Source organism: Xenopus laevis, chromosome 6L (genome assembly GCF_017654675.1).
Source record: "Xenopus laevis strain J_2021 chromosome 6L, Xenopus_laevis_v10.1, whole genome shotgun sequence".
Lineage (NCBI taxonomy): Eukaryota > Metazoa > Chordata > Amphibia > Anura > Pipidae > Xenopus > Xenopus laevis.
In genome coordinates, this window is record NC_054381.1 from 68985448 (window position 1) to 69232977 (window position 247530).

Here is a 247530-nt window from a genome sequence, read left to right on the forward strand (position 1 = left end):
CCGTACCGCATCTAAGTAAGGTCCAGCGCTAGAAGGGGGCCCTGTGGAAAGTGTAGCCTAGGATCCTCACATGTCCTTAATCCACCACTGGGTTTGCTCCACAGGAGAGCACATGATAATGTCTAAAGCCTCCAAAGGGGGACACTGGGCTCTTAGGTGCAATTGCAGGTAGAAATGTCATATCTGGTTGGGGATTCAAAATTCTGAGTAATCAGAGACAGAGAATACATTATTCTATGGAAAGTAATCGATACAAATCAACTGAATTGTAGCCAGGTGCAGTTTGTATTGGCAATATTGACTGTAACATTTCAAAACAAATTATCCCATCAAAAAGAATAAGAGCAGGAGGGACCATTAAATATTGAAGCATCTTCAATGTTCTTTTATTGCAAAGTTACATTTAACCATAAATTTGACAGCTATATTAATTTGGTTTCAATTCATAAAAGTACACATAAACAATATTTCATAAGGCACTAAGTTTAAATTTATATGGAAATAAATGAAGATTTAAAAAAAAAAAAATACTTTATAGAGCATGGGTGTCCAGAAGGCAGCTCAGATCTACCAGTACAATGTAAACTGGTGACCAATAGATCATAGCAGCCTATTATTCTCCACAAACATAACGAACAGATCGCCATTCTAGGTAGTTCCTTTAATTCAGACTTATAGTAAAATGGGTTGGAAAGGTATGTTACTTGTTTAACATTGTGTTTTTATTCAGTGTGATTCAAAAGTGTTACTTTTTTCAAGGCAATGTAACACTTAGGCACTTTTTTCAAGGCAACGTGTATGCCTTGATAAGATAACTTCACAAAAAATATACCTTGTATCAAAAAAGTCTGGGCACCTATGTGATATATAATATTATAATCTCCTCTCTATAATAGAATACTATTTTAATTATACATATATTTCACATGATAACATTTAATTTCAGCTTGTTGATCTTGTTTAATGGAAAGAAATACAGTGTTTACTCAGTATAAACTGGTAAAAAAACAATTGTGCTGTGATATAAAAAGGGTTCATAAGTCAATTATTTCAAATAGTTACGTTATGGTACAGGGCTGAACAAAAGTTTCCCTCTTTGGCTCCTAAAATAATTGGTTAGCTCTTATGACCATTTGGCTGTAAATATAAACTATTTACAATTTTAACATTCAGCTATAATAATTATAAACAAATACAAGCCTTTGACGATTTACCTAGATAATTTATTTCAGACTGAATGGTGCATTCTGGTAGAAATTAAAAGACGAAGAGTCACTGTTTCTGAAGATTGTCGTCAATGTGATTTTAGGACTTTGTGGTAGTTTATTTAACCTACAATTTAACAGAAAAGGAAGAATATGTATAGTGAAAGATAAAGATGAAAGAATGAAAATATTAATAAAATCAACCAGAATGCAAAAAAATGTATCTAAATCTTTACTAAGCAAAGGGAAATCTAGACCAATTGCTTTTAGATGATGCACAAACAGTAGAATGGTATCATCCAAATCCAGACACAACACTCTAGTTATAGTTTGCCTTTGCATGCAGCCTCTCTTACTTATTATCATATAGCAACCTACCTTATGAAATGCCAGTCTTCCTTGAAATATTCCCCATAACGGCAAGTAGCTAATAAGAACTGTTACTGAAGAAGTATCTGTGAATACTTAATTACCTGTTATTTTTATCTGTGGGAGGCATCTGATCTGTATTCTCTTTTCTCTCTGAAGCTGAATGCCTGCGTTGCCCACAGACCAGCCTGGTCTCCCGATTACCTGTTGTTGGCCTTAAAGTTATACTGGCACCAAAAACCTTTCATCAAAATACTGTATGAATCTACATCCAAACCTACCTTTAACTCATGGTGACAGTTTTTCCTGAAACTTCTGTTTCTCTATATAAATCCTATCATGAATCCTGAACCCAACTGTCTGGCAACCCTACTGCAGTTTCTCAAGCTGTCTGTTGAAAGTGGAGAGCATCACAAGCTGGGAGGTTCCTACCTTCAGCTTTCCATTTCATTCAAGGGGATCTCCCTCCCCCTCCCTGTACAGAGAATTAGGTAGCAAGCACGCTAGTGTTTTCCATTGTATGTCTGCCTGCCTGCTTCTACAGGTTCTCCCCCTCCTCACACAGAGAACTAGGTAGCCGGCAGGCTTGAGCTTTCCAGTGCATGCCAGCTTGCCTGCTTCTATGAGCTCTCCCCCATCCTCGCACAGAGGAGCAGGTACCTGCCTGCTTATATGGGCTCTACCCCCTCCACATACAGAGGAGTATGTGCCTGCCTGCTTTCAAGGTCTCTCTCTCCACTTTAGGGTAGTGGCAGACTAGGCTACTAGGGGAGATTAGTCGCCCAGCGACAAATCACCTCTTCTTCGGGTGACAAAACGCCTCTTCTTCGGGTGACTAATCTCCCCTAAATGCCTTCCCGCAGGCTAGAATGTAAATGCCTCTTGTGAGGCAACTTCGGGCGACTTCAGAATGCCGAATCCATCCGAGTGCTATCCCGCCATCGATTCACAGTCTAGTCGGCGGCAAGGCATTTAGGGAAGATTAGTCACCCGAAGAAGAGGCGTTTTGTCGCTGGGCGACTAATCTCCCCCAGTAGCCTTGTCTGCCATCACCTGTACACACGACAATCGAGTTAAAGGGCACCTGTTGGCCAAAAATATGATTCTCAACCAAATGTGTGGGCAAATAGAGCCTGCACTCCAGTTGGTGTTAATAGTAGCTTTTTTTTTTAAATAAATTTCCCCCACCAGCACTAGGACACTCTCACTGGCAGGGAGCTCCCAGTGCTAGCGGCCATGTTGGGGCACACAAATGCGCATTATGAGAGAATGCTGCAACTTGTTCATTATGCACATGTCGTGCGTCAGAAACCAGTTTTGCTCATGCGTTCTGACCGACATGCCAGCCTGCACTCGGATGTCCTTTACTGTGTCCTAGCGCTGGTGGGGGTAATTTTTAGATAAAAAAAAAAAGGCTACTGTTAACACAAACTCTATTAGCCAGCACCTTTGGTTGCTCTTTAAGCAAAAAGAATATAAACATCACATGCGGTTAAAGGCAGAAAGAGTATTGCAAGTTCAGAATCATGGGGCACTGTGATCGGACAGATTTATAAATCTATTTTTAAGGGAGACATTTAATTCAAGTCAGGAAGAGAAGTGGTCTGTAGTTGATGCTATTATAATAGTAAATCAAATATACTTTGCAGATTTCTTTTATAAGGAATTTAAAGCTGATACCAATTAAAACATAATGGCAGGTATAAAAAATTTGTATTGGCTGTCAGTATTGCTTTAAAACATCCACCTAATTATTGGTTAAGTCCATAGATCTCTAATAATCTTATGCACTCAATGTTCTGGAAACTACTAGAAAGATTAGAAAGTGTGGTAAATGAATGTGTTTTCTATATTTGAGATTTTCAAATTCTATCAGAACTAATGCAATATGCCCAAATGATGGCTGTGTCGTTCTAAGTAGGTTCTATATGGGTCATTTGCATCCCTAATGATACGTGCAAAAAAAAAAAAAAAATCCCCAAGGAATGAAAATAAGTGGGTAAATCTAATCTCACAGTTTGATAAATCTGCCTCAAACAAAGCAAAACCAGATGATCCAAAACCCCTAACCTGAACTTTATCTAACTGACCTGCTCACCATTAGTTTGCCATTTCCACAAAAACCTGCCATTTCCAAATTTCTTCCCTAACCTGACTAACTTTATACTGTCATTCACAAACAAAAGCTCTTATTTTCAAGCAAGCTTTAAAAAAAGAGACAAATTACTACCATTCATCACTGTATCTACGAACAAGTTGCCACCAGCATCATTACTATGGCAACTGCTGGTAATATCTCCATATTGCATTCAATACTATTGTCCACGCTAGACATGGTGAAAATTTCTAAATGCAGCATGACATTAGCCGCAAGGGGACATAAAGCTTCTATCCTTATCCAATCAAACACTAAGTAATAAGCGCTTGTCAAGCTGCCTGCGCCTGCTGCTGGGATGTTTTCCCATACTTACTTGGTTGCTGGGACGATTCAGTCTTAATATCAGTTCTTGAGGAAAAAAGCATTAAAAACAGTTTAAGTCCCATTTTTCTGTACTCATGGTAAAGTCCTATTAGATTTTTCCTCAGAGCAGTTCTTGGCGTAAATAAGAAACTGCGATTTTTAAAGGGAATTAGCAAACTAAATAATATGAGAACAACAGTGATTGTGCAGCTAGTCTATTGCTCAGAACAGTGACTTGACATGGTGGCTTTCAGTAGATGCAGAAATGTACATTTTGGTGGTTAAGCAAAAGTGGGTGCACAGGCACAGGGAGAGCTGAAAAGTGGCCAGCTCCCATGTGCCTTCCCTGCAATCTCTCCCAAAAGTATTTATTCTGGAGAATGGTTGAAATTGGAGACGTCAATCAGTCTCAGCTTTCCCTTTGGTAAGTGTAACTGTTAACTGAACCGTACTGTGCAGCTCTACAGTGCCACCATCTGCTCCGACTCGCTCCATCGTTTAGGTTGTATAAACCCAGAATTAATCCCCTAAATGAGTGGGAATAGTTCAGGCTCCAGAATATAACATATAATAAAACAGCTAGCTTTGCCCTCAAGGTGAGCTATATGAATACAAAATATAAATACATTCATATATACAAAAGAGGTCTCTTGCAGAGAGCATGCAGTACTGGGGCTTTTTGGGCAGCCATCACACTCCTTTTATGTTGGAAACCCTGGTAGTGAGACATTCATGTACACAAACCAAAGCTAAAGCTTTTTTTGCTATTAAAAAGCTGTTTCACATTCAGTTCCAGAGGCCAACAAACCACACTTGTCAGGGGTTGTTAACCTTCCAAAACTTATATGCAGTTCAGTTGTTTTCAGATTGTTCACCAGAAATAAAAACGTTTTTTCAGTTGTTTTTCCAATGGATTTTGAAAGTTGAATGCCCCTGTCTTTGGCAGCTCAGTAGGGATTGAACTTTAGAGAGATTTGAACTTTGGTGAGATAGGACTTTGGTCTTTTTCAGACCAACATAACTATGTTGGTCTGATCAACGATTAAATCTTGTAAAGTCCTTCTAATAAGCAATAACTTACACATACAAGTAATAGGAACATTAAAGGAGAGCTAAACCCCCCACATGTAAACTGCATCAAATCTTCTGTCCCTTACGATCCTTTTCTGGCAGTTTGTGGACACAGAGTCTGCCAGACCATGTGCAGTTGAAGCTAATTTTAGGCTAGCTCCAACTGTGCATGCTCCAGCAGGTTCCGTGTTAGTAATGAGACACAAAGAGAATCATAAGAGACTGAAGATGGTGCCTGTAGACTAGGTAGGGGGGTTAGTTCTCCTTTAAATAGATATGGTGATTACAAAGACAAAGAATTGAACACTTTGTGTCCTCAACAGGCTAATATGACCTTTGTACCAAAGTCTTATTTGTAAATGAAATAAGTAAAGTCTAGTTTTGTAAGTATGTTGTCTGATTATACTGCTCTTTGTTTGCTAAAACCTGATTGTAAGAATATTTGCTGAGTAAACAAATCTGTACTTATTATGGAATCTTTGCCCAACAACATATGTATTTCAGGGATGTTGGACTCTTAAAGGAACAGTTTAGTGTGAAAAAAGAACAGGGTGAATAGATAGTCTGTGCAAAATAAAACGGGTTTCTAATATAGTTAGTTGCCCCTCCCTCAAGTCACTGATTGGTTACTTCCTGGTAACCAATCTGAGGAAACCAATAGAGCTACAAAGCAGGAAGTATAGTTCTGGCTATTGTGTTACACATCCAGTAACTCCAGCCTTTATACATTACATTTCTGACTAACTAATTATATTATACTGAAAAATTCCTTTAAGATGATTAAAGCAATCAGTGAAGTCTCTCAGTTAACTATATATGGCTCTCTTGATCTACAGAGATGAAGATAATCTATCAGGTAATGCATCAGGAGAGTAACCCAAAGCAACCAATCGCTAGTAGAACAATGAAAGCAAGATTTGATTGGTTGCTGTGGGTTACTTCTTAGGTGCAAATTTACCCAGGGTTTTCCCATTAAGTCTTTCGTGTTGCTTTAACACATTTCCCTGATTTCAAATTTTCCCAGGTTTTACATATTTTTCCCTGGTCCCCTGAAAAATGTGTATCGTAATATTCTATGAGTAGAAGAAAGACCCAAGGGCATTTATAAGCAAACTTGTTCTGGAACAAGAGCTCATATTTTACCCAGCACAGAGGAGGCAACATAGAAGAAGTTTACCTGTATTGAATTATTGTAGGGCATTGCCACCATGTTGGTTTATTATCCCCAGACACAAGACAATGCCAAAAGCAAGAGCAGGAGTAATGCACCATCATTATAGCAGTGTATTAACCCCTTCTTTAAAGCTTAAATTTGGAAAAATTCTGCACATGGCAGTCTAACCTTTGTCTATTCATTTAATAGTGAAATAAAATTAAATAGAGCCCTGGAAATGCACTCATATATTCGTCAGAATCTACCTCCATAGTACTAGTAACTGTGCTGTAAACATAACTCATAAAATTTGGTGGGATGTCGTTTACAAAATGTATATAGAAACATTGTAGATGATTATGAAAAATATGCATTATCAACTGCTAGTATATGAAGAGGGCATGCGGACCAGTCCATAAACCAATTTTGTAGTAAAAGTACATTTTAATAACTTTGTATTTTACCATTTTCTAAAAAGTAGGGATTCAGTCAAATCTTTCACCCAGACTTTGGGCAAATCCTGAACTGAATCAGATCCCTAATTGTTTACACAAATTAGCATTAGGATCAATTTAACAAAAAAAACGTGTTTCATTTAGGAAGGCAACATTTTTTGCAATTTTTTGGGGTTCAGTTTTGGTTTGGCTTTAGGTACTTGGATTTGGCTGAAAAAGGCTTGGATTTGTCCAAATTATGCCTCTACTAAAGGGCATTCAACCTTCTTTGGAAGTAATTGTACTTATCTACCAATAACAACAAACTTGGGGAATGCATTTCACAAATTTACAGCTCTCATTTTAAAAAACCATTTCTTGAGATCTTATGAGAGCTCTATTCTTCATATCTGAATGGATGCCACAAAGTCTGCTGGGAGTACTCTATGTACTGGTGACTAAAGCTTCAGATAGTTTATTGTATGGTCCCCTTGTATATGTATACATAGTTATCATATTTCCCCTTAAGCACCTCTTCTCCATTGTAAATAATCCCAATTTAGTCAAACTTTCTTTATAACCAAGAGCTTGTATACCATAACTTAGTTTCTGTTATTTACTTGTCTGCTCTCCTTCCCCTGTTTTAGTTTAGCTTTACACCAGTACGCGAAAGTCAGTCATACCTTATCTTGGCCTCTCGTTGGGCGTAGAATAACTTTTCATACCTTACAAACTCCTTTATATATGCTGTTCATGAATTCCACCATAGAGAATCTCCCTCATTTCTTTTAATATACAGTAAACGTAAAGACTACCTCTTGGAGAGGACACACGATATCAGACTCAGCACTGATAATCTTTAAACTGCTGTACTTAATATTCTCCTATTTGTGTCTGTAAGTTGCCCAACCTATTAGAGATTTAGCTCTATGGGTCAAGGACCTTATACTGCTTGTCTCTTTAACAGGTAACACTTATACTGGAATGTAACTATACTTTGTAATTATTATTTTATTGAGCCCTGTTTGGTCTATCAATGTGTCATTCTTCTGTACAGCACTACATACACAAATAGCACTATATGAATAAGATTCTATATACTTACAATGCCTTCCCCAAGTCATTAATTCATAAATTGAATAAAAGTTGATCCAATTTAGAATCCTGCAGAACCCCACTAAGAACCCTACACCACATAGAGAATATATCATTGACAACCACCCTCTGTACAGGAGCCAGTTTTCTATAAATGTACAAACAATATTAATATGACTAGAAGACTCAAAAACAAATGTAGCACAAAAATGTTGGCAAAATCCAAGTAGACCACATCTGCTGCAACCCCACTGTCCAAGTTTCTACTTTCATCATATCATCATATATATATTTCATCATAAAAAGCTATTAAATATGTTTGCCATGATCTGTCCTTCATAAAATTGCTGATTCATATTTAGAATGACAATCTTGAATGTGATCAATAAACTTAATAAGCTTTCAAATAACTTTCCCACTATAGATGTCAAACTTAGAGCCTATAATTGCCAGGTTAAGCGAGTAATGCAGTTTAAAATTGTGGGATCACACAATCTTTTCTCTATTCAGTTGTGAGAAATTCACAACAGTGTCTAAAACTAAGCTCTTCAACTACTCAATGTTTATTTAATCTAGCCCCAGCCCCTTGTTTACATTCATTTTGTTAAAAGTTTGTTTAAGTACCATATCCTGTTTCTTAATGGTAATTTCAAAATGATTTGCTTGCTATACCTGTCAGGGCCGGAATCAGAGGTAGGTAGAAGAGTCATGTGCCTAAGGTGCAATGGTGAGGGGCTATCCATGTACCTCTTCTGCCTGCCCTGGGTGACGGAAATGGCAGTACAAAGAGTCGTTGGCTGAGCGAATACTGGAATTTGGAAATGAGCTGTGGGGGTTGGGGGCTCGTCACTCGCCGTCCCTTGCTTTCCCACCTCTCACCTTGCATTTGGGGGGGGGGGGGTTGATGTGACTATCTCTATGACTTGCCTTGGGCGCATTAGGAACTTGTACCAGCACTGTTACCTATACTTCAATAGCAATACCACGTTGTGTTGCTGCTGTAGAAATTGGTCTCTAATGAGAGGGTAAATAAAAGACAAAGACTAAAATGAGTTATATACTTGTGGCTATACTTTGTTTCGGAGGGATAGAGGCAATAGAAAAGTAGGAGGGGTATGTCTGTATGTTAGGCAGGATTTAAAAACTCATATAAAGGAGGAGGTTATGTTAGAAAATGAGGGGGCAGAAGTCGTATGGGTGGAGTTCTTCACCAATTGTAAAGAATCCAGCAAATTAATTGTAGGAGTATGCTATAGACCCCCTAATGTAAGTGAGGAGGAAGAGACAAAGCTCCTAATTCAAATAGAAAAGGCTGCTAGTTTAGGTAAAGTAATGATAATGGGGGATTTTAATTACCCAGATATTGACTGGAGCAACGCTACTGCTAAATCAGTTAATGGGAACAAGTTTATAAACTTATTGCATGACAATTTTTTAGCACAGGTTGTTGAGGAGCCTACCAGAAAAAATGCTATTCTTGATTTAGTGATCTCAAATGACCCAGAGCTTATAGCAAATGTGCAAGTCATTGAACCCCTGGGTGATAGTGACCATAATGTTATATCATTTAATGTCTGGTGCAAAAAACAAATATATACTGGGGCAACAAAAACCATGAATTTTGGAAAAGCTAATTTTAGTGCCTTGAGGGCTGCCCTACAGAGCATTGATTGGGGCATTGGGTTTTCGGCTAAAAACACAGAACAGAAATGGTTGTCCTTTAAAATTATATTAAATCATTACTGTTCTCAATTTATTCCCTTAAGGACTAAACGTAGAAGCTCTAAGAATCATCCTGTGTGGCTTAATACAGAAGTAAAGAAGTTAATGGGAAAGAAGAGAAAGGCATTTAAAAACTACAAATCTGTAGGGACAAAAGCTGCATTTAATGAATATAAACACAGTAATAAATGTTGTAATTCAGCAATCCGGAAGGCTAAGCAAAGGAATGAAGAGTTAACTGCAGTGGAGGTGAAAACTAACCCTAAAAAGTTTTTTAAATATATTAATAGTAAAAAGATGCAGGTTGAGAGTGTTGCTCCATTAAATAATGGTACCAGTATGGTTGTAACAGATACAGAAAAGGCAAATGTGTTAAATAAATTCTTTTCTTCAGTGTATACAATAGAGGAGTCTGGGTTCACAGGCTCACTTTATAACTGAACGAATGGTTCAGCTCAATCTAGTCAGTGGCTGACTCAGGATATGATTCAAAAAGCTTTAATACAAATTAATGTAAACAAGGCTCCAGGGCCTGATGGCATACACCCCCGGGTTCTAAGAGAGCTTAGTTCAGTTTTAGACCAGCCCTTATTTCTGATTTTCTCAGATTCACTGTCATCTGGCATGGTGCCTATGGATTGGAGAAAAGCTGATGTTATTCCAATATTTAAAAAGGGATTACGATCTCAGCCTGGCAATTATAGGTCAGTAAGCTTGACATCTGTGGTGGGCAAATTATTTGAAGGCTTGTTAAGGGATCACATTCAAAATTTTGTCCTAATGAATGGCATAATGAGCAACAATCAGCATGGCTTTATGAAGGATAGGTCATGTCAGACGAATTTATTTGCATTTTATGATGTGGTAAGTAAGATGTGTCCACTTTTATTTAACTTGTTCATTAATGACTTAGGGGAGGGTGTTGTAAGTAATGTATCAGTGTTTGCAGATGACACAAAATTATCCAGCCCAATTAATTCCATCGAGGATGTGCCATCCTTGCAACATGATCTTGACAAACTGGCAATCTGGGTAGCTAAGTGGCAAATGAGATTCAATGTTGATAAATATAAGGTCATGCACCTGGGATGTAATAATATCCAAGCCACTTATACTCTTAATGGGACTGCACTAGGCAAATCCATTATGGAAAAGGACCTTGGAGTCCTTGTAGATAATAAACTTGGCTGTAGCAAGCAATGCCAGTCGGCAGTATCAAGGGCAAATAAGGTCTTTAGCTGTATTAAAAGGGGCATAGAGTCAAGGGAGGAGGGGGTCATTCTTCCACTGTATAGAGCACTTGTAAGGCCCCATCTAGAATATGCCGTACAGTTTTGGTCTCCATCACTCAAGCAGGACATTATTGTATTAGAGAGGGTACAGAGAAGGGCAACTAAGCTGGTAAAAGGTATTGAAAATCTTAGCTATGAGGAAAGACTAGCCAAATTGGAGATGTTCACGCTGGAGAAGAGGTGCTTAAGGGGTGATATGATGACTATGTATAAGTATATAAGGGGATCATATAATAATCTCTCTAATGCTTTATTTACCAGTAGGTCTTTCCAGCTGACACAAGGTCACCCATTCCGATTAGAAGAAAAGAGGTTCCGCCTAAATATTCGGAAGGGGTTTTTTACAGTGAGAGCCGTGAAGATGTGGAATTCTCTCCCTGAATCAGTTGTACAGGCTGATACATTAGATAGCTTTAAGAAGGGGTTGGATAGCTTTTTAGCAAGTAAGGGAATACAGGGTTATGGGTAATAGCTCATAGTCCAAGTTGATCCAGGGACTAGTCTGATTGCCATTTTGGAGTCAGGAAGGAATTTTTCCCCCTCTAAGGCAAATTGGAGAGGCCTCAGATGGGTTTTTTGCCTTCCTCTGGATCAACTGGCAGATAGGTAGTTAATATATATATAAAAAAAAAAAGGTTGAACTCGATGGACATGTGTCTTTTTTCAACCTTACTTACTATGTTACTATGTTACTATGTATGAGTTTAATTATTCCATTTTTACAATTTAGATTTCTTTGCCATACAGGTACAGGTACTACATTTTATAACATACAATAGTCCAAAAGACTGCGGCTGTATCGCTGTGGTGCTCTATCCAGAAACCTTGCTGCTCAACTGGGTTCCAATATCCATACGTTAGAAAAATAGGATGGCACTCACATTTGCAAACGTGCTTGAATAAAGTGCTTTTATTGTGATCTCAAAAAAACCCCACAATAAAAGCACTTTAATTGAAGCACGTTTGCAAATGTGAGTGCCATCCTATTTTTCTAACGTACTACATTTTATAACTGAGTAGTTTTGTTTGTTAATTGTGCCTTAATGGTTAATGGAGAAAATAGAATGTCATTTGTTTTTATTTTGAATTCTGATGGATGTCTATATTCATAGCAGTACAGTCCAGAAGGCCCATGGCTATTGTATATACTATGTTTTTGACCAGTTTAATATGGATGTTCACAGATAACAGAAAGTGGTAATTTTGTTTTATCACTTACTTTTTGGGTGTGGGTGTCTAATACATTTTATTCATTTGATCTTTGTGTGTAATATTTTAGGCACTGATGAACATGTAGGCCCTTGGAGAGAATGTGCCACTAAAATTTATGAGTCATCCATTTGTTCTTTGTCTGAATCTTGTCATGTGTTTGCATGTCAGGATTAATTTCTATCATCATTGCCCAAGGGGAACAAAGTCATATTTTGTTTACACTCAGAGCTCTGATTTAAAACAGATTATATTCCCCTTTCAAAACATTTAGCAAGTATATGGTTCTACAGCTTTAACCCTTCCATTAACATCTAAAATTTGTACTTAATTTCCATTACCGTATATACCCGTGTATAAGCCGAGTTTTTCAGCATCCAAAATGTGCTGAAAAAGTCTACCTCAGCTTATACTCGGGTCAGCGGCACCCGACCCGAGTTGCTGAGATTGCAGTCACTTTTAATCATTCCTATACCAACAGTACACTTGGGGAGAGACTGCAATATCCCACAATGCCCTCTGTTGGTTATATGAAAGAATAACAGTGCGCCCTCTGTTGGTTATATGAAAGAATAACAGTTACTACAATGTCACACAGCGCCATCTGTTGGTTATATGAAAGAATAACAGTCACTGCAATATCACACAGCGCCATCTGTTGGTTGTATGAAAGAATAACAGTGACTGCAATATCACACAGCGCCATCTGTTGGTTGTATGAAAGAATAACAGTGACTGCAATATCACAGCGCCCTCTGTTGGTTATATTAAAGAATAACAGTGACTGCAATATCACACAGCACCCTCTGTTGGTTATATGAAAGAATAACAGTGCCTGCAATATCACACAGCGCCATCTGTTGGTTATATGGAAGAATAACAGTGACTGCAATATCACACAGTGCCCTCTGTTGGTTATATGAAAGATTAACAGTGACTGCAATATCACACAGCGCCCTCTGTTGGTTATACGAAAGATTAACAGTGACTGCAATATCACACAGCACCCTCTGCACATGGTAGTGGGACAGTGGGGCAATGCACACAGTAATCCGTTTGGCAATTCTCTGTCACCATCAACTTTGCAAAGAAGTCCGGTTGATCACTGGGGGGGTCGCTTTGGCAGAATGTGCGCTGCTGGGAGACAGGGCTGTAGTTGTGTCTAGGCTTATACTAGAGTCAATAAGTTTTCCCAGTTTTCGTAGGTAAAATTAGGTACCTCGGCTTATACTCGGGTCGGCTTATACTCGAGTATATACGGTAAATGCCATTTTTTTAACATTTTTTGAACATTAACAGAGTAATACAATATTTTGGCCCACATCTAGTAATCCATAACAACTTATCAGATGTGTTTTCAAACAGCTGCCCATTAAGGGATACATTCTGATTGGTTGCTATGTTTTATGGCAGTGGAGTAACTAGATATTACTGAGCCCCTCAGCAAATTATTTTTCAGGTCCCCAATGTTTTACCAATATTTATTGAAACTGTATATGAATGAGGGCCTCATGGAGCCCGTATACTTCCTGGGTCCCCTGCAGACACACAGGGGTATATTTATCAAAAAGGGAAGTTAGAGTTTGCCACAGTCCTCTAGAGTGAAATTCCGCTGCTCTCCAATCATTTCTATGGGATTTTTAAAAGTATTTATCAATACATAAGTATAAAGAATGAACGGGGAGAGACTTAACTCTCCCAAACATGGGAGTGTGACAGCTCTTTTTTGATAAAGTTTTACTTCACGTGTTTTTCCCCATTAAAATCGTACCTGTTTTCCAATTGGTCAATATTTCAATCCATGTCTTTTGATTGGTCGATTCAAAAAAGGGGGCGTGCTTTTGTGAAAAGGCACGATAGCCAGCTATAAAAGGGCAAACATGGCGATTGGTCTTCATTCTTTACCAGCAATTGAAGGGAGAGGATCGTTCTGGATCGCCATCAGAGGAAGCTGCGTCACCTTCAGGAGCCGCTTCCGACGTCGCTATTCAGCGCACCCCAGCTACGCATGGACCAGGAAGGAGGAAGATTATCCCGACTAGGAGGGCCACCAAAGGAAAACAAGCGGCGAAGAAAAGAATACAGATGACATCAGCTGTCTCCGCCAAAAAGAGAATCGTCGCTGACCCACCTCAAGCAGGAGTTTGGCCATCGGCTTCCCCCCTTCATTGCGAGTGAGTCCCACCGCTTTTGCAAGTGGTGGGCCGCTCCAACAAAACAGCTGTGATGCTTCAGGGCCCTTTCCTTCCACAGGACAGGGCGGGGGGTCTGGCAACCTCCAGCTACTACGCCGGGCATCATGTTGGCGTCGGCCTTCACAGCCACCCAGAGCCGGGGCCCTCCAGCTGTAACACTACAGGGCACCCGGTTCTGCCACCTGGCGGCAGAGGACACCCCTTTTCAACATCTCCCATCCACAGCGCACCCCAGGCTGCGGGTCCTACGTTACCTACCCCTCAGGAGTTGGAGCCACAACCCATCCAAGTGATTGGTTACTATACTACCAATGATTTCCTAAAGTCTTTGTTAGCTTTGTTAACCCCCGGTACAGCGACAACACATATAAGCATGCAGGCTGCCTCTTCCCATGTAGCTGAAACTTCTTTTAGAGATTCAATCCTTTGTGATGCTACTCCTTTGGGTTTGCACTTGCCACAGTCCATAAAGGACAAAATCACAAAAGGAGAGTATGTGGACATGCGCTCACTTTTGCCTTCAACAAAAGTTTTTTTAAGCAAACAAATTAAACAGTCTGATCCTGAAATGGATAGGCGCCAGCCTGTGGCTAGGACATTCTCTAACTGGTTGCAAGCATTCTGCATCTATTCTAATGTGAGAAACACTCACAATTAGGTCCAGGTCTATTTAAGCATATAGACATTATTCTGGAAGCATTTAAAGCCTATGGGGGTATTTCCTGGTTTTTGTATGATGATAAATTTAGACAAAAGATGTCCATTCAGATGTCAATACCTTGGGGCTCCAAGGATATTGACCTTTGGATGGGAATGTTAATTCCCAAACAGCCATCGGTTCCAGTACATGGGAACAAAACCCCTGCTTAATACAATGCTTACTGTGGGTTCAATGAGTCAATATGCCGCTTCCAAGCGAACTGTAGATATAAACATGAATGTGCGCATTGCGCTGGCAATCATCCTGCCTTTCGTTGTATCAAACGATTTCACAAAACCCAGCGCTAGAGACCCCAGTAAGTCTGATAACCCCAGTGAAGCTACCAGAAATGCACCAGTACCTAGAGCTATACCCAAAAGCTCCAGATGGCATGCCTCTTAGAGAGGGGTTTGGAAGTTGGCTTTTGGATACCATACCCTGTAAACCTCATATCATTTCTAAAGAATTTAAAATCAATCAGTTTCCAGATGTGGGTTGGCCATTTTTTTTTCACAATGTGACAGATCTGACATGACAGGATTACTTGATCTCCTGAAATATTTTGGACTTGAATATCACTATGGCGAATAAGTTGCAATTTCTTAGCTGGAATGTGAGGGGATTGCGGGATAAAATCAAACGATCATTAGTGTTCAATTTTTTAAAGAAACACCTACATGATATCGTAATACTTCAGGAAACGCATATGACACATGACAAAATTCTGTCTCTCAGACGTTCCTGGCTCAGCAATACATATCATGCGTGTTACTCAAATTATGCAAGAGGGGTGTCTATAATGGTTAGAAGGGGGCTGGCATTCCAACCGGTTGAAGTCAAAACTGACCCTAAAGGTAGATTTGTTTATGTGCATGCCAAAATAGAGAATACTGAGTTGCTAATAGTAGGGATCTACCTGCCCCCTCCATTTATTCTGGAGTTACTGGCAGAATGTTTTGCCCCGCTATCTAAATTTCCTACTCTCCCGGTAATTTGTATGGGGGATTTTAACAGTGTTTTAGATGCTAACATGGATAAGCTTTCTGCCACTTCAATGACAGGTTCACGGTTCTCCCAGCGTTTTCAACAATTCTTAGCAGCACTTGGGCTGGTGGATGTCTGGAGGGCCAAACACCCGACCACGATAGAGTACACCTGTTACTCAGCTACACATAGTGCAATGTCCCGAATCGATCTGGCTCAACTCACACGACAAGTGCAAATCTTACCCCGTGGGATATCTGATCACTCCCCCCTCTCTCTGGCCGTATCTATGATTTCCCAGTCCAACAAACCATGGAGAATGCAGCCTTATTGGCTTAAGCTCCCAGATTGGCCACGGGACTACCCCAAGCGATAAAGGAATATTGGTCATATAACGAGCATACGGCTTCTCCCTCTAGTGAGTGGGATGCAATGAAAGCTTACTTTAGGGGTTTGGTTAAGTCCAGAGTGAGTACCTGGGAAAAGAAAAAGGTAGAAAAGATCTCTGCTCTAGAAACAAGTTTGGCCGCTGCTGAATCACTATATACTCAACACCCCACCAATGAGAATAGGGATATTTGGTTACTTAAAACTCGGGACTATCAGGAGTGTTTGAGGCAGCAAGCACATAGATGTATACTATACACTAAACATAAAGTTGATCAGTTTGGGGACAAAACTGGACACCTTTTGGCATTGCTGTGCAGAGAGATTTCACCGTCTACAGCAATTTTGAGTATTTGTAAACGGGATGGTGTCCAGGTGACGGATATTCAGGAAATTAACGACACATTCCAAACTTATTTCTCGGATGCCTACGCGTCCAAGGTAACATATTCGGAATCAGAACTCCACACTTATTTGGACGGGGTGTGCTTCCCCACTTTGTCGACTTCAGATAGAGACCTTCTGGACAGTGCAATAACTGAGCAGGAAATTGAAGATGCGATAGGTACATTCCCATCTGGCAAGGCACCGGGTACTGATGGGATCCCCATAGAGGTATATAAACAATATAAAGAAACTATGATTGTTAGACTGAAAGGTTGTTATGATCATGCTTTGTCTACCAACTCCTTACCACAATCCATGACGGAGGCCCTTATAGCACTAATACCTAAAAAAGGGAAGGACCCCACACAATGTGAATCTTATCGTTCGATATCTCTGTTAAACTGTGATATAAAAATATTGGCAAAAATTTTGGCCCTTAGACTTAATAAGATTATTCTTACATTAGTACATGGGGACCAGACAGGGTTCATGCCAGGTAGGGCAACCACTATAAATATCAGAAGACTTTACACAAATTTACAAATGCGTCACTTTAATGCTGGAAAAAGAGTTGTCCTGTCATTAGATGCTGCAAAGGCATTCGATTTAATTGAATGGAAATTTCTGTGGGAGACTCTTACTAGGTTTGGCTTTGGGAAGCAGTTTATATCCTGGGTGCAATTGCTCTATAACAGCCCAAAAGCTAGGGTATGCACGAATAACCGAGTTTCAGAACCCTTCCTGCTTGAAAGGGGCACGAGGCAGACTGTCCGATGTCCCCGGGTCTGTTTGCCCTAGCTACAGAGGTGTTGGCTATTATAATTAGGATGGATGCGAAAATTGTGGGCTGCAAGTATAATGGCATAGAAGAGAAAATTGCACTCTATGCTGATGATATGTTATTGTTTCTAGCCGACCCAGCAGATTCACTGGAGCAGTTGTTGCATGTCATCAACACCTATGGCACTTTTTCTGGTTTGTTGATTAATTGGGGTAAGTCCCACATATTTCCATTGGATGCCTCAGCCCCTCATCACCAAATGCCCAATCAACCCTTACAATGGGTAGACAGCTTTCAGTATTAAGGCATTCGTTTTGCGAAAAAACAAACCCACTACTTAAAAGATAACCTAGAACCGGTGCTCTCCAGAATTAGTAGTCAAATTAACTCATGGAGATCCCTTCCTCTGTCACCACCGGGCAGAATAGCTATTTGTAAAATGATTTTCCTTCCTCAACTTTTGTACATATTCACGAACTCCCCAATTTATATACCCAAAAAGATCTTTGCCCGCTTAGATTCTGAGACTAAAGCCTTTATTTGGGCAGGTAAGCGTAGTAGGCTGGCATACACTGTACTACAACTCCCCACTATGGAGGGAGGCCTAGCTCTACCTGAGTGGAGGTCCTACTATCTGGCCTCACAATTGCAACATTTTTTGCCATGGATTAGGGGGGATCTGACAGATACTTCCTATAAAATATTACGCACTTGCTGGGGTAACGAGGCAGTAGCTCTACTGATTTTTCTAGAAGCAGCAGAAAATTTTGGCCTCATACACTTATACAGTACCAGTGGATTTCACCCAATACCTCTCTGTGGGAAAATGAGCGGCTTCCACATCTGAACACTACCACATTACAGGAATACTGGCACCCGCAAGGTATCCAAATAATAGATGATCTGTTTATTGAGGGAGTATTCAAATCCTTTCCACAAATGCAGGCTGATTATGGGGTTACGTCTAAGGCAGGGGTCCCCAACCTTTTTTTACTCGTGAGCCACATTTGAATGTAAAAAAGAGTTGGAGAGCAACACAAGCATGAAAAATTCCATGGGGATGTCAATTAAGGGTTGTTGTTGCTTGTTTGGTAGTCCCTTCATGGACTGGTAGCCTACAGGAGGCTCTATTTGGCAGAACACCTGGTTTCTATGCAACCAAAACTTGCCTTGAAGCTGGGAATTCAAAAATAAGCACCTGCTTTGAGGCCACTGGGAGCAACATCCAAGGGGTCGGTGAGCAACATGTTGCTCGCGAGCTACTGGTTGGGGACCACTGGTCTAAGGCATGGTTGCAGTACTACCAGCTTAAACATGCGATCAGGGCGCAATGGCCAATTTCAACTGTTAAAATTGTTAAATCACCGGTTGAAAATATATTGGACTACCTGGTCACTATATGTAGAACTCATCCTTTGGCATGGTTTTATTCTGTTATACTTCAGAATAAGAAGCACACGCTCAGTAATGCTAGGACTAAATGGGAAAGTACTGTTCCTGATCTTTAAGATGAGGATTGGGAGGAGGCACTGGAAGCCCCTAGCTTAGTGTCGTTCAATGTCAGGAGTAGATTCTCACAAATACTTATCTTACATCAGGCATACATTACCCCTACTCGTCTGTATAAAGCAAAATTAAGACGATTGCTGTCCGAAATGTCAATTGCCTGGTGCAGATTTTTTTCATTTGATGTGGACTTGCCCTACTATAGCACTATTCTGGGTTCATGTTTGTGAAATTCTCACCAAAATCACTGCGCTGCAGGTTACTGCCACACCTCGACTATGCTTGCTGGAGATAGTATCACATCTTACTAAGTCACATTTTATGCTTATTTTGTTAAGGGAAACTCTGTTTCTTGCCCGAAAATGTGTTGCTCTAAAATGGCTTGCAGGGGAACCCCCTATTATAGTAATGTGGAAGAATTTGGTACAGGAACACCTCACATTGGCTCAACTAGTATAAATGCAGAGGGAAAACCCAGGCAAATTTGAACTTGTATGGCAACCATGGTTGGACTCTCCAATGTATAAGAATTGTAACCCCTAAACCGGCTAAAATGTAACTTGACCTTTGAAACCTTCTACTGCTTGAAATTGTAGTATTGTGATTTCTGTGCTTGTCAGACTGTTGGGAGGCATTCTAATGCTTATTGATATTACCCACGACTGCTTGATATGTATGTTTTTGTTTTTCTTTTTATTTCTGTATTTGACATGTTTGTTGAAAACAATAAAAATGATTTAAAAAAAAAAAATCAATCAGTTTAAACCCCAAAGTAGTTAAATAAAAAATTGGGAAGGAACTAGAATTGGGCAGAATAGATGGCCCTTTGAAAATCCTCCATTCGAGGATTTCAGGGTTTCACCGTTAGGGCTATTACCTAAGAAGGAGCCAGGAAGCTATCGCTTGATTCACCATTTATCTTATCCTTTGGGGGGCTTCTGGCAATGATGGAATTGGTCAGGAATTATATTTAGTTTCATATACAACCTTTCACTAAGCAATATCGTTAATTCAGGAATATGGTCAAGGTTCATTGTTGGCTAAAAGCGACATCCAATCTGCGTTCAGGCTACTGCCAATACACCCTGATTGTTATAAACTTTACAAGCTTTCACTACGAAGGTAGTTTCTAGTTTGACAGATACCTCCCGATGGGCTGTTCCCTTTCGTGCTTTTATTTTGAAGCCTTTGCTTCCTTTTTGCAATGGGTAGTTCAATGGGAAACAGGTTCTAAGGGTGTCATTCAATATTTAGATGATTTCCCATTTGTAGGTCCTGCAGGTTCCAGTTCATGAGGAATTTTGTTAAGTACTTTTACTTGGTTTGCAAAGAAATTTGGCATTCTGCTAGCTGCGATGGTTACTGTTCTGATTGATATCATAATTAATAAAGAACAGCTGCGGCCATTCTCCACTATGTACGTGTCTGTAATTTGGTTGTTAAGTCATAATTTTGTTGTAGGTAAGTAAGTAATGCTGGCTACAACTCCCATGAACGAGGAGAGACTAAACTTTGTCAGACATGAGAGTGTGACAGCTCTTTTTTGATAAAGTTTTACTTCACATCTTATCTCCCCATTAAAAGCTTACCTTTTTTCTTCTGATTGGTCGCTTCAAAAAAAGGGGGTGTGGCTTCGCAAAAGGCGCAAAAGCCAGCTATAAAAAGGCAAACATGCTGATCGGTCTTCATTCTTCACCGGCGGTCGAAGGGAGAGGATCGTTCTGGAACAATATGATAATTATTAAACAACAGCTGCGGCCATTGAACGTGTCTGTGTCTAAAATTTGGTTGTTAAGTCATAATTTTGTTGTAGGTAAGTAAGAAATGCTGGCTGCAACTCCCATGTGTTTAGACGCAGGTACTTTATTGAACAGAATACATAAGTCTCACATTTGTGTTAATTTTAGCTCAATCTGGAAAGTCTGATGTCTCCATAGCATTCTGATACAAAATATGTATAGTTTTATGTATACATCAATAACCCCCAGTAGTACAATTACCAATTGTGTACTTTTCAGTAACCCTGAATTTTCTAACTTGCTAAAACCCATCCAATCTTTTTTGAAGCTATCTAATGGCAGTGGTACAACTAGATATTACTGCGCCCCACAGCAAATTATTTTTCAGGCCCCCAAAATGTCTGGAGATTGACCTAGTTTGTCAATATTTATTGAAACTGAATAAGAATTAGGACCTCATGTGCCCCTATACCTCTTTGGCCCCCTGCAAGCCACAGGGTTTGCTTCCTCTGTAGTTAGGACCCTGCATAATTCATCTGCCAGTACAACAACTTCAGGGAGAATTTCATAACTTCACAGCTCTTACTGTAAAATCTTTTCAGATATTAAGATGGAAACTCTTTTTTTGAGTTCTGGAGTCAGTGACCTCCGTTTAAAAGCTGGAAATTGTCAGAGGAGGAAAGAAAATAATTCAAAACAACAAAACAAAGACCAATTTAAAAGTTTCTAAGTACAGTATTTGACATTCTTTATTTTGAGGAGGTGCATACAGTAAATAATTGTATTGATATTACAAAGATAGGTGTATTGAACATTATATAAGTATTAACAGGTTTGATACAAACAGACCAATGTGTTTCATACAGAAGCATATTTTACATACATCATTTCTTACTGTTCTAATTGACCAACAGTCACCTCTATCATCTTTTGGTGCTATTTACCCCCTGTCCATATTGGCATTGCTGAATATAATCAGCATGCAACTAAACTGTGTCCAACAGCAGCACTTAATCTAGCACACAAAAATAGATGAAAATTACATTTTATCTTCTTCCTAATGTAACTTCCTTCTTTCCTGTCCTATTTGTGACAAGATTCTTCTCACTTCCTTCTGAAACTCCCCTTGGTTGCCTAAAATCGTGACTGATGATCTTAACATATGACAGATGAGTGGGAGGCACTCTAAAAAATCCTTCCGCAACCAGACTTGTAAAAACAACAGGTATGGCCTTACACATTTTCTGTTGTAACTAGAATTGTATTCATAAGACAGGGTTCTAAAAAACAACATCAGTATTTAAAAAAATTGAACAATAGCAATAAAGTTTATATGGACCATTAACAGAACCAAATTGCCAAGCCAATAATGTATAGACTAACATAACCTATATGGATCTTTCACACAGATGCCCTAATAATATATTTCATTATATTTTTTTATATATTACGTGGGGGGGGGGAATTCTGACATAGCGTGGACAAATTTTTCATCACATATTCATCATTACATACATAACATCATTATCTAGATCACACTACTAGAATTACTGTTTATATATTGCTCTGAAGTAAATGATTTATTAGTAAATGAAGAGAAAAAACTATTGCCTATTTGAATAAAAGAGCAGCATTTGGGGCATGGCCTGTATGACGTTCAGGTAGGCAGCAAACTTTGAGAGCACCGTGTTGGGGCAAATAATCCTGTGGTGCCCTGATAAGTACTTACCCCAAAACTGCTGCCTGGAACTGTTGTGTATCCCAGGATACTGCTGCCGATAACTTATGGTGCAAAAAAGCTGACTCACTGTCCCTGCCGCACAAAAAAGCACAATTCGTAAGGCTTCCTCTACCCAAGCCTTCTCTTAAAGGAGAAACAAACCCTTAATAAAAAAACCCAACCCCCTCCCTCCTAGCCTAGCTGCTACCCCAGGCAAATGCCCCTAGCTCTTTACCTACCCCTCCATGCAGATTCTGTCCAACAGAGTTCACGGGCGCAATCTTCAGCCGCTTCAAGGCTGGGGGAGGAGGGGGAGGGTCTATGTAGGGTTTTTTTTATTAAGGGTTTGTTTCTCCTTTAAAGGTATACCTGTACTGCAGGACACAACACCACAGGCATTAGAAGAGGGAGATTGGCTTTACCCACCACCTCTGAAACCCCCACTGCTGAACCAACACTACTAGTTGAAGTTCTTCAGGCAGTTACTTCAAATCACACTGCATTAGTCAATGCAGTGTGAGATGAACTAAAGACTGACTTTGCTATACTAAAACATGATGTACGAAAAATCAGGGAATGAACAGGGGAGGTGGAAAGAAGGGTTAATGACCTCAAGGATTCCACTGTGCCACTCTCCCCCAGCATTAATATAGCTGAAAAACAAATAGTCCAATTGGAAATCCAAACCTTCGATCTTGAAAACCGCCTAAAGCGGGACAATATTCGCATCTTAGGCCTGCTGGAAAGAGCAGAAGGTACAAATACAGAAACATTTCTGGAACAATAGGTAATTAATACATTTGGCCAATCGGGCTTCTAAATGGCCTTCGCGGTTGAGAGGGTGCATGGGTTACAAGGCAAACCACCCCCTGGCGCACCCGCAAGACACCTTTTCAACTACCGGTATAGAGATTCTGCACATCTGAAGCAAGGAAGGCGGGCGAGTTTATACACCAAAACCAAAGAATATCTATATACCCTGACTTTTCCACCGAAATACGAAAACAAGGGGCCAAATTTACAGAAATAAAACACACTTCTTTTCTTCACCAGAGGATGCTACTTCCTGGCTGGAGGAAAGGCCACACAGACCACAGCAACAGGACTGAGCTAAAGTGACCTGAGTTGGGTTGCACCAGGACATCACTAGGTACACCTCTATATCTGCCTGTCTCAGATACTGTATACTGTAACTATACTGCCTCATTATGGAAAGGAAACTGAACTGATAGTGGTTACAATGTATATAATATAAATAACCTCGGGACAGGTAACAATACCATTACGTGATAATACAGTTGCCCCAGGGGCCATTATAACACATGACTCTCACGGAACAGCTTATCAACCCCTTGCAGTCACTAACCTCTGCATCAGTTTAAGCCAAATTATAGTTTTGGGTATAAAACTCATCCTACTGAAAGTATGGAATGGGTAGGGAGGGAGAGGGATGGGATTTGGGTTTTGATTCATTCTTGTTATGGTGTCTTTTTTTAACAATCTCTCTAACAGTATATAGGGCTACAACATGTTTTAGTTTAGGATACACTATTGCTTAAAAATTCTATCCCTTACCAACAGGGTCGGACTGGAGCATAGGAGGCCCACCGGGAATGCAAATGAAGGGCCCTCCTGGCAGTCCTGGGTGCCCCTACCCGACATCTCTACTCCTACTGCGCGCATGCACAGAAGACGCAGAGCCACGCATACGTGGAAGGCTGCCACGCCAGGGCTCACCAAATGATCGTCGGATAGTGGAAAACAGGACTGGGCCTGCTAACCAAACATGGGTAAGGTTACATTTCTATCATGGAATGTCCGGGGACTTGGAGATGCGATCAAGCGAACACTTGTCTTCGACTTTATTCACAGAACTAAACCCCAGTTCTTCTTGCAAGAGTCTCACCTGACTAGTAAAATACTAACTTTGAAGAATACCTGGATAGGTTCAATGTATCTTTCGATCTACTCTAGGGGGGGTAACTATTTTGGTATGCAAAACTTGCCCCTTTGTGTTTGAAAGGGTTATATCTGACAGATACGGTAAATATATGATCATTCATGGAACTCTATATGAGGTGATGTAAAAAAATACTTACCCTCCCCTACTCATCCTTGCTCTTAATGGGTGAGTTTGACGCGGTGGCAAACCCCAAACTAGATAAATTGCACCCTGGCCTTTACCAGGAGGATTTCACTGTTCAAATTGGTGGACCTATGGAGGGCTCGCAATCCTTATGCAAAACAATATACAGTACATGTCGCAATAACCTTTCTAGAATTGATCTAGCCCTAGGTTATGAGGAAGCAAATAAATGTGTACAGGGTGTAGAAATTCTCACCAGGGGAATTTCAGAATTTCAGACCACTCTCCTCTTCTCTCCTAGGCTGCAAATATCCTCTAAACCTATAGATCGGATCTGGAGGTTGAGCCCCAATTGGGTGAACCATGAGCTATTGGCTGAAACTATTCATAACCGGACAGGGTCATTCCTGATGAATGAGGAGGAGGTTCCCCTAGACATAACTTGAGATGCATTTAAGGCCTCTATAAGAGGTGAATATATTAGCAATAATAAAGCATTAACAATAAGCTTTGCAGTGGATATCTTGTCTAAGACCCAGAAAGCACTAGAAGCAGAGGCTGCATATGTACAGCAATAAACTGTGCAAAAGCTCAAAGAATGGCAAAACAGTCAAAGGTCCCCGTCAGTAGCCCAATTGAAAATCACCAAAAAGCATGCCCTCAACCAAAAAGTCAATGGGGCAGATTTAATAAAGGACGAAGTGGTCGTCGCTAGAGAAAATTCGCCAGAAATCCAATCTGCAGGGACATTGCCAATTCACTAACAGGTGCAGATGACAATTGCTAGTGAAAGAGACCGTCGCTAGCGTTTGTTTGCACTCTATCGCCAGGCTACATTTTTGCTCAGGCGAATGGCCGTTGCTCCGCAAATTAATTAAGGTACAGATTTTACTGAATGTTACCTCTCTCGCCAGAGTTGACTTCGCCGCCTCAAACCAGGCTAACTGCTAAAATTAAGCTAGATCCTCCTCAATCATACACTTACATCATATCATGTCTGCCGAAAATGCATTAAAGTTTTTGGGTTAGCATTTTTCCCCAGACATGAGGGGCATGGAAAATTCATTTTACAGTGGGCATTATATGATCTCTTTTGTCTTTATAAAGGTTTCTCGGACATTTGTAGTAAAAAGTGGCCACTTCAAGCATTTGCACCAACATCTCTATTCAAATTGACCTAAGCATAAGATCACTAGCGACTTTTCACTAGGCGAACGCTAGCGAATCTCCGCTATGAAATGCTCACACTGAAGTATCACTAGCGAAAAGTCGCCATCGTTCGGCACCCAGGACGCAACTTCGCATTTTAGTGAATTAACATAGTAACGAATTTGTGCCCAGCGCAGTGGTGCAAAGTGTGCGAAACGGTCGTTGGCGACAATTCGCCCTTTAGTAAATCTGCGCCAATGTCTTTGAACACGGCGATAAAAATGGGAAATGTTTAGCACTGCTGTCTAAAGATAATAACACCTCTATAGCCATTCCGGCAGTGAAATTAGCCAAGGGGGAATTTGTTTCTACAACAAAGGAAATAAATACCAGGTTTGCAAACTACTTTACAGAATTATACACCACTAAGTTAAACATCTCCCAAGCGGAGATCAGGATTATCTGAATAGCACTGACCTATCTAAACTAGACAGGCACATTTCTAACTCATTAGCAAAGGCAATAACCAAAGAGGTTAGAGAAGTTTGACAGTTTGTATATTCAGGAAAATAGTGGAATGAGCACACACTCCTTAGACACACCAAGTTGGATCTTGTTCTTTATTCCATAGGTTAAAAGCAACTGTACTAACGTGTTTTGTATCTAGAGATATGTAATCATAGGCAGTGTTGGGCTGGGACACCAGGGGCCCACCCAAAAACCTTACACCAGGGGCCCACCATAAAACCTTACACCAGGGATCCACTCTCAGTACTAATATTCATCTCCTCAATCAACCTGTATTCTCCTAGACTCTTTTCTTTATACTATAATCAATTGTTCCATCCATTTAGCCTTTGTTCTCATAGAAATAGGGAATGAACATGAAATAGGCCAAAAGATTAGTAGCATGAGGGCCCACTGACACCTGGGCCCACCGGGAGTTTTCCTGGTATCCCGGTAGGCCAGTCGGCACTGATCAAAGGCATAAATTCAAAACGAACTGTTACACATATTTAAACCTCAAAAGAGGATGTGACCTGAGGACAAACCTCACTAAAGATTTTAACCCTATGGGTACTGTTCAACACATAAAACATATGTCTCTATATCTCACTAACTTAACATTCAACCCATATAAATTGTGAATTGTAGACATGGCTACTTTTGGAACAAATTATATCCAGAAAGGGGAGATACATGTATAGCTACAATATATAATACAATATAGAAAAAATTACAGGGTATCAGAATTTAATTTTTATGAGGCAAATAAACTTCATTTTTAACAGTCAACTAAATAAGTTAAACATCAGACTCGAAATTTACATAATAGGTTAATCAAGTTCCAAAACGGTATAAAATTCATTTCACCTTTGAAAAGGAATCTCGACCATAGACTGTACTTAAATTAATCTAATTGTATTTTATTTAATTTATTATTAATTTAATTTATACTTAAATAATCGACAAGTTAAAGAGATCAAACTAGTTAATTAAACAAATAAATAAACAGATACACAGAGTACATCCGTATAATATGCTGCTGTTACTGAGTAAATATATCCGCATGAATTGCCAATGTCACCAAAACAGGAAAAGGAAATCCCACACGTCAACCCAGCAAGTAAGTAAATGAATAAATAAAGAAATGAACGAACAAGGCACGTCTGCACCTAAAACTTTCAGTAATAAACGCAGCACGTCTGTGTGAAAGTCACTGTTTCTATATAGAATTAGTGCGCATGGGAAGCGCTTAGTTAAATAGATAGAACCAACTAACCGATCCAAACATATTCCTATAACCATATATATATATATATATATAAATGTCCATATATAGTTAATAGCGCACACTGGAACGTTTAAAAGATTAATTTATTTAACAAAAGTTAAAAATAAGTGTATCGACGTTTCGGTCCGGATCTGGGACCGTTTTCAAGATACAGCACACAATAAAAACAGGGGTTATATACCCTTACCAATTACCAATTAACAAACAGGAAGTGAAATCACCAACAAGTATCACACATTAAAATAGGTGAAGGCTGTCCCAGTATTAGAATGTTATTCAGAAACAATTGGTTAAATAACAAAGTAATAGTAATGTGTCAAGTGTTCATAACTTATTAGAAACATAGTTTCACAATAGAGTCAATTCAAAACCATAGCATAGCTTATGTATTAAGGAACATCCCTTCATCTTGAGAACCAGAACAAAAATGTGGAAACTGACATGTTTAACAGAAGAAAAACAATCTCAACGTTGGTCAAGAAAACATGTTAGTGACAATTGTTCATTAAGACCATACGGTGCAATAGTGTTTAATTTTTTAATCCAAAAACATTCACGCTGAAGGAGTAATTTGGACCGGTCGCCTCCTCTCCGTGGAATAGGTATATGATCAATTCCTATATACTTAAAGGTTGGTAAATGGTGCCCCATCTCTAAGTAATGTTTGGCCACTGGTTTTGTTGTATGATTGTCTCTAAAAGCTGTACTGATGGCTGAGCGATGGGCATCCATCCGGAGCCGCAAAGTAAGATCTGTTTTGCCCACGTATGCAAGGCCACAAGGGCATGTAATCAGATAAACCACATGTGTGGTGGTGCAAGAAATATGTGATCTAATAGCGAATCGTTTCCCCGTATGTGGATGTGTAAAACTTTGCCCCGGGTTCATATATCGACAGGATGTGCAGGAGGGACATCTAAAACACCCCAGCTTGCGCGTTGCCAACCATCCCGTGGGGGCAGGCTGATAACACGAAATGGGATCGGATTTAACTAGAAGATTGTGTAGACTGACTCCTCTCTTATAGGCTATCATGGGAGGCCTGTCTAGTGCCCTTTTTAATCCAGTGTCAGCCTGTAAAATGTTCCAATTTTTATGCACAACTTTTTTGATTTGCCCAGCTACACCGGAGAATTGAGAAGAAAAAACTAACCTATTCATGGATGGTTCATTCTTTTTACTCCCCTGTACCTTATTTTTGGCCTTGTGGAGTGCTTGGTGTAGCAACCTTTGGGGATAACCCCTTGCTCGAAATCGGTCATTCATCTCTTTAAGCTGTCTATCTCTGTTGACCTCCGATGAATTATTCCGCAGAACCCTACAAAATTGAGAAATGGGGAGTGAAATTTTCATAGACTCCGGATGCTGACTATTGTATTGTAATAAAGTATTTCGGTCAGTTGTTTTTCTGTATAAAGAATAGTCAAATCGATCCCCTTGGCGGGCAATTTCCACATCCAAAAACTGTATTGTATTCATATTAGTGGTGGCTGTAAATTTGACAGGACCGCCCAGGTCATTCAACTGGGAAACCATAGATAAAAAAGAACTTTCATTGCCCCTCCACACAATAAGAATATCATCTATATAGCGTCTAAAGAATAATAGACTTTGGCCAAACTTAGGAAAAATGTTAGTCTGCTCAAATTGGTGCATAAAAAGATTGGCGTACGCTGGTGCCATGGCAGCACCCATCGCCGTGCCCGATACTTGTATATAATAATTACGTTCAAATCTAAAATAATTCATGGTCAGACACATGTGGAGCAGTTGTAAAACACATTCGACGTTGGGACCTGAATATAAACCATATTGTGCAATGGAGCGCCGTACTGATTCAACACCCAGATCATGGGGAATGCACGTATACAGATTCACCACGTCCATACTTGCCAAGATAATGGTCTCTCCAGTATTGATTCTAAAATTTTTTATCAAACTGAGCAAATGTGGGGTGTCTCTTAAATATGTGGGAGTGGCCTGTACAATGGGTTGAAGTACTGAATCAATAAACAAACCGATAGGATGGAAAAGACTATCCCTGCTAGAAACTATTGGGCGTCCTGGAGGCGCAATAGGATTTTTATGCACCTTGGGTAAAGCGTATAAAACCAGGCATTTGGGAAAATCCATGGTAAGGAACGATCTTAATTCCTCTGATATAAACTCATTATCAAACGACAATTTAATAAATGCATCAACCTGTTTCTTGAAATGATTCACCGGGTCATTCTTAAGCAATTTGTAAACTTGCGTATCGGAAAGCTGCCTTAAAATTTCATTCCGATAATCCACATAATTTAACAGGACAATGCCCCCGCCCTTATCCGCGGGGCGTATTACAATATTACTGTCGTGAGATAAAGAGTTTATAGCTGCAGTTTCAGCTTTAGATAAATTATTTCTGATTTTCTGTGATCCAATAATAGACACTACTTCATTGTCTACACTTTGTTTAAATAATTTAATAGCCGGATTGGTCACTGGGGGATTGTATAAGCTTTTGAGTTTCAAATTAGTAGTAGACAGAGGAGCAGGATTATCACGATAAATGTCCTTCAAACATAACAGTCTGCAGAATCGAAAAAAGTCAATGTCCCAATCGAATTGTTTCAAAGGTGAAGTAGGAACATATGTAAGTCCCTTTTTGAGAAGGCTGATCTCCCCTTCAGACAGCGAATGCTGGGACAGATTGAATATAGGAATCTCTAAATCCTGCGTCCCCTTCCTCTTTTGCCCTCGCCGCGTACGGCACTTCTTGTGTTGCCCCTTCCTATAGGAGGTCTCCCCGAATCTGGCAAAGTGTTCTCTAAAAAAGGGCGCTCGTCCTGGGCATCAGATATATCATCGGAGGTCAACAGAGATAGACAGCTTAAAGAGATGAATGACCGATTTCGAGCAAGGGGTTATCCCCAAAGGTTGCTACACCAAGCACTCCACAAGGCCAAAAATAAGGTACAGGGGAGTAAAAAGAATGAACCATCCATGAATAGGTTAGTTTTTTCTTCTCAATTCTCCGGTGTAGCTGGGCAAATCAAAAAAGTTGTGCATAAAAATTGGAACATTTTACAGGCTGACACTGGATTAAAAAGGGCACTAGACAGGCCTCCCATGATAGCCTATAAGAGAGAAGTCAGTCTACACAATCTTCTAGTTAAATCCGATCCCATTTCGTGTTATCAGCCTGCCCCCACGGGATGGTTGGCAACGCGCAAGCTGGGGTGTTTTAGATGTCCCTCCTGCACATCCTGTCGATATATGAACCCGGGGCAAAGTTTTACACATCCACATACGGGGAAACGATTCGCTATTAGATCACATATTTCTTGCACCACCACACATGTGGTTTATCTGATTACATGCCCTTGTGGCCTTGCATACGTGGGCAAAACAGATCTTACTTTGCGGCTCCGGATGGATGCCCATCGCTCAGCCATCAGTACAGCTTTTAGAGACAATCATACAACAAAACCAGTGGCCAAACATTACTTAGAGATGGGGCACCATTTACCAACCTTTAAGTATATAGGAATTGATCATATACCTATTCCACGGAGAGGAGGCGACCGGTCCAAATTACTCCTTCAGCGTGAATGTTTTTGGATTAAAAAATTAAACACTATTGCACCGTATGGTCTTAATGAACAATTGTCACTAACATGTTTTCTTGACCAACGTTGAGATTGTTTTTCTTCTGTTAAACATGTCAGTTTCCACATTTTTGTTCTGGTTCTCAAGATGAAGGGATGTTCCTTAATACATAAGCTATGCTATGGTTTTGAATTGACTCTATTGTGAAACTATGTTTCTAATAAGTTATGAACACTTGACACATTACTATTACTTTGTTATTTAACCAATTGTTTCTGAATAACATTCTAATACTGGGACAGCCTTCACCTATTTTAATGTGTGATACTTGTTGGTGATTTCACTTCCTGTTTGTTAATTGGTAATTGGTAAGGGTATATAACCCCTGTTTTTATTGTGTGCTGTATCTTGAAAACGGTCCCAGATCCGGACCGAAACGTCGATACACTTATTTTTAACCTTTGTTAAATAAATTAATCTTTTAAACGTTCCAGTGTGCGCTATTAACTATATATGGACATTTAAATAACTGACATGATAGCAGCACCTGGTCATTTGTTTCTTCCAAAGGTGTGCGACTGACCATGCTTGTACTGGTTTATATATATATATATATATATATATATAGATATATAGATATATATATATATATATATATATATATAGATACATATATATATATATATATATATATATATATAGATACATATATATATATATATATATATATATATATATATATATATATATACACACACATCACTTTACATGAGTTTTAAACTGAAAGTTAGATATTTAAACAAGTATACGTTACAGTAAATTTCGGTATAACCCAGTAAATACTTAACTGGATATATATTGAAATGGATTTTGATGTAACATGAAGGATAATGTTAAAAAGAATTTTAGATAAATAAATGAGCAAAGTATATTCACACAAATAATTTCTGATGATGGAATTAGTGCATGCACGTAAAGAAAGCCAATAACATAAAAATATTTTGTCTGTGTGAAAAATATTGAAATTAAAAGAATTATTCTAATGCATCGTAACCAAATCTTAATAATACATGGGTTTACTTAACATGAAATTTATTAAAATCATCAAATAATCAAATTTGATAATTAAATACGTATTGGTAAAGTGCTAAATCTAATGAATGAGATAAATAACTAATTCAATAATTAAATATAAACGCACTCATTGCGTCCATAAAAAAAACGCTAGTGCACAATGAAATATATCTACGTCAAGGTGCCGATAATGTGAATTGGGCATGAAAAAACCTTAAAAAATTAATTAGTGAATATTAAGAAAAAACTAATCTATATGCTGTGTTTCTAATACTCAACAGTGTGTATCTGTTTGGTGCTATTGGCAAATATATCTCAAAGAAGTGCTGTTGTTTGATGAATATATAATATACTTGTTCAATAAAACAACTAATTATTTTGAAGTAAATATTATAAGTGCGTTAATTGACATAATTTATACACAAGTTTAGTCAATTAATCTAAAACACATATCACACCACAATGTGTGTGAATTACTTAATATGTGGGTGAAATATAAAAGTTGATATTATATGTGAAAATTAAATGTGAAACAAGTAAAAATGTATGTGTACGTGAAAATATAAAGAAAAACAGTCTATGCTGACCGTACTTTGTTTATCCTGAAACTAATCCTGGTCAGACCATAATTCAGTAAGTTTGCCACAAGGATGGTTCCTAAACACAACAAGCAACATCAAACCTGTCGTGTGTCCAATGTGAAAATCCAAAAGGCTTCCCTATGTAACAATTTTGATGTTAAACCCCCTCCTCTTGAGGGGGAGAGTATTCTCTCAATCCCTTGGATTTTAAGATATGCACTTTGTCCACCACTGCAATCTAAAAAGTGCCTAGATACAACAGAACTCGAACAATTTGGTTACAATTTGGTTAATATGTTCATGCATACGATACTTTAACTTTCTAGTGGCGCAACCCACGTATTGGGTACTGCATTTTTTTGAAGGTAAGTAAATAAATTACAAATGTGGTGTTGCAATTTATGACGTTTTTTTTTTCATTAATTTTATTGAGTTTTCCATAAACACAATAGAATATATTACGCAGATTGAGTATGTCAAGATGACAAAAGAAAAGAATATACAATGCTGTATAACATACCAAAGATACAATCAAATATCTATAAATATATACTCAAAAGCACACATTCCAAAGGAAAATAATTAACATAGTAAATAAAATAATGAAGTAAAGAAACAATAATAAACCAAACTTCACTCAGAGGATTTACTTATTTATGTAAAAAGAATTATCAACAAAAATGGCAGTATCAAGTATCCAAAATATTCATGAACTGATAAAGCCACCTCACATTTCAATATATTTAGATTTGTAGTAGTTCTAAGACTTTAGTTTTTTGACCAGGATCAATTAGTTTGAAAAAAAGAGACCAGTCATCCATAAATTTGCGCTTAAGGATAAGGTCACACTGGGCATTTTGGGGAGATTTAGTTGCCTGGCAACTAATCGCATTGTCTTTGCGGCGACCAATCTCTCCAAACGCCTACCCTCACTCTGCGCTGGCTAAGATGAAAAATCACCAGTGCTAATCACACGCGGCAATTAGTTTTCTGAAGTCGCCCGTAGTTGCCCAGTGTGACCTTACCCTTATATGTGGTTCAGCTGTTTTTGCCCATATCGCTTCTTGCAAACACAATTGATTTATCTGTGATAAAATATCTTTCATGGAGGGGGGAGATTCTAAAAGCCAATATAAGAGTAACGTTTTTTTTTGTAGCAGCAACAAAACAAAGGATTAAGGTGGCTAACATTTTAACATTGAGATTGCATTGATTTATCTTAGAGAAAGAAGGTGAGACAATATTTAAGAGGACATAAGCTGGAGAGAAATTAAAGCATATTTTCAACTTTGAACTAGTCTTTTAGTTTTTGCTAAACCAACTTAATCCGGGGACAACTCCAAAAGTAATAGACCAGGTCTACATTCTCATGCTTACATTTTGGGCAAAATGAGACATGCCCCAATCCCTTACCTTTGCGAAAAAGCTTCCCGTATCCCAGATTGAAATGCTGGTAATTTCACAATGCAAATAATTTGTCCATTTTAAAGCTGCATCTTTAAGAGGGGGGCATTATTCTAAAAGGGGGACTCCAAAGTTTCCATGTTATATAATTTATATTTAAGATCCCCCAGTTATCTTCTACTTTAGCTAGCTCCTCAGCTAACCAATGTTTCTGAATAGCATAGAGGTTTTTGTTGGCAACTGAAAGAAAAGTGCTTTTTACAATAATATAGAGAAAGTGATCTACTATCTTCAAACCAAGTTGTCTTTTTAAAACTGCCCAAGAAAGAAGGTTCCCATTAGTAGGATCCACAAAGTCTCTAATCATAAGAGGATGGCGTTTTTTAGAGAGAGAAAGCAAGGAGTAGTATCAGGGTTGTGAGTTTTTACAAAGGAGATGAATTGGCATGAAAGGAGTCTGAAGATAAAGAAGCAGAGCTGACCGGCACTCAAACGGATCCACAAGACCAGATATATTCAGTTAAAAAATAAATTTATTGGTAGAAAAGTTAGAATTATAGCTCCATCTCCATCCACCCTACTCTCTTAGCCCATGACTAAGCACCCTGAGGGGTGTGAAACGCGTATGGTGGATGGAGATGGAGCTATAATTTTAACTTTTCTACCAATACATTTTTTTTAACTGAATATCTCTGGTCTTGTGGATCCGTTTGAGTGCCGGTCAGCTCTGCTTCTTTATCTTCTGCTCTACCGCTCCCTGAAGCTGGGGGTCTGGGGCACCTGGACACTGTTTGGTGAGTTACTTTATAACTTATTCTGGAGCACCCTGTCCTCCACTAACCATTTGAAATGAAAGGAGTCTGCATATGATTAAAACTGTGACTGGAGAATAGCAATTTCCATGTAAAAATTGAGTCCCTAAATAGAGGGTTTACTTTAAATTCAAAAGGAACATCCTTCCATTTCAAATGAAGGATATTTGAAATGTGGGAGGTGGATGTGGGAAAAAGTTCAAGAGCAGGATTTGGAAATTTGTCTCCTTTAAATGTCCACTCAATAAGGTATCTTGTAATTGCAGCTAAATTACAGATTCTGAAATTAGATAACTTTAGGCCACCTAAAGCATAAGGGCCTCGCAATTTGGATAGGGCAATTTTAGGTTTCTTACCACTCCATATAAAACTATTCAGTACTGAATCCAGTTTCTTAATGTCATTATGTTTAATTAAAATAGGCAAGTTTGTTAATGGATAGATTAATTTAGGAAAGTTCAAAATCTTGAATAAAGCAATCTTTCCTTTTAGATTAAGAGGGGTATTATTCCATCTATGGCAAAGAGAAATTTATGACATTTTTAATCTTAAATACCTTACCGGTGCTAGTGCTCACAAATTCAAGCCATATGTTTACACGTAATGCACCATGTTGCACCACAGCCAAAGGCCCTCATAAAACCCGCATTTAAAACCTGTAATGAATATCCACGAGCTAAAAAACATCTCTCAAGTTAATCAACTGAAGTATGTATTCAAGATCGGTACTAAAATTTAGCCTCAAACGTGGAAATTGACCTATGGGCACAGCTTTGAATACATGATTGGGATGGCAAGAATCTGCTCTTAATGAGGAATTACCAGCTGTTTTCTTTCTAAAAACAGTACTCTTTATTTGACACTAATCACCTGACACTTGTTTCTCAGGTTCAACAAGTGTCTTAAACTCAAAAATATGTAATGTTTTGAATCAAATGTGTTAGATTCCATTAACATGTGCGTAGAATTGTGTTAGCTGTACATTCTGTGTGTCAAAAGTAGCAGACCACACCAATTACAGTTCATCTGTGGCCATACTAATGTATATATACTGTATGATCTGAAAGGATTTTCAATCCCGAAAATAGTTGTCTTCTCCCACTAAGCCATGTAAAGATTTGCGAAAGCAGGTACAAACTTTAGCATCCATGGCTGTTCCAAATTGGAAAAAAACTGTGTCTGTATAAATCCTATAGCTGTTAAAATAAAAACATTATTTGGTTGTAGGGTTCAGCATGTTGTGTATGATGATCTTGGGACTCATTGCTACCAATGACAAAGTAAGGCGAAATTCTTAAAAGACGTTAAAAACTAGGTGAAAAGCTGAGAGCAAGGGTAATCATCGGATAGCTATTACTTGCTACGTTACTTCTTTGCCAGAAGTGGGCTACACCTTAATGATGATGGTGTAACTATTTTAGAAGAGGATGACTAGAAGGTTAGAGATTTGAAACAAGGCATGGGGAGAAGGGAACAGTGAATAATTACGTTATATTAAATAATTATATTAAGTTGTATTTTCCAACTGGTACCAGTATTAAAAGCATGCTAAAGAATGCAGGAGCCTGGTATATGGCCTTTATGGTATAGCCATACTTTGTTTCAGAAAGAAAGAAGATATAAAAAAGGATAAGGGGAATACATTATTGATCGTGCACCCCAAACAAAAACGAGGATAGAGTGCGGATGCTTAAGGACTGTGTGTGTGTATATATATATATATATATTTATTTAAAATAAATTATGGTGAGAAATTAGAGGGCTGAAGCAGGGTCAAGCTTTTTACAGATAATATAGGAATAGGTAAATTAATTTTAGGGCTATGCTATAGACCCCCCCTCAAGTTAGCGATGAGGAAGAGGCTTGGTTTCTGTAGGAAAAAGAAAAGGCCTTGGACTCTTGCACCCTTTGCTAAAATTGTATAAAGGGAGTGTTCTCTATTAATTGGTACTTTCTGGAAAAAAAAAAAGGCTGTCAGTTTAGGGCAGTCTTGATAATGGGGATTTTATTTACAGATATTGTCTGGGGCAACAGTAGACTGCCAGAGCAATTACTAAAAACAAGTTTATACTTGTTACTAGACAATTTTATGTCACAGATTGTTGAAGGCCAGTCAGGAATCATGCTGGATCTAGTGATTTTAAACAACTCAAACCATTGAAAATGTGCAAGTACTGGAACACCTGCGTAACAGTGACCATCATATTCTCATTGAATGTTTGATGCAAAAAAAACAAGGTAAACAGGTACTTGGACACTGTGGTAGCAGTAGATGTGATTTCCCTTTTGCCACAGGTTTTGATACTGTGGAGCATAAACCTCTGCATTCTAAACAAAGATATGTTAATAATGTTATCCAAGGTTCTACTTACTGCATCATAAAGATTAAATAATTTAAGTTTGACACGAACTGCCCTGCATAAAGTCATGATGATTACTACTTATAATGCCATTCTCCAGAACATAATCTTGAATATCACTTCAGATAAGTTGCGCTCCACAGATGTCAAACTTACAGGTCTATAATTAACCAGTTGAATTTGTAATCCATTAAAAAAAAAAAAAAAAAAAGGAGGCCTAGATAATGGAATTAAGCTATTCAAGTACTTGAAGGTGTATTCTACCAGGCCTTGGTGCATTGTTCACATTAAGCTTGATTTGATTAAAGTGTTCCCTGCCAAGGGGGTATTGAAATACTGACTCTTTTATTGCATATACAAAGAAAATAACAGATTAAACACATTTCCTGGCCTGGAGCCCAAGGTTATTATACTCAATGTGATGTGCCTAACCAGTGGCACCACCAGTAAATATTTTTCTTGTCATTTAGTGTAATCAAAAATGATTTAAAAAATGGCATATTACATGCTAAAAATGAAACAGCACAAACAGTTTAATCCTTGATTAGACTTTCAGTTGGCTTTAATGTGGTAAAAAATGTACTTGCGCAGTATTGAATTCATTGTGGAGTTCATAACTTTGTAAAAGAAATGTATATATTGTGCAGGCTTCTACTTAACAGCATTGACTAAATACAACACAAGCTGACAGTTTAGTTTATTGAACAAAATGGATGAACAAGAAAAGTCTTACAATCCGTTAAGAGATATGGCGTTAGAAAGAAAGTACACTTATTTTACTACTATAGAGCAAAATAATCCACTGTAAATATATTTGAACTGTTTTGGTTTTAAACTACATAATCTTGTGGTCTTCCCAGTTAAAGAAAGCAGCTTCTTGATAGAGCGACAGTGCCACTGCTGTGAAGGAGCTGCTGATTATAAATGAGCAGATGAGTTATATAGCACGCTTTTCTTTAGACTTTCTTTCCTTTCACACGATGTAGACTTTATGTTATGCAGTTTTTTTATATGTTTATTCTCTGAAAAATAATTCAGATAAAACATTTGGTCCAAATCCTGATGGTGGTATTCCAGAGCTGAGAGGATAGAATCTAAGATCGTGTATATTTGCCCCAAATATGCAGCATAAAGACAGATGCAATAAAAAGAAGACTCATCACTAGCACTGGAACGGGTCCGCTGAAAATACAAAAGGAAATATATTAAAACGTTTTCTGGGAAAGAATGTGGATAGAAAGAAGCATTTTTCATGAATAAACCACACTACTGCAAAACTCACTGGTGTGAAGCCAGATAACAGGTGGAACACACCCTGTTAAACATTCTCTTAAAGATCTTCTGTGTAGGAGATAACCAATAAATGACAACCTGTTGTAAGGTGTATAAATAGGGAAGAGGCTAGTCTAGTAGGACCAAGTTTTTGAACAAAAGAATACATCTACAAACCCATCATAAAGCAAGAAAATGTATCTGTTTGGGAGAAAAGAGGCATGTTACTTTGTGTAGTATGGAGCAACTATGCATTTTTGGCCCAAAATCCAACCTATGTGAGCACAAACAGGTGATGTCATCTAAATGTTGTTATAGGATGTGCAAATATTACAGAGCTGCACTATTCCTGTCATTGCTCACAGATTACCTGGCAGATTGGCATTTCTTCTTAAATGAGCAATGCCCCATATCTTACTAGAGAAATTGCCATGATTTTTCTTAAAGGGATTCTGTCATGATTTTTATGGTGTAATTTCTATTTCTAAATGACATTGTTTACACTGCAAATAATTGAATCATAAAATTTCATCCCTAAACAGCAAGTGTATTTTTTTTAAGTTGTTGTAATATTGGCGTGAAGGCAGCCATTTCAGGTCCTGGCCATTTGCTTTCAGAATTAGCCAGCACTAGGATGGAACAGCTTTCTGGCAGGCTGTTGTTTCTTCTACTCAATGTAACTGAATGTGTTGCAGTGGGACCTGGATTTTCCTATTGAGTGTTTTTCTTAGATCTACCAGGCAGCTGTTATCTTTCGTTAGGGAGCTGCTATCTGGTTACATTCCCATTGCTCTGTTATGCTGCTGGGGGGGAAAGGGAGGGGGGTGATATCACTCCAACTTGCAGTAAAGAGTGACTGAAGTTTATCAGAGCACAAGTCACATGACTGGGGGCAGCTGGGAAATGGCCAATATGCCTAGCCCCATGTCAGATTTCAAAATTAAGTATAAAATAATCTGTTTGCTCTTTTGAGAAATGGATTTCAGTGCAGAAGTCTGCTGGAGCACCTCTATTAACTGATGCGTTTTGAAAAAAACATGTTTTCCCAGGACTTTTAAGAAAATTATTTTACTAAGATTACCATGGGCTGTTTAAGTTATTTGACAGTATTCTCCATACATTGTGGAGGTTCAGCTGAAGATCAGTGAGCTAGAGTTGTGTTTCTAAATCTCGAACAACGTCCCTGTTGAACAGTCCCAAAATTATTTTGTTATGTGGCAGATGAGATTAATGTAAGGTTATTAATTTGGAGTTTTAAAATGCAAGCCACTTAATATGATTAATTATGTATATTAACAGTATTCATTTAGCTAGATTTATTTAGCTTCAGCCATCCGTGGTCATACAAGCAACTGATGAAAAAGCAAGTTCCTGATTGCACATGGTTTTTAAGCAATCCATTGTCCAGGCTTGCTGCAGAATGATATTTAAAAACAACAAGTTTTTCCCCCACAAGCAGCATTTTGCAGGAAAAACCTGGCAATCTTAATTTTCGTCAAAACCCCATTTTCGGAGATAAATAGGTTTAATAATTTTGTTCTGCACCAAGCCAGAGCAGTGAATAGCTAAAAAAAAAAAACGTGCAAGATCAGGAACAATTTTTCATCAACTGGTTCCCCGACCATGGGTGGTTGAAGATAAGGAAAGATGTTCTTTAGAGTGAGGAAGGAAGTTTAAGAAGTCTAATAAGTAGTAAAATGAAAAAAATACTAGTAAACTTTCATCACATTTGAATTACTCCACAATTCCACATTTGAGATTTTTTTTTAATAAATGCCTTGTTAATAACCACATTCAGAATGAGGAGATCTGGCAGGCCACTAAGATTTTATTTTATTGGTTTTATTAATTCCTAAGCATGTTAGAAATGTATGCTTCCAGACAAGACCTGTGCCCTATATGTGGTACATTGTTAGGGGTTGTCTACCAATAGGGGGGGCGGGGATTTGCTTGGTTGCAAATCTGTGAATTGTGATTTATGGATCAGACAAAAAAAAAAAAAAAATAGAACTGGTCTGCTTTACTGTTGCTTAGATCTATGCAACTATACAGTTCCATGAACCACTGAAAATGGGTTACATTATAGGAAAACTATTATCTAGAAATCTTTTATAACATGATTTATTTTTTTTATGTAACAATCTAACAGCATTTTGTTCTTGAGCTAGCATATATCTATATTTGCGGCATTGCTCTTTCTTATGGACTACTTCTACATTACTGCCCTACAGATATCCATCTATCCAGAGAAACAAAGCACACAGGGCATTTACACTTTCAAAATAAATTTGTAAATTTAAAATGCAAATATATATAAATCAATTTATTTTACAATTTAAAACTTACACTTTAAGACCAGGTGAATCCTCAGTGTAAAATCGCCACATGCCTCCTGTACCTGCTGATGTGGTACGTCCTGCACTCCTTGTGCTACTGCTTGCATTTTTTCTAAATTAAAATACAAAAAGTATTTATTAGGAGTAATACATTTTTTAATACATGATGAAATTACCGGCATTTTTGCCCTTGAGGCGTTAGCAGAGCAAAAGCCAGCACCAAAATGGCTAAAACAACCCCTATGAATTCAAATATTGATGTGGTTTGCTATGTTTCTAGCAGGCATAGCCTGAGAAAGAATAGGATTTGTCACCAGGCTGTTACATTATGAACAGTGTATGACTATTGCTAGTGTTCAGCATGTGGTGGAAAAGGTTAAGTACAAATTTATGGGAGCAAGTTTATGTCAATAAAAGGGTAATTTGTGCAAAAAAAAGATCTTTCCAAAAGAAGTAAACTTTCCAATACACTGTGACAGATTTGCGGTAAATGTATATCTTAATAAAGGCTCGACTGTTTTTACAATTTCAAATGATTTCCAAGCTACTGAATCAATCTATATGGTATCTCTTAATGTAGGTTTGATTTTTCAGCAGTGCGTCCCAGTCTAGAAACAACTGTATTTGTTGTGTACTTATACCAGGCTTCCAATTGGTGGAGGGGGGAAAAAAAAAACAGTCAGCCAAAAACAACTTCTCTTAAATAGAAAAGGTGTTTACAAGTTATCTTAAAAGGATTAAGAATAGGAGATGGGACATTTACCATTGTGAGGAATTTGGACTAACCACACATTTTAATGTTTTTGTAATCTTTTGATTATCTTTAGGGATTTTAGCTGATAAAATAGAATAGACCAAGCAAATGAATATTTTTACATAATAAACCTTTAGATTATAGAATACCTTTGTCTGACGGTAGAACCTGCAGTTCTGGGTGCGACAGCTTTACTTGGTGATCGTCCAGATGCAGCAACATTGGTAGCGCTAGCTGCTGGTCCAGGCTAAAGACAAACAATTTAATGATTAAGAACAAAATTACAATACAGAAACATTTTAAGATGACCAAATTAATTATTTTATCACATTAAATAAAAGTGGATTCTACAGCTGCCTTGCCAGAACATTTCAATCTCATCTAAATACTGTAACAGATTTCAAAGAGGCAGCTGGTTCAAGAGATATTACAAGTGAGAGGTGACACACGCAGTAACATTCTGAAAATGACCAGATTGTTCTACACTTATGACGTGGCACCATCACAGCCACAAGAAAACGGAAAAAGTGTAAACATTTACGTATTTGATTAAATTAGTAATTCCCCATCATAAATGTTTAAAAAAAATTAGCCTGACTCCTGAAAATGTTCAATTGACACATACGCCCCACAAATGCGTTTTGTAGTTCGGTTCTCAATAAAACGACCAGCCTCTTCCATAAAAACTCACATGAAAAGCATTTTAAAGAATATATGACAAGAGGAAACAATCGCACAAGTACCTTCCAGATTCGTTAGAAATCGTTTACTTACCATTGTTATCTATGTATGGGTTTACAGCAACTCCACTCAACAGCTCGACTCACTGAACGCCACGCTAAAAAACCTCAGCGTTTAGAAGCCAAGATCGACGTAGCATTAGTTGCTGGCCAATCATGTAGTACGTGTCATCATTTCCGCTTGAGAGCCTTTCCCCTCGGTAGTGTAGGACACGTCATCAAGGTGTCGCAAGAACTGCCTGTTTAAAAATTCTATAATTTTTTAAAAACGTTTTTTGTGTAACGTCTAAGCCAAAATCGAAACAGGACCCGATGAAAGGGATATCTAACATGCATCGGGACACAATACTTAGAAACGGGCAAGCGCTAAGAACAGCTTAAAATGGCTGCTTTGCAGACGTGTCCTGCGCTGACCGGTCAGGAAGTATATTTGCGCGTCAACGCAGTTGTTAATAAAAAAAAAAAAAAAAAAATACAGGTTGTTCATTTGCGTGACATATTTTATTTTATCTATTGGTTTGAGTTTCTACATATCGGAAGTTATGTCAATGCGCTCTCAAACTGTAAATTAAGTTTGGGGGAGATGACAAATTCGCTCTGTGTTTAGCAGTGGGAGTGTCTTTTATTAAACTTGGTGCAGAAGCAACTTGCAGGGTTGGTCATTGAGCTATCGCGCTCATCTTAAATCTATGAGGATCGGATTTTAAGAAGATATGAGACCTTCGGTTCTGTTTGTTCACCCAGACCTCGGCATTGGAGGCGCTGAGAGACTGGTGGTGGACGCTGCTTTAGCATTAAAGTCTCGAGGTTGCCATGTTCAGGTGTGGACGAGTCACTACGACCCTAATCACTGCTTTTCAGAGACTCGGAATTCCGGTATTCCTATACGATGTTGTGGAGACTGGCTTCCCCGGAGCTTGCTCGGTAGATGCCATGCACTCTGCGCCTACATACGCATGATTTTCCTGGCACTGTATATTGTATTTCTTAGTGGGGAACAATTCGATGTAGTTTTTTGTGATCAGGTGAGTACCTTGTGTAACCGGAAGTCCACAATCTGAAATCTATCTGAAGCAATCCAGTTTTTCCCTAGATTATACAGTTAAAACTTGCTATTAGCAGTCACTATCCTTAGGAACCTTCCATCAGAGTTTTCAGTTGCATGACAAAGCATTATTTATACTATATGAAGATGGAGAAGGTTAAAGGGACTTTAGTGGAAGTCTTTTTACACCATAGTTAAAGTTTCCCAAAAAAATTATTCAAAATCCTATTTTATCACATTAGTCTAGCAAAATGAACTATACACTATTTAAATTATTTGAATCTTGTTTCCTTCAGTTTGGGAATTCAAAATGATAGCAAGCAGGCAGCAGCCATTTTGTGGACACTTTTTTAAAGGACCAGTAACATCAAAAAATTTTTTTTAAAAAAAATCGTTAGTACACATCAAAAAAAAAAAAAAACCAACACAAATTATACTTTAAAATCACAAAGCCTTTATTAAGAAATAAGAAACTCCACTTCCTCCAGTGTCCAGGTGGGCACTTCTCATCTATAGTGCAGGAGGAGGAGGAGGGGGCCCGGGCAGTCACTGCATCGCATGCATGAGGCATCCATCTTGCTTCTTCACACACTGTCAGTAGAGTAGCCAGGGAGAAGAAATCGAGCCCAGCAGCATCGATGGTCGCCCTTTCACCTTTTCTGTACAGGGCAGGAAGTGCAGTTTCTGTAAGTTATTTCTTAATAAAGGCTTTGTGATTTTAAAGTATAATTTGTGTTGGTTTTTTTTTTGATGTGTACTAACGATTTTTTGATGTTACAGGTCCTTTAAGGAAAGAATCTTGTTTGTGCATCAGAATGGGGGACCAGATGTCCATCCCCATGCACTGGTTACACAATTAAATGGTAATGAGAACGGGGAATTGTGGGGAGAGCAGTGACATCTAGGAAGTGCTGAATGGAAAGTGAAAGTAAATTTTCTGCCCTGCCTCTATGCCCAGGGCATAGAGGAGGGGCAGAGAATATTTGATTGACAAATGAGATTTTTAAATGAATTTACAACAGCTATGAATGCTTTAATAAAAAAGGACTGTTATTATACAGCTTTTTGTGTCTGGGTGACCGGTCCATTTTAAGCAAAATCCTGTGCTGCATTTTTTATAGAGCAAGGATTAATTCATATTTAGTTCTAAAGTCCCCTCCGCCTTGGTCTGATAAAACTCCATTTCTCTGGTGTAATTCAACTTGTAACAGATAGAGTTGCCACCTTTTCTGGAATAAAGTACTGCCCTTCCTATATATTTATCTTTTTTCCCTATTAATAACATTGGGATCAACCATAATTTTTACAGGCCAGGCCTGTAAAATACCGGCCAGGTGGCAACCCTGAGCAGATATCGTGGTGAGCCTATCAAAAAAAACCAATGGACTGGTAACAAGGTAACTGCTCTCGCTGATTTTGCTCCCATGTTTCTAAGCTGCTACCATGGATCTGCTTCAAGCAAATAGCACATTTTGGCGAAGATATTTTCCTGTTTTAGGCAGAGTAGAAATTCAAACCTTACCATTTTGCCTTTCTTTCACAGAGCAGAACCTCCACCTGCAAATTATAAGAAGGCAGAGGAATGCAGATCCACTGTAAATCACTGCTTCCTGTGGTTCTTTTGACAGACCTGGCATAGGCCTGTGTGGGGGCTATAGCATGTGGATATTGTCGAGGAGATGAAAGTTTCACCTAGTGTAGCTCTATGCAGGCCAATGCTGGGCCTGTCAATGGAGCCACAGGAAGGAGCACATTACAGCGGATCTGCTTTCCTGCCTGCCTAGAAAATTCAGGTGCAATAGCCAGTGTGTGCCCTTGCCCCTAGGGTAATGACGGAAGCGGCACTTTGTTTCCCATGGGTTCTCCATTATGCACACAAACCTATGTTTTTAAAATAATAAGCAATAGGAAAATAAATATAACTGTACATAGAATTTTTTTTTATTTTTTAAAAAATGGTCATACCTTAGTGATACCTTTAATTTAGATTTAAAAAAGTACTCTAATTTTGATGTATCCAGATTTATGGATTCTAATTTAGTACAGTCACTGTCTTAAATGCACCTGTGTGTGACATATGATCTGGGGATGCACCAACTGATCTACATCATGTGTATAATGAGCAAGCTAGGGGATTTGATGATTATGCATTTGCATGTGCCCCGACATGGCTGCATGCGCTGGGAGCTTTTGATATTCTTTCCCCAAACTGGAATGTGGGCTCCGTTAGCCTGTACCTCAGCTGTATTTCAGCAGCACAAATTCAGCAGTAGAGAAGTTACTCTGACTTGGGGTGCTTGTGGCTGGTACGGATAGCACAAAGCATGCTTATTGCGATAAGCAATGTCAGTTAGAGCTATTTTCTTTCCATTAATCTACCAGATTGAAAGACTTTGAATTTAAAACTTGACAATATAATTGCACCTCATCAGGCTAAAAAGCAGCAACATCACTGCTAGAGTCCTCAAGTCCACTCCTGGTGAGATCCATTTACTTTTCCTGGGAGTAGGGCATGGAACTAGAGATAAATAGCAGATCTTTGCTTTTGGTTTTAGCTTGTAGGTGACTGTTTAAATGTAATTGCTGATTGGGCAACATCTCCAGAAATATTTAATTTCAGTGTTAGTAAACCTGCCCCATAGACACAGGCCTAGGGAAATTTTTGATTATTTGAACAGACTGGGATTCATGTTCTTACTCTTCATTGTCCTGTATTTTTGTAACCAGTCATCTCGTTTCATTAACGCATTATTGATGTCATAGTCATTTGTAAAGGAGAAGTAAAGGTTTAATCACTTGTGGAGGGGGCAAATGTTAGGAAGTGGTTATAATCAATTACTTCATACCCAGGGCTGGTGCTCCTGTTTGCTGAAAAATGCATTGGCTCAGAGTACTTCTGTAAGAGCACTACTCACAATCTTCTTCTGCTTCTTATGCACAGTAGAATGGAAAGCCAGAATGCTTCTGAATTCAGCTTTTCATGCTACTGCAATGGCAGTAATGCATGGCAGCTGTTTTTGGACTTGAAATAAAGTGAATGTACACTTTAAAAAGCACACATATATAAATAATGTTATGCAGCTGAAATGTTATTCAAAGTCTTTGTTTAATAAATGCTTAATGTTTTGTTTTTATCCTAGGTGTCAGCTTGCATTCCTTTTTTTAAACTGGCCAGAAATTCAAAGAAAGTACTTTTTTATTGCCATTTTCCAGATCAGCTTCTAACTCAGAGGCTGTCGTGGATTAAAAGGATGTACAGAGCCCCAATTGATTGGTTAGAAGAAAAAACTACTGGGATGGCTGACTGCATTCTCGTCAACAGCTATTTTACTGCTGCTGTTTTCAAAAAAACATTTACTTCATTAGCTTACATAGAGCCAACTGTTCTTTATCCATCTCTAAACGTGAGCAACTTTGTATCAACAGTGTTTGAAGATGTAAGTGACCTTTTTCCTGTTAAAAGACAACATATATTTCTTTCAATCAATCGATTTGAAAGAAAGAAAAATCTTAATCTTGCTCTGGAATCGATGTTTGAGCTTCGTAAGAGACTTAGCTTGTTGGAATGGGAACGTGTCCATCTTGTATTAGCTGGAGGCTATGACGAGAGAGTATTGGAAAATGTAGAACATTATCAAGAACTCAAAGACAATGCTGCCAAATACGACATTTGTAACCATGTTACATTTTTAAGATCCTTTTCTGATGAACAAAAACGTAATCTACTCCATAGAGCCATATGTGTTCTTTATACACCAAGCAATGAACATTTCGGAATAGTTCCTATAGAGGCTATGTACATGCACTGTCCAGTCGTAGCTGTTAATTCGGGTGGTCCCTTGGAATCTGTTGAAAATAATGTAACAGGATTTTTGTGCAGTCCAAACCCAAAGGAGTTTGCTGATGCAATGGAAAAGTTTGTGAAAAATCCTGATCTTAAAAACAGAATGGGGGAATCTGGACATTTACGAGTTAAGAACAAATTCTCCACTGAAGCATTTTCGGATGAGATATATGCCCATATTTGCAAATTAACCAATTAAAATGTTATACCTAGGCAAATTCTGCTAATGTCTGTCTAGTTTACTCCAGGGTGGCCATTCTGTTTGAATGATTAAATATTATGTTTAAATCCATGTACATATGTTAAATATTTGCACCTTTCTTTCTGTCTAACTTGCTTTGGAGAGTAATACTTGGGTCTGGTGAGTTGCGTGCTATACTGTGTCAAGCCTTTTTTCCTTATAATGTGTACTTTCTTACTCTTAAGTTATTAAAATGTTATATGGCAGAGAGCTAAATCACTTTAATGTTGCTGGTTAAGTGTCAAGAAAGGATTGCGATTTGTTGCTCTTTCATTTTCAGTTGTGACTTCTAAAAATGGGTCTTTTAATTAGGTGAATGCTGAGGGGTCCTGGTTCAAGTATTTTCAGTGAAAGTGCAAAACAGGTAATTTGGATTAGAGTAAATTCATCCCCCCCAGATTAAAGATTTCACCAATCAGTTGCCACTCCTCCCGACATTTCACAAATGCTAAGTTTGTATTGCCCTACAGATCTTACTTGGTTTAAAATGTAAAACTGAGGATGCTTCCTTTATCGCAGCCGGCATTTTTCCCCCCACACAGTGTGACAAAGATGGCCACCACATTTTTCCTTCTTGCTGCCTTGGCTAAGGCACCTAGAAGTTAGAGAAGAGGGCGCACACCCTTAAAAATATGTCAGGTGCTAATCAATAGGGAGGCTCATCATGTGGGTCTCCAAATCTAACATGTAACTAATCAAGAAAGGATTGCACACTCAATTTACAAAAATTATATAATATATTTATTACAAAGGGCAGGGGTGCCCAAACTTTTTTCAACGAGGGCCAGATTTGGTGAGAATGTGTAGGGGCTGACCATTCAGGAATTGCAGGAATCGAGTAATCGTAGCAGTAATATTTGGGCACATTAGTGAAATGATCTGCCACTTGGTCTATACTGCTGCCTGTGTGCGGAAGGTGTTGGCAATAGACACGTACTGGAACTTAGTGACACCATACTTCTTTAGTTTACTGTACTGGCATGTCAGTACCTTTAGCCCTAAAGAAGTATGCAAGAGTGGCACGTCACCACGTTCCAGTACGTCTCTATTGCGAACACCTTCAGCACACAGGCAGTAGTATAGACCAAGTAGCAGATCATTTCACTTATGTGCCCTAATATTACTGCTATGGGATTCCTGATCGCACTGTGCTGGGGGGCCTCATTATTATTAATTTCATGACGGAGGCTGAGGGCCGGTGTAAATTTGGAAACGGCTGCAATTGGTCCCCGGGCCGCACTTTGGACATGCCTGACATAGGGGAAAAAAAAGAAAAATTTACAAAAAAAATGTTATGTAATTTTTTCTTTTTTTCCTTTCTTTGGGTAAGGCACCGTCTGTACATTTGCAAAACTTGACTTGGATTTTTCTGTGCAGAATACCAGTCTTCGCCTTGTCCAGACTGCTGCATTAAGGGAAATTTACATTGCACAAGTAATGGAACAGCAGTGCTGCAGCCTTCAGTGCAAGTAGGCTAATACTTGGATGATTTATCTTTTTTGGGGTTGCATTGTCCTTTAAGCATAGGTGTACTAAAATACACATTATGATATGCATTATCATTTTCCTTAGCTTTAACATTTTTTGTTCAAATTTATCATATATAGATTCTTTATTCTATTTTTTATAATGACATTGGTAAAGAAAGAGTTTCTTTATATTAAGTTTTACTGCGTTATAGAAAATCCACCTGTTCTAATAAACTTTTCAATAGTTTTTTTGTATGGCTTTACATTCTTGTCATTCCAGCTTAGTCTATTTCCATCTGAAAATGTAATCTGTTTGTCAATAAGCCAGTTTTTTGGCCTACTGGTAGGGTTGCCACCTTCTGTCCCGTGGAACTCCAGGCAGGGGGGTGAAGCTGCGGCGTAATGGGGGCAGGCCATGACATCAGGGGCAGAGCTATGATGTGGCAATCAGCCAATCGCCACTTCAGTCATAGGAAATCCTAATCTGGAAAACTGCGCAGGCAAGTCTGCTTTTTCATTCTACTGTGCATGCGCCTGCCCGAGAAATTCGAAGAAAGAAGAAGCAGGAAGAGGAGCGCTTTGTGGTGCTCGCTGGAATAACCCTGGGCCGGTGCAGTTTTCTGCTGATAGGAGCACCGGCCCGGGGTTTCAGGTAAGTAAATACATTCACTTGGGGCTGACTAACATTTGGCACCCCCAAGTGCTAAACGACTGTCCTTCTCCTTTCATAAACCATGGTGTTTAAACGTTTATTTTTTTGAATACATATAATTAGAAGTATATTTTTTATTAGCAATGTTGAAGGTCTGCAGTTTCAGCTGTTTTAAAATGGCAGATTATAAAAATCAGTGTGGTAGGGTTTTTATTTGCAATAAACAAACTTTTGCATTTGCCAATATATTTCATAGGCTGATTTGCAGTCATAATAGGGACAATTTATGAATTCACTATGAATAATTCTGATGTATGTACAAAAAAAAAAATCACACTCTTGATATGACCGTAATATATATATATTTTTAATCTAGTGTGGTTTTATTCAATAAGCTAAACACTGACCAAAATGGTCAGCCAATTTGACCAAGTTATAAACAGACATTGTATACAAGCCTCATGAATTCAAAATATATGACCTATCTCTCAGAAGTCAATCCATAAGATCCCAGGGTGAATGGCACATTGTTACATAAAGATATTGGTAAAAAAAACTTTTTTTTTTTTTTTTTTTAAGAAACATCTTTTTCATGCAGAGAAATGTTAAACAAATCAAATCTGTCTCTATTTGCAACAAAAAATGACAGTCAAGTTAACTGTATGCTATAATTTTTACAAACAGTGATAATCCCAAAAACAATATTTAAATGCCTGCTCCCTGTGATCAATTTAGCTGCACTGATAAGACATGGTGCCAGTTTTATCAAGAGGTAGAGATAGTCACCGCTCTGTAAATTTTTACTGACACTTTAGTATGTAACAATTTCTATTCATTCCAGTGTGGAAAATAGTTTCCAAATCCTTACTCCAGCATATGAATATGTGTCAGGGTGCTACATATTGACAGGAGAAAGCACTCCGTGCTTTTGCTGAGCACTATTGCTCCACAGAACAATATGGTAGTGGAGGGCTCAAAGCAATTGAACACATTCTGACAAATTGGCACAGCTTTCAAGGTTGATAAATGTATCGGATTGTTAAAAAAAAAAAGTTAAGATATACAGGAGATAACAGATTTCTACAGTTCTAATATTTGATACATCAGCCCAATAATATAATAGCATGTCGAAGCAAAATAAATCCTGAAAGCTACTAGGTTAGCCAACGCTTTTACCTGTACTATTTCTTAATATAGAGCAAAATATTATACTGTAAATATCAAGTAAAACATAAAAACAAGCAAATACAAACAATAGAAGGGAGACAGCACATTTCCAGTGCCACCCGTTTGGGCTATCTTCCTGAAAAAAAAAATGCTATGCAGCTATCAGCATGATCTAATCTCAAAGTATTCAGCACATAGACTATTCAGTTTGTTAACTGACCGAAAAGAATAGTGTAGATGGAAGCACTCCCAGCAGTACTGGCACGGTTTTCATATTTGCTGCAAATTACTGCAAGCTAGCCACACCTACTTGTTGCATGTAAAAAAAAAAAAAAAGCACTCACAGTTGCTGCCATGATGTATGTTTTATATTTTGCCAGAAACCACAGTGAGCATGTTTCAGGGGTCAGTATAAATGAAAGGTCAAACTTCTCCCTTGATGTAGTGTAATAAAACCCATTTAATGTTTCCTGTTCTATGGAAAAATGCTTGCCAAATACATTAAGTTCAGGTTCAAATGATGCTATGTACACATATTTATTATTATTGTCTATTGGTTTTGAAGGGTAATTCCAGTCCGGGTCACAATAACATGGCTCCTGTAATTTATACTTGGAGCTTCCTCTCAGTACACAGTATTATGCAAGGTTCTGGTTCATACAACAAAGACTCTGTACTGTATGTGTCCTCACCCCACATAGAATGTGTTTATCTTTAAAGAAAGCCTTTACTCACCAAGACCTTTTCAAATTAAATGGGGGAAGATATTCAGCAATCTGCAAAATAATTTGTAAGAAATTTATGGACATATAGGAAATGGGAGGGATATGATCAGGCTCCCAATTACAGGTTGACTGCGATGCTGCTTGATTGATTCAGCATGTGTAGTGTAGTGTAGTGGTAAAAAGAAAAGCTTTTCCAAGATGGGCTTCAGAATCTCACCAGGTGGCCACTGAAGCATGGCCCACATGATTCTACCTTCACCAGTGGGAGTCTTCACGAAACTACACTTCAAGGGATACTGTCATGGGAAAAAAATTTTTTTTTTTTCAAAAGCTATTAATAGTGCTGCTCCAGCAGAATTCTGTACTGAAATAAATTTCTCAAAAAAGCAAACAGATTTTTTTTTATATTTAATTTTGAAATCTGAGATGGGGCTAGACATATTGTCAGTTTTCCAGCTGCCCCAGTCATGTGACTTGGGCTCTGATAAACTTCACACACTCTTTAGTGCAAGTTGGAGTGATATCACCCTCCCCCCCCAGCAGCCTAACAGCAGAACAATGGGAAGGTAACCAGATAACAGCTATTGTACAGACATGAAAGCGCCGGCACTCATCCGCTCCTGACCCGTGGGTCCAGCAAGCCCCGGTGCATCAACGTATATCACGTCCCCGACTCCAGACAGGCTTCATGCAATTGTACAACATTGGTACGGAGCACACAGTGGCCGGACTAATTAAAACTTGAAAGGTTTATTGAAAATCCATTCAAATCAAAACATGTGGTATGGGTATAGCATTACTCCCAAAGCTTGACGCGTTTCTTGGCAACTCGCCACTTCCTCAGAAGCATCTGAGGAAGTGGCGAGTTGCCACGAAACTCGCCATTAACGCATGTTAATGGATTTTCAATAAACCTTTCAAGTTTTAATTAGTCCGGCCACTGTGTGCTCCATACCAATGTTGTTCAACCAGATAACAGCTGCCTGGTAGATATAAGAACAGCACTGTAGATATAAGAACAGCCTGGCTGAAAGCAGTTCCATCCTAAAGTGCTGGCTCTTTCTGAAAGCACGTGACCAGGCAAAATGACCTGAGATGGCCGCCTACAAACTAATATTACAACTAAAAGAATACACTTGCTGATTCAGGAATAAAATGAATTATTTGCAGTTTAAACAGTGCAATTTAGAAATAAAAACAACATCACAAAAATCATGACAGATTCCCTTTAACCAACATTGGGACTGTTACTTAATTAGTCCATGGGACAAGTCCATTTTGTGCAAATCCTTTATATCATACCCCACTGTTTGTAAACCAAATCCAATAGAAGTATGCCATTTAAAACAAAAAAACTATACATTACCAGCTGGGTACAGTAAAGTTATCAATTACACTGCAAGAACTTGCACAAATGTTTTGTCACATAGAAACGCTGCCCACACATGTAAGATCTTCTTGCTTAGCAAAAGTCATCAAAGGAGCATCTCTTTACCTGATTTGGCGCCAACTAAATAAGGATGAACGGATTGACTGGCTCCCAGGACAAAGATCATAATGAGGACCTTCATAGAACAACAGGGAAAGGACCAAATTAATGTGTGATTAGGACCCCATACATGGATAAGCTGCCAACTCTGAAGGGGCCCAGTGGCCAGCTTCTATCTGCTGAGTATGGCCAGCTTAATCCAAATATTATCAAGGTGGCTGTTAATGGAAACTGTGTAAGAACTATTTTAAATGTGTAATTGATACAACCCCAAAGGTCTAGTTACATTTAAAAAGCTGTTTAAGAGGTAACACTATAATCTGACAAAGGGGGTCGCAGACCCCCAGAAACATTGTTCACCGTGTTTTCTAGCAAACCTACATTATTGCAGCAACTGTGAGTACTGAGGCTATTTTTTCTGCTTGCATAACTGGCAGTTTGCCCACATTTATTCATTTCCATGCCCTTCAAATCAATAACAATAATGCATTGCATGAATGTGGAATCTCAACTGTACATAAATATACTTGTAGTCTAAAAGTATACTATTAAAGCATATCACTTTGGCATTTCAACAGAAGACTGGATTCTGTTTTCAAGTTTTGGACATTTGTCTTATGTTATGACAGATTATGATTCTCCAAGTATTTTAAATGACAATTATGACAAAACAAATGTCCATCTAGAGGATAACATCGGTGGTCATCTTCATTGTTCAATTCCAAAGCGCAGCACTGTCAAAAGAAAAAAATATATATACTTACAGCTATATAATATGTATATTTGTCCCACAAACTACTCAATATAAAAGAAAACTCACAAATCGAATATTAGTATAAGAACTCAAATTAATAAAAGACAAAAGTAAAGAACAATATTGAGTCCAATGTATGCACCTTTGTAATTAAATTATTTACAACTGTGTTTCAAACTCTCCCTCACTTTTCTTAATACTTTTTTTTTTTTTTTTAATATGTATCACTGGTGACAGTTAAAGGGATCCTGTCATAGGAAAACATGTTTTTTGCAGAACGCATCAGTTAATAGTGCTACTCCAGCAGAATTCTGCACTGAAATCCATTTCTCAAAAGAGCAAACAGATTTTTTTATATTCAATTTTGAAATCTGACATGGGGCTAGACATTTTGTCAATTTCCCAGCTGCCCCTGGTCATGTGACTTGTGCCTGCACTTTAGGAGAGAAATGCTTTCTGGCAGGCTGCTGTTTTTCCTTCTCAATGTAACTGAATGTGTCTCAGTGAGAAATGGGTTTTTACTATTGAGTGTTGTTCTTAGATCTACCAGGCAGCTGTTTTCTTGTGTTAGGGAGCTGTTATCTGGTTACCTTCACATTGTTCTTTTGTTTGGCTGCTGGGGGGGAAAAGGAAGAGGGTGATATCAGCAGTACAGCAGTAAATAGTGATTGAAGTTTATCAGAGCACAAGTCACATGACTTAGGGCAGCTGGGAAATTGACAATATGTCTAGCTTCATGTCAGATTTCAAAATCGAATATAAAAAAATCTGTTTGCTCTTTTGAGAAATGGATTTCAGTGAAGAATTCTGCTGGAGCAGCACTATTAACGGAATAATTTTGAAAAATTTTTTTTTCCCATGAGAGTATCCCTTTAAGTAAGCATTTTCATTTGCTGGTTAAAGGCACTGGGCAATGATTTCCTGTCATTTGTTGAGTAATGGAGCAGTGGCATAACTTAACTTTCTTAATCCACCATGGATCATATGCTGTGAATGCAAGCAGGAAGGAGTGTGCAATTTCTTACCAGGCCGCCGTCTCCCCAAACCCCCTCCACCAATGCGGGTGCAAGTCTGTTTATACAAAGTTATATCACTGGTATGGTTCGTTAGAGATCTGATTATAAATATATGGCAACATCTGCTTAAGTGAATGATGGGAAATGGTCTGTAACTTACACGAATATATAAATACTTGAGATGATTAAAGGTATTCTACGAGCTTTTTTTACTCATCCTTTAGGGTCCTCATAAGTTACACAGATATAGTTAATTTGGATTGAAAATCCATCAAGTTCTTTACGTCTCATATTGGTTACTGGTTGTTTTTGTATGCTTTCTTTAGTAGATCTTTAGTAGAATCAACAAGAGAGGCTTGCCCATGACAGTGATTAAATAGGGTAAAAGTGTGTAAAAGCAGACTGTAAACAGCAATGGGCACCATAGATTGGTAAACTAACCAAATAAAACACTGTTAAAACTCCAACAGAAAAAAAACAGCTATCTATCTAATTCAAATGGCCCTTTATCATTTTTATGTTTTCTACAAGGTAGTAGTAACAGATTTCTATTTGTTCATTTATAATAAACATATGCCTTGCTGTTTAGGGTTGTTGAGAAGGTACCAGATATACCTGTTAATGGTAAAAAAAGTCTTTGGCAAAATGCTCCAAATGCATTTTATTGATCAAAATGCTCCCACACCTAGAAACATTATTTTCAAATAGCCTGTGTGCCAGAGGCAAGTCTATATATAGCCCCAAAATCTTCAGGTGTAATTGCACTTTTGCGCTGCCCCAGTGTGTGTGTGTGTTTGGTAGATGCATCTCTATGGGTAGGACTACACAGACGTTTTCGGCGCAATCCGACACGCTGCAACAAATCGCATGCGGCGGAAATAAGGTAAGAGATAGAAATGTCGGATGAAGTCGCAGCGTGCATCGTCTGCATCCGACAGTCGTGTCGCGTCGGATCAACAATGAGACTGCTCCATTGCTATTAAGAGAAATTCCAAGTTCCCTTTCATTTAGCGAAGGGATTCAAGACTTGTGTTTGGTAAGATATTAATGATGTATATCCTATAATACCAGTGGAGTTACACATAGATTCTGGAGAATAAATCCAGTTTTTTGAATAAGATGTGCAAGCAAAGAAATTATAAATGTTTTGGATGTTTATGTAATAAAAGACACAGTTTGCCAAGTGACGGGAACCCTATAGCAACCAAACAGCAGGTAGCATTTACTGGTCACCTACTAAATACTTAAAAGCAAACATCTTTTGGTTGCTATGGGCTACTGCTACTGGGCAAAATCAGTGCAGTGCAGTTTTATTACATTTGGGGGGTATAGGTTTTTTTTCTTTTTGCATGTGTGTTAAGAAATTGTAGCATATAGCAAGGCCATTGTTAATTTCAGTTTTAGGTAATTGTAAGTTTGCAAATGATTGTTAATTTGAAGAGAATTCAAATATTTGCATCTGCTATTCCTTTATATTAAATATATTAGATTTATATACAGAGTATGTACTTTAATAAAAAATGAAGTTTGGCAGGGGTAGTCATATCAGGGTTTATATTAAGGTTTCATGGTGGGTAGTTAATAATTTCAGAAATTTAAAAGCAAATATTATTAAATTTTGTTAATATCTCTGAATGGCTATATATTAGATTAAAAGGGCTAAAGCATTTGATCTAAAAAGAATATTCTCCTTCTATAGGATTAAAGTCTACAGGATTTAACATGTCATAATAAATTATGGGTGGCTAGCCATTATCATGTCATTCTCATTGCATACCTGAGGTTATCAGTTTGTATTCCTTAAAAACATATATTTAGAAATATGTAAAATGAATCTTGATAATTTTTGGAGATGTATAATACTACAGTGGTTTTTGGGCTTTGAGTTTTCAGTCTATGCACTAATAGGTGGATGCTTACTGGACAGGATAGAAGCAAATTAGAGTTTTTCTTCCAGTGTAGGAAATACATTATGTGACAAATTCTTTAATGCTGGAGCTCAGCAACAACACTTTCTCATGTGGGGCTTCAAAATTGCTTCCAACTTATCTTGCCCATATAAATAAATATACATATTTTTTATAGATTTAATGTATTGCTTTAGCGCAATTTATAATGATTAACATATTATATGTGTTAAAGTAATATTTATGTGAAATTCTGAATGAACCATAATATGTTGAATATCTTATATATTGACAATGTATAATACAGGAATTAATCATGATAAGTCTACCTACCTCACAACGGTAACAGTCTATATGGTAATCTTTATCCATGGACACTACACGGATGGTTTCATCTGTGCCCTTATGAATACAAATAGTAAAAACGTATTCATTAAATCAATAACACAATAACACAAAATCACTTAACAAAGAATCTCTAGAAAATAAGTATTAAGAAGTCCAATAGGAAAACTTGCAATAAGACAGCTATACAATGCTAAAATGTAATAAATATTAATAAGAGACTGGAAGATGAATAGCCGAGGTCCTCAACAGAAAGTTTAAAGTAACAATAAAATTGTTTCCTCAGAGCAACTGATCTTTGGTAGCTTCTTTAAAAGCGGCAGAAAGCGACATATAATTTAAAAAAACAATTAGAGATGCATTAATCCATAATACTGTATCATACACAGTACAACAATTTGGCCAGAACCTAAACCAAATTCAAACCATATTTTGCATATTTAAATTTAATAGTAAAACAAAAAACAAATTGCGAACAAGCAATGGTCACATTCAGTAGAGCAGGATTTTCAAATCAAATTAAGTTTTCTGCTGAACCAAACCCTAAGAATTCAGCATGTTTGTTGTATACATCCATCTGTTGTACAGCACTGTCCATTTAATAATTTAGATAAAGACCACTGATCATTCTTACGAATGTAGTTCCAGACTCATGTCAGAAAATAAAAAAAATATATTACCCAAAAACTGTATCTCGCCATATAAATTAATTAATCAATCACCACTAATATAATTAACATAGTTTTCAGGTGTATATAACTTTGAGAGCATATAGGAAAGCAGAGTTTCTTGCCTGCAGAAAATGCAGAAGTTATTACCTCAGATGGTAGAATTGGAAGACTGCATACGGCACATTTTGGAGCTAAAATCCTGTATAGATGCAGAAAACACAGTTCAAAATGTACTCCAAATCAGAGAAACCAATTAAATGACATGTTAATTTACAGAATGGATATTTTCCATGTATTATGAAGTCAAAGTCAGGGATATCATTTATTTGGAGGAAAAAAATAATCAAATGGATTTCTGCCAAAAAAAATGTCTTAAGACAAATCCTATCAGTAAGCACATATAAATGGAAGAATGCCGAATTGGTGACAACAATAAAGGAGAAAGAAAGAATGAATAATTAATAGGGCCCCTGCAGAGGTTCCAACTGATCAACCACACTACCCACCAACACAAACCTAGGCACACTACCCTGTACCTGATTATAAAAGCAAAGTAGTGCAGAATGGTTTGGGCCATTTCTTCTGTCCATGGCTCTCTTGAGCAATCACTGACCAGGAGCATGTGCAGTTGAAGCCAGGATTATATTGGCATCTACTGTGCATATTCATATTCGGTCAACAACACCAGGATGCCATGGTCAGGAAGAGAAAAAGGCAAATATGAAGACCACCAACCTTGCAGCGTGACTCTGATTTTATGATCAGGTGCCAACAAGTGGGGCTGTAGCTGAAGTGTGGGTGGTGCTCAAATCTCAAAGAGTAACAAAAGCTTAAAGGAGACATGAAGTGGTAGAAGAAATAAATAAGCGTTTAGAGGCATGGATGGTAAATAAGATGCACATAAGACATGTGCGCACATAAGACATTTTTTATGCACATAACTGAGAAGGAATTTGAGGGAACATTGCTTGGAAGGATTACTGATCTAAAGCCTACAGTTCTACAGCGTGTCTGCTGCCAGCGCCGGATTTCATTGACTGCCGCCCCTAGGCCGCGCGGTCCGACCAGGCGGCCGCAAGGTCCTAGTACCCACCTACACCTCCCCCTCCCAGCGCGCCGGCGAAAAAACTCTGGCGCAGCTGCTGTAATTGAATGGGGACGCACACATAATGCGGCTGGGCGGCATGCCGCCCCTATTTTTTTGCCGCCCTAGGCCCGGGCCTATTCGGCCTTGCCGCAAATCCGGGCCTGTCTGCTGCTTTATTTCATGTCATAGCGCTCAGGTAGAAAGGACTTGACACTTAACTTGAAATGCATTCGTCCCTGATAGTGCCACCTAATACCTTTGATTGCTTCATTATATTGGCTATCCCCTGATGTGATGGCAAATACAACACTCATACGTAGATTGAGATCTACAATGACCAACAGCACTCAAGGACTGCTAACACACCATCAACAGTGCAGATACAAGGGAAATATAAAGTTTACTTTTACATTTATCACTCTACATGGAGGTGAACAAGTGAATAATTTTTGTTTTAAGAAAGGCTTATAAAACACAAGAAAACAATAATTCTTACTTGTGGTAATCTTTCACACAGTAGATCTTGTTTTCCATGTCCACAGTGAAAGGCACGCCATCTAAACATTCATTACAAACCACACAGCGGAAACACCCAGGATGAAATGATTTACCTAGGGCTTGTAAGATCTGAAATGGAATTATACATCATAAACATACTTCCAATTACACTGATGCCAAAGGAATAGCATATTTTTCTTATAGCATCACATAAATAACACATACACAATAAATGATTGAAAAAACATGCACCTACAGTGCATATAATGTATTTAGATATATTTAGTCGTTATTGTACTCTACAAGGTAACTTCCTAATACCTGAGGTGCAGGAGGATTTGCTTTGGGTGTGGACAAAATAATTGTAGTGGTGCAGTAAATGTATGTCAAAACAAAATGGCAAGATTCCAGATAGGAGAAATTAAGTTGACATTGAATTAATATTCTTAAATTTATAATATAATGTAGTAAATGAATAGACTGTTTTGTGATTTGTGTCGAGGTCATGTAGAAGTCAATGGTAGAGGTCCCTTGAACCATTTGAAGATATTTGTATCCTTCATGATGTTCGGTTTTTTCGATGGTTTTTGCTTAAAAACTCTATAAATTTGATAACTTGATCAATTTGAGTATTCGAGTTTTCTCCCCGATTGTACTGATTCAGGTTTTTACATTCGCGTTTTTTAATAAATAAGCAAACATTCAAGTTGTGAGTTTATTCAAGGTATAAAAAACCTCAAAACTGGACCTCTGATAAATAACTCCCTAAATGTCTAGCGAATGTTGTTGAACAGCAGAACTGCTGATTACCTCCAGTGTGCATACCTGGGTGAAGCAGGACAGATTTTAAATTGTACAGAAAGCAAATGAGTTGTCAGCATTGATACAGGGGCTGCCTTTTGCCTATGGGAAGCAACAAACTAGCCAGGCTTAAACGGGTAAGTCACCTATACGTTAACTTCCTTTTTGAATTCATATACACTATTTTCATTTTGGGTTCTCTACACCATAACGTTTATCAAAGATTTTCATTTAGGAGCAGAAAGATCTATTTGTCAAAATGTAAACTTTTTTCTAAATATATAATTTTCTGCAGCCAATCTATGTTCTATTGTAAGTAGCTTATTGGCCTTGCAAGCTACTTGCAATCTCTGACTGGATTGCTTCTGGTGCAGTGCTGGGGGTGGGGTCTAAAATATCTATAAAGTCTAATTGTCTGGGAGACAATAAGCAGCATATCATTTTAATATCACTTCTTGTTACAGAATTAGAAATAGGCAAATATTCAGGCAGATTTATAATCTTAGATTATCCTGAAAAATGGAATATATACTTCCCCTATGTAAACAAAAAGTTCTCCAAATGAACAGCCTCTAAATTGAAAATATATAAAATCAGTTGCCATTTAACATAAATAGAATTGAAAGGGGTAAACAATACTGGGCTGATTAATTTGACAAAAATAAAGAGACAAAAATTCTTCGTACAGCACCAAAGGCCACATCGGCCTGAAACGTTGCTGACCAGGTTTGCCATGAAATTTTGAATAAAGGCATTTTTTTAAACGACAAGGTGCTGTACGAAGAATTTTTGTCTGGCTGTTCCTGGTGGATGATGGACCACTGATGGTACGTGCACCTGGCTATTGAGAATTCAGGGTTAACCTGAGCTGACTCTAATCAGTTTCTAAAAAATAAAGACATGTAGAAGTTCAATTGACCTTATAATAAATATTTAACTTTAAGGCCTACCATATCCATGATCCAGTGTCCACACACAAAGCACCTGTCTGCTGACTGATGGAATCCAGAATACTGAAACAAAAAGGCAATGGTTTATTAATAAGGTTAATGTGAAAACATTTTTTATTTATTACATTTATAACAACTAAAGGTCCCATTTCATAAATGTTGTTTGAAAACTTTAGTTTTATATGATGTACTGGGGTAAACTTTCAGGATCTGTTCTGATATATAAAAGCCTCAGCCAAAAAACTAAAAATGTATTGTCTTTAAAATGCTACTTAAATATACCTGCCATTATATTCCCCTTGTAAGAAGTAGAAAAGAAAAAAAAAATATTATGGCTTGATAGAAATGTTTACCTTGAAGTTGGTAAGAAAAAAACATGCATTTAAAGCAATGTTCCATCTCAGCTGTGCACTTTTGAGGCCAGAGTACACAATAAAATTGTACTTAATCTGACCTATGCACACAATGTATTAAAAGCAGCCACAAATATAGACAAGCCAAGAACAAATTAGAGGGACCATTGATTTAAAGCATTTGAATTAGCTGGGACAGCTGAAACTATTATTAGGTACAAAGAGGCATTCCCGGATTTGTGGAAAGGCCACCAAGGCCCGGGCCTAGGGTGGCAGGATTTAAGGGGCGGCAGGATTTAAGGGACGGCATGCTGCTCAACCACACCCACAATGGTTCAAACACACTGGGGATGCACAGGAGATACGATCACTTTTTCTAAATTTCCTGTGGCCCAATCCCCATTGCTCCAGTCCTTATGATGAAAATTTGCACGAATAAAGGTGAGGGGACAGGGACGAAGAACGGCAGTGGGCCTAGGGGCGCCCGCTATGTAAATCTGGCCCTGCAAAGAGTTCAATGAAGCATGGGAAAAACAAGCAGGCTAAAAATGGCATTAAAAAAGTGGTTTATCCATGAGTGGGTTTCTGATAAAAAATAAATGATTTTAGGTGGCGAGAACATTGTGGAAAATAAAACTTTTATTTAAAAAAAAAAAACCAGTAATTTGGCATCAAGCCAGAGCAATTAATTACTGGAAAACTTTGTGAGTTTCTGTATCAGAGTGAGGCAAATTGGAAGATTTTGAAACGTTATTTGTCATCTGTTTATACAACCGAGGATCCAGACTTCCGTTTAACGTAACCCAATTTAACAAGCTTACCACCTGAAACCTGCAAACTTTTTATATAAAAAAAAAAGAAGCGTGCAGTCAAAAAAATTCAGCATAAGGGAAAGAAGATCAATTGATGCAAGAACACACAAACAAGTAAAAGAACTTGCTCTTGTTTCTAACATGAGTTGATAATAAATCTGCCTGGATGAGTTGACAAATTCACTTAAGTTGTACTGTTAGCTATATAGCATTCTCTGTTAGCCAGCAAAATACAGAAGACACTTCCCAAAAAAGCCCTGAATTAATAATGTCCCCACAGACGCAAAGATTTTTCTTTGGTGAACAACCGATTTTAGTGCAATCCAACCAATCTATGAATCTGTTATTGTGAAGTTAATGCGAATTGAACGTTCGTGCATCTAACGATTTTTCGTCCGACATCTGTGAGAAAATTGATCGGCCACGTTAAAAGATTTTCATTGGTTACAGTGAAATCTATCTATGTTTGCATGGCCAAGCAGGAAGCTACCCTCAGTTTTCCTGGCTTCAACTAGACAACATCGCTTGAAATGGTCTTTTTGGTTGATGGACAAATCGTACATTGTTAACGAAAAGATCTTTACTTCTATGGCCAGCTGTGCACCTAAAACAGAGTGTACTCAATTCAGGGTTAATGTTTCAGGATGGAGAGGATAGTGAAACATTTAAAGCATCAATGTAAATTCCATGGAATTGGCAAAAATAGATACATTTTGTTGCTGCAAATGTATGTTCTCTGAATAATTCCAAAACTTACCAAAAAGTCTTCTTCACAATACACTTTACCATTGACAAAATAAAATGCTTTTCCTCTGAGTTTTCTACCTGTAAAATTTGAAAAGCAGACATAATAATAATGTTAGGTGTTTATACATCTACAGCTACAACATACATCTTTTCTTAGTGTAGCAATTTTACCTCTTCAGTGTTTAAAACCTCATATATAATAATTAATCCTTTAATAACAATAGTATTTATTAACAAAACCAAAATATATTTCATAATATGCACATGATTTTGAAGCAAGTAGTAAAAAAGAAACTTGTGCTACTAAAGGAGCAATATGTGCAGATGTCCAGATTATGGAGCTATATAAGGCTGGGGAAGACAACATCTGAGGTACACACTGGATCAGGGAAGAGGATTTAGGATTTTTTGAGAACTGGGCTGATTGGGCAGTCTTATTTTCTGGGAATTTTAATAGTACATTTTAAGTCTGCTGCATGACACATTGCGGAGTCCTCAACCAGAAATGATGTTATATAGGGAATACACATTTCTTACAGAACTCTTTGAATTACAAATTCATAAGTAACAAAACACCCCGCTAATTGGGAGCATGAAAATGTCATTAATATAGGCTACAAAACAAACACTCAATTTCAGGAGAACAAGTTTTGAATCGGTAAGAAGAACTACCGAATAAATAAAAATGTTGTATAAATGTTATTCTATGGAAATAATAAACATTCTAAATATAATCAATTCAAATTGAACTGTTTCTAAAATAATCAAGTTATGCTTCAGTATCATTCTCTCAACTAATCTGTCTCTCTTCATGCCGAGTAAGATTTTGATTGACAGCTAGCTGAAAAATCTGACTCAACGCCTGCATGACGAGAGAGAGACTGTCGAGACGGGGAAGTATTACAATAAGGAGTGAGTATATAATACTATCTAAAATAAATATAAATGTATTCTTTTCACACAAACATACAGTACCTGATTCCACAGACAATGTAAGCCATGATACTTGTACGAACCATTTTCAACCCTCTATTTGGTTCACAGTTACATGCAACCCCTCCCTCGCCTTGATCCACTGTGAATTAGTGGATTCTAGGAATTTAAGTTCCTCAACATTTCATAGAATCTTTTTTTCCACCCACTATCAAAAGCATAGGGACTTCAAGTCCCAGAATCCATCACTTCACAATGGAACAAGGTGAGGAAGGGTTGCATTACACTGAGTCTAAGAAGAAATTATTCCTGCAAGTATATCATTGTTTCCTTTCAATTTGTAAGTTCAGATAGTCTTTATGGACCATTTATTCATAAGCCCATCTGAATGAGCACATATCAAAAAATGGGTATATTTTTCCTTTACAAATTATTTTTAAAAGACACTAAATGGAGGCAGTGCTTAGTCAATAGGTTGAGAAATCAGATAAATGTATTATCAACTTGATTTTGGCTTAATATTACCACTTAAAAGCAAATCTGCCTAAATACCATCAAGGGTCTACTTTCAAAATTAGATTTGGTTTAATTATTCCCTCAACAAATATTAATCCATAGCATGAATGTTATTGTATACCACTGAACTAAATGCAATATGAAGAATTTAATTTATCAAGCATTTGTCCAAATAATAAAAGTTTTACTTACTACAGGCACTGCAGATAAAACAACCGTTGTGGTATAGGTTTCCCATTGCTTGGCAAGCTTGACTTGCCCCATAAACTCCTTTGCTGCATTTTACACACGTTCCTAAAAAAGGCAAATATTCAACATGTTCATATAGTCCATTTTGAACATTGTCAGTATCATACCAACTGCAGTAATACAAAGGCTGCACAGTAAATAGCAGCTTGATTCCCAAAAAAAGTTGGGACACTGTGTAAAATATAAATGAAAACAGAATGCAATAATTTGCAGATCATACAAACCATATGTTTAGTTATAGCTAGTATGAAAATAACATTCAAATGTTGAAAATTAGGAATTTTCTGAAAAGATATGCTCATTTTGAATTTGATTCCAGCAACATTTTCCAAACAAGTTGGGACGGGGCAACAAAAGCTGAACCCGCTGCAAATCTCTTCCGCGGGCGACTGATCACCTTCAAATGCTTACCCACCAGCAATAAAATGAATCACTGATGGTAAAACATTGCTTTTCTTTCTGAAGTCGTCTGAAGTTTCCTTGCAACAACTATGTTTTATCACTGGTGATTCGCTTTATCAACAGTGGGACAGCATTTGGAAGAGATTAGTAGAGATTAGTCGCATGTAGCAGAGGAGATATGTTGCAGGCCACTAATCTCCTTGTCTAGCTTTGCCCTAAAATGCAGAAATGCCGCATGCACCAGTGACTGACTAAGGGTAAGGCCACACGAGGAGATTCGGGGAGATTTTGTCACCTGGCGACTAATCGCCTCGTCTTTTGCGCAACTATCTCCCCGAACTGCCTCAGCGTTATACCCCATAGGCTAGAATGAAATGTCGCCTGCGCTAATGCACACGCTGCGATGCGTTTTCTATAGTCGCCTGAAGTTGCCTCACTGAGGCAACTTTGGGTGACTATTGAAAAATATAGATCAGGATTTGTTAGACTTTTTTTCCCATGTCTGTCTTTTTTTACATGCAATCACAAAATATTGTAATTCTGCCACCGAGTTAAAACAAAATAATTGCCAAGCTTATATTTGTCTAAAATCTACAAGTCAATGATCTTACTATGGAAGAAACTGTTTATTTTAACATGATGCATAATAACTATGACCATATCCTTATAAATGGTGCTCACTAATATATTCAGTTATAATTGGTTCTTATAATTGGTGTTGTGTCACATGACTCAGAGCCTTGTGTATGTAAAAACGTATCCCCTGTTATGGGGGCCGCATCGCTAGAGCAGTGAGTGAAATTGTGCTCTCTGCACTAGAAAACCTGAATTTTCCAGTCTTAAAGTTACCAGGAGCGGCTTTTTGCTCACCTTGCCTCATGGCAGAAACGCCCCAGACCTTTGCAGTTCTATGGCCTGTATAAAACACTAGGGGACAAATTCACTAAGCAACAAAAATACTCTAGTGGCGCCTTTGCCGCACTTTGCCAGGGTGCCTCTAATTCACTAAAATCCGAAGTTGCGCTCAGGGAGGCGAAAGGTAGCAAAGTTGCGCTAGCGTTAATTCGTCACGAAAAGCAAAGTTATGCTAGCGATGCCTAATTTGCATACAGCGCCAAGTTAAAGTACAATGGACATATATGTAGCAGCAAATACATTACACTACAAAAGCCTGGGAAATCTTTATAAAATAGAGTTGTTATTTTGCCCTATACATGTGCCCACTGTATAGTTTAGGTGCCATATGTTAGGAAATGTAGGGGGGAAGGAGGGTACCCCCATAAAATTTACGATCTTTTTCAGCCTATCACCATTAAAAAAGTAAAAGACACCAGCCTTTTTTTGAAGCAAGCCCTATCTACTCTATTGCACTTCGCCTGGTCTGAGGTGGAGAAGGCAAGTCTGGTGCAAGAGGTAACGTTCAGTAAAACCTGCAAGTTAGTGAATTAGCGTAGTTACGTCCCATCAATATAGAGCAACTTTGCCTGGCGTAAGGGTGCGAAGTAACGCTAGAGTAGGTCCACTTCTCTAGCGAATTTACACCAGCACCCGTTAGTAAATCGGCGAAGTAACGAATTGACGTCACGCTGGTGAATTTGTGGTAGCGTGAATTTGCCCCTAGACCCTCGGTATATTTCTACAATAGGAGGTATATTATTCCAAATATAATTTACATTATAGTTGTTTTACAATGGCTGTAACTACTGAAAATCATACCAATATAAACGGTTTGTCAGAATATGTGCAACATCCAGATGTAAAAATAATGTGTTAACATTAGTTTTTACAAAAATTCTTTTTTTTTTACAAATATATGACACTAAGGGGGTTATTTATTACAGTCCGAATTTATCTCAGTATTTTCTGCTACAAAGTTCAATCAAATCCGCTCTGGTTTTTTACACTTATTTATTATTACATTTTCCCGAAAAATTTGCTTTGCGGGAGAAAAAATAAGATTTTCGCAATTTTTTCATTCGATTTTCATGATTTTTTCAGGAAATTTTGACCCAAAAACTCAGAGAAGTTAGGGTCTTTCTACGAAAACCATCGCACCATCAAAAAAATCATTGTCACTTCTCCCATTGACTTATATGCAACATCGACAGGTCGGAGATGCTGGATTTTCAGATTCTGACTTTTCCATCCCCGGGTTTGATTTTTTTTTTAAAGTCCTATTTTATAAAAAATAAATTACAAATTTTTTGTGATTTTTGCATTCGTTGTTTAGTAAATAACTCCCTATGTAAAGCTATAAATCTATTTTGTTCCCAAAAAGGACAATTTAGAAATATTGCATCCAGTTAACTAAAGTGTGCATGCAAAATGTGCACCTGTGCAGAACAAATCGCATAAAGTCATAGCTACTCTTCCTCGACCAACTAATACAAAAGGGGAACAGATATCAGCTGTAAAAAAAAAAAACCCTTAGAGCACAATAAACATTCAGGAATTGTGGCAGACCACAATAGTGTATAAAACCTGGTCATGGGGAAAAATGGTTTTGTTCAATACTATAAACAGGTTTATTGTAACCAGTAGTGCTCCTCAAGCAGAATCTTGTACTAAAATCCAATTTTTAAATAGAGCAATAAATTAATAATACATTTTACATCTGATAAGTTGTGGCCTCGTTACTGAATGGAGTGATGTCATCAGCATGTTTAACAGCATCTAGAATTACACAAACCAGCACTTTGTACACAATGGCCCCTGCATTGTTCACCTTTAAATTAACTTTTAGTATGAGGTAGAGGGAGATATTCTGAGACAATCTGAAACAATTTGCAATTGGTTTTAATTTTTTAATATTTGCAGTTTTAAGCTTTTTAGCGTTTTATTCAGCAGCTCTCCAGTTTGCTAGGGTCCAAATTACCCTAGAAACCATGCTGATTTGACTTAGAGTCTGGAATACAATAGGAGAGGACCTGAATAGAAAGAGGAGAAATTAAAAAAAAGGTAGTAATAACAATACATTTGTAGCCTTACAGAGCATTTGTTTTTTAGATGGGGTCAGAGGACCCCTGCTGAAAGCAGGAGTCAGAAGAAAACGGCAAATAATTCAAAAACTATAAAAAATAATTAATGAACGTCAAGTAACAAGTTGCTTAATCTATAACATACTTAAAGGAACAGTAACAGCAAAAATTTTTAAAAAAGACAAAATGAAACTTTAAAAAAAAATTTTTTTTCTTTAAAATTGCAAAGTCTTTATTACGAAACAACTTACCGAAACTCTGCTTGCGCTCCTCTTCAGAAAGTGATTGGGTGATCTATCATGCAACGTTAGATTTCTCCTCCTTGCCTTCCTAATAGGAGTTAGCCAGGGAGGAGAAATTGAGCGCTGCACGATGGATCGTCGCCATGTTACCTTTTCTGAAGAGGAGTGGAGTTTTGGTAAGTTATCTCTTAATAAAGGCTTTGCGATTTTAAAGTTTAAATTTTTTTTTATGTTACTGGTCCTTTAAAGGTGACCCACCCCTATAAGACACAAACTCCCTAGCAATAAAGGACACAATGGCCTAAGCAATTTAGGACACACATAAAGGCCACAGTTTTACAATCACAGTACTACATAATACTAAGCACCTTTTACTAATGTCCCTTTCATGCATAGCCCCAGACCAACTGAACTAGGATTCCCAAGGGGTTTCTAGAATACATTGTTGCAGCAGTTGGAATGACACAACCCTGCACTATGTACGGAAGCAGAAGTTCAGTGCAGTAGGGTGTCAGCAGAACAGAGGAAGACAGGAAGAGTTATTTCTGGTAGCGGTGGATTAGAAAGGGAAGGCAAAATTAAGTGCCTGGTGTGACTAAATTCAGAATGGGGCAAATGTGCTCAGTGCTGGAATTAGAAGAAAGTAGGGTCTTGAGGATTAAAAGGAAATAAGTAGGATGGAAATTAGTATATTGTAATGAGGATCAGAAGAACGGGGAAACTGGCATTGGTCAGTGCTGCTGGGAACAGAAAAATTTGAGGAATGCAGCACTAGATGAGGCAGGGAGAAGCATTCAGTGCAGTTGGGAGCAGAGACACTAGGCAGGGAAAGGTTTTTTCTGTGAAGTGGAATCATAACAAGCAGGCAGGATAAGACAAGTAAAATCAGTGGCAATAATTAAATAGGTAGCTGCCCCAAATCCCCCCGCAAAAAAGTGCATACTCTCACACAGTTCCTCCTTAGACCAACATCCACTTAGCTGCTTATTTATGTTTAAGTTACATAAGGGGCTGGAGACTACATACAGCAGACCCCACGGTTTGAGCTTTCATGTCTATGTTCCTCTCCTGAAACAGGGTTATTAGGAAAGGGAACTAGTTGAAAGCCAGTGCTGTGTGAGCAGCACCAGAAAAATATAAAAAATAGAAAGCAACTGAAAAAAAAATCAATTTTGTTAATGAATTTAGTTTCATATAAACAAATCAATAATATCTAATACATTAACACACCCTTTAAATAAAAGAATATTATTTAATTTGTGGAATATAATGAATATATGCATAACATTTATAATTTGTATGCAGCTAATAATAGTCACCTCAGAGTTCCATGACCTACATAAAAGGTTAATTTAACTTCCTGTGACCAGGGGCAATCCTGGCCCCTTGCTGCCCCCCCTCCTCCGTAAATTCGCTCTTTAAGTACAAGGAGCAGCATTTTTGCTGCCCCTGGCACCTAGTGGGGCGCTGCTGCCTGAGGCGACAGCCTCAACTTGCCTCATTGGCGAAGCACCCCTGCCTGTGACTTCTAATATTTTCATAAATTACAGTTGGGAGTGCTATATACATGGTATAGCAACGTGCCACTAGACAAAAAAAAGTCAAAAAGGGGAAAAAAAGCTTACTTTGACTCCAGTTATAGCCCGCTCCTATAACCATAAAAACAGCCATACAGCCTTTACATTCTTAAGTCCACATCTTTCTCACTGCCCCTGCCCACTTGTAAAATATAAAAAGGCAATGTGAATGCCCAGAAGCACCTGTTGGGAAATGGATTTCACCTTCCAAAGACTTTAGAATCACGCACACTGTCTCAGAGCTGTAAAAACTGAGAGAGAAGATTTACATATCCCTAAGCTTGAAGAAAATATTTGTTAACTTCCATGGAGCTGATTGAAGGGTGGGGGAAGGCTGCAAACACAGGCATTAATCAAAGTTGATATGGGAGTTCTGTGACTTTCCTGCAGGAAGGCTTTTTCGAAAGATTTAGCACATACAAAGTTATCACTCAAGTTCAGGCTTGTAACATCAGTTACTTTATTGTAACACAGGCATCAGCTCAGTGATAGTGTTTCAATATAGTAATTAGTGGTGCTTGCGAAGCAAAGCATCACTACTGTTATCTTGCAAACTTATTTTTAGTGGTGCTTGCGAAGCAAAGCATCACTACTGTTATCTTGCAAACTTATTTTTATTCTTCTTCCGTATGAAAGTTTGGCGCGTAACTAGTCCCGCACCGTTTGTCCTAGACCCATGAATGAGGTGTCAAATCGTGCGGCTTAATCGGGAATGGGGTGGTATAACTTTTCTAAGGGGTGGGTGGTTAATTGCCCCTTGCGGGGGCAATTAACCACCCCGAAAAGTCCCATAGATTAACATTGAGGCCAACTTTTGACGGATTCTAGCGCAGAGAGGGAATCTTGTAGAAACGTTAAATTTACCACATTTGAAGAGGTTTGCGACCTGTGTCAGATGATACCCCACACGAGGGTATAAGTTTTACCCCCGGGGCAGGAGAGGTCCCCAAATTTGCCCCATTGACTTATAATGGGGAATTTATCGAATAATTAGTTTGTCGCAGACCCATGAATGAGGTGTCAAACCGTTCAGCTTATTCGGGAATGGGGTGTTGTGACTTTTCTGTCCTATTTTGGGGACCCAAAAAAGTGAGCGGAGCCGCAAACAACCAATCAGATTTTCCCTATTGACTTCAATGAGAAAATGTAAACAGCTGTAATTCTCACAGTAATAAAGCCAGAGCTCCCAAACTTGCCACCGTGGGTCACTGGGTGACTGCAGCCAAAATTTACAAAAAGTGGGCGGAGTCTACAACAGCCAATCAAATTTCAGCCATTCAATTAAATAGGAAAATTTTAAACTGCTGCCGCTCTTAGACGGTTAATGGCAGGGTCCTCAAACTTGGCACAGTTGGTCACTGGGGGACTGGGATTAAAATTAAGAAAAGTGGGTGGAGCCAAAACCAACCAATCAGATTTCTTTGATTGGTTTTAATGGGAAAAATTAAGAAGGCTGCCATTCTCTCAGTATTGATGTCAGGGACCTTGAATATCACAAATGTGGTCGCTGGGGGTTTCCACTTCAAGTTTAGAAAAAGTGGGCGGAGCCACCAACAACCAATCAAATTTCATTCATTGATTTTCAATAGAAAAAAATAGAAATGCTGCCATTTTTACACATTAAATGACAGCATTCCCAAACTTTGGTATGTTAGTCACTGAGTGACTGTGGTTCACAATTAGGAAAAAAAGGGGCGGGGCAACAACAGCCAATCAGATTTGGGCCTGAGTTTTGCCACGGCAAGCACCACTCACATTTTCTTCAGGAAATGTACCTCTCTAGTTTTTATTTTACAAGCCTGGACTGGAGTAATACTTTGGAGAGTGTGTGTGTGTGTGTGTGTGAATGCCAATTTTTTTTTCTATGGTTTGTCTCCCTATGCTGTAGACTTAGCACAAAGCACATGTGCCCACCATTATACTTATATGTTACCTTAAAATTACAGTTACTTCTAAATTACCTTTTTTTCTGGGGTAAACAGTTCAAAATTCTCCCTTGGGCAAATGTTATATGAAGACACTTATTATATATTACATTATAAGCAAACACTGTGCATAGGGTATACTCCCACTCAGAAGCAAAAAAATGGGGGTATACAGACCCGGATTTACGGCGAGGCCGCATAGACCCGGGCCTAAGGCGGCAAAAATTAAGGGGCGGAAAGTTGCCCAGCAGCAGGGTTAATCGCCTTCATCTCGGAGCACTAAGTGATAGGCGCTTAGCACTCCACTAATAAAATATGCGCATGCGTGCAATATTGCGGGAGGGAGGGGGTGCTGGAGGACGCTGGCCTACGGGCGCCCTCTGGGAAAATCCGCGCCTGGGAGTATACCTTTATGAGCCATGCCTGGGCTTCTCTGTAACGCTTACGTTTCTCCACACATTTCCCCAGAGAGAAAGACTTTTTTCCAGCTGCTTTCCATCTTTTACGGTTTTTATAAAGTTTCAATTTAAATGTTCCCCGTCTGGTGTTTCAGTCAGGCAGCTCAGGTGCAGAATCTAAACTGTTAAAATGTTGCACTATTTAGTTTAGATACCTCTCAGCAGCATCTCTGGAGTATTAGCAACTATTGTATCAATTATTGCAGCTTCCTTTAATGAAACTCAGGGATTCTGCTCAGTTGGGCTAAAGATAAGAAATGTATCAACTAAATGTATCAATTTAGAACAGTTACAGATTCAGCAACCCTCTCCCAGAGCTGATTTAAAAAGACAAAAAAGGTCAATATTGGAATAATGGTCACACACAGAAAATAGCAAGTAAATGGAAAAAGTCTCTAGTTTTTGTTAACTATCTAAAACCAACTAAACTGAAAAGTGTTGGAAGGTGAACAACCACTTTAATGTGGCCCTGTTGTCTGCATTTTTGGTAAGTTTGCTATATCTGCATTCACTTCCAACATCTCTGTTTACATGTTCTATACATTTGTAGTGTTAATTTTTCACATTCTAAACTAATCACATTATATTGATTATCAAAAAACTTATGTATGTCACTTTATCTCAATGTTCATCTTCACACTTGCTCTGCTCTTATCTCCTGTCACAGCTCGGTGATCAGTTTGCTGCTTGATCAATTAGAATCAGTTGTGATTGCCCAGACATGTGTGCAGCAGTACCCAGCTTTTCCTCTCCCTATTTATTAAGATATCTTTAGGGGAGAAAATTTCAAGGGTGATTTGTTCCATCGTGATTCGTTTACAAGTGATATTGACAAGTGATATTGACAAGTTAAACAAGGAGTTGTACAAGGAAAGCCATAAAGGTTGGGGCACACAGGCAGATTCGGGGAGATTAGTCGCCAGGTGAAAAATCTCCCCGACCTGCCTTCCCCTGCCTCACGAGGAAATTAGGGCGACCTCGGAAATCAAATCACTCCCAATGCCTGCCCCCAGGTGATTTTCATTTTAGCCGGTGGAAGGCAGGGGAAGGCAGATCGGGGAGATTAGTCGCCACGAAGAAGAGGAGATTTGTCGTCTGGCGACTAATCTCCCCGAATCTGACCATGTGCCCTGACCCTAAGGAGAGCCTTTGCAGGGGACCCTTAAATCTGTTTGTTATTGCAATAAATGGACTGCTTAAAATCTTAGAAGAGATTCTGATGCACTTCTGATGATCTTACTGTCAGGGAACTTTATATACCGGAAACCACTTGAGGTTAAAAAAGATAACGTTTATCTGACACAAGCTCCATGGATTCTGAACTCACAAAACATCAGAACCCTGAATAAAGAAATCACAGAGTTTTTATAAACATGGGAATGTATGCCTAACCATTATGAGAGCATAGAGATATCACTTCACAGCACAGAAAAACAAAGAACTGCTCAAATAACCAATGAGATAGTCTTCCTTATTGTCAAGGTAGTATTACCAAGGCTAGCTTGAGAACGGAGTCCATCCAAGTCAGGAGGGGGGCTCCTGAGGGCTTCTGCATACACAAAATTTTATTTTCTCTCAGTACCAACCTGCTGCAGACTCCTCTGAGCAGGGCCAGATTTACATAGCAGGTGCCCCTATGCCTGCTGTAGATCGTCACTCCAGTCCCCTCTCTTTTATTCGCTCAAATTTTCATCCTTCATCATCATTCATCATTTTCACCAGAGCAATGGGGATTGGTGCACAGGAAATTTAAAAAACTTGTGTATCTCATGTGCATCCCCAGTGTTTCTGAACCAATGTGGGTGTGGTTGGGCAGCATTGCGCCCCCTAAAATCCTGGACATAGGGCTAATTTACCTACTAGTAAAAAAGCAATGGCAAAAGTAATCACATGTGTGCTACTTGCAGGCACAGTGCTCCCTAAGGTAGTCACTTTCTTTAACCCTCCTATTTACATATCTTCCTCCCTACTTCAATCTACATACTCCAGCTATGAATTACAACTACTTGCAAGACCTTTGTCCTCTAGTTATTTCCAATTCACAAATGTGAATATTTTCCTACTTTTACTGTCTGCAGGAGATGTCTCTCTTCAAACCCCTGGGTCCTGCTCCATACCAATTTATATTCATTCTTGTTTTTCTGTCCCATTGCTCAAAGCATTTTCGTTACTCTACTGTTTCTAATCGTATTGATATTCCAACTCCAACTTCCTTCTTCCCACTTGCCATTTGTGACCTTCTCAACACCCATTGTTTAACTAACAAAGCCACATTAATACATGATCTGTTTTGCTCTGAATCATCTACTCTTCTCTTCTTTCATCTAAGGACAGCACATGAAAAGAAAAAGGGGGGCACATGAAATTGGGGGGCACAGAGAGTGGAAAAGTATTTGGAAAGAACATTACAGAGAAAGGAAACCAGAGCTGGTAGAAAACAATAAGGACAAAAATAGCAGAGAGTAGTAGGAAATAGAAGGAAAGAAATAAGCAAAAAATGTTAGGGGTGGATAGGTGAATAAAGGTGAGAAATATTGAGAGTTAAAAAAAACAAAACAACAAGAGACAGGATTAACTTTTCAATAACCGAAAAGAAGGAAGGCAGGCTACAAAGGAACGAGAACCACAAACTTAAATGCAGATGGGAGGGTTGGAGATAAAGGGAGGACAAAAACAGCAAAAGATGGCATTGAAGACTATGAGAAGAGAAGAAAAACGTGGAGCACAGAACAAAAGTTAAAAAAAGAAGAGAACAGATAAAGGGCAAAGCAAAATGTAAGAGGGCGGCAGAAAAGACCGGGGTACAAAAAAAGGAGAAGAGGAAAATGGTTATAAAATTATAAAGTAACAATTCATGTTACTACCCCATGCCTGCAAGCAACATATATATTTGTATTTAGTGCAAAGATAAAGATATATTATTAGTAAATTAGTAAATTCGTAAATAGTAAGTCATGCTGCTTATTAGAAAAAAGTAACTTAGAACATTCCAGTATAGTGCAATATATAATTTTCATGTCACACAATTCAGAGCTTTTCCCCGAAATCTAGCCAAATTAGTAAATTGTATGAATTGGTAGCTACAGAATGGGATACGGACGTATATACCCTCCAACTGTATATAATTTATCTGTAGCACAAAAAAAGAAAAACACGCAATGCCCAAAGATAACTAAACCCTAAAAGTGAATATGGCTAAAAATACCATATTTTATATAATAAAATTATTGCACCAACCTTCTCAATAGCAGCAATGATCCAGAACTTGTAAAAGGGTTCACCATCTTGGAAAGTGTCATCACATGCAGGGGCGATCCTGCCCAATTTGCTGCCCGAGGCGGCCTTAGTTTTTGCGCCCCCCCTCTCACCTTTAGCGCCAGACGGGTCCAGGTCGCTAGTGTAGAGAGCGCAATTGTGCTCTCTGCACTAGAAGAGCTGGAATTTCCGGGTTGAAATTCGGCTCTTAGTTACCAGAAGCAACCAGGGGGGCTGCCGCCTGAGGCGAGTGCCTCAGCATGTCTCATTGGGAGAGCGCCCCTGATCACATGCTTAGTAGGCTCTGAGCAGTTGTTGAAAAGCAAAGCTTAGGGGTTGTTGCAAACTATAAAGCAGAAAATGAGTTTTTTTTGTAATATTAGCTGATGCTATAAGACTGGTTATTAATTGTGATGCTAGTTGCACTGGTTTCTGTGCTGCCATGTATTCTAGTAATCATCTGTATTAATTACTAATTACATTTCAATGCATGTAAACTTTGTAATTGTATAAATCTAAGTAAATTGGTTTAAATGATTTGTATTATACTGTAGAACCCTTAGGTTACTCTAGGATGATGTTGCTATTTACAAGGTATGATAAAAGCATGCATTTACTAATCTCTAATGGCCCTAGTCTCACACAGATTCTGAGCTAGTCAGGAACCAAATTATAGAATTGTAACATTTCCACAAAATAAAAGCAGCCTTATAATATTAGAAAGTGCTCCATCGCATGCAGCCTTAATTTACCAAACTCATAACTCACCACATATAATCCAGAAGAACAACAGGAGCAGAAAAGTAAGTGACTTTAGAATCAGAGGTTGAGCTATAATGGGGCAGGCTAAGCTACAAGGATTTTAGTTTAAACAGTTTTACATTTAAACATTTTCCACACAGTTGCATATATATGGTTCTTGTTATATCTTTCACAAAACAGAACTTCTGAAGATAAAACTAAACAAACGTAACTTCATGACTTGTATGAGAACAATCAAAAACAAAGCAGCAGTCGGCTGTATAAAAAAGCTCCCTTCACTTATCTGCAGCCTGTGGGATACAGAGCATCTCAATACAGAGAGGCCGTCTAAAAAGTCTGCTGCTTTGTTTTGATTGTGCTTATGTGAGTCAGGTAGTACAATGTGACTGTCAATTTCAAATGTTGCCATGTTTAGTGAAAACCTTATTTCAAAACCACAAAACGGGCAAAAAGTTATTTTTTCCAGCAATAATTTTGCTTTGAGGAAAAACTTTCTTTTTAGCATTACAACTATTTTAGTAAAAGTTCAGAAATCACCAAAAAAATGACATTTTAACATGGAGGTACTTACCAAAATAATCAGCCTTGTTATGGGCATCCATTTCCTGCTCTACATGCCTTGTTATAGCTTCAAGTTTTTTTTCAGCTTTAGATGACCCTTGTTTTGAACTCTGAGAAAGAGTCTGACAGGGTAGTTTTATTTTCATCAGTGCAGAGCTATCTTGCAATATATCCGTATGGTCAGAATCTATGGTGGAGGCCGGCCCTTGTCCTGAGGAGTCTTTACAACAAAAAGGAATGGCCTGTGGCTGTTCGTCAACAGAGCTGTGTCCAGAATGAAATGTATAATGAGGTGATTGCTTCTGTTTTATCTCACCAGGGAAATTATCATTATATCCGACACAGTATGAAGCACTTATGACATCATTTGAGTTTCCAAAACCAAGAGAATTAGTACTACATAACCCTCTCTGCTCCCCATGAAACTCCTTTGCAGCATTTGTTTTAGACAGATATACATCATCAGAATTGTTCTGCGTATTAATAGAGCTTGGCGATGGCAAGTTAAACAACTTCTTCTGTGGAATGTTTGTATGAGTATCATCTCCAAAAATAACTGATGATGAAATTAAAGCTGAACATTGCTTAAAAGGTGTCTTGTTTTCAGTGAAATTCTCTGCCATGGTATCTTCAACCTCACCATGTCTTGAGTTTTGATGTGGCTTGCAGTTTTTCATTGATGAAGAATTTACATTAATCTGTAATTTTTCGAAGCCAGTAATATTGTTCTTTATTGTTCTTTCTCTTTCCAAGCTCTCAATACTTGGACTGATAGCTTTCTTAGAAGTAAACTGTTGAGTGGGAATAGTATTGCCAACTTTACCAAGTGGACTAGGTAACATGATTTCACTGTCATGTTTGAACACAGACTCTTCAGATCTATCAGCAGAATCAATATCAGGTTTACCTTTATAAGACTCTCTGTATGTTTTGTAATCAGATGGACCTACTGAAGAATTAGATAGACCATTATAGATGACTGGGCCTTCTTCTACGCTTTTAGGCAATGAATAATTGTACTGGTGAGTTAAACCATTACCTTCACTTATGCCAGTGTCTGGAATACTTTTCTGCTGATTCTGAAGATGAATTTTTGCCATCTTGGCAGCAAATATCCTTTTTGTCTCTTCAAATTCAGGGTTGTTACTTAGTCCCTTATCCACGCGAAAAAGTCCATCTTTAGACGCCTCATATAAAGTCAAATCTTGTATGAATTTGCTTGCTTCCAGGCTTAGTTCATCATATGTATCCATATTTAAGGAAAGTTGATAAAGATTTTTTGTAAAAAAAATGTTAAACTGTTTAACGGCAAAATAATTCTGTAGCTGGTATCCAAATGATAAACAGTTACTTTTTGTCAGGAAAGTTTGATAGTTCAAATATCATAGCTTTGAACATCTACTAGAATGAATCCGATTTCTTTATATGCATGTCAGCAAATCTTTCACTAACGTACAAGATTAGATTTCATTTATAGGATATTTTTACAGCACCTGTAAAACAAGAATTTAAAAACATGATATTGCAGGTGCAACTTTTTGAATAAATACATTGTCAAGAAATAACATAAACCATGTATTTTCTGTGATTAAAACAGTAGGTAAAAAGCAGGTTTGACACACGTTATTTTTTATTGAACTCATGTTTCACAAGGGGGTTTACTGCTGCTTTAAATGTGAATGTGCTCTGCGCCACTCAGTGTTATTACAGAAATGCATATTTTGAGCAAAAAGTGCTTGTGTGCTCTTCAGGCTGAAATCATAGGGGGTTATCTTTTAAAATCTGATGTTTTAAATAAAAAAAGTCCGACCAAACTGGGATCCATGATTTACCCTTATTTATCATTAAAAAACCACAGAAAAATCTGTTCAGGAAAAATCACAACTTTTGCACATTGGTGCATGAAAGCCACAACTTTTTTGTGAAAAGCCCAGTTTTTTGTGAAAAGCCCAAAATGTTCGGATTATTGTACGAAACCCAGCACAAACCATAATATCTTCAAACTGCAAATATGACCTCTGCCATAGACTTCTACAGGACCTCAACAGGTTGAAGATGGAGTATTTTCTGACTTTTTGCTCGGGGTATAATAAATCACGAAAAAAAAAATTTTATGGTAAAAAACTTTAGGCTACTGCTTAGAGCTGATTCTCAGTATGTATATAAACTACTATAAGCATAATTACTGTTTTCCACAACAAAATCTGATCTGTGTGTCCTGTCAGTGCTAACACAGGAGAAAGCAGAGGACAGTAAATCAGCTGAAACTTGGACTGCGTTTATACGTTTGCTGAGAATCAGCCCATTCTGGCAGTAGCTTTAAAGCTACACATTAGCATAGTAGAAGGCTAAGGAAACTTGGCAAAGATTAGTGCCACATGATCTGCTGGTCTCTACCATACTGGATTTTGGCATGAAAATGGCACTCACGTTTGTGTGACAAAATCTACTCTGTGTGTCTGCACCCAGGCCACCACAGTGCCTGTTGATGCAGACAGACGAAGCAGATTTTGTCACAGAGAATGCATTTTCATGCCAAAATCCACTCCATGTCTGCACCCAGGCTGCTGCTGTGCCTGCGAGTGCATATACTTTCAGCGGATCAGCTTGAAAAAAAATGCTTGAAATCACAGTTCAAGTCGTAAAGTTCTGGTTATTGCACACATCCAGTTTTTGCATTTGTTGGAACTGTAGGCAGTGGAACACGCCATCTTATGAAACAAAAAAATGAGTTGCTTTCTTTAGTGCACACCCCAGAACATAACATAACTTTAGCATACAGCTTTATACAGCACATTTTTGTATTACAGCTTAATATCACAAAACAAAAGTAATGAAAACTTTTAAGTATACTCACGTGTCTTAGGACGAACGTCAGAGCTCAGAGAGAGGCCGCATTACCTCGCCTACGAAGGAGGTGCCTTTTCTAGCTGCCAGTTTTAACAGCTAAGTAAACAGGAAGTAACAGCAGCTGATACACAAATCAGAAATATTTCACTGCAAACCAAGTGGAAACCACTGAGAGGGTGGATAAATGTTCTTTGTTGCTAGTAAAAGTATTCATTGTTGAAATGCAACACTGCCACCTTGTGCTAGTTTCAAATATACGAATGAAGAATTTTCATTTTACGTGTACGATTTACGTATTTATGTATGAGGCCTATTAATCATGCTGTGTAAAATTATTTATGCTGGAAAAACAGTGAAGCAAAACTGTTTAACAAACAGTGAATTTAACGTTATCTATTTTATGCTTCCTAATCATCATATTTTACTCCATTTATGAAGGGGCTGCAATTAAATCCCCACTGTAAAAAAAAAAAAAAAAAAAATTGGTGATATTTTTTTAATTAAGGATCACTGTTTTTTGCACAGTATTTTCACAAAACTGGCTTCAGGGCTTCATAAACTCAAAGAGAAGGCTTTTTATTCACTATTTTTTTAAACATAGGATGTTTTGTATTTGAAAGCCTTCTAAACAGATGGGGGAGGCAAAAGGTTTGAAGCTGAAACAGCATTTTTGCAGTTCTTAGGTCCCAGCTACAGCAATTATGCTGTTGTCAGGTGGCAGGAAACTGGAAATGCCATAATTTCCTGTGTAAGGGGCAGGTCGGTTGACAGTGTTACACTTAATTATTTAAAATTATAAAGCATGTAAAGAGCGAGGAACAGGAATAAGTGTATCATAGAATTTATGCAGCTATTTCTATGCTAGCAAGAAACAAAGGGTAATTTACAAAATACCCATTCGCAAGTGCTAGAGCACTACGAGGAGCAAATTTGCATCACTTAGTGCTCCTTAATCAATGAATTGTATCTAGTTCATTGCTGTGATCTAAACCTTGTGCCAGATTTTAAATGTGCAGAACACATTAAGTGCCCCCTGGTTCTCCCTAACTTGTGAGTCTGAAGTTGTAACCTGCCAGGGCAGTGTCCAAGTAAAAGGGAGTGTCCTCTGTTTCAAGAAAGGACAGAGTACAACACCACATTTACAGATAGTGTTATATTTGTGTGCACAATATGGGCCACTGAAAGGGTTAATTTTGTAAACTTTGGGCTATGGCTGTGGACATGATAGTAAAAAGGCAATGAAGGAAGGTTTTTATGGTTCTTGGCTCCCTATACCAGGAGAAAAATTGCGCAAGTGAGGTGGAATTGCCAGTCTCTGGGGCTCATTTATAATCACTGGGCAAATTTGCACCTGGGCAGTAACCTATACCAACCAATGAGTGATTTGCTTTTCTTAGCCAGCTGTAGGTTATAGAATGAAAACAAACATCCGGTTGCCATGGTTCCTGCCCAGGTGCAAAATTGTCCAGGGGTTATAAATGACCCCTGTGGTTATAAATGTCCCACTAACCAGGCTTCCTGCACAGACCAGCCCCCATATATCTTTAGCAGTGAGGCCACAGTGACCTGAAAGGTGGCAGCAATATCTAAGTATCTCTTCATTGAGCCTGTGATGGAAGGGGAAGGTGCCTACCATTTCCAAGTATCTGGGTTGACTCTAACTGAAAAGAGGTAACCCTTTAAGTAATGCTTCAGACTGGGAGGAGTATGAAAACAATCTATTTTATTTCCCAAAATTTCCATAAAATTGTTACCATTTTACCATAAGGGACTTATGGGAAACTCCATCTGTATCAACCCCTGGTTTGTGTTAACAGTAACATATTATACTTGTGTAGTCACAGGAGAGTCACCCTGAAGAGGTTATAATATGCATAGCTTCTGTTTTGGCCAGGGGCCCGGCCAGACACAACGCCTGGCTGATTCCCCTACTGCTAAGCTCCTCTCTGTTGCTGCTCTGCCCCCCCCCCCATATCATGCGCAGAGTTGAAGTTTCCATACTGAAGCTGGTTGGACTGTGTGCTATGTTTGTTGACAGTTATTTTAGTGCAGAGGGGTTAGGGAGGCACACATTTATTTATTTTTCTCCCCCACACAGACAATTATTTTCCTGCCAATATTCTTTATAGTTTAAAGGGATCCTGTCACCGGAAAACATGTTTTTTTCAAAACGCACCAGTTAATAGTGCTACTCCAGCAGACTTCTGCACTGAAACCCATTTCTCAAAAGAGCAAACAGATTTTTTTATTCAATTTTGAAATCTGACATGGGGCTAGACATTTTGTCAATTTCCCAGCTGCCCCAGTCATGTGACATGTGCCTGCACTTTAGGAGAGAAATGCTTTTCTGGCAGGCTGCTGTTTTTCCTTCTCAATGTAACTGAAGGAGTCTCAGTGGGACATGGATTTTTACTATTGAGTATTGTTCTTAGAACTGCCAGGCAGTTGTTATCTTGTAATAGGGAGCTGTTATCTGATTACACTTCTTTTTCAAGTGAAAGGACCTGCCTGTGTGGGCGCTCTCAGTAGGGTAGGGTGCAAATTACAAAAACATATAGCTAGTGCCTGTTTCTTTGCACTTTCTGTCCCCTTTTCTTAAATGACCATCCCCTCCCTCATGAATACAGAGTTGAAAACAGACAGCTCTGTATTCATCACAAAATCAGGTTTTTAAGATTTGGGTGCAAGGACCCCCATCTAAAGCAAACTGGAAAGGTTTCAGATGTTGTTTTTCACTTTTCTCTGGATAAACTAGCAGTTAGGTAGGTTTCATTTATATATGCATGTTGAACTTGATAGATGTATGTATTTTTAGTAGAAGCCCCCAAACCCCATTTTAATTTTTCAGGGACCCAAAAAAAAGATGGTGTTAAATCTTTGCTTATGTTAAATCAGGGAAATATATTATGCATACCTCCCAACTGTCCGGTTTTTCACAGGACAGTCCCAATTTTGACAGCTCAACCACCCAGTCCCAGTTTGTTACTGAAATGTCCTGACTTTGTCTTTGATCTCCTGCACTGAACAGCCAGAAAAAGATACACTGTTTCTAAAAATGTATTGGCTTTTGATAGCCCAGAATATGTGGCAGGTGCACTTCGATAGATTTGTTACAATTTAAGATAAGCAAAGAAACTGTAACAATTTAAGATAAGCAGGTTTCTTGGGGAAACTGTGACTTGTATCTTAAAGGGAAATTCGCCTTCATTAGCAAAACTATAATAACACATAAACGTTCATAATATGCTGGATTTTGTAAAATAAACATTATAATTAGGGGGTGTGGCCACATAAATGGGCGTGATCAAAAACATTTCGCTGAGCTCCGCGCAGCAAATCTTTATATCCCTCTTCTATTTCCAAAATGTCGGTAGGTATGAACGAGGGAAAATGTTGCAAGACAGAAAGCCAAAGAACAAGCTAATTAACATAAAAATAACACGCATGTGTTCTGCTGGAACGTCACAAAAAATGAAGCCAAACATTCAGTTCAGAGGTTTAAAAAGATCCTTTCCAATGTGTTGCTCTACTACAAGAAACCTAATTCTCAGTCAGACGGCGATCAAGAGGAAAAGAGAAACACTTTATCCCTGTCACTTCTAGGAGGGTGACAAACTATTCTGAACCACACAGGGGCCTAACTATGTCAGATGATAAAGTGACGATGTCAGGAATGAGTTCAAAATACAAAACGCATTAAAGTTTAAAAACCAGCCTCCTAGCATGCTTTATTTAAATGGAATGTTTCTAATTACCTGCTGTTAAAAAGTCTGTCGAGACTGGGAAAGCAAGTAAACGGAGCAATCAGTGGGAGGGACCTCCTCTTGTTCGATTTCCCTTGCCTGCAGCAGCGCCACCTAAGCTCTATCAGGCCGGAAGGAGAAGCGTTATCCGCTTGAGTGGATGATGCCTGGAAATCATTACGAGCAGGAGTGGCAGCTTAGTGATAAGTAACTAACTGTAAGCTGCTGTTCTTTACTGAAAGGCATTCTTAGTTCTAAAGCTAACAAAAGTATCTGGTTACTGTCGCCCCTCCCCCCCTGCATTTTTAAAATTGACCCTACATTCAGGCAGGGCATTTTACTCTTTCATTGGTGGGAAAGCACTGTTTTTAATTGTCAATGTATTTCAAAACGCATTATACAAAAACAACAACCAAATAAATGGGAGAAGTGAATTACTATTAAAATATGGCTTAACATCAAGGTTAAGGGCAGAGACGCTATTTCGGGAGATTAGTCGCCCTTGACAAATTGCTTCTTTGGACGACTAATCTACCCGAACTGCCTTATTGCCGGCTAGAACGTAAATCGCCAGCGGGGTGGCACTCAGAAACACTTCATTTTCTGAAGTTACCTCACGAGGCGATCCGAGTGCCATCCTGCCGATGATTTACATTCTAGCCGGCAGGAAGGCAGTTCTGGGCGATTAGTCGCCGAAGAAGAACCGATTTGTCGCTGGGCGACTAATCTCCCAAAATAGCAGCGTGTGTCTCTGCCCTAAGAATTTCTAGAGGAACTTCTATGAGAAAACTTTCATGCACATACTGAAGAGTAAGAGTAGGACTACATGGACGTTTTCGGTGCAATCCAACGTGCTGCGACAAAACGCCTGCGACAGAAATAGGTAAAAGATAGAGATGTCGGATGAAGTCGCATAGTTGATCCAAAGCAACACGTCGTAGGCTTTTTGTCGCAGTGCGTCGGATCGTGCCGAAACGTCCATGTAGTCCTACCCTTAAGCTGCACTATAACCTGAAAATGACTAGCTAAATCAATAGCTAAATCAAAGTGTACTGAGGGCATTACAAAAAATCCCTGAAAATATCTAAATCTATTGACCTATTATACAAAGCAATATGAAATTCTGTTTTTCAAAGGGACTTTCTGCTTGAGACTTATAGTTGAACGATAATAGTTTTGTCCAGTAAGAGAAGGGTACAGAAAGAAGGGGGGGGGGATACAGTCCATCATTACAACGAAAATATGTAGAAATTACAAACATAATATGTTCAGGATTAAACAACACTTTATTCAAGTTTTCTTGCATTCCACCAGAAATCCTTAATAACTTTAATGTTATGAAGTATTTGGGAATTTATTCTACTTTTCCTATTGATTCAGTGTTTTTGTGTTAGACAGAAACTTATGGTAAAATCAGTGATTTTCCAGTGAATTAAAAGAATGTTCTTTTAAGATGTTTTTTTTGCTGGTGTAAAAATGCTGGAGATATTGCCAATCTGTGGCCATCCACACTGCCTTCACACAGGTCTAATTTTGGCCCAAATCTGTGCAAATCGACATTCTTTGGCCCGGTGTGTGCACTGACAAGTGAAAGCTGTGCCGGTCAGTGCTACTGGAACAATTCTGGTGGAGATACACCAAGGGGCATATTTATTATACTGTGTAAAATTAGTTGAAAAAAATGTAAAAAGATGTGTAAAATAAATTACAAATTTATCAAGTTGTTTTTCTTATTTTATGCCATGTGAACGATAGAATTGTCACAGTTTTTACATTGCTTCTGACCATTGTAATTAAGTTCGGGTTGAAGTCACCCCACGTGCCGCAGACAACAATAGATACATGTAAACCATGTGTCTGCTGTTGTCTTCACACTCTGGATTTTAGCAAGTTAGCAGTCTTCTGCCCAATCCTGCATCCCTCCAGCCTCTTCTGCTGGATTTTGAACATGCATGTCCAATGTTAGTCACACATTTACAAATATGCACACTTGTTACATTAAGACACATTCACAGTTATCATTACACATCTGCAGATAATTTTTATGGATTTATGCATTTTATATTATTTTTTACTGTATAGCTTGTAGCTATAGCTACAAATATTTTATTGCCTGTATATTATTGCATTTTCAGTTCTGCGTAGCTGTTGATTGCTTGTTTTGTCCCTAAAACTGCATTTGATCAGCAAAACTGCAATTCCGGCTTCCAATCTCACTAGGTTTAGGGTGTTTTATTTTGGTACTTAATGACATGTGGAAGTAAAGATACTTTAAATTGAGAGTAGCAGAGCACAGATACAGAATAATGCCTACTTGGAGATGTGGTAAAAGAAAATACAATTATTTACTAACATATTGCTATAATTGTATTGGCATACCATACTGCAATTTCCTCTTTCACCACTTGAGATGTCAATTTTAATCTCCTGATTCAGTATATCACTAGCTTATAACATAGTCCGTTGTATAGTACTTTTTATTCTGGAGAGATGACTTTCCATATTTCTATATTTTTAATGTTCAAGAAGTAGTTAATCATTGCTGTCATGTTTTCGTTCATTACTTTTGACCTTTGCCTGTGTTATTTCAACTATGTCTTGGTCTTTCCCCTAATTACAATAAAACCTGAAAACAATTTAATTCAACCAAAATATACATGGAGGATGGAGTGCAAATGCCCAAGACCTTACAGCTCAGGGAGCGAATATGCCAAATTTCAGAAAAATAGACAGGCACAAATGCAGAAACTATTTAGAAATTACATCTCATGTGGAGTCCCAGAAGTGCTTTTGTGCATAGACACTTTAATCATAGGGCCCTCTATACTTTTTGTAACCTTTATTAGTTTTGTATGGAAATCTGTAGGTTCAATGTATACACCCATTTATTTACAGCACTGCGGAATATGTTTGCGTTATATAAATACTAAAAGCCTTTTTATCAAGCTGTTTAAAAAAACTGTGATCAAATACACCACGTCATCAGGCGTCACAGTGTAAAAAAGTAGCATAATTATAAAGCTGTTTATTGATTTTCGACTGTGGAAAAATCTGGTGTAAACAAAGCAGCCGTTTGAAAATGCTATGGGATATGGCGTTTATCAATTAAGTTTTTATTTATATTTTTTCCACCGGAATTTATTTGCTGCTTTAATTATTCCCAATAACTTGAATGGATTATGTGAGGTCTGAATGATGTAATATAATGGCATTCGGGCAGTGGGAAATAAAACACACACCTTGATAAATTCCCAAGTTATTTTACACAGCACAGCATTTCCTGGCTTTTACACTGTATGACAAATATGCCCTAAATGTTAATAATAATAATCACACTGAAGAAAAATTTCAGTTGTCTTCTAATTAATGTATAAATAACAATAAAATAAATAATAAAGGTGGGATAATGATGTGTGTGAATATCACACTGACTTTTCATAAAACATGTAATGTGAAGACTGGGTTGAAATGTGTTTCACTGAAAAAGTAAAGGTAAGCCCAAGGCAATAATCAGAACCCATTAAACCTCTTTAGGTTTTTTGTTTTTTTTAAATGTTTATTTTTCATTTTAAAAAACAAAACAAAAGAGAAGAACAAAAAGATAAGAACAAATAAAATTAGCACTTACATGCAGGGCAGCCATCAGGGGGGGACAGGGGGGAGAGTTGTAGGGGGCCCGAGGGTAAGGGGGGTCTGGCCACGCCACACTTACTTGATTAGCCGGGCCCCCCATCTTTGTGAGAGCTGCTGACTTTGGGAAGGCATGGATGTTTAAGGGGCCCTTTAATTTTCTTATAATATGTGTGTGGGGGGGCTGGCCACCAATTTTTTTTTCTCATGTGGGGTCCTAGCCACCAGTATTTTTTAATGGGGGGCCGTGGCCACAAATGTTTTTCTTATGGGGTCCCTGACCACCAATATCTTTTTATTCACATTCACCCTAGCCACCAATATTTTTTTTGTTTTTTTTTACTGTGTGGTGGGGGGCGGACCTGTGGGTTGGGGAGGGCAGACCTGTAGGTGGGGCTTGCGGTGTCGTATGGGGCCCTGTGATTTCTGATGGCGGTCCTGCTTACATGGAGACTGTGTACAGTTGTTTCATAGGAACAGTGACGATTCCAAGCACAGTGAGGCATTTAGCATAGTTATAGGTTATATACAGTATATAATACGTACAGGTCATTGATCTGGTAAGAATGCTTGGGGGTTAGCATCTAACTATGGTTTGTCAAATGTTCCACTAGCATTGTATATCAGTTTGATTAGAGGCAATGCACCATATATAAAATCAATCCATTGTTGAAGTGGAACATCCATTTTATTATTACTAACTTTTTTGCATAGAAGAAAATGGACCATAGTAGTGTTCATGTTTTTTGTAGGGGCACTGACTCATCTATAATACCTAATAAGCAGGTCTCAGGGAACCTGATTCCAGGGAAGTATTTCATTCATTACTGTAGTGGATGACGTCTGTCTAATACACTGCTACCATAGAGCAATCCCAAATCAAATGAAGGAACCCAGCTTCACCCATGCCACATCTCACTCATTGAGCTCCATCTAGTAGCGATGTGCTGGCCAGGCAGAAGCCCACGGGACAGGCTGGTTCGGGCCAACTTGCGCACTCTGTCTTTGGGCTCCAAGTTCAGGCTGAACTTCAGCCTACATACATCCTACCCGCAACCTTTTGCTGCTTCTGAGCATACTCTTTTATATGCTCACGCGGGCTGTGCCCCGCTCCCTTCTGTGATGTCACATTGGGCTGGCTAGGGTATATAAATGAAAGAGTGCACTGGTTTAGAGGCAGATGCCGCTGGGCCTTGTTAGGGTCGGGTGCATGTCCAGATTTAGGTGACCCCCACATCACTACCATCTAGTCTTCCCATAGCTTTAAGCCTCAGGGGCTTAATATAAATTTGATATCATATTAAATTGAACCATTCTGTCCCTGAGTGATATTATAGGTTATCTGTGGCTTCCTTCCATTGGTCTTCTTCTAGTGAAGGGATATGTGACAGCAATTTTTGTTTAGCTTTGTCGAATTGGAGTGTGTTGGGAGGATTAAATTATGTATACAACTGAGATAGTAGTTTGGCAGAGTCTAGCTTCCCATGCTGGCAGTATAAGTGTAAGTTGATAGTATCGGAATTGAGCATAACATTAAGCATGCCTCAGCTGAAAGCATCAAAATTGTTGTATATGAAACCTCTTTAGGTTTAGTTAAAATTAGTTGGAACCTTAGGGATTCCTAAGATTTGTATAAAAGTACAGCCAAATAAATATAGAAGATTTCAGTTAGCAAGCAGTTAGGCAGGTTTCAGTTGGACAGAAGGCTGAACCTGGACTTGTGCCTTCTTTATGAATATGTCAATATTATTGACAATTTCAGCTTCAAACATAGCCTCTATCTTGACCCTTGTTTATTTATGAGGTAAAGCATATTCCTAATTTTATACTCACTCTGTCAGTAAAGATTTTATTGGCTCTTCAGTACCTGCACATATTTCATAGTTTTCCAGTCCCTTCTGTGTGGCCTCCTGCAACCACTTCATGTACCTTGCCATGGACATTATTCTTGATCCATACCATCTATCTATCTATTTCTGTTCCCATAGTCTTATCCTTAGGATTGTCTGTATTTCTCAATTTGGTAGAGCACCTTTATAAATTATTTGCAAATAAACTCTGTTTTCTTCAGCCTCAAATCCTCTGACTATCTGATATTCTTCTTATGCAGGAGAAGCACAATTTATTTGTGTATAAAACAAATAAACTCTGTCTTTACCCCATTCTCCTTTCTGATGTTCCTGTTGTCAAATATAACCTAACTCATGTGACTGCTATCAGAAGGGATACTAAAAATACTTAGAAAAAGAATGGCACAAAAGAAATTTGCACACCCTCTTCACAATTCTCTGTTAGTGGCTGTTTACAAAGAACATTAAACTCAGGATCCCTTGTCCCTCGATCCCAAAACTTGGTCCCTCATTTATTGTTCTTTGAAATTATCAATCCCACTGCCATCAGACTTAAACATTTTCCCAAATATGTGCCTCACTAATGTGTTTTACATATCCCATGCATAACTTGTTTTACCTAATCCGTTTACGTTTGATATACAACCATCTGCGTCTGTCTTAGTGGATGGTCAACAGGATCTATACAATACCTCAAACCGGAAGAATTTTCCTGCATCAGACACTCTTATGTTCACATCCAACATTTAGTGTGAATTTCTACACAGTAGTGATGGTCCTGTGCCACCCAGAGTGGGGGTTCTGTAAGGTTGCGCCATGATCATTACAGCCTTATGACATCAGAGCACAAATGTCATCATGCTGTCATCGTACCAGATTCAAAATAGACATTCCAGAGCTGGGTTCAATGCCTAATTGTTGGTCTTTTATAGCAAAGTACTCAACCTAAACACATCATCTAATTGCTTTCATTATATTCTACTGGGCTGTACACATGAGTGTTCAGAGTTCAGTATTTTTTTGTGCTTGTTGTATGTTCAAAATAAAAGTTTGCACTTAAAACTTACAAAAACCCACTTAGTTATATAGTATTTAGTACATATAGGACATAATGTATATATGTGGTTTTTCAAGCTCAGCATGTTTTTTTTTACACACATAAAAAGCACCATTTCCCCCCCTCCAAAAGCTTCCCTAACACAGATACCAAACCAACAGGCCTATAGTTATCAGGTTCACATTGTCTTCCGAAACTTGAATGTGGCACAGGCAAAATTTACAAAGAAAATGGAGTTAAAAGTTGCAGTAGAAAGTTCCCAGGACCAGGGAAAGAATGGAGCATTAAGTAGCCCAGAGAAGTAAGGTGTTCTTGTCCTTTAACTGGCAGTTGGGACATCTGTAATCTTTTTTTTTCTTTTACTAAAATATATGTTTTATTTTACTAAGGAAAATAGGCTAATTCTAACTCAAAATATAATGCAAATTTCAAAAGGAAATGTAGTTGTATTCTGGCATGGAGTTTGTGAGTTACAATGGGAGAGCTAGAGTAAATTGCATGCTCTAAAAATTAGGATATAATTGGTATCACTGAGACCTGGTGGGCTGAAAGACGTGACTGGGCTGTGAATTGAAATGGATCTTGTAGTAATAATACTGAACTCATCTCTAGCATTTGGTGGGGGAGCATTTAGGCAATAGTGATCATAACATGGTCGTTGTTGAGGTGGGTAAGAAAATACATGTTTTTAATAAGGTACAGGGAGGCCAATAAATCATGCAAAAAAGCTATAAGACAAGCTAAAATCGATATGGAAAAAAGGTATTGCAGCAAGCAGTAAAAGAATACAAAATCATTTTTTAAATATGTATATAGTAAACAAATGAAGCAGGAAAGGGTGGGACCCTTAATATCAGGAAAAAAAGCAGAGATTCAGAACTGTTATTTTTCATCTGTCTACACAAATAAGGAACCAGTTAATGAGATTTCCTTCTTAATAGTACCAGTTCTAGTACAACTAATGATGCATGGTTCACACATGAGGAAATTTAAAAGAGACTAGTTAAGATAAACAAAGGTCTGGGAACCACATGGTATTCATTGCAGGGTACTTAGCAAGCTTAGTTCTGTGATTACCAAACCTCTTTACTTAATTTTTCAGGATTCATGGTCTGGCATCGTGCAGAGACTGGCGAATTCCTAATGTGGTGCTGCTTTTCAAAAAGGGATCCCGTTCTCAGCCTCAAAACTATAGGCCAGTTAGTCTGACGTCAGTGGTAGGAAAGCTTTTCAAAGGGTTAATAAAGGATAAGATACTGGACTTCATAGCAAATCATAATACTATGAGTTTGTGCCATCATGGTTTTATGCTTAATAGATCTTGCCAGACTAACTTAATTTATTTTTATGAGAAGGTGAGCAGGGCCTCATTTTGTGGGATGGCAGTGGATGCGGTCTACTTAGATGTTGCTAAAGCATTTGATACAGTGCCACACAGAAGGTTACTGGTTAAATAGAGGAATGTTCACCTGGAACATAGTTATTGTACCTGGATAGAGAACTGGCTAAAAGAGTGGTGTTGGTGGTAAATGGAATATTTTCTAATTGGACCAGTGTTGTTAGCGAAGTACCACAGGGCTCTGTACTTTTTGCTTTTCAACTGGTTTATTAATGACCTGGTGGAGGGCATTGAAAGTACTTGTAAGAAATTACCTGGCAGGCAGCGGGGACGCTTACTAGCTTGCCTGCGGGAACGCCCATTGCCTGCTTCGTCCTGTGCTCGTGCCAAATGACGATCATTCGATCGAATTTGATTCTAAGTTTTTCCCCAAAAACGTAGATTTTTCAAAGTCCACCAATTTAGGTGGTCCCCCATAGACTAAAACAGCAATTTGTCAGGTTTTAAATGGCGAATGGGCGAAGTCAAATTTTTAAAGAGACAGTGCATGATAAAGTTCGATATTTGAATTTTCAAATTTTTTTCAAATTCAAACCGAATTTGGACTATTCCCTAGTCGAAGTATACAAAATATAGCTTAAAATTCGAATTTTTTTCATTCGAAAATTCACCTCGACCTTTGCTAAATCTGCCCCCAAATATAAGGCCTCATCTGGAGTATACAGTGCAGTTTTGGGCTCCAGAGGGATGGAAGACTTAAATTATGATGGTTAACTGTCAAGGTTGGGGTTGTTTTCTCTGGATAAAAGGCACTTGAGAGGGTACATGATTACAAGTACATTAGAGAACATTATAGACAAATAGCAGGCGATCTTTTTAAAGATAAAGAGGTTCACCACACCAGAGGCCACCCCTTCAGACTAGAGGAAAAGAACTTTAATTTAAAGCAGCGTAGGTGGTTCTTCACAGGGAGGACAGTGAGGTTGTGGAATGCACTGCCGGTGATGTTGTTATGGCTGATTCTGTGATTCTGGCTGATGTTGTGATGGCTGATTTTAGAGTGGATTGGATGATTTTTTGGACAAGCATAATATCAAAGGCTATTGTTATACTAAATTCTATAGTTAGTATAGAAATGGGTATATATAATTTATGTGAGGAAATGGAGGGGCGTGTGTGTGGATGCTGGGTTTCATTTGGAGGTGTTGAACTTGATGGACTTTGTCTTTTTTTCAACCCGATTTAACTATGTAACTATGTGCTTAATAAAGGAAAATATACTTAAAAATCTATCCAACACTGAAAGTGTCCAACTCATGCTGTGAAAGGCCTAACATAAATATCTGTTATTACAGGTTGGTAGAATCTTAATTGGATACATACTGAATAGAAACCACAACAGTCTGCAGCATGCATATAAATTAATTGTTGAGTAGCAATGCAGCTGTGGCTTTTATGCTAGTCTAGTTTTAAGGGAATCCCAATTCTGGATACAGCCCATTTTCTAATGCAGTAGTTTTAGGGGAATCTTTTAAATGACTAATTATTAAACTGCAATTGGTGCAATAAACATATAGATAGTTTTCAGAGAACTATATGTGATGAAGTAAAATGTTTAAAGGTAATACAGCGCCTAACGTTTTCATAAAAACTTTATAGACATTACATATCTCACTTCTCAAAAAGGAGCAACACTTATACAGGAAATTACTAAAAGTATATCATTAACTATGATTAAAGTGTCAAAGATCTTCTTTTACAACCCACAGTTCTTTCCAATACATCAAATAAAGGTGAATGTGTGTAGTATAAAACTATTTCTAAATTCATGCATGTGACAAAGCTTTGTATTTGTCTATAATCTATTTACCAGCATTCTTTTGAGCGTGTTAATAAGATTAGCAATTAAAAAAAACAGAGATTATAAGTAGTGCACGCACCCTTTGATATGATGTTGAACTTTAGAATTTTTTTACTGGGACATTTAGTATAGAAAAGAAGGGGTGCTCTATGGAGAAAATGGAAAAACCTCGTCCAGTGTGGGATAATCCGTTGCAATTTGTGTTCGCTTGCATATCCTATGCTGTCGGTTTAGGAAATGTTTGGAGATTCCCTTATCTGTGTCAAATGTATGGAGGTGGTAAGTTAATGCTTTTTTTCACTAGGGTATGGTATTTATTTAAAGGTGTTAGAAAAATACATTTTATGAATCTTATATTACTCTATTTTACTACTCCCCCTTCTCCCTCTTTGTGGTTTTATTTGAAAAGCAGGCAGAAGTAGTCCCTCTAACTACAGCTTTGTCCATCAGAACCAAGTTAGGATCTTATTGGCACACGTTCAAAGCTGTTTGGAGGGTCTGACCTACTGATTTTGAAAACAATGTTGTAGAAAGACCCCCCATGATCCCCACGTGATGAGGCAATGATCAAATGATCCCACTTAGGTCCCATATGTGGATGGGCAAGTCAGCCAAAGATCCACTCTTACTGTGACTTTGGCAAATAAACAAATCTTTAAATGTAATGCCAGCTAAAGGGGGTGAGTATGGATTGGTGCAACTATTGTTGGTAGTAAAAGCAGAAAAAGAACAGGTTTTTCTTAGAATTAACTTATACAGTCAGCTAAATGTGGCCAGCTCCATTGCATTAATGAGTGCAGCTCATCATTAAAGCCCTCCCTGTACCTTACCTTTAAAGGAGAATAAAAGGAGCAAGTATTGGGGGAGAGGGTTTATAATATGAGACACCTCCCCAGTGAAAATAATTGCTTACATAAGACCCTGGGCAAGTGATCCTGTCTGCTGAAAACTGCACCAGCCTAGGGTACTACTGTAGGAGCACTATGTTGCTTTTACCTCTGTTCACAGTACTGCATATTCTGCTGGTCCGCCTGACTGGTTTTTCTTTCCATCTATTACTTTTCCTCAGGTCTGGAACAAGGGGTAGGCAGCAGAGGTGACAGTCGAGGGTGCAATGAGACAGGGTGTGAAAACTGGAGGAGGAGAATTAGCTAGTGACTGGTAGGGGGTTGTCAATGAGCAGTGGCAGCATGGGGGGTGTGCCTTGCGAGCAAATGGCAGTAAGATGTTTGGGTGCTGGGACTTGGGTGCCCACAGAAATTGGCCAGGCACTGATTTCCCTTCCTGCATGCTCTTGTTGTCTGGCCTGCAGTGGGCCATCCAGATGAGAGTAAGTGAAGCAATTCTAAAGGAACAGTAACGTCAAAAAATAAAAGTTTTTTTTGGTGTAACTGTTACTTTTAAACCTGCATGTGCCCTGTTTGTTTTATTTATCCTGTCTTCTTACTGGCCTTATGTTTTTACCTGTGCTGTAGCACAGCTTATTTCAGTTTGCAATCAGTTCTGCCTTAGTATCAGCTTTGCTTCCGCCTTGGTCCCAACTTCAAACACTATGACCAGCAGTGGCCCCTGGTAATAAGGTCTCTTACTCACGCGCGTTTTTACCTGCGCTCCCCTGCGTTCCGTTTTTCGGCGTTCAGCCGCAGGGGAGCGCAGGAAGGTGCCGAACGCAGGTTGAGACGCAACATGCTGCATTTTTCCTGCGTCTGGCGCCTACAGCCCCATTTGAAATAATGAAATGCGTCTATTCCTGCGCTCCCCTGCGGCTGAACGCTGAAAAACGGAACGCAGGGGAGCGCGGGTAAAAACGCGCGTGAGTAAGAGCCCTTAGACTTGAGTGCAAGTGGCTAGAGAAAAGAGTGGAAGAAATGTACAAATTTATACCTAATTAAAGTGGACCTGTCACCCAGACACAAAAATCTGTATAATAAAAGTCCTTTTCAAATTAAACATGAAATCCAATTTCTATTTTTTATTAAAGCATTCATAAATGTTGTAAGCTCATTTAAAAATCTCAGATGTCAATCAAATATTGTCTGCCCCTCCTCTATGCCCTGGGCATAGAGGCGGGGCACACAATTACTTTCACTTTCCATTCAGCACTTCCTAGATGTCACTGCTCTCCACACAATCCCCCGTTCTCTTTACCATTTAATTGTGTAGCCAGGGCATGGGAATGGACATCAGGTCCCCCATTCTGGTGCACAAACAAGAATCTGAGATGATGCAAGGCTTTCCTTAAAAACAGTGTCCACAAAATGGCTGCTGCCTGTTTGCTATCATTTTGAATTCCCAGACTGAAGGAAACAAGATTCAAATAATTTATACAGTGTAATTAAAGTTAATTTTGTTTGACTAAAGTGATAAAATAGGATTTTGAATATTTTTTTTGGGTAACGGGTCCCCTTTAAGCACACACAACTACAGTTTTGGATTCCTGTATCCAGAAACCTGTTATCTAGAATGTTCCAAATTATAGCAAGGCAACGTCCAATAGAGTAAAATTTTAAGAAAATAATTCGAATTTTTAAAAATGATTCACTTTATTTTTCTCTGTAATAATAAAACAGTACCTTGTACTTGATCCTAGCCAAGCTTACATATTTGTGGCAAAACAAGCTTGTTAGTTTTATTAAATGATTTTTAGCAGACATAGGTATGTTGTGATCCCTTACCTGGAAAACCCCAAGATCGAGGCATTCCAGTTAATAGACCCTACTGTACAAAAATTTAAAAAAGAAACCAAATAGTAGAATCGGTTATTTACAAAAAAAAAACCATACAAATCATAATTGTGGAAATGTGAGCTGGCATTGAGCAAGAAAGTGGTGTGGTGGATCTATCAGTTAAATTCATTGGCCACCAACAGGTTAAATAAGGATTAGGATTTGTAGTTTTTTTGTAGAGGTAGTGGGAGCAGAGGTGAAGGAACTAGATGATATCAAAGGGTTAACTAAATGTGCCAAGCAGTCGTGATAATTTCATATCCTATTAGTGATTTCCTGTTTTGCACTTTAAAAGGGCTTTGCACTTTAAAAGGGCTGTACAATTTTGTATCACCACTTAACATGTGCTTGAGAAAGGAGTCTGAAACATTCTGCTATCTGGGTCAGGAATCTGCTTTTAATACATTCCAGTTTTGCATCAATATAAAGTGAGTGCTGTGTACATGTTTTTGTTATTATATATATATATATATATATATATATATATATATATATATATATATATATATAAATATTCCAAATGGCCAAGCACTCCAATGCTATCTATTTGCCTTTGTTATATAAAAATTTGTATATATAACATAGTTGCACACTGGGACTTAAAGAACATTACTTTTATTATTATAAATTAAAAAACAGATAGTCTTGAAAGGTTCTTGAAGGGAACTGAAACGTCGATCTGTTTTTTAATTTATAATAATAAATTTATATATACACACAATACATAAGAGGGGATCAGCACTCACAGGACTTAAAAAATAATGAATTTATTATGAGAATATGGACTGACGTTTCGGCCCTCCCTAGGGCCTATATAGGTATATATATATATATATATATATATATATATATATATATATATATATATATATATAAATTAATTTTTGATATTTTGACACTGTATGAAGTCCTGTTTGGTGCGGTTTACAGTATATATGTGTGTGTGTACTGCACTCCTGGTATAGATAAAAACAGCCCAGGTACATCCAGGTGAAGTTTATATCCGAATAAAAATGAGCACTCACTTATGATTGATGTTTCAGCTCTGCCAAAAGGTCCTTTCTCAAGACATTCAAAACAAAATCAGAATCTTACAACCTAAAAAAGGCAATTTCTTGTGAAATACCAAAACACTTCGGGGCCCATTTACTTAGCTCGAGTGAAGGAATAGAAGAAAAAATACTTTGAATTTCGAATGGTCAAATATGGCTACTTGGACCATCGAATTGGCTACTTCGACCATCGACTACTGCTACGACTTTGAATCGAACGATTCAAACTAAAAATCATTCGACTATTCGACCATTCGATAGTCGAAGTACTGTCTCTTTAAAAAATTCTTCGACCCCCTAGTTCGCCACCTAAAACCTACCAAGACCAATGTTAGCCTATGAGGAAGGTCCCCATAGGCTTCCTAACAATTTTCTAATCGAAGGAATATCCTTCGATCGATGGATTAAAATCCTTCGAATCGTTTGATCAGAAGGATTTAATCGTTGAACGATTATTCCTTCGATCATTCGATCGTAGGAATAGCGCTAAATCCTTCTACTTCGATATTCGAAGTCAAAGGATTTCAATTCGGCAGTCGAATATCGAGGGTTAATTAACCCTCGATATTCGACCCTAGGTAAATCTGCCCCTTCATGTGATGTCACAAGTTTGCTATGCTAAAAGGTAAGATAAGGGAGGAATTGTTAGCTGCATAAACAAGATGAATATAAGTCATATATATATATATATATATATATATATATATATATATATATATATATATATATATATATATAGTGACAATATTGCCAAAAGGGTTTCTAGGTCATGAGTAGGAATATGCTAACACACCCAATAGACAGATTCATTTACAGCATTGGCAGCAGACTCATGCTGAAGACAAGTATATGTAGCTTTACCCCTTGCAGGCTTTACCCTAGCATTGGATTATATTGGTTTGTTGAACGTAGGTGGTACATACAGAGAAGTATTATTATGTCCTCTACCTGACACACTTTTTAAAATACTTGTTGCAAAATTGTGACTTTTTCAATGCATCTGGTAGGGCATATAGATTAGACCTTGTAAACTTGGTGTTCCTTATTGTCTTCTTCTCACTTGGGTGGGCTATGGTATCAGGTAATGAACCCAGGTCTAGAACAGCTATGTATATTGAGTTTGGTGGCATCACCACAGTAACATTTCACTAGTTTGCGATGATTATGCTACAATTATACACTGATATACACCGAATATTTGTTTACAAGTATGCAAAAGGGTGTTTTATTCTGCATGTTTGCAACTTCAAGATTAGGCAAGATATGACTGCATATCCTAATACTGATTTAACTGTATGCATTAGGATATTATTTACATTTTGTAAGTCTGTGTTGTGGTCAACGGTGAAGACAATTTTTGGAACAGAAAATCTGTGGAGCAAGGGTATTCAGGAACACGATCAACAATGCTACTGTACTGTATTATATAATGGGCTACGATTGCATTCCAGTGTTCCCCTTTGTTTAGAACATCTCAATTTGCCAGTTTGGGCAAATTAACAGAAATTGAGACATTGCCTAGATTTTTCAGCACGATTTCCTTATAAAAAGCATGAGCAATCTTAAATAGCCCCATGTGTGATTAAGAATGTTATTTTTTTAATTGTTTTTAACATTATTGTGTCTTAGTATTAACAATAAAAGCTACATTTTACATTACTACAAGGAGAGTCAATTATAGTATACTTTCTAATTTTAAGGGGCAGATTTATCAAGTGTCAAATTTCGAAGTGATAAATACTTCGAAATTCGACCATGGAATGGCTTTATTTCAACTTCGAATATTGAAGTTTTTTTCACCGAATTTGACCGTTTTGCGGTCGAAGTAAAATCATTCAATCGACTAATGAAATCCTTTGAATCAAACGATTCAAAGTATTTCATCCATCGATCAAACGATTTTTCTTCGATTTCAAAAACCTTAGAAAACTGCTCTAGAAGGTCCCCATAGGCTAACATAGCACTTCGGCAGGTTTAATTTGGCAAAGTATTGAAGTCAACGTTTTTTTTAAAGAGACAGTACTTTGATTATCGAATGGTCGAATATTCAAACGATTTTACTTTGAATCGAAGTCGTAGTATCCTATTCAATGGTCAAAGTATCCAAAAAATTACTTTGAATTTCTAATTTTTTTACTTCGAAATTCCCTCGAATTCACTTCGACCCTTGATAAATCTAAGTGTAAGTTTCACTGCCCTACAACAATAAGGGTTCAATTCACTATGATTCTGATTTATTTTTATAACAAATCGTATTTTTCTCAAAAAATGTATGCATTTTTTATTTCTCTAAAAATGTGAGATTTATTAAGGGGCAGATTTATCAAGGATCGAATTGAAAATTAACATTTTGAATTTCGAGTTTATTTTAGTGTTATTTGACTAGAGAATAGTCCAAATTTAATTTGAGTTTTAAAAAAAAAAGTTTATGGGAGTTTTTACAAACTCCCATAAAATCGAAATTCGACCCTTGATAAATCTGCCCCTTAGTGTAAAACCATGAACAACTCTAATACTAAACTGCAGTGATCCTATTGGAGGAGGAGGTAACGGTTGGTCAGGTTGCATTTGCAACTGCCCAGCTTGGCCCAGTGCTGCTTCTGCTTATTTCTCTGAATTTATAGTATTGCTATCTCCTGTTCTGCCATAGTGCCATTGTATATTTCCCTTCCTTGGATTATTTACAGACCCACCTGGGCTGCACCAAACACAGCTCCCTCTTTTTGCAAGAGCCATGCTTGTGACCCATATTCTCTTTGTGCAAGAGCTATGCTTGTAACATAGTAACATAATAAGTAAGGTTGAAAAAAAGACAAATGTCCATCAAGTTCAACCTTTTTTTTTTTAATCTGGCTAACTGCCATTTGATCCAGACAGAGGAAGGCAAAAAACCCATCTGAAGCCTCTCCAATTTGCCTGAGAGGGGGAAAAAATTCCTTCCTGACTCCAAAATGGCAACCGGACTAGTCCCTGGATCAACTTGTACTATGATCTATCTCCAATAACCCTGTATTCCCTCACTTGCTAAAAAGCCATCCAACCCCTTCTTAAAGCTATCTAATGTATCAGCCAGTACAACTGATTCAGGGAGAGAATTCCACATCTTCACAGCTATCACTGTAAAAAAACCCTTCTGAATATTTAGGCGGAACCTCTTTTCTTCTAATCGGAATGGGTGACCTCATGTCAACTTGAAAGACCTACTGGTAAATAAAGCATTAGATAGATTATTATACAATCCCCTTATATATTTATACAGAGTTATCATATCACCCCTTAAGCGCCTCTTCTCCAGCGTGAACATCCACAATTTGGCCAGTCTTTCCTCATAGCTAAGATTTTCCATACCTTTTACCAGCTTAGTTGCCCTTCTCTGTACCCTCTCTAATACAATAATGTCCTGTTTGAGTGATGGAGACCAAAAATGTACGGCATATTCTAAATGGGGCCTTACAAGTGCTCTGTTTATCATCTACAAGGACTCCAAGGTCCTTTTCCATAATGGATTTGCGTAGTGCAGTCCCATTAAGGGTATAAGTGGCTTGGATATTTTTACATCCCAGGTGCATGACTTTACATTTATCAACATTGAATCTCATTTGCCACTTAGCTGCCCAGATTGCCAGTTTGTCAAGATCGTGTTGCAAGGATGTGACCTGTGTCTGGCATTGATAAGGAGAGGCAGAAATCGTGAAACTCTCATTTCATACAATCTGATAGAATAGCTGCCAAACAGTCAATACTAAGACACTGTAAAAGCTTTACTATTAAAAGGATTGGTGAAGGAACCTCCTCCTGCCCCTCCTTCGCAGTCAGACACAGAAATATGGACAAACCTTGTAAAAAGAGAATCCAGATGACTCTGGAAGAAAGTCTGTGTGTTGTCCGTCATAGTGTGCTCGAGATAAACAGAACAAACCCAACATTTATTAAACCCAAAATTTGTGCTTATCTACAGCTCTTAATGTGTGAAAAGAAGCACTCACATAATTAATTTACCACAAGGTTGCTTATACAGTCACTCCGAGTCCGAAATAAAGCAGTTAAGCCAAAAACCTGATAACCAGTATATTAAACCTTTTTATATGCCATTCTAGAATCCAAAATGGCTGACTTTTTTAACTGTTCCAATCACATTATAGTTAGAAAGAGAGTTGCACAGCAATTTGTGACATGCTAAGTGCAGTCATTGTGATAAACATATATATGTACAGCAGGCATGTGCACTAACATCTCTCTCTCTTTCTCTCATTTTTCAGGTGGGTTTTTGATTCCGTACATGATTATGTTAATTTTAGAGGGAATGCCCTTGTTATATTTAGAATTAGCTGTTGGACAGCTTATACGGCAAGGAAGTATAGGGGCCTGGAAGACGATAAGTCCTTACCTAGGTGGAGTTGGTATGTTGCTATTTTAATTTTCAATCTTTGTTGTTGTTTCTATTGAAATAGAGAAATAAGAAAATGCTGATGTTATTTTTTTTCACTTTTGTCAATATTATACATACATTTTTTATAATTTTTTTAAAACGTTTTTGTTGTGTTTTGAGATCGTATGGCCCAATGCAACTACACTTCTTAGGGACTATTTTTTCATCCACAATAAGCTCAACAAGTACTTTTGGATAAAATATCATTTTGCCACTGGTTGCAATGGCCCTGCATATCGTGTAGCTTGCCTCATGTATTATTTCATGTTACCATAAATTATTGATTGGATACAGACTGGAACAAAATTTTTAGGAATTAACCTCTCATCTGGGAGAAGGTCAGCAACTTTTTGTATGCAAACCTTCAATTGCCCCTGTCTCCAAAAGCCCTCCATTTTATATGCCTATTTGCCTAACTAAAATGGAGGTAAGCATCTTGGTGCTTCTGTTCCAAGTATGCAAAGTATGCACTGAGTCAGACCTTCACTCTGGCTACCATTCATTAACCATTTACAGCGCAAAAAGCAGGAAAGGCAAATTAGAATCAGTAATAAAAAACCTTTAAGTTAACTCCTTATTTTAAACAACTACCATTTTTGAACTCTGGTTCTTTTTTTAACTTGGGTTACCGAGCGCCAATTTACAGAGCAGCTATACACAGGTGTCTGAGGGGTTCTATTTGTGCTGACTTTTCAAGTGCAACTACTCAAACCACTGACATCTCAAACTGAGGTAAATATACTGGATACATTTTGCAGCTTTTGGAAAATTTGCTGCTGTCCTTTAAGCCCAATCAAATGTCACTTTTGCATCTAGAAAGATAAATAGAAGACCTTTTCTTTTTCTTTATTCAAACACCAGACTGTCAGTAAGTCCGTACAGTACACAAAATTTTACCTTGTGGCTCTCTTTGATATACAATTTTACATTTTATTGTAGGCAACATTTTATTATTTCTTTTTGAATCTGCACCACCTTGGAATACACTGAAAAGTTTGTATACAGCATGGTGTATATGTTGTATATTGCATGTAAATAAAGTAACTAAACTTTCATCTCTTATACAGGAATTGCCAGTGTGGTTGTGTCTTTTTTTCTTTGTATTTATTACAATGTTATAAATGCTTGGGCCTTCTGGTACCTATTTCATTCATTTCAGGTATGTAAATATTATAAATGAGTCTTTACATTGTTTAATGACTGTTTACATAATTTTAGGAGGTTATTTGCTAAAATCCAAATTTATCTCATATTTTATTAATAAAAACCAAGACTCCAATGCCCGATTTTAGCTTATATGTTAATAAAAAAATTCAATTTAATTGCATAGCGGAAAAACTAGATAAAAACAAGCGAAAACCCGAATCAAATTTTTTAGTCCTTTTTCTGAATTGCTCTAATTTTTCGGGCTTTTTTCCTAAATAGCTCGAATGTTTTGAGTTTTTGCCCGAAAACCCTGAAAAAGTCAGATTTTCATGATAAACCCAATGCAGACCTCGAAAACTTCAAATTGAAATAGGTGCCTCTCCCATTGACTTATATCTGACCTGGACAGGTCTGAGATGGCAGATTTTTTTATTCTGGCTTTTTGCTGCATTGGGGTATAATAAATCTCGAAAAATTTGAGGGTTTTTTTCCCTCTAAAAATTTGAGTTTTCTAGTTATGACAAACAAAAAGAATGTCAATGTTTCAATCACAACATGTTGTCATCGAAACTTGGAAATCTTTCGCAGCAGAAAAATGTAATTGAAAGGCTCTATTTATTGGGCCTGTGAAGGGCATCTGTGTACTTTAAATGTCAGGGTCTGTGTTGGATCCCAGTCCAGGCCTGCACAGCAGGCTGTTGCCACTATACTCTATTTACTTTTCTAACAATATATTAGCTGTCAATTGACATTTATATTACCTTAATATCAGTCTTACATAATAAAGCATATCCTCATGTAAAATACATACATTACTTACAATACCCTCCCCTAAGTCATTAATGAACAAGTTAAATAAAAGTTGACCCAATACCGAGCCCTGAGGGACCCCATTAAAAACCTTACTCCAAGAAAAGAATGTACCATTAACAATCACCCTCTGTACCCGATCCTGTAGCCAGTTTCCTATCCATGTGCAAACGACTTCATTAAGCCCAACAGACCTTATTTAGAAAGCAGTAATTTACTGAGATCGTAATCCCTTTTTAAATACTTATAAAATACATAGGTAAACATGTGGCTGTGACATAATTTACAACATTCAGGCAGCACAGAATGATTTGCTCAGTGAAAGTATTTGCCCTGTGCATGGTTATATTTATAGCTAGATAAGAATGGTGTATTTCATGTGCAAACATAATTGCAAATTCTTTTTCACACTGTAAATGTCCAAAAGAGTTTTTCAAATATGGCAAAAATCGCAAATATTTATGAGCACACTCTGTTTGAATTGAGAATATTCCCAAAACAATTTTGTTTATTGCTAATTAAAGTTACTGTCAACATTATTTATGGACAATGCAGACTTGCATTCCTTTTGAATGTTACTTTATAATAGATATTATTCTTCTGCTCTTTTCTTCTCTTCTATTCAATATTTTTTCACCGGATTCAAATTTTTGTTTCAGTTTTCCTAAAATTCCAGTAATAAAATATTTTTTTTAATTCCCCCCACCACAATCATACACATTTGCCAGGTCATATGCTGTTGCTGCTGAGAACTGTGTTTCATAGCTTTGAATCATATTACAACCACATAATTAATACCCTGACCTGAACCAATACAACAGCAAAGTGTTCCCCACTCGTACTTGAACAAGGCTCTGCTAATATCACTTAGTCGAAAAGGGATGGCATGTTAAGGCCAGCATCAGCGGCATAAACTGAATTTTTGTTAATGCTAATAGCATACCTCCCAACTGTCCCGTTTTTAGAGGGACAGTCCCTCTTTTGACAGCTCAACACGCAGTCCCTCAGTTGTACTGGAAAGTCCCATTTTTCTGTGCACTGAACAGCCAGAAAAAGAAACACATTTTCTAACTTAATTGGCTTTTGGCAGAGAGCCCAGAACAGCCACAGCTGCAGATAAGATACTTTTGTAGCAATTTCTAGATAAGCAAATAAGTAATTGTAACAATATAAGATAACAAGTCCCTTGGGAAAATTTAGACTCACAGCTTAAAGGGCAATTCACCTTCATTAGCAAAACTGTAATAACTGAAAACAACCACAGAAATATGTTCAAACTTTCTTAACCTGCCAAATTTTGCTCCTCTTTTTATTTCTAAAATGTTGGGAGGTATGTAATAGTAGCCATGTAAAGAATTATTTGGCATTTTATGCTAATGTGACTTGCTAATGGTTCTTTTACTGTTGCAGTAATGCACAAAAACATATAGATTTTTAAGAATTATGAATAGCCATGGCCACCATCAGAAGTTACAGAAAACACATTGAGGTTCTCCTAGCCATTGATTGGATACCATGCTACATTGCAAAGTGCTGAGTACTAGGTCTCTGGAATAGCCTGAGAAAGCAGTGTAAATTGGCTGGTTTTAGCAAGCTTTTAGGGGAAATAGGGGGAAATAGCACAATAAACAACTTAATGGCAAAGTCTTCCCAGTTCTTCACACTATATGGCCCTTTAAAGTTACATAATGAAGCATCCAAAATAATTTAAAGGGAAACTGTCATGGGAAAACATGTTTTTTTCAAAACACATCAGTTAGTAGTGCTGCTCCAGCAGAATTCTGCACTGAATCCATTTTTCAAAAGAGGAAACAGATTTTATTTAATATATTTAATTTTTAAATCAGACATGGGGCTAGACATATTGTCAGTTTCCCAGCTGCCCCAGTCATGTGACTTGTGCTCTGATAAACTTCAGTCACTCGTTACTGCTGTACTGCAAATTGGAGTGATATCACCCCCTCCCCCAGCAGCCTAACAGCAGAACAATGGGAAGGTAACAAGATAGCAACTTCCTAACACAAGATAACAGCTGCCTGGTAGATCTAAGAACAACAATCAATAGTAAAAGCCAAGTCCCACCGAGACTTATTCAGTTACGTTAAGTAGGAGAAATAACAGCCTGCCAGAAAGTAGTTTCATCCTAAACTGCAGGCACAAGTCACACGACTGGTGCAGCTGGGAAACTGACAATGTCTAGCCCCATGTCAGATTTCAAAATTGAATATAAAAAAATCTGTTTGCACTTTTGAGAATTGGTTTCCAGTGCAGAAGTCTGCTGGAGTAGAGCTATTGACTGATGCATTTTGAAAAAAACAGGTTTTCCCATGACAGTATCCCTTTAATGCAACATTGCTGTAGTTTCACTCTTATATTGACTTTGTGCAACTTTTAGAATAGTTCAACACAGCTATTCTTATTACATTCTGTCCATAATTTTAAATACTATGGAAAAGCTGACCACCCCCCCCATTCTTTCCCACCCCCGCTGGAACACGCACCAAGCACATGGTTTAGCCTCCGGGCCACTGTGGTGACTCAACAGGCCCAAGTGAAGGGGGGTGGGCAGGTGCACTTGCACCCACTGCTCCTCTGGTAGTTACGCCAAAATCTGAGTGAAATCTGAGACAAATTCTGTATGAAAAAAATTTGTGTGACATCACAACATATTGATGATCACTTCACTGGTAGCAATTTGAGAATCTCCAACCCACACTCCTGAAACAGGCTCAGCACAGCTGAATGGGTCAGAGCATTTTTTAAAAACTGTCTTTCATTTCTGTCTGTAATCCCACTGTCTTTAAGTATAAAAAGCTTCATTGCCTATAGACCGTTAGAATGAGGTATTGATGTATGATATAAAGCTAGATGGAGATACAGCCTTTTAAAAGGGAGACTATAGGCTGCAAGAAGCTGATAATGTAAACATATAGATGAGATGCCACATAATGGATTTCTGAAACATCAGGGGGCTCGTATACTGATAAAAAATAAAAATACATATACCTCCTATGTAGCTATATAATAGTGGTGAGTTATGGTGGAGGTGTCCTAGGCCAGGAAATATATATAAAAGGGGTTAGTAAAGCGGGAGAGTATTTTTGTCAGTATCTTTGTAGCAGCAAAACTGTATATTATGTGTCATTTCCAAGGCCTGTTCCAATAAATGTCCTGTGAGTGAAGTCCATCAGCCATGGATTAACCTCCTTGTACTATAAAATATTTGTAGAAAGCAGTGATTATATCAATATATGCAGAAAAAGCTTTCGATGGATTGGCCTGGGATTTTATGGAAAAGGTACTGCATTCCATGGGATTTGGAGATAAATTACTAAGTAAAATAATGTCACTATATGTAAATCCGAATGCAAGGATAAAGATTAATGGCACTCTATCTGAAAGCATTAATATTACAAATGGTACTAGACAGGGATGCCTCTTATCCCCTATATTATTTGTTTTATGCATTGAAACTTTATCAGAGGAGAAGAAGACATAAAGGGAATTAAAATTAGGGGAAGTCATCATAAAATAGCAGCATTTGCTGATGATTTACTATTTTATGTATCACAACATATAACAACAATACCCAATATCATGAGGTTATTAGATAGATATAGATCATTTTAAAATTTTAAAATTAATTATAATAAATCGGAAATACTGAATTTAAATTTGAAAAAGGAAGAAGTAGAACAATTAAAAAATAAACGCTAAACGGTCTTATACTGAAATTAAATATTTAGGAATCCAAATTACAGCCCAGGTCAATCAGCTTTATACTAGGAATTATGTACCATTATTTAAAATAGTAGAATGCGAACTGAATAGATGTAAAAATATTAATATATCCTGGTTTGGGAGAATGAATATTATAAAAATGATGGTACTCCCACAGATACTATATATATTTCAGGCATTACCAATATATGTATCAAAAGGATCCTTTAAAAAGATGAAATGTATTATGACGAGATTTGTATGGAAAGATAAAATACCAAGGGTGTCATATGCTAATTTAATTGGGAAGAAGAAGGAAGGAGGAGTAGGCTTCCTATGTCTCCATACATTTTATGAAGCAGTTCATCTATCAAGGGTATTAAGATGGGCTATAGAAGAGAAACCATCGTCTTGGATTAATGCTGAGAGAGGAGATGAGGGACTACAATTAGGATCTATCCTCTGGTTAAATAAAATACAAGATTTAAAAACAGTTAGTTCTACTCTAAAAATAAGGGGAAGGAAAAATAGAAAATTAAATATTATTACGTATCCATCGGCTATGATGCCTATATGTGAAAATCCCATCTTTGTTCCAAGACAAGAAGATAGATTACTGAAAAATGGGAAGAAATGGAAGGTAAAACAATGAGATTAAAAGATTTCCTGGATAAAGATGGGATAATTACCATAGAAACATTGATATCGAAATATGGATACCATCCTAGATCTGAATGGATACTAAACCAGATCAGACATTTTATTGTGTCATTAAAACTTGAAGACATTGTGAGACCTCTAATTTGGTTTGAGAAACTCGTAGACATGGGAGATATATCACAGCATAGCTTATCGAGGATTTATAAGGAATTAGTTAAAGGGTCTGTAAATAAACCATGCTTTTTCATAAAATGGGAAGAAGAACTGAAAATATCCCTGTCAGAGCAAGAGTGGAATTATATATGTAAAGCACATAGAGAAATATCAAAGGATACTAAATTGCAAGAATTTAGCTATAAGTTAATATCAAGATGGTATTATACCCCGAACAAACTTCATAATATGGATGGATTGCCTGTATGTTGGAGATGCGGGAAATGTAAAGGAACATATACCCACCTATGGCTTGACTGTGAAGTTATTAGACCATTTTGGGAATATGTTCTAAACGTTCTAGAAAAAAGGGAATTTATATATCATATAAAGACACAGCACAAATTCTACTCCTATATGACCATATAAATAAAAGAACCATTACAGATAATTAAACTAATGATAGCCGTGGCAAGAAACATGATACCACGTAACTGGAAAACAAAAACAATCAATAAGGGAATGTGGATCAAGGAAATTGAAGAAATAAGAGGTATAGAATAAATAATAGTAAAAAAGAGGGGTAAAATAAGTAAACACTGTAAATTATGGGAGCAATGGAATGAATATAATGAGAAAGAAAACAAGTACATAAAAGAAAGAAGAAAAAAGTATGAATATAATTAAATGAAAATAATTATAAAAAAATTGTAGTGATGGGAACTGATTTAATTGTGGTTCTTTGAGTCTCTCGGAAGTAATTCAAACACACCGGCTACATATAAGCAAAGGTTTTATTACATACGTATTACAAAAAATAGATGAAGATATACTTTATACTATATATTTTTTTCTTTTTTTCTTCTTCCTTCTCCTAATTTTCTTTGATGTATATGTATAATTCTTTTGATATATTGACTATGATTGTGTAATGACAAAACTCCCTTCGATCGCTCTATGCTTTATTTTGTATTTTCTTTCATAAACCGAATAAACAAATTAAATATACAAAAAAGTCCATCAGCCATGGAGGTCCTTTACCACTTCACATACACATTTACAAAATGTCACTGAAGCTGCAGTACCTCTGTAATTCCACGTTGCAACAGTGTGGAATGTTAATAAAAAAATCAAACAAGCATTACTACGTGTTCTTTTTCTTTTATATGGATGCTTTTTCATGTTTCTAATTCACTAGCACATATCAAATTCAAATAGGAAAATGTCATAAAAAATCATGTTGACAGAGTATTATGTAAGGGGCATACTAAAAGGCCCTTTTCACTGTGTTGGTTTTCATCTGTATGCTCTACGTTTTTGCTACCTAGTCTTACTTGTACAGCACACAAAATATGCTGGTATATTATGAATAGTAATGCAAAATAAATCGTAACAGTGGCAGCTTTTGGAGGGACTGATAGTTGATCTCCATTTTCATAAATTGTTCTTATTTTTCTGTGGTTATTTGCAGGAGCCATTGCCATGGTCTAACTGCCCACTGAACAACAACATGTCAGCTTATATTGAAGAATGTGAAATAAGCTCTCCTACTCAGTATTTTTGGTATAGAGAAACCATCAATATATCCCCATCCATTGCACACAGTGGAGGAATCCAGTGGGAACAAGCTGTCTGCTTGATTTTGTCATGGCTTGCTGTTTATGTTTGTATATTAAGAGGTACTGAATCAACTGGTAAGGTAGGTGTAAAAGAAATCTGTGGCTACAACATACAGTATATTATTTTGTATCATTCATGTACATTTATTTCAAAGTATTTTTGTATTTTTGTATAACTAAATATATTTGAAATCCTTATATAGGAGTGTTGTTCTGTCCTCACTTTGTGTTGCCCTAAGCTAGTGTGTCATTTGAGGTGATACTGACAAAAATGAAAAAGAAATGCAATAAGTATAGCAAATAATACTGCAATAGACACAATGAACAATAATTGATAGCATGCAATAAGCGAACATGATGAAAAAATAACCTAACACGTCTAGATAAACTTGTTCCTTGCACTGCGCAGTCTACAAAATTAAGTCTACGTACAATACCATTGTTCTCAGAGGCAATCTTCCTAGTTAACTTAGAGGGCTGACTTTAGAGGTCTCAAACTTTAAAGAGACTTTGCTGGATCTGAATGATTGCTAACAATAACAGGGGCATATTTACTAATGAGTGAATTTTCTCCTTGTCTAACTTCACCAAAGCTCACCAGAATTCACCAGATGTATTTTTAAATCACATATTTACTTAAAATTGTAAGTACGCTTTTGTGAGAGAAATGTTCAGAAATTTCTTGTGGCATAAATCCCATGTGAAATGTCATCAGCGCATTTTCCCAATACAAATGTAGTAAGGAAAATAATTTTCCTTCTTTTTTTTGCCAAAGCAAAGAGAATTTTCAGTTCTTGTCATACTCATCTTTTAGTAAATTGTCATTGCAAAATATCTTTCTTGGAGAAAATATGCCAGAATGAAACATATGTCCGTTAGTAAATATGCCCCATAGAATGCATTATCAAAGTGCATGTAATAAAACACAGGGGAAATAATGCTAAAAATAAAGTCTCATTCAATATGTGCCAAAAACAATAATACACTGGGTCAACAATAGGTAAACAATTGTTAAATGATATCACTAGTTTGCTTATTTTCCTTTTCAAAAGTGCTAAATAAAACGTTAATTTTAATTTAAAAAAAAAATAATTTTGTTTGTCCCCAGTTTGTTTGAAAATGTATAATATATTTCATATTAATGTGTTTTAAAAATGCACATACTCAATGTACTTTTTTTGCAAATTGTTAAACATAAAATAAATAAAAAGAATTGAAAAAATGTCTTTATTTGTGGAACAATTCCAGAAGTGCACCCTCTGATGGCATTTCACATCCCTCCCACAAGGTACAGGTTAAGATATAAACCTCCCCTAACAACAGGAAGTACATTTGTTGCTTTGATGTACAGTACAATCCTCACAGAAGATGTACAATCCTCACAGAAGATGTACAATCCAAAAAAGGCAACATAACACGGATTCCTGATTCGTAGTTTCACTATAAACCACCAATAAGGATATTTACAGTCATATGAAAAAGTTTGAGAACCCCTCTTAATTCTTTGGAGTTTTGTTTATCATTGGCTGAGCTTTCAAATTAGCAACTTCCTTTTAATATAAAACATGCAATATGGAACCGAATCCTAATCCTAATTTGCATATGCAAATTAGGGGCAGGGAGGGAAACCACGTGACTTTTTGTCACAAAACAAGGAAGTAAAAAATGTTTTCCCCTTCCCACCCCTAATTTGTATATGCAAATTTGGATTTGTTTCGGTATTCGGCAGAATCTTTCACGAAGGATTCGGGGGGCTGGCCGAATCCAAAATAGTGGATTCGGTGCATCCCTTTTTTCAAGGCTTAACAAACTAATCCAACCAATTTTGTGTTGCCAGTAATCAGTATTGAGCAGTTACATGCATTCAAATGCACAGCTAATTTTTCACATTTGATTTCATTTCATACAACTGAATACTGCTTCACTAAAAATATTTGTTCAGAAAACACCCCAGATGTTCCTGGGAAATGAAAGGCATACCACTGTTATCTTTTTTTAGTAAAGTGGAGTAAATTATTATGCAGGCGGGAAAGGAGTTCCCAAACTTTTTCATATGACTGTATATATTTGCATATTATGCAGAGCTTTTGGGAATAGTTAAACTTATGAATCATTATTTTAAAACTACATCACTGCCAATATCTTTTGAATCTTGTCAGACTCCTGAATAACAAGATCAGCAAAAACTGCATGAACAATAAAAAGTCATGTAGTTACAATGACATTGATATATTACACAAACCCATGACTAACATAAATATGAATTGCTAGTGAGACTTGTGTATCATAAAAAAATAATGATAATTTGAGATATAATTGTAGTGAGGCTTGTGTATCATGACAAATAATTATAATATGAGATATTGGTGTTCCTTAATCAGTATAAAAGAACGCGCTCTCTGTTGCCTTGTGCCATAGTCATAAAATTCTAATACCCACATATTTTATGATTTGTATTTTTATTATTTTATTAATTATTTGTATTACTTGTTATTATTATTTATTATATTAATAAAAAATTTCAAGAAAAAAATGATGTACTTTATATTAAATACTAAAGAGGATATCCTTCATACCATATATACAGAGGATATCCTTTAACTGAAGGCTGAGCAAAAAGATGATAAATCACCAACTACCGTGAAGCAGAATATATTTACTAGGGATTTCATTGAGATATTTATTCAGGACTGATTACAATTCCCATTGTTTGCAAAAATTCAACTAAAATTTTAGTTGAACCAGTGTAGAACAACCCTAGTTTATTGCATGTTTAGAAAGTGAAAACATTACCACTTAATACAGAGTTTATCCAGTGACTGGTCCAATTGACCTATATTTAATCACCTCCTGAGGCAAACTGAAGAGGCAACAGATTTTTTTTTCATCCTTCTCTGGATCAACTAAAAGGAGAATGAAATCTTCCCCCAACTCCAGCCCCCCTCCTTTGGCCCTACTCCCACCAGCCTCCCTACACCACATGTGAAAAGTGTCCCTATGTGTGTACCTGATATAAAAATACAGAGTGGGTTGACTTGTTCTATATTGCTCTACTTTGGCACCTGGGTGTCTATTTTTCAACATAACAAAGAGAAATCTACATAGGGTTGCAGCCAAATGTAGAAAAGTTCACCAGTTGAGATATGGGGTACATGCCCCAAGACATACAGCATGAGGGGGTAATTCAAACTAAGAAAAACAACAGGCACTCACTCAGATCCCGCAAGCAGGTGAATTCAAAGAAGAATTCTACTCTATTATAAAAACATAAGGTACCATAAGTAACTTTTCCTTTACATATGCCTGCTCATGGTATCTGTTAGTGCTAGTTGTTTTTTGGCATGTCTTTTTTTTTAGTCTTATCTATTTTGTTACATAGTAGTATCCCTCTTTTGTCTCCAGAAATGGTTAGTTAGTAATATAACTTCTAATGAAACTATATTTTATTTACACAGGTTGTATATGTTACAGCATCATTACCCTACCTTGTTCTGCTAATATACTTGGTGAGAGGTCTGACTTTGCATGGAGCTGCCAATGGGCTTGCATTTATGTTTACACCTAAGGTATGCAAAAGTTAATCTATCTTCAAGATTTCTACTTGAATAGCAGCATTAGCAACAGTTGCATTTATAGTTAATGTGTAGAAAAAAAGCACAAACATCACTTCTTCTTTTTTTTCTTGGAATAAATGTCTTTTCATGTCAGACTGGGGTGCCAGGGGCCCACCAGAAAACCTTTGATATGCACTGTATTTAGTGCCTGATATAAAAGTGTTTGGTTTTATAGAAATAAAAGCCATACTGGTACATATAACCAATGCAATAAAACAAAGCAAAATATATTACAACCCCTGCCCTTCTTGAGCTATAATTAAACAAGGTGTGAAAATCCCATAGCAGTACCCAACACATATGTTTTTGTTGAAGAAATAAAATTCACATATCATAGTATATCCAAAGGGGAAAATGCCTTGACTCGTTAACTACAGCCCTGGATTTATTCCTGTCCAAGAAACTGTCCAAATCCAAACCATTAAGGTAATATTACCTAGCCTCTCATTCGTCAAACTGAAGAATAATTTTCATGCTGCAGGTAAAAATTTTGTTCCTCAAGTCTGAATAGGTGGCCTCTTGTCCTTTGCTATTTTCTATGTAAAAAAAGATCCTCCATTATTTGTCTGTAATGTACTTTTATTTTTTATTAATTTTATTTTAAATATTTTTTATATAATTTTACATAGTGATACATATTTGAGTAATACAACCCCTGATATGTAACATTTGCCTTGCAAATGTCACTATATACAGTACTGTAATACCTTCATTGTCTCTATTTAGTAGAAAATTGCCATTGTTACTTTAATTACCCAACAAATTAAAACCAAGATGAATTGTGGTACAGTCATCACCAGCTTTAATATAAAAAATCCCAAACATTGCTTTAAAAACAAAGATGATTTCTTAAATCAACCAGTCTGCAGATACTGCATATTTTTGCTTGTATTTATAGTTATTTGGGACAATGTATTTATAGGACAATGTATTTATAGGACAAACATAAACAAAGATATAAAAAAAAAATGTAACTCCTCAGCTAAGCAGTTATACTTTTGAAGACATTTAAGGGCAATTTATGACCACCTAGGCAATGTACAAACTGCTCAATGCACTGTTTTTGGCGCTTTGCACACTACATGCAATTACAGATCTATCGCTGGTCTCAGCTGAGACCATAACTGATCATATCTGCTTTTTAAAAAGCATTCCAATTATTAATCACAATAATAAAAGCAGTATATTCTCAATTCATTAACTCACTATAATTCAATTTGATATCAGATGGGGCAATATAATTTACAATGTGAATTTCATTAAAACCAATGTGGAATATTATACCAAAACTGTCCAGAGTTTATAAACTGTGCTTAGTATCTCATTACACAGTTCATTAGTACCAGTCATTAGCAGGATTACACCTAGCTTCTTAGATAAGGTTTGAATATGAGGAAATTTGACTCATAACTAGCCTTCTCTTAAGCCCTTGTATGCTGATGTGGTCCTTATTATGGACTAAAAGCCCCATGATGCACAGAAAGTCAATTGCATAACAGCAGTTATACGTTACAGCCTCCAAGACGTCAGTCAGTATATGCTTCTTACCACTTGACAAGCACCAATGAGCCGGACTGACTCAGAGCTTGTCATACTGGATCACTCATATGCTCTTGTGCACTTAACCGGCTGGAACTGGGTGTGTGGGCTTCAACTTGGATTTCTGCCAAGCAATTGAGGAACTGGGTGAATTACTTATAATAACACTGTAGGGGTCGTTTATTTTATAGAAGGTAGTGTGTAAAGTACAAAAAAATTCTGCTACTTGCCATTTTTTTGCAACTTGCACTCTGCATTCTGCCCTTCGTGCAATCCATTAGTCAGCCCTGTATTAGTGAGGGTCAGTAGGTTGAGGCACAGAAGCAGATGGTAATGTGCTATTGCAGGTGGTAAGGACAGTGCTGGCCTGCGCCCCCTGACATTGACCTGTGCACGAGCACCAGCTTTTTAATCTGTTGTTTGGTGCAGAGTGCAGCATTCCCCTGGGCACAAGCGATTGTTAAGTTAGCACTATGGGGAGCAGTTTTGAGCCCCATAGCACTAGGGGATCAGTAAATTACCCCTTTTGTATTTTGTTAGTGTGTACATAGTAAGAAGCTTGTTTGTAACACTGTGCTTGAAATGTTGTAAATAATGAATATTATCTGTAAATTACTGTGTAACATCTTAGCACTAATAATAATTTCTCTTTAATTTATGCAATTCTGCAGGTTTAATACAATTTGAGATAATCATTTGCATATTTCTCTATTTCTATAGCTGCTACAGTAGTAATTGTTCTTTTTATTGCTTCAGTTGGATCAACTAGCAAATCCCAAAACATGGATCAATGCAGCAACACAAATATTTTTCTCATTGGGCCTTGGGTTTGGAAGTCTTATTGCATTTGCCAGCTATAATGAACCAAACAATAACTGTGAAAGACATGCCATCATTGTCTCCCTAATAAATAGTGGAACATCTATATTTGCAAGCATTGTCACTTTCTCTATATATGGGTTTAAGGCCACCTATAATTATGAAAATTGTATTAGCAGGTAAGAAATTCATTTTTATCAGATAATATAACAAAATAAGAATAAAGTTCACATATGGTTTAACTCATCAAATCAAATAGTTTCTTAGAGTGTTTAAAGACAAACAAGAAAACAATTGTGATCATATTGATAATTGATTTTCAACACTGTTATTCCTCAGTATAAATACAGAAAAAAACACCAAGGGGCATATTTATCAAGGGTCGAATTTCGAATTGAAAAAACTTTGAAATTCGAATTCAAAAAGTTTTTTTTTGGGGTCGAATAGGTCAGTTTTCGATCAAATAGGTCCGTATGACTGTTAAGGAGAACAACAGAAGGAAGAGCAAAAACAGTGGAGCAGGCATTCCTGACAACAATTGTAAGCAATGAAACATAGAAAGATTTAGAGATATTCATATTAGGAGAAAGGTGTAACCTTAAAGAAAGTTCATAATATAGCTCATTAATATAGCTCATTTACAAACAGCAACCTGAGCTGTATAAATGTCATGTTAGGAGAAAGGTGTAACTTTACAGATACAGAGTTGATAACAGAACTCATTTACAACCACTTAGAGAGGCCATCTAGCAGAACCAAGATGGCAGCCATGCCAAAGGAAACCATGCCAGCCTTCTCTGAGCCTAGAAGAGATGGTGAAGTAACTCTGTGAATTTTTGCCCGCTGTAAAAGATGAGGTTGATAGCATTCATAGGGGAGGTGACGATGTGAGTGCGGAGGTGGAGAGGGGCAGGAAGGAGACAACAGGGGAATAGAAAAAATTAGGTTTGACAATGGGTGTGATTTTAATAGACAATTCCACTAATTAAAATTGATTTCTGGAAATGTTTTACCTTAAATAGGGGGTGTTGTTTAATTTTTTGTAAGTGAAATTGAAGTGAAGTGTTGAACCTGACACTTTTGTTGTCTTTTTCCAATCTAAATTGACCAGAAAACATTGTAACAAAAAATCATAAAATACTACTTATGCCATAAAGCCAGACTAATTATAAACTCGTAAATACATTTTAGTTTTTAATTAGTATTATTGTTGAAGTGCCTTTGTTTACATTTTTACAGAGATATACTTTTGTTAACCAACACTTTTGATTTAGAAGAAGGATCAATAACTGCAGAAAACCTTGGAGATATGAAAAACTACCTGAATGCAACCTTCCACCAGGAATTTTCTGCTATCGTTCCACAAATTAGAAATTGTAGCCTTGAAAAAGAGTTAAGCACGGTATGTTGACACTGCTTTCAAAATTTAGGATTTTTGATTGTTAAAAATTGGTAAAGGATAAAATTATGTGTTTTGTCCTTGGCACAGCTTAAACAAGACACAACTTTGTCCTGAGTATCTTTGTAGTGTGTAGGCCCCCAAAGAGTGCTTTTTTTTTAGTTTTTGGGTATGTTTACCTTTAGGAGTGTACGAATGATGGATGGTTGAAAGATTACAATTTTGCCTTCAAGATAGCCAAAATTAATCATTTTACGGAATAACGCTTGACTTAGAATCAAAATTGTAGTGAGAAAAAAGCACATTGGAAAGATGGAATTGGAAGAATCATTTGATGAGGCAAAGAGAGTTCTAAATGGTTTTGCGAGTGTGTGACTGAGACAGTTTTAGAATGGTTTGTACCTTGGCAGTGTCCATTTGTAGACTCTGCAAATGTAGAAATGCACGCTGAGTTATGTCAAATCTTTTTGTATATAGAGTAGCATGGTAGCTCAGTAGTGATTCTGCCTTTGAGGGCTGGGGTCCTGAGTTTGAATCTGGCCTAGGCAATGTATGTTCTACCCATGTCTGCATGGGCTTCTTTCAGGTACTTCGGTCTTCTAACACATTCCAAAAGCATACAGGTATAGATTAATTTGCTCCTGATACATTGTAGGTTGCAGTTATCTTGAATCATGGAATATGATTTCGAGCCATCTAAAGGGCACCTGTTGGGCAAAAATATTATCCCCACCAAAGGTAATAGTAGTCTTTTTTTAAAAAAAATTGCCCCCTGCCAGCGCTACGACACTTGCACTGGGAGGGAGCTCCTGGTGCAATTGGCCATGTCGGTCAGAGCGCATGGACATAATGTGCTTCTGACATCACACACTTGCGCATGATGAGCAATTTGCAGCATTCACTCATTAAGCTAAAGCGTGTGCCCCAACATGGCGCTCGTACCGGGAGTTCTGGCAGAGAGCAATTAAAAAAAACTACTGTTACCCCCAACCGGAGTGCTGACTCTATTAGCCGGCACCTTTGGTTGGGGATAATATTTTTGCCCAACAGATGCCCTTTATATATCAAAATCCTTTTCATGTCCACCAATTAAAGGTCTTGTGGGAAAGACCTGGGGAAAAGAGGGGATTAGCAAGAATTGGTGCTGTGGGAAGATTTCATACAGTTAAATGATTTCCTAAGCATTTATGCATTTCTTGACTGGCTGTTTTAAATTTATATATATATTTTTTATTTTAAAAAGGTGAAATAACTCAATAAATGTGTGACAAATGCAAAAGCTGAACAATGAGTAACTCTATTTCAAATGTGTATACAATGTTTACTAGCCACTTAGTTTGCTTTAATACAGCATGATATACTAGGGCTCAACAGCAAACATAGCGCAATGTGCAAACTGCTAATCTTGATTTTCAGTGTAATTGCTGGCGCCTGTTAAGTGGGCGTCATTGCAACTAATATAATCACAAATTAGTAAATGACACACCACAAGTTGTGGCACACATTTCCTCCTGCATTTGTGTTACAATTGCATCATTTATGGTGCATGATGACAATAATGCCATTAGCATTTAATTTACTTGTTGCAAGCCTGGTACAGCTATTGCTGCAATCCAATAAGTGAACCCTAAAAATAGCAGCAGGTCCAGGTTGACAGTAGTTCCAGGGTTAAAGTGTGTGCTCTCTTTTCCTATATAATCACAAGCGAGGTAAGGGAGCACCACCTATCAGTTGAGAAGACCAGAAGATGGTGTGCAGGGTTAAAGAAATAAGTATTTAGAGAAAAGAAAAAGTTAACCCATAAAGCTGCACCACCCCATTATAGAGCCTTATAACTCACGGAACAATATTAAAACTTAACTTATACTAATAACTTAATTAAAATCATTAGTCCAGGAGAACATTTAAAACAAAGTTAGGAACAGGGAGACAAAGAACCTTGGTTAGGTTAAGCGATAATTGCAACCCCTAGGTTGAATATAAGGCTGATACACAAAGTCTGTAGCGAACCACTACAGTCTGTAGTAAACAACTACAATAATAGCGTGGTGTAGTACACAACTACAATAATAACGTGGTGTAGGGCAAAAAAGGACAAATGTCACGTAGCCTAAAACAGGTATAGGTAACCTCTTTAATTGCCACCCTTTCCACCATCAATCCAGTTTCCAGCCTTAGTTATTCCGCCACCCATTCACCCTCCGGCGCACCCTCCCATTATCTTGGAAGAAATACTATGTCTAGGTGGCATCAAAAATTGATCCACTAATTAAATGTTAAGAGTAAATAATGGTACTGCAGAAGCTTGCATTTAAGCTACCCCAGAGAGAGAGAGGCTCCGTAGATCGCCCACCCCTTCACCCACAGAGCTTCCCTCCCGTTTGTGCCGTGAAGCAGTGGCCTAAATTCTTGCAGTTCAGTCCCCCTGCCTAACTAAACTAAAATGCGTCTGACACACGTTTCACCCGCGTTAACGGAACTGGAACTACCTGTTTTTTTAGTTAGACTGACTCCTACTCCTGCATTTAGAGAGACAGAAAGATACTGAAGACTATTTTGATTATTTCGGAAACTATACAGAATATTTGACATCTATATTTCCAACAAGATATAATTAATAAATGAGCAGCTGTAGGGTATGCAAGGTCTATTGCATCATTTGCTTTGTAGAAATGTGATTGTTTCAGGGCAGATGCCGAATACTTAGGTTACTGGAATGTAATAATGATTGATATTTGTTTCTAAAACCTCCCCTGTTTTTTCTGCAATTAGGCTGTTCAAGGGACTGGGCTTGCATTTATTGTCTACACAGAAGCAATCAAAAACATGGAAGTTTCACAACTTTGGTCAGTGATATATTTTCTGATGTTACTCATGTTGGGATTAGGAAGCATGTTGGGAAATACTGCTGCAATACTTACTCCTTTGACAGACAGCAAATTTATTTCCAAGCATCTACCAAAGGAAGCTGTATCAGGTAAGATCATATTTTAAAAAAGTTTTCTGCTTGATACTTGATGTTTGCAGATATTTTTTCAAACTCTATTTTTGTAGATTTCATTCAATGTTATCCATTATACATATGATATTAAGCAGCTGGTGCTTACAGGGTTTTGGGTAACTTACCTGAAATGTTTTTATCTGGCAATGCTGGCTTTGCCACTGCACTTTTTGTCCCTTCTCCAAAAAATGCATGTTCTTTTTGAAGATCTAAATTACGGAAATATCCGTTATCCGGAAACTCAAGGTCCCGAGCATTCTGGTCCTACACCTGTAGTAGTGTGCTGGGAGGTATCCTTAACTGAAAAGGATCTGGGAATTTTTGTATATAACAAATTGCCTACAAACCACGCCAAATGAAGAATATATTCCAGCAGGTCCAGAGTGTCTCGGTAATTGACTATGTGCAACAAATAGTGATGGGCGAATCTATACTGAAAAATTTGCAAAAAGCATTGAAGTCAATGGGTGTCAAAATAATTTTGATGCGAGCGATCATTTCTATACGCACGACTATTTGGTCCAAATGCATTAAAGGCAACAGACGTCTAAATAATTTTGATTTTGATTCAGATTTTTCGCAGGCGAAATTTCGACGCAGTTTTCACTAAATTTTTCGACGCAGTTTCACTAAATTTGCTGCGAATTCATGTCTGGCTAATTTTTTTGCCCATCACTAGCAACAAACATAAAATATAATATAAATTTTATTTACACTCCACTTAGGTTAAAATACCCTATACCATATAAACAAACAAAACAGAGCGCCCCCCCTCAGAATAAATATATCACATTCTTATAGGTTTTTAGTTCCCAATGGGGAAAACTACCATATAACTGTTTTAATAGCTGCAGCTAGTGTTGCAAACTTATTCATTGATGTTAGATCTCGTATTTCCCAGTATCATTAGGTGCCTTTAAGGAGTATTTCCCAAGGGTACTGCCAAATTGTTATCAAAGTCAATCTGTATGACAAGTATTGTTAAATAATTGTGTTCTTCACAGTGTCTCCATACCCCAAGCTTTCAGTCAGGCTATTGTTTCTCCTACTCAATGTTACTGAAGCAGTTGTGATTTGGGTGAGCCGTCTTCGATTTTTACTATTGAGTGCTGTTCTCATATCTACCACTACGTAGGACATGGGAGCATTTTAGCAATGCAGGTGTCAGGGAACTGTAATGTGGTTAACTTCCCATTATTCTGCTGGGGGAAAGGGAGGAGCATGATATCACTCCAACTTGCAGTGCAGCAGTAAATAGTTACTGTTTATCAGAGCACTTATCACACTGCGTATCTTGACAGCGCTATATAAATAAATGATGATGATGATGATTTAAAGGCACCCGGGAAACTGACAACATGTCTAGCCCCATGTAGGATTTCAAAATTAAATATTAAAACATTTGTTTACTCTTATTATGGATCTGTCAACCACCAAGAATCTGTCATTTGGGTGGTCACATATTGCTTTAGTAAAATTATACTCCTTTGCACAACTGTCACATTTTCTTGGGTTTTATTTAACATATTAAGGGGCAGATTCACTAACTTCGAGTGAAGGATTCGAATGAAAAAAATTCGAATTTCGAAGTATTTTTTGGGTACTTCGACCATCGAATTGGTTAAATTTGTTCGAATTCGAACGAAATCGAACGATTCGAAGTAAAAATCGTTCGACTATTCGACCATTCGATAGTCGAAGTACTTTCCCTTTAAAAAAAACTTCGACCCCCTACTTCGGCAGATAAAACCTACCGAAGTCAATGTTAGCCTATGGGGAAGGTCCCCATAGGCTTGCTAACCTTTTTTTGATCGAAGGATTTTCCTTCGATCGTTGGATTGAAATCGTTCGAATCGTTCGATTCGAAGGATTTAATCGTTCGATCGATCGATCGCAGGATTAGCGCTAAATCCTTCGACTTCGATATTCGAAGTCGAAGGATTTCAATTCGAGGGTCGAATTTCGAAGTATTTTTAACTTCGAAATTCGACCCTTAGTGAATCTGCCCCTTAATGTTTGGGAATCAATATTCGGTTCTTTTTCACTTACCATACTGAGTAAAAAGGAACTGCAGAACAGGTCAGCCAAGTTGTAGAACAGCTCCTCTGATGTCACATTTTGTCTCCCAGCATGCCAGGTCTGATCTGCCAGGACAGGGTTTGTACACACTCATTCTAGTTTAAATTACATTTTCATTGTGTCAACATTCTATATTTTCCCCCTGGATGTTCTCCTCACAGAAGTTTCTACTGCCAATAGCAATTTTGCCCATGAGTTCATCATCTGGCAAGCTACTAAGGACAGTGGAGGATTCTTCCCTTACATAAAAGACTATTACCACTTAATTAAAGTATTTTAAGTAATTAACATATAATACAGTATACTGTTAGCATGCACTGGTAAAAGCTGTGTGGTTGCTTCAGAAAAAAATACTATATTTTATATAAATAAGCTGCTGTGTAGCCATGGGGGCAGCCTTTCAAGCTGGATAAAAGGCACAGGTTATATAGCACATAACAGACAAGCCCTGTCCAATACAATGGTGTTTTATCTGTTATCTGCGATGTAACCTATGCATTTTTTCCAGCTTGAATGGCTGCTCCCATGGCTACACAGTAGCTTATTTATATAAAATATAGTATTTTTTTCTGAAACTATAGTAGTCTACCTGAAGCAAACACACAAGTTTTACCAGTGCAGAGCAACAGTACATTATATTTTAATTACTTTGATACACTTTCTGTAGCATTTGGCAATATCTGTGCCCCTGGATTCAGGGATTCGACTGAACCCTGAAAAGCAGGGTATATAATCACCCACCTGACTGGGAAGGCTCTAGGATGGGCATCTCCCCTGTGGGAAAAGGAATCGCCTCTAATTGACGATGCCAAGGCCTTCATCCAAAAGTTCAAGACCATCTTTGACGCACCAGGACAGGTTGCTTCTGCCTCTTCGCGGCTGTTTCAGATACGTCAAGAGAGCCGCAGTGCTTTCGAATATATATAGAGTTCCGCACGCTTGCTGCTGAGACTGGTTGGAACAATGAAGCTTATCATGCCACCTTCTACAATGGGCTCTCCATTCGCCTTAAAGATGACCTGGTCTCCCATGATCTGCCGCCGCTGCTGGAAGACCTTATTGCTTTGGCCATCACGGTGGACTCTCGGTTGAGAGAGCATCAGGCTGATAGTGAGAGGAGTAAAAAATTTTAACCATTATTGGCTCCTCGCTTACAGAAACCCTTACTTCCCAGCATGTCACCCTCATCTTCATCTGCTTCTCCTTCAACTTCTGCTGAAGAACCTATGTAGATTGGACGAGCATGACTCTCTGAACAGGAGAAACTTACTGTCGGGGCAAATCCCATTTTGCCCATGAATGCCCTGTGAAGCCGGGAAACTCCAACGCCTAATTAAGTTTGGGGAAACTTACCTGGGCGGGTAACTCCTCTCACAGATTTCTTCTACCGGTACAGATTCAACTTCCCACCAAGACCATCCATTCACAGGCGTTCCTTGATTCTGGTGCGGCAGGGAACTTTCTGGATCGAGTCTTCGCTGAACAACATGCCATTCCTCTGCAATCCTTATCTGAACCGCTTCAAGTCTTGACAGACCATTATCCTCTGCTTTCATCTCTAAGTCCTCTCTCGAATTACCCTTCAAGGTCGTTTCTCTACGCTCTGAGAGAATTTCCTTCTTCGTCATCGATTGCCCCTCCACACCAGAGGTTCTAAGATTGCCTTGGCTCCGTCTTCACAATCCTGTCATAGACTGGTCAACCACTCAAATTTCACATTGGAGTCCCTTTTGCCAACAGAACTGTATCCCCAATAATCCTCTCCTGAAACTGCCCTCTGTTGGCATGGATCTCTCTCCTCACTGCCTACCAAGACTTCTCCGACGTTTTTTGCAAGAGATCAGCCGAGACTCTTCCGCCTCACCAGCCATATGACTGCCCTCTTGAACTGATTCCTGGTACCATGCCTCCTCACAGATGTACCTATCCACTCTCCCCTTTTGAGACCAAGGCTATGAAAGAGTACATCCAGAAGAATCTCCTAAGAGGGTTCATTCGTCCATCCTCATCACCAGCTAGAGCAGGTTTCTTCTTCGTCCAGAAGAAAGATGGCAGTCTACGACCCTGTATTGACTACCGGGGTCTGAACAAAATTACTTCCAAGAACTGTTACCCCCTTCCCCTCATCTCGGAGTTATTCGATCAGCTCAAGGGGGCCAACCTCTTCACAAAGTTGGATCTTCGCAGAGCTTACAACCTGATTGGCATTCGTGAGGGCAACGAATGGAAGACTGCTTTTAATACGCGTAATGGACATTACGTATACCTTGTCATGCCATTTGGGCTCTGCAGCGTCCGCAGTTTTCCAGGAGTTCGTAAACGATATCCTTCAAGATCTACTTGGCCTTTGTGTTGTGGTCTACTTGGATGATATCCTAATTTTTTCCAAGTCCTTAGAAGAACACCGGCTCCATGTACAAGAGGTCCTTTCCTGTTTAAGAAAGAATGCTCTTTTTGCTAAGTGCTTATTCGAGACTTCCAAGATACCTTTTCTGGGCTATATCATCTACCAAAAAGGTTTCGAGATGGATCCAGCCAAGACTACCGCCATACAGGATTGGCCTCTTCCGACCAGCACAAGATCCATACAACGTTTCATCGGCTTCGCCAACTACTATCAGCAGTTCATCAAAGGTTTTCCTTCCAAGATTGCACCAATTTTATCTCTCATCCGTAAGGGTGGAAAACCTAATTGCTGGCCTCCTCAGGCATTGGAAGCCTTTAAAACTCTAAAATACTCTTTTTCTACTGCTCCAATTCTCAGACACCCAGATCATCTTCTGCCGTTTTTTATTGAAATTGATGCCTCAGATGTAGGGGCAGGAGAAGTTCTTTCTCAGAGACTTCCATGCAATGGGAAATTACATCCTTATGCCTTCTTTTCTAAAAAATTCTCTCCTCCAGAACAGAGCTACGATGTGGGGAATCATGAACTTTTGGCAGTGAAACTGGCCTTGGAGGAATGGAGACATTTATTAGAGGGTTCTACAGTTCCAGTGACCATCTTTACTAACCACAAAAGTCTGGAGTACATTCAAACCCTTAAAGGAATTGTTCAGTGTAAAAATAAAAACTGGGTAAATAGGCTGTGCAAAATAAAAAATGTTTCTAATATAGTTAGTTAGCCAAATATGTAATGCATAAAGATAAGAGTGACTGGATGTCTAACATAACAGAACATAGCCCAACTTCCTGGTTTTCAGCTCTCTTGGTTTCCACTGACTGGTTACCCTGGTTACCAGGCAGTAACCAATCAGAGACTTGAAGGGGGGCCACATGGGTCATATCTGTTGCTTTTGAATCTGAGCTGCATGCTGAGGATCAATTGCAAACTCAATGAACAGATATGTACCATGTGGCTCCTCTTCAAGTCGCTGACTAGCTCAGAGTTAGAGAGCTGAAAAGCAGGAAGTGGTGTTCTGGCTATTATGTTACACATCCAGTCACTCCAGCCTTTATACATTACATTTTTGGCTAACTAACTATATTAGAAACATTTTTTATTTTTTACAACCTATCTATTTACACAGTTTTTATTTTCACGCTGAACTATTCCTTTAAGGGTCTGAATCCCAGACAGGCTCGGTGGCCAACGCACTAGGAGTTTTTTTCCTGAAGAACCCAGTATTGAGAACGCCCAACCCATTGTGCATTCTACCAAAATTGTAGCTGCCCTAACTCCTTCCGTAGCTTCACAACTGCTGTCTGCACAGTCTTCGGCACCACCTAACACCCCCGTTGGTGTAGCATTCATTCCTCCAGAACTCTGTCAGACTATTCTCAATTGGTCTCATAGCTCCAGGCTGGTCATCCCAGAATTCGAAAGATGATGGACCTGTTGTCTTGTCTTGTCTGGTGGCCTTCTCTTCGGAAGGATGTTAAGGACTTCGTCTCATCCTGTGCTACTTTTGCTGCATCCAAGTCCGGACATTCCCCTCCCAAGGGACTTCTTCTTCCCCTGCCCATACCCTCACAACCCTGGACCCAACTGGCCATGGACTGTTTCCCTGGGCCATACAGTCATTTGGGTGGTGGTGGATAGGTTTAGCAAGATGGCCCACTTCATTCCTATTCGCAAATTACCCTCTGCCCTGGAACTTTCAAAATTGTTTATACAACACATTTTTCGCCTTCATGGATTTCCTGCTGAAATTGTGTCCAACAGAGGGTCCCAGTTTGTTTTTAAGTTTTGGATATCCTTGTGCAAGGCGCTTCACATTTCTCTTCAGTTTTCATCTGCCTATCATCCACAGTCCAATGGTGCAGCAGAGCGAGTCAACCAAGCACTCGAACAGTTCCTGCGTTGTCATTTGTCTTCATGTCAGGACAACTGGGCAGACCTCCTCCCCTGGGCTGAGTTTGCTAACAACAATGCCTTGCACGCCTCCTCTGATAAATCTCCTTTTTTCTGTGTCTTCAGTCAGCATCCAATGGCCTTTCCTCAAGATCTTCTTACCAACATTCCAGCAGCCAATGACCAAGTTGCCCACATGTCGGCCATCTGATAGAGTCTGGCTTTCCATCCGAAATATTCATCTCAAGATTCCTACCCCCAAACTTGGTCCCAAATTCATCGGTCCTTTTCCTGTTATCGAGGTCATCAACCCAGTTGCAGTTGTCTTCAGCTTCCTCCAGAGATGCGGATCCCTAATGTCTTTCATGTGTCCCTTCTCAAGTCAGCTTCATCTTCAGAGTCTTCTTCCTCTTCTCCCACTCCTGTTCTTGTAGATGACCATCAGGAGTTTGAAGTAAGAAGAGTTTTGGACTCCCATGTCAGCATCAGAATGGATGCAGCATCACGACACCGGCGACAGAATGGACGCAGCATCTTGATGCAATCACACTCGATTTTGGCACCAAATGATGACCATTTAAAGTGCCAGAACACTGCAGTCAGTGCCCTTATATAGGTTCCGCATTGTGAGTTCCTGGGTGCGCTATACTACTTTCTTCTGATTGATTCTGATCCTGACCTTGCCTGTTAAATCGTGTATTGAACCTTTGCCGCCTGAACTGGCCCTTTTTGTCTGGACCTAACTTTGCCTCTCTCTTAACCCCTTGGATATCTCAAACTGGTTGGACTGTGCTTCCTCCTTGGTCCACTACCCCTGGCTGAGCCTTCGGGCCCCTTACAGGATTGTCGCACTGTCGCCGCTTCAGAAGAGGAGTGCATGTTTCAGAAGAGGAGCGCATGCAGAGAATTAGTAAGTAATTTCTTAATAAAAGCTTTGCGAATTAAAAGTTTAAACTGTATTGGTGTTTTTTTTTTGTTAAAAAGAAAAAAAATGTATTTTAAAAAAAATACTGTTACTGGTCCATTTACCTTTCCTCATCTATATAGTCATTTTTTGTTGGGTTTATATTCATTAAAATGTAAAGCTGTTGTAAACTAATATTAATTCACATCATAAATGTCTTTTTTCTTATTTCTTTCCAGGATTACTTTGTTTTACTTGTTGCATTATTGGACTCATTTTCACTTTGGAATCTGGGAGCTATTGGTTTGATATCTTTAATGACTATTCAGTCACACTTTCACTACTTCTCATTGTTTTTGCGGAAATCATTGGCATTTGTTATGTTTATGGACTGAGGAGGTAATTAGCAAGTACAGCACTATAGTATTTACATCATACTATAATATCAGAAAGAATGGTGCAACATACAGCACATTAATTTTAATGTAATGATACTTTACCGATTTAAATGTAAAATATGCACCCTGTTCTACACATGCTTACTGAATAAGCTCATGTCAAAAATGCAGGCATAGTTTCCCTTCTTCAAACAGAATGGAATGCAAAACCATTAGTATGCAGAAATCTGGGTGCTAGTCTGAGATGTATGTAGACAAAATGCAGGGATTGACAGCACTCCAAGTAAATACATCGTCAATAGTTCAAATGAAAGTGGAGATTTGTTGGTGATCCAACATTTCGGCCTTCGTCAGGGAAAGAAAAAAGAAAGAAAGAAAAAAAATAAAAAATAATATATATATATATATATATATATATATATATATATATATATATATATATATATATACTGTATATTTATATAAAGAGTCAGAAGTTTAAGGCAAATAACTGATAACTGTCTCAATGCAGTTCCATCCTGAAGTGCTGGCTCCTTCTCAAAGCTCAGAATCAGCCGCAATGCACATGCACAATTCACTGAAATGGCTGACTCCAACTTGTTGGTTCAAGAATAAAATTTTTAATGGTAGAGGGAATTATTTGCAATGTAAACAGTGTAATTTAGAAATAAAAAGTAAACCATAAAAATGTATGGACTGTATTTAATATACAGTATAATGAAGCATAAATAATTGCAGGCAATACGTATGGAGGCAGCACACTAAGGGCAGAGACACACGTGGAGATTCGGAGAGATTAGTCGCCCCGGCAACAATCTCCCCTAACTGCCTTCCTGATGGCTAGAAGCTAGAATCTAAAGAAGAGGTGATTTGTCGCCGGGCGACTAAATCTCCCCGAATCTCCACATATGTCTCTGCCCTAAAAGAGTAATAACGGAGGTAAGGAATATTATTTTGACATTAGAAAGGTATGCTCATGGATATATTGTAAAGCAAAGCAAAAAAATAGCAGAATATTGCTATAAATATGTGGTGTTTATACAAATTGCCTGTAGGTGTCACTGTGCACAAGAGTTATACTGTGTACATAGTACTTGCTGCTTAAAATATACTGCTTAAAAGTATTAGATTTGAAGCTACGGTTAAGTGTAATGACTGCATGAACCTGCTAATAAAGCACTGTTATACTCATCCACGGCTTCCAAAACATAACAAAATACTCTTGAAAAGAAAATCGAAAGTTCCCAATAAATTCATAAAGATTTATGATAAAGTCTTGGTACTACACTACTGCAGTCATAAAACTTGGGGTTAAATACATTTGTGTATCATCTTGGCAGAAATGGAAAGTTGATCCAAAGAGTGTATTAATCACAAGATATGAACAAAGTGTAGATTGTGAAGTGGTTCTAATGCAGATACTTGTATAGTTTGCTGAAAAGTCTCTTTAAGTAATATACCATTGTCTGAAAGGGAATGAGGTTAAACAATTTAAAAAGAGTTGAAATACTTAAATCATCATACTGAATTTATATTGCACCAGTGAGTTTAAAATATAACACGTTCCAATATGCTGAATTTTTTTGTTTTTACACAGATTTGAAAAGGATCTTGCAATAATGACTGGACGCAAGCTAAGTTGGTACTGGAAAATCATGTGGGGCTTTGCAAGTCCTTTGCTCATAATAAGCTTATTTATATTTTACTTAACTGACTATATAATGGCAGGAACCTTACAATATAAAGCATGGGATGCAACACTGGTGAGCTTTGGTCTGTTTGTGTATGTGTGTGTATATATAAGAATCATGAATATCCTGTAAATTAAATCCTTATAAATGGCTCTTAGTGATGCCATCACCTGTATAAAAGCATGGGACTCCTCAGTGACTTATGACATCCCTATATTTTACAAAAGAGGTTAGGCCTAGAGTTGAAAATTAAGATCAGTGCCGGGCAATACCAGGCTCGCTAACCAGGCTTTGCGCCCTAGGCACGTGCCTCTTCTGCCTACCCCTAGTTCCGGCTAGGGTTGCCACCTGGCCAGTAAAAAATTATGGCTGATCCCAATATTATTAATAGGGAAAGAAGATATATATATATAGGCCGGTATTTTTTTTCAGAAAAGTTGGCAACCCTAGTTCTGGCCCTGATTAAGATGGGTGTACTTTATCATCCTCCTTACTTGAATGAACATATTATACCCCAGTAGTATAACCTTACATTTATATACATTTTAGGGAGTTATTTATCAATGGTCAAGTTGTTTTTTTTCCCTGAGAAATTCGAGTTTTCAAGGGTAGTTTCAGTAAAAACTTTAATTTTTCAGGTCTAAAAAAACCTTGAATTCTTCAAGATTTATTATGTCCCAAAGCTGGAAATAGGTTGAATCCGAAAATACTCCAGCTAAAACCTGTTAAAATCAAGTAGAAGTCAATGGCGGAGGTCCTTTCAACCATTTGAAGATGTTTATAGCCCTCATGATGTTCAGGTTTTTTTTCAGTGGGGTGTGCTTGAAAACTCAATAAATTTGAGCAATTCAAGTTTTTGTTTAGCAGAGAAGTTGATAAATTTGATTATTAGGTTTTCCCCGCAAATGCACTGTTTTGTTTTTTTCATAAATAAGAAAACATGAATTGTTCATTTATTTGAGGTATAAAAAAACCTCACAAACTCGACCTTTCATAAATAACCCCTTAATCTTATCTGCTACTTTGTTGTCTAAAGTATACGTTTTTCCAGGTCCTTCAAGCATCCTGGATGGAATTAATTGGGCTGCATAGTCTTGTGTCATCTGCAAATACTGATACATTACTTACAATACCCTCCCCAAGTTGTTAATGAAAAAGTTAAATAAAAGTGGTCTTTATACAGAACAACACCCCACTAAGAACCCTAAGTACAAATTATACCCTCTGTGTACAATCCTTTAGCTAGTTTCTTATTAAACGAAAACTATACCCCCAAAATGAACACTTGAGCAACAGTTTATATCAAATTAAGTTGCATATTAAAGAATGTTACCAAACTGGAATATATATTTAAGTAAATCTTGCCCTTTTACATATCTTGCCTTGAGCCACCATGATGGTCTGTGTGCTGCCTCAGAGATCACCTGACCAGAAATACTACAATGCTAACTATAACAGGAAGAAGTATGGAAGCAAAAGATAGAGCTCTGTCTGTTAATTGGCTCATGTGACCTAACAAGTATAGTTTGTTTGGTATATGTGTGTACCGTGAATCATACGATCCCAGGGGACGGCCCTTATTTTTTATGATTACCCAATGGTATTTATGATTACCCAATGGCACATACTACTAAAAAAGTATATTATTATGAAAATAGTTTATTTACATGAAACAGGGTTTTACATATGAGCTTTTTTATGCAATATATTTTTATAGAGACCTGCATTGTTAGAGGGATATAGTTTTCCTTTAATGTAAACAGTATTAGCATGACCAATAGAGCTTAGTTTAGAAGGTAGTCTTTTGTGTGACATAAAGCCATGCTGATTCCTACTTCTAGTGCCATTCTCAAGAACATAATCTTGAATGTGATCTCTTAAAACTTTTAAATAACTTGCCAGCACAGATGTCAAATTTACAGGCCTTTAACTGCCGCTTTCTCTTTTAAATGTCTCTCTATATGATTCAGTTATACAGTGATTCTGATCAGTTATATTGGTGACCATATTGGCCTAACGACATGTTTGCCAATATTTTGCTCTTAATGACCAAATATTTTACAGTTTAAGGGGCAAATTCATCAAGGGTCGAATATCGAGGGTTAATTAACCCTCGATATTCAACTGGGGAATGAAAATCCTTCGACTTCGAAGTCGAAGGATTTTGCGCAAATACTTAGATCGAAGGAATAACCGTTCCATCGAACGATTAAATCCTTCGAATCGAACGATTCGAAGGATTTTAATCCAACGATCGAAGGATTATCCTTCGACCAAAAAAAGTTAGGCAAGCCTATGGGGTTAGGCAACCCCTAGTTCCCCCCTAGTTCGCCAACTAAAAGCTACCGAGCTCAATGTTAGCCTATGGGGAAGGTCCCCATAGGCTAACATTGAGCTCGGTAGCTTTTAGTTGGCGAACTAGGGGGTCAAAGTTTTTTCTTAAAGAGACAGTACTTTGACTATCGAATGGTCAAATAGTCGACCGATTTTTAGTTTGAATCGTTCGATTCAAAGTCGTAGTCGAAGTTGCCAAAAAAACACTTAGAAATTCTAAGTTTTTTTTCTTCTATTCCTTCACTCGAACTTAATGAATGGGCCCCTAAGTATATCACATATGCAGGTAAAGATTAAAGGAAAACTATACCCCCCAAACAATGTAGGTCTCTATTAAAAGATACTGAGTAAAACAGCTCATGTGTAAAACCCTGCTTCATGTAAATGAACCATTATAATAATAATATACTTTTTTAGTAGTATGTGCCATTGGGTAATCATAAATAGAAAATTGCCATTTTAAAAAATAAGGGCCGCCCCCTGGGATCGTACGATTCACTGTGCACACATACAAACCACATGTAAGGTCACATGAGCCAATTAACAGACAGAGTTCTGCCTTTTGCTTCCTCACTTCTTCCTGTTACAGTTAGTGTTGTAGTATTTCTGGTCAGGTGATCTCTGAGGCAGCACAGAGACCATCACAAAATGGTGGCTCAAGGCAAGAGATGTAAAAGGGCAATATTTATGTAAATATATATTCCAGTTTGGTAAGATTCTTTAATATGTCATTCAATTTGATATAAACTATCCGTTGCTTAAGTATTCATTTTGGGGGTATAGTTTTCCTTTAAACTAAGATATTCATATGATGATGTGTCTAAGAATGCCAGTTATATAAGCCATGAGGTAACATTCATTTCTTTATATTTTTCATTATAGGGGCAGCTGGTTACCAAAGATTATCCAACATATGCCTTGGTTGTAATCGGACTTCTTGTTGTTGCACCTTTTTGTTGCATTACAGTAGTAGCAATAGTGAACATTGTCACTAGCAGGATTAAAAGAAAAGAAAACTGTAATACCATACAAACATAAAGCAATTTATTTTTCTGGATTTATTTTAAGCGTAATCTTGCTTGATGTAAACATTGTAATGCCATAACAAGCAGCTAATGTTGTACTAATCCTGCACTTTATTATTTTTCATAGTGTGTACAAACACACAATTATACAAATTATAGCAGCATTCTCAGTGTCTCTTCAAATCTATTATTATGACTGCTGTCTCTAAAACATTAATAAAGGATATCAGGATTTATGAAATATACTGTACACAGCAATCGGGATAATATAAGCATGTGGACTCTGAACTAGTGCCTTGACATATATGAATATCTATATTGTGGTATTGTTTATGTAGTCACGAGATAAGAAAATAATGCACAACAATAAAGTGCAATGAAGTTAAACAACTAAATGAGAATATATACGATTGATTATATGCTATTTAAAACAATAACCTAGAAATAAGCATTTGATAAAGATCAAATACTACGAGATGTGATGGTTTGAATATGTTTTAAATTATACAATTGGCACCATAGCCTTTTAATGAGTGATAAAGTAAATGATTGCAAAGTGCTAGCTGTCTCCTAACATAATGTTACTTCATGTGAGCTGTCAGCTAGGATAGTAGTACTCACTATGTACGGACTGCTACAATGTTACACCCCTACATGATGCCTGCTTGGATTTTGGTGTGTCATTACACTGCCTGCTAGCATGGCTGTCCTCCCTGCTGTTGCTGCTTTCTAGACTGATGTTATTTCCTGCAATGATTATTTATCCCATTATTAGAACTCTGGGAGGCACATTTATCAAGGGTTTTGAATTCATGTGAGTTTTTTTTTTAAACTCCCATAAACTCGATGAAACGAAATGTATTAATGAAACCGAATTTCTAAAAGTCATGTGAATAGAATTGACCCAAAACTCGAATTTGTTTCGAATTTTATGAGTTTTTTCTCTGAAAAAAAACTTGAATGTCAGGAAGGCTGCAAACAACTCCAAATTGATCCCTGGACTTCTCCCATTGACTTAAACAGCAATTTGGCAGGTTTTAGGTGGTGAATAGTCGAATTCGAGTTCTTAAAAGGCCTTATCTATGTGGGTTTCGTCCCAAACATACAGAGATTAATTTGTTCCTGGGGGGGGGGGGGAAGAAAATATGGTCTTTGGTGATAAACAAAGAAATGAATCAAGGTTAAAGGTCTCTATTGAGACTGAAACTTTAGTTCAGTAAACTTATTTCATCACCAAAAGCTCCACTGGGGCAGGGACTAATGTGAATGATATAGAATCTTTAGAAAGCTCAACTGAATATGTATCAGGGCTTCATAAATAGCATTAGAAGAAAAGCTGCCTCACTTCAGGATGGAAGAAGAATTTAAGGCACCACCACCTGCAGTAACATCTTTCCAAGTTTGGTATCTTAAGTTTCCAAAATGCCCAATTGGTAAAAGTGAGCGAACATATCAATACAGGACCATGTTGCTGCTGAACAACTACTCCACCAAAGTCATGTTCTTGCATGTGTAAGAGACCATCCATTACCTTTGTGGAATCAGCCAACACCTTTTTAAGTTCAGTTTTTAATTTTTTTCACCAGAAATAAAGACTCATTTGCTTTACATTTTTTTATCACTTTTCTAAAATTGAAGTTTAAAGTTCCTGTATCTGGTGTCTCAGTCTGGCAGCTCAGTAATCCAGGTGCAGATGCTGAACCGTTACAATTTGCTACATTACTAGATACATTTCCCAGCAGCATCTTAGCAACTATTGTATCATTATAACAGCTGCCTAGAATGAAACTCTGGGATTCCACTCAGCAGGGGCAAAGATACAAATGTATCAATTTAGAACAATTTACAGAGACTGTAACTCTCTCCGAGAGCTGCTTTAGAAAGACTTGAGGAGAAAAATGAACTTCAATATCAGAAAAACAGCAACAAAACGAAAATAATTGGTGGAAAAAAAGTATTAGATACAAAAACAAGGTGATCCTTTCAAAAGTGTATTTAACCCACGGCAGAGGTCTGACCTAAGTCAGAGATTTAAATTAATTCTATAAGCGAAAGAAAAAAAGAACCCCAATTGCCTCCCACTCGTACCGCAGTTCCTCAGATATTACACTACTTATAAAGTATTTTGTGATTGCGTGAGGGCAATCACCGAACGTTAAAAAATACTAATGTGCTTGGTTTGCACAATTTACAATTATATTAAAGTGCCAGTGCTATAAGAATTAATTCAGTTAAATGTACTTAGACTTAAAGGTTGATAGATACTCAATACAATTAATACTTTACACAAATAAATAATTAACCTTTTAATCCAGTGTATTATCCAATACCTTATATTTTCACCCACAATCAATCCAACCAGGAATTAATGAGAATAAAAATACTAAAGTGCTTTAAGTGCTAATAGGTTTATTGTAAGGTCGCAATTACTAAAATTTCATAATTGCTTACAAATTAATTAGTTGTAAAGTGCTAAAAAGTGCCAAGTAATTAATGATCAATAATAAATAGTGTAGTTGATATAAAGAGGACCGCAGTTAATGGGATAAATAATTTAAAAACACACAAATTGCTCAGGTTAAAAGGTTTCAAGTAGGAAATAGAAAATTGGAGAGGGTGGAGCTGTCCCAAAAGCTGCTACCTAAATTGTTTTCTATCCCTGGGACACCACAAAGATAAGGAGGCAGAATACCCGGGACTTGTGGTCTTGTGTTATTAACTAAATCCTGTTCTGTAAGAGAGCTAAATAAGCCTAAAAAAACCACGAATCCACGGGCTCTTGTGAGCTTTAGCAACAGAGAAAGGAGATACCCGAGCACTAATTAGAAATAGATTTCTTTTCCCACCCCTTCTATTCCGTTTCCCAAAGACTGAAATTATTCTAAAAGTTATAAGTTAAAAGGATTCCAAACGCCGACGCGCGTTTCGCAGTGATAGCTTTATCAAGGCGTATCACTGCGAAACGCGCGTCGGCATTTGGAATCCTTTTAACTTATAACTTTTAGAATAATTTCAGTCTTTGGGAAACGGAATAGAAGGGGTGGGAAAAGAAATCTATTTCTAATTAGTGCTCGGGTATCTCCTTTCTCTGTTGCTAAAGCTCACAAGAGCCCGTGGATTCGTGGTTTTTTTAGGCTTATTTAGCTCTCTTACAGAACAGGATTTAGTTAATAACACAAGACCACAAGTCCCGGGTATTCTGCCTCCTTATCTTTGTGGTGTCCCAGGGATAGAAAACAATTTAGGTAGCAGCTTTTGGGACAGCTCCACCCTCTCCAATTTTCTATTTCCTACTTGAAACCTTTTAACCTGAGCAATTTGTGTGTTTTTAAATTATTTATCCCATTAACTGCGGTCCTCTTTATATCAGCTACACTATTTATTATTGATCATTAATTACTTGGCACTTTTTAGCACTTTACAACTAATTAATTTGTAAGCAATTATGAAATTTTAGTAATTGCGACCTTACAATAAACCTATTAGCACTTAAAGCACTTTAGTATTTTTATTCTCATTAATTCCTGGTTGGATTGATTGTGGGTGAAAATATAAGGTATTGGATAATACACCGGATTAAAAGGTTAATTATTTATTTGTGTAAAGTATTAATTGTATTGAGTATCTATCAACCTTTAAGTCTAAGTACATTTAACTGAATTAATTCTTATAGCACTGGCACTTTAATATAATTGTAAATTGTGCAAACCAAGCACATTAGTATTTTTTAACGTTCGGTGATTGCCCTCACGCAATCACAAAATACTTTATAAGTAGTGTAATATCTGAGGAACTGCGGTACGAGTGGGAGGCAATTGGGGTTCTTTTTTTCTTTCGCTTATGGAAAAAAAGTATTAATTACTGGTGAAGTATCGGAAATAACTGAAAATAAGGGGCAGATTTATCAAGGGTCGAAGTGAAAATTCAAGTTTTCAGGTTTTAGTGAAATTCGACTAGGGAATAGTTAAAATTGAATTTGAGTTTGCGGGTTAACAGTCAGCTTGTGTGAAATACTGCCTCTCTCCATTCATTTCTATGGGATTTTTAAAGGAGTATTTATCAAATGGTGAACTTTCACCCTTTGATGAATATACCTTTAAAAATGCCATAGAAATTAATAGACAACATTTCACTCTAGAGGACTGTGGTGATCTTTAACTTCACGCTTTGATAAATATACCCCTAAGTAGTATTTAACATACAAATAAAAAACTCTAGCATGTTGGAGGTCGTATTTGTATAACTGGTGATCCAAGATACAAAACTGGTTTATGGTCATGTAGTAATAGTTGTTACACAGACACCGCAAAGAAACAAGATGTATGAAAAACCTGCTTTATTAGGCTTTCAAATGCAACTTAAATGCATTAAAAACAAAGAAAAAATGCCTCAATTACAAAAAACAAAAACTATGCCAATGTTTTATACCAATTACCGAATTACAGTTGCAGCCCCCAAAATTTATTTGCCGCGTGAATTTAAATAGCAAACTGAAAAATACTTGTGTTTGCCCAGTGCAAGGAAAACACAAACAAGCTATAACTGGGGTGAACAAGCAGAGAAGAAAATCACATCAAAAGGACTTCTATAACTCTGCTGCAGGGATGCAATGCACACAATTGGGATATTTTACTAACACTGGGCAAAGTGGCACCTGTGCAATAACACATAGCAACTAATTGCATTTTTTTTTCTACCTCCAGTAGATCAAAACTAATTCTGTATGGCTACTGCACCAACACACATCACCCTGCATTAGTAAATAAGCTGCAATGAGTACTTAACTAGTACAGTGTACAAGTAACATCAAGTATTTGTGTGCATTTGGGTATGGAAAAAAAAACTGTACAAAAACATCTTCAAATGGTGACATTTTCACATTTATTGGTTATCTCCTTGGGCCTCCTCGACCTCTTCCTCGGCCTCTGCCTCGACCACGGCCTCTCCCTCTTCCTCTTCCAGCAACTAAAAGAAAAATTATGACAGGATCCGTTTAAGTAAAAAAACAATAACAAATTCCTTCAAAAAACAAATGTCACAAGTAACAAAAGTTTCCAATATACATTCATATTCAGATATGTATTATAGAGGAATTACATTGTTTTGTAAGACACTTGCAACCATATCAAAGATGGGAGTAGGTGTTATGAAAGAGTACAAAGCAGAGACCAATCACTTCCACGCTCTAGCCGCACTATTACAAAGGGAAACAAATCTTTGTATCTAATGAATGTACCAATCCAATCACTTTGGAGAGTGAATTCCACAGCTTGGGAAAAGGATAGTCTGTCCATATTGCTGCTTGCTGAATTAAGTTTTTTTTTTTTTTAACTCCCATATCTTCAAAATTCTAATTAAAAAAGACCAATTGAAATTTATCAAAAAATCTTTTTTTTTTTTTAACGAATAGTTTTAACGAATAGGTCAGTTTTCATTCTAATTTGAATGGTACGAATCAAAAGTAACAGCGCATGTGATCAAATTTGATTCAAAGTTTTCCACAAAAAAAAACCAAAAAAAAAACCACACGTTTGATTTTTCAAAGTCCACCATTTGACTCCAAATTGGTTCTAGCAGGTCCCACATTGGCTAAAACAGCTATTTGGCAGGTTTTAGATGGCGAACGATCAAAGTCGAATTTTTAAAGAGCCAATACATGATAAATTTCGATATTGGAACTTTTTTCAAATTCAAATTGAATTTGGACCATTCCCTAGTCTATTATTATTCTTACTTGCAGCCTTCCCTCTAGGAGATAGTCTTCACGATTTAATGCCTATAGGCACAAGCCCTACCACTTATTATTATGTTTGTGGGAACAAGTGTAGCCACCGGTATAAAGAATGATATTCCCCATTTCCTTTGTCACCTCCTAGCAGAAAGGGAAGCTGCTAAAGGAAATGCAAAGCCCTATTTAGCATTCCTTTTATTAATAGATGTTATTAAAAAAAAAAAAGCTTTTTAGAATATGTTTGTTTTATCTGCGTTGCTTGAGAATAGTACTGATGAATATGATGACAGGTGTAGAAAATGATTCAGCATAATCACTTATTTTTTCCATCATCTCACTGCAAGTCAAGGTGGCTTATACACTGTTGTAAAAACAACTTGCTGTGGCAAAGTTCAGCTTATAAAAGCTACCTCACTTACGGGTAATACTGGGGAATCCGTGTTCTCATGGTTAAATCTCTTTACATGATGTAAAGGCCTTGGAAGATGACTTAGTAGCATATTTGTGGCATATATGGTTTAGTAGCATATACAGTTGAACCCCCATTTTACGTTTTTTTTCAGGGGACCAGAAAAAAATGTCAAATTAGGGAAATGTATTATGCAATGTAATATAGTAATTTAGGTTTAAAATCAAGGTCAAGCTTTTGTTCTAAATTAAACCTGCCTGCGAGTTGCATAGATGCATCTTTTATCAATCAAAAAATAATGTAATGTTTTATAACATTGATCTGTTTTGGCATTCCAATAACGACACTTTTTTATTCAATGGAACAAAAAATAAACAGGAAAAATATACTTACCAGCCTCCCTTTTCTTTGACTTTACTTTTGGCTCCACGTCAACAAGTAAAGTGTCAAGGGGCAAACTGTCTGGAAGAATGAAGTAGCGTATATTATTCCCTCGAATACTCAAGGTCTCCAGCTGAACAGGTTCTCTGTTCTTCACGGTCATTTTAACGGCTTTTAGATGTGTGTTCATGCTCACATCTACCCCTAAATGAAACAGAAACAAACAATTAAAAATCAAGGTGTCACTGTGTACAACAAATATGACGGAACAAAGACAAATAAAAATTTGCCACCTGAGAAAAAAAAAACCTAAAACACAGGAACGATATAGGCTTTATTTACTTCTAGAGTACTAAAGGAAATGGCATTCGCTTCTCGCGAAGGAGAGCCTTAAAATTGATTGCTCACCTAAGTAGATAGTATACAAAAATATTTTCATCACTTCACATTTAAGTTTTAACAATGAATGTATAGTTTCCCAGTTACTGCTCAGTAAGCCATAGCACTAACTTGTGATCATTTGATACATTTATATTAGCTGATGTACTAGTGATGTGCGGGTCCAGATTTTTAGAACCTGCACCCAACCTGCCTACTCTGTTTAAAGACCTGTGCCCGCCCTGCAGTGATGTCACAAAAGGGGCAGGCCGGCAGTATTAAGGTCGACGGCGAGCAGAGCGGAAGGAACTGCGCAACCCGAACCCTCCCACGGTCCAAAGATTTGATGCTGCAGCCGGCTCACACATCACTATGGTTTATCCAGCACTGCTGTGAAATTTGAAGTTGATACTGCTAATAAAAAATATAATTTTGCAACAATATTTGTGCTGTTAAGAAGTTCTCCAGTGATATGGAAAGCTGTAATGTTGTTTGTCAGGCTTGTACCCAGCATTGTCTGTTGAACCAATCAAGACAGCATAACCAAGTTCCCTACGTATATAGTTTCTACTTTGAAACAACACACTGCTCTGTAGTTGGGGTGAATGGACGACCCTAGGCACATGTTTGTCCTTTGCCATACCGTCTTGCTGATTAATTTTATGATACCAAGAAGTAGCAAAATCTGATAAGTAGATCGGTAAGTGTGCCATTTTGGGGCTAACAGTTGGCAGAATTAAAGGGGGATTTACCTTTTAACTAAGCTTTAGTGTGATTTAGATATTCTGAAAACAATTTGCAATTGGCCTTTATTTAATGTATTTAATAAATTATACAGCAATTTGTTAAGCAACTTTTCAGTTTGAAATGTCAGCAGCTATCTGGGTTCTGGAGTCCAAACTTAACCAGGCAGTGGTTTGAATAAGATCCTGGATATGAATAAAAGAAGGTCAAAAATAGAAAGAGAACGCAATTCCCAATAATTAAATTGTACCCTCACAGAGCAATAGTTTTTTGGCTGCCTGGGTCAATACCACATTTGAAAGGTGGAATAAAAAAAATGTTCAATAACTATTGAAAACCAAAAACAAGTCAAATGTTGCCGAGTACCAGAAATGCTATAACGTACTTATTTAAAAGTTAAGCTCAGTGCCTTAACAAGCAAACATGTTTTGCCCTTTTCTATGGAGTATAGCCGAGTAGTTCAGAGTACTTCAAAGAGGATTTATTTATGTACAGACTCCACAGCCCTGGACATGTGAAATTTGAAAATAACCCATAGATATAAAAAGAGTATGCATTCTGTGGTCAATGATCCGAAGAAGAAGATTTGGTTACATGAAGTTAAGCCAGTAGATGTGACACCACCCATGAAAAAATATTAGGAATCTTTATCTTAATAGTTCTGGAAATGTATTTTCAATGTGACATGTAGATATGACAAGCAAAACCCCATATTCCAGGCAGCAAGACTTCACTGACTTCCACACGAAAGCCATCAGCCAGTACCAATCACTTCTCTCTGCATCCCATCAGGCTCAGACAAGCTAAAAGAACAGGGCTTACTGATACATAAATTAAATCACAACTCTGGAGAACCAGTATCATCAGTCAAGTGATATTTTTATTTGGTAGCACCAAATAAAAATATCACTTGACTGATGATACTGGTTCTCCAGAGTTGTGATTTAATTTATGAAGACAAGGAGAAGTGGCGGCTCCCATACTCTGTTGGAAGAACCTAACATTGAAAGGACAAAAAGAGGGCCATTTACCTACACCTGATCCAATTATCTTACTGATACACAACCAATTATCCCCAGGTACAAAATAGATGTGAGGAAGCTTCCTGTTTTCTAGAAGTTCTCCCCTGACATACAGCACTTTCTACCAATAGCTGCTTAGCACGACCCATAGATTCTAATGCGCATACTTGCGAAACCGATGTGTAAGGGAAAGACGTGTTAGACATTTACTAGCACACATTATTTAACATATGCTTGTAAATGGCTTCTCCTGCCAATAACCAGCAAATAAAGTGCCGGTTATGAAATCATGAGCATATATGGGACATTTAGATATTAAAACTGACAAACAAAATCCATTATTGCCCAACAGCAACAAGTAAGACAAAATGGTTATGAATATTATCAAAAACGAATTACGCCAAGTCAAACATCAATAAAATACCACTTGTAGTATGTATACGTGTGTTTGGCTCTATGTAATTTCTTTTTTATATTAATAATAGCTATGTAAATAAAACCATACCAATAAGTCAGTCTTGTTTGTGTGCACATTGGTTTATATACTGTACTATTTGTAATCAAATCAGGCTACCATGTTGTGATATAAGATTCCAAAGGTCCAGTGACATGGGTACCAAAATCTATTTAAAGGAACAGTAACTACATTTTTTATGTAAAAAATTAATTCCAACCCCCTTAAATAACAAATCTATCTTTGAGAAAGTTAATTATTTTTATTGCTTTATACATAAATGCCAAGCTAAAACCCCACTTCTGGTTGTGTGCTGCAACCCAGACAGTATGCGCAGACCAAATGCTCTTTTCTTCTATCTAACCCTTTTAGAAATAAAACAGGCTAAGGATAGTGCTGCCACACACCATCTCCCAGATACAAATAGAGAATAAGATGTGTCAAGACCTTAGTTAAGCAGAAGCCACTAACTTTCAGTTTTAAAGAGTGTACACATAAGAGAATGTATGTCTCCGCCATCACCTTTTAAATGCAGCACACACCAGAAAGAGGGATTTTATCTAGTTATTTATATATAAAACAAAAATAATTAACTTTGTCCAAAATAAGAGGTGTTATTTGAGGGCGGTGAAATTAATTTTTTACATAAAGTGTTACTGGTACTTTAAGGAGGAAAACAGAATTTTTTTGTTCCAATGAGACTAACTGAACAAATATGTCCCATGTAGGCCCCCTTCAAGTCAGTGACTAAAGGTGGCCATAGATGCAAAGATCCTATCATACGAATTGAGGATTCGTGCGATTTTCGGACCGTATGTGGAGAGTCCCAACATTTTTGGTCCAGTGGAGATTGGTCATTTGGTAGATCGGACAGGTTTGATTTTGTCCCACCGGAGCCCATTGTGCTCTCATCATAATCTGATCGTTCAGCCACAGGGCCAAACGTTCAGATTACCCCTGATATAGCCATGCCCGTCATTTGGCGATGTCGCCAAACAAGCGGATCTATTCGTTTATGGCCACCTTAAGAGGTTAGCTAAAAAGCAGGAAGTTGGGTTCTATTATGTTAGATATCTATTCCCGCCAGCCTTTATACAGATTACATTTTTGGCTAACTGTAGTGATTTCTTTTTTATTTTGCACAGCCGGTTTACCCAGTTTCAGTTGTGAAAACGGTTCCTTTAAGAATCAAAATTTTCTGGGTCTAACTTATAAGGGTACAAATGTAAGAGAATACCTATTTTAGTAACTCAGCCATGGTTCCATGACAGGAAAAAGTTCACTTCAAATCTCAGTTTAACTACCATTCAGTGTACGGTTTTCCAGATGTATCTTGGCTCTCAACCTGCCCTCTTTCCCCCAGAAGGGCAGTGCAGTAGTTTGAGTACCATGCTCCAAGAGTATAGACATATTGATAATATATAAAGCACGAGGTTTATTATTTGAGCTGATACACAGTAACATTGATGACAGTGGTTAGGTGCAACATAAATAGCTTTGTGAACGCGCTGCCACATAACCCGTGTGCGTACCTGTGATTGTGCCGTGCACTTGCGTGCCATTCTTCAGTTCCACTGTCACAGTTTCATGACTTAATTTCATCAAAAACCTGTGTACAAAAAAAAAACAAAGACGTTTACAGCAAATCGCTCGTGATTAACCTTAATTCCGCAGTTTATATTACAACGCAGAATTATTATACAATCGAATCTTCACTTCCCGCCGTAATCGACTTCTCCCACAAAAGCTCTGAAACGCAAGCCTCAATCCATAACCATCCTCTGTGCAGGAACCCATAACAATCGAAACGCTTACCTTACTAACTTCATGACTTCTTATCGCGAACGCGGATCCAACTTTTAGGGCAGAAAAGAGTAGTGGGACTGGGAAAACAAGACACAAAAATGACTATATCTCCCTCTACAATCTCATTGAATCAAATCAATGATCCGGCGGAAATGAGCGCCCGCGTCAGGACCCGGAAGCGGAAACTAGAGTGGATGGCGGAAGTTTTTGTTCCACTTTTAATGGTTGCAATAATAATAAGCTAGCAGGTCTGCATGGCGAAAAAATAAAATACAATTGTGAGGTTCATATACGTGCTTAGGTAGAATGATCAAAGTTTCTTTCCAGGCGGGCTAATGGTGTGTGCCTGCGAAGCCTTACATGCTTCCGTCTAGTTCTCTTCTGAGCTGCTGAGCAAGATATTTATTATAGTCACAAAGCAGACAGTGGAGTTAAAGTCAACTGGTGCATTTAACTTGAATACTATTTGTGCAGAGTATGTTTAATGCATGATTGATGCGGCCCTCAGACGATATAACACAATGGGGGCGGGGCTGGAGCGACAGACAGCTTGGCATTAGATACAGCTGAGTTATGTTGTCTAGTACTCTTCCATTTTAAATAAAGGGAAATCAGTCAGTACCCTTCATCCCGGGCAGAAAGATTGCTACCCGACTGGTAAACAGTATGCTACATGTTACTAATAGGTAAGAAAGACGTAAATATTTAAAAGCTGGTATTTTTTCCAGAAAATATCATAATGATTATATAACTAAAATCCCTGCCTCAAAGCAAGATAATTCTATTGTTTGCTAGAAATAGTCCCTATTACCATGGAAAAGTTTCTCCTGTCAAAACACGTGAAACAGCTGAGTTATGTTGTCTAGTACTCTTCCATTTTAAATAAAGGGAAATCAGTCAGTACCCTTCATCCCGGGCAGAAAGATTGCTACCCGACTGGTAAACAGTATGCTACATGTTACTAATAGGTAAGAAAGACGTAAATATTTAAAAGCTGGTATTTTTTCCAGAAAATATCATAATGATTATATAACTAAAATCCCTGCCTCAAAGCAAGATAATTCTATTGTTTGCTAGAAATAGTCCCTATTACCATGGAAAAGTTTCTCCTGTCAAAACACGTGAAACAGCATGAATAATTTATCCACCTCTAATTTTTTTCACTATTAAACTTTACAGCATCCCTTTAATTTAAGATCATGTAATATATGGCACTTCTGGGTTTCGATAGCTTTAAATCAGCATCCTTCATTGTTGGAACCCCATAGACGAGTGCTGAGGTCTGAATCTTAGAACCCAATCATCTTAGGAGTAGAATGGGAACAGCAGGAGTGCTCTGATAACACAGGAGATGCCTCCTGTTGCCTGCATTACATAGACCCGGCCAGTGTTCACTCCTTTACTGTATATTGTGTACTTTGCGTTGGAATCTCACCTGCTGCCTTCAAGAGTCCACCGCCACTCCTGGTCCTGTGATCTGCTTACTCGCCTGCTAAAGGCACTATTACATACATACATACATAATTTTAGACATGTTAATATATTTTGTTTTGCACATTTCACTCTTTTGTCGTTACACACAGCTGAAGGTGGTCATGTACTGTGCATATTGAGACAGGGGAGCCCTGGAGCTTTTGGCACATGGTGATGAAGCGATAGCTTTAGGGTTCCGGGCCCTCCATACCCAAAGTGGCAGTCCTGGTAAGGTCTTAAAATTATCGACCACACAATTCACCCAGGAAAATGTAACAGCTTGCAGAAAATGATCTTGAGTTTTGAGCGATATACAGAAAAGGGTACTCCAAATGGGTCTAAGGTTTACACTAGCAAATACAGCAGACAGTTTCACATTGATGAAGGATATTCATTTGTTCTGCTGCAAGTTATTTTTTACTGAAGTTAACTGTAGTCCATCTATAGTGTTCTGATGTGGACACTTTACATATTGTCATCAACAAAGTGCGGGCAAAAATTTAGGTAATATCAAGAAATTTGATCTATAGGAAAAAGTACAATTATACTCTCTTGAAATTGCAATTAACAGAAATCCTGCTTTTTTTACCCAATTTAATTCCAAATTCCAATGTGATCAATGAATGCCTTAACATTAGAATGCTAAGAAAGTTGTACCAACTTTGACTTTACTTTACATAACTGCTGAGGAATTTATCCATAGCTGACAAATATGTCAGTATCCACTTTATCACCAGGGTTAATTATTCCACCTAGGCATGTTAGGTTTTCAGCTTTGACCTTCCCAGTATTCATGGGATCAATGCACATTCCCATGACTCCTGTTTTATAAGTAATTTAGTATATATGCAAGTGCATGTATTTACAAAAGCAGGAATTTTTAGTTACAAAGTTATGATCATAAAATTGGTAAGCCACCATACCACATCAAGGTAACAATTTATCTTCTGTCATAGTATTGGCATCTCCCTGCATGGTAGCATTTATTTTAAAGGAGAACTAAAGCTTAACTAAAGAAGTAGGTTAGAAATGTTGTACGTTATGTTTTGGGCTTCTGTACCAGCCCAAGGCAACCACAGTCCTTTAGCAGTAAAGATCTGTGTCTCCAAAGATGTCCCAGTAACTCCCCATCTTCTTTTCTGCTGATTCACTGCACATGATCTGTGCTGCTGTCACTTACTGAGCTTAGGGACCCACTCAAAATATACAGTACACATATAATATAAATGTCACAATATAAGGCTAATTAGTAATTAATACAGATAATTACTACATGGCAGCACAGAAACCAGTGTAACTAGCATCATAATTTAATAATCATCCCTGTAATGTCAGCTTATTTTTCTGCTTGATAATTTGTGACGACCCCTAGCTTCTCAACAGCTGCTCAGAGCCCATTGAGCATGATGGTGACCCCCCCTGTGACATGTTTGAATGCCTGGATCATTGCTGCTATTTTCAAGCTGAAACTTTAGGCTGGTGCAATAACTTCATTATATAAAACATGGCATTTTTATCCATATTCATTTTTAGGGTTTAGTTCTCCTTTGTGTCTCCTGACCTAGGCATTGGTTTCAATCAGAGGGCTTAGTTCCCCACCCCACCATTAGCTTTAGCCACAGCATTGGTTCCACAGGCTTAACCCCCCCCCCCCGGCTGAGTGAAAGAGACTGCTCAGACCAACACCAATCTTTTAAGGCATAAACCTCCATTTAGATGTAGATCAACTAGCAGTCAGGCAAATAAGCATATATTTAATTTTGTGAAAGGACATAGGCTTTAGCAGATGTATTTAAGCCTATGTCACAAGGCTGATAACAATCCAGTCATATTTGAGATCCTATTTTGTGTTACAATGTAGTTTAAAGAGGAAATGGGCTACAAAATCCAGGATTGGATCGTTAGCATCCTAATGACGTGGAGTACCATGACATATTATTTTGTCATAGGTATAGATTTCTGTTAGCTTAATTAATGCAAGGTAATATGTTAATGCAAGAATTGCTTCTTTAAACGGGAAAATGGTGTTCATGTTACAGAACTTTCTGCATAACAGAAGCCTACAAGCATTACTCTATTTTCATTAGTAATATGTGAAATGGATGAGGACGGCTGGGTGTTTCTAAAAGGAAAACTGAACCCCCAAAATGAATACTTAAAGGACCAGTAACATCAAAAATATTTTTTTTAAAAATTCGTTAGAATACAATGAAAAAAAAACACCAAGACAAGTTAAACTTTTAAATTGCAAATCCTTTATTAAGGAATAACTTACTGAAACTCTACTTCCTGTCCCTTACAGAAAAGGCGACACGGCGACCATCCATACTGTGATGCTCGATTTCTCCTCCCTGGCTATTGTAGTGACAGCGTGTGAAAGAGGCTGAAGCTGTAGGAGCGTTGGCTGGCGGAGCAGGGTTTGTTCTTCTCCCCAGTCCATGTCTCCTGCACTCAGCCCTCGTGGTTCAACATAGAGTTCAGACAGCAGCAGCATGTCGAGCGGCAGCCCCCACAGTATCCCGTCCAACAGGTCCGTCAATCTGGAGATTGCAGAGTCTCACCACCCGCACCAGCACCACAGCCACGGCTTCAGCGTGAATATGCCTCTTCCTGCAGTGTAGTTTTCCTGTGAAGCACATGCGCTGCTGTGCACCAGTGACCCGTCTAGTCTTACACAGGAGCCGGATACTCGGGAAGATGCACCAAAGTACTTGAACAACTATACATTGGTGATATAATAACACTCGCCCCCCCGTCAACCACCGATACCGTATCACCCCCGTTTCTGCCCCAGAAGGGCCCGCGCCCTAAGGGAAAATACTATTAATGAGGCGCCATGGTCACCAGGTACCTGTAAGGAGCGCTTACATAGTGCTGACAGAAGCGCCGAGTGGCGGGGGAGCTCTAAATAACGGCTGTGTATCTGTGGTTGACGGGGGGCGATTATTATTATTATTTAAACGGTGTATAGTTGTTCAAGTACACTTTTGTGCATCTTCCCGAGTATCCGGCTCCTGTGTAAGACTAGACGGGTCACTGGTGCGCAGCAGCACATGTGCTTCACAGGAAAACTACACTGCAGGAAGAGGCATATTCACGCTGAAGCCGTGGCTGTGGTGCTGGTGCGGGTGGAGAGACTCTGCAATCTCCAGATTGACGGACCTGTTGGGCGGGATACTCGACATGCTGCTGCTGTCCGAACTCTATGTTGAACCACGAGGGCTGAGTGCAGGAGACATGGACTGGGGAGAAGAACAAACCCTGCTCCGCCAGCCAACGCTCCTACAGCTTCAGCCTCCTTCACACGCTGTCACTACAATAGCCAGGGAGGAAAAATCGAGCATCACAGTATGGATGGTCGCCGTGTCGCCTTTTCTGTAGGGGACAGGAAGTCGAGTTTCAGTAAGTTATTCCTTAATAAAGGATTTGCAATTTAAAAGTTTAACTTGTCCTGGTGTTTTTTTTCATTGTATTGTAACGAATTTTTTAAAAATTTTTTTTGATGTTACTGGTCCTTTAAGCAACAGATAATTTATATCAAATTAAGTGGCATATTAAAGAATCTTACCAAACTGGTATATATATTTAAGTAAATATTGCCCTTTCCTTGAACCACCATTTTGTGATGGCCTGTGTGCTCCCTCAGAGATCACCTGACCAGAAATACTACAACTCTACCTGTAACAGGAAGAAGTGTGGAAACAAAAGACAGAACTCACGTGCACCGTGAATCCTACGATCCCAGGAGACGGCCCTTATTTTTTAAAATGGCAATTTTCTATTTATGATAAGCCAATGGCACATAATACTAAGTATAGTATAGTATATTATATTATTATGAAAATGGTTTATTTACATGAAGCGGGGTTTTACACATGAGCTGTTTTATGTAATATCTTTTTATAGAGACCTACATTGTTTGTGGGGTATAGTTTTCCTTTTAGCATGCGAGCCATACTTAAACAGTTGAAAGCTTGAATAAGTAAAGTCTGACAAAGGATATGGTTAGAAAAAATATACACTACATGGACAAAAATACATACACACTTCATGTAAAATGACATGTCCCCAGTTGCACAACTCAGGGAGTTTTGTTTATTAAAGGCAGAATTGTGTTTTTCCCAAAAATAATGCGAGTTTTCAGTAAAAAATTTCGAGATTTATTATTTCCCAAAGCTGGAAATAGCTTGAATCTGGAAATACTCCAGCTAAAATCTGTCGAGGTCAAGAAGAAGTCAATTGCATGGGTCCCTTGATTCATTAGAAGATGTTTGTAGCCTTCATGATGTTCAAGTTTTTTCGAATGGATTCGCTGAAAAACTCGATAAGTTTGAGCGATTTAAGTTTTCCGCCCAAAAAATTGATAAATTAGAGTATTCAGGTTTTTCACCCTGATTCGAGTTTTTACATAAATAAGAAAACATTCAAGTTGTGAGTTTATTCAAGGGAAAAAAAAAACCTCACAAACTTGACCTTTGATAAATAACCCCCTCAATCCTGAGTTCCAAACTGTCTCTGGAAGCACAAGAACTATTCAAAAGGAGAATGGGATTTATAAGGGTGATTAGAGGCAAATAAACCTAGCATCAGCATGTGCCAATACCAATAGTTATCCTCAGGGCTGCTAAATGTTATTACACATTTGGTAATCTGAAAATTATGGGTTTGGCAGATGCCAGAAGAACACTATCTTCCTTTTCATTCAACCCTTAGTTCCACCAAAATGTGGCTTAGCTGATGCCGCCCCCATGCATACTTTTTAAGCATGGGGGGAGGGGGAGGCACCATAGCTTGGAGCCATTTTTTGGAGTCACTGGTAACTTGCTGAGCACTGCTGCCCAAGAGCAAGTTTATTTTTAGCTCACCTCATGGCAATAGAGCCCCTGCATAATACTGAAGATAAAGTTGAGTGGATGGTATGGAGTGGTTTTCCGTGATTTGGGCTAAGGTCCCTGTCTCCATTAAAAACAAACCTTAAGCATAATAACCATATGCACTTATTTATTAGCCTAGAGGTACAGCAGCACTATCACACTGAAAGCTGGCACCCATGAATGTGGAGTTCCTTGATGAGACATTCTTAGCAAAATAAGATTTATTTAACAGATTTAACCTACTTACTACCTACTATAATAGATCATATTTAGCCTATTACACCACCCAGAATTGAAAGTTAGAAAGCACATCTGTTTAGGAATGATAAAGGGACACACAAATAATGCTTTCAATTACATTTACAAGTCACATTAAGACCATTGAACATTTTGGATCAAATGGGTCTTCACCAACAGTAAAAGAAAATATAATTCTATTTTCCAATATACATTTATTAAAATGATTAAAGCTATTTAATGCAAATGTAATTGCAATTGAAAGAAGTAGCTGTCTGTTTTCATTTTTTGTGGTCCTGGCTCTGACTTCTGAAATAATGTTTCTGACTAAGACCCAGAGAAAAACAAACACATACACACACATATACATATACACACATATATATATATATATATACATACATATACATACATATACATACATACATATATATACATATACATACATACATATATATACATATATACATATATATACATATATATATATATATATATATATATATATATATATATATATATATACACATACACACACACACATACATATATATATATATATATATATATATATATATATATACACACACACACACATTATATGTATATTACAACTGTACTATATGGAATGTCGATACATTTTAAGGGGATATATATTCATCCTATTAGAATTCCTAAAAACAAGTACATTTCTAATATATGTGCATTTTTTTCTTAATGTTGTAGAGATAAATGTTCTGGTTTCCCCTGCTCTAACAGGCAGCCTCAGCCAAACTTACCTAAGTTGTACAAGAAACTCAGGCAGTCGTCAGTTGTCCTGTTCGCTCAGCAGGACCCTGTCAGAGAGAGAATACGCATCCAGCGACATGCATACTTGCTTTCTATTGGCTCTTACTGCAGTAGGCGACCGATCTGATTACTTCAGAAACAAAGCAGGCACTGACTGAGGCTGCCTATGGCAGCAGAGGAAACTGGGGTTTTTACAACAGTAAGAAAAAAATGCATACATACAGGTATGGGGCAGTAATTTGGATAAAATGAAAAATTATTTAAAAATTAAATAAACCCAATAGTATTGTTTTGCTTCCAATAAGGATTAATTATATTTTATAATTATTTGATAAATGGAGGGATATGGCCTTCCTTTGATTTTTTTTTTGCACTTCGCACACTGTGTGGGGTATTGTAAATATGGCCTAATTTTTTATAGAGCAGTGTAAAAGAATTCAGAAATTGTATTTAAGAAGTTATGAATTTAGTAGAATATTTTCTGGAATCAAAAACATTGAACAGTAACCTTAATTATACAGTTTTATCTAACCACACTTGTTTTAATCCCCCCCCCGATCTCAGAGTAAAATAAGAAATAATTCAGTCGTTACAATGAAAATGAATGTATAATGAAGATTATCTAATCATTTAAAAGCCGCAGCAATATATTATTTCATTACAGAGATTTACACTGCCAACAATTGATAAATTCGAGAAATTAACAAAAAAATGAACAGTATTTTGTAGTTTAAAGGGCATTCAAACCATCCTTAATATCATTTGAAGAGAAAATCAATAGATACATTTTAATAGAAATAGTAAAGGCAAGTAATTTAAACAGAACAGCTGCATTTTCAGTGCTTGAGTATGTGCCTTTATCTCCCATAACACCGGAGAAACCTGAAACTTGCGATGTCATTTCAATCTTGGCCAGCAAGAAGATGCAGCTCTAGAACCACCAAACTGTTTTCCATTCCAAATTATGTAATATTCCTAAAATGTTTCCATGCCTACATATAAATGAAATGTGTGTATATGTATGTGTATATGTTAAATTGGTGATGTCATGTCCATTACCAAAGCAGTAAGGAGAAAGCATAACTGTGTTGTGGAAAGCAGGTCAATAAAGACTCCATACTGGGTTTACCGAACTGTCACTGCTAAGCTGCTTTCCACACACACAAATTCAGTCCATCTTTTCCTTCTGTACCAGTTTTGGGGCATCAACAAAATCTTTGCCATTGTACATAATGATAGCGCCTGTTCCAATACTTGCAGTGCCCCAGAAAAGAACATACGCCAAAGTCTCTGTCCAAGTGTCACCTGAGAAATAAAAAAGAAGAGAAGTTTAAATACTGGTAAACACCCATTTTAACTTTTTTTTTTAGTGCTAAATAGTGTGAAGGAAAGAGTAACATGATACTACTATTGGCCCCATACAGTTCTCCCTGCCCAAATCACACTATAAAGAGTCATGAAGACAGCCTTGCTCTTGTACATGACTTCTAAACCAAAGCTGTGCAGCTGGGTTGCCATACTTCGCTTTGTCACTTGAAGTTTCTGGCTCGCTAGGTCTCATTGCTGGCAAGGAGCAAAGGCATTGGAAACCAGGAGGAGAATGCCTTCTAATGCGCATGCTCCTACTCGCCAATGAGGTGGAAACAGGAAGTGATGTGGTTGAGCAGAGTAGCTTCAAACCCCAACGTGCAGCTTTGCTTTCATATGTGGGGAAGTCTTTAGGAATGTTTATTTTTCAATTCTGGAGGGTAGTCTTGTAAAGAGGGCTAACCTATTATTAAAATAGTATTAAAATATATTTTATAAAACCAATTAGAGGAAGCAGAATTTGTAGGGTGTGGAAATGGTGGGAAAAAAAAAAAAATAAAGTACAATACAAGACAATTACTTACCTGCCATTAGTAAACAGATAATGCACATGGAAAAGGCAACCACCATAATAATAGGTAACTAAGAAGAATTAACAGAAAGCAAAATGTTAGAAGAGATTATGCTATTTCATATTCCAAAACATCTAAATAGTGCTGTTCGCCTCAGCTCTCATAGTTTCAATAGCCATGGCTTAAACTATAAAGAGAAATCAGAAGTGAGTATAACCAGGGTTGGACTGGGCCGTTGGGACACCAGGAAAAAAACCTGGTGGGCCTTGCGCCCCCCCCCCACCCAGGTCCCCTTCCTCCTTTGGGAATTGCAGGTGCTCCACCCCCCCCCCCCAGCAATCGCATCCTCAAGGAGTAAGCAGTATGTGTAAGGTATGTGGCATGTGGTGGGCTTGGTGGCACTTGCGACTGGGATGGAGGCTGCCAGTCCCGGTGGTCCTCGAACATCCCAGTCTGACACCGAGCACAACGTAATAAGATTTGTGCTTAACTGAACAAGAGTAGCTGCCAAAAGCAACAAGCCATTTGTTTTGATCCAACTACTGCAAGTTACAAAATAAAAGCAAAGATCTGAATGGTTTCTGCAATGGAGTGCAATATCTTTCTTAGCTTTAACTGCACTCAAAGTACGTAAGAATTATGTATATGACTAACTCCATTGGGAGCCAGTGGCATTACAGAGCCTTTGTAGTTAAATTGAGATTAAACGTGCTATAACAGCAAAAGGAATAGGGATTCCTTGGATTTAAAGAATACAATTAATCTGCTTATAGTACAAGCTCAGGGTATTAAAGGAGTTGTTTACCTTTAAGTTAACTTTTAGTATGCTGTAGATAGTGATATTCTGAAACAATGTGCAATCTGTTTTCATTTTTTATTTGTGGTTTTTGCGTTATTTGGCTTTTTATTTGGCAGGTCTCCAGTCTGCAATTTGGTTGCTAAGGTCCAAATTACCCTAGCAACCATGCATTGATTTGAATAAGAGATTGGAATATGTGAAAGAGATGGTCTGGATTAGAAAGATGAGTAATAAAAAGTAGCAATAACAATACATTTGTAGCCTTACAGAGCATTTGTTTTTAGATGGGATGAGTGACTCCCATTTGAAAGATGTAAAGAGAAGTATAAGTCAAACAATTAAAAAACAAATAAATAAAAATAAATAATGAAGACCAATAGAAAAGTTGCTTAGAATTCGCCATTCTAGAAGATACTAAACGTTAACTTAAAGGTGAATCAGCCCTTTAAGGTCTTATATGATATACAAAGTAAAACTTTGTTTGTCTGCAAAAATGGAGACTCTAAGCTTGGCTGTAGGTTTTGCAGAGTTTGTAAAACGTAAGCTATTTAGAATACAATAGCTCTATTAATTTATTGCTGATGAACAGGGTCAAACTAGGGTATTATTGACCCTAGTCTTAAAGTTTAAATTGTGTGCTACATGAACATTACATTTAAATGTACTCATAAATGACCTTTTGGTTGATTTTTGTTTCTGTGCTTGAGCTTAATATGAAATAATACGTTTTACACAGTGATTTGATTAAATTGGGGGACCTGGCAGGAAACTGCATTTTAGTGACTGATTTAGTTTGTTAGCTAAAACAGGCTGGAGTGACTGGATGTCTAACATAATGGCCAGAACATTACTTCCTGCTTTTCAGCTCTCTAACTCTGAGTTAGTCAGCGACTTGGAGGGGGGCCACATGGGACATAACTGTTCAGTGAGTTTGCAATTAATCCTCAGCATTCAGCTCAGATTCAAAAGCAACAGTTATGATCCGTGTGCCCCCCCTCAAGTCACTAATTGGTTATTGCCTGATAACCAATCAGTGGAAACCAAGAAAGCTGCAAAGAAAAATTTGGATTATGGCTATTGTTAGACATCCAGTCACTCCAGTCTTTATGGATTACATTTTTGGCTAACTATATTGAAAACATTTTCTATTTTTCACAGTCTATTTACACATGTTTTACTTTTACACTGAGCACTTCCTTTACAGTGAATTAGCATTAATAGTCACAATCTGAACTGTTAAAGGTTATACATGAACAATACATACTGCAAGAAATTTCCAGTCTGTCTGTATATGCAGTGGACTTGTAGAATAGGCTTCTTCAACAGAGTAATTTCCAAGAAACAAGTCAATTGAGTCCTGCAATAAAAATGAGCAACATAATTAGATAAACATTGGGACAATTAAGATATAATAATTCTAAAATGGGCTTAACTACTAATTTTGGTGCTAAATTAATCCAGAGCAATTGCCCATAGCAAATGATTAGCTGACTCCTATTTTAATTTCCCTATTTACTGAACAGTAATTTATCACGATCAGCCTCAACTAATACCAAAGAAAAACATTTGCAAAACAGCTTTAGCATAAGTTGTTAATTATAAGTAAAAACCAGATGAGCAAACAGTAGATGAGAGATTATAAAATATATTTAATGACACTTTTTAGGTTTCTTGCTCTTCCTATTTGGCAGGAGCTGCCATCAATAAACAAATGATTAGACCAGAGATGATGTACATGGTATATAGCGATTACTATACCTGCAGTAACTAGAAATATAACAAACAAAATTCTGCCCGTGTGATGCCTCCTACAGCTCTCTATCGTAAGGGTCACTTGAAATGTATTCTGCCATAACGAAATTATCTACCCAACCTTTATTAAGTTATTTTTTTCAAACGTTTTACCGTGACAGAGGTTCTGATTTCACATATTTATATATTCTATATATTTTTGAAATAATCTCTATAATTAATAAAAATAAATAAATACTTAGCAGCAATAATTTTTGAATTTTTTGCATCTACAGAAGAGATTTTAAAGGAGAACTAAACCCTAAAAACTAATATGGCTAAAAATGGCATATTTTACTTATTGCACCAGCCTAAACATTCAGCTTCTCAATAGCAGCAATGATCCAGAACACAGAGGGTTACCATCTTGGAAAGTGTCTGCAACACTCACATGTTCAGTGGGCTCTGAGCTACAGTCCTGCAGCGGGTAGGGTACCCGCAAAAACCTGCGGGTTGCGTGTAGAAGTTCCGGGTGTGGGTATAGACGCGTGTCGGGGTGGGCCTGGGTCTTCTCAATAGAGATTTTTACTCCTTTTTTCTGATCATGTCTACTTCCGATGAGGTCACTTCCGGTTTACAACGACTGCACGTCCTGTTTTACTCCTTTTTTTTCTAATCACGCCTAATTCCGATGATGTCACTTCCAGTTTACAATGACAGCACTTCCTGATTCTTGATGGTCAGCAGGTCCCGGTTGCGGATAAGGTACTTACGGGTCCAAGCGGGTAAGAATGCGGGTTGCGGGTCCGAGTTGCAGATTGCAGGTTGCGGGTACGGATTCCAAAAAATGGACCCGCGCATGACTGAGCAGCTCTTGAGAAGCTAAGCTTAGGGGTCAGAAAATGAGGTTGGCCTAAAATATAAGCGGATGCTACAGGGCTGATTATTAAATTCTGATGCTAGTTGCACTGGTTTCTGTGCTGCCATGTAGTAATTATCTGTATTAATTACTAATCAGCCTTATATATATTGACACTTATATTCTATATGTACTGTATATTGTGAGTGGGTCCCTAAGTTAAGTGACAGCAGCACAGAAAATGTGCAATGGATCGGCAGAAAAGAAGATGGGGAGCTACTGGGGCATTTTCAGAGGCACATATCTTCTCTGCTAAAATCATTAATAGTCACAATAAATGAAGTTATGCCCTGGGCCAATGTTTCAGTTCAGTCTTACACATTTTTAAAGACCTTGTTACCTTTAAAATCTAATGTTTAAATAACTATTGCATTTTGAAAAGCCATTAGCCAGTATTTTACTAGTATTTTAGTTTTTTTTTTTTTTTTTAAACTTACTTGTCGAAAGCCATCAGAAAAATTGTTTTTATAATATCGGATTAATGAATTCCAGCCATCCATTAAAAGTCCCCACTGGGTTCGTTTTCCTGTCCTAGAAGTAAAAAAAAAGAAGTGAATATTACATAATCGAGAGTCATATATACAGAATGTGTATGTTGCTAATGGAGTCAAGTATTTTTAAATAAACTCCTTTTCTATGACGTATTTCAACTCTGAGCTTGATTTAAATCCATAAATATGCAAAAATAAGCATATGTCTTTTGATGTCATGCCAAACTGAAGGCCTGGGGCCCTCCAAAGCAAACTTTTTTTTATATCCCCAAGCCTCCCAAACTATTCCAAAACACAATTGTTCTAGAATAATCCAGCTCTTTAACACATATATATTTATATATATTATAACTTAATGGGCAAGAGAAAGCGAACATGCTTGGGGGCCAATATATCAGGTAATCACCTCCACCTGTGGATGAATTCACTAACATTTTTTCCCCAGACCAGTGTTACCCCAAACCATGTACATAAAAACAGGGCAAAGGTTTTGTTTTGTTTTAGAAAAAATCTGTACTAGAATTTTTCCAATAAATTATTGATTTGTTTTTATGAACCTGGTTTGAAGTCATTCATTGAGTGCCCGCAGTATATCATTAATTGCCACTATAAATGACATTATGCGACAGGCCAATGTTCAGTCTTAAACCTTTTCTAAAGACCCTGTTACCTTTTAAAATCTAATGTTTCAATAACTATTGCATTTTGTTAAGTCATCAGCCATCTCTCTCTCTCTCTCGATTTATGATTTACTTAGACTTTGCTAAAGCATTTGATACAGTGCCACACAAAAGATTACTGGTTAAATTAAGGAATGTTGGCCTGGAACATAGTATTTGTACCTGGATAGAGAACTGGCTAAAAGATAGACTACAAAGAGTGGTGGTAAATGGAACATTTTCTAATTGGACCAGTGTTGTTAGTGGCGTACCGCAGGGCTCTGTACTAGGTCCCTTGCTTTTCAACTTGTATTATTGTGCAGAACTATAGGTTCCATGCAGGATGCTGCCACTTTGCAGAGTGATTTGTCTAAACTGGAAAACTGGGCAGCAAACTGGAAAATGAGGTTCAATGTTGATAAATGCAAGGTTATGCACTTTGGCAAAAATAATATAAATGCAAGTTATACACTAAATGGCAGTGTGTTGGGAGTTTCCTTAAATGAGAAGGATCTAGGGGTCTTTGTAGATAACACGTTGTCTAATTCTGGGCAGTGTCATTCTGTGGCTACTAAAGCAAATAAAGTTCTGTCTTGCATAAAAAAGGGCATTAACTCAAGGGATGAAAACATAATTATGCCTCTTTATAGGTCCCTGGTAAGGCCTCATCTGGAGTATGCAGTGCAGTTTTGGACTCCAGTCCTTAAGAGGGATATAAATGAGCTGGAGAGAGTGCAGAGTGCAACTAAATTGGTTAGAGGGACGGAAGACTTAAATTATGAGGGTAGACTGTCAAGGTTGGGGCTGTTTTCTCTGGAAAAAAGGTGCTTGCGAGGGACATGATTACACTTTACAAGTACATTAGAGGACATTATAGACAAATAGCAGGGGACCTTTTTACCCATAAAGTGGATCACCGTACCAGAGGCCACCCCTTTAGACTAGAAGAAAAGAACTTTCATTTGAAGCAACGTAGGGGGTTCTTCACAGTCAGGACAGTGAGGTTGTGGAATGCACTGCCGGGTGATGTCGTGATGGCTGATTCAGTTAATGCCTTTAAGAACGGCTTGGATGATTTTTTGGACGGACATAATATCAAAGGCTATTCTGATACTAAGCTCTATAGTTAGTATAGGTATGGGTATATAGAATTTAATTAAAGGTAGGGAGGGGTGTATGTATGGATGCTGGGTTTTCATTTGGAGGGGTTGAACTTGATGGACTGTCTTTTTTCAACCCAATTTAACTATGTAACTATGTAACTATATATATGGATCTTGAACTCCCATTCAATTCTCTTCAGGACTTTCATAACTCATGGAAGATGTTTAAAAAGCTTAGAGACAGGAATGATTTGCTGCTTTACAACAGCTGTTACAACATTTAAGAAATTACTATCGATTTTGCAGTTCTGTTGAGTTATTTAAGAACAATTCAGACAAGAAGATGGGTGAGATTAAAGGGGACCCGTCACCCAAAAAAAATATTCAAAATCCTATTTTATCAGATTAGTCAAGGAAAATTAACTTTAATTACATTATATAAATTATTTGAATCTTGTTTCCTTCAGTCTGGGATTTCAAAATTATAGCAAGCAGGCAGCAGCCATTTTGTGGACACTATTATTAAGACAAATCTCAGAATTTTGTTTGTGAACCAGAATGGGGGATCTGATGTCCATCCCCATGCCCTGGCCACACAGTTATATGGTAAAGAGAACTGGGGGAATGTGGGGAGAGCAGTGACATCTAGGAAGTGCTGAATTGAAAGTGAAAGTAATTGTCTGCCCCGCCTCTATGCCACGGGCATAGAGGAGGGGCAGACAATATTTGATTGACAGCTGAGATTTTTAAATGAGCTTACAACAGCTATGAATGCTTGAATAAAAAATAGAAATTGGATTTCATGTTTAATTTGAAAAGGACTTTTATTATACAGATTTTTGTGTCTGGGTGACAGGTCCACTTTAAGGAGGTTATTAAAGGCTGAGTTGTGTTTTCCCAAAAAAAAAAAAAACTTAGTTTTTCAAGGGTAGTTTCACTAAATTCAAATTTATTAAAATACTCCTGCTAAAGCCTGTCGAGGTCATGTAGAAGTCAATGACAGAGGTCCCTTTAATCATTTAAAGATGTTTTCTTTTCACATTGGTTTATGCTCGAAAACTCCGATTTCAGTATTCAAAGTTTTTTAGCCTACAAGGTATTTGAGTTCTTTACCGATTGCATTCAATCGAGTTTTTTACATTCTGTTTTTTTCATAAATAAGTAAATATTCGGGTTGTGAGTTTATTCGCGGTAGGAAAAAACTCACAAACGCAACTTTTGATAAATAACCCCTTGAGTTGCAAGAGATGTGGACTTGGTTTAGAGATCCTACACCTTTTTGTTGATTAATCGTGTTTTACAGGGGTTGTTCACCTTTATTGCTTTTTATATAAAAGAAAATTTAATATTGAGCAGATTTGCAATGTATATAAATTTGTATAGGCAGTTTTGTAAGGTTTCAGAGATAATCCACAATAGCATTACCTATTCTCTCCACGGCCAGTTCAGGTCCGTGCTGTCTTTGAAGGCGGGTCGCCAACCCCTTTACAGACATCAAGAACTGTAGTCTGCAGCAATTCTACATAGAGTACAGCGTGAGCGGTAAAGAGTGTTCTGTACAAGCCCATAACTTTCCTTTTGCTTTTCTATAATCAGATTTACGAGCACAACTTGTTCTTTATGCAGTACTTGTGTTATATGATTTATTGGGACACGTTATTGCACACATTTATCTTTGTAAAACTGAATTTAGAAGCTAAAAACGAACTGTAGAAATAAAAGATTAAAATAAAGGCAATGAACAGGCATTGATGTCATTGTCAATCGTGACCCGCTCACCCATTTTGAATTACAATCTTTAGCTTGATCCAGAGAAGGCAGACCGTGAAAGAAGCTATTTAGGGTAATATAAATCATGTGTTTTGGTCTTATAAAGTTACAATTTTTGATGGGACCACTTTAATAGGACACAAAGGACAAACAGAGCCATATAGGTGATTTACACAAATGCAACAGCCCCTCAATAAAGAAAGAAAGCAAACTGGTGTTTAGCACTAGACACAATGTTTTGTTGGACTCCACCAGCAAGATTATTAGGGAGTATTGGAATATTACCAATGCTGACAGGGAATGGTGGTCCCTGACTCTCCCCTGATTAGTTAACAGTTAAGTGCTAACAGAAAGTACATACATCCTGGCTGAAAAATAACAAAGTAGGAGGTTCTTATTTAACTGCAGGTTTATGAGACAGGATGATATGTTTTTTTTTTTATTAGACACCATATTATGGACCACATCATGTGTAATTCATTTGGCCACTTGCCCATGTGGCTTGTCTTATGTGAGGGATGACAGATCTTGCCCTTACGTTATGAATGGATGACCATTGTTCATTCAGTACAGATTTTCGCAATGATAAATGGTAAAACTCCAAACCCAGAGCTAACCATTTTTGTGTAGGTTACCTACTTTTAGATACATCGCTATTGGCCATGCCCCCTTGAGAAGAGGTGCAGACCGATATAAGGCTTTTCTTTAAAGGAAGTCTTTCTGGATAAAAAAGCTGAACACTTTATCTCCCCTGTCATTGAATGAACATTGTTCATTTCTTTGCTTTCTAAATCAAGCTTTATGGCATGATACATGTATGAATGAGTAGTAGGTACATTCTGCATTGCTAGCTCAAATGTTATTTTGACATTTTGTGTTTCTAATGGTGCCTGTAAAATATTACAACAATGGGTTGTCATTTTCTCTTTTGCGCAGGCCAAGTATACACCTAATAAATTGCAAGTAGCTTTGACCATGCTCAGGAGTGACCATTCTGCATTGATAATTTTAATTACTGGGGCAACAACATCAATAATTTACAAAAATCTGAATATGGTAAAATGTGACAAGCTGACTTTGCAAATGGAAATATTCACATTTGCATTATTATACCATTGTAAAACATTGAAAGCACATCAATTTATGAAGAGAAGAACCAGGTCTCTTTCACCACCATTTACTGTCAAAACTAATTTCCCCAGATTGGGAAACTTAACTGTTTCTATAAGTTTCAGCAGCCACAATAGCATCTATTTTATGTCACATCCATCTTGATAATATCCCACATACTTTGTGGCTTTATGATATTAAAGCAGGACTGTTGTTAACCATTACAATTGTAATAAATGTTACTTGTTCCGATAAGCTATTGTTATTAGACCAATATAAGACCAAAAAAAATAAGATTTGCCAATATGCAAAACTTGAAAGTTAATTACCCTATTTTAAATATATTACTTACTGACTGATAGAGCAGTGTTTTTCTATTTCGGTAAATCCTTTATACCAATTTAAACTATATGTTATATATTTTGACCTCTTATTTTCCAGTGCATTAAGCTCATAATAGTTACAATATTAAATAAATACACAATATCGCCTTAACTTTGGTGGAGGAAGATTTAGCTAGATTTTTGCATCTTTTTAAATATGAACCTTTGCATTATGTAGGATGGGTAATACTAAACTAAAGCTGGAGACCGCTTAAAAACAGCGAAACATAGCTAGTGAAAATGGTCAAGAGTGTAAGTATGAGAAGTATCAGAACTACTGAAATTGCATTTATTTTTTATATGGTTGAAATGAATGTATTATATAAGTGAATGACAGCGGGGTACAGACAGAATGAACAGACACATTACATCTAGACATCTAGTGAACGCTTTACAACCAGCCATATGTTTATTTTTTTTAAACACCAAACCAGTAAATGTTCCTTGCTGACTGGCTACATTTGGGGAAGCCAAACTTTGCAACTCTTATTCCAATAGACAATAATTTAGGGAGTCTGAAGTTCTAAAGGCCTCAAAAATGGTACCTGCTAAATGAGTAAAATCTAATCAGAGTAGATATTTCTAAAACATTTTAAATAACCAAGTAATAATCAGAGAAACACATTCTTTCCATTTCTTTTCTTCCTTATAAAAAGGGCTCTACAGTTAAATCAGTACTGCCTGCCCTTTCCCTTCACATTTTATCTAAACTCATATGTTTAAAATTGCAGTACAAAACACCATAGAAGGAAAAAAATCACACTAACTTGATTTAGCTACTTACAAGTATGCAGTGCTTATCAAGAATATATTATGTTTGAACTTGCCTTGTGAAGTCTGTCTTTAAAGCACCAGTTCCAGCATACTGTTTGGCACAAGCATTTGCATTGTCAGCCCAAGCTGTAAACAAAAAAATTTTGCTCTATATAGTTAGATATTTTATATACAATCTCATATAATACCGATAAATTAATTTAATAAAGAATTAGAATATACTATAATGGTGACATGTAAGAATACCACAGAGCCTACCATATATAAATGAACCAGATCCTACAGCACATTTTAATTATGCTTTCAGTCTATAGACAGGTAATTTAATAAAATAGGCATTGAACCTCTAAATAAACCAAATAGGATTATTTTGCCTCCGATAAGGAATATTCATATCTTAGTTGGCATCAGGTACAAGGTACTGTTTTATTATTACAGAGAAAAAATAAATAATTAAAAAAAAAGCGAATTATTTGCTTAAAATGGAGACTATGGGAGACAGCCTTCCCATAATTCAGAGCTTTCTGGATAATGGGTTTCCAGATAATGCATCCCATACCTGAACTGACAAAAAATGTGAACTTTGGGAACACTGTATATCAGTTAAAGTGTTGTACTGTAACACAGAATTTATACTGACAAGCTTCATGTAATAAGAGGCACAACATTTGCCTACAGATTTTGATAAATAGCTGACCACTAAATTTCACTTGTTTAATGGGTGACTAGACCTTTAATTTACCACCTTTATTCATAACACATGCCCCATAGTATAGGAAGTGTCAAGTTTAAAGGGCACCTATCACAGCCAAAATCAAACACATATTAACAATGTGACCAGTACAACCTAAACACGTTTAATCAAAGTACATCTATAGTTTTTTTGAAAAAAAATGCTGGTTTTAAAAAATCCCTTACTTTGTCAAATGGGTTCTTTCACTGAGGGAGTCCATACTGAGACTATAACATGCAAATTTCAGGAGCATGCTCAGATTGTAGCACTGCCTGAGTATTCTACCCAGAATGCCTTGTTTTAGTAAACGCCTCCACTAGAAGTATCAGGAGATTTCCCTATCTTGTCCCCTGCTGGTGATGTTTTTATGCAAATGAAGGGCACACACTAACTTCCAGCAGGTGGCAGCACTACTGAACAGCAGCTAACACTGAGGTTTGGCTGATTTAAAATAGCTTAAGGTGGCCATACACGGGCCGATAAAAGCTGCCGACAGACCGAGTCGGCAGCTTATTGGCCCGTGTATGGGGGCCCCCCACGGGCTTCCCCGATCGAGATCTGGCCGAAAGTCGGCCAGATCTCAATTGGATGTGGTTAAAAATCCCGTCGGATCGCGGCCGCATCTGTTCCTTGATGCGGTCCCGCGATCCGACCGCCCGTTTGCGAACGTGAAGGATCCGATCGTTGGGCCCATGATCGGATCAGCCCGATATTGCCCACCTCAAGGTGGGCATATCGGAGGGAGATCCGCTCGTTTGGCGACATCGCCAAACGAGCGGATCTATTCAAGTATGGCCACCTTTAGAAGAGTTGACAAGCAACCAAGGAATTTCAACTGAGCATGTGCGAGATTTCAGAGCTACAGTTGGCTGGGAAGATATAGGTAGGAGGAGCCAGTGAAATCCAGGATGCCTGCCTCAGCTAGAACTGCAGTGGAGATAGGGGAGATCTTGCAGAAGGTATAGTGAGCTGATGATTTACATTATACAAACAATTCTAACTGTTTTAAAAATCGGATTTCTTGAACTTTCACATAGTGTATTTACTTAGTAAATGATTTTAGTTATGATTGGTGACCTTTAAGCACCACTTTACTAAAGATATCGCTGTCACACTGAGCTGCACAACTTGAATTGCTAAAATTTTTAAGCAGTCTTGTTCATGTTTTAATATAAGAAGATCAGTTCTAAAGCAAAAAGATGTTGAGTTAAGGGCAGACTAGCATTTTAGGGTTGTTTTGAACACTTCTCTCTGCCTGTTGAATCTTAAAGGAAAACTATACCCCCAAAATGAATACTTAAGCAACAGATAGTTTATATCAAATTGAATGACATATTAAAGAATCTTACCAAACTGGAATATATATTTACATAAATATTGCCCTTTTACATCTCTTGCCTTGAACCACCATTTCGTGACTCTATCTGTGCTGCCTCAGAGATCACCTGACCAGAAATACTACAACACTAACTGTAACAGGAAGAAGTGAGGAAGCAAAAGGCAGAACTCTGCCTGTTAATTGGCTCATGTGACCTTACATGTGGTTTGTATGTGTGCGCAGTGAATCTTACGATCTCAGGGGGCGGCCCTTATTTTTTAAAATGGCAATTTTCTATTTATGATTATCCAATGGCACACACTACTAAAAAAGTATATTATTATGATAATGGTTCATTTACACGAAGCAGGATTTTACACATGAGCTGTTTTACTCAGTATCTTTTAATAGAGACCTACATTGTTTGGGGGGTATAGTTTTCCTTTAATAAAGTGAATGCGATGAAATCAGCATTTAAAAGTAACTTTTCTGCCTTTGTGGCTCTACACAAAGTGATACGGAGCAGAGATTGGCCTGAAAAACACGAAAGCAGATGTATTTCTGTGCAGCCGCCCATAGGTGGAAACTGTACTTTTAAATGGATGCTGTTGATTTCAGTGCATCTGCTTCTCTCCGCCTCATTAATATTCAACAGAGAAGCATTCGAAACAACCCAAATATGCAAGTCTACCCTTGCCCGTAAAGTTTAAAAGGTTAGCTGATGCTTCAATAAAGCAGATGATTTAAGGTGGCCATAAAATCCCCCGATATGCCCACCAAAGGCATATCAACTAGCTGATGCGGCCCTCAATCGCAGGGGAAAATCAAACCTGCCTAATTGACATCTCAACGATTTTTGGTCAAATATTGGTCAGGGAGGCCTACTGGAATGCTCCATACACGGATAGAAAAGCTGACGAATCGGTCTAAAGGACCCTGAATTGCCAGCTTAAATCTGCCTTTGTATGGCCACCTTTACATGAATGTCTTTGTAACCTTCCCACCAAAGTTTTATTCTTGTGTTCAAATGATTTATTATATAAATTAGTTTCATTGGGGTCCAAATGCTAATGAAGGTGATGCAGCTGGGGTATGGTATACCACCACAATAGTACTTATTTTCTTATACATTTTAAAAAGCATTATCTAAATTATATTTTGCCTGAACCCCAATGTTTTTTTTTGCAAATAAAATACTGCATTTTCAGATTATTCAGCATCACTGTGTTTAAATATGCTTTGTTCATTTAAAACTGCAGAATGCTTACCATTTTTATAGATCTTTTCAAACTGAATTTGTTCTTCAATTCTTTGTCCAACATGAAGTACACCAAGCCTCTATGCCAAGAACAAAAAAAAATGATTTAGTAACGACTAAAGAAAATTTGTATGAGATTGTACAGTGCAAAAAAAACTAAATGAAATCTCTCAGTCTGCCACAAAGTAAACTACAGGTTTATATCATGTCATATTTATAAATATAACGCCATAGGGCTCATTTGTAACGCCAAATGCAGCAAAGTGAAAAAAAAAAAAAGCTAACATAACCCTATGCCTTTTGGATCAAGTAGCAGGTTGAAATAGAATTAAAAGATTGACCTTGATGGACGTGTCTTTTCTCAGCCTAACCTACTATGTTACTATGAACCCTAATTTCCTTTAATAATATACCTGTATACCACTTGTAATGTTGCAATCAACAAATTGCATGCAATGTTAGAGATTATCTATATTCACAGCCCTGTGTTGGAAACACTCATCAACCCCACCAGGGTTTTGACTGGTCCCAGAAACCAAGAAGAAGTGGGACACAAAGAAAGTCAGGGATAAAGGAAACAACAGAAGCGAGGCATTGCTATAGCCAATTATGGATAATGATGCTTAACTATAGGCAAAAACAAAAGAGAAAAATATTTTACTAAAAAACTATTTTGTTTTACATTTTCACTATTCTTAAAGGGATACTGGCATGGGAATTTTTTTTTTCAAAATTAATCAGTTAATAGTGCTGATCCAGCAGAATTCTGCACTGAAATCCATTTTTCAAAAGAGCAAACAGATTTTTTATATTCTATTTTGAAATCTGACATGGGGCTAGACATATTGTCAATTTCCCAGCTGCCCCAAGTCATGTGACTTGTGTTCTGATAAACTTCAATCACTCTTTACAGCTTTACTGGAAGTTGGAGTGATATCACCCCCCTCCATCCCCCCCCAGCAGCCAAACAAAAGAATAATGGAAAGGTAACCAGATAACAGCTCCCTAACACAAGATAACAGCTGCCTGCCAGATCTAACAACAACACTCAATAGTAAAAACCCATGTCTCACTGAGACACATTCAGTTACATTGAGAAGGAAAAACAGCAGCCTGCCAGAAAGCATTTCTCTCCAAAAGTGCAGGCACAAGTCACATGACAGGGACAGCTGGGAAATTGACAAAATGTCTAGCCCCATGTCAGATTTAAAAATTTAATATAAAAAAATCTGTTTGCTCTTTTGAAAAATGGATTTCAGTGCAGAAGTCTGCTGGAGTAGCAACATTAACTGGTGCTTTTTGAAAAAAAAACATGTTTTCCAATGACAGGATCCCTTTAAATTAAAGGCAAAACACCAGAAAGTTAAATAGGAAGATAGTGTGGAGAAGAGAAAGGATTTGGGCACACAGTATAAAATAAATGGAACATGAAGGCACCTGAGGTTATAAAAATGATGTAGGAAGATAAAAATAGATGACAATTTGGCCAAAGAGTACAAATATAATCCATAAGAAACCGTGAGATCCATTTTAACTACTGTAATGTTTCTGTTACAACTAGCAATTAATGAATCCCATGTCCCGCAAGTACCATGGGCAGTGCTAGACTAAAACTTCCCATAAAATGTAAAAGTATCTTAGAGGGACCCTAAGGTTGCAGCAAGACTCGCCTGAAACAATCGGTGGGGAATGCTGCAGGTGGTATTTTACTGGCAAGAACTGTACAAGAAACACAAATGCCAATATTAATTGAATTACGCATTTAACAGATGTACAATAACTGCAGTACCAAGAACATATGTCTAAATGTTTTTTCCCCCATTTGATCCTTATAAATGAAGTACATAAACGTATCTCATGTTTAGAACAATATGCACTGTATATAATATACACAGGCACGCCCATACGGTACTCTGACCCATCAAACCACAGGCCAATAGGCAAATACCATACAAGTTGCAACACACGTGCACGCCCAGCTTTGTATTATTCAGCAACAAAAAATGTAGAGGAGTTGCAGCTTCTCTTCGCTTCCTTTTGGCTGACTGATTATATACAATCTACAATGCTAAAGGTGGTGACATTTGTATTGCTAATGCTATGGAGTAACTGTAATCAAACACTTAGAACTGCAAATGTCACCTGAAATTAACTTCTCCATAGAATCAAATGTGTAAATGTGCATACCTGAAGTTGGTACTGGAGGGAACGTCGGGCCAAAAGACTCTGCACTACATTTGTGCGATCCAGACAGTCCATACAGTTACTGCGGAAAATTCCATCCTGTTGGCTAACCACTTTGCCTTCAGTGTCTACCAGAAAATATCTAGTGTGTAAAATGTATAAGGGAGGGAAAACATAAATATTATAGGTGTTTCAAGTGGAGTATCTCAAGGTTTTGTGCCCAGTCCAGACAGCATTTACAATCATATTTACAAAACCAACACTAGGGTCAGTTACATAAGGAGATAATTAATCTGCCTGTATGCTTTTGGACTATGGGTGGAAACAGAAGTACCCCTCACAGACACTGTAAGGATATAGAGAGATACACTGATTGAAGGGAAAGTATACCCTCGGGATTGTGTTCACTTACATTACTAAAAATTATCTTTGGAATAATATATATATTAACCCATATGCTACTATAGTCTTATATTAAAGGAGACATATAGGATAAATGAAAAAAAAAACCCTTATAAGCCCCCTTATTGGAGCTCCCTATAGATCTTTGGTTCTCTGGTCCCTGTCTATGTTTCAAATGAGGGCTGGTCGTGTCCTCACAGTAGGAGGGGGAGAGCCAATCACAGCCCTGCAGTCACACGAGCACAGACAGGCTTCAGTTCCCTATCAGGTCCTGCTAGCTGCTGATTGGTTCCTGTCCTACAGTGCAGTGAGCGGAGAGCCACCGGCTCCCCTGCACAGCCTGGGAATTCAGGGAGCAGGAAGTGGAAGAGAAGGGAGGGATTATTAGTGTTTTTGCAGAAATATTCAATAAATCAGCCTGAAACACTACTTTTTTTTTAAGCATGATTCTTCTACATCTAAAGGAGTATAATGCACTAGTATGTTCATGTTTTTTTACACAAAATGTCTCCTTTTTGGTAACTTCGGTATGAAATTTAGAGGCTACACAGGAAAATATTAATTTAATTCTTGTGATTGAAGAATTAAGAATGCAAGACTCAGCATCAATGTGTACTGTACTGCTGGGCAAAGTACCAGAAGTCATATACTGGTATGGGATCAATTATTCAGAATGGTTGGTACCTGGGGTTTTCTGGATAAGGGGGGTTCTTTCTGGAAATTTGATCACCATACCTAAAATCCTAATACCTAAAAATTCTTTACTCATTTTTAAATAATATTCTTTAAATAGTTTTTAAACATTTTTAAGAATTATTCGCTTAAGACAGACTATGGGAAAAGGCATAACAGGTTTATGGAGAAGGGATCCCATACTTTTCCATTAAAATGATTCATGTATAATTATATAAGATGAAGGGATCTTCAGCAATATTTTACTGTGCATTATTGGAGAATGGAATTAGAAAAAAATAGTCACTAGGAAACTAGAGCAAAACCACAAGAGCTAAGGATACTGATCCCATGTAAAGATGTTCCCCTTTGAGTTAACTTTTAGTATGATGTAGATAGTGATATTTTGAGACAAACTGCATTTGGTTTTAATTTGTTATTATTTGTGTTTTTTTTTTATTTTTTATAGTTATTTTGCTTTTTATGAAGCAGCTCTCCAGTTTGCAATTTCAGCCTTTATTGGGCAGCCACAGCAATTTTCGGTCTACTCTACAACTGCTGAACAATGCTGGAGGTCTCCCTGCTCCTAACGTAATACTCTATTACTGGCAGCCACACGGACACATGCAGCTTGGCATGTCTCTGTATCAGCTGACAACTATTGTTCTGGTGGCCCAACTTATAGGCTTTCATGAAGACCTATACATAAGAATTTGATGAATGCCACTGTCCACTCTTGAAAAATGCCTGTTTTTATAATACCCAATGACTATCACACTTTTCTTTTACAAACTTGGGTCTCCTATAGAATTACGCATGTCAGTGATGTATCCAGTCAAAGGAAACAGCTCACATTTATAGCACTGCAGAACATAACCAACATTCCCAACCATATGTTTTTTAGGTAAATACAGCTAAGACATACTGTAATTGCACAATCTAAGGCAACAGCAGATACAGACTCTTTGCCGAGATCTAAAGAAATTCATAAAGAAGGGCTGCCCAAACCTTTATGTAACTTTTATTACCACCTTTCTAAATCTGGTATCCTTACATTATTGCAGGACAGATGGGCAGGTGATTTCTCATTAATCACTCCAGAACGATATTCCATATACGTGACCCCTTTATAAGTATTAGGGATATTATGATTCAGGGTTTTGCAAATAAGTGAAATAAAATGGAAGTCAAACCTGCCTCCAGGTAGAAACCAGTTTCTTTTTAACAATTACACCAACTGCAAATTGTCTCAGAATAACAATATATACATCATGCTATTTAAAGGAGAAGGAAAGGTACTGAAGCAGTTTATTGTTAATAGATTAGCCACAATAGTGCAAGCTATAACACCAGTTATTCTGCAGAATGCTTTACAATACCTGAGTAAACGGCTCTAGACACTCTCACTGTTTGTTTAGGATAGAGCTGCCATATTCACTTGGTGTGACATCACTTCCTGCCTGAGTTTCCCTGCTCAGTCATAGCTCTGGGCTCAGATTACAGCAGAGAGGGGAGGAGGGAGGGGGAGAGGAGCAAACTGAGCATGCTCAAGCCCTGCCCTGGAGGTTTATGCTGAAAAAGGAAGTCTGATACAGAAGTCCATGTGTACACAATAGAAGGATAGAAATGCAGTGTTTCTTTTCACAGAGGGCTCAGAGCAGCATTAATTTGAGGGTTTACTGGTATATTTATATAGACCGTTCTGATAAAGCTTACTTAATTTTAGCCTTTCCTTCTCCTTTAATATAAAGGTGAATAACCCCTTTAAACTATAATTACTACCTTTTTTTTTTTTTTTAACTAATTTGGATTTCTAAATTAAGAAAAAAAACTTACCCAAATTCATCTTGAGTTTCAGCTACTTGCTCAACCAAAATCTGCAAGCGATCCCAGCGCATTCTACTGCATTCTTTATGAAAGTCAAATGCAATATATCTAACAGCAAAAAAAATGTGAAAAAAAAATTAAGATTATAGATAATACTTCTGCTATAAAGATATTTATTATTGATTAGATGCATCTCATAACAGGCATGTCCTTACATTCCACCGAGTGGATGCCCAGGGATAGATCTTAAATATCGCAGTATCCTTATACCACAATATTTAAGGAATAGGATCCAAAATATGCCAGTTTGTTTGCACCTCCACTATTCTCAAAGAGTGTCAGCAGCATAGGGGAATTAATGTAGCCAAAACCAAATAGAAAAGAATCACATCACAGAGTTTAATTAACATATATCTTCTTTATACCGAAGTAATTATCTAAATATAATCAATTAACAATTCTGTACTGTTTCTGAAGTAATCAAGTTATTCTTCTCTATACCCCTCTCAGCATCGGTCTCTCTTCTTCATTGATAGTAAGGTGTAATACAGCCTTTAGGGGCGGGTGCACACGTTGACTAGAATATGAGGGTCAATTTCAAAATAACTAATTCCTATAGAAATTCAGTCTCTCTATATTTAGGTCAGTTAGTTTGTTAAATTTCATTTGTGCTGGAGTTAACTCTAATACATCTGTTAGAAAAGGGAGACACTAATTGTCAAATTAGACAATTGGATCTAATCTGACTGACTACTGCACAAAGAGAGACAGATGCTGAGAGGGGGATAAACTTATTTCATAATCCAGTGTCAAACATGTTTCTATATTGTAGGTAGTCCTGATTGTTTACAGAATAAAATACATTGATCCCATTTACAGTTCCTCAGCTGCAGCAAAAATGCTAGTGATTACCGCCATTGACTAAAAGGAATAAAACAAAAATACTGTAATACAGTCTAAAACAGTGATCACCCACATGCTCTTGTGCTGAGAGCATATGTCAGTCTTCAATAATGACCACTGGGGAGTAGGGATGCACCGAATCCACTATTTTGGATTCGGCCGGACCCCCGAATCCTTCACGAAAGATTCAACTGAATACTGAATCTAATCCTAATTTGCATATGCGAATTAGGGGTGGGAAGGAGAAAACATTTTTTACTTCCTTGTTTTGTGACAATAAGTCACACGATTTCCCTCCCCGTCGCTAATTTGCATATGCAAATTAGGATTCGGATTCGGTTCGGCCAGGAAGAAGGATTCTGCCAAATCCGAATCCTGCTGAAAAAGCCAGAATCCTGGCCGAATCCTGGATTCGGTGCATCCCTACTGGGGACTAACAGCAATCAACCTAATTAAAGCTGTGTCAAAAGTCTTTGTCATTGAAGGAAACGTTCACCCTGAATTTTGTACACAAACTTGTGACCACTGATAACGTGCTCTCATAGTGTAACATCTGGAGTTTAGGGAGTAACTGAAATCAATCTTAATAGTTAAAGGACAAGTTACCATTGTCCTTGTGGGTGATCATTATTTAAGACCGTATTAAACTATTTTTTGTTGTTGTTTTATAAATAGTCAGCTTATGACACTGACCTATTGATAAGAAGTCCTGATTTTATACAGTGAAACATATCAGACTTGTTAAAAATGCAATAAAACAATAAAAGCAAAATCGAACCATATTTATGTTTAAAGAGCTCTATGGTTTCAAATGTAAAGTTGCAGTACTTGTGCTAATTATGTCTAATAGTCACTAGAAAAATACACCGTACTTGTGCTAATTATGTCTAATAGTCACTAGTAAAATACACCTTACCTAACCATTCCATTTCCAAGACCAGACACCATCTGTGAAAACTCTTGTTCTAATGGCTTTTCTGAACCCTTCTGGTTAACCTGTAAAACATTGAAGATACCCATCAGGTACCCGAATTACATCACGGCACATGCACATACCTTTATCATGTCCCTAAATTCTCACTGCTCATGCGCACAGGCCCTTCTGCTTAACGGAAAGGTCACTGCACATGAATGGATCAAACACAGATTAGAACTGGGAAAAACAAAACAAAACACAGGTGGATCTCTTAGAGTGACAGGAGTACAGGGGATGGGGTCCAAAGCCAGATAAACAATAAATCTCAGGGAGTTGACAGGTTTAAGTAATTATATATATATATATATATATATATATATATATATATATATATATATATATAAATATCAACATACCGGTGCACTCAAAAATCCTCGTTGGTCACTGCCCAGGTGCTGGTTAGAGATAATATACAAAGCTGCAAAAAGAACCGCACTCACAGGACTTGTTCAAAGTGTACAAAAATAGAAAATCTTTATTTCGACGTTTCGGCTCTGAACTCAAGCCGTCTTCAGGAAGTGAAAACATACAAACAAACCACCCCTTTTAAGTGCTTAATGAGGCGCCAAATCTCCTGCGTGACATCACCATCTGGTGTGTATACTCATACAACCTATCAGTGACAAGTCCTGCTTTCAGGACGTGTACACAGGGCCGCCATTAGAAATCACGGGGCCCCGTACAACAAAATTTTTGGGGCCCCCTGGGCCCCGCCCACACTGACGACCAAGCTCCGCCCCATATCCCGCCCACATCGCAGTTAAAAGACCACACAGACATCAGCGCTAAAAAAGTAACCCCCCCCCACACAAATTGTAAAAAGCTATTGATGGTCAGGGCCCCCTTATAAAAAAAATTGGGGCCCCAAAAAAAAAAAATTAAATTTTTTTTTTTTTTTAAAAACATTGGTGGCAGGGGCCCCCTTATGAGTTAAAAAAAACTTGGGGCCCCAACAAAAAAAAATGTAAAAAAAACTAAAAAATAAACAAACATTGGTGGCAGGGGCCCCCTTATAAGTTAAAAAAAACTTGGGGCCCCAACAAAAAAAAATGTAAAAAAAACCTAAAAAATAAACAAACATTGGTGGCAGGGGCCCCCTTATAAGTTAAAAAAAACTTGGGGCCCCAACAAAAAAAAAATGTAAAAAAAAACTAAAAATAAACAAACATTGGTGGCAGGGGCCCCCTTATAAGTTAAAAACAAATTGGGGCCCCAAAAAAAAAATTTGGAAAAAAAAAATTTTTTTTGAAAAAAAAAAAATGGTGGCAGGGGCCCCCTTACAAGTTAAAAACAAATTGGGGCCCCAAAAAAATTTTTAAAAAAATAATTTTTTTTTGAAAAAAAAAAAAAAAAAAAACTGGTGGCAGGGGCCCCCTTACAAGTTAAAAAAATTTGGGGCCACCAAAAAGAAAATTAATTTTTTTTTAAAAAAAAAACCCAAAAAAAAACCAATGGTGGCAAGGGGCCCCTTACGAGTTAAAAAAAAAATTGGGGCCCCAAAAACAAAAGTTTTAAAAAAAAGATTGGTGGCAGGCGCCTATAGAATATTAAAATAATACATTGGTGGCCAGGGGATTAAAAAAAAAAAAAACACAAACTGGTGTTCAGTAGAATTGAACTCATGGCTTCAGTACTTCAACTTCGCCTCCTTTCGTGACTTCGGGTCTTTTCACCGCTTCAGGACTTCAATTTCGGCTGTTTTCGTGACTTCGGGTCTTTGCGCTGCTTCAGGACTTCGGCTTCGGCTGTTTTCGTGACTTCGGGTCTTTTCGGCGCTTCGTGACTTCGGGACTTCGGCTTTTTCCGTGACTTCGGGTCTTTTCGGCGCATCGGCTTCGGCTTTTCGGCACTTCCGCATTCGGCACTGAAGAGGAATGACGTACGGCTCGGGCGCTCGTAAGGGGGGCCCGGATCTTCAAAAAAATGCAGCGCTGCCGGGCCCCCCTTCATGCCCGGGCCCGGTACGCTTGTCCCCCCTGTCCCCCCCTGATGGCGGCCCTGCGTGTACATATATATAAGTGCATACATCAATGTGTGAACACGTAGCTAGAACAATCAGGCTACTGTTTAAATTGATTTTGGAACCTCCCCGCACCCAATGTGACAACCAGAACCCGTGATCAAACTGTGCAAAAGGTTTAATAAAAATCACATAACTTCATCGCGGTTTGCCAAGAAAAACATCATTTCAGAGTCCTGCTTCCACCGGACTACATGCCCACCCAGAGTATACTCTTGGTTATTCACGGCCAAACGCTTACTTGTTGTGTCGCCCTTAGCAGCATTACTCGTATCCGCATTGTGCGCAGTACCCTGTTCACTGGATCGCCTGCATGCCCATCAACGCACGGAGCTTCTGTAGGTAACCACTAGCAACCGGTCATCACCCGCATCGAGACAGGCCACTCCTCCCTTCACACCCCCGTACGGAACGCTCAATGAGCCGTCATACTCACGCTCTGTCTTTCTTTCACCCGTACAGAGCGAAAATTTTGAAGGCACCCAAACACCGGCTACTTTTAGTGCTGAATCCTCACATACAGGTAGAATTCTATTGTTTCTACCTGTATATCGAACAATGCAGTTCTACACACATATTGAAATGAACAGTCTTTCCTGGAAAGATCATAATTGTTCTATCTATTGTTCTATGGGGCGTGGCTTGGACGCGGAGAAAGATGGCCGCCTAAAGTAAAAGCTCCTCCAAAGTTCCCCATCAAGAGCCTACATTAGCACCCTGATCTAAGCTGGTTCGCAACTAAAAGAACTCCTCGGGTCCCCTGCAATAGCCCGACATCGGGAGAGTGCGGCTGACCTGAACCGGAGACAGCTTGCAGCCGCGGTACCGAGCGTCTACAGAGACGGGGCGGGATCATCCGCGCATTTTCCCGAGAGTCGTGTGCGGCTCACTGGAAGGGAGTAGTCTTCCGAGGCGCGGGGTACTGGCGGATCCCTGCAGACTATCCTGCTGAGGTATTTCAGCACATCGGGTTATTCAGCGACCCGCGGCTTCCACCCTGACTGCAGTCCACGTGGTGAATCCGGCCTGCTGCCGCTTTGACTGTGGCGGTAGTGAGCGCTCGTCTGGGGCCTTACTGTGGTGTACGGCCTTCTCAACACTGTGGCTGTTTAGGTGCCCCCTGGGGGCATTATCAAAGTGCGGCCTGCACAATTTCCCCGACTACGGGAACAACTAGGTTGCTGCGGCCTAGAGGCGCTTCCCACGCAGCATTCAGTGACGCACTTAGGGGGATACCAAAGTAGTGCCCTCTTACTACTGAGCTTTCTTCAGCACGCAGACTTACTGTTATTGAGTTCTGGGAACACTGGGGCTATCTAAACAGCGGTTACTAATGCCTGTGCCCACTTAATTGAAACACCACTAAACCCTTAAAGAGTTCTCTCCTACAAAATCTTTGGGATGGGATAGAGACTGTCCATTTGCTGGAACTAAGAGTGGGACAATATAGTGCGGGCAGATTCTATTTATTTGACCAATGCCTGCATATTTTGGATCTAGGACTGCAAACTTCAACTTTCAAGCCACGATTCCACTACATGCTTTAATCCACATGCTAAGCTTTATAACACTGTGAACTGCAGTAGGCATCCAGGTGCAACTATTGAACTCTGCCACATATTTCGCACAATCTCTGCTACCTGCATTAAGGAAACGCCGGCCTACACCCCACCTCAATTGAGTGGACAGAGTTGATTAGGCGAGATTATAGAACTTTCCTCCTATCCAGGATAAGACTGTTGGATAATTTCTATTGCTCGCTCTATACGAGTTCCCAATATACTATCATGACGGGTGGCAGGCAGAAACAAGCTGCTCCTTCCGCTGAGGGATCCTCGGACTTCTTCAGAAGCAGAAGTGCCTCGGCAAAAGCCGCAAAACAAACTACCCAAGCTACGGAACAGGAGATGGACTCCCCGTGTACTAAAAAAGATATAAATGAGCTCAAATCTTTACTTTTCTGTTTCAAAGATGAAATACAGAATGAAATCCGAAACTCGCTCACTGAAGTCAAATCCGAAATTACAGCATTGGATAACAGAGTCCAGCTATTGGAGTATGTCCAGGACTCGGTGCAGGAATCGACATCGAACTTGGAAGTGCTGATACAGGATCTCCAAACACAAGTCAGAGACCTTCAGGATGCTCATGAGGATCTGGAAAACCGCACAAGACGAAACAACCTCCGATTTCGAGATATACCTGAAACTGTACATCTCAATAGTTTCCTCCCTAACTATTTCAAAGCTCTGACACCCGACATAGAGGACAAGTTCCTCTTGCTGGACAGAGCGCATAGAGCATTGCGAGCCAGACCGAAACCTAATATGCCACCCAGAGACGTTATAGTTCGCTTTCACTATTTCCAGTCCAAAGAAGCTATCTTGAAAGCTTCCAGAACAAATCAAGTGGAATATGATGGGGTCTGTCCAAAGGTCTTTGCTGACCTAGCCTCGTCCACCTTGCAGAAACGGAAAGATCTCAGACCGTTAACGGATGTCCTTCGTCAAAAAAACATCCCATACAGATGGGGCTTCCCTTTTAAACTTACGTACCAGCATAATGGTTTGACCTACACAGTCAGACACCCTACTGACGTGGAAGAAGCTTTACCTTATCTACAAGAACCTCCAGCTGCGTCCGCAGAAGCGGACATCCCAGACCCTACGGAGCAAGACTAATTAGTTATATCGGTGACTGGTAACCGTCGCTTGGGAGTTATCCCATTCTGTGACTGACACGTAATGAATACTGTCGCTTGATAGAACTGGATTCTGATGTCACTTAATTTCAAAGCAGAGGACGGGATTACCTCACTCCTCTCTCTGATATGGACCTCACTCTAATTATATTGAGGATTTTACTGTATATTTTCTTTGTGCATTGCTTTCATAACTATCTTCTAGTTTGCTATAATTGATGTTATACCCTATATTCAATAGTTTGTTGCTCTTATTCCTCGACTACAATGCTATTTACCCCTCAATGACAGGGAATTTTTGTTTTTGGATCAGTTACACGATGGGTGCAACGGATGGACGTCTTCTCTAAGTTCAGGTCCGTGACCCCTCAGAAAGTGAGAATTCCTAGTGGGGTGCAATAGAAGTGCTCCCCCATTTGGAACTCTCGGAAAGTTTATTTCTAGTGAAACTAGAATATTTTACACTACTTTACTACATTATTTTATTTTGTTAATTGTAACCTTTTCCCCTCTTTCCTACTCTATACCCCCCCTTTTTTTTTTTCCTCTTCTTTGCTGCTTTAAGGTGCTTGTGCTTTACTCCGACAATATTTGTATATTGTGTTTGTTGACCACCTTTCTCTTCTCTCTTTTCACTTTGACTGTCTATTACTCTCAGGTTTCTCATACTCTACACCAGATCTGCGTGACGACGAATATGCCGGGCCCACGGACCCCCTCTGGCACCCACCCCTTTGATCTGAAGGTATGTTCACATAATGTAAATGGCCTAAATACACCGCAAAAACGTACAATGGCGTTTACGAACTATTATAAAAACAGAATGGATATCTTGCTGCTCCAAGAAACTCACTTTAGTCAAACGTCAACACCTAAATACTTATCGAAACACTTTCCTCAAGTTTACCTGGCTAGCTCCAAAACCAAGACTAAAGGCGTAGCTATTCTTATTGCCAAACAGGTCAAGTTTCAGCTCAAACACGAATATATCGATCAAGAAGGTCGATATATAATAATAACAGGTATGCTACAAAATCACCTTACCACACTGGCCTCCGTCTATGCCCCTAACACTTCCAGAAAAACCTTTTTTAGAAAATTTTTCACTAAACTTTCAGAAATCTCAGAGGGCAGAGTCGTAATAGGTGGCGACTTTAATACCACTCTGAATAACAACCTTGATAGGTCACGAGATGTTCTAGAAGCTAAAATCACTGTCACTCCAGATCAAGACTCCAAATGTTTAGCTACGCACCTTGCTACTGAGACCTTGGTAGATGTTTGGAGAGAGAAGCATCCCATAGATAGGGACTACTCTTTTTACTCCGCCGTCCATGCCTCATACTCACGTATTGATTTTATATTTACTAAGTCCACTTTTGTGGATTGTGTTCGCTCAACTAGAATTCATGAGATTACGTGGTCTGATCACGGAATGGTAGAAACTGTGTTTTCACAGTGGGATGAAATAAGAGGTCATGGATGTTGGAGATTGAATGAGTCTCTGTTGTTGGATGTGGATCTTAACGCAGAAATTTCTAAAACGCTTACGGAATACTTTCAATTCAATACTCTAGAGGACACATCTGCTGCCATTAGATGGGACGCCCATAAGGCGGTGATCCGGGGGATAATTATAAGACACGCTACATATTGGAAGAGGAGCAGAGCAGCGAAAACCCAGCTGCTTTCCCAAAGACTGCACGACCTAGCTATTGTCCACAAACAGAAACCCACTCCAGATAGCTATAGAGGCATACAAGATGCAAGAACACAATTGATACAGGTGCTCGCGGATAAGGCTGCGTTTACCATGCGGAAAACCAAGCACCTATATTACGAATATGCTAATAAGCCTCATACAATGCTAGCTCGCAAATTAAAAGCCCTGAACGCTTCACAAACTATACATGCTATTCGCACTCCCCTAGGAACGATCACAAGAAATACTAAACAAATCCTTCACACATTCCGAACTTTTTATGCAGACTTATATGCAGCAGATAAGGCTCCTGAGGCTACCAAGACAGGCGCGTCTGAGTTCTTAACTGAATGGGCACCCCCTCACCTCTCACGGGAACACCGGGAAATGTTAGCGGCGCCAATAGCCATAGAGGAAATTGAGCAGGTGATTAAGGATTCAAAATCGGGTAAGGCACCGGGCCCAGATGGTTATACATCGAAGTACTATAAAGATTTTGTAAAACAGCTTGCCCCTCAATTGAAAGATCTCTTCCAATCGTTCCTTAAGGGCGACCCCCCCACGAAACATATGCAAACAGCGTCCATTGTAATGATCTTAAAGCCTGGAAAAGATCCCTACAATTGTGATAGTTATAGGCCAATCTCGCTAATAAATACTGACCTTAAGATATTCTCAAAAATACTAGCTAATAGATTATCTGTAGTTCTTCCTAGTCTTGTTCACCCTGATCAAGTGGGATTTGTACCTGGCCGGCAGGCGGCTGATGGAGTACGTAAAGCGATAGACTTGGTTTGTAGAGCACCTAAGCTTGCCACGTCATCCCTTCTGCTGTCCTTGGATGCACAAAAAGCATTTGACAGATTGGATTGGACCTACATGTTTGCTGTATTAGACAAACTAAATATTCCTGAACCATTTCTCACGGGTATCAGACAGCTTTATACGGCACCCACGGCACAGATATTTAGTATGGGTCTCCTTTCTGATACTATTGAAATAAAAGGAGGGACGAGACAAGGTTGCCCTATGTCCCCTCTAATTTTTGCTCTATCTTTAGAACCGTTAGCTAATGCAATTAGAAAGAACCCCAATATTAAAGGATTTCCAGTTGGGGAGATGGAATATAAAATTAATCTTTTTGCGGATGATATTCTCCTAACGTTGACCTCCCCTCAAACCACATTACCGAACCTTTTGCAGACCTTAGAAAGATTCCAGCTTATATCGGGATACAAAATAAACCCCACAAAGTCACATGCCTTACCTTTAAAAATGTCCCCGTTGGAATTACATAGTAACATAGTAACATAGTAAGTAAGGTTGAAAAAAGACACATGTCCATCGAGTTCAACCTTTTTTTTTTTTTGTTTATTAACTACCTATCTGCCAGTTGATCCAGAGGAAGGCAAAAAAACCCATCTGAAGCTTCTCCAATTTGCCTTAGAGGGGGAAAAATTCCTTCCTGACTCCAAAATGGCAATCGGACCAGTCCCTGGATCAACTTGGACTATGAGCTATTTCCCACAACCCTGTATTCCCTTACTTGCTAAAAAGCCATCCAACCCCTTCTTAAAGCTATCTAATGTATCAGCCTGTACAACTGATTCAGGGAGAGAATTCCACATCTTCACAGCTCTCACTGTAAAAAACTCCTTCCGAATATATAGGCGGAACCTCTTTTCTTCTAATCGGAATGGGTGACCTCGTGTCAGCTGGAAAGACCTACTGGTAAATAAAGCATTAGAGAGATTGTTATATGATCCCCTTATATATTTATACATAGTCATCATATCACCCCTTAAGCGCCTCTTCTCCAGCGTGAACATCCCCAATTTGGCCAGTCTTTCCTCATAGCTAAGATTTTCAATACCTTTTACCAGCTTAGTTGCCCTTCTCTGTACCCTCTCTAATACAATAATGTCCTGTTTTTTTGAGTGATGGAGACCAAAACTGTACGGCATATTCTAGATGGGGCCTTACAAGTGCTCTATACAGTGGAAGAATGACCCCCTCCTCCCGTGACTCTATGCCCCTTTTAATACAGCTCAAGACCTTATTTGCCCTTGATGCTGCTGACTGGCATTGCTTGCTACAGCCAAGTTTATCATCTACAAGGACTCCAAGGTCCTTTTCCATAATGGATTTGCCTAGTGCAGTCCCATTAAGGGTATAAGTGGCTTGGATATTTTTACATCCCAGGTGCATGACTTTACATTTATCAACATTGAATCTCATTTGCCACTTAGCTGCCCAGATTGCCAGTTTGTCAAGATCGTGTTGCAAGGATGCCACATCCTGGATGGAATTAATTGGGCTGGATAATTTTGTGTCATCTGCAAACACTGATACATTACTTATAACACCCTCCCCTAAGTCATTAATGAACAAGTTAAATAAAAGTGGACCCAATACTGAGCCCTGGGGGACCCCACTAAGAACCTTACTCCAAGTAGAGAATGTCCCATTAACAACCACCCTCTGTACCCGATCCTGTAGCCAGTTTCCTATCCATGTGCAAACAACTTCATTAAGCCCAACAGACCTTAGTTTAGAAAGCAGTCGTTTGTGGGGCACAGTATCAAACGCTTTGGCAAAATCCAAATAGATCACATCTACTGCCCCCCCACTATCCAGAATCTTACTTACCACATCATAAAATGCAATCAAATTCGTCTGACATGACCTATCCTTCATAAAGCCATGCTGATTGTTGCTCATAATGCCATTCATTAGGACAAAATTTTGAATGTGATCCCTTAACAAGCCTTCAAATAATTTGCCCACCACAGATGTCAAGCTTACTGGCCTATAATTGCCTGGCTGAGATCGTAATCCCTTTTTAAATATTGGAATAACATCAGCTTTTCTCCAATCCATAGGCACCATACCAGATGACAGTGAATCTGAGAAAATCAGAAATAAGGGCTGGTCTAAAACTGAACTAAGCTCTCTTAGAACCCGGGGGTGTATGCCATCAGGCCCTGGAGCCTTGTTTACATTAATTTGTATTAAAGCTTTTTGAATCATATCCTGAGTCAGCCACTGACTAGATTGAGCTGAACCATTCGTGCAGTTATTAAGTGAGCCTGTGAACCCAGACTCCTCTATTGTATACACTGAAGAAAAGAACTGATTTAACACATTTGCCTTATCTGTATCTGTTACAACCATACTGGTACCATTATTTAATGGAGCTACACTCTCAACCTGCATCTTTTTACTATTAATATATTTAAAAAACTTTTTAGGGTTAGTTTTCACCTCCACTGCAATTAACTCTTCAATTAAAACTATTGCAACTTAATTTCGATTATAAATGGGAAACCGATTGCTTAGTGTATCTCGGAATACACCTCACCTCCTCGTATGACACTTTATACAAGGCTAATTATCCTACATTGATTGACAAATTGAAAAAAGATCTAGTCAAATGGCAATCTTATCACCTTTCGTGGTTTGGCAGAATAGCGGCTGTTAAAATGACGATTTTACCACAATTTTTATATTTATTTCGAACGTTGCCGATACATTTTCCAGAAACAATAGCCTCCTCGTTCCAAAAAAATATATCAAATTTCATATGGGGAGGGAAAAAACCCAGAATTAAGGCGGCTATTATGACTAAACCAAAATCATTAGGGGGATTGGGAGTTCCCCATTTATACAGATATTATCTGGCTAGTAGACTTGAAGTCATGGTTCACATACACGCCCCAACAGAGGAACCCTGGAAAGAAATTGAAGACTATTTCACAGCTCCATTACGTTTAGCTCACCTTTTCTGGATTCCTAAAACGTCTAGGGACACATCTTCAGAGATCCTGCCAACTTCACAGCAAGCGCTAAATCTATGGGACGCCATTGCAGTCAAACTGAAATTAACCACACCCACTACTAGATACAGAACCATCTTCTGTAACAAAAATTTCCCCCCAGGATGTACACCAACGGATTTCCAGCCATGGATAGCAGCTAACCTACTGACCCTACTTGACTTTATATCTGACCAGTCGGTTAATTCATTCCAACAACACAGGGAACGATATAACATACCACATACACAATTTTTCCGGTATTTACAAATGAGACACTATATAGAATCCTTGTTGAAGACTCAAACAAACCAAGTCCTATCCTACTTTGAGCAGCTATGCCATAATAATTCATACCCGACTCATCTGATCTCATTACTATACATGCGACTTGCCTCAGACCACACAGACATACAGCAGCCCTACATGACTAAGTGGGAAGTGGACCTAGACTTCACAATTTCCGAAAAAACTTGGACATCGATTTGGGATACTGCTAAAAAAACATCCATATGTGCAGTCTCTAGTGAAAGAGCTTATAAAATCATATTCCGCTGGTACTATACCCCGACACGTATTAGTAAGTTAAGTGGCAACCCGGATCACTCCAACTGCTTTAGAGGGTGTGGTGAAAGAGGATCTTTTATGCACATCTGGTGGACTTGCTCGGTAGCTCAGGCATTCTGGAAAGTGGTAGCGACTCTGCTCTCTGAGGTTCTGCATTGCACTATACAAGCAACACCACACACATTCTTGTTAGGGATGAAGATCAGAGCGATACACTTCCCACAGTCTCGTAAGTTAGCCACTCACATTCTTACAGCAGCAAGATCTCTATTAGCGGCGAATTGGAAAAAACCAAATATCCCAGGTCGTCCGGCGTTAATATCAAAGATAAACTGGATCAGAGCAATGGAATCCATACGACATCGACTTCATGATAGGAGCTATGAAGGGGAGTTGGAGTGGCATCCGTGGGCCCGGTACTTGGATGATCTGCAGACCAGAGGTACCATTTGCTGAGTGCACGCTGTCCTAACGTTTACTATAACTAGAACCTGATAGTTTTCCACCTCCCCCCCAGCTTTTCTTTCCTTTTCTCTCTCTCTCTCTCCGAATGTCCCCCCCTATACCTTTCCTCCCCCCCCTTAAGGAAACACTGCCACACAGAGTGCTTAACCTGAAACACTGGGACGAGAGATGTATCATTCTAGCAATCGCAGATAGAATTGTTAGGATACTAGGTTACGCTCCCGACTAATATGATCATATTACTGTTCTGTATATTATATCTGGCAAGATATTCCATTGTTCCATGTGTTGCTGTATTCTCTTTTCTGACAATTGAAATTCAATAAAAACTTTCAATAATAAAAAAAAAAATAATTGTTCTATCTATGGCCACCTTTAGGCTCAGCACAGCCACAAAGATTGTTGCTGCTGAGGGGCAGTATACCTACTTTTTATACTGTAGCTCTATAGGGCTTGTGCTGAACATATTTTTGCCTAGTATTAGGAAATATGTATGATTTTTGTTATTTCATGTACAAAATAGGGCAAAATCTGAAGTACAGTCACTTTTTACTTTTGGTTCTCATGAGCACGTTAGAAAAAAATCTAACTGAAAAGGAACTGAAATCTGGACTGCTGTAATGTAACAGACAAATTAACACATAGGGGGTTATTTATTAAAAGTGGAGTTGTGATTTTCCAGAAAGATTTGTGTTTTTAGAGGGCAGTTTCAGTAAAAATTAAAATTTTTCAGGTTAAAAAAAAAACTACATTTTTTGAAGATTTATTATGCCCCGAAGCTACAAAAAGCCCATATCCAAAAATACTCTAGCTAAAACCTGTTGAGGTCATGTAGAAGGCAAAGGCAGATGTCCCTTGCACAATTTGAAGATGTTTTTAGCCTTCATGATTGGTTTGCGGTTGAAAACTCGACCAATTGAAGTTTTTTTTTCGCAGATAACTTTTTTACTGGGCATTTAAAATAATTGGCATCTTTCAATATCATGTTTGATGGAGCCCCCATTTGTTCCCAGCAGGTATTAATAATACAGTAGGATGAATCAGAACTCTTATCACAAACACACAAATATATTCAAATTAGGAAATGCCAACCCTCCCTGTAAGGAAGGAAACTGCATGAATCTGTACTATATTTTCCTTTATTCAGGGACGTTTAAATCCACTTATGTTGGAAAAAAAGGTCTATGTAAACATGAATTTGATTAACTTACAATAAATACTATAGTATAACAATATAAAATGTTTTACCAAGTTTAGCACAACTTGCTTCCCATAACTTATGACCTGTGAGTCAAAGTGCCGTTGGAATCCATCCATCTGCAAAATATCACAAGATAAACATTATTTTAACACAAGGACATCTAGAAGTAGCACATTCTTCCCATAAAAAAATGCCCGAGTTAAATAACTATTTATTGTAAAATAAAGCAGAGTTCTCCCCAGGCTGTTTAAGCCAAGTGCATTGACCAGTGAAGAGAAATTTTCATTACAAACGCAGATAGGACTGTGGGTGATACACTGCACCCATCTATCAGCTTTTGTAAAAACTATTTTAGAGCAGGAGAAGTTGGATCGACATATTAATGTTTTTTCCAACACAGCCCCATTTTTTCCCCAGCCCAAATTTTCTTTTCTGGGGAGAACACTGTAAAGAAATATAATGTAGACATTATTTGTATGCATACAAAGACAACTGATTTTTTAGTTCTTTTAAATATTTTTATGCATCTATTGCACAACATAGGTTTAGCTCAAATATGCCTATCACAAAGAAAAGTTGGAAAGAAAAATGGAATTATCAACTAAACAGGTTAGTAAATCTAAGAGACGTAGGGTTCTATAAGGTCCAGTTCTTCTGTGTGTTTTGACATTTAATGCAAATGTCTACAACTTTCATTTTTTTTTCACCACAGTAGTTAATATGAAGCAGCAATTATATGGATAATGATGCATTTACAGTATTTCCAGTACTTTTGATGTGCTGTATAATTCCTAAAAGTGGCAATTCAAAAGTGCATTGAATTAAAGTAAATGGCTTGCATACCTAAATATGTTTATACATCAGATTACAAAACCTCAAATGTTTGCTAAATGTAACAATTTCTAAACCTTATTGGGGAAAAAGTAAACAAGCCGTTTGCTTTTTGTGTGTAAATCAACACCATAAAGAACCAAGAAAGCATGGTTTGTGTGTCTGTGTGTCACAGCAGACAAGTGGTTTCCAAAGAACTAGCATTTAAGTTAAACCCTGAAATTCACATTTATTCATTTATATTGCATTGACTCAAGTAAAGGTACATGTGCCCATGCATGCTCCTAGTAATGCATCCATTCAGCCCACTGTGATGAAATGAGCTCAGTTGTGTGCATGGATTTTAGGATACCTGTAACTGCCACCACCTTGAATCTGCCATTAATCTCTCCTTGTAGGTTGTGTTAATGGAAGCAAGCAAATTGGGTACTAATGCAGTTAATAATGCTGGAACACATACTGAACATGCTTAAACCATAAGCCACAACTTCTGGGCATTTTTAAATACAGTCGCTAATCTGCTGCCATATTGGTATATCACACACAAGATGTGGTAAATATTACTTGGAAGCATATTTATCATTTGTTGGGCATCAGGTTTGGATTATTCAAACATTTTAGAAGTGAGTTCTTTAAGGCATTGGTTTTCTTTTTTGTCACAAGTGTTTTCTCTAATATGTATTCAAAAAACCTACCCAACTAATAATAAATCTGCCCCTTAGCGAATGCACTGGTACACTGGGAAAAACACCGGATTGCTCTGAAACAAAGTAAGACTGAGCAGAAATGAGCATGCAGAAGTATTCAATTGTACCGGTGCCCATTCATCCCATTAAGAAACTGCAGCAAAGCTAGGAAACACATTCTATAAGTGCATTAAGTGTATAAGGGGTAGAAATATATACCTATTTTTACAGCAGTTTAGAGATGAATTCTGTACGAAAAGATTTTGGTGTTACGGACACTTAATTTACGTCCTGCATTTTTTTGTCAGCACAAAGGTCATATATTTTTGGCAGTGTTTAAGCACAGCCATGGTGATGGTGCTTATCAAATTGTATCTATATACTGTATGCACTGTTCAAGCAAAACTATTTCTCTGTCTTTATATATGCTGCTCAGAAAACCCTAACCTACACTAATGAGAGCCAAGAATTGGGATCAGATAAGCATTGGTGGTTTTCATGCAAATGGAATGATTTGGAGCAAGGCTTGTTTTCAGGATTGCCACTTTTTTTTAGTATAAATGAGGTGGTTCTCTCCTTAGAGAGATATTATACTAGAAGGTGCATACTAGCAGGGTTGGACTGGCATGTCAGGGCCCACAGCGACTGCAACTCAAACAGGAGTGGTGCCGGGTTGGGTGCAAGGAAAAGGGCCCGTCCGTTCCTATGAAGGGCCCATCCATTCCTACAAAGGGCCCTTCTCCTGGCACCCAACCCTGCACCACTCCTAACATCCCCCTGAGTACCTCTGTACTTGTGTCTATTTGGGGGAAAGACGCCAGTGCGGGTGGAAGAGCGGAACTGGGTTTGCTCATGCCCATGAAGGTCAGGGCCCACTCATGCCCATGAAGGTCAGGGCCCACTGTGTTTTTTACCGGTGTTTTTACAGGTTCAGTCCAACATTGCATAATAGAAGATCATATGAAAGATCATATGTAGAACTATACATATACAGCGTGTACGTAGATGTAGATCAAATATGTAGGGCTAGAGTTCCAATTGGAAGGTCTGGGACAGGGTTTCAGAGCTTCACATAATTAAGCAACATTTAACTTGCATATTAACTAGCAAAAATGAGTAAGGCAGCAATTTAGACAAATTCCTTACATGGTTGACTGCTTTGCTGATCTGAGGCTTTGGTTTATATTTGAGATTTGGTCTCTGTGACCAGTAAAATGGAATAGATCCACGTGTCTGAAAGAAAAAAAAAAGTTAATAGCCACATTCCAGATTTACTGTTAATTACTATATATTTAATAGAGTAAAGGCAATTAAAAAAAATGACATGTTATCTTTAATGAGATGCCACTCCGCATATCACTCTCTTTGTATATACTGTTCTACCAGTTGCAGGGAATCAATGCTTCCCTACCACTCACTGCAAAGTTTTTAAAACACCCACTAGTGAGTTACAGATCGGACACTGACCCAATACGGTCACTCATTTACCTTTTGAAAAGCACAAGAAAGAGTTAGAGAATTAAAAAGAAAAGTCTTAAAGGTATGTACTGTATTCTAAAATAGAAAAAATATTAATAAAACATGCAGTTTTTACTTCATAGCTGAAGATCCTTAAAGGACCAGTTTTTTAAACACAGCTCAGCTTGAATACTACACAAGTAATAATAAAAATTGTTTTGGCTGAATTAACACTGCCTGCCATAGGCTGTAAATTCTACAGCTTTGCCTGACAGGGACCTGACTGACTATGCAGTTTAATTTATGTTTTTGTGCTATTCTTTGATGTCTGCCACACCACAAAACTTGTTGCCAACACAAGGCATGCCAATATCAAAGATCCCTAAGCAGAGAAAATTTTAACATCTACACCAGCAGTAGATATAGTAAACAACCAATGCATCAATTCTGATACTTTTCTAGTTAACTTGAAGTTGGATACCTAGTTTACCCCTTTTATAGGTTGTTTTTATGCAAGTACTGTTTAAGAAGGAGAACTGTCCTATGTTTTATGATGTGATAGCAGAGAGTAAAACATCAGGCATGCAAGATTTACCTGAACAAATGAAGCTTTGTTACCATTGTAATGAACAATCTGCTCGGTTTCAACAAAGTTTGCAGCATGCCCCTCTGAATCAATACCTAAAAGCAAGAAAAATACATTTGGTAGAACAACAAACTATGGTTAGAACATAAACTGACCATACACGTGATGATCTGCTCGTTTGGCAGGCGCAATATTTGGCCCTAGGGCCAAATGATCAGATCATAATGACGGGTATACAGTCTGATGGACAGAGGACCACATCAATGAGCCAAAGTGGTAATTGCACGGATGAGATTTTTTAACCAGTCCAATCAATATTTTCACCAGATATCAGTTGTGTAGGCAGGGATCCCCATACACCTGCAGATAAGTTGCCGAATTGCCATCTTAAATCTAACAGTGTATGGCCATGGAGTCTGCTGTATGATAGTTATGCCACTGAACAATGCAGTGTCTTTTACTTCCACACTACAGTCAGAACCTACATAGTTATATAGTTAAGTTGGGTGAAAAAAAACAAGTCCATCAAGCTCAACCCCTCCAAATGAATCCCAGCGCACATACATACACTCACATAAACTATATATATATATATATATATATATATATATATATATATATATATATATATATATATATATATATATATATATATATATATATATATATATATATATATATATACACACACATATATATATATATAATACATATACACACACACACATATATATATATATATATATATTTTATGTTGGTACAGTGAACGCACTCCTCCCGGATTCAATTCTGTTGATGGTGGTGCGTTGGTCAAAGCTTTATGTTATAATCCAGTGAATGGACCCGCACTCGTTCATTTTAGTGAAATAAATGTGCTTTATTCACAAGTTCATTTCCAACGTTTCCCGCACTCGTTCATTTTAGTGAAATAAATGTGCTTTATTCACAAGTTCATTTCCAACGTGAATAAAGCACATTTATTTCACTAAAATGAACGGGTGCGGGTCCATTCACTGGATTATATATATATATATATATATATATATATATATATATATATATATATATATATATATATATATATATATACACACACACACACTAATGTCAATATTAACTGTAGATTTAAGTATCACAATAGCCTATACTAGTATGCTTGTTCAAGAAATCATCCAAGGCCATCTTAAAGGCATTAACAGAATCAGCCCTCACAACATCACCCGGGAGTGCATTCCACAACCTCACTGTCCTCACTGTGATGCTTTAAATGAAAGCTCTGTTCCTCTTATCTAAAGGGTGACCACTGTTGCAATGATCCATTTTATTGAAATAAAGATCTCCCACAATTTGTTTATAATGCCCGCTAATGTACTAAAAGTAATCACGTCCCCTTGCAAGTGTCTTTTTTTTTCAGAAAGAACACCACCAAACTCTGCTAGCAAGGGGACAGGATTACTCTTTATAAGTACATCAGAGGGCATTATAGACATATCGCAGGAGATCTGAGATAAACAACCAAAAAGGACCCAAACACACTGCCTAAGGGGCAGTTATAGGCAGAAAACATGTTCCAGGATAAATTGATTTGTTATAGTCTTGGGCTTTAAAATGTATTATTTTTATTATCATAGTTAGATTCATCATACCTCTTACATAATACCGTACACCTGCTCGGAAACAGCTTCTTCTGGAGATGAGAATCCAGTCAAAGTATTTTCCATTTATGGAACAAGAATGTATAGCAATAACTGAAAGTAGATAAGGTAATAACTAGATAGAAAATACAAAAACTATGGTTTTAGCTTACTGGGCTGGATTGTTGCTGTGCTCAAGTGGAAAAATGCTGTATAGAAATAACCCAAAGGCACCTGATACCACTTGCAATTTAAGAGCATGGCAAATTCTTGCAGTGACAGATGGCCTCTATCATATAGGCATCATGCCAAAGGACAATTTTACTTTGATTTGTATATAAAACATTTGAGTATTGCCTTATTTTCTGTCACATTAAAGCATCAAATTTCATTTATGTTTTTATACTTTAAAAATAATAATAATAATTATTATTATTAACATGTATTTATAGAGCGCCAACATATTTGCAGTGCTGATATGAAAGGTATGTTGCACTGGGTGAAGGCTTCAGTGCTAAATGGTATAATATTTTAAGCCGTGCAAAACTGAATTGAAGTAAAATGAATTCAGGACATTGGTACCACTTATAAAGTCATAAAATGTAGGGCAAATTCATCATGAGATGGATGTTTGGCTAACAATCATCACCTTGTTCTGATTGGCAGCACAGAGTTGCAATAGAGGCTCAGTTCCATACAGCACTACCTGCATGTCTCCTAGGGCTTGTTTCGGTTTGTTCTTTGGTCCCACATTTCCTGATAATATTAAGCATATTTCATGCAACATAATAGGGAATCCATTAGGGCGGGACTGATTTAAGATGTAAGATCTCTGTAAGACACAGAGGAATATGTTGGTGCTATATAAATTAAAAAAAAAAAAAAAAAAGAAGAAGAAGATGCTTTCCAAGGATAACCAATTAAATGTTTTTTATATGTTCCTCCCATAATTCTGAAAATGATGCTTGGACATTTATTAAGTTACTTTGAAAGTCCAGTTGCTTTAGACTGCTCACTATTAAATACTGCTTACCGTGCTGTGTCAATATTATGCTTTTATTTTACATTAAATTAGATAGACTTTTTCTTGGCCTGCCAGACCTGGGTTCCTTGCAGTTCAAACCTCTGTGATGGATTTTTGTAGCATTCCCCCTGTACCACGATAATGAATAATCTTTGTTTTCAGATCTTTTGAGAGTTGCTTTGAGGATCCCATGCTGTCACTCTTCAGAGAAGAGTCAAACAGAAGCACAACTTGCAATTGGCCACCTTAAATACATTTTCTCTTTATTGGACACACCTGCCTATGACATTTAAGGCTTAACAAGCTAATCCAACCAATTTGGTGTTGCCAGTAATCAGTATTGAGCAGTTCATGCATTCAAATTAGCAAAATTACAAGGGTACCCAAATTTTTGCACAGTCAGTTTTTCCAATTGATTTAATTTCATACAACTGAATACTGCTTCACTAAAAAATCTTTGTTCAGAAAACACCCCAGTACTCAGATGTTCCTGGGAAATGAAAGACATACCACTGTTATCTTTTTTTTGTTGAAAGTGGAGTAAATTATTATGCAGGCTGAGTGGTTCCCAAACTTTTTCATATGACTGTATATAAAGCTTTGCACACAGAAATACAGACATTGTCAGAAATAATAACACAGATCATAATATTATCTGCAATCAAAGGATACATCCATGAACCACTGGAATTGCAAATTTCTGAATCTGTAAAACAAAACAAATTTAATTTAACCAATTTATAAGCATTAAATGGTATGCAGTGTGCAACTTCATGCACAGTAAGACATTTTTACAAAAATATTTAAGTAAATTTGTAAAATTAAAAAAAAAAAAAAAAAAAAGACTGGAAACTATCAAATAAACTGAACACAGAAGACAATTCAAAATGTAAAATGTGAGCTTACTCTCCAAAACAAAAATCCTTTAGAACAAATATACTATACATAAAACAATATCACTTGACATAGATGTATTGCATATCTTATCTTTTATCTAAAAAGCTCAGAATTAAAAGAAGGCCATTTCCCATTGCCTCAATTTTAACCAAATCAAGGGTTTTTTTTATTTTCCTTTTTCTCTGTAATTATAAAACAGTAGCTTGTATTACATTTTAAGCTGCATAAATACATATTGGGTCTATTTAATATTTAGTGTTGAAATTATTTCTGTACTATGCTTTCCATAGTATTCTATAGTAACTACTGGCTCTAACCACCTACATTTTACATGCTCAGTAACCCTATAAAAACCAAGGACTAACCCCGGGTAGTGCCATAATATCTGAAAAGGGCAACATGCTTGAAATGGCCAGCCAATTTTTACATCAAAAGACGACATACTTTGTCATACCATCTTCATTTGAGAGAAACTGGTGATATGCTATACAAATTACAAGGAATGAGAGTTTTACCGATACAGTACAGTTTATTACGCACTTGCGTACATCACAGAAAAGGAATTTTAGCAATATACTTCTCTTTGGACAGTAATTGTATTAACTATGGAGACGACTACAATTTTTCAGAGACTTTCTCCTGTTCAGTCAGATAAATTATTTGTCTTTAATGACGAATTCCATCTGTAACTACAGGGGCCCATCATGGGAGTGGCTTTTGCATCCATTTACCCAACCTATTAATGGCTTGGTGGATTCTTTACTGGTGTTTCGCTGATGACCATCTAGGACATCTGCTGCGTCTTCATCAGACACGAAAAAAACAGATGATGTTGGAAAGACTTTTTTTTGTCCATCTGACTTTCTGATTCGACATTACATTACAGCTGTAGGGGATCAGATTTCGTAGCATTCTATATTCTGATCAAAATTGTCCATATAGTTTTACCCTAAGACAAAGAGGCTATAGCAACAGATGTCTTAAAAAGGTTGACTGCATTTCTTTACAGAAATGTGCAGCCTTCCAGTACATTTCACATAGCTCTCCAGCAGTAAAATATTGCTATTATTATCACTCGCCCCTGCAGTCCGTTATCTCTGGGAAGCTAACTGTGGTCCATTCTTGATACATACGAAGTCAGCTGCAGTCCTATTATTCCACATAGCAGCCCAGTATTGTCTATGGCAGGGTATGCCTGAGCAACAAATAGTGCTGTGTCTTTTGCCCTTAGTCTGAAGCTTTAGAAACACTCCTTTACCTGCTTGACTCAGACTATCTACCGTCCCCCCCATACTTGATTTGCTGTAGTGAGACAGAATATATGCCTTCTACTGCCCAATTGGTTAATCCATTAGTCACACTGCCTCCTGCAGCAGCTACTTCTGATCATATGTCAGAGGAAGGAGGGGTCAAGCAGACAGGAAAAGTACTTCCAAAACTTCATAATAGGTGGTTATTTTGAGGTGGCAGGGTAGACAGTCACTTCTATCTTCTACATGGAAAGAGGTTAGAGAGGTGAGGTTGACTTTGGCAGTCTCCAGGGAGGATGGGGATATGGTTAAATCGAGTCATGGGCTTTACACCATTTCTGTACACTTTTTAACATGACCCCAATTAAAAAGAGGGTACATTTTCCCTTAATTGAAAATCCAAAATAAACGCTTTGTGCAAATTATGGCAGAAGCCAGAGTTAATCCAGCTAAAGAATGGTTGGAATATAGCATCAGTTTTTTCCATGTCAAAGAAAGAATTAACAATATACACAATTTACTATTTAATAGGTGGTACAGTTGACGGGCAAGTAAATGCAGCAATACACCTTAACATTCACTAGTCTGGCTAGTTTGCCATATCGGGGCTCAGTCGTCTCAGGCCAAACAATTAGATCATAAAAGTGCTGGCTGTCAATAGTTGACTGCATCAACCAGATGAGTTTTATTTCTATCATTTGAATAACCATACATTATGATTACAATAATCAGTAGGATTGTTTTACCATCAATATGAATTTATGTTATTAGGATCTAATACAAGGTACTGTTTTATTATCGAGTGAAAAAGGAAAAATAGCTGTTTTAAAATGGACTCCATGGGAGATGGCCTGCCCATAATGCAAAGCTTTCCGGATATCAAGTTTACAAATAAGAGATGCCATACCTGTATATTATAACTTTTTCAACTGTAATGCTGGGCTCTGACCACCAAAAGATATGTTTAGTATCCCATAGAACCGTCAGCCGCATATTACTGTTTGGATACATTTATACAATGGATACAACTATAGCAGGACAACTTGTAGGGTAAATAGGAATTGATTTCTTTATCAGGAGAATTAAGTTGCCAAAATATATTTCTGCAGAAATATTCTCACCATTATGTACACTTCTGTGAATCTACATAGTGTCCAAATAATATAGAAGTGTAAAGATAAAAATCATACTAATTATTGGAACAAGCAACAGAATAACAGTATTAACATAACATTTGAATTACCTCAGGTTGAGCTGAAAATTCTCTTAAGAGATTACCATTCCAGACAAATCTCTGATCAGCCTATGAGATAAAGTTTGTAAAATTGTTTAATGCATGTAACCTCTTCATAATTATGCAGCATAAAACACTAATATAAAAAACAACTAGGGAATCACAAGCAGTGTATTCTAAGGCCATGGGCATACGGAGCATGGATGTCAAAATTTCTAGCACAGTTAAACATTTTGGTATAATGCTTTTCTAGTGTTTATTAAAGGAGAAGGAAACCCCCAGGGCGCTAAACCCCTCCCCCCTCCCCTGTGCTGCCCCCCTCCCTACTCCCCCCTGGCCTACCTGTCCCCCTGGGCAAATGCCCCTAACTTTTTACTCACCCCTCTGCGCAGGTCCTGTCCACGGAGTACGCAGTCGCCATCTTCTCCCACGCGCGTCTTCTTCCTGCTCTGATCGGCGTTTTCTGGCGCATGCGCAGTAGGAACAGGTACCGGTACGGCTCTACTGCGCATGCGCCGAATGTCACGGAGTGAAATCGGAAAACTTCGTGACATTCGGCGCATGCGCAGTAGAGCCGTACCGGTACCTGTTCCTACTGCGCATGCGCCAGAAAACGCCGATCAGAGCAGGAAGAAGACGCGCGTGGGAGAAGATGGCGACTGCGTACTCCGTGGACAGGACCTGCGCAAGGGGTGAGTAAAAAGTTAGGGGCATTTGCCCAGGGGGACAGGTAGGCCAGGGGGGAGGAGGGAGGGGGGCAGCACAGGGGAGGGGGGGAGGGGTTTAGCGCCCTGGGGGTTTCCTTCTCCTTTTTAAGCATGGATTACTTCCTGCCACTGTGCAAATAAACCACAGGTAATATGTAGTGGAAAGGAATGATTTTAAAGGGAGAAACAATGAACGAATGTCTAATTCATTTGAGATCATGTCCCTGAAGTGCTTTGAATGAAGCCAAGTACTGAAAGCCCTGGCACAGCAAATGTATTAAACTCCCAAAACAGATGAGACTTCTTGACTGAGTCAGTCAGGATTTTATTTTGTTGGGTATGTGCAAGTCTAAGTCTGTGTAAGGGAAGCATGGGCCAGTGCATTTATTCCTAAAAGAACTAAAAATGCAAATAATGTAGCAAATAAATGCACTTATTTGCACCTCCCAGTGAAGTCACCTTTTCTTGTCCTTGAATTTTAATTCATTACTACAAATTAAAAGTGGTATCAAAGTTATTTGTCAAAATAAAATGGGATTGCTAATTCATAAAGACTATTCTTTAAAAAGATATAATAATGGAGCAAATTGTAACATTTCAGAATCTGCACCTGGATTAATGAGTTGCCACACTGAAATACCAGAGACAAGAACATTAATCTTTAAGCTTCATTCAGGATAAACGGTAAAAAATTTAAAATGGAAGCAAATGAAAAAGATTGTTAATTCTGATGAGCAATATGAAAACAACTGAAAACGTCTGGATGGTGCGAAACCACTTTAATGACTTTATTGTGGCTAAAAATACTGGCACCTTTGCAGATAATCACAAACTACTCTAGAATAAACGATTCTACTGCAAAATATGTTAGAAGTCGACAAAACCAGGTTTCCACAATTTATTGTTTTACAATTAAAATTGCAGAACATTTTTTATTAAGATTTAGAACTTATATCCTTTCTTAAAATTGTAACCCTAGACTTAACATTTAGTAAAAAATCCAGATAGCTGATCAAGAACTTTCTAAGGCCATGAATTAACTACTACACATCTCTACCAACAGTTTGGCTCACTCTTCTTTTGCAAACAGTTTCAAATTCTCTGAGATAAAGAATATCTTCTCTAACTGCAGGTTTCAGATCTATCCAAAATAGTTCCTTGGGATTTAGATCTGGACTCATTGCATGCCCAATATGTACATTATTTTGTCTTCAGCCATTTCTGGGTGTTTTAGTAATGTGAGTTAGTAATGTTACAAAAAAGCAGAGAATAATTTCCATGTTAAATCTTGCCAAACTTTACAATTAAATCTCTTTCCTTACCCTTTCAAGCAGGCTCATTTCTTGGAATTCAGGACTTGTATTTGCTAACCGTTGTAGTGTGTGGGTAAGGTCATAAGATACAGAAAAGTAAAATCCGTCCACACTCAGGACATGACTGAGCATCCCAAGGAAAGCCTTGTTGTCCTGCAGCTATTTAGGAAAAAATATGGTTAGAATTTAGCACTTATTAAAGGACAAACAAGACCTGTTTCTACCACAAATGCTTAAAAACGTAATATGAGAGATATCTACAATACAGGACCCGTGTGCAAAGGACTAACAAAGGCCACAATCTGCCATTTTTATTTGAACTTTTCCTGCATTGTTTAAGTTGCCGCAGGTCACTGCCCTCCATTTTGGAGCTTTCCCCTTGGATAGAGTTGTCAGTGTTATACCACTGTTGAGCTATATTGCAAAAGAAGAGCAATGAGTGGAGGCTGTATTAATTTTAAAAGTAGATTCTATAAAACCACTGTATGTTAAATAAGGGCAATCATATAATCATTAAAAATGCCTTTGCAGGCATTTTAAGCAATTAAGAGATTTGAGTGGTTTAGCAGACATGATACTTAGCATCTCATAAGGAAAGGTATTTTCTGGAGTTTTGGATCTATGACAATATGTACAGTGTCTCTTTGCCCTTAATGGTCATTTTCCCAAGTAAAAGCTTGGCACTAAAAACTCACCTGTGAATCAGTTAAATGTAACATTGTCTTTTTATAAGAAATTATGTCAAAGTCTGTTGCTTTCCAAATAGAATGATTAAGGAGATCTCCTACTTTCTTCCTTCGGGTTATCACAATCAGATACATTCCTGTAAATGAGATTGTATGAAAAAATAAAGTTAATTGTACACAAAAAAAGCAAGTACTTAACTTGATAGAGCCACTTTATCCTGAGTCCCTCTTTAACAATAAAGTACCTGACAATTTTCCTGAATTTGGCATGTATATTGCCTGAAAAGATGTTTTCTTTTTTTCAGGAAAACTTTAGGCAACTTTGCCTAAATTCCTCAAGTAGGTAACATGGCATATGGCTCTAAATACATAAAAAAATTAAATTTTCACAATATAATATTATATATAACTATGGGTATACTGTTAGTTTAAAATGCATTTCCAGCCAAAAGTACTGGAAATTACATTCAAGAAGTGTCTGAAGAAGCACATTTTGCACCAGAAATAAGCACCCTTTAGACCAGTGCTGTAGAATTTATATGGTACAGAGGGCCGGAATTTTTCTAATCTACATGGTGGAGGGCCAATAATGGAAGCCAGTGTTAGCCACTCCCTGTTTTTAGACCACACCCACTTTAAACCATACCCATGTTACCGCAAGACCATGTCCACATTTATAGCACACCAAAAAAACAGATGGTTGGTGCTCACTGCAAGGATCAGGGCTTGAACTAGGGGTAGGCAGAATAGGCAGCGGTCTAGGACGCCATCATTGAGGGGTGCACTTTTAATGGGGGTTTTTTTTTTTCAAGTGTTTATTTAATAATTTGTTTCAGTTATCATGGTCACTCAGTCCGGTGGATCAGATTTATTTTTGGCTGCTGTTGGCACAGGTAAAGATTGGGCGGCAATATGATGGCTGCTGGAGGGCTGTATGATGGATGGCTGCTGAGCTTGCTGGTACAGGTATGGGGAGGGGCAGTATGATGGATGGCTACTGGCACAGGTATGGGGGGCAGTATGGTGGATGGCTAATGGCACAGGTATGGGGGGGCAGTATGATGGATGGCTGCTGGGCTTGCTGGTACAGGTACGGAGGGGCAGTATGATGGATGGCTGCTGGGACAGGTACAGGGGGGCTGTATTATGGATGGCTGCTGGGCTTGCTGGTACAGGGGGCAGTAATATAAATGAAAGTGTTGTACATTTTCTTGCTCTCTTTATTTAAAAACCAACATGGTAAGGAGGTAAATGGTAATGCAGGACGGGGGGGCACTGATTGAAGCTCTTGCCTAGGGTGCCAAACTACCTTGGCCCGGCACCGTCAGGGATGTCACTCATATGTGAAAAAAGCTAAGTCATATTAAGACACTCTCTTAAATCCGTATGCCTCCTCCTCCCCTGTGTATATTACAGTACCCCAGCATATGATTAAACACCTTAGGGCCCCTAATAACAATTTTCAAATGTTAAACCCCCAGAACAAATACCAGGCTTATGTTCCATTGGGATCATAGGTCAGGCAGAGTATGGCAAACACAGGATGCAAAGAGCAGGCAAAGTATGACCCACACAGGGAGCATAGGGAAGACAGAACAGAGCAGGAGACAGGAAACTTATCAGGAACAGTCTAAAATGTACAACATACAGTGACACAGTGCTGGTGCCCCATTAGCATTTTGAATAAAGTGTGAATAGGTGAACAATGTGGGCAATTTCAGACTGGGTCTCAGGTGTGAACAGTACAGGCCTTTAGGATATAAACAATAGAGCTGTCACAAGTGTGAACAATGCAGGAGGATCACAGGTGTGAACAATAGAGGGGATTACAGTCTGAATTTGATTAAACAATGCAGGGGCCAGTTAATCTATGTAGTGATACCTTTTAAATTTTACAAATGGTAAGGAGACACAGCAGGTAGACTTTGATATGGAGGGCCAAATAAGGGGGGGTCGCGGGCCGCCAGTTGGGCAGCCCTGCTTTAAACTGCAAGTGAAGGTAAATTTAAATATATGCCCAATGAACTTTATTTTGTTAATTTCTCCACTGATTAAACAGAACAGCATCATTTCAATTGTTATGTTAAGCATATTGGCAAGCATGGCATTTTCTCACAAAAGTTATATATAGAACTAAATCTCCCACATGCACATTCTTAAGCAAAATTACAGAATATAAAACAAGGACTTCCTTTTTAATTAGTTTAAAAGCATATATATTAGTAAAGTATCTTTAATACTGTAGCATAGTACTGTACTTTAGTGGTTTCAATGAGATTTTCAAATAAACTCAATGCCACAGCATATTTTCTCTCATATGATTTTGGGTATAGTGCCATAATGACACCAATATGAATGCCAGGTCCTCTGAAAATTTTAATATGTAATTCAGGGTTAAGATTCAGTTTAGATTTCAGCTAAATCTTCAGTGGAGGATGTTATGCAAGTAAATACAAAAATTTAATTTGGTTCCTCCTTAATATAGTCATTCATCTCAACTATGACTTATAGATATATCTATAAAATGTCACTGAAATATTTGGATGTTTTATTCTCGCACAGGTATGGGGTTTTTTTTAATCCAGAAATGAGATATGCTGAAAACTCTGAATTAGGGAGAGGGGCATGTCATGTAGAGTCTATTTTTAGCATATCTAATTTTTCTCCAATAATAGAATATCAAAAGATGTGACCAAAGCTAACTGTTACAAAGCCAAGAGAATTCTCAGTTTTTTTTTAAAAAAAACCAAAAAACTATTTTTACCACAGCAGGAACATTTTCCAAACTGGCCTATTATGAACACTAGCTGCAGCTGGTCTCTGCCTTCTTGTGTGGTGAAAGGAGAGATACAAAGAAAGCTTACCTGCCACTAGTCGAATTGTACCTAAAATTCCATATATAGCTCTTGTTATTGCAGATGGAGGTATATCCTTTTTACCTGAAAAAGATATTGATATGGAGATTTTACTTTTTTAAAGATAGAGATACATTGAACACATTTTCTCAAAACAAATTCATTTTCAGTTTACACACATTTTAACAATTAACACTCTGAATGGCAGTAGTTATTAAGTAAAACTTCCCATATTTACCAATCTGTCCTAATATATTTTGTTGAATGGAAGAGGACAAAAAACATTTTGCAGAATTGTGGGCAGATATGGCAAAGAATGAATAGGTTTTTTTGGTCAGGTACACTTTATAGGTTTTTTTTAATCTTCAATATTTTTTATTCTAATATAAAAGGCAGAGTGGGGCGCAAAGTGCATTGCAGCCCTGGAAGCCTAGGTAAAGATTCCATCCAAGGCACTATCTGCAAGGCAATTTTATGCTCTCCCCGGGTCTACGTGGGTTTCCATGTACCCCAGTTTCCTCCCTCACTCCAAAAACATACAGGTTGGTTAAATGGCTCTTGATACAAATGATCATCATAATGTGAATATGTAATAGGGACTAGGGAAGGGTCCTATGTTAACTATATGTTATCTATAATCTACATATCACTGCTTAATATGTAGGTGCTAAATAAATAAAGAATAATAATAAACAAAGTTTTGAATCTGCCATTTTTTTTTTGAAAAATGACAAACATTGGAACACTAGTGAACAGCAATTTTCAACTCACCTCAGCAATGTTGCTGCTGTGAGTTATTAATTCTGATCTACCTAGTTATAAGCAAGCAAGTTTTCAAAGATATAATAAATCCTGCTATCATCAAAGCTAAAGAAAACAATTTAAACAAGTTTAAGGTGTCTTGGGCTTTTAGAATTGAGGTGTATGAGATGTGTTACTGTCACTAGTATGGAGAAAGTCTCTTTAGAGTTTTTACAGCCCAGCCTGGCTCCATACATATTTGGTATTAGCAGTTTCAGCAAACTGGAGCTTTTTCAGACCTGTTGTATTTTCAGCCATAAAATAAATTATGTTTTGGATATATATAATATTGAAAATATGATTTTTTTTTCTTAATTTTTCGACAGTTAAAATATTTTGTTACAGATGTCAAATTGTTTGCCAAAATACTAGCACACAGATTAAACACAGTACTACCCACTCTAATTCACCCTGACCAAGTTGGTTTTGTACCAGGCCGTCAAGCAGCGGACAGTATTCGTAAAGCAATAAACTTAGTCCATTTAGCGCCAAGAACAACCTCATCTTCCCTTCTAGTCTCCTTGGACGCGCAAAAAGCGTTCGATAGATTAGACTGGACATACATGTTTGCAGTCCTAGAAAAGGTGAATCTCCCTACACCATTCCTTCAGGGACTTAAACAGCTCTATACAGCACCCTCGGCTAGAGTATCTATCATGGGCCTCCAATCAGACCTCATCGAAATTAAGGGGGGTACACGTCAAGGGTGCCCAATGTCCCCATTAATATTTGCTTTATCGCTAGAACCTTTAGCCCACGCTATCAGACGCAACCCTAACGTTAAAGGCTTTCAACTAGGGGATAAAGAGTACAAAATCAACCTCTTTGCTGATGATATCTTACTGACCTTGACATCACCCCAATCTACTCTACCTAACCTCCTACAACTACTGGAACGCTTTCAAAAAATCTCGGGCTAGAAAATTAATCCAACAAAATCTCACGCCCTCCCCCTGCAAATGTCTGACTCAGAACTAAAACTAATGCAACTTAAACTTTGACTATAAATGGGACACTAACTCCCTTGCATACCTGGGAATCCATCTAACCCCTACATACGACAGACTATACACAGCCAACTACCCACCACTAATAGATAAGCTCAAAAAAGACTTAGCCACCTGGCATACATACAATCTCTCGTGGTTTGGCAGAATAGCAGCGGTCAAAATGACGCTGCTACCGCGTCTTTTATACTTATTTAGAACTCTGCCATCCACTTCCCTGAGAAAATGGCCACATCTTTACAGAAAGCTATATCCAACTTTGTATGGGGTGGCAAACGCCCGCGCATTAAAGCGACTATTATGACGAAACCCAAATCGGCAGGAGGCTTAGGAGTTCCCCATGTATATCGGTGCTACATAGCAAGCAGACTGGAGGCTATGGTCAACACGCATACGCATTCGGGAGAGCCCTGGAAGGAAATAGAAAATTATTATGCAGCCCCTTTGAATCTAGCTCACTTTTTTGGATGCCCAAGAAAACCAGGAAGACCCCCCCGGATCTCATGCCTACATCGCGTCAGGCACTAGACTTATGGGACAAAATAGCATTCAAAATGAATCTAAGCTCCCCCACCTCCAGACATATCACAATCTTCGACAACAAGGATTTCTTGCCGGGGTGTACCCCCGCGGACTTTTTACCCTGGATAAGGGCAAATATGCTTACCCTAACTGCCTTTTTGGCTGACGGAACGGTTGTTTCCTTTCAACAATGCAAAGAAAAACATGATATCCCAAACAAACAATTCTTTCGATACTTACAAATCAGACACTTTGTGGATTCCAAATCCAATACCCAGACAAATCAATCCCTTTCATACTTTGAAAACTTATGTTACAGACAAGCCCATCCTAATCATCTAATTTCACTTCTGTACTCCCACTTGGCGATCAATACCACAACTGTACAACAGCCTTACATGTCTAGATGGGAAGAGGATCTTAACATCAACATTTCAGAAACGACCTGGGCAAACATTTGGGATACTGCTAGAAGGACTTCTACTTGTGCAGTCTCTTGTGAGAGGGCTTATAAAATTATTTTCAGATGGTACTATACTCCCTCTCGTATCAGTAAACTGAGTGGCAACCCAAATCTCTCATTCTGCTTTAGAGGCTGTGGGGAAAGGGGTTCCTTCATACACACATGGTGGACCTGTACAATAGCCCAAACATTCTGGAATACAGTAGCAACCCTGCTCTCCGAGGTCCTACAATGCACCATACCAGCAACTCCTCAATCATTCTTGTTAGGCATGAAAATAAGTGCCTTACACTCAAAGCAGTCCCGCAAACTAGCCACCCACATTCTCACAGCAGTGCGATCACTATTAGCAGCACACTGGAAAAAAACTCACATTCCAGGACTACAGATGCTGATCACAAAAGTGAAATGGATCAGGGCAATGGAGTCAATCAGAGACCATCTACTCGAGCGGAGCTACGAAGGAGAGCTGGAGTGGCTTCCGTGGACCCATTATTTGGAAAAGACACAGCTGAGACCCAGTAATCTCCCCTAGGTTGCCCATTATAATGAACGTATTTTTCTCCGTTTTAGCAGTCTCTATGGAACCTGTGCTAAATCTTGTACCCCTACCCTCATCTCTTCTTTCCTCCTATACCCACCCTCCCCCCCTACTGGTTTGACGTAAGAGCTATACTGTGGCACATTGTGCTACCAATGTGCGCATTACTGAATCATATACGTTTCAATGACTGAATGCATACCAATGTATAATTGTGACTGATGAAGTGTCACTGAGCTACTTCTATTTGTACTGTGTTTTCAGTATTATGACTGTTAAACCTATCTTTCTTTGAAAATCAATAAAATGTTCAAATGAAAAAAAAATATTTTGTTACAGAAGTAGAATTACAACACAAGTTCAGTATATTTTGAAATCTCAGGCTGTCCTGAAAAAACAAAATATAGTTTTCCTGCGTAAAAATACCCCCCCCCCCAGTAAAGTGAAAAATGGGAAAATTTTCAAAAACCTGTCTGGCAATTAAAGTACGACAAGTGACCAAATAGGCTAGCAGTGAAAGGGTTAATTCAGAAGTATTTGGGGAATATTGTGGATAAGAAACTGTGCTATTTGACCAGGAAATGTGCACTGATTAATTTGGCCAAGTCAGTAGCACTTCCATTATACTTTAATACATTTTTACTTAGCCTAAGGAGTACACCCACAACCCTCCTTTTGTATTTGAAATGTAGCCTGAAACTGTGGCTTGAGCTTCATGTTTAACTAATGGTGGCCCTATGTTTTTAACTGCATCTAGTAACTGCATCTAGTAACACTTTTGCACCTATTTACACTCACTACACCTAATTTAGTTTGTCCTTTTTAGCTCACACCTATATTCTTACCTAAACTCACACCTATACCCAGGGCCGCCATAAGGGGGGCACAGCAGGTACAGCTATACTGGGCCCGGCGGTCTTGGAAGTGTGAAGGGGGGCCCGGCCATTCTACACTACCTGGATTGCCTGGCCCCCCTTAAAGGGGAAGGAAACCTCCTCGGCGCTAACCCCCACCCCCCCTCCCGTGTATTGCCCCCCTCCCTCCTCCCCCTGGCCTACCCTCCCGCTGGGCAAATGCCCCTAACTTGTTACTTACCCTTCTGCGCAGGTCCAGTCCAGGGAGTTCACAGGCGACATCTTCTTCCACGCGATCTTCTTCCTCCTTTGACCGGCGCATGCGCAGTAGGATCGTTTCGCCGGTACGATCTACTGCGCATGCGCGTGACTTTTGGCGCATGCGCAGTAGATCCGTACCGGCGAAATGCTCCTACTGCGCATGCGCCAAAACGCCGGTCAAAGGAGGAAGAAGATCGCGTGGAAGAAGATGTCGCCTGTGAACTCCCTGGACTGGACCTGCGCAGAAGGGTAAGTAACAAGTTAGGGCATTTGCCCAGCGGGAGGGTAGGCCAGGTGGAGGAGGGGCAATACACGGGAGGGGGGAGGGGGTTAGCGCCGACGAGGTTTCCTTCCCCTTTAAGCGAATATTCAAAAGCCGCGCCGGAATTGTGATAAGAGTAACAGGCCCGGCTCCGCGGCCATCTCTGTCACAAACCCGCCTCCTCCCACTCCTCCCAGGCGCTTTTTGGATAGTTTCTCCATTTGATCCCGTGCCTCCTCGTGTCCAATGACAGCTCAAATGCTAGTGAGGGAACGTCAAATCTCTGCTAGCAGTCAGCTGAAAACAGGTTTTTTCCCATCTATGGGGGGCGCTGTCCACCAATTTTTTTTTTCCGTTTAACTTATAGGGGGCCCTGGCCACCAATGACTAATTTTAACTTGTGGGGGTTCCAGGCCACCAGCGTTTTTTTTTTTATAACTTGGAAGGGGGGCTGGCCACCAATTTTTTTTAACTTGTAGGGAAGTCCTGACCACAAATGGCTTTTTATAACTTGTTGGGGGGGGGGTTTAGCTAGGATGAATGTGTGGCTTTTTTTAATGTGGGGTGGGCGGGATCTGGGGTGGGGCTTTGGGTCATGATGGGGTGGCACAAGGGGGCCTAGAAAATTCTCTTGTACGGGGCCCCCTGATTTCTGATGGCGGTCCTGCCTATACATATATATATATATATATTTATATATTTATATATATTTATCTATATTTAACTATATATCTATCTATGAATGAGGATATGACTAATTTGTACAAATTTGTAGCCTTGTACAAATTAGTCATATCCTCATTCATAGATATATATATATATATATATATATATATATATATATATATATATATATATATATATATATATATATATATATATATATATATGTGTGTGTGTGTATGTGTATATATGTGTAAGTGGCATGGGAATTTATCGGCAGTTGAAAAAGAAGCAATCTCATCCCTTAAACAGAACAAGGATATAATTATTAAAAGTGCAGACAAGGGTGGAGGGGTCGTGATATTGGATTACAAATATTACAGGAACTAACTCCTCACCCAATTAAATGATGTCTCTAATTACAAGAAATTATCTATTGATCCCACAAGTAAATTTCAAAAAGAACTCGAAGGGATTTTAAACAGGGCACTAGTAAACAACTGGATTACTGGAGACATGTATGAGTACTTTCTGCCTAAATATCCAGTGAAACCAGTGATTTATACATTACCCAAGATACATAAAAGTCTATCTCAACCTCCAGGACACCCAATAATGTAATCTAATGGGTCGTTAAATGAGGGGAATAGCGCAATTCGTTGATTCATTACTCCAACCATGTATACAGCAGATTGGGAGTTACCTCAAAGACACAAATGCTTTTTTTAGAAATGATTGAGAGTATTGATTGTCCTGTATCTAACATGACCTTTGTGACCATGGATGTACAAAGTTTGTACACATGTATCCCCCTCGAAGAGGGAATTGAAAAAGTGCACAAACTCATTATGAATAACGATTTATACAAGGGACTGCCCATCGAATTTACTTTATCCCTACTAAGATTTATATTATATAAAAATTATTTCAAATTTGAGGACCAATTTTTCCTACAGTGCACTGGTACAGCCATGTGATCAAAGGTCACGCCAGCGTATGCTAACGCCTATACGTATTCCTATGAGAGAGACAATATTTTGAGCCACAATATGTTTAGAAAACATGGCGCGTTCTATAGGCGCTTCATAGATGACATCTTCTTTGTATGGTTTGAGCTGATAGAGGAACTAGAAGATTTTGTAAGGGAACTCAATGGCAAGGATAGCCCCATAAAATTCATGCTAAAATATAACAGTGACTGTATTGACTTTCTAGATGTTACTGTGTATAAGCAAGAAAACCAATTACAAACTTGCATACATATAAAGCCCACTGACATAAATACTTTGGTCCACTATCAGAGCAATCATCCAAAACATTTATTAGACTCCCTACCGAAATCACAGATGTTGAGGGTAGTACGGATCAATAGTGACCCAGCTAAAAGGTCTATTGACCTTGATATTATGGGCAAACAATTTCTGACTAGAGGTTATCCCGAGAAACTGGTTAATGATACTAAAAATTGGGCGTTAACTTTAGACCGTAACACAGTACTATGGGAACAGAGTAAAACAAGCAGGAAAGCAAAGATAGCAACAGACCCAAAGATGTGTATTATGTGAGTCAATATGGCATACAATCCAGTTTTGTAGATGAAAGTGTTCGGAAAAATTGGGCGATATTATCCACAGATCATAACCTAGCCAAAAAACTCCCGGCCAAACCCGGTTACAGACGAGGCAGGAATCTAAAAGAAAGTTTAAGTCAGTCTGACCCCACTGATAAATACAGGACTAATCCAAAAAAACATTTTTTGACAACGCCCCGCGGTATATAAATGCAGTGGCTGTGTTTTATGCAGCAGCCTAATCATAGGGGATAGTTTCACCCACCCCCAAACAGGCAAAAAATATGCCATCAAACAAAGAATGACCTGCACAACTTCCATGGTCATTTATATCAAGTGTCCTTGCGGATTAATATATTGTGGTAAAACCATTAGGCAATTCAAGGAGCATATGAGCATGCATAGGTCCAGTATCAGGGCAGCCCTTAACCCTGAAAAAGGTGACAAAGAAAACAAGAAAAACAGGACATATCACAACAACTCGTGGCCAAACATTGGGCAGACGCCAAGCATAGCCCAGCATCATTTCGATGCATGCCCATAGAACAGATTTCTATAAGCACACGTGGGAGTGACTATGATAAAGCCCTACTAAGGAAGGAAGCTTTTTGGCTCAATGAACTAGATTTTGTGGCCCCCAAAGGTCTGAATGGACAACTGGTACTTAATTGTTTTTTGCATTGAAATTCCCATTGCGTTATTGCATGGGTGATAACCTGTGATACAGTGTTCTACAAATATGGAAAGAAAATAACGAACAAGGCTTTATCTATAGTTTTTAATAACAATATTGCTTTATTTTCACATTATAGAATGACACTGTCACAAATGTTACTGCTTTTTTTATTTCTATACATTTCACAGAGCTTCTGGCAGAAAAATGTATCTAAATGGACTGATATCTTTTCCACTGTACAACAGTGACACCAAGTGGTGAGATTGTATATACACTTATTTCTTTCTTTATATTTGTACAATAAATGATGTGGTAGTGTGGAATGTATGACGTCATATTTGGCGCCAAAAACACTGAGGGGTGATGGTATAAATATCTTATCAATGTTTGCAAGCATTTATCCTTGAAAAAGGCCCCAAGAGGGGCCTAAACGTTGGACACCGATGCTAATAAATACAATTTGATTCACAAAACCTTTTGGAGTGCGGCTCTATCCTATTGATTATATATCTATATCTCTCTCTCTCTCTCTCTCTCTCTCTCTCTCTCTCTCTCTCTCTCTCTCTCTCTCTCTCTCTCTCTCTCTCTCTCTCTCTCTCTCTCTCTCTCTCTCTCTCTCTCTCTCTCTCTCTCTCTCTCTCTATATATATATATATTATATATATACACACACTTTCCAAGTGTGCACCTATATATACAACTTTACTTTGCCTTCGCTATTTTTAGATTATTAAATTTTTTTTAAAAATGGCAGGGGAGGATCTAGCCCTCAGACTGAAACCAAGGTTCAGCAGACATTTATATCTCTCATTCAAATGTACACAAACAAAAAGTTATGTATTGTAACATATTTATAGTGTATAAATCTGCTTGAAACAGAAATTAATTAAATAACATAATACAATGTTAATTTAAAATATATGTAACTAACATAGAAGTTATGATATGTAAAAGATACCTGAAAGTGTGACTTCTGTTGACACTCTGTCTATAGTAAGAACATCTTCTACTCCAGGATCACATGCTTCAACATAAAATTTTTCTGGCGTTATATGTCTTAAAAGAAAATAAGAAGTGAACGTTAGTGTGTGAAACATTGTTAAGTTAATAATGCTGGAACAGACTGACACATTATCAGTTGAATGCAGCAGTTTTCATACCACTGACAACGCTGTATTTTGGTCCGGTGTCCCTCTAGGCCAGTCTAGGCACTGGACCTCTGTGTGCCCTATCAGCATAGAAACAGTACAGAAATGACAATGTGCGGAAGAGAATTTGCGTGTTACGCCACTTCGACCTGCCACGGCCAGAAATGTACCCTTTACCACCTCCCCCAATAGATTTAGGTGGGTAGTATTCTTTGGGTCTTTTATTTTTATAGGCTCCCAAGGGCCGCCATCCTAGGCACAGACCCTCGAGTGCCTATATCGTAAATACAGGTAAACAAGAAATACAGCGGCACAGTGAGTGTGATTTACCTACAACTATGTCCCCAGTGCAGGCAGGAGACCTATAGCAGGCATATACCATCACAACTGGTGGCAATTTACCTGTATGAATAGAAGCACTCCAATCTCATATATATCATATATATATACCAGTCCTGGTTGCAGTAGTTTTTAAAGTCATTCTGAGTGAGTGGCAGGGTTTAGTGTGGTGTGACTGATCAGATCTGAGGAAGTGAACCAGAGAGCCCGCAAAATGTTTAGGGACTGGAACTGTTTGGCATAATTTTCAACTTCCAATCTTTAATACTTATACATGAGCAAATCTAGTGTTAGAGGTTTTAAGGTCACCTTTCCCCCCTTTTCTATTGTATATTGTGATTGTTGATGTGACTTGAACTTTACAAAAATGTTAAATTGTATTAAGTCTCTTTGATCAATTTATAACAATGTGTACATTGCCTAGTTTATAATTTGCTAAATGGGATCTAAACTCCACTAGAAGGTTAATGCAAATTTACTCAAAGTAATCCTCGGAGCACTGTTGTAGCTGACATTTTATTCTTCAGTGGTTTCAGAGATATTAGCCGTTTTAGGCTGTTAATAAAATGCTTTCAGGTCAACAGCTTTCTATCACAATGTCAGCAACCATGGAATATACAGGCGGCATATAACCAGTTAAGGTCCATGACTCTGAAAGACAGCTGTTAAATTAAATGTCTTGTGACAGTCATTTTAAGAAAAGATCTATTATGCGGGAAAACTTGGGACGAGAGGTTTGTTGAGGGTTGTTTCTATAATATCAACAATCATGTGTTACAGAGAAACTAAATCAGTCAACAATAAAAGATTGCTTGTTAAAATAAAATACTACAGAAAATTAATGCTAGATTCTAAAGTTTTCTGATTAAAATGTTTCTGGGTATTTCACATCTGTGTTAAAATCTTTTTTTCAAATTCTTTAAAAGAAAGTGGCCCAAGAAATGCCCTGGAATGACTGACACCAGCCTTAAGAAACTTGTGTTGTGCAATTATCTGTAGCTACGATCAACAGAACAAAAGGTGAAGAATAAAATATTTAGAAGAAGAATATACCCTTGTTGGGAATGAGTTAAATGAATAAGTAAACAGGCATATGAGAGCTGCTCCTTGTTTGGTCCTTTCAAGGTATATAATTAGATTAGAAGTACTCGAATAAACAAAAGTGCATTATGAAGAGGGATTATCTGTGCTACCACATTTTGGGCCGATCCGCGCTCTATATAGCACTCAGACTGACATTGTACCTGTCAGTGGAGCTGCATGGAGCGGAGGATGAGAGCAGAACTACTTTTCTCTGTCTACAAAATGCAGGTGGAGGAAAGCGAGGATCTGATCAACATGCCATTACGTTGGGAAAAAAAAGACATGTCCATTGAGTTCAGCCTGTCTAAATGAAACCTGCCTAACTGATTCAGAGGCAAAGAAAAAAAAACCCATCTAAAGCTTTTCAATCCTGTCACAGAGAGGGAAATACTACATCCATTTCAAATGATAATGTAACCTCTTTCTTCTAGTCTAAATGGATGCCTTGTGTCAACTACTGGTAAATAAAGCATGAGAGTTTATTATATTTATTATAGTCTCCTCATATGTTAATGCATAGTTATTATACCTGCACATTCAATCCCAATTTGGCAAGTCTCTCTTCATAAGTGAGACCTTCCATAACCCTCTCTGCTTCATATGCCGTTTGAGCTCTGGAGACCAAAACTGCACGGCCTATTCTAAATGGGACCTTACCAGTGCTTTGTAAAAAAGAAGAATTACCCTCTCCTCCTGCAAATATATACCCTTTTAATAAAGCCCAAAACCTCGGTTGCCCTTGCAGCTTCTAACTACCATTGCTTGCTAAAGTCATGTTTATTATGTGCAATTATGCCTACAGGTAGCTTTTACCATTATGGACCCTAGCAGTAAAGATCTTTGCCTCCAAAGATGCCCCAGTAGCTCCCCATCTTCTTTTCTGCACCTGATCTGTACTGCTGTCACTTAGTGAGCTTAGGGACCCACTCATAATATACAGTACACACATAGAAAATGTCACAATATAAGGCTGATTAGTAATTCATACAGATACATGGCAGTACAGAAACCAGTGAAATTAGCATCAGAATTTAATAATCAGCCTTGTTGTATCATCTTATATTACAGACCAATCTCATTTTCTGATGGATAATTTGCGACGACCCCTAAATTTAGTTTCTCAACAGCTGCTCAGAGCCCACTGAGCATGTGAGTGTCGCAAACACTTTCCAAGAGGGTCACCCCTTGTGACAAGTCCTGGATCATTGCTGCTATTGAGAAGCTGAAACTTTAGGCTGTTGCATTACGTTCATTATATAAAGTATGTCATTTTTAGCAATATTAATTTTTAGGATTTAGTTCTCCTTTAAGCATAAGTTGTTTGCTTATTTTTACATGCCACATGCATGACCTTACATTTATCAACACTTTATCACATCTGCCATTTAGCTGCCCAGATTGCCAGTTTGTCAAGATCCTGCTGCAAGGATGCCACATCCTGGATGGAATTAATTGGGCTGTATAGATTTGAGTCACCTGCAAAGACCAATACATTACTGACAAAATCATAACCACATACAGTACACACATTGCTAAGACCAACAGACCTTAGTTTAGAAAGCAGTTGCTTATGTGACAATATGTCAAATGCTTTGGCAAAATCCAATAGATCATTTCTACTATAGCCCCATTGTCAAATTTCTTAATTAACTCGTCATAAAAAGCAAATCTGCCCAACATGACATTTCCTTCAAAAAGCCATGCTGATTAGTACTCATAATGCCACTCTCCAGAACATAATCTTAGACCCTTAAACAAACACTCCAATGACTTGCCCACCACAAATGTTAAACTTCTAGGCCTATACTTTCCAAGCTGAGATCGTAATCCATTTTTAAATATTGAAAATACATCAGGGTTCCTCCAACCCATGTTTACCTTGACAGATGAAAGAGAGACTACCTCACAACAAACAACCATTGCTTAAATTTCCCTTTTTGCCTGTTTAATTCAAGTAATAACAAAAAACAAGTTTTTGTTGTGGATAAACAGGCAAAAAAGTATGTTCAGCCCAATCACTATTCTTTGAACCCCTTATATGACACACGTAGTGTTTTGTCTCTGGTAATGTAACACTGCCACAAATGCCAGAAAGAGGTGTTTCCCTTCCAACACTTTTTCAGTCCAGTTGTTTTCTGATAGTTCACCAAGGCTTTTTCCAATATAAAATAATCATGGCAATTTATTCAGAGCTCCTTATCTACTTTTAAACAAACAAGCCTATCCAATTAACAGCAGCACATTATCAGAGGGCTTATACATGAACAGGTAATTCATTTTATTAGCCCTTCCTGTGCTCTGCTGGACCACAAAGTGAAACTGGGTTCATTTTCTTGTTTAGTGCAAGATATAACAAAACTATAGATATTTTAGCACATGCCATATTCATTCAGATCATGTTAAAAAGGGGTGTATACTGCCCCTTTAATTCTTTTTATGTTACTGGGGCCAACAATGCATTTAGATCCACTTTTTTAATAGCACAAATATAAAGGCTAATAATTCAGAACCATTTATTTTGGTTCTAGCTACATCTTTAATGATAAATACTTTCTACAAGCCATGGCTTTAGGCTTCTCACTTCATCCCTATAATATGATTAATGTCCACAAGTTTCATGGGAACACAGTATTCACAAACACAATATTTTACAAACAGGCATTATGACGCAGTCTCTCTTGCAAGGCCCTAGGTTTGACACCAGCCAAAGCACTGCAGGTAGTGCACCTTTCAGGTAACTCTTAATATGTTATAGAATAGCCAATTCTAAGCCACTTTAACATTGCTTTTCATTATTTATTATTTATAATGATTTGCCTTTTTCTTTTGACTCTTTCCAGCTGTCAAATGGGCGTCGCAGACCCCAGCTAAAAAGCAAAAGCTCTGTAAGGCTATAAAATGCATTGTTACTGCTACTTTTTATTACTCATATTTCTATTCAAGTCTCTCCTTTTCATATTCCAGTCTCTTATTCAAATCAATGCATAGTTGCTAGGGTAATTTGGACCCTTCCTACCAGATTGCTTAATATGCAAATTGCAGAGCAGATGAATAAAACGCTAAATAACTTAAACCTTAAATAATAAAAAATTAAAACCTATTGCACATTGTCTCAGAATATCATCCTCTACATCATACTTCAAACTTTATCTCAAAGGTGAACAACCCCTTTAATACGTTAGGGAAAACACACGTTTGAACAGTAATAACTAATAGCAACTGATTTATCAGTCCTGCAGCATCTCACTGACACGATAAAAAAAAAAAAAACTAGATGTCTAATTAACATGTGATGTTACAGGTAGTCACCATGTTGTATTTTGCTAGGAGTGGCAAAGATACTCTTGTGCTCTGGGCAGATGTCAGAAAGTTAAGCTTAGGGGTCGTTGCAAATTCTCAAGCAGAAAATTAGGTTCATATGTCAGAGAAATTGATGTTGCAGGGTTGATCATTAAATTCTGATGCAAATTGTTCTGTTTTCTGAGCTGCCGAATAATGAGAATCTGAAGTAATTACTAATCAGCCATGTATTGTGATTTTTATATTCAACATATATGCAGTAACTGAGCTCAGGTAACTGATGGCAGCACAGAGGAAGTGCTGTAAAACAGCAGAAGAGAAAATGGGGAGCTATTGCTGGCATATTTGAAGGCACAGATCTTCACAAATAAAGGGCAGTGATTGCCTTGGCCTGGTACAGAAAACCAAAACATAATGTGTAGCATTTCAACTAAATCTGCATACATTTGATACCCCACTATATGAATTGCAAGCTTTATCTTTTTAGGCAAGCTGAAAAGATATGTGAAATCTCCTTGATGACAAAAAGAATTAGGCATTAAAATGCACAGATCCCCTAAGGTCCTAAGGGTATGGTACAACACAATTTAAAAGACATACCAAAAGGCAAAGAAAATACCACTTAACCACTCCTCAAGCATAAGTTCATTAATCAATAATGGCTCAAAATAGCATACTCAAAATATAATCTGGCCAGTCAGAGGACAAATAAATATACATATACACGCACATTTTGGTTCTGTACATTACCACAATGAATTTTAAATGAAACAACTCAGATGCAGTTGAACTGCAGACTTTCAGCTTTAATCCACTGGGTTGAACAAAAAGATTGCATAAACATAAAAATGTGAGAAACTAAAGGCTTTTTTTTTAACACAATCACTTAATTTCAGGGGCACAAAAATAATTGGACAAATTAAAAATCTGAAAATAAAATGTTAATTTCTAATACTTGGTTGAAAATCCTTTGCTGGCAAGGACAGCCTGAAGTCTTGAACTCATGGACATCACCAGATTCTGGGTTTCCTCCTTTTTAATGCTCTGCCAGGCCTTTACTGCAGCGGTTTTCAGTTGCTGTTTGTTTGTGGGCCTTTTTGTCCGAAGTTCAGTCTTCAACAAGTGAAACGCATGCTCAATTGGGTTCAGATCAGGTGACTGACATGGCCTTTAAATAATATTCCACTTCTTTGCTTTAATAAACTCCTGGGTTGCTTTGGCTGTATGTTTTGGGTCATTGTCCATCTGTATTATGAAACGCCTCCCAATCAATTAGACTGCATTTAGCTGGATTTGAGCAGACAGTATGTCTCTGAACACGTCCAAGCCATCACACTGCCTCCGTCATGTTTTATAGAGATGTGGTATGCTTTGTATCATGAGCTGTTCCACGGCCTCTCCATACATTTTTCTTGCCATCATTCTGGTAGAGGTTGATCTTTGTTTCATCTGTCCAAAAATGTTTTTGCAGAACTGTGCTGCCTTTTTTTAGACTTTTTTTTTTAGCAAAGTCAAATCTAGCCTTTCTATTCTGCACTGCAACCTTTGTATTTACTTGCATCTTCTTGAATTTTGATAGCCTACCTCCTGGAGAGTGTTGTTCACTTGTTTGGCTGTTGTGAAGGGGTTTCTCTTCACCATGGAAATGATTCTGCGATCATCCACCACTGTTGTCTTCCATGGACACCCTGGTCTTTTTGTGTTGCTGAGTTCACCAGTGCTTTCTTTCTTAGGATGTACCAAACTATAGATTTTGCCACCACTAATATTGTAGCAATTTGTCCGATGATTTTTTTTTATTGTTTTTACAGCTGAAGGATGGCTTGTTTCACCTGCATGGAGAGCTCCTTTGACCGCATGTTGTCTGTTCACAGCAAAATCTTCCACATACAAGCACCCCCCCCCCCTCAAATCAACTCCAGGGCTTTTACCTGCTTCATTGATAATGACATAATGAAGGAATTGCCCACACCTGCCCATGAAATAAACTTTGAGTCAATTGTCCGATTACTTTTGAGCCCCTGAAATAAAGTTATTGTGTTAAAAAAGGCTTTAGTTCTTCACATTTTTATGCAATCTTTTTGTTCAACCCACTGAATTAAAGCTGATGAGTCGTTTCATTTTTTTTAAAAAATTGGTATTGTAAAGAACCAAAATGAGAACAAAGTTGTCTCTGTCCAAATATTTATGGACCTAAATATTATATATATATATATATATATATATATATATATATATATATATATATATATATATATATATATATATATATATATATATATATATATATATATATATATATACAATAAGTTGAGGAACAAATTGACGGCACTTCTGGAAAAGATTTATTACTGCTGTATGTCCTGACGCGTTTCGGGAATTAATCCCTTAGTCATAGACCTATGACTAAGGGATTAATTCCCGAAACGCGTCAGGACATACAGCAGTAATAAATCTTTTCCAGAAGTGCCGTCAATTTGTTCCTCAACTTATTGTATGCTTAGCCGTCGGATACTGCTTGACAGAGCACCTGGAGGAGTACCTGTGGGGAGCAGTAGCGGTCCTTTTTTCTTGTTTCCTATCTTCTATATATATATATATATATATATACACATACTCACTGAGTGGGAAGAGCAGTGATGTAAAGGAGGCAAATTGGGCAGAAATTTTGTGAGTAGGGGAGATCAGCTGAGTTTGGCTGGCTTGGTACTGGCTAGGACAGTAAAATTCCGGCCATGTGGCAACACTACATAGTATTTGTTGTTATTCAAATGACAAAAAATACGTTACAATAAAAGTAGTAGAGGAGTGCAGAGAAAGGTTGCTTTCAAGAATAAATGGCATACATAAAATGCAATTAACATTTTCAAATGAGCTTCAGTGAGTTGATTACTGCAAGGTAAAATGCGAGTTCTACACTAAATGGTTTCTAGTTTCTAGGCTGCAAATTACCCTAGCAACCATGCATTGTTTGTATAAGAGACTAGAATAGGATAATGAGAGGGCCTGAACAGAAAGATGAGCAATAAATAGTAGAAATAATACATGTGTAGCCTTACAGAGCATTTGTTTTTTAGATGGGGTCAGTGGCCCCTATTTGAAAGCTGGAAAGAGTCAAAAGGAGAATGTACATAATTGAAAAACCATAAAAAATGAATTCCATTTGAAAAGTTGTTTAAAATTAGATACTCTATATCATACTAAAATTAACTTAAAGGTGAACCAGACACCAGATTGATTGACACCCCTTATAACCTTGGAAACACCCCTGCTGAGCTTCATTTAGAAGGGTTGAACTTTACATGGGTTTGAACTTTGGAAAGGTTGAATTTTAATTAACACCAGTCTCATGAATTTAGAACTTCAAGATGCCAGAAATGTATCATTATGAGGTGGAGTTAGACAAATAGCTCTGTTATTTTGTTACATATTAATGGACCAAAGTAAAACATTTTCGGCCCCCTGTACCTTCAATTTGCTGCATTAGAGAATGATGTGATCTCAGTACCTACCTACTGATCTTAGTAAAAATACACGTGGCATGACATTACAGACCAATACCCAGCACTCACTACGTTGCAGCCTGCAGTATGTTATGTCCCTTACGTTGCTAAAAGAGATTTTTAAAGAAGCACAGCGTTAACCTATTCATCCAAGGTTAAACCAGTAGCACGATTTCTGAGTCAAAGTGACAATGTCCTAGCGGTTATTAAGAACAGTCGGCAACTAAGACGACAGAATAATGCAAATACATCTTTCTAAAATGAACTTTTACTTCTAATTTCTGTATTCCAACGTAACGCTCCAGCAGAGGGTTAAAAACATTTTTCGATTCCTAGAAATGGAACACTCCAGTACATTCCGCACACTTCCGGATACTTACAATTTCAGATTTTCGTAGGCAAGTGCCATGATGCATTGACTGTGTAGAACTGGATGATCTCCGAGACAGACACAGAAGGATTTATTCGTTTTTGCATAAATATATGAAAGTACTAATATTAACACAGTAATACTGAATGTGCGCTCCCTATTTTACTATCTGACGTGTCCCCAGCATTTAGCGCTACAGAAGCCGAAGAGGGAACGCCTAACAGCTATGAACGAGGAAGCCAACAATAGAACGGGGCGCCAAGAGGGACAAACTTCGGGACAAAGCGTTGGGGAGCGTAATGTCAGTGAAGTCAAGTTAATTCCGTTTAAAAAGAGGCGAATTATTTTCAAAACAACGGTTCAAAGATATACAATTCAAATACTTTATATCGTTGACATAATTTGGGATTTCGAACCAAGTTCTGTAAAATTAGCTAGTTTTGCACTATAGTTACTATGGGAAATGTGTGATATTACGGTTTAATCCTCAAGATACCAGTTGATTCACACACACACATACACACTTTATTTGGTTTAAATGCCAGCTGGTTTATGAACATGTCCTTCTGTTTCACTTATGGATGTTTCCTGAGCTAAATGTTATATTTTTAGAAGGACAAATTTAAAATGTAAACTATGCCTGAATTTTTGTGTATTTCCACTCTCAATTAATAATATATATATATAATTCTATGGTTTAATATACATTTAATATACATTTAATATACATTTTATATATGAGTGCAGAGGAATCTTGTATTTGTCTATATGTATTTTGTGGTCACACCCTCATTGCACCCCCGCCTAATGATTTTAAAAACTAGTGGTGAGCACAACTTTCCCTTGTTTGTTATAGTTCTACAAGAGCAGTGACCAGCTCCATGTTGTAGCTCCCACCCCCTCCAACTATAGTCAGGTGATCCCACTGGTGTCTAATAAAAGGGCAGCCAAGTTTGGGAGTTTTACTTTGAAAGCAGCTAGTAAGTTGCAGGTAAAACGCATTCGTCCCTTTTATAAAATGTATAATGAAACCATAGAATTCTTAATGAATCAAATGAAAATTGAGCATAGGACTGGCCAGATATGGGATGACTTTGACGTAGTTGGCCAGCTTAAATATATTGCAATATATGGACAAACAATCCCTGTTTTGTTTAAAGGGTAAGGCATTTTTCAGTAGCAGTATGCACAAAATGTCTCTGTCTTAAATATATTGATAATGGGTTGAGTGCAGAGGAATCTTGTATTTGTCTATATGTATTTTGTGGTCACACCCTCATTGCACCCCCGCCTAATGATTTTAAAAACTAGTGGTGAGCACAACTTTCCCTTGTTTGTTATAGTTCTACAAGAGCAGTGACCAGCTCCATGTTGTAGCTCCCACCCCCTCCAACTATAGTCAGGTGATCCCACTGGTGTCTAATAAAAGGGCAGCCAAGTTTGGGAGTTTTACTTTGAAAGCAGCTAGTAAGTTGCAGGTAAAACGCATTCGTCCCTTTTATAAAATGTATAATGAAACCATAGAATTCTTAATGAATCAAATGAAAATTGAGCATAGGACTGGCCAGATATGGGATGACTTTGACGTAGTTGGCCAGCTTAAATATATTGCAATATATGGACAAACAATCCCTGTTTTGTTTAAAGGGTAAGGCATTTTTCAGTAGCAGTATGCACAAAATGTCTCTGTCTTAAATATATTGATAATGGGTTGAGTGCAGAGGAATCTTGTATTTGTCTATATGTATTTTGTGGTCACACCCTCATTGCACCCCCGCCTAATGATTTTAAAAACTAGTGGTGAGCACAACTTTCCCTTGTTTGTTATAGTTCTACAAGAGCAGTGACCAGCTCCATGTTGTAGCTCCCACCCCCTCCAACTATAGTCAGGTGATCCCACTGGTGTCTAATAAAAGGGCAGCCAAGTTTGGGAGTTTTACTTTGAAAGCAGCTAGTAAGTTGCAGGTAAAACGCATTCGTCCCTTTTATAAAATGTATAATGAAACCATAGAATTTTTAATGAATCAAATGAAAATTGAGCATAGGACTGGCCAGATATGGGATGACTTTGACGTAGTTGGCCAGCTTAAATATATTGCAATATATGGACAAACAATCCCTGTTTTGTTTAAAGGGTAAGGCATTTTTCAGTAGCAGTATGCACAAAATGTCTCTGTCTTAAATATATTGATAATGGGTTGAGTGCAGAGGAATCTTGTATTTGTCTATATATATATATATATATATATATATATCAAAACATTACATCTTTTTCATAATACAGAGAACTATATCAATTATAATTATTATATTTATGACAAACTTAGTGTTGCCATTGCCGCCTGTCCGGTTTTCATCCTGTTTTCTGAAAGGCTGTCTCCTGTCTGGGTGAAAACTGTCTTTCCACATTTCCAAATTAAGTAATCTGGACTGGTCGTTAAAATGCATGATGCAATGATCAGCCTATCGGCACACCCCTGGACCATCACGATCCCCGCCTGTGATGTCACAAGGCCTGCCCCTGAAGTCACTGGTCTGTCCCCCACCTGGTCTTCCTGTTCACAGAAGGTGGCATCTCTAATTTAGAGAGCCCCATATGGAGCATGGCAGTACCAAAGATGAATTACCACCAAATCAAAAGCCTAACCCTTTCTGCTTTTAAAGGGGTTCACCGAATGAATTTGCTGAATGATGTAGAGAGTGATATTTTGAGACAATTTACAAGTGTTTTTAACTTTTTTATTAGGGTTGCCACCTGTACGGATTTGAAGCGGACAGCCCTGTTTTAGGAAGTTCCTGTCAGAATTTCCAAATTAGGAAATCCGGACAGGACATCGAAGTTAATGATGTGGCAATAAGTGATTCAGTCCGGCCCCACCCCAACAATGTCACTGGCCTGCCCCCACTACATCCCCAGCCCACCCCCCCTGCCCGTTTTCACAAAACAAAAACCTATTTTTTTTTTGTAATTCATTCCTTCTTTCAGATCATCACCTTTTTTTTCTTGCACATCCACCGGTATTTTTTTCCAGTAAAGGTGACAACCCTAACAACAGCCCAAATGGGTATTCCTTCACCAGCAATAAAGGCCACATTTACAGTAACAAAAAATTGTTCCAGGGAGACATAAACTGTTATAATTTTTTAAAAATGTTTCACTGTTCACTGCTTATCAGGCTTGGCTAGTAAGCTCAATAGTAAAAGTTATTTTTAACATGAAGCAAAATGCAAGTAAGAGTTGAAATAAATATGAAAAAAAATTGTTTGTGTCGTAGTATTCCTGTTCCTGCTATTTGAGAGTATCAGACGAGAAGTAACAAATGTTTTATCTAGAACCAAGGAGTTTGAGACTTGAAAGGAAGAAAAATACTATAACTGTGACACAAGTTGTCATGTTTTCTAGAAGAGCCACTGTGACATATCTGATATTTATAACGAATTCAAAAAAAAACTTAGAACATAGGCAAGTAGGTTTCCAAAGACTTAAATGTAGTCTAAACATACATATCAATTCGATTTACACATTCCTTGTTTAAATATCTATATTGTGGACGGCTAAGAATAAGTTTAGAGGTTTTGGCTTCTTGGGGCCCTTACACACCCTGGGCACCTCAGCAGTCGCTGGGACTGCATGCCCTGTAATTAAACATCTATATAAAAATGTCTTACAGAGATTCAGGTATTGCCTGCAACAGAGGAGCTACAGCACTGCTATAAAACAATTATCCAGAACATTGTTAAAATGATTGTTATTATTTTAAATCCCAACAGTGTTTCCTTACAGATAGCACAAGAGTTTGTGGGATGATCCAAAATCAAATCCTCTTTAATGTAAAATCTGATCAGATAAAGCTAAAGTTATCTTGTTCATATACACCTACTTATGACAGTGAAATTTAGTCAATGTATTTCAGTTAGAAAAAAAGTCAAGCTATATTTCCTCCAATAAAAAATTACAATCTATCAGGCTATAGCTCCTCAAACAAAAAATGTCATTATTGGTAGTATTCCCTTCAGTCATACACAATAGTCAAACTACAATTTTTATATGTACTTAACCTATTTTTAGACATGCAACTACATTTGATGTGATCTATTGATGTCAGTAGAGTGATCTACCAACACATGCTCTATGTAATGTAATGCTAGAGGACTTGTGGCCCTTTCCTTCATTAAGAAGCACTGATCGATAATATTCCTTGATATGCTGAAAAAAAAGTATATGGTTTAATATGGTTTTGATTAGATACATCCTACTTTTTTCCTACCAGCTTTTCATATAATTGATCATGTGACCCACAATGTCATAATGGTCACTCCAGATAAACAACTGGCTTACTCAATGCGTGATCATGTGACCATTGATGTCATAATGCTTGCTCCAAATAAACAATATCTGGTGTCTGTTAGTTGTGTCAGTGTGAGAGAGGAAGCTGGAGAGTGCAGATGTGCAGGTAAGAGACCTTCAATATTTTCATATTTTTGGGAGATTTTAAATACATGAGGGCATCATGGCCATTCACACCACTTAGGTATAAACTCCACAGTTTCTCCAAAAGGATTGATTCAAAACATGGGTTAGTTATGAGTTGAATGCAGGGGAGTTGAACAGCCATTATAGAAAGTTGAATGCATCAGATTATCCCCCCTAACTGCTAATATCTAAATAGTATTAACTGTAAAAAAAAAGTAGTTAAATGTGTACAATCTTTTGAACACACAAAAAGTGAAGTTTGTAAACATCCTGCATTACTTCAAATGAGTCAGAATGGTGACAAAAAAAGAAAGCAACAACCTGGTGAAATCAAAGTATGGTTTGAGGAAGTAGAAATCACCATCTCATGTTTAACCATCTGGGAAGGTAACCTCTTGGGGTAGTAACTTTTTTTGTGCATCTGTTTGCTATGCCTGTGATTATTTGGGATCATGTAGTAATTCTGTTACTGACACTTTACCATTAATTGGAACATTCCTATTTGTCCCAGCATGTGGGTGGCCTGATCAGGCTTAGATTCAATGACCACTCCTAGTGAGCGGATATTGCAGTGTATGGCCAGCTTAACTGTATTCAGTTCTGCATTCACAGGATTTGCATAGGAGACCAAACAACACACAGTTTACAAGGTTATTAAGAGTTCTTTCACAACAGTCTATAATATAAAGGGTATTTTTGAAACCCTAGCCTAGTAAGGGTCAAGGGTGTCTGCTCTCTCTGGCATATACATTTACTGCTATGGCATGTATATCTCAGCCAGACTGAGAGCGGACAAACTTTTTAAAGTAGCAGGAAGATGTGTACAACAAATTCCTTTACTTTGGCTGCCAACAACCTACTTTATAGGTGGTTGGCAAAGGGGTTAACATAATGACAAAAGTGTAGAATTTATGATTAAGCATTCTGTTAGCTAGGGGAAAGCTGCATTATTACCAGAGCAGTGTGGTGGTTTAGAAGGCCACGGGTTAAAAGATCCAAATAGAATATAATTGATCATGTGACCACTGATGTCATAATGGTCACTCAAGATAAACAACTGGCTTACTCAATGCATGATCATGTGACCACTGATAGCATAATGGTCACTGCAGATTAACAACTGGCTTACTCAATGATGTCATAATGATGGCATTGATGTAATAATGCTTGCTCCAGTTAAACAATATCTGGTATCTGTCAGTTGTGTCAGTGTGAGAGAGGAAGCTGAAGAGTGCAGATGTGCAGGTAAGAGACCTTCAATATTTACATATTTTTAGGAGATTTTAATGATTTTACATTTTACATGAGGGCATCATGGGCATTCACACCACTTAGGTATTGTGCTAAAAGTGGATCCAGTGTTCCCCACACCACAGTTTCTCCAAAAGGATTGATTCAAAAAATGGGTAAGTTATAAGTTTAATGCAGGGGAGTTATTATCCCCCCTAACTGCTAATATCTAGGCTAGCCTATGCATTAATTCCTCCCTGAATTTGCACTATTTCTATTATGGAGTCTGTACATGCCACATACTTAGAATAACCTATGCAAATTTGGTATTAAACTGTTCAGTTGACCCCTGGCATTCATATTTAGGATGTTTAATCTGGTTACTTAATCATCTGTATGAGATATTGTAAATTGGCATCTTTTTTAAAAATTTCTCAATATATTATAAAAGTTGATCATTTTAGAAAAGAACTGCAACTTCTGGAGTAGAAAGACATATTTACACATTTTGTATTAGTCAAAATTTTTTCTTTCCAAAAACCTAGTTTCCTAGGGTTAATCTGTGTTCAGTTACAGGCTTGTCATTAGTATTAGGGCATGGACACACATGCTAATCTTTGCCAGGGTTTTTAAAAAAGCTGACCACCACATAAATACGCTAGGGTAAGTTACCATTACCTAAGCTTAAACTGCTAGCAGTATCTATGCAGCAGATGTGCTTTTATTTATAAACCACGGGCAAACCATGCTGAAAACACAGCAAAGATCTGCATGTATGTCCATGCCCATAGGAGCAGCGACAGGTGGAGAGGGGCATTTGTCTGCCAGTGCTCTCCCCTGAGAGCAAATGCTAAGGGCCTTTGTACTGGCATTTAAAGTGCCTGCCATTTCTGTGATTTGGACCCCTTCTGCTTCATTTTTAGGTTGCGTGTTCTCTAGGTACTAACAACCATCTGTACATACCCCTAGATGAAGTTTATTATGTTCTCTGAATAGGGATACAGTTGGGAACCTTTATCAAATAGTAAAAAGCAGAGCTCAGCCTAGTTTTCCATATGGAATACACAGCTCTTTATTCACTTGTTTGCAGTTTAATGAGCATATTTAATACCGTTTTACAATTTGCCCCTTAATTAATTTAAAAAAACACATTATGGTTATATTTATCACAGAATAAATACAATTTACCTTAGTTCACCCGAAGGGAACTCTCCCGTTCTCTATTCTTTTAGGGGTATATTTTTGAAATGGGGGAATAGAGTAAACATTGTTTTAACCCCTTGATATGTAAGTTCCTAAAAATCCTATATGAGTAAAAATAGAACTAGTGATCTGTGGTAAGCTTTATTTTTATGCTTTATTATAGTTATCCCTATGACTCTCTAAATTGCTAGTTCTTTATACTGACTTAATCAGTGTACAACCTCACTTGTGAGATTTATACACAACTCTGTTAAGTGAGTGGGCACCTTGCTTAAATGGTGATCAAGGGCAATTCTGGGGTGGCTTGCTGCTGCTGCTGCCTCTCTCCCCTCTAAAGCTGGAGGGGGGCCCAGAGTGGTCCATGAGAAACTTAATTGTGCTCTTTGTGCTAGAAGAGCCACATTTCTGGCTTGAAAACTGAAAATTTGGCTCTTAAAGGTACCAAGAGTGGTAAGTTTCAGCCTGAGGCAAGTTTCTCAACTTGCCTAATTGGTTTAGTGCCCCTGATGTTGATACTGCTCTTTATTGAGATATAATTTTTTTTTTAAGTGTCAAAAATATTGCAATGTGATTTTGTTTCTGTTTAGATGTGGGGGGCAATATCAGTGCATTGTCTATATATTTTAAAATATTGGATACTTTATTTAGTTGAAAATTAGGCTATTTGAGGAGCATATGTAAAGAAAATTGAGAACAGTGAGGAATGGTATTGGCAAGGTTTATGGTTTATGTGTGTCAGAATACCCATGCATACCCCCCTAGATGATGTGTTCAACTGCAGGAATATATGATCTACAAAATCATTCCTATTTAGTAACGTTAGCAGTGTCGTACTTGCCCGGCGACCCTCATGGGCCCCCGCTGGGCCAGACCCCCTCTCCCCATTTTGATTCCACAAAAAACAAAAAAAATTTAGGCGCCGCGCAGCGCATGCCCGCCGGGTGGCCCCACTCGCGCATTGTCTCGAGCGCTCCTTGATGATGTGAGCACATTCGCGTGTGGGGAGGATGGAGGGGTGGGCAGGTGGGGAGGATGGAGGGGGACCCTGGACAGCGGTCCCAGTGGGCCCCGGACCCCCCAGTCCGACCCTGAATGTTAGTGGTGGTAGCAGGTTTATTATAGTAGTTAAGCTTATGATGTAGTTGTTGTTAGTGTTTTTTATGCATAAACTGTAGGTATATTTAGTCTTTATATATAGAGCATTAGAGCATAGAGGTGTAGTAACTGAATGGACTTGTCAACGTTTACGGATTTTTTTTTATGCGTCACTTTATACCCTTGGAGGGGGCAATAGTGCTGAACTGTGTAGATGCCGCTTCTGTACCTTGTTTGATCTTGCAGTTCTGAATTTCTTTTGATGTAATACAGATTATCTGTGGTGTTTATATCTTTCTTTATATATGTTTTAATAGTTTATAGTATTTTTAATAGTTTGTAGTATTTTTAGTTTGTAGTATTTTTCTGTTGCAGCCGATAATGTGTATAACTTGTATAGCATTAGTCGAGAGCATACATGCACAGGGAGGGGTGGCATCGGAGGAGAGTGAACCTCACACTGGTCTTGGCCCACTGTTTAGTAACATGTAGAAGTAAAAGAACTGGACTATGCTAAAATTCTACAGAATGTAGCAACTCTCTTTAAATACAAAAATATCATCCCATTTGGGGCTGAACAGTGTGGAAACAGATACAGCACTGTGATAACATTTTCAGAAAGGGCTGCATCTGTGCTGAAAAAATGGCAATATGAATTAGGATTTGTGTTTATCTCGTTGGTCTAGTGAGTAATGAATTTTGTGTATCAACTTTTGTGTTATAGCAAATAATGTCTATGAATTGTTCATCTCTATAAAATTCATGAAAGACCTTAAAGTGATTGTTCACCTTTGACATAACTTTTAGTAACATGTAGAGAGTGATATTCTGTTGCAATCTACAGTTGATTTTCATTTTTTACTGTTTGTGGTTTTTGTGTTATAGCTTTTTATTCAACAGTTCTCCAATTTGCAGTTTCAGCAGTCTGGTTGCTAGGGTCCAAAATACCCTAGCAACCGTACGTTGAGTAAGAGGCTAAAATATGAATTAGGAGAGGGCCTGAATAAAAAGATGAATAATAGATATTAGCAATAACAATACATTTGTAGCCTTACAGAGCATTTGCTATTTTATATCAGGTCAGTGACCCCCATTTGAAAGCTGTAAACAGTCACAAAGGCAAATAATTCAGAAACTATACAAAATAAATAATTAAGACCAATTGAAAAGTTGATTGGAATTGACCATATAACATACTAAAAGTTAACTTAAAGGTGAAACACACCTTGAAATAAATATGATATCACTGTGGTAGCTGTAAAAATAATACAGTAGGTACAAATTAGGCATATTTGGGTGTGTCTACCTTAATATTAAAACCTGTTTATAGATTTCAAACCATGCTGTGGAAAATAAATCACTTTAAAATAAAGTACCTACTCCTTTCTCATGTGTTTGTGGTAAGGTAGGATTAAGGAAAACACAGGGACGGAGAGGAATGAGCACACGGGTCGCTCCATGCGCTTTCATTTGCTCTAGAATCATCCTGGAGCCAGGGGTGATCCTGGCCCCTCTGCCACCTGAGGCAGCAGCAATTGCTGCCGCCCCCCCTCCTCGTGCGCTTACCTTTTTGTGCCGGAGGGTTCCAGGGGGGTCCACGAGGGTGGCAGAGAGGGCCAGTACGCTAGGGCAGAGAGTTTGAAAACCAGAAATTAAAGTACCAGGAACGGCATTTTTGCCGCCCCTAGTACCTAGTGGGGCACTGCCGCCTGAGGCGATAGCCTCTACTCGCCTCATTGGCGAAGCGCCCCTGCCTAGAGCAAAGTGAAGGGACCCGCTGGCAAAGTTTTTTTAATTCTGATTTGAAATAGTGTTGCGCTTTGTCTACATCCATATCTTTTTTTACACAAGACCAAAAATATTTAATATTTTCATTAGTGTCTTCGATTTATCTCTTGATGTTGCTGTATTATGCAATAAGCTTTTTGCAAAAACATACCCATATCATGTGTTCTTATTTTTTGTGACATTTATTGATTAAAATATTTATGTAGTGTGTGCTGGTGTGCTCCTGTAGCCAATGTGATGCCATGTATCGGGAGGTCAATCTGTCAGTCCTCGTGGATTGACTGCCAGTCAGTCTGGGTGTGTGACCGTGCCATCCTGTACTGACTAAGAATAGGGACAGTATTAGCTTAGTGTTAGGGAGGTCAATCCCACACCCCCATCCAAACCCCAATTCTAAAAACAATCCCACAGCTAGTCTGGGTGGTGAAGCCAGCCATCTACAAAGACTATCTTAGAGTTAGGGACTAGAATAGGGACAGTGTTAAGGGCATGGCATCAAAATAACAGGAGTCATGCACACTTTTCACTCCCCAATAATTAAAACTATTTGTTTTAAAAATGTAAGTCTATTTATGTTGACTGAGAAAGCGTTTAGATGCAGAGTGTGTCCTTTTGCGGTTTCTATAGTTCTTTATGTTCTTGTATTGGTCATCTGAACTTGATGCAGTATAAACATAGGAGCACATGGGCAAGTTTATAGTCTTATTGCAAATACAGGGGAGGAAAGGGGTGGCGTCGGTGGGGGCAACCCATGTGCCTGCAGCATTTGCTTGGTGCTCCATTGCCTTTTCTTTTCTAGGATCATCCTAGAGCAAAGTGAATTGACCCACTGGTAATTTTTTTTACTTCTGACTTTAAATAGTGTTGCGCTTTGTCTACATCCGCATCTTTTTTTACACGTAATCAAAAATATTTAACATTTTGATTATTGTGTTGAATTCATCTCTTGATATAACTGTCTTATGCCAAAAAGCTTTTTGCAAAAACATACCCATATCATGTTTTCTTATAATTTATCCCATGTATTGATTAGAAAATGTTTGTATAGTGTGCTGGTATGCTCCTGTAGCCAATGTGATGCCATGTATCGGGAGGTTAATCTGGCGGGTCTCGTGATGCTGTGGATTGACTGCCAGTTTGTTTGGGTGTGTGACTGTGCCATCCTGTACTGACTAAGAATTGGGACAGTATTAGGTTAGTGTTAGGGAGGTCAATCCCACACCCCCATCCCAACCCCAATCCTGAAAACAATCCAAGAGCCAGTCTGGGTGGTGAAGCCAGCCATCCGCAAAGATAGGCTTAGAGTTACGGACTAGAATAGTGACAATGTTGGGGGCATGGCATCAGATTGAAAGGAGTCATGCACACTTTTAGTTCCCCAATGAATATTATTTTTTATCTTTCAAATAAAAATAATATAGAGTTATAGTCACTCTCCATGTGTTTAAAATGCAAAGAGTGCCTTTTTGAGATTCCTATAGATCTTTATGTTCTTGTGGTGGTCATTTGAACTTGATGCGGTGTGGACAACGGTGCAAACAGGCATTTTTTTTTATAGTAATTTTGAACATACAGGGGCAGAGAGGGGTGGCGTTAGTGGGGGCTACCCGTGTGCCTGCTTCACTTGCTTGGCACACAGGTCGCACTATTGTCCTCTTGCTTGCTCTAGGGTCATCCTGGAGCAAAGTGAAGGGACCTGCTGGCGATTTTTTTACTGCTGACTTTAAATAGTGTTGCGCCTTATCTACATCCACATCTTTTTTCACACATGACCAAAGATATTGAATATTTTAATTATTGTCTTTGATTTATCTGTTGTTATATGGGTATGTTTTGCAAAAAAGTTTATTGAATATCAGGTTTTCTTATTGTTTGTCCCATTTATTGATTTTAAAAAGTATGGAGAGTGTGCTGGTATGCTCCTGTAGCCAATGTGATGCCATGTATCGGGAGGTCAATCTGGTTGTCCTTGTGCTACTGTGTATTGACTGCCAGTTAGTCTGGGTGTGTGACTGTGCCATCCTGTACTGACTAAGAATAGGGACAGTGTTAGCTTAGTGTTAGGGAGGTCAATCCCACACCCCCATCCCAACCCCAATCCTGAAAACAATCCCAATCCCACAGCCAGTCTGGGTGGTGAAGACAGCCATCTGCAAAGACTGACTTAGAGTTAGGGACTAGAATAGGGACAGTGTTAGGGGCATAGCATCAAATCGACAGGAGTTACGCACACGTTTCATTTCCAAATAATAACAATTCTTTATCTTTTGAAAAAAATTTAAATACAGATACTAGATACTAGATTAAAATATTAGATACAGAGTGTGTCCCTTTGCAGTTTCTATAGTTATTTATGTTCTTGTATTGGTCATCTGAACTTGATGCGGTATAGACATAGGTGCAAATAGGCAAGGTTAGAGTCTTATTGCAAATACAGGGGATTAGGGGGGTGGTGTTGGCGGGGGCAACCCATGTGCCTGCAGCATTTGCTTGGTGCACAGGTCGCGACATTGCCCTTTCATTGCTCTAGGATCATCCTGGAGCAAAGTGAAGAGACCCGCTGGTAATTTCTTTTACTTCTGACTTTAAATTGTATTGCACTTTGTCTACATTCGCATCTTTTTTTTATACATGATGCTTCCACTACTAATAAATAACTTGTTAACTTAATGATGTTTGCACTACTAATTAATAACTCGTTGGCTAAATGATGTTTTGACTACTAATTAATAACGCATTAGCTGAATAATGTTTCCAAGTATAAGTAATAAATCATTAACTTAATGATGTTTCTACTACTAATTAATAACTCATTAACCGAATGTTTCCACTACTTATTAATAACTCGTTAACTGAAGTATGTTTCTGCTACTAATTAATAACGAATTAACTGAATGATGCTTCCACTCCTAATAATACATTTTAAACTGAATGATATTTGCATTAAGAATTAATAGCTCGTTAACTGAATGATGTTTCCACAATAAATTAATCACTCTTTAACTTTTTTATGTTTCCACTTATAATTAATAACTTGATTACTGAACGTTGTTTCCGCTACTAATTGATTACTCGTTAACTGAATGATGTTTTCACTTCTAATTAACAACTTGTTAACTTAATGATATTTCCACTACTAATTAATGACTCGTTAACTGAATTATGTTTCCACTACTAATTATTAACTTGTTATCGTAATGATGTTTCCACTACTAATTAATAACTCTTTAACTCAATGATGTTTTACTACTAATTAGTTACTCGTTAACTGAACTATGTTTCCGCTACTAATCAATAAATCGTTTACTGAATGATGTTTTCCACTACTAATTAATAACTCGTTAACTTAATTATGCTTCAACTACTAATTAATTACCGATAACAGTGTTTTGACTACCAATTAATAAGACTTTAACTGAATGTTTTCACTACTAATTTACAATGCTTTAATTGAATGATTTCACTACTACTAAATATCTCATTAATTGAATTTTGTTTCCACTACTAATTAATAATTTATTAACTGAATGATGTTTTCACTATTAATTAATAACTTGTTAACTGAATGATTTTTTTACTACTAATTATTAACTCGTTAACTTTATTATTATTCCACTACTCATTTATAACTCATTAATTGAATGGTGTTTTTAACTTCTAATTAATAACTCATTAACTTAATTATGTTTCCTCTACTAATTAATAACTCGTTAACTGAATGATTTCCACTACTAATTAATAACCTGTTAACTGAATAATGTTTTGACTACTAATTAATAACCGATAACAGTGTTTCCACTACTAATTAATAACTTGTTAATTGAATGATGTTTTCCACTACTAATTAATATTTTAACTGAATGATGTTTCCACAACTAATTATTAATCTGTTAATTTAATTATGTTTCCACTACTAATTAATAATTTGTTAACTGAATGATGTTTCCACTACTAATTAATAACTTGTTAACGTAATTATGTTGCTACTACTAATTAACAACTCATTGATGTTTGCACTGCTAATTAACTTGTTAAATGAATGATGTTTTCCACTACTAATTTATAACTTGTTAACTTTATTATGTTTCCATTGCTAATTAACAATTTCTTAAGTAAATGGTGTTTCCACTACTAATTAATCACTTGTTGACTTACTTATGTTTTCCTCTACTAATTAATAACTTGTAAACATAATTATGTTTTCCACTACTTATTAATAACTCATTAACTGAATAATGTCTCCACTACTAATTAATAACTTTTAACTTATTTATGTTTTTCACTACTTATTAATAACTAGTTAATTGAATGATGTTTTGACTACTAAATAATAACCGATAACAATGTTTTGACTACTAATTAATAACTCGTTAACTGAATGATGTTTTACACTACTACTACTACTTAACTTGCTAATTGAATGTTGTTTCCACTACTAATTAATAATTCATTAACTGAATGATCCTTCCACTACTAATTAATAACTTGTTAACTGATTTACTTAATTATATTTCCACTACTAATTACTAACTCGTTAACTGAATCATGTCTCCACTACTAACTCATTAACCAAATGATGTTTCCATTACTAATTAAAACTCGTATCTTTATTATGTTTCCGCTGCTAATTAACTCATTAACTGAATGACTTTTCCCCTATTAATTAATAACTTATTAACTTTAATATGTTTTCCACTATTTATTAATAACTCGTTAACTGAATGATGTTTCCAATACTAATTAATAACGCCTTAACTTAATGATGTTTGCTCTACTAATTAATAACTAGTTAGCTGAATGGTGTTTCCACTACTAATTGATAATTTGTTAACTGAATGATGTTTAAACTACTAACTAATGACTCGTTAACTCAATAATTTTTTCACTACTTATTAATAACTCATTAACTGAATGATGTTTCCACTACTGATTAATAATTTGTTAACTTAATTATTTTTGCACTACTAATTAATAACTCGATAAATGAATGATGTTTTTCACTACTAATTAATAACTCATTAACTGAATGATTTTTTGACCATTAATTAATAACTCATTACAATGTTTTGACTACATTACTAATTAATTACTCATTAACTGAATGAAGGTTTCACTACTAATTAAAAACATGTTAACATAAATATGTTCTCGACTACTTATTAATAACTTGTTAAATGAATGATGTTTCGGCAACTAATTAATCACTGATAACATTTCGACTACTGATTGATAACTCGTTAACTGAATGATGTTTTCTACTACTAGCATATAACTTACTAATTGAATGTTGTTTCCACTACTAATTAATAATTCAATAACTGAATGATGGTTCCACTACTAATTAATCACTTGTTGACTTAATTATGTTTTTCTCTACTAATTAATAACTTTTAAACTTAATTATGTTTTCCACTACTTATTAATAACTCGTTAACTGAATGATGTTTCCAATACTAATTAATAACTCATTGACTTAATGATGTCTGCACTATTAATTAATAACTCGTTAGCTGAATGGTGTTTCCATTACTAATTAATAATTCGTTAACTGAATGATGTTTCCAATGCTAATTATTAACTCGTTAATGTAATTATCTTTCTACTACTAATTAATTTCTCGTTAACTGAATAATGTCTCCACTACTAATTAATAACTTTTTAACTTATTTATGTTTTCCACTACTTATTAATAACGCGTTACTTGAATGATGTTTTGACTACTAATTAATAACCGACAACAATGTTTTGACTACTAATTAATAACTCGTTAACTGAATGATGTTTTACACTACTACTACTTAACTTGCTAATTGAATGTTGTTTCCACTACTAATTAATAATTCATTAACTGAATGATCCGTCCACTACTAATTAATAACTTGTTAACTGATTTACTTAATTATATTTCCACTACTAATTACTAACTCGTTAACTGAATGATGTCTCCACTACTTATAACGCATTAACCAAATGATGTTTCCATTACTATTTAAAACTCGTATCTTTATTATGTTTCCGCTGCTAATTAACTCACTAACTGAATGAATTTTCCCCTATTAATTAATATCTTATTAACTTTAATATGTTTTCCACTATTTATTAATAACTCGTTAACTGAATGATATTTCCAATACTAATTAATAACGCCTTAACTTAATGATGTTTGCTCTACTAATTAATAACTCGTTCGCTGAATGGTGTTTCCACTACTGATTGATACATTTTTTAACTGAATGATGTTTAAACTACTAACTAATGACTCGTTAACTCAATAATTTTTTTCACTACTTATTAATAACTCATTAACTGAATGATGTTTCCACTAGTGATTAATAATTTGTTAACTTAATTATTTTTGCACTACTAATTAGTAACTAGATAAATGAATGATGTTTGCTCTACTAATTAATAACTCATTAGCTGAATGGTGTTTCCACTACTAATTGATAATTTGTTAATTGAGTGATGTTTAAACTACTCACTAATGACTCGTCAACTCAATAATTTTTTTCTCTACTTATTAATAACTCATTTACTAAATGATGTTCCCACTACTGATTAATAATTTGTTAATTTAATAATTTTTGCACTACTAATTAATAACTCAATAAATGAATGATGTTTTTTTACTACTAATTAATAACTCGTTAACTGAATGATGTTTTGACCACTAATTAATAACTCATTATAATGTTTTGACTACATTGCTAATTAATTACTCATGAACTGAATGAAGGTTTCACTACTAATTAAAAACATGTTAACTTAAATATGTTTTCGACTACTTATTAATAACTTGTTAAATGAATGATGTTTTTCGCAACTAATTAATCACTGATAACGTTTTGACAACTGATTAATAACTCGTTAACTGAAAGATGTTTTCCACTACTAGTATATAACTTACTAACTGAATGTTGTTTCCACTACTAAGTAATAATTCAATAACTGAATGATGCTTCCACTTCTAATTAATCACTTGTTGACTTAATTTTGTTTTCCTCTTCTAATTAATAACTTTTAAACTTAATTATGTTTTCCACTAATTATTAATAACTCATTAACTGAATGATGGTTTCACTACGAATTAAAAACATGTTACCTTAAATATGTTTTCGTCTACTTATTAATAACTTGTTAAATGAATGATGTTCCGGCAACTAATTAATCACTGATAACGTTTTGACTACTGATTAATAACTCGTTAAGTGAATGATGTCTCCAATACTTATTTATTACGCCTTAAATTACTGATGTTTGCTCTACTGATTAATAACTCCTTAGCTGAATGATGTTTCCACTACTAATTGATAATTTGTTAACTGAATGATGTTTAAACGACTAACTAATGACTCGTTAACTCAATAATTTTTTTTACTACTTATTAATAACTCGTTAACTGAATGATGTTTTGACCACTAATTAATAACTCATTACAATGTTTTGACTATATTGCTAATTAATTACTCATTAACTGAATGAAGGTTTCACTACTAATTAAAAACATGTTAACTTAAATATGTTTTTGACTACTTATTAATAACTTGTTAAATGAATGATATTTCGGCAACTAATTAATCACTGATAACATTTCGACTATTAATTAATAACTCGTTAACTGAATGATGTTTTCCTCTACTAGTATATAACTTACTAACTGAATGTTGTTTCCACTACTAATTAATAATTCAATAACTGAATGATGCTTCCACTACTAATTAATCACTTGTCGACTTAATTATGTTTTTCTCTACTAATTAATAACTTTTAAACTTAATTATGTTTTCCACTACTTATTAATAACTCATTACCTGAATGATGCTTTCTCTACGAATTAAAAACATGTTACCTTAAATATGTTTTCGTCTACTTATTAATAACTTGTTAAATGAATGATGTCTCGGCAACTAATTAATCACTGATAACGTTTCGACTACTGATTAATAACTCGTTAACTGAATGATATTACCAATACTAATTAATTACGCCTTAACTTAATGATGTTTGCTCTACTAATTAATAACTCCTTAGCTGAATGGTGTTTCCACTACTAATTGATAATTTGTTAACTGAATGATGTTTAAACTACTAACTAATGACTCGTTAACTCAATAATTTTTTTTACTACTTATTAATAACTCATTAACTGAATGATGTTTCTACTACTGATTAACAATTTGTTAACTTAATTATTTTTGCACTACTAATTAATAACTCGATAAATGAATGATGTTTTTCACTACTAATTAATAACTCGTTAACTGAATGATGTTTTGACCACTAAATAACTCATTACAATGTTTTGACTACATTGCTAATTAATTACTCATTAACTGAATGAAGGTTTCCACTACTAATTAAAAACATGTTAACGTAAATATGTTTTCGACTACTTATTAATAACTTGTTAAATGAATGATGTTTCGGCAACTAATTAATCACTGATAACATTTCGACTACTGATTGATAACTCGTTAACTGAATGATGTTTTCTACTACTAGCATATAACTTACTAACTGAATGTTGTTTCCACTACTAATTAATAATTCAATAACTGAATGATGGTTCCACTACTAATTAATCACTTGTTGACTTAATTATGTTTTTCTCTACTAATTAATAACTTTTAAACTTAATTATGTTTTCCACTACTTATTAATAACTCGTTAACTGAATGATGTTTCCAATACTAATTAATAACTCATTGACTTAATGATGTCTGCACTATTAATTAATAACTCGTTAGCTGAATGGTGTTTCCATTACTAATTAATAATTCGTTAACTGAATGATGTTTCCAATGCTAATTATTAACTCGTTAATGTAATTATCTTTCTACTACTAATTAATTTCTCATTAACTGAATAATGTCTCCACTACTAATTAATAACTTTTTAACTTATTTATGTTTTCCACTACTTATTAATAACTCGTTAACTGAATGATGTTTTGACTACTAATTAATAACCGATAACAATGTTTTGACTACTAATTAATAACTCGTTAACTGAATGATGTTTTACACTACTACTACTTAACTTGCTATTTGAATGTTGTTTCCACTACTAATTAATAATTCATTAACTGAATGATCCTTCCACTTCTAATTAATAACTTGTTAACTGATTTACTTAATTATATTTCCACTACTAATTACTAACTCGTTAACTGAATGATGCCTCCACTACTAATTAACAACTCATTAACCAAATGATGTTTCCATTACTAATTAAAACTCATATCTTTATTGTGTTTCCGCTGCTAATTAACTCATTAACTGAATGACGTTTCCCCTACTAATTAATAACTTATTAACTTTAATATGTTTTACACTATTTATTAATTACTCGTTAACTGAATGATGTTTCCAATACTAATTAATAATGCCTTAACTTAATGATGTTTGCACTACAAATTAATAACTCGTTAGCTGAATGGTGTTTCCACTACTAATTGATAATTTGTTAACGGCATGATGTTTAAACTACTAACTAATGACTCGTTAACTCAATAATTTTTTTCACTACTTATTAATAACTCATTACTGATTAATAATTTGTTAACTTAATTATTTTTGCACTACTAATTAATAACTCGATAAATGAATGATGTTTTTAACTACTAATTAATAACTCGTTAACTGAATGATGTTTTGACCACTAATTAATAACTCATTACAATGTTTTGACTACATTTCTAATTAATTACTCATTAACTAAATGATGGTTCCATTACTAATTAATAACTTATTAACTAAATGATTAATAACTCGTTAACTTAATTAAGTTTTCCACTACTTATTAATAACTAGATAACTGGATGATATTTTCAAAACCAATTATTAACTCGTTAGCTGAGTGATGCATCCACTACTAATTAACAACTCGTTAACTGAATGACGTTTTCCTCTATTAATTACGAACTCATTAACTAAATAATGTTTCCACACCTAATTATTAATTCATTAACTTAATTTTATTTCCCCTTCTAATTAATAACTCATTAACTGAATAATGTTTCAACTACTAGTTAATGACTTTTTAACTTAATTGTTTCCACTACTAATTAATAACTCGTTAACTGAATGGTGTTTCGACTACTAATTAATAATCGATAATGTTTTGACTATTAATTAATAACTCAATAACTTAATTATGTTTCCACTACTAATTACTGTCTCGTTAACTGAATGATGTCTCCAATACTGATTAATAACTTGTTAACTGAATGATGTTTCTAAAATGAATTAGTAACTCATCAACTTCATTCTTTTTCCACTACAAATTAAGAACTCGTTAAATCAATGATGTTTCCACTACTAATTAATAACTCATTAACTTAATTATGTTTTTCACTACTATTTTCTAACTCGTTAACTGAATGATGTCTCCACTATTAATTAATAACTCATTAACTGATGATGTTTCCAAAACGTACTCGTTAATTGAATGATGTTACCACTACTAATTAATAACTCGTTAACTGAATGTTTCTACTACTAATTACTAACTCGTTAACTGAATGATGTCTCCACTACTAATAACCCATTAAACAAATGATGTTTCCATTACTAATTAAAACTCGTATCTTTATTATGTTTCCGCTGCTAATTAACTCATTAACTGAATGACGTTTCCCCTACTAATTAATAACTTATTAACTTTAATATTTTTTTACTGTTTATTAATAACTCGTTAACTGAATGATGTTTCCAATACTAATTAATAACGCCGTAACTTAATGATGTTTGCACTACTCATTAATAACTTGTTAGCTGAATGGTGTTTCCACTACTAATTGATAATTTGTTAACTGAATGATGTTTAAACTACTAACTAATGACTTGTTAACTCAATAATTTTTTTCACTACTTATTAATAACTCATTAATGATGTTTCCACTACTGATTAATAATTTGTTAACTTAATTATTTTTGCACTACTAATTAATTACTTGATAAATGAATGATGTTTTTCACTACTAATTAATAACTCGTTAACTTTATGATGTTTTGACCACTAATTTATAACTCATTACAATGTTTTGACTACATTGCTAATTAATAACTCATTAACTGAATGATGGTTTCCACTACTAATTGTTAACTCGTTAATGTAATTATCTTTCTACTACAAATTAATTTCTCGTTAACTGAATGATGTCTCCACTAATTAATAACTCATTAACTGAATAATGTTTTCCACTATTGATTAATAACTCGTTAACTGAATGATGTTTCCACCACTAATTAATAATTTGTTAATTGAATGATTTTTCCACTATTACTTAATAACTCGTTAACTTAATTATGTTTTCCACTACTTATTGATAAATTGTTAACTGAATGATGGTTCCATTACTAATTAATAACTCATTAACTATATCAGTGCTGTCCAACTTCTATGGTACTGAGGGCCGGAATTTTTCCAGTGTACATGGCGGAGGGCCGATAACGGAAGCCAGTGTTAGCCACTCCCTGTTTTTAGACAACACCCACTTTAAACCACACCCATGTTACTGCAAAACCATGTCCATATTAATAGCACACCAAAAAACCAAATGGTTGGTGCTCACTGCAGGGATCAGGGCCAGAACTAGGGGCAGGCAGAGTAGACGGCTGTCTAGGTGAAGCTTCCTGCTGGCACAGCCAGGTACAGATTTGGGGCCCATATGTTTGCTCTTGCTGCTGGGCTGGGCACTGGCACAGGTACATAAATACTTGGGGGCAATATGATGTGATCAGATTTATTTTTGGCTGTTGCTGACACAGGTGAAGATTGGGGGCAATATGCTGGCTGCAGGAGGGCTGTATGATGGATGGCTGCTGAGCTTGCTGGTATAGGTACAGGGGGCAGTAATATAAATGAAAAAGTGTTGTACACTTTCTTGCTCTCTTTATTTAAAATATTTACCATCATGGTAAGGAGGGAAATGGTAATGAAGGACAGGGGGGCACTGATTGAAGCTCTTACCTAGGGTGCCAAACTACCTTGTGCCTGCCCTGGCAAGGATGTCACTCATATGGGGAAAAAGCTAAGTTATATTAAGACATACCCATAAATCCATATGCCTCCTCCTCCCCTGTGTATAATACAGTACCCAAGCATATGATTAAACACCTTAGGGCCCACTAACAATAATTTTCAAACGCTAACAAACCCCCAGAACAAATACCAAAGTATGACACACACAGGGAGCATAGGGAAGGCAGAACAGAGCAGGAGACAGGAATCAGGACCAGTCTAATATGTACTACATACAGTGACACAGTGCTGGTGCCCCATTAGCATTTTGTATAAAGTGTGAACAGGTGAACAATGTGGGCAGTTTCAGTCTGGGTCTCAGGTGTGAACAGTACAGGGCTTTAGGGGAGTGAACAATAGAGGTGTCACAAATGTGAACAATACAGGGGGATCACAGGTGTGAACAATACAGGGGATTAGTCTGAATTTGTGGTTTAAAAAATGCAGGGGGTATCTAGTGATACCTTTTAAATCTTACATATGGTAAGAAGACACAGCAGGCAGATTTTGATTTGGAGGGCCAAATGAGAGGGGGTCACGGGCCGCCAGTTGGACAGCCATGAACTATATGATATTTCTACTAATAATTAATAACTCGTTAACTTAATGATGTATTCAACTACTAATTAATAACTAGATAACTGGATGATATTTTCAAAACTAATTATTAACTCGTTAGCTGATTGATGTATCCACTACAAATTAACAACTCGTTAACTGAATGATGTTTTCCTCTATTAATTACTAACTCATTAACTAAATAATGTTTCCACAACTAATTATTACCTCATTAACAATTTTATTTCCACTTCTAATTAATAACTCGTTAACTGAATGATGTTTCGATTACTAATTAATAACCAATAATGTTTTGATGACTAATTAATAACTCAATAACTTAATTATGTTTCCACTACTAATTACTATCATGTTAAGTGAATGATGTCTCCAATACTGATTAATAACTTGTTAACTGAATGATGTTTCTAAAACGAATTAGTAACTCATTAATTTAATTCTTTTTCCACTACAAATTAAGAACTCGTTAAATCAATGATGTTTCCACTACTAATTAACTTAATTATGTTTTTCACTTCTTATTTCTAATTCATGATCTGAATGATGTCTCCACTACTAATTAATAACTCGTTAACTGAATGATGTTTCCACAACTAATTAATAACTCGTTAACTTAATTATGTTTCCACTACTATTTAATAACTAGTTAACTGAATGATGTCTCCACTATTAATTAATAACTCATTAACTGTATGATGTTTCCAAAACTAATTCAAATTGGTTATTAACTGATGATGTTTCCAAAACTCGTTAATTGAATGATGTTACCACTACTAATTAATAACTCGTTAACTGAATTGTTCGACTACTAATTAATAACTCATTAACTGAATGATGCTTCCACTAATAATTAATAAATTGTTGACGTATTTATGTTTTCCACTACTAATTAATAACTCATTAACTTAATTTTGTTTCCACTACTATTTACTAACTTGCTAACTGAATGATGTCTCCACTATTAATTAATAACTCATTAACTGAATGATGTTGCCAAAACTAATTCAAATTGGTTAACTTTATTATGCTTCTGCTGCTAATTAATAACTCATTAACTGAAAGATGTTTCCAGTGCTAATTAATAACTTTTTAACTTATTTATGTTTTCCACTACTTATTAATAACTCATTAACTGAATGATGTTTAGACTACTAATTAATAACCGATAACAATGTTTTGACTACTAATTAATAACTCATTAACTGAATGATGTTTTCCACTACAAGTAATTAACTTGCTGATTGAATGTTGTTTCACTACTAATTAATAATTCATTAACTGAATGATCCTTCCACTACTAATTAATAACTTGTTAACTGATTTAGATAATTATATTTCCACTACTAATTACTAACTCACTAACTGAATGATGTCTCCACTACTAATTAATAACTCATTAACCAAATGATGCTTCTATTGCTAATTAAAACTCGTATCTTATGTTTCCGCTGCTAATTAACTCATTAACTGAATGACGCTTCCACTACTAATTAATAACGCCTTAACTTAATGATGTTTGCACTACTAATTAATAACTTGTTAGCTGAATGGTGTTTCCACTACTAATTAATAACTTGTTAACTGAATGATTTTTCCACTATTATTTAATAACTCGTTAACTTAATTATGGTTTCCACTACTAGCAATTAACTTGCTAACTGAATGTTGTTTCCACTACTAATTAATAATTAATTAACTGAATGATGCTTCCACTACTAATTAATAAATTGTTGACTAATTATGTTTTACTAATAATTAACTGATTTACTTAATTATCTTTCCCCTACTAATTACTAACTTGTTAACTGAATGATGTCTCCACTACTAATTAATAACTCATTAACCAAATGATTTTCCCATTACTAATTAAAACTCATTAACTTTATTATGTTTCTGCTTCTGATTAATAACTCATTAACTGAATGATGTTTCCACTACTAATTAATAACTTCATAACTTAATGATGTTTGCACTTCTAATTAATAACTCATTAGTTGAATGGTGTTTCCACTACTAATTATTAACTCATTAGCTGAATGGTGTTTCCACTACTAATTAATAATTTGTTAACTGAATTATGTTTCTAATGCTAATTATGAATTCCTTATCTCCATTATGTTTCCACTGTCCTTTAACTAATAATTAATAACCAATAACAATGTTTTAACTACTAATTAATAACTCGTTAACTGAATGTTGTTTTCCACTACTAATTAATAACTTTTTAACTGAATGATATTTTCCACTACTAATTAATAACACGTTATTTGAATGATGTTTAAACTATTAACTAATAACTAGTTAACTTTAATATTTTTTTCCACTACTTATTAATAACTCGTTAATAACTGAATGATGTTTCCACTACTAATTAATTTGTTACCTGAATAATTTTTTCAACTTCTAATTAATGACTTGTTAACTGAATGATGTTTCCACTACTAATTAATGACTCGTGAAAAGAATGATGTTTCCACAACAAATTAATAATTTGTTAACTTAATTATGTTTCCACTACTAATTAATAACTCGTTAACTGAATGATGTTTCCACTAATAATTATTAACTCGTTAATCTAATTATCTTTCTTTTACTATTTAATTTCTTGTTAACTTAACGATATCTCCACTACTCATTTATAACTCGTTAACTGAATGATTTTTCGACTACTAATTAATAACTTGTTAACTGAATGCTGTGTCCTCTACTAATTAATAACTCTATAACTGAATGATGTTTCCACTACTAATTAATAACTCGTTTGTTTAATAATATTTCCATGACTAATTAATAAATTATTAACTGAATGATTTTTCCACTACTAATTAATAACTCGTTAACTGAATGATGTTTTCAACTACTCATTAATAACTTGTTAACTGAATGATGTTTCAACTACTAATTAATGATTAGTTAGTTGAATAACGTTTCCACTACTAATTAATAACTCGTTAGTTGAATAATGCTTCCATGATTAATTAAAGAATCCTTAATTTAATGATGTTTCGACTACTAATTAATAACCGAGAACAATGTTTCAACTAATTAACTCATTTACTCAATTATATTTCCACTACTAATTAATAAATCATTAACTGAATGATTTTTTCCACAATTAATTAATAAATTGTTTACTGAATGATGTTTCTTCTACTAATTAATAACTTGTTTACAGAATGATGTTTTCCACTGTTAATTAATAACTCATTAACTTATTTGTGTTTCCACAACTAATTAATAACTCCATAACTGAATGATGTTTCACTGCCAATTAATAACTCATTAGCTGAATAATTTATCCATTACAAATTAATGAATCGTTAATTTAATGATGTTTTGATTACTAATTAATAACCGATAACAATGTTCCACCTACAAATTAATAACTTGTTAAATTAATTATGTTCCCACAACTAATTATTAACTTGTTAACTTAATGATGTTTCCACTCCTAATAACCCATCAACTGACTGATGTCTCCAGTACTAATTAATAACTTGTTAACTGAATGATGTTTCCAGAACTAATTAATTACTCATTCATTTTATGTTTCCACTGCTAATTAATAACTCGTTAACTGAATGATGTTTCCAATACTAATTATTAACTCGTTAATTGAGTGTAGTTTCCACTACTAATTAATAACTTGTTACTCCTTGTCTAGTAATTTCCACGTCTAGAAAATTTATTGTGGTCATATGATAATCCAATGTAAATGTTATGGTCATATGAACCCTATTCATATATTCAACAAACAATAATAATCTTTGCTCTGTACCTTTCCAGACAAAGAAACTGTCATCCACAAATCTATAATATAAAAAATAGAATTTTTGGAGAATATTTTGTTTTGTAAAAAAATGTATAAAATATATCCTAGAACCAAAAGTAATAATTCCCAAGAACAAATTCCAGTTTGTATATGGAATAAACACACATTCTCTGATAAACAAGTGGGTTTTCAAAATATTTTTCTTTATTTTGTGAGTTACTGGTTGGATGGTACCAGAATTTCCCACTTGTGCACCAGTGTTTTTTGTTTTGTATCATAGGCACAAGTAGGCATTTTTATTATAATTTTAATAATATTATGTAATAATATATTGTGAATTATTGCACATACAGGGGCTGAGAGGGGTGGCATCAGCGGGGGTGACCCTCGGTATTTGCATATAAGTCACTCCTTTGCCCTTTCATTTGCTCTAGGTTCATCCTGGAGCAATGTGAAGGAACCTGCTGGCAATTTTTTAATTGTGACTTTAAATAGTGTTGCACTTTGTCTACATCCGCATCTTTTTTACACATGACCAAATATGATCAATATTTTTGCTTTTGTCTTGAATGTATCTCTTTCTTCTAATCGAAATGGGTGACCTTGCATCAGCTCGAAAAACCGACTGGTAAATAAAGCATTAGAGTGATTATGATAAGATCCCCTTATATATTTATACATATTTATCATATCACCCTTAAGCGTCTCTTCTCCAGCAACAACCCCAATTTGGCCAGTCTTTCCTGCCCTTCTCTGGACCCTCTCTAATTTAATAATGTCCTGTTTGAGCACTGGATTCCAAAACTGTATGGCATATTCTAGATGGGGCCTTACCAGTGCTCTGTACATTGAAAGAATTGCCACCTCCTCCTGTAATTCTATGCCCCTTTATAAACAACTCAATACCTTATTTGCCCTTGATGCTGGCATTGCTTGCTACAGCCAAATTTATTATATACAAGGACTTCAAGGTAATTTTCCATTATGGATCAGCCTAGCGCAGTCCCATTAAGGGAACAAGAGGCTTGGATATTTTTATATCCCAGGTGCATGACTTTACATTTATCATCATTGAATCTCATTTGCAGCTGCCCAGATTGCCAGTTTGTCAAGATCCTGTTGCAAGGATGTCACATCCTAGATGGAACTAATTAGGCTATAAGGATAGTTTTGTGCCATCTGCAAACACTGATACATTACTTACAATACCCTCCCCTAAGTCCTTAATAATCAAGTTAAATAAAAGTGGACCCAATTCTGAACCCTGATGGACCCCACTAAGAACCTTATTCCAAGCAGAGAATGTACCATTAACAACCACCTTCTGTACCCAATCCTGTAGCCAGTTTCCTATCCATGTACAAAGAACTTCATTAAGCCCAACAGACCTTAGTTTAGAAAGCATTGTTTGTGAGGCACAGCATCAAATACTTTTCCAAAATCCAAATAGATCACATCTACTGCTCCCCCACTGTGACTAGAGTTATAGTCAGTAAGAATGCATTTAGATGTAGAGGGTGTATTTTTGTGGTTTCTAGTACTTTATGTTCTAATGGTGTCATTGGAACTTGATGCGGTGTGTACATAGGTGGATTTTTTTTCCGTTTGTTATTATACATACAGGGGAGGAGAGGGATGGCGTCGGTGGTGGTGGCATGTGTCTGCCGCATTTGCTTGGTGCACAGGTCACTATATGGACCTTTTCATTACTCTTGGAGGATTATGAAAGTATGTGAAGATACATGCTGCCTTTTTATTAACTTGGCACAATAAAGATACTTTCGAACCTATTTTATACCAGCCTGTGTTTTTTATAGATTAACAATTTTGATAGTTAATTCTTTATGTTTTTGGATTTATCTATATATATTACTTTCTGTTTGATTTATGAATTTGGTTTTATGAATTTTCATATCTGTGCCATTATTATTATTATGTGATTTAGTTTTCCATATTTCAATGACCTAACTTCTTGTTTTCCAAGTTTATTGCATTTTTCCATTATATAGAATTTTAAGTGTTAAGAATGCCTTCATATGATTTGGTTGTTTCACTGATATTGTGATTTATTGTGTTGTGTTGATAATTTTTGGGCAGATTTACTAAAGGTTGAAGTGGCTAATGCTAGTGACTTTTTGCCAGAAATCACATCCGCAGGGACATCGCCAATTCACTAACAGGTGCAAACAACAATTCACCAGCGTTCATTCGTACTCTATCACCAGGCAACATTTTGTTTTGGCGAATGGTTGTTGCTCTGCAAATTCACTAAATTTCAGATTTTATTGAACGTTACCTCTTTTGCCAGAGTTTCCTTTGCCACCTCAGACCAGGGGAACTGCTGAATAAAGCTACATCTTCCTCAATCTGATGTCAGTGACATCATATCCTGTACCCCGAAAAGTCATAAAAAATTTTAAAAACATAGGCGACTTTTCTATTTTTAGAGCAGGACTGCCAAACTATTAAAGAATTTTTTAACACATTCGAGGGGCATACCACATATATTTTAGGGTGGGCTCATGTCTAGGGCATTAGAGGAGCTTTTATGTCTTTATTAACCTCCCTTGGACAATTTTAATAAAAGGTGACCACTTAAAGCTTTTACACCAACATCTCTAAAAAAACATGTAAACGATTTTCATCCGCCTCTCCTAGTCAAATTGACCTAAGCGTAAGATTACTAGCGAATTTTGGCTAGGCACAAATGAACTCTAGCGAATATTCACTATGAAATGCTCGCACTGAAGAAGTATTGCTAGTGAAAAATTGCCAGCGTTCGGCGCCCAGGACACAACCTCGCAATTTATGATTTAGCATAGTGGTAATGAATTTGCACCTGGCAAAGTGGTTCAAAGTGTGCAAAGCGGTTGCTGGCGACAACTCGCCCTTTAGTGATTCTGTTACAAAATGAGGGTAAATGGCCCCCAAATATAGGAATTCCATTAGCTCTTCTGGTAGTGAAAATTAAAATGCAAATGGTCAGTCAGGGCTGAATTAAAAAAAAACATCTGTTTTCTTCTTATTTATAAAAATAACCTGTAATGCAAAAATGTAATCCAACTACAACCATGCTAAAGAGGCTTGCCCTGTATAAAGATATTTTGTGAAATACAATCATAAATCACCCACATGATAAAAGCCACAGGAGACCCTCATTTTGTAACTGATTCATTCAAAGCCACAAGGCTGCATATACCTTTCCTTAAACCAATGGCTCTGGGGAGAAAGAATGTTAGAAGGTTACCACTCTTGCACACCCTGGCTCTCCAGAAAATGAATACCTGGTGCTCAGTGAAGGAGGCCTCGGCAAGCTCACATTTCATAAGTGGGAATAATTTCACTGGCACTCAGGTTCAATTCAAGCAGGCACAAGCCCTTGCTGAGTTTATTTTGGGTAGGTGCAGTTTTTCGGGGCAAACCCCTTTGTCAAGCAAATGTAAATGTTACAACTTGTTATGAGTGCAGTCCCTTTGGCAGCAAACAGACTTTCCCTTTAAACCCCACTTTCTTTCTCTGCTCACAATTAGACCCTGGGTGTCTGTGAATCTGCGCCACTTCTGAGATGTCTGTGCCTGACTTGCTTTACGGGTGCTTCATCCAGGTCAATGCAAGGACAAACGGACAAAAATACAAGTCTATG

The 247530-nt window shown here is 37.4% G+C and overlaps 6 protein-coding genes across 12 annotated transcripts; 2 read left to right on the forward strand and 4 right to left on the reverse strand.

Annotated features, from left to right (window-relative positions):
• Window positions 1-37798: 37798 nt before the first annotated feature.
• On the reverse strand, window positions 37799-42429 carry sec61b.L (SEC61 translocon beta subunit L homeolog). The gene is given in 4 exon segments (NM_001086687.1): window positions 37799-38444; window positions 40881-40982; window positions 41774-41871; window positions 42399-42429. Coding segments are annotated over 4 exon segments (291 nt in total). The 5' UTR covers window positions 42402-42429; the 3' UTR covers window positions 37799-38356.
• A 512-nt stretch (window positions 42430-42941) lies between these two features.
• On the forward strand, window positions 42942-47898 carry alg2.L (ALG2, alpha-1,3/1,6-mannosyltransferase L homeolog; the record flags this gene model as incomplete). The annotated part of the gene is given in 2 exon segments (NM_001093318.1): window positions 42942-43389; window positions 46550-47898. Coding segments are annotated over 2 exon segments (1215 nt in total). The 3' UTR covers window positions 47453-47898.
• A 4714-nt stretch (window positions 47899-52612) lies between these two features.
• Window positions 52613-83531, reverse strand: limd1.L (LIM domains containing 1 L homeolog). 5 transcript variants are annotated; one of them, NM_001096725.1, is given in 11 exon segments: window positions 53617-53730; window positions 57007-57075; window positions 57837-57888; window positions 59273-59403; window positions 61026-61088; window positions 62948-63015; window positions 64579-64680; window positions 76806-77482; window positions 77484-77488; window positions 77490-77499; window positions 77501-78048. In NM_001096725.1, coding segments are annotated over 11 exon segments (1839 nt in total).
• slc6a20.L (solute carrier family 6 (proline IMINO transporter), member 20 L homeolog) lies at window positions 83475-132778 on the forward strand. Of its 2 annotated transcripts, none has more exons than XM_018267608.2 (11): window positions 83475-83605; window positions 101163-101303; window positions 102400-102491; window positions 109293-109520; window positions 112896-113006; window positions 115350-115591; window positions 116652-116814; window positions 119584-119788; window positions 127329-127488; window positions 129085-129250; window positions 132395-132778. In XM_018267608.2, exons 2-11 carry the CDS (start codon window positions 101183-101185, stop codon window positions 132548-132550), a joined length of 1644 nt encoding a protein of 547 aa, XP_018123097.1. In that variant the 5' UTR covers window positions 83475-83605; window positions 101163-101182; the 3' UTR covers window positions 132551-132778. The 2 variants fall into 2 exon arrangements, with proteins under 2 accessions (XP_018123097.1, XP_018123098.1); XM_018267609.2 differs by lacking the exon at window positions 83475-83605 and adding an exon at window positions 93214-93404.
• Window positions 132779-136858: 4080 nt separating this feature from the next.
• Window positions 136859-143827, reverse strand: snrpd1.L (small nuclear ribonucleoprotein D1 polypeptide L homeolog). Its single transcript, XM_041566145.1, has 4 exons — window positions 143472-143827; window positions 143189-143265; window positions 139071-139262; window positions 136859-137502 (listed from the first exon to the last, which is right to left on the reverse strand). Exons 1-4 carry the CDS (start codon window positions 143483-143485, stop codon window positions 137426-137428), a joined length of 360 nt encoding a protein of 119 aa, XP_041422079.1. The 5' UTR covers window positions 143486-143827; the 3' UTR covers window positions 136859-137425.
• A 7609-nt stretch (window positions 143828-151436) lies between these two features.
• Window positions 151437-218009, reverse strand: sacm1l.L (SAC1 like phosphatidylinositide phosphatase L homeolog). 2 transcript variants are annotated; one of them, NM_001357609.1, is made up of 20 exons: window positions 217733-218009; window positions 208938-209035; window positions 200369-200443; window positions 197514-197641; window positions 196828-196977; window positions 194808-194867; window positions 192090-192123; window positions 190406-190507; window positions 188769-188854; window positions 187862-187948; window positions 185246-185314; window positions 172668-172747; window positions 170858-170956; window positions 167951-168089; window positions 165774-165843; window positions 162508-162580; window positions 156602-156695; window positions 154779-154871; window positions 152728-152785; window positions 151437-152140 (listed from the first exon to the last, which is right to left on the reverse strand). In NM_001357609.1, the coding sequence occupies exons 1-20, from the start codon at window positions 217759-217761 to the stop codon at window positions 151938-151940; spliced, it is 1827 nt and encodes a 608-aa protein (NP_001344538.1). In that variant the 5' UTR covers window positions 217762-218009; the 3' UTR covers window positions 151437-151937. Both variants share the same exon structure in this region, with proteins under 2 accessions (NP_001344538.1, NP_001086149.1).
• Between the last annotated feature and the right edge of the window lie 29521 nt (window positions 218010-247530).

What these genes read in the sequence shown, in the direction of transcription:
- limd1.L (XM_018266738.2), bottom strand. Translation starts at nt 78,048, where the DNA reads ATGGATACATATGATGAACTAAGCCTGGAAGCAAGCAAATTCATACAA. An exon ending in TTCCAATTCTACCATCTGAG is followed by an intron (nt 57,076 to 57,836) that starts GTAATAACTTCT and finishes TGTATTCATAAG; the next exon opens with GGCACAGATGAAACCATCCG. An exon ending in TAGACTGTTACCGTTGTGAG is followed by an intron (nt 53,731 to 57,006) that starts GTAGGTAGACTT and finishes TTCTTTTGACAG; the next exon opens with TGCTGCGCTTTGGAATTGAA.
- slc6a20.L (XM_018267609.2), top strand. Translation starts at nt 93,275, where the DNA reads ATGGAGAAAATGGAAAAACCTCGTCCAGTGTGGGATAATCCGTTGCAA. An exon ending in TCCTTACCTAGGTGGAGTTG is followed by an intron (nt 101,304 to 102,399) that starts GTATGTTGCTAT and finishes TCTCTTATACAG; the next exon opens with GAATTGCCAGTGTGGTTGTG. An exon ending in GTACTGAATCAACTGGTAAG is followed by an intron (nt 109,521 to 112,895) that starts GTAGGTGTAAAA and finishes TTATTTACACAG; the next exon opens with GTTGTATATGTTACAGCATC.
- snrpd1.L (XM_041566145.1), bottom strand. An exon ending in AGTGCACGGCACAATCACAG is followed by an intron (nt 139,263 to 143,188) that starts GTACGCACACGG and finishes TGTTTCATTTAG; the next exon opens with GGGTAGATGTGAGCATGAAC. An exon ending in GTCAAAGAAAAGGGAGGCTG is followed by an intron (nt 137,503 to 139,070) that starts GTAAGTATATTT and finishes TTTTTCTTTTAG; the next exon opens with TTGCTGGAAGAGGAAGAGGG.
- sacm1l.L (NM_001092680.2), bottom strand. Translation starts at nt 217,761, where the DNA reads ATGGCACTTGCCTACGAAAATCTGAAATT. An exon ending in AGCAAGTTGTGCTAAACTTG is followed by an intron (nt 172,748 to 185,245) that starts GTAAAACATTTT and finishes AATGTTTTACAG; the next exon opens with GTTAACCAGAAGGGTTCAGA. An exon ending in TTAAAGACAGACTTCACAAG is followed by an intron (nt 156,696 to 162,507) that starts GCAAGTTCAAAC and finishes TTTTACTTCTAG; the next exon opens with GACAGGAAAACGAACCCAGT.